Source organism: Natator depressus, chromosome 1, assembly GCF_965152275.1.
Source record: "Natator depressus isolate rNatDep1 chromosome 1, rNatDep2.hap1, whole genome shotgun sequence".
Lineage (NCBI taxonomy): Eukaryota > Metazoa > Chordata > Testudines > Cheloniidae > Natator > Natator depressus.
This window is the reverse complement of record NC_134234.1, coordinates 101,273,600-101,559,591: the sequence shown is the minus strand read 5'-3', so window position 1 is coordinate 101,559,591 and position 285,992 is coordinate 101,273,600. Positions and strand designations below refer to the sequence as shown.

General features: G+C 42.2%; 6 protein-coding genes, 1 long non-coding RNA gene and 1 pseudogene across 18 annotated transcripts; 4 read left to right on the top strand and 4 right to left on the bottom strand.

Annotated features, from left to right (window-relative positions):
- Positions 1-5,013: 5,013 nt before the first annotated feature.
- ERCC5 (ERCC excision repair 5, endonuclease) lies at positions 5,014-41,775 on the bottom strand. 2 transcript variants are annotated; one of them, XM_074963304.1, is made up of 17 exons: positions 41,635-41,775; positions 40,490-40,537; positions 39,005-39,125; positions 37,286-37,461; positions 35,449-35,564; positions 35,273-35,365; positions 34,446-34,506; positions 32,170-32,310; positions 30,374-30,581; positions 28,428-29,378; positions 18,144-18,409; positions 17,578-17,697; positions 12,386-12,599; positions 10,311-10,455; positions 7,738-7,938; positions 6,955-7,039; positions 5,014-5,592 (listed from the first exon to the last, which is right to left on the bottom strand). In XM_074963304.1, exons 3-17 carry the CDS (start codon positions 39,090-39,092, stop codon positions 5,026-5,028), a joined length of 3,432 nt encoding a protein of 1,143 aa, XP_074819405.1. In that variant the 5' UTR covers positions 39,093-39,125; positions 40,490-40,537; positions 41,635-41,775; the 3' UTR covers positions 5,014-5,025. The 2 variants fall into 2 exon arrangements, with proteins under 2 accessions (XP_074819405.1, XP_074819415.1); XM_074963314.1 differs by having other exon boundaries at positions 37,286-37,454.
- A 5,091-nt stretch (positions 41,776-46,866) lies between these two features.
- Positions 46,867-49,408, top strand: LOC141974966 (SCAN domain-containing protein 3-like; annotated as a pseudogene).
- A 9,181-nt stretch (positions 49,409-58,589) lies between these two features.
- Positions 58,590-72,013, top strand: LOC141993751 (uncharacterized). 2 transcript variants are annotated; one of them, XR_012640937.1, is made up of 4 exons: positions 58,590-58,684; positions 64,794-64,923; positions 66,651-66,794; positions 70,851-72,013. It is a non-coding gene; the product is annotated as an uncharacterized LOC141993751 (long non-coding RNA). The 2 variants fall into 2 exon arrangements; XR_012640936.1 differs by lacking the exon at positions 58,590-58,684 and having other exon boundaries at positions 64,396-64,923.
- Positions 63,465-88,552, bottom strand: BIVM (basic, immunoglobulin-like variable motif containing). Of its 4 annotated transcripts, none has more exons than XM_074963324.1 (10): positions 88,430-88,552; positions 81,521-82,112; positions 79,549-79,675; positions 78,141-78,236; positions 77,936-78,040; positions 76,914-77,008; positions 75,016-75,148; positions 73,900-73,986; positions 72,986-73,082; positions 63,465-64,914 (listed from the first exon to the last, which is right to left on the bottom strand). In XM_074963324.1, exons 2-10 carry the CDS (start codon positions 81,999-82,001, stop codon positions 64,627-64,629), a joined length of 1,509 nt encoding a protein of 502 aa, XP_074819425.1. In that variant the 5' UTR covers positions 82,002-82,112; positions 88,430-88,552; the 3' UTR covers positions 63,465-64,626. The 4 variants fall into 4 exon arrangements, with proteins under 4 accessions (XP_074819425.1, XP_074819433.1, XP_074819452.1 ...); XM_074963332.1 differs by having other exon boundaries at positions 73,900-73,983; XM_074963351.1 differs by having other exon boundaries at positions 81,521-81,764; positions 88,430-88,466.
- Positions 88,553-92,581: 4,029 nt separating this feature from the next.
- POGLUT2 (protein O-glucosyltransferase 2) lies at positions 92,582-107,228 on the top strand. 3 transcript variants are annotated; one of them, XM_074944663.1, is made up of 11 exons: positions 92,645-92,772; positions 92,963-93,194; positions 97,146-97,351; positions 98,496-98,701; positions 99,748-99,825; positions 102,287-102,459; positions 103,669-103,906; positions 104,633-104,842; positions 105,305-105,394; positions 105,937-106,041; positions 107,061-107,226. In XM_074944663.1, exons 2-11 carry the CDS (start codon positions 93,013-93,015, stop codon positions 107,076-107,078), a joined length of 1,506 nt encoding a protein of 501 aa, XP_074800764.1. In that variant the 5' UTR covers positions 92,645-92,772; positions 92,963-93,012; the 3' UTR covers positions 107,079-107,226. The 3 variants fall into 3 exon arrangements, with proteins under 3 accessions (XP_074800773.1, XP_074800754.1, XP_074800764.1); XM_074944672.1 differs by lacking the exon at positions 92,963-93,194 and having other exon boundaries at positions 92,582-92,772; positions 107,061-107,228; XM_074944653.1 differs by having other exon boundaries at positions 92,631-93,194.
- A 4,901-nt stretch (positions 107,229-112,129) lies between these two features.
- Positions 112,130-121,768, bottom strand: TEX30 (testis expressed 30). 4 transcript variants are annotated; one of them, XM_074963288.1, is made up of 5 exons: positions 121,703-121,768; positions 118,334-118,564; positions 115,447-115,498; positions 114,321-114,526; positions 112,130-112,696 (listed from the first exon to the last, which is right to left on the bottom strand). In XM_074963288.1, the coding sequence occupies exons 2-5, from the start codon at positions 118,454-118,456 to the stop codon at positions 112,523-112,525; spliced, it is 555 nt and encodes a 184-aa protein (XP_074819389.1). In that variant the 5' UTR covers positions 118,457-118,564; positions 121,703-121,768; the 3' UTR covers positions 112,130-112,522. The 4 variants fall into 4 exon arrangements, with proteins under 4 accessions (XP_074819389.1, XP_074819378.1, XP_074819361.1 ...); XM_074963277.1 differs by lacking the exon at positions 121,703-121,768 and adding an exon at positions 119,965-120,155; XM_074963260.1 differs by lacking the exon at positions 121,703-121,768 and adding an exon at positions 121,266-121,567 and having other exon boundaries at positions 112,131-112,696.
- An 18,611-nt stretch (positions 121,769-140,379) lies between these two features.
- Positions 140,380-206,627, top strand: METTL21C (methyltransferase 21C, AARS1 lysine). Its single transcript, XM_074963243.1, has 5 exons — positions 140,380-140,510; positions 199,096-199,259; positions 202,164-202,306; positions 205,576-205,693; positions 206,233-206,627. The coding sequence occupies exons 1-5, from the start codon at positions 140,380-140,382 to the stop codon at positions 206,625-206,627; spliced, it is 951 nt and encodes a 316-aa protein (XP_074819344.1).
- Positions 206,628-206,922: 295 nt separating this feature from the next.
- TPP2 (tripeptidyl peptidase 2) lies at positions 206,923-285,696 on the bottom strand. 2 transcript variants are annotated; one of them, XM_074963226.1, is made up of 30 exons: positions 285,432-285,696; positions 274,031-274,159; positions 272,817-272,912; positions 272,448-272,552; positions 271,009-271,133; positions 270,017-270,180; positions 267,654-267,808; positions 265,624-265,700; positions 264,924-265,051; positions 261,821-261,920; positions 258,213-258,361; positions 257,917-258,032; positions 256,587-256,755; positions 251,716-251,873; positions 249,997-250,073; positions 249,203-249,309; positions 244,003-244,157; positions 242,914-243,030; positions 242,108-242,208; positions 239,042-239,138; positions 238,599-238,736; positions 236,105-236,349; positions 235,771-235,849; positions 233,601-233,639; positions 223,776-223,927; positions 223,476-223,572; positions 220,582-220,712; positions 218,942-219,149; positions 209,340-209,459; positions 206,923-207,942 (listed from the first exon to the last, which is right to left on the bottom strand). In XM_074963226.1, the coding sequence occupies exons 1-30, from the start codon at positions 285,591-285,593 to the stop codon at positions 207,853-207,855; spliced, it is 3,786 nt and encodes a 1,261-aa protein (XP_074819327.1). In that variant the 5' UTR covers positions 285,594-285,696; the 3' UTR covers positions 206,923-207,852. The 2 variants fall into 2 exon arrangements, with proteins under 2 accessions (XP_074819327.1, XP_074819336.1); XM_074963235.1 differs by lacking the exon at positions 233,601-233,639 and having other exon boundaries at positions 206,925-207,942.
- Positions 285,697-285,992: the final 296 nt, after the last annotated feature.

The window sequence follows — 285,992 nt, the reverse complement described above, 5'->3', positions numbered from 1 at the left end:
GAGGCGCAAGAATACCTAGATGAGAGCAGCCCTCACAGTTGAGAAGCGAGTGGCAATAGCCCTGTGGAAACTTGCAACACCAGACAGCTACCGGTCAGTCGGGAATCAATTTGGAGTGGGCAAATCTACTGTGGGGGCTGCTGTGATGCAAGTAGCCAACACAGTCAAAGATCTGCTGATATCAAGGGTAGTGACCCTGGGAAATGTGCAGGTCGTAGTGGAAGGCTTTGCTGCAATGGGATTCCCTAACTGTGGTGGGGCCATGGACAGAACCCATATCCCTATCATGGCACCTGAGCACCAAGCCAGTGAGTACATAAACCGCAAGGGGTACTTTTCAATAGTGCTGCAAGCACTGGTGGATCACAAGGGATGTTTCACCAACATCAACATGGGATGGCCAGGAAAGGTACATGACGCTCGCATCTTCAGGAACTCTGGTCTGTTTCAAAAGCTGCAAGAAGGGACTTTATTCCCAGACCAGAAAATAACCGTTGGGGATGTTGAAATGCCTATAGTTATCCTTGAGGACCCAGCCTACCCCTTAATGCCATGGCTCCTGAAGCCATACACAGGCAGCCTGGACAGTAGTCAGGAGCTGTTCAACTACAGGCTGAGCAAGCGCAGAATGGTGGTAGAATGTTCATTTGGACGTTTAAAGGCACGCTGGCGCAGTTTCCTAACTAGGTTAGACCTCAGCAAAACCAATATTCCCACTGTTATTACTGCTTGCTGTGCGCTCCACAATATCTGTGAGAGTAAGGGGGAGACGTTTATGGCGGGGTGGGAGGTTGAGGCAAATCGCCTGGCTGCTGGTTACACACAGCCAGACACCAGGGCAGTTAGACGAGCACAGGAGGGCGCAGTGCACATCAGAGAAGCTTTGCAAACCAGTTTCATGACTGGCCAGGCTACGGTGTGAAAGTTCTGTTTGTTTCTGCTTGATGAAACCCCCCGCCCCTTGGTTCACTCTACTTCCCTGTAAGCTAACCACCCTCCCCTCCTCCCTTCGATCACCGCTTGCAGAGGCAATAAAGTCATTGTTGCTTCACATTCATGCATTCTTTATTAATTCATCAAACAAATAGGGGGATAACTACCAAGGTAGCCCAGGAGGGGTGGTGGAGGAGGGAAGGACAAGGCCACACAGCACTTTAAAAGTTTACAACTTTAGAACTTATTGAATGCCAGCCTTCTGTTGCTTGGGCAATCCTCTGGGGTGGAGTGGCTGGAGGCCCCCCCCACCGCATTCTTGGGCGTCTGGGTGAGGAGGCTATGCAACTTGGGGAGGAGGGTGGTTGCTTACACAGGGGCTGTAGCGGCAGTCTGTACTCCTGCTGCCTTTCCTGCAGCTCAACCATACGCTGGAGCATATTGGTTTGATCCTCCAGCAGCCTCAGCATTGAGTCCTGCCTCCTCTCATCACACTGCCGCCACCTTTCAACTTCAGCCCTCTCTTCAGCCCGCCACCTCTCCTCCCGGTCATTTTGTGCTTTCCTGCACTCTAACATTGTCTGCCTCCACGCATTCGTCTGTACTCTGTCAGTGTGGGAGGACAGCATGAGCTCAGAGAACATTTCATCGCGAGTGCGTTTTTTTCACCTTCTGATCTTTGCTAGCCTCTGGGAAGGAGAAGATCCTGTGATCCCTGAAAACACATGCGGCTGGTGGAGGGAAAAAAAAAAAAAGAAAAGGGAAAGTGGTATTTAAAAAGACATTTTATAGAAAAATGGGTACACTCTTTCATGGTAAACCTTGCTGTTAACATTACATACGTAGCACATGTGTTTTCGTTACAAGGTCGCATTTTGCCTCCCCCCTCACCGTGGCTAACAGCGGGGAACATTTCTGTTCAGCCATAGGCAAACAGCCCAGCAGGAACCGGCATCTCTGAATGTCCCCTTAAGAAAAGCACCCTATTTCAACCAGGTGACCATGAATGATATCACTGTCCTGAGGATAACACAGAGAGATAAAGAACAGATGTTGTTTCAACGCCAGCAAACATACACTGCAATGCTTTGTTCTACAATGATTCCTGAGTACCTGCTACTGGCCTGGAGTGGCAAAGTGTCCTACCATGGTGGATGGAATAAAGCTGCCCTCCCCAGAAACCTTTTGCAAAGGCTTTGGGAGTACATCCAGGAGAGCCGCAAATGCCAGGGCAAATTAATCATTAAACATGTTTGCTTTTAAACCATGTATAGTATTTTAAAAAGGTACACTCACCAGAGCTCCCTTCTCCGCCTGGCGGGTCCAGGAGGCAGCCTTGGGTGGGTTCGGGGGGGTACTGGCTCCAGGTCCAGGGTGAGAAACAGTTCCTGGCTGTTGGGAAAACCGGTTTCTCCGCTTGCTTGCTGTGAGCTATCTTCCTCGTCCCCAAAACCTGCTTCCATGTTGCCTCCATCTCCATTGAAGGAGTCAAACATGGCTGTGGTAGTGGTGGCTGAACCCCCTAAAATGGCATGCAGCTCATCATAGAAGCAGCATGTTTGGGGCTCTGACCCGGAGCGGCCGTTCGCCCCTGTGGTTTTCTGGTAGGCTTGCCTCAACTCCTTAAGATTCATGCGGCACTGCTTCAGGTCCCTATCCTTCATGCCCTGGGAGATTTTGACAAATGTTTTGGCATTTTGAAAACTGGAATGTAGTTCTGATAGCACGGATTCCTCTCCCCATACAGCGATCAGATCCCGTACCTCCCATTCAGTCCATGCTGGAGCTTTTTTGCGATTCTGGGATTCCATCATGGTCACCTCTGCTGATGAGCTCTGCATGGTCACCTGCAGCTTGCCACGCTGGCCAAACAGGAAATTGAAATTCAAAAGTTCACGGGCCTTTTCCTGTCTACCTGGCCAGTGCATCTGAGTTGAGTGCTGTCCAGAGCGGTCACAATGGAGCACTCTGGGATAGCTCCCGGAGGCCAATATCGTCTAATTGTGTCCACAGTACGCCAAATTCGACCCAGCAAGGCCGATTTCAGCGCTAATCCCCTTGTCGGGGGTGGAGTAAGGAAATCGATTTTAAGAGCCCTTTAAGTCGAAAAAAAGGGCTTCATGGTGTGGACAGGTACAGGGTTAAACCGATTTAACGCTGCTAAATCCGACCTCAAGTGTAGACCAGTGCTTAGTTGGTCTTACGCAGAGTTGGCCAAAATTTAGGGATTTTGGTTTGCATCTAGCTGGGATATGTTGCTCCTGAAACAAAACATGAAATTGGAATTCTTTTCTATTCAGTGAACAGTCATGAAACAGAGAAATATATTCAATTTTGATTCGCTAGTAATTGGCAGGGAATATTCCAGCTTTGGGAGTCCCAGTTGGAAGCTCCAGCCACATCTCCGGAGGCTAGGCTTTTGGCCACAGAGCTGTCCTGGCTCAAACAGGGACTCATAGGGCTGCTACCTCAGAGTGGGAAACCTGCCAGCCCCTAGAACCCTGTCTAAAGGGTCTGAAAGGCTCCTTGTACTACAGCAGGGAGCCTCCCAGGACTCCAGAGACTGGCAGGCATCCTGAAACACCAACAGGGTGTTTTCGTCGAATCACTGCCTGCATCATTGCCAGTGTTTCGTCTTATGTAAGGTCTAATGGAGTCTAAGTTTCCCATCACCTCTGAATTTGGACAATTTTTGCCCTTGGACATGCTCAGATGACTCCCATGACTTCAAACGGGAGTTATACACATTGTCGTCAGATGTTCGGCTGCATGTGTTCTGTGTGCCATCTCAGCTCTGCGCAAACAGCTGGCACAGCAGACCTCGAGTGAACCGCCCAATCACCACAAGATCCGTTAAGGTATGAAGGCACCTGGCCAGGTTTATTGTTGACGAAGCATGCTCCCCGGATCAATGTCTACAGTTACACTAGCACATGTATGCCTGTGACAATGGACACAGCTCAGTGAATGGCAGGACTTTCCATTCCCCCCTAGACTGGCCAGAGATACTCCCTTTGAGGCTCCATTTTATACATCAATACAAACTAGTTATGTACTGCTCCTCTGGCAGAGTTAGTTGACACCCTCTGACGTAGTCGATTACAACCCATCATCTTGTACATCTCTATCCATCACACAGTATCCTGATCTTATCTTTAGGACGGGTCAGTGTATTCTTGTTATCTTTAGGGAATGTGCTGGTATCGAGGTGTTTTGGTATCATCCTTCTGGAATTTGTTTGCATGAGTGCTCTGTGTCTAGCACCTCTTAGGAATGTGTATTTTGCAAAATCAGCGCTTTTCTTGTCAGATTCTGTGAGCCGGGCTTGCCTCTAGCTCACAGCCTGATTTTGCTTTATATGAGCAAAGTTTTGACCGCAACTTTAGCCCAGGCCTCTGATACAAGGGCTTATGTTTCAGTCCCTCTTCCTCCTACACACATCTGAAGGCAGAAAGTATAATTTAAGATTAATATTACAAGACATTATTTGTCTTTGGATTCTTTAAATTCTCACAGTGCTGCCATTTCCCTCTTCCGTTACCATAGGATTCTATAGGTTTTTTTCACCATGAATGATGTAGTAAACAACAGACTTGGAACATGAAACTTTTGAAGACAGGCAGACCGAAGAGGATAAGAGAACCAAAACTGTCTGAGCTTATTTTCTTTTCCCCTGTACTCCCAAATTCTGTACATCAGGTCTCAAACTTCACTGAATTGTGAAGTTGATAGATGGTGACGTAATACAACTATCTCACTTCCTAGGAAATAAACACTGACAAATCATCGTTAGGCCCAATTTTACAAAGTAAATAGGAGTTTTTCCTGAGTTATTTAATGGAAGCTTTCACTGAATAAAAAGACCAACACTGGACCTTTTGAATAATTGTCCTGAAAAAACTGCAGTTCAAGATTGCTAAAACTGCTTCTTATTTAAGAAGTCTAGTCAAAATGTCAATACAATACACAGAAGACCAAAAAAAAAAAAGGGATAATTTACGTTTATTCTTTTCTACCAGAGAATTCATTAGAGTATTTACAGATGAAGACTTGATCATAAACAACGCCCCCCCCCCCCCCAAACACACACAGTTAGCACTTTTTCTTTTTTCTTCCTCTCATATTCCATGATTTTCCCTTTTTGCCCTCAAACACAGATCGGGCAGTCACCATGACTGTGTTTTCTTCATCTTCACCCTCACCACTTGAGCTACTAGTCACGTCTTCCTCCTGTCTCACTGTGTTTTTCTGAATTGCTGATTCCTTGACAGTTTTTCCTCTTTTGCTCTTATTTAAAACTTCACTTTCAGAATCCTCCCCTGAAGACCCACTGGATCCTTCTGACAGCTGCACCACACCAATGAAACCGCCTCCATGGAAACTCTCCTCTTTGGACTTTGAATGTTTTTTCCTTTTTATCCTTTGGCTTTGTGCTGCAGTAGATAGATCCGTTGTACCTTGGACAGCTATTTTTCCTTTCCTTTCCTGACCGTGTTTAAATTCTCTTTCTACAACAGCAGTAGCCTCCTGAATTTCATCAGCTACTGCTTCTTTTTCTTTCCTCCGCATACAAGTCACAGCTCTTCGAAGTCTCTGGCTCTTAATGGCTTGCTTCTCATGTTGTGCTAGTCTGAAGAATGAATCAATTCGAAGTTGAGTCTACAAGTATACACAACAATTAAAGAGGTGAAGTTTAGATACCATGGTGATAGGCATTCTATAAATAAAATAGATTATGCAATAGTCTAAATTGGTGTAGAACAAAGACTGCTCAAATAAATGAAATATGAATCACAAGAATATACAGAGTACAAGATGAGTTACCAGAAGAGATTAGTAATTATATTATTGTGTAATTATTCAGTAAGTTTTAAAAGCTTCCTTACAGCAAGAAACACTACAGCCCTGTTTAAAGGAACAAATTAATGGTTAAGGAAGCAAAATTCCCTGCACGTTTTACAAATACTGTGTTCATGCTTCTAATACGTTATTTGCAGTTACAGCACAAATGGAGACTCCCAGACCTGCAAACACACATACTTATTAACATATTCTCAAATGCAAATCTATTAACATAATAAAATGATTACTTTACTAAATAAACCCTACAACTATGGTTTTCATTTGCACAAACCAGTGAAATAAAACGTTATTCTCATTGATCAAATGAGCTGAAGGCTTACTGCAACATTTTAAGCCTTACCTGCAACCCTTTTGAAAGAGTCACTTAAGATTCCACATTGTTAACAGTGTGTGTGTAGATCTAAAAGTCATCAATATATTTATGTTATAAAACAAGAAGTATTTTAAAAGCAATTCCTCCATTTATCTACCTACTCCTATATTCAGGGAGCTGCGTCTCCCTGCAAGAGCTGATGAGATTACTAACATATAAAGCTTTATAGAAAATACAGTACAAACTCATTTAGCCAAACTGTTTGAGAGAACATTTAAAAACATTCAGACAGATCAGGCTTTACATGAATGGAAGACTGGCAAGCCTGCTTTGAAAATCCTAGAGGAGCCAAGCTTCACTGCACCAGAAGTAGGGATTAAATGGGGTTTACCTATGCTGCTTTAGGAATCTGTAATATCAGCTACTGCAGAAGAAACAGAAGCCTGAACTCAGGAATTGACAGGGAGAAGAACGATTAGATTTTACTAATTTACAGCATTTAAAATTATACTAAAGTGCTTCACAGCACACAAACTGTACAACATTTATGCCCAAAAGAATTTACAATCTAATGTTATGTCATTTTAAAAATACATTTACTTACAATTTTAATATCTATATGCATAAGTCCTAATTCCATGCTGACTTACAACTTGTGACAGCCCACAAGTTCAATGGAATTGCAGGGGTTGTAGTTCAACACAGAATTTGACCAAGAGTCTGTTAAATGATTTAGGTTTGTAATATACTTTTTGTTGAAGCTTTGTTGGTTATTTTAAAAATACTAGTTTTTAAATTTTCAAGCCAGCCTTAAACAACATAAAATCCTCCAGTAACATGCTTACCTGTTGTGAGTTCAGCTGTTTAAGTACAGGCAAAAGGGCTTCATCTGTCTTTGTCCTAGTCCAGCCAAAGCAACTCTGACAGAATGTGTAGGCAGTTAAGGTTCATCAAAAATTTGAAAAACGTTTTACTACCAAAGTATGAATGTGAAAAATGGAAGTTCCTTACCTAACCACGCATCTCAAAAAAAAAAAAAGAAAAAAAAAAAAAAAAAAAAAGATACTGTACCTAAAAGTTTTTTCACTGTAAGATCAAAGGAAATTTCAAGGTCTAATAACTATCGCCAGTATTATCCCAAATGTCTTCAGAAAAGCTTATTCTTTTCTATTATTCATAAACTGTGTTTCAAACAACAAAAAGATCCATCTGGCTACATCCAATATTGTTGTAAAAATATGTTAACCTTAAGAAAAGAAAAAAACCTCAATGTTTGTATATACACCAGAGGCTTCATTTAATTAGCTAACTATGGATCAATTACCATTTTTAGACACAGTGCTGTATCTCAAATTGCAATCAGTGCAAGAAATACGTGCACAGTGGCAAGGGAGTACAAATAAAGTGAGGATGGAATCACTGATTTTGTTTGCAGTTACGTTTAGAGTGAAATCCTCCTCATCTTACCTTTGCTTGAAGTGAGTGAGACTACAATATCACTCCTCACGCAAGTGAGACAATCAGAGTTTGATTCTCGGTTATTGAATTTACTAATAGACTCATGCATTCTTTTCTATCAAAGCAACTTTGGTTCACAACTCCAACCAGATAGGATTGTAAAAAGATATTCTCTGATCTGTTCTACATCAGGCCTTCCCCAGATGAATGACCCCTTTGACTCATCCACCACAGGTTTCAGGTAAGCTTTTACTACTGCTGGATTTGGGAAGCCAGGACTCAGCTGCAGTTGCTGCAGTTTTTTCTTTACTTTAGTATCATGTGGATTGGGTCTTATTTTCTTATTCTTCTGAGCTTCAGTCCACCATTCACTGAACAGCATAGGAGGAGAGAGACATACAATTGTTTCAGTAAAATACATTTTACAATATCAAGGGCTATCAGGAGAACTTAAACACTCTTTATTATTATTATTTCTTATTTGTTTCCAGTAGCGCCAAGATACGATTGGCAATTTCCAAACAACAAGGTGGCACAATCTCTGCCCCAAGAAACAATCGAAAGGCACGAAGACACTTTAGGTAGGAATTCCTCCATTTATCTGCCTGCTGCTACACACAGACATCATGGTAGGAATCTACTATAGACCACCAAATCAGGAAGAGGAGGTGGATAAAGCATTTTTAGAACAAACAGAAATATCTAAAAAACACAAAATCTGGTAGTAATGGGGGCCTTTAACTACCCAGACATGTTTTTCCCATATTACAGAAAATATCCGCTAATTTCTTAGAATCCATTGAGGACAACTTCTTCTATCAGAAAGTGGAAGTAGCCGTCAGGGGGATAGCCATTTGGACTTGATTCTGACCAACGGGGATGAATTGGTTGCTAATCTGAAGCTGGAAGACCATCTGAGTGAAAGCAATCATGAAATGATAGACTTCATGATTCTAAGGAAAGGAAGGAGTAAGAGCAGCAGAATAAGGACAACAGACTTCAAAAAGACAGACCTTAACGAACTCAGAGAACAGGTAGGTAAGGTCCCATAGCAGTTTCTCATGGACACAATATTAAAGGCACAACTGCAAACTATTTCAGTGCAAAGGAAACATAGGGAGGATAGTAAGAAGCCAATATGACTCCATCAGGAGCTCTCTAATGACCTGAAAATAAAAAAGGAGTTCTACAAAAAATGGAAACCTTTCCAAATAGCTAAGGAGAAGTACAAAAGAATAGCACAAGCATGAAGGGGCAAAACCGGAAAGGCTAAGGAACAAAATGAGTTACAGCTAACAAGGGACAAAAAAGGCAATCAGAAGAGGTTCTCAATCTTTCCAGACTACTGAACCCCTTTCAGGAGGCTGATTTGTCTTGTCTACCCCAAGTTTCACCTCACTTAAAAACTACTTGCTTACAAAATCAGACATAAAAATACAAAAAAAAGTGTCACAGCCACACTATTACTGAAAACTTGCTTACTTTCTCATTTTTACCATATATTATAAAATAAACCACAACCCCCAGGTTGGGAAACACTGATATAGTATACAATGTAGCATAAACAAGTCATTCTCTGTATGAAATTTTAGTTTGTACTGACTTTGCTAGTGCTTTTCATGTAGCCTGTTGTAAAACTAGGCAAATATCTAAATGAGTTGACATACCCCGTGGAAGACCTCTGTGTACTCCTGGCTGAGAACCACTGACTTAGATAATGGAGTGTAGAGTATGCTTAGAAAATTTGTAGATGACACCACCTCCGAGGGGCTGCTAGCACTTTGGAGGACAGGATTAGAATTTAAAATAACCTTGACAAATTTGAGAATGGGTCTGAAATTAACAAGATTAAATTCAAGACAGACAAGCACAAAGTACTACACTTAAGGAAAAAATCAAATGCACAACTACAAAATGGGGAATAAATGGCTAGGTGGTAGTACTACTAAAAAGCATCTTGGGGTTACAGTCAGTGTTACTTCTAATTTTTCCCACGCATGTGTAGAATAAATTTTGTTTCATGCACCAATATGTGGGGTGACGTATGATACATCATCACCTCCATATTGGTGCACGTAACAGAATTCATGTGGCGGGGGTGAGGCCGAGGGGTTCGGAGTGTGGGAGGGGGCTCAGGGCTGGGGCAGAGGGTTGGAGTGCGGGGGGTGGGGGGGAGGTGAGGGCTTCAGCTGGGACTGTAGGCTCGGGCGGCGGGGAGAGAACTCCCCTCGGCTCTCTGTCCCCCAGAGCTGCACCTCTGCACAAGACAACTGAGGGGGGATCTGACAACAGTATTCAAATATGGTAAGGGCTGTTATAAAGAGCACTGCGATCAATTGTTCTCCATTTTTATTGAATGTAGGATGCTGTAGATTGAGCCCATTACGTCGTAAGGGAGATTTAGGTTAAATATTAGAAGAAACTTTTTAACTATAAGGGTAGCTAACTCTGGAATAGGCATCCAATGGAGGCTGTAGAATCCCCACCATTGGGAGACTTTAAGGAAACACTGGAGAAACACCTATCAGGGATGGTCTAGGTGTATGTGGTCCTGCCTCAGCAGAGGGGGCTGGACTTTGTGATTTTTTGAGATCCCTTCCAGACCTATGATAGCTCTGTTGTTTTCTATAGTAACCCCTACTCTTCACCTATATTCGCAACATCTCTGTTACACGTTAAAGTGATAGAAAAATATGCAAAACTAACATCTGCATTATGGAAAAAAAAATCAAATAAATCATACGTGAATTTTAAGAGAGGTTCCATTCCATGCCCAGGGAATTCATTTAAAATCTCCATTGCTGTTACATAGCCAACAGATGGGATTCCTTCAGTGTAATCACTTCCAAGCAAATAGGCCAAATTAATTAACTTGCTTCTGTCTAACCCTGCAAGACAGAAAACGTAAACCAGACATTACTCTATGAATTTAAGCTCTGTTCTCCCACAGACAACAGTAGTACATTATCTGAAAATAAAAACAGTAACAGGAAAAAGCACAGGCATTGACAGAGATCAAAGCTACTCTGATTCAAGGTCAGGGCTTGCTTTACATTCTGGACCAACCTCAAAACATTACTGCTGGTCCAACCACTAGTGATTGCTTTAAGGTACTGTATCTGACAACCCCTTAGAGTCAAAATTAAATGCTGTTTGGAACCCTGGGGACTTCATTAATTTCTGGCCTTTAAATTATTTTACATCTTAAAAAAAAAAAATCATCTACATCTCACCCCATCTTCAATTCTGACCTAAGTTTAGTGGCTTTGATATCAGGAATTCAGAGACAGAACCATTGCTGCACACAACCTTCTGAAGTCTGGAATCACAGTATTCAAATGGCTTAAAAGCAGTGGTTCTCAAATTGTGTGGTCTATGCTCCCTGGCTGGAGGCTGATCACACTGTGTTGACAGGACACAGGGTGATGATGTTCATTGCTTCAAGTTGCACCTCCAAGCTCTTTTGAAACAGCTGGAAAGGAAGAGGAGACATCAACCTAGCTGCCACTACTAGGAATTGGTGTTACAAGAGGACACAAAACCAGAACCACTCCTCAGGGACTGGATCCACCAGCCTACTCCAGAAATTACTTCAATGGAGAGGGAGAAGGGAGGAGCTTGCATGCTAGGATGGTCCATCAGGCAGCTAATCAGAATGTCCATGGCAGCAGGAGAGAAAGACCACTGGGCACAGGGAACCATGTGCAGAAGAAAGGAAGAACAGGAAAGACGGAAGACAAAGTGAAACTGATTTTTTCCCAAAACAGACCAAAACCAAATATATCACAGATAGTTAAAAACACAAAAACACTTCTTTTCCACATAAGCAATTGCAACCGCTGCCACAAAGGCACAAATAAAGTAATCAGAGAAAAAAAAAAAAAAGACTTGCTTTTATACACTCACACCCCAACTTTGATATTTTCTCCACTTATCTTCTTGAACTGCTGTAGCTACTCTTGCATATAGAAATAAGAAGTGCTTATCACATCAGCCACAGAACTGGACAAAAACTGGACAAAAAAGACTTTGCTGGGAAACAAACCACAGCAGGAAAACAAATACTTTTTCATTACGTAAAACTATTGAGAAGTTTTGCATGATCAATAATCAATAAACACATTAAAATATTGTTTCAAATCTCTAAACTAGGAGTTTTGTGGTAGTTTTGCCAAAGTAATGGCTGAGGAAGAGCTGAAATGCGCAGAAATTGTTCCTAATAAATTAGGTGACAGACACACAAGTTTAAAAGTTCAATAGTTTACTATGTACCATGGCTAAAAAATTTTGTTCAGACCAGTATATTTTTTTCATCTTTGGTCTTCCACAAGCAATCAGAAGGAAAAATACTATCATGGGTTAATTAGTAATTGAAAATCTTTCTACAAAGTGATTTAATCCATTAGATCCCTTTATAACATGTTTGTCAGTACGTCCAAAAGAAACTTCTATTTAGAGAAGTTTGTAATCTGCCTATATAAATTTGCTCTGACTAAAACTATGCATAGTTTTTTCTCTTCTTCACACAAAATGTGAATGTTTACCAGAAAACACACTTGCATTTCATACATGGTAGCCACTATTACTATCATAATTAGGTCACTAGCCTAGCCCCAGTGCAACAGATGGCTGTGAATTCAGAGAGATTACTTCATGCACAAACCAACATAGAAGGCTGGTATCTGATGTAACTTTGATCTCTCTCAATAAAAGTTATCACCACAATAGTTATATGATTCTGAATGAGTTCCAGTATTAAAAAGATACAGAAAAAAACTGCCTAACAATATATCCAGCTTATAAGCACTTGCACCTTACCTAGTTGGTTTTGAATATCCACATATTGGTAATATTCCACATACTTGTTTTGACTGAAGAAATTTTTATAAACATGCCGCGCTCCAAATAGCCAAATATCACTATCATCAGTGATTGTCCCAGAGGTCTGATCAGTAAGGTCCAAGACAGCACATTGAGCCTCTGCCTCCATGGGTGCTTCAATGTAAGGAACACCAAACAGACGGAGAAGTTCCTACAGAAAGTGGGGTTAATACTTCATCGAAAAGGATAGCTCATAATACATGCCTGCTTGACTCAAAAATGAGCTTGGTTCACATTTGGATAATGTTTACCCATTCATAACAAACCTAAACAATTTACATTAAAAAGTCAAGGGGCCAAATCCTACTCATCTTACTTACAAGTACTGACAGGAAAGTCAACTGTTACACTATCACTTTACTTTGGTGGAGTTTGAGGATTTTGGTTTCTGACCCACTTGAGCCTATGATGGTTTTCTGTTTTCTAGGGGAGGTAGCCCTGAGATGTGATGATGGGGTCTGGAATGGCAGTTCCCCCCAGCCCCATCCTGTATCCAGGATGAGCTGAACTGGAGAGGAGATGGGGGCAGGGACATCCCCCCTCCCATCCCCAGCTCTCCAACCGAGATGCCATGCTGACCTCATAAGGAAGAAGGCAGCCTTCACCAGTTGGATAGGTCATCATTTTGTCAGCTATACTCTCTTTGGATACAGTTCCACAAGCCTAACACATGGCAAGTAGCACCTTATTCTGTGAGGAAACCCATTACATGAAATGTGAGCTAGTATGGAAGAAGACAGTTCAAGAATATAAGGTGTCAGGCAAGCTGTATTTAATGCAAATATGTGCAGGAACAGAACATGCTTCAGAAGCATGTGTTCACTGGCTCTCTTTTTAATAGAATATATCTAGGAACAAAGTATCTCAGTCCAGAGACAAAAGAACAGAAATCAGTTTTTATAGATTTTGAGGTCTTATCTGATCTAGTTTTATCTCCTGCAAAACACATGCCATCAAATTTCCCACAGTAACTTCGGCAACAAACCCACAACTTCTGGTTGAATTAGAGAATACCTTTCAGAAAGACACAGTCTTGATTTAAATACTTCAAGTGACAGAGAATCCACCACATTCCTTTTCAAGTTGTTCTAATGCTTAGTTATCCTCACTGTTAAAAATTTGTGCTTTATTTCTAGGCTGAATTTGTCCACTTTCAGCTTCAAGCCACTGGATCTAGTTATAACTGTTAGCAGATGGCTGTTTAATCTAGCAATCAGAAATCTTTTCCCCCATGTCGGTACTTGTAGACCATGATCAAGTCACTCCTTAACTGTCTCTTGGATAAGCTAAATGCTCCCTCTAATTTTTCTCCCTGTACTTCTCAATTCCAAAATGACTGAAAACTGGCTATGTAGATCACTAACTTAGAGGGAAAAACACCCAGCCTCCTTAACTGTTTAATTCATACAAGTTACTCATATAAATATTCTTTTAGGAAAGTGAAGTATTACAAGGCTTGAAAAGTCCTCAAGCATGTTTGGCAGCAGACACCACTTTAATTCTGGTGTTCCCAATTTACAGATTCCAGGAAGTTCACTTTGGACTTCACTATTGCAATGATTTAACGTGAAGGGTGCTCCACTTCTATAAATGATGTAGCATAAAACAGGAAGACAAACAGTTGTGAGCAAGTAATTTTATAGCCGTACTTCTGACCATGAAAGGTAGCAATAACATCCTAGAAGTTTTGTATTTGTTTTTCTAAAAATTCTTATTGTAATATGAATGAATGGTATGTTTACATGGGTCAGCGGTGCGGATAAATCATCTTTAGAAAGGTGTTCTGATAAACAAGTTTCTGACTGGACTCTGCTAAATATGCTGTTGTGTGACATAACTCCAGTTATGTACCATGTACACTCTCTACACAATTTCCTCCCCCCCATCTATGGAAACTACTCTCCCCCATTTCTTCTCCTTCCTCCCTTCTGCAAAGCATGGTTGTGCATTAGTGGATCATTTTATAGTATTTTCAGGCTGATATGATTCATTTTTATCTAATGCTACCAAAGGTATAATGTTTACATTTTTTTAGGGCTGTCGATTAAATCACAGTTAACTCATGAGATTAACTCAAAAAAAATTAATTGTGATTAATTGCAGTTTTAATCGCAGTTAAACAATAGAATATCAATTGTAATTTTGGATATTTTTCTACATTTTTATAATATATATTGTATTCTGTGTTGTAATTGACATCAAAGTGTATATTATTTTTCATTACAAATATTTGCACTGCAAAAACGATAAAGAGAAATCGTTTTTTCAATTTGCCTCATACAAGAACTGCACTCAAAAACAAAATGTAAAACTTCAGATCCTACCAATCCACTCAGTCCTACTTCTTCTTCTGCCAATCACTAAGACAAACAAGTTTGTTTACATTTACAGAGATAATGCTGCCCTCTTCTTATTTACAATGTCACCTGAATGTGAGAACATGGCACTTTTGTAGCCGGAACTGCAAGGTATTTACATGCCCCTACATGCTTCAGCCACCGTTCCAGAAGAAAATGCTTCCATGCTGAGACACTTGTTAAAAAAATAATGTGTTAATTAAATTTGTGACTGAACTCCTTGGGGGAGAATTGTACATCCTCTGCTCTGTTTTGTCTGCATTCTGCCATATACTTCATGTTATAGCAGTCTCAGATGATTGCCCAGCACATGTTTTTCATTTTAAGAACACTTTAACTGCAGATTTGACAAAACACAAAGAAGGTACCAAGGTGAGATTTCTAAAGATAGCCACAGCACTAAACTCAAGGTTTAAGAATCTGAAGTGCCTTCGTGTGGAGCATGCTTTCAGACGTCTTAAAACAGCAAAACTCCCATGTAGAAACTACAGAACCCGAACCACCGAAAAAGAAAATCAACCTTCTGCTGGTGGCATCTGACTCAGACAATGAAAATGAGCATGCATTGGTCCACTCTGCATTGGATTGTTATCGAGCAGAATCTATCATCAGCATGGACGCATGTCCCCTGGATGGTGGTTGAAGCATGAAGGGACATATGAATATATTCAAGTGCACCTGGCACGTAAATATCTTGCGACGCCGGCTACAACGGTGCCACAAGACCGCCGGTTCTCACTTTCAGGTGACATTGTAAACAAGAAGAGGGCAGCATTATCTCCTGCAAATGTAAACAAACTTGTTTGTCTGAGCGATTGGCTGAACAAGAAGTAGGACTAAGTAGACTTGCAGGCTCTTAAATTCTACAGTTTTATTTTTGAATGCAGTTATTTTTGTACATAATTCTACATTTGTAAGTTCAACTTTCATGATAAAGAAATTGCACTACAGTACTTGTATAGGGTGAATTGAAAAATAATATTTCTTTTGTTTTTTTACAGTGCAAATACTTGTAATCAAAAGTAAATATAAAGTAAGCACTGTACACTTTGTATTCTGTTGTAATTTAACTATATTTAAAAAAGTAGAAAACATCCAAAAAGATTTAAACAAACAGTATTCCGTTAACAATGCGATTCATTGCACGATTAATTTTTTTCAGAGAACTCTTGCTTGAACTGTGTTCTGTACCCTATTAAAGTCTGTTTCAAAACAATTTGCTCAGCTTTACTGTTAAATTAGGCTCAGTTACAGCATTAATAGTCTGTCTGCCACCATGTGGCTTTCAATATCTCAAGTTCTTACCAAAGTACAATTAATTGGCGGGGGGTTAAAATCACATCATGGTGAAAGTATGAGGAAGCCTTTTAATCCGAGAAACTGGGACACAATGTATACCATATGAACAATCCTCCTTTTCCTCCAAAGAAAACCTGCAAATTAGTATTTTGGAACATAGTTTACAAATATTAGATCATTTATACCACCACTGTGTGTTATTTCATGGGGTGTCGAGTCAGTATAGTCTTTAATCAAAGCCAGATACCTTTAAACCTGTAAGTATTTAAATCAAGATAGGATCTCTTTCTAAAAGATATGCTATAGCTCTAACAAAAGTTATGGGTTTGATGCAGATATTACGGGGTGAGGCTCTTTGGCCAGTGGTATGCAGGAGGCCAGATAATAATCATAATGGTCCCTTCTGACCTTAAAAATCTACAGGAAACCTTAACTGGCTACAGTTTACCGGCATTAAAATTAGAGTGATTCTATGTTATTGTGAGGGGAGAGGGGTTTCGCTCCCACCTGACTTTCCATACAAACTGACACAATGTTGTACAGGTAAAAAGTCGGGGGTAGCATTCAAGCATATTTTTCATTCGACTATGATAAACACGAAATCTAAGCCCCACAAAAGTGAAAATCCTGTAAGGATTCAAAAAAATACTATTGTGTATATGTGCAGTAACCAGAGCCTGACACAGAGAGTACTTACACTTCCAAAAAATCAGCTACTAGCATGACCTCAATTGGTAAGAAATGCAGAAAAATGAACACAGCCTGTAAAGCCTGATATGGCACACCCAAGCATAATCCAAAAGACTTTTTTAGTTTTCATAGAATTATAGAAATGTAGGGCTGGAAGGGACCTTGGGAAGTCCTGTGCTTATCATCCTTGATATGTGTTCTGATCTTAAAAACCTCCAACGATAGGGATTCCACAATCTCCCTTGGAAGCCTATTCCAGAGCTTAACCACCTTTATAGTTAGAAAGGTTTTCCTAACATCTAACTTAAATCTTCCTTGGTGTAGATTAAGCCCATTACTTCTTGTCCTTCCTTCCGGGAACATGGAGAACAATTGTTTGTGTATATTTTCAAAAATTGTACGTACAAGTTGCTGCATTTCACCTTATAAAGGCTTTTTAATTTCTACTCAATCTTATTGCTCCCTTCTCTTGCCCCACACTAAAAAAAATAAGCTTGATACTTGGAAAAAAAAAGGGAAGATATTTTCCCTTATTTATTCATGAAATATAAACTGTAACTGTGGAGTGTAACAGTAGTTATTTCAGGCATTTTGAATCTGAGACACATGTTCTTCTTCTAATACTCTCTCAAGTAGGCTGAGGAAAGAAAACAAGCTCATAAGTGAGAAAAGTGATCCAGAATTAAACATTGTAAATAGCGTCTGATATACTGTTTGACTTGCCAAGAGGTACAAACAGTGATTTTTATTTTTAATGTCAATATGACCTTCAATAAACATTACCTGACTTTCCAAGAACATCTGTCCTGTTACAGTGGCAGCAATACGTTCCTGCTGTTGTTTTTGAGCCTGAAGCATGTTTTGCTCAACAGAAAGGTTGTTCTCCAGAGCTTCCAATTCCTCCTGCATATTAAATAAAAGCAAAGTTTGGTCATACCAACAGAGAAGTATATATTGTTTATACATATATATGTGCTTGACTATCATTACAATAGGAGCCTGTGCACCACTAATTCACACAGATGCCTGTAAGTTTTCATACTCTCCTAATGAAGCACATCATAAAGGTATAAATAGGTATGTTTTTCAGAAGAGCTGAGCGCTCATAGCTCCCGCTGACTTCATCTGGAGTTGTGGGTGCTCAGCAACTCTGAAAAACCAGGCTCAATATATTCTGTACCTTTCAAGCAGACAAATGAACAAGACAGGGAAGCAGCCAGTAAGTTAAAGGAGGCACACAATAGCTCTGCCGTAAGTGTCCATTCAATAGTGTCCTTTAGAAAAGCAATTTAACTGGAGATTACTTTACTATTCACTCAATACAACTAACGAAAAACAAGTATCATTACCAAACTAATATCTTGCCACTCATTCACTGCACCTTCCCTGTCTTTTTTGGTTTCAGCATTCTGATGAATAGTCAGCTGCACTTCTTCAGCAGCGTCTTTAAGGAGGTTCTCTGTGGCCCCATCATCTCCTTCCTTCTCCAGTTCTGTAGCTGCTGCTTCAACAGCCAATGTCTCATCAGGTTCAGAGGGAGCATGTGATGTTTTAAATATTTCACCTGGAAACTCAGTGTCATTACTAATTTCACTGTCGACTTCAATAAAGCTACCTGCACAAGGGGGGAAAAAAAAAAAGCAGCACGATTTCTTCCTCATTAAAGGAAAAAGAAATACCACACTCAACTCAAGATACATTAATGTTTGTTTGTTTTTTTATTTCCATCGGACACAATGCCATGCTCCGGACTCCTTTGGGCAATCCCACTGTTAGATGTTGGCATTTCCTACTTCTCTCTATCACCACCTAAGAGCTTTTGCTGCTCTCTCAGTTTCTGTAGTAGCTTTTTTTGTTTCAGACTAGTGATGTCCTGAAAAGACAGAATTAAAATATTGATTGTCTGAACTGGCTTTACATTTCTTTATTTCCTTATAAGATTGATACTCATGTAGAATGTGAAAGTTTGAGTCTTTTTATTAAAAGAAGACAGATTTTATCTTTCGAAATATCAGCAATTGGCCTTTTTTTATTCATTTAGCTTTTAATAATTTGTATTGAATTGATGAGAACTGCAGTTTTACTTTCCCTTCCACTCAGTGTAAAGTTTTCAGGATTAATGCTGATAGGAATATAAAAATAATACAGCTATAAAAATAAAGACGATGTGTGATTTACAAAATTTTAAGCTTTACACTAAAAGTTATTAATTTATTTATTTTAGAGGGAAAAAAGGAACTAGAGAGGGAAGTGTGCACATGAGTACATATCTATGTTTTTCCTATTGCATAGAACTCCTCTCCCCCCGAAAAAAAAATGTTAAATAGCTTCTATATGGTATGAATTCTGCAGAGCTTTTTTAAATAAATAAAATATATTTGTGCAATCCTGATTGAGTGAAACTATGGTGGGGAAAACAGATTTTGGTTTATGTATGGCATTAGTCCTACCCTCTCTCACAGGAACCTCTGTCCTTTTAGGGGTGGGTTTAAACAGAAGAGATCACTCATTACTTTGCATAATCTTATTTTTAAACGAGTAATAAAATTGCGACAGCATGTAATGAAAACACAGAAGATTAAACATTTTATTTTCAGTTTTAAATGCATTGTATAGGAAAACAAAACAGTTCAAAAATAAATTCTAGTGTAGGTCTTTAATGACAGAAGCAAGCATCTGAATGGCCTCATCCCTCAATGAATTTCTCTCTCCACCACTTCTATGAGAAGAGGGAAGCTTGCACCCGTGAATCCAGCATACATGAGGGGAATACCACCCTTCCTGCTGACCTCACACTTCTATGGGTCGGGAAGGGCAGCAAGTGTCTGCCAGATTCTACAGCAAGTCCACATATCAAAGTAGCTCAAATTAATTTATGCTGCTTACCTCTCTGCCATGGAGTTTCCTTACCCCTTCAAGGTGGGATCCAGGTGCAGCAGACAGGTAATAACCTAGCAGCATGACTTTTTGCATGAGCCAAATGGTTCATGTAGCTAGGGGAGCTAAAGTGGCTGACCATTAATACAGTTTGCTCAAATTTGGGAAAAGAATGGTAAACTTTGCCTTCCCCGCCAAAGAATTATATGAAACTACAAGCTGAAACTACAGGTTTCAGTGACCATGAATAGCAATAACGTTCACAGGGGAGAATCTAGCCCAAAGAATGTTTATTATATAGTGGTGTGGGTGCATCATTACCAGTTTAAAGGACAACCTTTCTAAATCCTCTAAAATTGACATACACCAAATTTCAAGGAAATCTGACTGTATCTCAGAAGGTTCCAGGATTAATGGCACAAATTTGGAGTCATCGAAGCCAGGGGTTCTGGAGATAAGCTCTCTCAAAAAATGACATTTTAAAAAAAAAGTTTCTAGGTGGGGGTTTTTTTTTTGCCCAGAGCTAGAAATGAACCTATTGATGAGATATGAGTCAAAAATGGTTTCACACTGCAGCATTTTACCCAAGGCAGCACATGGTACCCACTAAATCTTTACGGGACTCAAATAGAGAACAACATTAAAGAAAATATACATGTTTACAATGTACACGTACCAATACAAAGAAAGAACTAGAGGATTTTTTATGCCTTAAAGATCAAATCTTGTAAGTGGTCTAACATCCAAATGTTTAGGTGGATTGCTTTGAAAATTGGTGTGCTTCACGAAGGTTTAGAGTAGCAATAGTGAACCAAATTTGGGCTCATGACCAAAGGATTCCTCAGGTTACAGCCCCCTCGTTTAAAAAAAAAAAAAAATCTGTTTTCTTCTGTTGCCTTGGTCTGTTAGCCCTGGTCTACACTAGGACTTTAGGTAAAATTTAGCAGCGTTAAATCGATGTAAACGTGCACCCATCCACACGATGAAGCCCTTTTTTCCGACTTAAAGGGCTCTTAAAATCGATTTCCTTACTCCATCCGACAAGTGGATTAGCGCTTAAATCGGCCTTGCCGGGTCGAATTTGGGGTACCATGGACACAATTCGACGGTATTGGCCTCCGGGAGCTATCCCAGAGTGCTCCATTGTGACCGCTCTGGACAGCGCTCTCAACTCAGATTGAGTTGGCCAGGTAGACAGGAAAAGAACCGCGAACTTTTGAATCTCATTTCCTGTTTGGCCAGTGTGGCAAGCTGCAGGTGACCATGCAGAGCTCATCAGCGGAGGTGACCATGCAGAGCTCATCAGCGGAGGTGACCATGATGGAGTCCCAGAACGCAAAAGAGCTCCAGCATGGACTGAACGGGAGGTACAGGATCTGATCGCTGTGTGGGGAGAGGAACCCATGCTATCAGAACTCCGTTCCAGTTTTCAAAATGCCAAAACCTTTGTCAAAATCTTCCAGGGCATGAAGGACAGAGGCCATAACAGGGACCCGAAGCAGTGCCGCGTGAAACTGAGGCAAGCGTGAAGCTGAAGCTGAGGCAAGCCTACCAGAAAACCAGAGGGGCGAACGGCCGCTCCGGGTCAGAGCCCCAAACATGCCGCTTCTATGATGAGCTGCATGCCATATTAGGGGGTTCAGCCACCACTACCACAGCCGTGTTTGACTCCTTCAATGGAGATGGAGGCAACATGGAAGCAGGTTTTGGGGACGAGGAAGATGATGATGAGGTTGTAGACAGCTCACAGCAAGCAAGCAGAGAAACCGGTTTTCCCAACAGCCAGGAACTGTTTCTCACTCTGAACCTGGAGCCAGTACCCCCCCGAACCCACCCAAGGCTGCCTCCCGGACCCGCCAGGCGGAGAAGGGAGCTCTGGTGAGTGTACCTTTTAAAATACTATACATGGTTTAAAAGCAAACATGTTTAATGATTAATTTGCCCTGGCATTTGCGGCTCTCCTGGATGTACTCCCAAAGCCTTTGCAAAAGGTTTCTGGGGAGGGCAGCTTTATTCCATCCACCATGGTAGGACACTTTACCACTCCAGGCCAGTAGCAGGTACTCAGGAATCATTGTAGAACAAAGCATTGCAGTGTATGTTTGCTGGCGTTGAAACAACATCTGTTCTTTATCTCTCTGTGTTATCCTCAGGACAGTGATATAATTCATGGTCACCTGGTTGAAATAGGGTGCTTTTCTTAAGGGGACATTCAGAGGTGCCTGTTCCTGCTGGGCTGTTTGCCTGTGGCTGAACAGAAATGTTCCCCGCTGTTAGCCACGGCAAGTGAAGATTAGAAAGAAAAAAAAAAACACACTCGTGATGAAATGTTCTCTAAGCTCATGCTGTCCTCCGACACTGACAGAGCACAGACGAATGCGTAGAGGCAAATAATGTCAGAGTGCAGGAAAGCACAAAATGATTGGAAGGAGAGGTGGCGGGCTGAAGAGAGTAAGTGGCGGGCTGAAGAGAGTAAGCGGTGGGTAGAAGAGAGGGCTGAAGCTCAAATGTGGCAGCAGCGTGATGAGAGGAGGCAGGATTCAATGCTGAGGCTGCTAGAGGATCAAACCAGTATGCTCCAGTGTATGGCTGAGCTGCAGCAAAGGCAGCTGGAGCACAGACTGCCACTACAGCCCCTGTGTAACCAACTGCCCTCCTCCCCAAGTTCCATAGCCTCCTCACTCAGATGCCCAAGAATGCGGTGGGGGGGTCTCCAGCCAACCAGCCACTCCACCACAGAGGACTGCCCCAAAAACAGAAGGCTGGCATTCAATAAATTTTAAAGTTGTAAACTTTTAAAGTGCTGTGTGGCATTTTCCTTCCCTCCTTCACCACCCCTCCTGGGCTACCTTAGTAGTCATCCCCCTATTTGTGTGATGAATGAATAAAGAATGCATGAATGTGAAACAACAATGACTTTATTGCCTCTGCAAGCGGTGATGGTGGTTAGCTTACAGGGAAGTAGAGTGAACCAAGGGGCGGGGGGTTTCATCAAGCAGAAACAAACAGAACTTTCACACCGTAGCCTGGCCAGTCATGAAACTGGTTTGCAAAGCTTCTCTGATGCGTACCGCGCCCTCCTGTGCTCTTCTAACCGCCCTGGTGCCTGGCTGCACGTAACCAGCAGCCAGGCGATTTGCTTCAACCTCCCACCCTGCCATAAACATCTCCCCCTTACTCTCACAGATATTGTGGAGCGCACAGCAAGCAGTAATAACAGTGGGAATATTGGTTTCGCTGAGGTCTAAGCAAGTCAGTAAACTGCACCAGCGTGCCTTTAAACGTCCAAATGCACATTCTACCACCATTCTGCACTTGCTCAGCCTGTAGTTGAACAGCTCCTGACTACTGTCCAGGCTGCCTGTGTATGGCTTCAGGAGCCATGGCATTAAGGGGTAGGCTGGGTCCTCAAGGATAACTATAGGCATTTCAACATCCCCAACGGTTATTTTCTGGTCTGGGAATAAAGTCCCTTCTTGCAGCTTTTGAAACAGACCAGAGTTCCTGAAGATGCGAGCGTCATGTACCTTTCCTGGCCATCCCACGTTGATGTTGGTGAAACATCCCTTGTGATCCACCAGAGCTCGCAGCACTATTGAAAAGTACCCCTTGCGGTTTATGTACTTGCCGGCTTGGTGCTCCGGTGCCAAGATAGGGATATGGGTTCCGTCTATGGCCCCACCACAGTTAGGGAATCCCATTGCAGCAAAGCCATCCACTACGACCTGCACATTTCCCAGGGTCACTACCCTTGATATCAGCAAATCTTTGATTGCGTGGGCTACTTGCATCACAGCAGCCCCCACAGTAGATTTGCCCACTCCAAATTGATTCCCGACTGACCGGTAGCTGTCTGGCGTTGCAAGCTTCCACAGGGCTATCGCCACTCGCTTCTCAACTGTGAGGGCTGCTCTCATCTTGGTATTCATGCTCTTCAGGGCAGGGGAAAGCAAGTCACAAAGTTCCATGAAAGTGCCCTTATGCATGCGAAAGTTTCGCAGCCACTGGGAATCGTCCCAGACTCGCAACACTATGCGGTCCCACCAGTCTGTGCTCATTTCCCGAGCCCAGAATCGGCGTTCCACAGCATGAACCTGCCCCATTAGCACCACGATGCATGCATTGGCAGGGCCCATGCTTTCAGAGAAATCTGTCTCCATGTCCTGATCACTCATGTGACCGATACCGGGCGAGGAGGCGACGTCAGCGCACTCTGCCAGGTTCTGGTGCTGCATATACTGCTGGATAATGCATGTGGTGTTTAATGTGCTCCTAATTGCCAAAGTGAGCTGAGCGACCTCCATGCTTGCCTTGGTATGGCGTCCGCACAGAAAAAAGACGCGGAACGATTGTCTGCCGTTGCTCTGATGGAGGGAGGGGCGACTGACGACACGGCTTACAGGGTTGGCTTACAGGGAGCTAAAATCAACAAAGGGGGTGGTTTTACATCAAGGAATATTTCAGGCAGGACTTCACGGAGGGTTCCAATAAGAAATGGTGCACCTAAGTAATTGTTCTTATTGGAACAGGCAGGTTGGTCTGGCCTCTGATTGATACATGGCTAGATTTACCTCGCTGCACCTTTTCTGTGAGTGACTGCAGTGTGACCTAGAGGAATGAGTCCCCTAGACGGGGGAGGGGGGGAAGCAAATGAGTACAAAACCAATCTGGTCTATTTCTTGTTTTGATCCACTCCATCTATCTTTTACATCTTTGGCTGGCAGCAGACGGTGCAGAAGGACTGCAAGCCATCCACATCTCATGGCTACTCGGCAGAAGATGGTGCAGTAGGACTGCTAGCAATCCATATCGCCTGCCTGCTCACCATAAGATGGTTCAATAGGACTGACTGCAGGACTAAAGAGAATGACCTGGTCAAGTCACTTCTCATGTAGTCCCTGCACCCATGTCTGCCCAGGCGCTCCTGGCCGATGTGGCCAAGAGCACCTCGGACATGACGATGACAGCTACCAGTCCTACTGCACCGTCTGCTGCCACAAGGCAATGGGTTGCTGCTGCTGTGTAGCAATGCAGTACCACGTCTGCCAGCACCCAGGAGACATACGGTAACGGTTACCTGAGCGGGCTCCATGCTTGCCGTGGTATGGCGTCTGCACAGGTAACTCAAGAAAAAAGGCGCAAAACAATTGTCTGCTGCTGCTGCTTTCACGGAGGGAGGGAGGGAGGGAATGGGGGCCTGACGATATGCACCCAGAACCACCCGCGACAATGTTTTAGCCCCATCAGGCATTGGGATCTCAACCCAGAATTCCAGTGGGCAGCGGAGACTGCGGGAACTGTGGGATAGCTACCCACAGTGCAACACTCCGGAAGTCGACGCTAGCCTCGGTACTGTGGAAGCACTCCGCCGAGTTAATGCACTTAATACACTTAGAGCATTTTCTGTGGGGGGGACACACACTCGAATATATAAAAACGATTTTTAAGAAACCGACTTCTATAAATTCGACCTAATTTCGTAGTGTAGACATACCCTTAGACTGAGCTAGGAATTAACGACTGAATGAATCACAGACCTCTCAAATCCTGTGACCTCACCCTTAAATTTACATCACTAAGGATAAGGATATCACAAGCCCCCACCTAAGACAAAAGGACATATGAACCGAGTGGCTGTAGGTTGCTACAATTTGTGAATCACAAGTGGCAATTTTATTTGGGGGGAGGGGGGATGTAATCAAAGTATATGGGAAAACAAAGACATGTGAATGCTTCCTGGGAGAGGAGGGAAGTGGGAGAGAGGAAGAAGAATGGGAATAGGGGTCAGAGGTGTTTGAGGCTGCAGCCAGGAGAAGAGGTTTATGCAGAAGGAAATAAATGGGGATGGGAGGTAGGAGATGCAAGGTTAGAAGCTCAGGTAAGGGAGGCCTGGCACCCCTCAGCTCTGCCAGCACACCCTCACCTCCCTGCACTCCAACACTATTCCACTATAAACAGTTTTCCTTGGCTCTAGGCACTGCATTGGAATCAGGTTATAGGAAGGGTGAAGAAATAGCAATAGAACTGTTTTTATAACTGGGAGTGAAGACTTCAGAGAAATGCTTGCTTGTGGTGGGAAGGCTTGGATACAGTAGTGGGGAGGGGGACAGGTTGGATGGAGGAAAGCACTGAATGAGTCAGGGGAATAGTTGGGGAGGGATGCTGAAGCAGGACTGGTGAGAAGTGGCGGGAGGGCAGGCATAGGGAGGATTGCAGCTGTCTCAATATGCTAACTGTAGGACATGATCTATTCATCTACCTAAATGACTACTAACTCCTATCAACATCATTTCCTGTTCAAAAACTGAGGCAATTCAATGGCAAAAAAAACTACATTAATGCAGAGTTAAGGCTGCTGGTGATATGTTGTCCTCTTGCAGAACACACAGTTTAGCGAAACTCAAATGTCTGAAAACTGGGAAATGCTCATGCATACTTAACTTGGTCCTCTTTCATCAATGCCCAATATGGCCTGTTAACACAACCTGCCAATCCCACAGCTCCCAAAATGTAGAAGTTGTTCACCTCCTTTTTTAACCCATTCCATCCATAGGGTTCCACTATTAAAGCGCAAAAAGAGAGGGGGAAAGATTGCCCACACCACCTTCCTTCTACCCTCTTTGAGCAGTGCCTCACTATGCACGTAGCACATACTTACAGTGGCCCTTGGCACTAGGGTTCAGGAGGTTCCTGGTGTCCACTCATACACTTAACCATCTCCTCAGAGAGAAGAACATGTAAAATTTAAGGACCACTTCACAGCATTTTACAGCTCTCTTACACTTACTCACAGGATACAATCTCACTTTCATGTAACCATCATTTAAGTGTTAGAATCCTCATGTTCCCCCTCGTTGCTGACAATGCCCTTTGTAATAATACTTCTGTGCCCTGCTAATTACACAACATATACACAATTCTGCACAGAAATGATGCATACTGCATCCTGAAGGTACACGTGCAGCTCTTCCCTTAGCACTCACACCTCAGTGTGCAAAACATAGATCTCCTCATATCCTAATCATTGCCCTGTCACACATGTCCATATGTCACAAACACACATTACTTAGCAGACCCAACTGCTGCCTCCACCATTTAGTGCAAATACACCTAACACACTGACTGTGCCTGGAGCGTATGCAAATAATTCCAATTGACTAATGCCAGGAGAACAAAGGGAACGTGGCATGGTCAACTGCCTTTCCCTCCCCCGCATAGTGTTAGATGGAATCCTGTGGGTGAGAGAGAACGAGTGCATTGTAAAAGAAGGTGAACAGCTTACATATTTCGGGAACTGTGGCGTTGGCAGAGTAAAGGTATTTGTGTTAACAGGGGGGATTTGCTGAAAGAGGGCAGAGTTAAATATGCATGTGCAGCCTTAACTCTGCAGTTCCTGGTTTTCAGATGTTGGAGTTTTGCTCAACTCAGCATTCTGCAAAGGCACAACATACCACCAATCAACATTAACACTGCGTGAATATAGATTTTTTTGCCATTGAATTGAATCATTGGTCAAAATGTTAAGATATCAATTGACAGCTGACGTAAGCTATTAGTCAGTTTTTTGTTCCCGGAGGATCAGAGAAAGTTTTATATTAAAATAGGAGGAAATCAGTTAATTATCAAGATAAGATGTATTTATATGGTCCCAGATTTACTGAGCAAACTAAGAATACATCAAATTTGAGGTTCTAATACAAAATCAGACTTGGATATGGGACAGAAGTGTTCTTCCCTGACAAATTAAGTTATTACTGAGCCTAAGATCTATTATTTCTATATAAGGAGACAAAGTGTTTATGGACCCTCATCTCTTTTCCCAGGAACTAAGATGATCGTGTCAAACCATTGGATGATTTCAATCTTAGAAAAAATAAATCGTATTTGTCCAAGTTCTGGCAAATCCTAGATTACCCACTTATTAACAGTTTATAACATGTACTTTTTAAAATGAATATAACATTTGGATACCTAAATACATTGTGTTAGTCAAATGGCTACTTAACTCTTGCAAGATCACAATCAAATACAAAGGATGATCTGGGTATTATTCTTTATACAGAACACTTTTATATGAACAGTTCTGTCACGGCTACTGTGCTTTGCTACATTGCTGTTGCTAGATTTTTGTCAAGAGAAATTTCCAAATGATTAATTTCTCTTTGACAAATCAGAAAGACTGAAATCTGTTGGAATATTAAGCGTAGTATTGGTAAGTTCTTCTGATTTATAAACCAGTATCAAAACAAGACAAATTTGGGAATGATCTCTGAAATGAGGCTCATCATAATTAGAGCAACCGTCAGTCCCTCTTCAGGAAAATATTGATTTGTGACAGAGAATAAGAAATCATTTGAATCAAATCCTCTCATTTCAAATTTACAATCTAATAAAAGTACTTCCCCCTACAATTAAAGTATAATAAAAATCCCATATTAAAAACTACTTTGTAATCAAAATTTTTTTTTTTTTTTTAAAAAAAGGAAGCACTTCTTCCTGTCTACAAGAGATTATATATTTGTCATTGGGCCAAATTTAAAAAAAAAAAACATACATAAAAGCTTTTAAAATATGTCTTTGTCTCTATTAGCAGAGGTAAATGCAAGGGTCATGTCAGTAGACTGTGAACTCTTCAGGGTAGGGAATCTGGTCTTCCTGTGTATCTGTTCAGCAATTAGCACAATGGGGCTCTAAATCCTGACTGGGGCCTTGGCTACCACAATCAAATATGGAAAAAAACATCATGCTGCACATACCATCTGAATCACTCTCTTCAGAATGTGATTTCCTTTGTACTCTTGCCTCATTAGGATTTGCTATTTCTGGAGTGACTGAAAGTGGATGCTGTAGCTCAGGAGCATTCTTTTCTGCTTCTGGAAAAACACACTCTACATTTTCATATTCCACATTGTTGGAAATTTCTGTAGTTTCTGAATGAATCATAGCTACTGAAGTGGTCTTTGTTGTGGAACTTATTGGTTTCTGCATGGAAATATCCATACTTTCTTGCAGAGATCTTGAGTCCATTTTTGAAGTGTACTCTTGTTCGTCTTCTGTCTGTTCTTTATCTATTCTAATGATTTCAACAGAGGAATCATTTTTAACACAAGGTGTGCACACACCTTTAGATACAGGGATTAAAAAAAAATCTGACGTATGTTTTTGGTCTGATTCACCATCTTGCATAAGGACGGTGTTTGTTGAAAGATCTGTAGGTAAAAGTAGCGACTCTTTTCCATCCTTAATTTTAGAAACCTCATCTGAGCTACTAATAAGATCCTTCACCCCTGACATTTCCATTTGTGTTCTATCAGCACTAGCGGTAATAACTGCTCTCACATCATCATCACCACCACTTAAAGCTTGCTGAATAACCTGTAGTGTTCTTGGTGATACATTGCTTTCAACTGTACTGGGACAGAGAGTGGCTTGGTCCAAATTCAGCTTCCTTTTATCTTCATCCTCTGGCTCCTCTTCTGAGCTGCTTTCTAACATAGCTGCCTGTATAGCAAGCAAAGTTCTGGGAGAAGGTGGTGCTCCAGCTACATTGCTAGCCTTCTCTGTCTTTAACTTTTCAGGTGAAGGTGGCTTGGTATTAGCATTCATTTCATTATGTATTTTATCAGGTATGTTATATTCAGGTCCTGTGGAATGCCCAACTGAAAGAGTTTCTAAGTGCGTACTGGTGGCTTCCTTTACTTGAATACCTGAAAAAGAAAAAGACTGCTAAGTTTCTTCATATATAACTGTTTATATATTCCTTTTCTTCTATAATGAATTAGACTTAAAATCCTAAGAAGTTGGTGGTTGATAATCAAGTCTTATTACTCTATTTCTCTGCAATTTAATAATTAAGTTAGCGTTATAGTTCATTATACTGAAAGTATCAACAACAGTAAACTCTTTTATTCGGCACTTGACCAATTGGCAAGCTCTATAAACCGACATTTCAGATCTGCACTGAAAGTATGGTTTATAGTGCGGTTGGTGCAGGGCCGACAGGGAGCTGGGGCATGGGTGGGGCTGTGGGGCGCGCTCTGGGAGTCAGAGTTTGGGTCCAGGAGGGAGCTTGGGGCAGGGGGTTGGAGCACAGGAGGGGCTCAGGGTGCCAGATGGAGGGGGCGCTTACCTCTGGTGGCTCCCTGTCCCGGCTGTTGCTGGCGGAGGCGCAGCCAGGGAGCTCTGCAGGCATGCTACCTCCGTCCCTCCTCCTCAAGTGCTGACTTGGGGGCTCCCAGCCCATTGGCCAGGAACTGCAGCCAATGGGAGGTACGGGAGTAGCACTGGCAGACAGAGGCAGCGTGCCTGCTTACAAAGCCACCTGGCTGTGCCTCCACCAGGAGCAGCAGGGACGGGGAGCTACTTGTGGGAAGCTGCCGGATGTGAGCACCCCCACATCCAGCACCCCAAGCCACCTTCCACGTCCCAACCCCCATCCCAGGGTCCACGCTCCGCAGCCCTTCCTATTCCCCTGGCCCGCACACCCACCCCGCACTCCAAACCCCTCCCTCTGAGCTAACTGGCATTTTAAATTTACCGGCACCCCCCGTTCCCCCTGTATGCCGGTTAAAAAAGCTCTCACTGTCTATGTTTCTGTACATGAAACTCATATTTCTCATCAGTATATAGAAGACCAACAGCAATACAGAGTGCCCACACCCAGTGAGAAATTTCAGGATGTGAAGAGATAACATTACAATACCTTTTATCAGAATGTAGTGAGAAGTATCTTCAGAGACTACCCTCTTGCTTTCCACTTCTTTCATGAAGCCCCCCTCATTTTCATATTGGGTTTGGATTTGGCCTGAGTCCTGCTGACTCATCTCTTTTTCCACATTTTCTATGTATCGATTGAGGTTGTTTTTTTTAAGCAAACCCTTGAGTTGGTATTGTGAGAAGTCATTGGACTCCTTAAAACAAACAAATTAAACATGAAATGAGCCACACTATTTAAATAAAATGCAACTGCTGAATTTTTGAGGCAAATGTATTCATTGGGCTCTGGAGGAAACGGCGGTGTTACAAAAATAAAATAGGTATCAGTTTCTCTACATCTCATCACTTTCTGACACAGGACATTTTTCTGTTACTGACTGCAATGACACAAGGGACTGACACATTAACACAGGATAAAAATAGGTTAATTAGTGTGACAGACTGACAATATTCTGTAAAATCCTGAACCTTATGGAATGAAGTTAAAAACTTTAACTTAATTAATAACATTTATCAAATTAGTGGTAACACCTTTGATGTACACCCTATTAAAAATGCAACTGTGTATGTGTTACTGTAGCAAATACCTTCTCTCATGAGGGAGAGGGGTGCTAAATATACTTCCTCTATTATGAACCCCCCTGGAGGATAGGGTTCCAAGGACTGGGCCTGACAGAATCTAGGTTAAGGTTGCAGTTAATTCTGGTAAGCTTAATCACAAGCTTATAGGGTTTTTTTTGTTTGTTTTACTATATTTTACTTTAAGAATAAAATAGACTTGCACAGGATGTGCTACCTGATAAGAGTGATTGTCAACAGTTATATGTTATCAGTCTCTGAAGAGAAACCAAGCAGATGTCCTCAGGCAACCTGTCTGTGCTGGGAAATAGACAGTGAAGGCTGGGAACTGTGCAGCTTGGGAATACCAAGGTCAGAAGGGAGAGAGATGCAGGCCTCACCCCAGAATGGTAACAGCTGGGGAGCTGAAAGCAGTCAGTCAGCTGGAAGCTGTACCACTGAAGGGAGATACAGTTGCCCTGGAACTGTGACATTGTTTAATACTATTATTTAAAAAGTTTTAGGAACATTGTTAAATACACTGATACCTCTCTTACATGACCAGCAAAAATTAGTCATTTAAAAGAGATGGTCCATAACTCAAGAGCAAATAAAATTATAATGGAACCCACATTGGGGTGATTTAAATGTGGTTGCCTATTACAACATCTATCCTGGCAGGTTTCAATGCCACCTGCCATCTAAACAGTCCTATTACGCTTTAAAACATAGTTGTGCTCTCAAAAATTATTCTAAAAATGGCACTGCAGGGTTCCAGTTGTCTCTTAAATGACTTTTTATACATTTGCTTAGTTTACAAATAAAAAAATGATTTCCCAGCTACCAGCTCTGCATGCAATTTGGAATCTGGAAGTGAAGTTGTTTTCTTTCTGCCTGACTTATCATAAATAATAAGATTCACTAAATTCCAATTACAGAATAATTTTGGTGGTGAGGCATGAGCCACAATGCAAGAGTGGGCAAATTATAAAGCAATCTTGGCTCCGCAATTCTATCAGAAGTCAGAAACAACAACTCTGAATACATATAGAAAGCAAGTTTGTTGAGAACCATGACCCTGACATTTCTGTGCAGTCACTTTTCTGACATAGCACATCAAGGATTTTTTGATGTGAGATACTAATGCAGTCTTCATCGGCGCTAATGGCAGCAGACTCTATCCTACTGGCTTTAAAAAAAGCTGACAGATTTTTTAAATTTTACCTCTGGCATGGTCTCAAATAATGTTCGTCGCTTTGTAAACTCCTTTATGTCTGTTAGGATTTCATGTTTCACTTCTGGAGGCAGACTGCTGAAGTCTTCTGATTCAATGTCTACAGAATGAGGATTGTCAAAGAATTCTTCCTGTAAGTAGTGAAAGAGAACTTACAAACACTGATTTCATATGACCAAGGCAACAAACATACATAGAGTCACTCATAATCAAATGGAAAGTCAAATACAGTATTTAATCTCTCAAAAGCAGAAGTTAGTACAACGAGGCTTTTATTTAGGGCTGTCAAACAGTTAAAAACATTAATCATGCGATTAATCGGGCTGTTAAACAATAATGGAATACCATTTAGTTAAATATTTTTGGATGTTTTATACATTTTCAAATAGCAAGATATTTACATGCCAGATGTGCTGAAGATTCATATGTTCCTTCATGCTTCAATCACCATTCCAGAGGATAGGCGTTCATGCTGAAGACGGGTTCCGCTCGACAACAATCTAAGGCAGTGCAGACTGACGTTCATTTTCATCATCTGATTCAGATGCCACCAGCAGAAGGTTGATTTTCTGTTTGGGTTCTGTAGTTTCCACATTATAGTGTTGCTCTTTTAAGACTTCTGAAAGCATGCTCCACACCTCATCCTTCTCAGATTTTGGAAGGCACTTCAGATTCTTAAATCTTGGGTCGCATGCTGTAGCTATCTTTAGAAATCTCACATTGGTACCTTCTTTGCATTTTGTCAGATTTGCAGTGGAAGTGTTCTTAAAACGAACAACATGTGCTGGATCACCATCAGAGACTGCTATAATGTGAAATATATAGCAGAATGCAGACAAAACAGAGCAGGAGACATACAATTCTCCCTCCAAAGAGTTCGGTCACAAATTTAATTAACAAATTTTTTTTTTTTTTTTTTTTTTTTTTTTGTTAAGTGAGCATCATCAGCATGGAAGCTGAATGATGGCTGAAGCATGAAGAGGCATATGAATCTTTGGTGCATCTGGCATGTAAATATCTTGCAACACCAGCTACAACAGTACCATGCGAATGCTTGTTCTCACTTTCAAGTGTCATTGTAATTAAGAAGTGGGCAGCATTATCTCCGATAAATGTAAACAAACTTGTTTCTCTTAGCGATTGGCTGAACAAGAAATAGGACCGAGTGGACTTGTAGGCTCTAAAGTTTTACATTGTTTTGTTTTTTGGGTGCAGTTATGTAACCATAAACACTACATTTGTAAATTACATTTTCACGATCAAGAGAATGCACTACAGAACTTGTATGAGGTGAATTAAAATGCTATTTTTTATCATTTTTTCAAGTGCAAATATTTGTAATAAAAAATAAAGTGAACACTGCACACTTTGTATTCTATGTTGTAATTGAAATTGATGCATTTGAAAAATGTAGAAAACCTCCACAAATATTTAATAAATTTCCATTGTTATTCTATTGTTTAACAGTGCCATTAATCGCAATGTCATTTGAAAAAAGTTTACCTATCCTGAAAGTATTTTTATTGCTGTGCCATGGTGTTTTTAACCCTAGCAGGTCACAAAGTATAGACTTTTAAAACATGGTTGCAAAAGTGAGGGTTTATAAGTATTCAATGAAGAGAAGAAGGGACGACGAAATGCTTGAAGAGAGCGCATGTGCTGAAAGACTTCCAGTTGTAGGGACAGCAATTGTTGCAGGGACAAAGACAAAAGTTGGAATGAGAGCCAAAGGGAGGAGCAGAGACAACAGGAATTGGACAAACAAAGGGACATAATGATAAAAGAAGAGGCCCAACTGAGATAAAGTTTTTGAAATGAATAAATTGTGAATTTCGACAGGAGGGACTCCCAACATCCTCTCATAGTTTATTGAGAGCAAGAACGACGGAAAACATACATATATTAATGTCTTAAGTTTTCCATAGTTAACTTTCAGTAACAAAAATGTATTTTTTCTCTAAATGGTCCAATATTTCATGAATCACCACCTTAGAAAGAAATACTATGTAACACTGGGAAATTGAGTCTCCAGCTCTCCACCAGGAGATAGCACTAATTTCTACATTTTGGGATTAGCAAGATAGCAGACATTTTAAAAAAGTTATTGGTCCCTTAGGCAGGCAATCCTATTTTGACACCAGAAATTAAATCTGGTACCTCTATACACCCCAACCAGTATATCTGTTGGTCCTTGTTGTTAATATTGTTCATTTGAAGTGAGTGATTGAAAATTTTCACAATTACAGGGCTATTCAAATGTAGTTACCTGCAATATTTTTTTTTGGCTCATTCTCTCTTCCCACTCTTTTTCATCTTCGTCTTCTGAACTAAAATTACAAAAGGAAGCAAGGTAGACAAAAAGAAAGCTGTAGGGTTTTTTAAACATATGTACCAATAAGGTTTTTTCATAAGCAAAATAGAATGAACCTACTGGTTGCTCATGAACAGGAAAACTAAGTAATCTGAAATGTATAATAAAAAAAGATACAGGCTAGCAGAAAAGATGCAGAGGAATTGGATGGGATACAAAGATCATCACTAGGGCCATGATTGTCAGAGAGGTCACAGAGACCTCCATGACATTGGGGCACCGCAGCAGACCAGCCACCACCGGCAACAGGGCCCCCCAACCTGCCCAGCTGCCACGGGCAGCAGGGGAATCCCCGAGCTCCCCAGCAGCTCCCAGCCCTGCAGAGTAGTGCGGGACCCCCCCCTCAGCTCCTAGCCACTGTTGCTGGTTTTTTAATGTAGCTATTTCTATGCTAAGAATCAGAATGAGGCCTCCAAATAACTGTCACAACTGACCTGGTTCAGATTTGACTGTGTATCTCGTTACCCAGTAGTGGTGATTTAAGGCTTCGATTTTTGTCAGGGACGTTTTTAGCAAAAGTCAGGGACAAGTCACGGCTTCCGTGAATTTTTGTTTATTGCCCGTGACCTGTCCATGACTTTTACTAGAAATATCCACTAGAAATATCCAGCAAGTAAATACAGTTTGCATCCCACAGAGGAACACTCTCAAAAACAGCATTAAAAACTTTCAATATGGATTTTCACATATCAGACTGAGCTACTTGTTTTAGCATTGCTTACCTCTTTTTTTCTTCCTCTTGTAAAGAAGACAATACATACATATCATCAATTTCTTCTCTTCGAACTTGTGAAATACTGGGCAGTGCTTCATTGCTTAAGAAAAAGTTGGAAGAGTTATTAATATCTAAGCAAAAACTGCCACTGAAACAAGAGGAAAATAATGCTTTTGCCCTTGCCTTTTGCCTGTTAAAGCCGTTTTGATAGCTTGTCTTTTCAGGAAAGTTTTCAAGAGTTTTTCGGTAGTTTTCTTAGAGTCACTGGCTGCCAATTCTTTTCTTTGTCTTCGTTTAGCCTGCGAACATTAAATGAGTAACATCAGATTTCACTAAAAGGATACTTCTTGTTAATGGAAGATATTTTTCAGATGAATTACTCTTATAATAAGCTGTAAATTGAGACACTGTAGGTGACAGATTTTTTGTATAAAAATAGAATAGTTCTCATATTAATGGACATGAGCTTTCCATATCATGCCTGCATAAATATCAAAAACTAGATTATCTATAAAAGAGCCCAATCCTGCAATCTTTCCTCATTGACTTCCAGTTTTAAAATGGGTATCTTGGAAGCTTCTAGACTTCTCCTCCTCCCTCATGGTTATCACAAATCTGTTATGATCAGAACCTACAGCATCCCAGAAGGGGTTTTCCTGGGTTTTGAAAGGTTTTTTTTTTACATTTCCTGCTTTCTAAGAAAAAGAGGAGAGGCAAATCACAAAATAGTATCACATTTCCTTGTTTAAATTAATCTGAATTAAATACCAGTACTTTGAAGAAAAAAAAAAAAAAAACTTTAGTACTAATCATTTTATAAAAATAGAACAGATGGATGATCCAGTTTTCTAATTGCCAAGCTACACTTCAGAAGAAACACTGTGGGACATGGCAAGCATTGTTCCCTGAGAGAGATGTGCTGGAATGAGTAGATTTTTTTAAAATAATTCCTCACCCCAATCACAAATAAGTTCCAATCTTTATAGGGCATTTTTTTCCAAAATTGCAAAGGTATTAAAACAGGAAAGCATTATGAAATGAAAGTCATCCACTACTAAACTGGTGGGTTAGCCCATGTTCATTATATAGGTACCTGTGAAATTATAACTGACTTCTAATGCATAGTGTACTTCACTTAAACAATTGAGAAGAATGGTGGATTCTTGTCATGCTTAATGTCTGATTATTTTTTTTAAATCACCTTGTAAACTGTACACAGTTAGTCTGCACACTTCCCTGGCACTGCTCTCTTCATTCTTCCTCTCCTACTTCCTCTTTGCACACAAACTTGTTGTGTCTTGTCTTAATTTAGGGTTTAGTCCCGCAACTGATTCTGTTCAGACAACCCCCTCTATCAGGCCCCATTAACTTCAATCTCCAGGGGTATCAATCTGCTCCATTAAATTAATAGAGACTCCATGAAGGGACAAGGTCCACCACACAATGTCAGTTCCCCAATCATTGATTTGGCCTGCACAGTACCTAGCACATAGGACCCCCAATCTTAATGAGACTTCTGCACACTTCTGTAGAACTAACCATAGCAGTGATTCACCATGTAAATTATCTTTGTAAACTTGAGATGAAAATACCAACCCAGGCACAAAATCTACTTGCTCACCATTTAGTTTATCATCAAAAGTCATTGTGGTAATTATAGATTTTACTCACCCATTGAAAAGTACACATGCCCAGACCAGTGAGAAACCAGAATTTTTCAGATGGGTTTAAATATATCAATTCATTTGCATGAGCACAGTAATTAAACATCATAATCTGATCTTTAGACTATAATTATGCATATGTTCATGCAGAAACAATGTATAAGAGGAGCCTTTGTTCCTGCACTTACTGTAGCTGATTTAAGGCCCAATTCTGCTCTCACTGACATTAGTGGCAGAATTGCCATTCACTACAAAGATGCAGGACTGGGCACCTACTCTATAAACTTTCATATTGACAAATCTCCATCTTATTTAGCACTGGAAAGAACATAAAATTACTCAAAAAAAGTACAAACCAAAGTTTGCCTCTTCAGTAGTGGTGCCTCCCCATCAAAAACAAAGACAGGCCGGATTCGAAAAAATAACAACTTGCAGAGTCGATGGAACAAAGTGAGTAGGTGAGCATTTTGTATGGTGTTACCATGGCGGTCCCTTGCTCCTTTTACTGCTTGATTCAACCAAATGCTAATATCTTGAAGGACAGTTAAGAGAAAAAAAATGTATAGTCTTACAAGCACATTTCATAATGTTAACCATGCAATGAACAAACTATATTAAATTTATTTAGGTCTAAATCTTGTCTATTGTTCCAAGCCCAAGTAGCTAGGTTTGTATACAAAAGGCCAGTTGATCCTCCAAGGACCAGTGAAGATGGGAGAGGAAGGAATATTTAACACCATACCCAAGCCGAAGAGCAGCAATGGAGTCACTCTGCAGCCAATACAACAACCCTCATTCCTCCTGTAAGTGAATGAATTGTAATAGCTTCCCAGCTTTCATCCATGTTAACAAGATGATTTGAACTGATTTTTCCTGACCCAGAAGATAGGCATTAGTTTTCACTTTCTTTGTATTCTAGTTCAAATGACTGTCAGTACTGCAGACATCAGATGAGCTTATGAAATACAGACTCCTACAACCTGTCATTTGTTTGTGGAAGGAATCTGTAACTATAAAGGCACACGTTTAATTATTGTTTGTTCTTATTTATCATCCTTTGATTCCTACATTTTTACAAGTAATCCTTGAAGTCAAACCATGAAGATAACTAACTAGATTAGTGGTTAGTTTCAAATGCCATATATAGGGTAATAAAAATAAAATACACAGAATTTTGGCAAGGGTTCATTTTTGTTCCAAAAAATACACTGTCATTTGCCAAAGAGGTGTCCTATGCATGCTCTGATAAATTTTCAGCCAGTATATCTGTCCTAAGCAAAACTGTTATAGAATCCCACTCCCCTTGGCCCCATTTAGAATGCTGAAACAAATATGCTTTGCAACCATGCGTTGATGCTCAGATGATGAGTGTGATATAAATGGTTTATATAGCATTTATCTATTTATTTATTTTTTTAATAACACAGCCATATCCAAACTAAGTTATACTGGTTTGGTCAGCCAGGTAGGCCAGACCACACCATGTTATAAATGAGTTTTTTAAAAAAAACCTAGCCTATGTCTCTTCCTGAACTAATGCAAGGTTTTGAAATTCCTCTCTGCACCATCTGGCTAAACTGTAGTGTAACTCATTTCAGTCTGAACCATGTCTTAAATACAGAGGATTAGAATGTGCCTTTGATAACACTGAAAAGCCTTTTATTAACAGACTGCACTTTAATGTGTAGAAAAACTTCAGAAACAGAGCTAGAGTCAATCAGATGCAGCATTCCACCTCATCCTATTTTGGCATGAACCAAAAGTGAAACCCTACATACAGAATGAATTCAGTCCCTTTCAGCTTTTCAGATTAGCATACCCTTTACTGGAATATTTCATTCTACATTTGTGTGTAAGATATAAAGACCAAACCAGTTAAAGAACTCCTTGCCACTTGATCTTTCCAATCATAAGATTTCATCTGTCAAACTCACAGGGTCTATACCTGTACTATGCCTAGTCCTAATAGATTGTTTTGGTAAGGTCAATTCGGGATATTTCTGCATTTTTCACAATGGAACAGATGGACCAGCATGTTTCAGCAACAGTATGTCAACTCAAGGTTTTAAGGATACCAACAGCAAGAATTTTTCCTTCCAAAGTTTCTGGGTTTATAGGTCTTCCAGAGCATTCAAGCAGTTTCCAAAGTCCTTGAACTCCCATTGTTCTTCCTTACTTACTCTGAAGGAAAAGAATCTATGGGGAAAAGTTGTAAATATTTACTTTATGGTGCAAAGAACCTTGTTTATGAAAACAAAAGGTTTGTTATTAATACAAACATTTATAAACAGCAAAAAGTGTGTTTAGAAAACCTTGCTCACCAACAAAATAGTAGAGTTGCATTAAATCACAGCTACAATAGTAGCTGAGTAACCATCCACTATGATGATTATTGTTCTTCATTATTTTACAGGCATATTGAGTACTTCACAGAAGACACATGAAAAAACTCATGATCCCTACCCTAAATATCTTATGAGCTAAGTGAAACCCATGACCCTGAGATTAAAATCTCTTATTCCACTGCCTGCAATAGCTAGGCGACCCCAATAATTCTTCCTTTTCATGTGATAAATCAGGAAGACGACTGCACACAGGCTGCACATGAGCAAGAGTTAAATTTATACCCCATTTTATACTCCCTGTAACTTCTGTAACATAAATAACAAACAAAACAGGCATCAAAAGTATTTAATTTGCCTTGCTCAACTAAATCTGAAGATTCTTGGTGAAGGCAAGTTTTCCTGTCTCTTGCACGGCACTATTCATAACAAGCATAGTAAGCTAGCTATAAATCTACAACAGTGAAGTGAGCAGCACCATCACCCCACACTGGAGTGCTGGCCCAGGCCGGTTACCACCGAACCAGCTTCCTTGTCCTTCCTCCCCTCCCTCCCCGCACGAATGGGGCCCCACTGCAGTCCGCCCGACCCACAGCAGCCTAAGTGCTTCCCTAACTTACAGGGCAGTTGTGATGCACACAGAAATGTTGTCAATTTGAAATAGGGTCAATATATTTAAAAAAAAAAAGAGAGAGAGAGAGAGAGAGAGAAATATGTTGTCAGGTACCATAACAGCCTACCCCCTCAATTTTTTTTAAACTATAAGAGTTTCCTATTCCTAGAAAATTTCTCTCACCCATGTGGAACCACTTGCAGAATCCATGCAGGTGAAACAGTAAAAATGACTATACTAAGAATACCATCATATGAACAAAGGCCTTGTCTACACTGCCACTTACAGCGCTGAAAATTTCTTCACCCAGGGGTGTGAAAACACACTCTCCTGAGCGATGCAAGTTTTAGCACTGTAAAGTGGCAGTTCTGGCTGGTAAGGAGGGCTCACTGGAAGGTGGCTGGTGTATAGCTGGGTACCAATGGAGGAACCAGAATAGGAAGCTAGGTGGGTGGATGTTGGGGCTGCTGGAAAACAAATGCTACTAGGATTTGGAGACCGAGGGTGTTGATGCTCAGGGGGAGCAAGGGATACTGTAGCTGGGTGGGAGTCTGGTGTGGGGGTGGGGAACCGCTGGGAAGCCAGGGGCCAGTATTAGGCCTCACCTTTGCTGCTGCTGCGGCACCTCCTCCTCCAGCTGCTCATTCCTGGCCCTGGTCAAACAGAAGGAACAGCAAGAAAGAAGGCAATTTGGTCACTAGTCCACAGGCACTGCAGGTACCAAAATACAAAACTGCAGTCAAATGCCTGTCGCCTTCCCACAGCACACCTAAACAAATGACATTTCAGGTAAGATGTGGGAATGCATGGCATGCCTGCCAAAAGCATGACTGCAACACGAAATACATGACGCTTCGTAGCCCTCTCTTTTACATATAGCAAGGGAGCGCCACCTCCAGAACTTCCAGTTCTCAACTACAGCAGTATTACACAAGGTGAGAGGTGATCTCTCAAGGCAGAAAAAGTGCAGGCCATTTAGGGCTGTGTAGGTCAATTCCCAAAAGCAGGCAGTGCAGATCACAAAGCACTGGTAGCAGCTCACTGTGAAATACAAGTAAACTGCTGTAAATTGTACTAGCTGCAATTTCCCAATGGAATTAAGATACAGCCCCAAATAAAGCACAGTGCACTAATCTGTTAGGTACTTATATGGAACCACTACTATATTATCTGAGCACCTCACAGTCTTTTTCATCTATTTAAAAAAAACCCTGACATATAGGGATGTACAATGTTCCTACAAAGAGACTAAATGATTTGCGCAAGGTCACACAGTAAGTCTGTGACAGAAAAAGGATTTGAACCCAAGGGTCCTAAATTCTAGGCTAGGGCCAAATGGATTGAATGCTGGACCATCCTTCCTCTGCTGGTGATGACAAAACATGAATCGCTGTTGTGAAGTCTGCACAAGAGAGAAAGACATGCGACCTTTTGGCCAGCTTGAAATAGAAAGGCAAAAAGAAAAGTGAAAGCTGGTTCTCCACTTTAAAACAGCATCAGCAAAACACTGCAATGTTCGGTGAAGTATTTATTTGATCAAAATCTCTGCAATTTTTTCCCCCCTCCAAGGACAATTTCTTTTGATTTTTTTTATTTAAAAAATTATTATTTTTTTTTTATAAAAGTTCTTTTATAAAAACCTGAACTTCGAGCTAAATTCGATCTGGTTGTTTTTAAAAAGACTAGAAGGAAATGGTCAGAAGTGCACCAACCCACCAGCCCTTGGAAGTCTAATTGCTACTGTGCAGACCTTCTCATCGGGGAAGCCCGGCTCTGCCACAGCGACTAACAGGAGGCGGGTGGCCACTTTATCCAGCTGCGCCGGTCTCGCGGCAGCCCCCGGGCCCGGCTCTGGCTCCAGGAGGGGTGAGCGCGCCGCCACCACCGCGAGCTGGCCGGGCCGCAGGGAGGGTCGGCTCCGCGCCCTCCCGCGCCGGCGCAGCGGTGGCTCGGCTCACCCCTCGGTTACCCCCGAACCGGCGCCTTCTCCTCCGCGGCACGGGCCGAGCCCCGGCCCCGCAGCGGCCCAGCCTCGCCAGCCGATCGCTGTAAGGAGCATGCGCGGGCGCGGGGCAGGCTGGGAGTTGTAGTTCGCTCTCAACGGAAACGAACCGCTGCCAGGTCACCGCGCGCGCATCCCCCATTTTATCCGCCCTTGGACGGCGGCTCTGAGTCTCCGGGCGGCTATTTCAGACGCCGGGGCGGGGGCGCGGCAGACTTGGGCCCTATGCTGAAGCTTTTCTGTGCCACCCCAAGGGTTAGAAACTTAAGTCCTGATTCTGCCTATACACACACACGCTGATGCACCTGCGTAACTTTACCTTTGCTGGAAGTGCGTGGGACTGCTGCTCACACTCCTGAAGTCAAGCACGTGCAGAAGCAGTTTCAGGATTGGGGCCTTGCGCCCCGCCCTCCCCCTTTTTTTATTGAAACCTGAGAGTCTCATGACAGGTTTCAGAGTAGCCGCTGTGTTAGTCTGTATTCGCAAAAAGAAAAGGAGGACTTGTGGCACCTTCGTCGGCTGCAATGAGCTGTAGCTCACGAAAGCTCATGCTCAAACAAATTGGTTAGTCTCTAAGGTGCCTGAAGTCCTCCTTTTCTTTTTGAGATTCTCATGTAATTACTTGACTCCAAGTTACCAGGATTAATAAAAACAACAAATATGGCAAAGCTTCAGATAAAATGAAGAACTTGCAATACTGCCAAATAGATAAGGGCACCTCAGAATTTGGCTCACAATTGGTGTATTTTTTTTTTTTTTTGTGATTAGTTTGTCCCAAGCCATGTGTTGTGTTTCTACTGTCAAGAGAAACTTAAATAAAATGTGTCCTGTGCACTAAAGGCTAAAGCCTGATAGATGCTGAGCACTTGCAAGTCAATGCAATACTTAATATTACAACCTGGCCCAGTCCTCTTTTCTGGAAAAGTCACCAATCTGTTGTAAGCAGATCCAGTCCTGGACCCCAGATGCTTCTAAGCCCCCTGGTCCATTTATTGTTTATAGGTCTGTGAGTCTAGGGCACACTACCAGGCACAGACCTGTTGTCTGAACTGTTATATCCTTGGGGGCAATCGTTTTAGGAAACAATCACTTGAGACACAGAGAGCTGTAAACCTTAAAAGCAGCCATTTATTGCCACACACTGAACTAACCAAAAACCAGTCAAAACTGGCTGGGCTATCCCCTAATAATCTAACTCAGTTGCCATAGCAACAACAAGATTCTATTACCATGACAACCAAATACACAACATATTCCTCCCCCCTTAATGAGAACATCTAAATAAAACAAACACTGGACTAGAGAAGGAGGGAAGACTGCCTCTGTTCCCGGCTAAACCTCAGGAATTATTTTGCCCGGTAACCGTGGGTTTACCCTAGCTAAAGATCCAGTCATTGAGGAGGCCTTCTGTCTCTAGGTGGATTACGGCAGACTTTTAGTGTTGTTGCACCTGAAAATGTCTTGGCGCAGGCCTAACAATGGGCTCAGGGTTCACAGTGCGAATGGGTGAAGATGTGGTATCAGCTCGTTCCAGGAAGGAGGGTATCTCTGCCGCTGGCAGCAATGGAGGAGGAAAGTCAGGAACAGGTGACTCTTGATTCGGAGTCTCACTGAAAGTGGTGAAGTCAGGCAACTCAACTGAAGATGTATCCTGAGGACTGGTATGACCTGGCAACAGCTGATCTACATGTCGCCGCCAGGTGAGATCCTCTACAGTCCTGACTGTGTAGGAAACAGGTCTGGTTTGAGCAATGACAGTGGCAGGGATTCATTTAGCTCCAGAAGTATAATTCTGAGCCAAAACTGGCTGTCCTGGGCTAAAGGTTCGGTCTTTTGCTCTGGGTGCACGCCTGATGACTTGACCTTGCTGCTGACGTTGCACAATTTGTTGGGGTTCAGAAGGTTTCAGCAGATCAAAGCAAGTGCGTAGCTGTCATCCCGCTATTAGAAAGGCCGGGGATGCTTTGGTCGTAGCATGAGGTGTGTTTCTGTAGGATAGTAAGAAGGTGTCCAGATGCTTTTGAATGGATAATTGTCCTCTTGCTGATTTCAAAGCTTGTTTCATTGTCTGCACAAATCTTTCAGCTAATCCATTGGTGGATGGATGATATGGTGCTGAAGTGATGTGGTGTATCCCATTTGCCTTAATAAAATTTTGAAACTCTTGAGAGACAAACTGCAGTCTGTTGTCGCTCACAAATTGTTCTGGCAGACTGAAACGACTAAAGAGTCCCCATAGTTTTTGGATAGTACTCTCTGCAGTAGTGGACTGCATTATAGAGACTTCTGGCCATTTAGAATGGGCATCTACCACCACCAAGAACATGCTTCCTTCAAGTAGGCCAGCGAAGTCAAGGTGAATACATTGCCACGGGTTTTCAGGACAGTCCCATGAGTGTAGCGGGTGCCCACTGGGGTGCATTCCTCAGACCCTGACATGACATACTTGCTCTTGCCTTCTCTTCAATAGCGCTGTCCAATCCAGGCCACCAAAAATAGCTTTGTGCAATTTCTTTCATGCTCACTATTCCAGAGTGACCGGAATGTAGCTGTTCTAACATCTGTGATATCAGTGGTTGTGGGATAATGACACGTCTCCCCCACAACAAACAACCAGATTGGATCGATAACTCCGTCCTCCTGGATATGTAGGTAACAAGGTTGGGTGAGACTGGAGAGGTTCGTCGAGATGTTCCATGCATCACCAGGTCCATAACTTGGGACAATACTGGGTCAACTCAAGTTGTCTTCTTTACCTGAGGAGCAGTGATGGGTGTATTCTCTACCTGTTCAAAGTAAAAGATTTCCTTCTGGGCAATAGCTTGATGTTTGACTGGCAAAAGCAGCCTTGAGAGACCATCTGCATTGTCATGCAGAGTGGATTTCCGATATTTGATTTCATATGTGTGAGCAGAAAGCAACAATGCCCAATGTTGCATACGACTAGCAGCTAATGGGGGGATGCCTGTGTGGGGTCCAAAAATTGAAGTCAGAGGTCGATGGTCTGTGAGAAGAGTAAACTTCCGTCCAAACAGATACTGATGAAACTTCTGAATTCCAAAAACGATTCCCAATGCCTCATGTTCGATTTGGGCATATTTAGTTTCTGCTTTGCTTACACTGCGTGAAGCAAAAGCAATAGGTCTCTCTTCTCCCGAAGGCATAATGTGTGACACGACCGCTCCCACTCCATAAGGAGTAAGGATGGATCAAAGTGTGTCAGAACTTCAGAATTTAGCAATGCACCCTTAGCTTTGTTAAATGCAACATCACAGGCTTCAGTCCACTTCCAGGCGTTGTTCTGCCCAAGGAGTTCGTGAAGTGGTTTCAGCAGTGTGTCTAACTGAGATGAACGTTCCATAATAGTTTAATAGTCCTAGAAACAAGCGAAGCTGGCTAACATTTCAAGGCGAGGGAGCCTCCATAATAGCCTTAACTTTTGCAGGGGCCTTACGAAGACCCGTAGCATCAATGATGTGTCCCAAATATTCAAGGGGATTGGAAGAATTCACACTTGTCTTTGTGGACTCACAGGCCATACTCTTCCAGTCTTTGTAGGGTAGCATCTAAATTCTTCAGGTGATCCTCCTCATTCCTTCCAGTGACCAGGATGTCGTCCGGATAGCACTGGACTCCTGGCAAGCCACACAAGATCTGGTCCATAGCCCTCTGGAACAGGGTGGGAGCAGATGTTATTCCAAAGGGTAGGCGACAGTATCGATAAAGCCCTTTAGCATCACAATAGTCAACAGTTCTTGGGACTTTTCATCGACGTGCATCTGTAAATACGTCTGACTCAGATCAATCTTACTAAACATTTGTCCTCCAGCCAGGCCCGCAAAGAGGTTATCAATGCAGAGAAGCGGGTATTGCTCTGCACACAACACTGGGTTGACAGTAAATTTAAAATCACCACAAATTCGGAGGGAGCCATCTTTCTTCACTATTGCAACGATAGGAGTTGCCCATGGGCTATGGGTAACTGGTATTAGGACTCCATTTGTGAGCAGGCGCTCCAGGTCCGCTTCAACTTTTGGCATGATGGCATATGGCACAGTTCTGGCTTTCAGATATTTTGGTTGACTGTCAGGTTTAATGTTCAATGTCACAGTGATTCCCTTCATATTTCCCAGATCCTCTCCAAAAACAGCAGCATGTTTCCTTAGTATAGCGGTCAGACCAGTTTCTTCTTTAGTTATTCAGTGCACTTCTGCCCAGTTCAGCTGAATCTTTCTAAGCCAAGACCTACCCATTAAGGCTGGGTAGTTACGTCTCACCACAAACAGTGGCAATTTAGCAGCCTGGGGGAGGGAGGCGTAAAGAAATTCCAGGGGGGGGGCGCAAGGCTGTGAAATTTTCATTACGAAAAATTTTTTTATCAGCATAAAAAAAATTTTTTTAAATTTAATAGACCAACAGATGATAAATTATACATATTCTTTATACATAATAACTACTCATAAAATTGTCCAGTTACAGGCCTATATTATTTAACTACAATAAAGTATTAACAATCTTCTCATTTTTGATTATGAATATAATAGACAAGAATAAAGGTATAACAAAGTACAATAATAATAAAAATACAACTAAAAATAAAAGTAATATAACTGTAATGTTTTCAAATTTCATACCATGAAATGTGAATTTTTTTTTTTTTGCCTTTCAACGTGTAGGAGTGCTGTTTTGGTTGGTGGGGAGGCTGAAGACCAATGTAGAGAGTGATGGAACTTTTTAAAACTTCCTAGCTTGCTCACGAGAGTGTTCGAGACTGTTCTATCATGGGAGTGGTTACCTCCACCAGTCACCGTGTAAGACCGGCTACTTGCCGGACTGGTGGTGGGGTATATATAGGGTAGCATGCGTCCATACGTAATAGTACTAGTAAATAAACGTTTGCAATAACTCAAATTAACTTGCATCCATTATTATTCACGAATCAGGAAAATTATTTTTATAGATTTTTTTTATTAGTATATTATGGCCGTGATTAAGAAAAGGAAGTAAGATGAAGACTACATTAAGTATGGTTTCACCGTCACGGAAAAAAACGGGATCGATCATCCTCAATGCATAGTATGCCACGCAGTTCTCAGCAATGATGCCTTGAGACCTAGTTGTCTCGAGTGACACTTGACAAAGAGCCACAGCGCTGTGAAAGACAAATCAAAAGAGTTTTTTGCTGCAAAAATTCAAAATTTAAAATTCATGAAGCTAGACACTACTGGAGCTTTTCATCAAGCGTCGGCCAAAGTGGTAGAAGCATCTTATGAACTGTTATTGCTCATGGCTAAAGCCAAGAAAGCGCACACAATAGGAGAAACTCTTGTGAAGCCTTGTGTCAGGGTTCCCTCCCCACTCTGAACTCTAGGGTACAGATGTGGGGACCCGCATGAAAGACCCTTAAGCTTATTTTTACCAGCTTAAGTTAAAAACTTTCCTAAGGCACAAATTTTGCCTTGTCCTTGAACAGTATGCTGCCACCACCAAATGATTTAGACAAAGAACAGGGAAAGGACCACTTGGAGTTCCTATTTCCCCAAAATATCTCCTCAAGCCCTTACACCCCCTTTCCTGGGGAGGCTTGAGAATAAACAAGATGAGCAGTAACCAGCCTTGGATTTTTAAGACCCAAAAAACCCAATCAGATTCTTAAAAAACAGAACTTTATTAGAAGAACAAAAAAAAGATAAGAGAACAACTCTGTAAGATCAAAATGGAAGATAATCTTACAGGCAGTCAGATTCAAAACATAGAGAATCCCTCTAGGCAAAACCTTAAGTTACAAAAAGACACAAAAACAGGAATATACATTCCATCCAGCACAGCTTATTTTACCAGCCATTAAACAAAAGGGAATCTAACGCATTTTTAGCTAGCTTACTTACTAACTAACAGTTGTAAGGCTGCATTCCTGATCTGTTCCCAGCAAAAGCATCACACAGACAGACAAACCCTTTGTTCCCCTCCTCCAGCTTTGAAAGTATCTTGTCCCCTCATTGGTCATTTTGGTCAGGTGCCAGCGAGGTTATCTTAGCTTCTTAACCCTTTACGGGTGAAAGAGTTTTGCCTCTGGCCAGGAGGGATTTTATAGCACTGTATACAGAAAGGTGGTTACCTTTCCCTTTATATTTACGACACCTTGCTTGTTGAAAGCAGCTGATATTGTGCTTGGTGCCAAAAGCAAGAAAAAAATATCAGAAATTTCACTTTCCGACAATTCCATGAAACGCTGCATCAAGGGCATGGCGAAAGATCTAAAACTTCAAGTTGTGGAGGCAGTGAAAGCTTCTCCTTTTTTTTCAATTCAGTGCGATGATACCACTGACATAGCACAATTCTCTCAGTTGCTCATCTACGTTTGATTCATTAACGATGGAACTGTGAAAGAAGAACTGCTTTTTTCAAAGGAATTGAGACCACATCAAAGGTTTCTGATGTTATGAAAATGGTTTCCGACTTTTTTGAAGAAAATGGACTTTCATGGGAAAATGGACTTTTCATGGGTGGTGTATGCACATACAGTGCTCCAGTGATGCTTGGCTCTCGCTCTGGATTTGTGACATTGGTGAAAGAAAAAAATCCAGCCGTAACCACGACTCACTGCATCATACACAGACAAGCGTTGGCTGCTAAAAGCCTTCCAGATGACCTATGTGACTTGTTGAATTTGGCCATCAAAGTTGTCAATTTTGTGAAGAACAGCGCTTTAAATAGGAGACTTTTTGCAGCTCTTTGCGTGGATTTGGGAGCGGATCATAAAATTCTTTTGTTTCACACGGATGTACGATGGCTTTCCAAAGGGAACATGCTTTTGAGATTATTCGAACTGAAAGACGAAGTGGAAATTTTCCTCAAGCAACAGAAAAAAGAAGAGTTATATTGTGTGTTTATGGACCAAATATTTCAACTTTCACTGTCATACCTCGTGGACATTTTTGAATCTTTGAACAATCTCAGCTTGAAGCTGCAAGGAAACAACACTGCAAACATTATAGCACACCACGATGCCATCAAAGCGTTTACAGAAAAAATCAAGATTTGGAAACGTTGAACGCAAGCTCAGACACCTAACTTTTTGTCTTTTCCAACAGTTTCATCACTTGCTGAAAATGAAGGTTTCCAAGAACTTTGTAAAGAGGATGCAAAGAACAAAATTTTGTTTCATCTGGACTGCCTTGCTGACGAATTCATCTGCTATTTTCCAAACAACTTTTCTGACAACCCCGTTCGTAAATTAGCACGTAATCCGTTCAATGTTGATGCTGATTCATTGCCAGGAGTATTGCAAGAACAAGCACTCAAAATGAAATATGATTCAAGTGCGAAAGATATTTTTGAAAACTTAAGCCCGGAGGAATTGTGGATAAAATATTTCCCAATTTACCCGAAAGTTGGAGAAGCAGCGCTACGTATTATTTTTCCGTTTTCGTCGATGTACCTCTGTGAAAAAAGCTTTTCAAGTTTAGTCATAATAAAAACGAAACAAAGGAATCGACTGGATGTTGAAAACTATAGTTGAAAACTATTTTCATGGTGCACTTTCATCTTTCAACAAGATTCTATTACCACGACAACCATTACACGACATGAACCCTTCCTTGAGTAATGGCACTCTGCAGTCCAGCTGCCCTAGATCCCAAAACTAGTTCCTCAGACCTCTCAAGCCCCCAGCTGCGTTGACATGTGTGATGCTTTCCAAGAGTATCCAGGGTTGTGAGGCACCTGGCTACCACCTGCTCATAGTGTGAGGAAGCCTTGTCTGCGCCAGCCATGGGTCAGCCTCCAGCTTCACAGGCAACACAAGCACTCCTCTCTAAACCTCGCAGGCCCTGCTGTTACTCTACAGCAGGGGCGGGCAAACTTTTTGACCTGAGGGCCGCATCAGGTTTCCAAAATTGTATGGAGGGCCGGTTAGGGGAGGCTGTGCCTCCCCAAAGAGCCAGGTGTGGCCCAGCCCCTGCCTCCTATCCACACACCCCCCCGCCCGCTTCTCTCTCCCTGACGGCTCTCCCGGGACTCCTGCCCCATCCAACAACCCCTGTCCCCTGACAGCCTCCCCGGGACTCCTACCCCATCCACCACCCCCTGCTCCCTGTCCCCTGACCACCCCCGGAAACCCCAGCCCTGACTGCCTCCTGCCGCCCCATCCAACCCCCCCATTTCATTCCTGACTTGCCCCCCAGGGACCCCTGCCCTATCCAACCACCCCTTCTCCCTGTCCCCTGACGGCCCGCGGAACCCCTGCTCTATCCAACCACCCTTCTCCCTGTCCCCTGATGGCCCCCCGAACCCCTGCCCCTGACTGCCCCCCGCAACCCCATCCAACCTCCCTTCTCCTTCCTGACTGCCCCCCCAGGACCCCTGCCCCATCCAACCCCCTGTTCCCTGCCCTCTGACCGCCCTGACCCCTATCCACACCCCCGCCCCCTGACCACCACCCCAACTCCCCTGCCGTCTATCCCACCCCCCGTTCCCTGCCCCCTTACAGTGCTGCCTGGAGCACCGGTGGCTGGCGGTACTACAGCCATGCCACCAAGAGCACCGGGTCAGGCCGCGGCTCTACAACTGCGCCGGCGGCGCGCTGAGGCTGTGGGGGAGGGGGAACAGTAGGGGAGGGGCCGGGGGCTAGCCTCCCAGGCCAGGAGCTATGGGGCTGGGCAGGAGGGTCCTGCGGGACAGATGTGGCCCGTGGGCCATAGTTTGCCCACCTCTGCTCTACAGGTTAAGTGATTGGCACACCCCAATGCTTGAGCCCTCTGAGCATCTCCCTGGAGTGTCCAGACTCTGGTCCCCAGGACACTCACAGAATTCATGGATTTGCTGCTTCCAAAGAAGAAACAGTACACCTCAGCTTACCAGTTCCACTCAGATCACCACTCTGATTAACTCACAGCATTTAGATATGTTTATAGTGAAATCAAATATGAGTTTATTTAACAGAACACAGAGATTCAAGTAACAGCAAGTAGACATATTGGAAACATGGTTACATATAAAATAAAATCATAACACGCATCCTAGTGGCTAGACTTAATTAATTAGATACTCTCATGTCTTGTAGTGTAATGCTTACCCCAAATCCTTACAACCCTTTACAGCCAGGTTGGCTGGAATCCTCTTTCATGATCAAGCATGCTGTCAACTTGCTTCCTCAGTGAAGAACCCCGTGTGTTTCCTTGCAAACCAACATATACCAGAACAATCCTTTGTCTTTATTCATAAACAGGACACCCTCCTGGTTTTGTTTCATCTTGTAGACTTCCTCGTAGATTTTAGAGCAAGCAACGGGGGGGGGGGGGGAAATGAAGTGAGGAGAGGGTAGGGCCTCAGGGAAGGGGCGGGGCAAAGGCAGTGCCTTGGGGGAAAAAAGGGGGCAGGGGGAGGCTGTTCTGTTCTCTGCCATTAGAAAGTTGGCAACCCTAGGGCTCGGGGACGCACTGGCTGTGGAAGGGCAGGCCCCGAGGTAGCAGGGAAGGAGGAAGAGGGACTGTACAGGGAGATTTTGGCAAACCAGTAAAGTGCCTGAAACCACTACTGCTTATTGCTAAAAGTAGCCATGTCAACAGGCCGTAAATTGGCCATGCAGCAGGCTTAGCTTAACCAAGGCAGGAGGGGAGGGGGTTTTGGGTGCCACAGAAAGGGCAGTTTGACCCCGCGTCCTTCCTGATAAGAATTGTGTTGAAATTGCTGATACATGCATTGTAGAAGAACAGGAAGCTTGTCCATGTGCCCTCAGGAATGTGTCTGACCATACCTGGTTAATTGGTGACCAGAAGGAAACCTCTTGCTTCACCTTTAAAACTGCTTGCTTCACAAGTTTTCTTTAAGTGACATGTCGTTGTATTACTAATGTATAAATTAGGGGGAAAAGTCTGAGTTAGGGGGACTCTTGGGGAGGGTTTCTTCAGAGACTCTCCCTCTGGACGCATCTTGTGGTCTCCACCGGCAGACGGAAGATTTGGCCACCGGAAGGCTGCTGCTGTGCCACTTGAGAGCCACACTCAGCTTCGGTAATTATCAAGGTTTGGGGGTGTTTTACTAACCTGTTGTGGACGTAAGTGCTTGAGACTAAGTTTAGCTTTAAGTGAAAGCACTCTTGTGTTGCCCTGTTTGTGCCAGCCATCTATCGGTTGGATGGCCGTGTCTCCCTTGATTTATTTCCCGACACCACCTCGCACAGAGTAAAAGTTGCCAAGAGCTTTGGGTTGAAAGAACCCCAGGTAACAGTGTTTAACAGGGCCTGAAAGACAGGGTGGGTCAATGATCATACAGGAACAGTGGCCTTGAAAAGGCAGCGTCAGCCTTAGCTGACCCGCTCGCTTTGCATTATTATTATTTTGGCTGGTCTGTCCCTCCTCCCATTCACTCATATAAACTCAGACTGCCAGGTGGTTCAGAGCGGCTGGGCTGAGGAGTCAGGCCCTGAGCTGACCAGGATTGGGAAGTAGGGAACAGGTGGTGGAGCTTCGGGGCTGCTGGAGTTGGGAAGGGGGCTGGTTGTAGTTGATTTATTCTCCAACCCCTGCTTAGGAAATGTGGATTCAGAATCACCTCTGCAACAGCCTTTAAGCATCCAAACTTCACCTAAGACATGCATGTTGCCCTGCTGGCATGCCGTGTCCACTTCTCTGAATCCCTTGGTTGGACATTCATGGCTTTGGAGCAATAATTCAGGCTGGTCAGAGAGAGGTTGACTGGGCTTTTCAAGGACTTTTCAATTGTTGGCATACAAAAGACCAGGCTATTACCCAGCTAATTTGAGATTTCATCACCAGTTGGCATTCCACTTACTACATGATTTTATCCTTGCTGGAAAATAAGTGGGCTCTTCTTTTGTTCTGACGATCTTAATGTCATTCTGACTCAGTACAAGTGGAATTTATTGAAGACTTGATTCAAGTACTCAAGGTAACCCAAGGGATAAGCTCTGACCTAACTCATATCTCAGTAAGCATTGACAGTTCCCTAGAAGTTTTAGATCCAGGCACTGTTGCTTCGGAGAACCCTGGAAGATATGGACCATTCTCCATACCTTGGCAGCCACCTCTCTCAGAAAGCCAGCATTGACACAGAAATTGAATACAGGATCCGCTGTGCCAGAACTTCCTTTGGAAGACTACACAAACAAGTCTTCAATTATAGGGATCTGCAAACAGGCACCAAGACCTTGGTTTACAAGGCTATTGTCATCCCCACCCTTCTGTATGGGTGTGAGACCTGGGTAACCGACAGACAACATCTCAGCACTGCCTCAGGAGGATTCCCAGGATCAGCTGGGAAGACTGACGCACTAACTTCAGCATTCTCTCTGCAGCCAACTTCAGCAGTATAGAAGCGCAGGTGATGAAACACCAAGTCCCCTGGGCTGGCCACCCTGTACGTATACCTGACACTTGCCTCCAGAAGTGTTACCGGAAGATTTAATTCAATTATACTATACCAATGATGTTGCCTAAGACACTGCTTTTAAGTTAAAACCTTTATTCTGTAATTAGCTAAACTGGTAACCAACGTTGAGGCCCACTCAAAAGGAATTGCCAGGGAAACTAGCCTTGCTGGCCCTTGAAAGGACACGGATACAGCCCTCTGATCAAGAATAGACAAGTAAGCAGTAAATCTTTGAAAACAAAAATAATATTTATTTAGAAATGAGTGGTTACAGTAATATTATAGAGATAGATATAATAGGGGTTACAGTTGAAAAGAGAATGAAGCGACGCGGCAAATAAAGATGCAAAACTATAATTCCAATTTCAGTTGATAACTGTATATAACAATATGTCAATTAAACATTCACTACTAACTACTTAAGGCTAGACATCCAGTAAGCACTGGCCAGGCAGTTACTAGATAGGTAGGGGAAGATCTCACTCAGACCACAGATACCCAGCTTTATTTACAAGCAAAATCCGTACGGTCTAGGATAATAAAATAGAAGAAGGTTGAACTTACAAGGGTTTTCTTCTAGAATCCCTCTAAACCATCTCAAATAAAAGGGTCCTTCTGCTCTGTCACAGTTTGTGAGCGATGACTGTTTGCTGATGGTAGTCTCCAGTAGCTGCTGTGCCGAAAAGCTGCCTACTCCTGAGGTAAAGTGGCTCCTCAGGTAGGAGAGACGGAAGCCCTCTTGGTAGCTGCTGGGGTAGCTGCTGTGGTGGCCCCCTGCTGGCTTGGTAGCAGAAAAAAATGGTTATTCACCTTTTGTATCCTTTGTTCTTTGAGATGTGTTGCTCATATTTATTCCAGCTAGGTGTGTGCGCGTGCCGCATGCACAGCTGTCAGAAACTTTTCCCTAGTAACTACCCATCAGGCCGCCCTGGAGCAGCACCAGTATGGCACTTTATATACCACCCTGCTGGCCCAACCCCCCTTCAGTTCCTTCTTGCCAGCTACTCTAACAGAGGGAAAGATGGTGGGGGGCGGGGGGATAGAATAGATATGACCAACACATCTTGAAGAACAACAGTTACAAAAGGCAAGTAACCATTGTGACAAAGTTCCTTCTCTACCTTGGTGGGTCTTGCGCTTATTGGCGGATTTGCTCGCCTTGGAGCTTCACAGCAGCCCTCAGTTTGGCCATTTTCATGAACCCACATTCCAGGACAACTCCTCCTGTGTCTGACCAGGAGTTGGGAGGTTTGGAGGGAACCCGGGCCCACCCTCTACTCCGGGTTCCAGCCCAGGGCCCTGTAGTGTACAGCTGTTTAGAGTGCCTCCCGGAACAGCTGTGCGACAGCTACAACTCCCTGGGCTACTTCCCCATGGCCTCCTCCCAACACCTTCTTTATCCTCACCATAGGACTTTCCTCCTGGTGTCTGATAATGCTTGTACTCCTCAGTCCTCCAACAGTATGCGTTCTCACTCTCAGCTCCTAGTGCCTCTTGCTCCCAGCTCCTCACACGCACACCACAAACTGAAGGGAGTTCCTTTTTAAAACCCAGGTGCCCTGATTAGCCTGCCTTAATTGATTCTAGCAGCTTCTTGATTGGCTGCAGGTGTTCTAATCAGCCTGTCTGTCTTAATTGTCTCCAGAAGGTTCCTGATTGTTCTGGAACCTTCCCTATTACCTTACCCAGGAAAAAGGGACCTACTTAGCCTGGGGCTAATATATATGTGCCTTCTATTACTCTCCTATAGCCATCTGGCCTGACCCTGTCACACCATTTTTTCTTCTTCGAGTGCTTGCTCATATCAATTCCAGTTAGGTGACTCCCAAGCCTTACCTAGGAGATGGGGTTGGAGTCAAGGTATTGCTGACCGAAGTACCGCTCTGCTGAAGGCCGCATCGTTCCTAGATTGGTGGACAATGGCATAGTGCAATGTGAAAGTATGCATAGAAAACCACGTCGCAGCCCTGCAGATTTCCTGGAGAGGTACTTGGGCTAGAAAGGCTGTGCCCTCGTGGAGTGAGCTGTGATGGTAGGCAGAGGAACCTTCGCCAAGTAATAACAGGTGTGGATACAAGCTGTGATCCAGGAGGAGATCCTCTGGGAAGAGACGAGCAATCCCTTCATCTGCTCTGCTATAGCAACGAACAACTGAGTTGTCTTTCGGAACAGCTTTGTGTGCTCAATATACAAAGCAAGCACTCTCCTAACATACAGCGAGTGCAGCTTTTGTTCTTGAGGGCTGTTGTGTGACTTTGGATAAAAGACTGGCAGGAAGATGTCCTGGCTAATATGGAAACGGGACACCACCTTGGGAAGGAAAGCTGGATGAGGTCTAAGTTGTACCTTGTCTTTATGAAAAATCGTGTATGGGGGCTCAGAGGTGAGGGACCGCAGCTCAGACACGCGTCATGCCGAGGTGATAGCCACCAGAAAATCTACTTTCCAAGAGAGGTAAAGGAGTGAACAAGAAGCTAAAGGCTCAAAAGGAGGGCCCATGAGGCGGGAGAGGACAAGGTTAAGGTCCCAGGCCGGGATGGGGTGCTTTATCAGGGGATGTATCTTCTCCAGGTCTTTCAGGAAACACGATGGGGTTAGCAAACACCAAACACCCAGAATCACCTGGGTGAAAAGCGGAGATGGCCGCGAGGTGGACCTTAAGAGAACCAAACACCAGACGCTGGTCCTTTAGGTACATAAGATATTCCAGGATACAAGGAATGAGAGCCTGGGATGGGAGCACCTGCCTTTGGGTGCACCAGCTGGAGAATCTCTTCCATTTCGCCCTGTATGTGGCCCTAGTAGACGATTTGCAGCTTTCCAGAAGGACCTGCCTCACCAGATCCGAGCAGGCAAGCTCTGCCTGATTCAGCCACAGATTCTCCAGGCGGCGAGGTGGAGAGACTGAAGGTCTGGGTGAAAGAGGCGACCATGGTTCTGTATAATGAGGTTGGGGATGAGAGGTAGTCGTATCGGTGACTGGGCCGATAAGTCCATGGGGGTGGGGTACCAGTGCTGGCGAGACTAGGCTGGGGCCACCAAAATGATGTCCGCCTTGTCCCTGCAGACTTTAAGGATCAGCAGAAATGGCGGGAAGGCGTATAGCAGCTGCCCAGACCATGGGATCATGAACGCATCTGCAACCGAGCCTGGGCTGTGGCTCCTAAAGGAGCAAAAGGTTGGGCACTTCCTGTTGACCCACATGGCGAACCGGTTGATTTGGGGAAACCCCCAACTGCGGAAGATGGAGTGGATGATGTCTGGGCGAATCGACCACTTGTGTGTGAGGAAACGTCTGCTCAGACTGTCCACCAGCATGTTCTGAATGCCTGGCAGATATGAAGCCTGGAGGAGAATGGAGTGGGCTAGGCAGAATTCCCACAATAGGAGGGCTTCCTGACAGAGAGGAGATGAGCGCGCTCTGCCTTGCTTGTTTACATAAAACATAGCCATGGTGTTGTTGGAGACCCCAGGGCATGGCCACTAGTTAAGCTGAGGGGATGGAAGGCCATAAGGGTCGAGGAAGTCTCCCTACTGAAGGCCTAAGGGCTTCTTCTTCACCCCCCTTAATAGAATTCGGGCCTGGCTGGTTTGAGTAAGCTCTTTTGCTCTTAAAACAATGTTGCAGCCGCAGATAATGCCTTATAGTGTAAGGTTTGCTGACGCCAAGTTAAAGATAATAGGAGAGATAGTTACAAGGCCAGACAGAATGTGCTGGTTGTTTAAGTTGCTAGGAATGCTTGTTAGAGGTTGCAGGAAATAAATATTGTTGTAACCCATATAAGGAAGGCAGAGTATTTGTGCAAAGTTTTAATTGGCTGATGTGTAGTACAGTAGCATTAAGGAATATAAAAGTGTGTGTAATGACCTGCTCTGGTGTGCAGGATTTGAGATTCTATTCTCCCTGTACCTTGTTTACAGCTGCAAATAAACTTTTCTGCTTCTCCACCCCGTTATGATTATTGAGTGAAGCACACCGGGTAACGAACCCCTGCTGTTGTTTTGCCTCTGGGCACTGGATGCCGGCAACAGTGTTGTCCATCAACACTGCTATGCAATGGCCCTGCAAGCGCATCAGAAAAGCTTGGCAGGCGAGGCAGATCGCCCTGAGTTCTTTGATGTTGATATGTAGAGCCAGTTCCTCTACTTGCCATAAGCCCTGTGTTTTTAGGCTTCCGAGGTGCACTCCCCAGCCCAACGCAGACACGTCTGTGCCTAAAGTCAAGGTGGGTTGGGGTGGGTGAAAAGGAACCCCGATGCCTACTGCATGGGGATTCAGCCACCACTGTAGTGTGTCGAGGGATGGTCAGCACTGTGTCCAGACTGTCGTGGCCCGCTTGCAAGGATCCGAGTCACAGCCTGGCATGCTGAACCATGTGTGTGCAGGACGCCATATGGCCTACTAGCCTGAGACACTGCCTCGTTGTGGTGGAAGACAAGCTGCAAAGGTTGCTGATTATCTGGCGAGAGGGTCAGGTGATGTCTCTCTGGCAGGAATTCTCTCACTTAAGTCGCATTCAGAACGGCTCCAATGAACTCTATCCTTTGAGTTGGGGTGAGCACTGATTTGCTGATGTTGAGTATGAGACCTAATTAGTCGAATGTGTCTCTCACTATATTGACCTGCGATTCCACTTGCTGACGGGAGCAGGCCCGGAGGAGCCAGTCGTCCAGGTAAGAGTAGACATGTACGTGGTGGCGGCAGAGAAAAGCTGCTACAACTGCCATACACTTGGTGAAGACGTGAGGTGCTGTGCAAAGCCTGAATGGGAGGGCTGTGAACTGGTAATGCACCTTGTTCACTACGAAGTGGAGGAAGAGTCTGAGAGCCAGGGTGAAAGATATGTGAAAATAAGCATCCTTCATATCGAGGGCAGTGCACCAGTCTCCCGGGTCCAGGGAAGGGAAGGTTGTGCTTAGGGAGACCATGCGGAACTTCAAGCTGCCTATGAACTTGTTGAGCTCCCGCAGGTCCAGAATGGACCTGAGGCCCCTCCTTCGCTTTGGGGACGAAGGCTCTGGATCAGAAATTGACAGGAGGTTACTAATCCTTTGCAGGTCCCCTCCTCACCCATCTGTCAGAGTTTGCCTAGGAAGAATGCCACCCACCCTTCTGTTTGAATGTAAATTTTTCTTTAATTACTACGGGAGGATGTAAAGGGAGGAAGGGAAGGGAGGGGAATAACAATAGAGCCTTAACCTAACATACACACACAGGCAAGCACACAAGGTGGTAATTGAAAAGCTTCTACCTCAACTTCTCCACAGGCAACACTGCTGGACGATTGATTCCTAGCTGAGCTGGATCAGATGCCCCCTCCGACAAGGACTGCTGATGATGGAGTTCAGATGAGTGTCCCTAACACTAGTTTCCCACCCTAACCTCTTTGTGCCATCGTGGCTGCAAGTAAGAACCTAGTTCTAAGTGTCTGCGAGTGTGCTCCCCAACAAAACAAACCCCGACAACAATGCAGTCACTAATAGCAGAAGCTATCATGGGCTGACAGCTAGTCCCTGCTGTTATGGAAAGAGAGATCTTGACTGCAGCTGTACTTAAAGTCACAGTGCAGCAGGCAGCAACCTTCTCACTCTCCTGAGAAAAAGCCCCATCCCTACCTGACCAGCTTCCCTATATACCCTTCTGGTTTCTAGGCAACTCCCACCTGATAGGTTCCTGCTCTTTCTTTGCTTCCCACCCTTTGCCTTTTGCAGTGAACTGAAACTTCACAAAACCTGTTCATGGACAATCTCAGGACGCATAAACATATGACAACCATTTCATAATAAAAACCTATACATATTCCTTATTAATTTCATACGTACACCCTACATGGATGTGTCTCAAGCATGCACAATTTAACCAAGGAGCCTCTTTCTTTACACCCCCAGGCACATCTTCAAAAGGCCTGCTCCTGGCTGGAAGACGGCTTCATCTGGCCAGAGCCCTGGCCTGAGGAAGGGTGGGGCCTCTTCCTGACGTTTCTGTTCCTCCTCCGGGAACCATCCTGCCTGTTCTGCCGATGGTAGAACCGTGGTGGGGGCTGCGGCCTAAAATGCCTCCGCTGTGTCGCTGGGGTATGGAGTCCGTGAATTAAAGGGTGGCCCTTGAGTCGTTTAGGCTATGGAGCCTTGAGTATTTTTTCTGAACAGAGGGCTGAGCCCTCAAAGGAGAGGTCCTGTATGATTTTCTGGACCTCATAGGGGAGGCCAGAAACCTGTAGCCATGAGCTCCTCCTCATGGCAACGCCCATTGCCATGATGCGGGTGGCTGCGTCTGCAATGTCCAGGGCTGCTTGCAGGGATGCTTGGGCGATGAGCTTGCCCTCCTTAACGAGCATGGAAAACTCTGCACCGGAGTCCTGTGGCAGCAGGTCCATGAATTCGGCCATTGCTCCACAGGAGTTGTAGTTATATCTACTGAGGATGGCTTCTTGGTTAGATATACGGAGCTGCAACCTCCCTCCCCCTGCCATCAAGTAAACCTTCCTGTCAAATAGGTCTAACTTTTCTGCCTCTTGGTTTTTTGGGGAGGGGCCCTGGTAGCCTTGGCGCTCCCGCTGGTTGGCTGCCAGGGAGTCTGGCAGAGGGTGGGTGTACAGGTGCTCATAGCCCTTTGAGGGGACAAAGTACCTGCACTCATTCCTCTTTGCACTTGGAGACAAAGAGCGCAGGGGTCTGCCACAAGGTCTTGTTTTAATTAGTGACAGAGCAATGTGGGAGGGGCCCAAGGGGGCGAGAATGTCGACCATGGCATCAGTGTCCTCCACCACCGCCTCCGCCTGGATCCCCAGGTTCTGTGCCACCCTCCTGAGCAGCTGCTGCAGCACTCTGCTGTCCTCCAGGGCCAGGGCTGTCGACGTGCTCACCACAACCTCATCAGGCAAGGACGAGGATGAAGCCCTGGCTGGCAGTGGGTCTTGTTCCCTTCCATTGGCGCCAACTGTGGTCGAAGGGCGGGGGGGGGGGGGGCGTAGGATTGGCTTACAGGGAAGTACATTCACCAATGGGGGTGGCTTTGCATCAAGGACAAACACACACAACTGTCACACCGTAGCCTGGTCAGTCATGAAACTGGTTTTCAAAGCCTCTCTGATGTGCAGCGCACCTCGGAGTGCTCTTCTAATTGCCCTGGTGTCTGGCTTTCAAAACTGACCACCAGGTGATTTGCCTCAACCTCCCACCCCGCCATAAACATCTCCCCCTTACTCTCACAGATATTATGAAGCACACAGCAAGCAGTAATAACAATAGGAATATGGCTTTCGCTAAGGTCTAACCTACTTAGCAAACTACACCAGTGCCCTTTTAAACTCCAAAGGCACATTATACCACCATTATGCACTTGCTCAGCCTATAGTTGAACTGCTCCTTACTGCTGTCCAGGCTGCCTGTGTATGGCTTCATGAGCCATGGCATTAAGGCGTAGGCTGGGTCCCCAAGGATAACTATTGGCATTTCAACATCCCCAACAGTAATTTTCTGGTCTGGGAAGAAAGTTCCTTCTTGCAGCTTTCCGAACAGCCCAGAGTTCCAAAAGATGCGAGCGTCATGCCCCTTTCCTGACCATCCCATGTTGATGTTGGTGAAATGTTCCTTGTGATCCACCAGTGCTTGCAACACCATTGAGAAGTACCCCTTGCGGTTTATGTACTCTTTGGCAAGGTGGTCCAGTGCCAAGATAGGGATATGCGTTCCATCTATCGCCCCACCACAGTTAGGGAACCCCATTGCAGCAAAGCCATCCACTAGGACCTGCATATTTTCCAGAGTTACTACCCTTCTTAGCAGAAGGGTATTGATCGTCCTGGCTACTTGGATCACAGCAGCCCCCATGGTAGATTTGCCTGCTCCGAATTGATTCCTGACTGATCGGTAGCAGTAGGCGTTGCAAGCTTCCACGGGGCTATCGCCACTTGCTTCTCAACTGTCAGGGCCGGTCTCATTTTGGTATTCCTGTGCTTCAGGGTGGGGGAAATCAACTCACAAAATTCCATGAAAGTGGCCTTACGCATGCGAAAGTTTTGCAGCCACTGGAAATCATCCGTACCTGCAACACTATGCGGTCCCACTAGTCTGTGCTTGTTTACCGGGCCCAGAATCGGCATTCTACTGTATCAACGTGCCCCAATGCCGCCATGATATCACAATTGCCACATCCCGTGCTTTCAGGAACGTCTGTGTCCATGTCCTCACAATCTTCTTCATGCTAGCAGCTCCTAGCTAGGCTCTGCACATACTGCAGGATAATGCACGAGGTGTTTACAATGCTCACAAAAGCAGTGTGCAGCTGAGCGGGCTCCATGCTTGCCATGCTATGGCGTCTGCATGGATAACCCAGGAAAAAGGCGCAAAATGATTGCTTGCCGTTGCTTTCAAGGAAGGAGGGAGGGGAGACTGCACAGATTCTACCCAAAACCACCTGCAACAATGTTTTTGCTCCATCAGGCATTGGAAGCTTAGCCCAGAATTCCAGTGGGCAGCGGGGACTGTGGGATAGCTACCCACAGTGCACCACTCCATGAGTCGATGCTAGCCCTGGTATTGAGGACTCACTCCGCCGACCTAATGCACTTAGTGGGGACATGCAGAATCGACTGTATAAAATCACATACTAAAGATTGACTTCTATAAAACTGACCTAATTTCGTAGTGTAGTTTTGGTTACTGTGGAGGTATTAATTGGAGCTACGGGAGGTGGCCTTTGATATTCTTCTGGCTCTTCCCTCGGTGGACTGTAAAATTCTGGAATGGACTCCAATGACAGCTCCAGTAGTAGTAAAGTATCCCGAAGTAATTGCCTCTGTTATGGGAGGAGCATGATGGTTCACTGTTTTAGATTTAGCCAATGCATTCTTTGCAATTCCTTTGCATCTGGACTCCTGGTACAAGTTTGCCTTTACATTCCAAGGAAGACAGTTTTGTTTTTGTCAATCTCCAAAAGGTTTCCATAACAGCGCTGCTATCTGCCATATGCACATGAACAAATATGGGATAACATGCCTCATAAGGATAACATCATATTATATGTACATATACCCTTTATAAGCACAAAAACTAAGTAAGAGAATTTAGAAATATTATACCACGTATTGCAGAAAATAAAGGAAACAGGGTTTAAGGTTAGTCCAGGAAAAGCTCAAATATGCCAACAGCAGGTAAACTATCTAGTAGTAACGTTAGGACAAGAGGGACGATCACCAGATAAACAAAGGGTAGAATTATTCCAAAAATTACCAGCCCCCAGAGGTTTATCTACTTTAAGATAGTTTTGGGGTATGACAAATTTCTCAAGAGGATTATGCAGAGAAAGCTAGCCCAGGGTATAAGTTATTTAAAAAGGGTAATAACTGGGAATGGGGATTAGAACAGCAGAAAGCTTGTATGCATTTTAAGAAAGCATTAGCACAAGCCCCAGGTTTAGTATACCCAAAAGTAGGACAAACTTTCAGGCTCCAATTGGCTACTGCCAGTACTGGAATGACTACTGTATTAAGTCAAGACGATGGAACAGGTCTTCAACCAGTGGCATATGCCTCTAAGGTTCTGAATTGAGTGGAACAAGAATTTACTCCTTGTGAGAAAGAGGTATTAGCCTTGGTTTGGGTTTTGCAACATTGAGTGTATTTAGGACTATCCCTAGTGCTTCTTAAGACATCGCATTCACCTGTGAAATATATATTAACACGAAAAACTAATGATGGACATGTTTCTAGTCCTAGATTAGCAAAATGGACATTAGCCCTGCTAAATAAAAATGTAACAATTGAAAAGGTCCCAAGTTTATCAACATTTCCTTAGTCTTATAATTGAAGGAGAAAAGCATCAATGTCCCCTACCAGAAATGGGCCAGTACTGGAATACCTTAAGTCCAAATAGTGAAGTAACACCATTATCAACTGTCCTGCTTATCCTACACCTGCCTTTACTTCCCCTGCAAATTAGTCTCTCTTATAGAAAGGAAAAGCTGCCCTTTTAAATTCATATGCTTAATATATCCCAGACATATTATGGACTTAGTCATAAAGGCATCATTCAGGAAACTTCAGTGGGGCTACTCCACTGAGTGAGAGAAGCAGGAATAGTCCCTCAGTTAGAGGATAAACTCTTCAAGGCTAAGAATAAGGACATTCCCAAAACAAACAAATGACAAAGTAGAAAACAAATTTTATTGGATGAAGAAAATTGTCTAAAAGTTTCCCATTTTTTGGTTAACAAAAGCAGCAAACCACAAAAAACCCTGCATTCCATGACAAGTGTTCATGTCAACAAAATTAATCCTTGAGCTCATCATTTGTATGTAGAATGTTATAACTGCTAAAATGTTTTGGGGCAAAGAAAGTTATATTAGTCCAAATATAGGTGCTTTACATGGAAACCTGAAAAATATAAATTGTTTGCTGACAGATATACTGTTAGGGCTGCTAGCATTTTTTGGTACTTTATAGTGTCACCCCTCATAGAAAAATTAACAACTAAAAACACTAAGAAATTTGGAGACACAATGAAGGAAAAGAACAGCCAACAGGCCAAAGTGTGTTCAGCTTGGTTATCAGCAAATTCAACTTCATTTTTATTTAAGAAGCCTGTGGAAAATGAAGCAAATTCAGTGCTCACAAAGGTGCTGTAGTAAAAATCCACTACTTTATCTACAGAACAGGCAGAAGAGGGGTAACAGCACAAGCCCACCCTACTGTTGTGCCTGAAGCCTGACCCAGAGTAATGTCATTTTCCCCGTACAATCAATCTCAGGCTTTTCAGATACAATAGCACTAATTTGTACCAGTTGGCAAAATATAATTATTTTAAGGGACATGGACACTAGTCCACTGGGAATTAGACTGAGACCACCCACTCAGTTATGTTTGACAAGTTTTTTGTATTACAATATTTCTAATTGACAGTGGGAGCCTTATTGCATTTAAAATAAAATAAAATGTTAGAAAGGAAGGAAATGTCTACATTTTTATCCTTATATAGTATGCAGGATAATCATTTGGAAAGTAATAAGATATAAAGTTTCATGCTTTGAATACTTTTCAATGCTGTTTGTTTACATAAATGGCTTTAACCACAATTTGTTTTTGTTTTTTCCACGGTCCCAAATGCAGTTCAATTATTTGAAGTGACAGTTTGCTTATTATATTTACTCTGATTACAAAGTACAATAATCTGTGCTTATTTGTTAGTTTTCACATCTGATCTCACCCATCGCAACCATACACAGAAGTATGTATTTAAATAACTATGAGATTGCCTTTTATACCATTTCTAGTCATACCTACTCTAGGCTTAATAAACTCCTACCATGTCTTAGCAAAACTTTAGTACATTAGCTGTGCTGTACTTAAGTTAATTTCTATCATTCCCATCATAATCAGTATAACTCTGATATCCACTGTTCCTCCTCTCATGAAGATTACACATTTTCTTCCACATGGACTCTTGATGAAAACCAGCACTGAAAGATCTACCCAGATGTCCATGCTGTTTCTTGGTGATATTGTCTTCGCTTTCAGATTTCGCAATTCCTTGTGCTTGCATATCTCGTCTAATGTTTCCAAATGGGAAGTTCCAAGGACCAAACCTTTGCCAGTTAAGTCTCTGAAAAGAAATGATACAGTGCAGATTTCCTCCTACCTGACAAAGGTAAGAAGTGTTTTGTTAAAAAGTGTGCAGAAAAAACTACTTAATTATCTACTTAACTAGTATTATTTATGAATATCTTTTGAATATTTATGTGACAAACTGCTTTAGTTTAGTTTCTTCAACTCCTTTACTAGCTCCCTTCCTAATCTTCTACACAGTATTTAAGTTTCCCTATCTAGCATTCACAAGCCAGCATAACCCAGATTTTGCCTAACTTTGTTAGCCTTTACACTCTCCACTTAAAATGCACAACTATCACAGTGTTTCTGTCCTCTTTCTACTCATCTTCAGATTTTCTTCCATGCACCCTTCCTTGCACCTAGAAGACAGGGTTACTCACCTTGTGCAGTTACTGAGGTTCTTTGAGATGTGTCCCCATGGGTGCTCCACTTCAGGTGTTGGTGCATCCCGACGCCACTGATCTGAGATTTTTGGTAGCAGTGGTCGGACAGAACGCGCGTGCACAATAGCTGTCTTGCGGCACCATTGGAGTCTTGTTTAGTGCACGCACGGCCTGACCCCCTCAGTTCCTTCTCTACCATAGAGTCCTTGTATCAAACTCCAAAGTAGAGAGGAGGCGACTGGGTAGAGGAGCACCCACAGGGACACACATCTCTAAGAACCTCAATTACTGCACAAGGTGAGTAACCCTCTCTTCTTCTTCGAGTGCTGTCCCTGTGGGTGCTCCACTTCTGGTGACTGTAGAGTAGTGTCCACTACGGTTGGGGGGGACTTTGAAGTTGCATACATAGTAGAGGAGAGGACCGTTAGGCCTAATATGGCATTGGCTCGGGAGGCTGTATAACTGCATAGTAGTTAGTGAACGTTTGTTCTGAGGCCCATGTAGCAGATCTCTGAAATGGATACACTATTTAGAAATGCAATAGATGCTGCCATAAATCATGTAGAATGGGATCTGACACCCATTGGAGGTTCTGTCTTATACGTTTTATAACATAAGTGAATGCAGCTCGAGATCCACTTAAATAGTCTATGTTTCGATATAGCAGAGCCCTTGGATCATTCCATCATCAAGACGACCAGCGTTGGGGATTTGTGGAAAGACTTTGTTTTGTCCAAATAAAAGGCTATAGCACGTTGAACATCGAGGGTATGAGACACGGCCTCCTGTGTGTTTCTGTGTGGTTTAGGACAGAATGTAGGGAGGTCAATATGTTGATTAATATGGAAGGTTGAAGCTATTTTAGGGAGGAATTTTGGGTGGGGCCGCAACGTGATCCTGTCTTTAAAAAAGATTGTGTATGGCGGGTTGGCCATTAGTGCACTTTTCTGACTGACCCTTCTAGTGGATGTGATGTGTGCAATAGGGAGCAGGTAGCCAGTGGTTCAAAGGGGGGGGGGGTCTCATAAGGCCTTTGAGAACTAGATTTAAGTCCCATGTAGGCATGGGTGGCTGTACTTCAGGGTAGAGATTCTGAAGGTCACTAAGAAAACGTTTTATGGTCGCATGTGCAAATACCGAAAATCCATCGATCTTACAATGGAAAGTTTTGACTGCTGTGAGATGTACTTTAATAGAGCTCGTGGACAGTCTGGAATTCTTTAGCTCCAAGAGATATTCTAGCACTACTGACAGCGGTGTAGCTTTCGGAGTGAACTGTTTGTTCTAACTCCATATGGAAAATCTTTTCAATTTTTGCAGGTAAGTATTGCGTGTGGATGTACATCTGCTGTTCAATAACATGTGTCTGACTTGTTCCGGACAGGTTAACTCATGTTGCTGGAACCATGGAGGAGACGTGCTTTCATATGGAGTTTCTCCAGGTTCGGATGGAGGATCTGACCGTTGGCTTGTGAGAGGAGATCTGATCTCAATGGGAGAGTTCGTGAAGCGCAGTCATGCATAACAGGTACAGGTACTAGGTCTGTCTGGGCCATGCTATCAGGATGATTTGGGCATTTTCGTCCTGTATCTTGTGCAGGACTCAGGATTAGTGGGATTGGCAGGAATGTACACAGGAGCATCTTGTCCCATGTGAGTAGGAAGGCATACCCTAAAGATTGAGGTCCTAATCCTGCCCTCAAACAGAATAGCGGGCATTTGTGATTCTGAGATGTGGCGAATAGATCGATGGTGGGAAAACCCCATTTTTGGAATATCTGTTGTAAGACTGTGGGATTCATTTTCCATTTGTGCTCCTGTCAGAACCTTCTGCTTAGAGTGTCGGCTGTGGTATTTTGGCATCCAGAAAGGTATGAGGCTGAGATGTCAATGTGGTGATGGATACACCAATTCCATAGTTTGATGGCCTCAGTGCATAGGGAGTGGGATCGTGATCCCCCTTGTCTGTTTATGTAGAACATGCATGCAATATTGTCTGTCATCACTCGTACTGTCTCGTTGCTTATGAGTGGAAGAAAATGGAGGCAGGCACTCCATATCGCTCTGAGTTCCAGTAAGTTGATATGGAGATGTGTTGCCGTTGGTGACCATCTGCCCTGGATTGTGTGATGATCCAGGCATGCGCCCCCACCAAACTAGGAGGCATCTGCTGTGATCATAATTGAGGGTAGTGCTTGTTGAAAGGGGATCCCTGAACAAGAATTCTCTGGTCTTGTCCACCACCGAAGGGATTCTAGCACTTTGGGAGGTGGTGTTACCAATTTGTTCAGACTGTGTTTGATGGGTTTGTATACTGAACCCAGGCAGCCTTGGCGTCTGGCATGTTTTACCATGCATATGGTGGCAGCCATGTGTCCTAGTAGTTGTAGACGGATTCTTGCCATGATTCGTGGGCAGATGGAGACGGTGTCTATGAGATTCTTTATAGTCCTAAATCTGGTTCAAGGTAGAAAGTGTCTGGCTTGAACCGAATCAAGGTGTGCTCCAGTGAAGACCAGTTGTTTCGTGGGTATCAGTGTTGACTTTTGTGTGTTCAACTGCAACCCTAATTTTTGGAAGAGGGCGATGGTCAGTCAGGTAATTTTTTTTTCGTCTCTGCCTGATTTGGGCCTTTCTAGAGGCAGTCATCTAGGTCTGGGAAGAATATGATCCCTTGCTTGCACAGCTGTGCTGCTATGACCACAAGCGTTTTGGAGAATACCCTTGGTCCAGTGGACAGTCTGAAGGGGAGTACCCTATACTGGAAATGGTCGTGTCCAACTGTGAATCGGAGGAATCGTCTGTGAGATGGGTGTATGGTAATGTGGAAATATGTCTTGTAGGTCGAGGGCTGAAAACCAGTCCCTCTGTTCCAGCACTAAGATTGTTGTGCCTAATGTGACCATGTTGAATTTGTGGGAGCACAGGAATTTGAGTTGAGTTACTGTATGTCTAGTATGCATCGCCATCCTCCATTTTTCTTCTGGGTCAAAAAATAGTGGGAATAGATGCCCTTCCCTCTGTATTGTGTAGGTACTGCTTCCACAGAACCGAGATGCAGAAGATGATCTATTTCCTGCCTTAAGAGGTGCTCATGAGAAGAGGGACGGGGAAGAGAGTAGGATGGGGGGGACAAGAAATAAAGAGGATGGTATAGCCCGACCTTATGATTTCTAAGACCCAACAACCTTGCGTGATGCACTCCCTTGCATGGTAGAAGTGTCTCAATTGGTGGCTAAATGGGCAAAATGGCACTGATGTGAGGGGGAGGTCATTCAGACCCTCGACCAACCTTTCAAAACCATTGCTTGTTAGGTGGTGGTTGTGAAGCCGCTTGTTGAGGTTGTGAGAGTTGGTGCCTCAGAGATCTATTTCTTTGTCTGTTGGACTCATACGGTCTGGACTGCGGAGGGTTGAATTGTGACTCTCTGGCATGGTGGTAAGGCTGATAGCGCTTTCTCTTAGTAGGAGGTGTGTAGATGCCCAGTCACATGTGAGTCTTTCATAGAGTGGAGTACCTCATCAGTCTTAGATGAGAACAATTTATCTTTGTCAAAGGGGAGGTCTTCCACCTTAATCTGAAGCTCTTTTGGGATGCCGGATGACAAGAGCCAAGATGCTCTGCACATTACAATAGCTGTGGCTTGTGCTACCGTACTGGCAACATCCAGGGAAGCTTCCAGGGCAGTCCTGGCTACTAGTTGTCCCTCGGTGAGCAACGTCTTGAATTGTGCTCTTTTATCTTCAGGAAGTTCGGTCATAAACTCAAATAACTTCCCGTAATTGTCATAATCATATTTCGCCAGAAGGGCGCTATAGTTAGTGACCCAGGATTGTAAAGTGGATGAGGTGTAGACCTTCCATCCTAAGAGGTCTAGTCTCTTGTGGTCTTTGTCCTCAAGTTTGGATCTGGACTGGGGTTGTTTGGAGTGATGGTTTGCCACCTCAACTACTAACAAGTTTGGTGGTGCGTGGGAAAAGAGAAAGTCCATTTCCTTGTCTGGCACGTAGTATTTTCTATCAGCCTATTTGCATGTGGGAGGGATGGTGGCTGGTGTATGCCATACCATTTCAGCGGGTTCCAGAATTACATCATCTATTGGAAGTGCAATGTTTGAGGAAGGCTGCAAGATTTTGAGCAGCTTATGTTGGTTTTCCTGGACCTCCTCTAATGGGATGTCCTGGCTTAGTGCGATTCTCTTAAAGAGGTCTTGAAATTGTTTGAAGTCATCTGCCATTGTAGGTGGAGGTGGCATGATGGCCTCATTGGGGGAAGAAGAGTTGTGCGTTGGTGACACATCCTCTGGGCCTGTTTCTTCCTCTGGCTCCTCTGTAGTCTCCTCTGGAGCTACAGATGTTGTAGCCACTGGAGATAATGTAGGAGACTGAAGTTCACCTCTGGGTGGCGATGAGGTTCTGGCATGGTGGGCTCTGTATGCTGCCAAGGGATCCCATGGCGGCCACTTCATGGGAAAAGCATGTCCGTACAATGGCTATGGTGGTTGACTATGGTGGCTTTTAGATCTCAGTGTACCCCGAGCAGGTCTGTGGTGAGTAAGTGAGGAGTGTTGTGGGGAGAACACGCATCCGTCCTGGTCCTCATCATCGCTGTCACTGGGTACCGACGGTGCCGTGGGCTGTGTAATGACACTCCTTGTGGACAATCCATAGGTGTCAAGGAGTGCTGATTGGGACATGAATGATACGGAAATATCCTGCTGAGTGAGGAATTGCTGCAGTGCTGGTGGACGTGGTGCTGAGGGTTTAGTTGCGGCTGAAAGGTGTGCAGCCATCTTGTGGCTAAATTTTGTAAGTGCCAGTGGACCCATCGCAGCACTATCAGTCGGTGCCGGCAGAGGTGGCCGTGATGAGCATGGCAGTGGCACTCATTTTGTGGTCGGCACTGGAGGTGGCAGCATGGTCGGTGCTGTGTCCGCTGCGTGTGCCGGCGTGGTTGGTGCCATGGAAGAGACATGGCGGTGCTTATATCTTGACTTCCTGCCCTTTGCTTCGGGCTCAATGACATGGTCCGTACTGGAGATGCTGGGGGAGTGTTAAGTGCTGACTCTTGGGGTTGTCGGCACCGAGGGCAACGACCTCACAGGGGACTATTTCTTTTTATGCAAATCCTTCTGAAGAGAGGTCAATGTTCACTTCCTCTTTTCATGAGAGGACAGAGCCGTGCTCTTTGTCGGTTCCGACCTTGTCAGCAAGGACTTAGGGGGAAGTTTTGGTTGGTCATTTTCTGTACCTGGCTGGAGTGACTTCTCCATGAGAATCATTTTGAGGCAGAGGACCTGGTCGTGCCAGGCTCTCGCCTTCAGGTTGTTACAGTGAACTCACTTTTGGGGTATAGGTGATTCACCCAGACATCTCACACAGAGAGAGTGTTCATCAGATCGCGGCATTGCTTCTCACCAGGAGCCACATCTTTTAAAGCCAGGTGAGCTCGGCATGTTTCGAGGCGTGCTCCAAAAGGAGCAGGGAATGGGAGAAAAAACTTGTTTTGAAAAAACAACTAACTGCTAATTAAGCTAACTAGGAACTATAATAAACTTATCTAAGGTTTCTTTACTATCTGCAGGGGAAGAAGCTGTCGCACTGTCCCGAGCTCATCTTCAGCAGAGGATGGTTGAGAAGGAACTGAGGGGGTCATACCATATGCACACAAAACGAGACTCCAAGGTGCATCCCGACTGAGTACTGCTACTGAAAATATCCGATCAATGGTGCCGGGACGCAACAACACCTGAAGTGGAGTGCTCACAGGGAAGGCACTCAAAAAAGAACTACCTCCTCAACCCATTCCACCATGCTTCAACCCTCTCTGCCTTCAAGTCCAGTCTTAAAATTCAATTCTTCTCAGAGGCCTAATCCTCCATAAGAAAGAAAAATTACACAAATAAAAGCCATGGAACAAATCGAGACACATGCACTGTTTTTTGTCAGATACTACTTCCCCATCCACTGTACTTCATCTCCTGATTACACCGTGCTATACTAAGTGAACAAGGAGGTCACACAATCAAGTTAATGTCAGGTAAATTTAAAAATCAATTTAAAAATTCACTATTTCGCTAAGACAAAATCCAGCTGCACTAACAGGGTGTGACATTCTATACCTTGGAGGAGCGCCCTGGAACCCCCCTATTCCTTATTTTTATATAATCATGATCTTACATCTAAAGCATGCCTTGTAAGGGGAAAGGTTATGATCTGCTGAAAGTCATTTCTCTATCCATATATGTATATCATTAATGCATATGAAGTTACGAAAATTGTGTTGAATGGTTGTCACTAAAACATGCTGTAAATTGGGGAATCAGCCAAATATTAGTTCCCCAGAGGCAACAGCAAGGAAAGTAGCCAACACCCGGGTGGGGTGTTAAACAACTCATCAACAACCATTGTGCAGCAATTCAATGGTTCACCTGCATGAGGCCACACCAGGGGAGTTGCTCAATCTTGCCTGGAGACTCAGCAATGCCCCCAGACATGCCTGGACTTGTGCTCCCCAAGCACATAGGACTGAGGTTATAAAACAGAACACAGTGGCCACATGCTGGGCTTTTCTCCTTCACCCACCTACACTGCAAGCAACAAGGACACTCTGAAGACTCCAACTGAGGGGACTGGCCCAGATTTCAAGGGTGAAATCTGTGAATTATGAACTGCACTATCCAGTGGGGTGAGAAAAACTGCTTAATCTAGATGTTGCCCCATCTAATAGGGTTGAGAGTTTAGACTGCATGCTTATATTTTATTTTATTTTGGTAACTACCTCTGACTTTTTACCTATCACTTATAGTTACTTAATCTATCTTTTGTAGTCAATAAATTTGTTTAATGTTTATCTTTACCAGTGAGTATGTATGAAGTGTGTGGCAAATCTGCTCAGGTTTTGCAAAGGCTGGTGTATATCGACGTGGTGAACCAATTAATAAATATGCATTGTTTGTCTTGAGTATTGCAAGACAGTATATTCCTGAGGTACAGTGCTGGGAGCTGGGGGTTGGCACTGGTGCCTTTCTCTGTGAGATTTATGAGTGGCTCTGGAAGCATTCATGCAATCTAGCTGAGTGTGTGGGGTTCCACATGCTGGCATGCCGAGTGATCACAGCGCTTGGAGGGGCTTGCTGCTTGTCACTAGCAAAGCATTGTGAGAGATAGCCCCGGCTGGAGAGAGTTAAGGAGGCACAGCAGTCCCACAGTACCAGGCTGCACCCCAGGGATCTCGTCACACAGGGACTGGGTAATTGTATGCCCCCAAAAAATTACACAGTAAAATGTGATAGGATATCAAAGATGAAGGGCCAATAACCTGGACTGGCATATCCTACATCCTGCAAAGCAGACCTAAACTCTTGTGCTCGGCAGTGTCTTTTTTAGCATCTGTGTTTGGTTTTCTGAATTTCCGTAGCATTCCCTCTCAGCAGAAGTTATAATTAATAGATTCAGAGATTCCAAGGTCAGAGGGGATCACCGTGATCATGTAGGCTGACCTCCTGCATAACACAAGCCATAAAACTTCCCCAATAATTTTCATTCCGCCAGACATGGCAGCCATAAGATTTGAACTCTGGACTTCTAACACTATAGTAGGAGACTTCACCAAAAGTTAAATTACAGCTTCTTTAGTACAGCAAAGTATGAATAAGCTCATTGGAAAAAAAGTCTCATGCAAAAGTTCTTTCCCCAATCTTAATAAGTCAATATTACCTTCTTTGTTTTTCTATACTGCAGACCCCTCTCCAGGTGCCGAATATCCAAGTATTCTGGATTTTGAGTGTTCAGGTCTGTAACAATATCTATCCACCTACAAAATAAAATGGACTAACATGTAGAAGTGATCACAAAAACCATTTACCACTAGAATTTATGGTCTCAGAATAGCTGGACAGAACACCAAGGGGGAGGGCAGCGATGCACAAATTTTTACTTCTTTACTGTCAGATTTTTCCAACCAGCTCTGTTCCCATGGGTCAACATACCATCCCACAAAGAGGCAGGAGAAAAAGTCAGAGAAACCTTTTTGCTCACAGTCCCCATGTTTTGGTTTGGTTTTTTTTGTTTTTTTGGGGGGGTGTGGATTTTTTCAGAAATTCTGATGTTTAGGAGAAATGCTGTTTCCTTCCTCCAGAAACTGGTACCCAAGTTTTATAGATCCAGCACCAAGTCAGATCGAGGAAGTTGTTGCAGTGAATCAGTTCCAACTCAGACAAAAATAAAATCTCTTAAAAAAGAGCTCTGAGTTGCACCTTTTCTGAGTCTTCAGTATTTTCAATATTTTCTGATTTGTGTTTCTCTATTTAAGTGGCAAACATCTGGGACTGGAACCTTGTCTTCTGTACATTATACTCTGTGCTCACAAAAAAACATTGTGGACATGTTGTAGATTTAATCACAGAATTAGTAACCCAGGTCAAGTATAATATGAAAAATCAAAACTCTCACTAAAACCCTGACTTTTCTGAAAATACTGAATACTCCATGAATCATGAAAGCTACAAATGGTTAATGTACTGCCCATGCCTGACTGGAGAGGGAGTTCTTAGAAGAAACTGAATGTTTTAAGTACCTATATTCTAGAAATTTTTTTTAAAAAGGAGAGAGCGAGAAGTATATAAACTTACTTTTTACAGTGAATGGTAGGGTGTTTTCTACTTGGTTCTCCAATTAAGATCCAATATTCCACTTCTTGTTGCAAGAGGTGACCTCTGCTGAACAAAAATACAATTCTAGTAAGACTCAGCATGCATTCTGCAATGAAAGACAGCAGCATATTAACTTGCTATTGGTTTTTAGAATTTTTTATTGAAATATTTTACAACTGTTGGTATAGTTGAGACAAATTCCAACTGGCTACTGAACTATTAAATAATGTATTACCTATTATAAATTAGCAAAATAGATTACCCAAGAAACAGGACTTTGATTTCTGGTCCAAACTCCTGCTTCACACAGGAAACTGAGGTTGAAAGTGACTGTTCGTTTCCTGGAGATAAGGAACATCTTGCATTGTGACACACACTGCCCCCTCCCCACTAATAAAAACTGATGTTGACTGACTCATCAGGGAATTCTGTTCAAATCTCTCACTGGAAGAATGGTGACCACAATATATGGCCAAGATGTGATATATATGCAACGATGAAGACTGAAGGCTCCAGAAAGCATGTTTAAATTAGAAGAAACTTTTTTCCTCACCATCCTTGTTCTCTGAGAGTGCCTCCAAAGATCTTACTTTGTCCTGCTCTTAAGACATACCCCTAGTGTTACTATCCCATGGCTGTTCAGCAGCCTATGTGAAACAATCGGTGGCTTCAATGAATTCTATTAAAGTACTACTCCCATTTTATAGATGGAGAACTGAGGCACAGGGTAGATTAAGTTATTTATCTTAAAATAAAACAAACCACCACACAGGAAGTCTGTGGTTAAGCTAGGAACCTAACGATAGTCTCCTGAGTTCAAGTCCAGCACCCTATCTTCCTTTCACAACTTAGAGATTTAATTATTAAAACCCACCTCACAGCTACAAGGCAAAAACAAGTGGCCAAGATTTGCTGCTGAGATGATCAACAGCAGACCTGGGAACTCTGTAAAATAATGAGATATTTCATTTCCACTTAGGGGGCTAGCATTCTGTTCGTACAGCACTCAATTCATGTGTAAATGCAGTGATAATTTGCAGTCACCATTTTGGTGGAAGATTCACAGAGGAGCAAGCATAACTACAAGATTCTTACCTGTATGCTTTACTAGCTTTTACAGGGGTAGCTTCAAATCCAATTGGACAAAAATAATGATTTTGGCAATGATAGATATAGGCCATCGACTCATCTTTCAGTCCTTGTGTTAACTTTACCAAGGCCCCTGCAGCTACAAAGAAAGGTCTGATCATTCTCCAAAGTGCTTTTAATCTTGCATTCAGTATCAAGCAGAAGAGATCAGTTATTTTTCTTACATTTTCTGGTGTTATATTTATTGTCACACTGCACATGCAGCAGCATGATGCATTATGGGAAAGGTTTGCAACAAACAAATATATTTGATTTTCAATTTGTTTCTTTCAGGTCCCATTCTCTAAAAACATATTATCCTGAATCAGTTACAAAGAACTATTTCTCTAGAAACGGCACATAATTTAAATACTTGCATCATTTAGATCGGAGTGAAAGTCTTTGGGGAGGGGGGGTTTCCACCTTGCAAGAGAGTCCTAATTAAAGACTTAGGGATTATTTTTGTTTTGTTTTGAACTACATAAAAATATTGTAAAGCTGACAAAAGCAAGAATATTCACAACCATTCAGAGGAATCCCACTGTCCTTAATTCCACTGACGCCAGTTAATACAGCATTTGTAGTAAACAGCAAGAATATATTAGAGAGACCTGTAATTCTTAGATAATTGGTTCGCCAACATTTTCATATCGGGAACCACTTCTTGAATAATGATCTTCTTGGAAAACACATCTGAATCTTGACCTCAACATATTCCTTAACCCAACTATAGTACTTCCATACAGGAGAGAGACTAGGAGAGCACTGAAACAAGAAAAACTAGTTTCTCCGCTTAAAGAGCGGACACACAAAATGTTATTTCCTCTCCATGGGTATAGAATTTAGCAAATTGTCCCTCATAACTGCAGTAGGGATTGCTAGCAATCTCCCAGGTCCCTTTGCAGCACAGTGCATCCTATATCTTAGCTACTCCTTCACTTTGACAGTTTACTACCAAAAACGTTTTTTAAAGGTTCAGCTATATTTTTATATGCAGACTAATTTTCAGTTAGAGGCTTATACATTCAGAAAGGAAGATAAAATCTGAACAGCATTGTTCAGCTACTGTATTATTACTGGTAGGATAGCACCAACTGTAGAACTAATTAATGTTGGTGGGCATTCTGCCCAAACAGACGGGGGTTGGACTAGATGACCTCCTGAGGTCCCTTCCAACCCTGATATTCTATGATTCTATGACATCCTGCTTTCAGCTCAACATCTGAAGTTTGATATATGTCTTGGCATTTATGGGTTAGAAGACCATTATAGACGCATGTAGTAAAGTTATCACTTACCTAGTTCACACATGCTGCAAGTATTCCCAATCAAATGTGTTGATTAACCAATTATGATTATTTCAAGGAAAATTGTCTCATTTGATGCATGACAAGACTAAGAAACATTGTATAAGATGTGTGGCATTTTTAAAAAGTGCACTGGTCAGTTAGTATTTTTACATTGTAAGTTTTCTGAATCTATTTTGTATAAAGAATTCCCAAGTGTTAAAACATACCAGTTGGTGAGATATGCTGTTAAGATAAATGCACATCTTGAGAGAGTAGCCAGATACAGATTGGGAAGCCAAAGGCCTCTAGCATCTTAGGAGTGCAGCTATTTCACAATAATCACATATAAGGTATATTATTTTAGTTAAAAGAAGGAAAAATTGAGTACAGAGAGAGGAGAAGGGAAAAAAAGGAAGGTTAGAAAAGCTATGCAGCTCAGAGCCATTTGTTGTTCTGGCTGTAACTGCATAAGTTGGGATTATTTAGTTACACAAATTGTTCTCTTGATCCTAAACATTTTACAATTACAGTTTTCCAATTTACATACTAAATTACTGTCTAAGATTACCTACTTACCAGTTTCTCCAGCTGTCTTGTTCTTCCCATGAGGTTTATACAGAACATATGAACATCCTTTTACATGGAAATGATCATTAATTTGTCTAAACCATCTGAAAACAATAAGACTTGTTTTAAAGATTTTGGTATTTTAACAAACACTGAAGCAAAATAATTCTTAATATTTATACTTTTTTTTGCAATCTTCTCCTCCTTTAGTGATTTAGAATATAAACTCACTGGGGTAAGGACATTCTTCTAATGCATTTATACAGTACTTTGCACAACGGTGGCCTGGACTCAGATGCTATAGTACAGTATAGATGCTAGATGCTATAGTAGTACAAGTAATAAATAATTCATCCCAAGGAGCTGGAAGGGCCAGAACTCTGGTAATGGATATACAGCTTTTTCACCTTTATCTTACTAGTTCAAATCCCACACAGATCTATAACGAACAAAGTTCTTATTCTCAAGTACAGCTAATTAGAGGTCTCACACCAAACCCTAAATAGGTCTGCACATAAAACTATCATGGCATCTGACATATTTGGTGATCTCTTAAAAGAGGCAAAGGACTGAATGGATAAGGAGAACTGACATGGAGACTTCTAAAAAGAAAGGTGAAGTATGGATTTAAAAAAAAGGGGGTGGGGGGGAGAAGAGCTTCCCCCCATAGTTAGCATTTGGGTACCCTGTGTCACCCTTCCAGTGCAGGCTCCCAGCAGAGGCAGCGGTAATGCAATGAAAACATAACTTCAGTCTTTAGTGACTAGAGCCATCAGTTTAGAAGCATACAAAAATACTAGGACAGCAAAAACAGCTCAGGAAAAAAGCTATTAAAAACAAACTTTGGGCTCTCTTATCAGAACCCTTAACGTTTGCTTCATTGTTCATGATGTTTTCCGAAAGCTCAAATAAAACACAGTGAGTTAGTCAGAGTATATTATTGCTGTTTTAAGAGCGACAATCTAATTTTTAGCATTAGAAAATTATTCTATACATTAGCATTTCCGTTGCTTCAAGAAAACAAATTGTACCTCATTAAAGTTGTATTTCCTGTAAAGGGACCAAACCTAATTTCCTCAAATGGGGGTTGAAAGCCCAAAATATGCAAGGCTTCTTCTTGAGTAATAGGTGGAAGGCTGAAAATGAAATTGATAATCATAATTAACTATAATTAATAGAGTATTTAGGTAGCCATTTTAGGTTCCTTGACATTGAAATGGAACAGAAATGACGTACTTTCCAGTTCCCAGTGTGCTATATAAGTAATTCCAGCAAGATACTAGAGAGGAAATTCCACAGGAAGTCTTGTATTGGGGTCGGCTAATACAGTACCTGAGGAGAAAGAAAATTTTCTTTATTTAGATATATGCAGCTTGCTGCACTTTCATTTATGACAATATACCCAAAAGTCAAACAGTGTTTTAAAAAAACAAAGTGTTTTGTCTCACCTTGCCTTTAAAATAAGTCATTGGTAAGACTCAACCTCCATATACTAATTTAAAAATTCTGGAGTAAGTATGCCAATTTATCTTTCATGGGATTTCACCCAGGAAAAGTAAATAAAATGGAAATCTGGCATATTTCACAAGCACAAATCTCACAACACATTCATTTTCTGAACATTTCTAACACTAGGTGGTGATGTGGATCCCACTCCATCAAGATCTGCACTGAGACCACCAACTTAATTCACAAGGGCCTACTAACCACAGAAATAATTTTGAGGCAGAACTGAAATAGGTCAAATCTACATTTGATCTTGTGGAAAAGATTACATGTATCCCAATAACAATACCTTAGCCAGCCAGCCTTTCAAATCAATAGCTTTCAAATACTGCAATCCCTTACTATGTTGCAACTCTTTGGAACTTTACCAATGGAGGTGACTTTAGGTCACAGAGTCCCTATCCTCACCTTTATTTCCCATGCCATAGAAACCTTCTGAAGGGTTAAAATTAGTTTAGTGGTTTCAGCCCAGTTCTTAGTGAACATTCTGTAGTACATTCACAGTTCTATATGACAGAGGTTTTGCTCAAGTAGCCCTGACCACAAAAGAAGGGCAGAAAGTCAGAATAAGCTACACTTGTATGTGAGTAAATTTACACATTGCCTGCTCATGCTAATGGGGGTCTCACTTTTTATTAGTACCAAATTCACCCACAACTTTTTTGTTCTTTATTGAAAGTAGAAATTTCCTAATATGTAGGAAATGTAAACGATGGCACACAGTATCTTAACAACAATAAGGATGGGCAGGAATGATGTCCCTAGCCTCTGTTTGCCAGAAGCGGGGAATGAGCGACAGAGAATGGATCACTTGATGATTACCTGCTCTGTTCATTCCCTCTGGAGCACCTGGCATTGGCCACTGTCAGAAGACAGGATACTGGGCTAGATGGACCTTTGGTCTGACCCAGTATGGCCGTGCTTATTTTCTTATGTTATGTTCACCACAAGACCCAGACCCCTTGTAGTAAGTATCAGGTGTAGTTCACTAACTGTTTAACAGATCCCATATACCCTTCTATCCAATGATTAAAGAAAAACTATTACACATTAACATTTAAAATAAGACAGCCACAACAACATTTACAAACAAGCTCTGCGTACTATGGTAATCTTAATTATGACTTTTAAATACTACCATCTCCTGAGGTCGAGCACTTTCCGCTGCTTTATTTCTTCAGCGGTGGAATGTTGAGAACACTCCCTGTATTGTTTGCTTTTTTTGTCCAAAGATTTTTTCTTTGTTACTTGTTTCTTCATATTGCCTGCAAGATAAATTTTAGAAGCAGTTAATGAATGCTTAATAGACAAGCTAAATATTTCCACTATAATGCCCTTACCAGAAGGCATTCAATGTACTTCTAACTAAAAGACAATATGCTGCATGGATAGAGATGTACTGTGATTATTTCCATTGAAAGGAAAAGTTAGCTTTTGAACTGGGACTGCCAACAGCTTTGGGAAGAACCAGTAAACAGGTATATACCTTTTACACAACAGCTCATTTTACTGAAGAATATTTCTATTCTCTATAATCACCTACTGATGGCCTCCACAAACATTGTGAGCCTCCCTCACCCCAGCCATCCTAGGAATTGGTGGCCTTCCATGACCTCTCCAGAGCCATCTTGATGCACTAGAGGGAGAGCAGACCACTGACAGTAGCCTCACATTACATAGCTAAGTCCTACATCTAATCTTTTTACTGCTAATCTGCATAAACAGCGTCTTCTGTATCCAGCACTAACAACCACACTTTCTGACTGAAGCGCCCAGGGACATGCAGAGGGGAAATATATCCCCAGGAACTTTCCCTTATTGCAAGTCACTGTACGGGAAGAAGAATAAAAACAGCTGAGAGGGAATAATTTCAATCTTGTTTTGCGACTACATATTTCTGAACCTCAGTGAAATAGTAAGCTAAATTAGAACTTGACTGGTCAGCCAACTCATAAGAAAAATCTAAAGCAATGGCTCTAGGCATGCACAGTGATTATAGACTAGATATAAAAATCAGTTGTGTACATATGCATGGTCAGTAAACCATTAAAATCTTTCGCCAAGCAGAAACAAGAGGAACACAAAACAGTGGAAAACACAATTTCTTTAACATCATATACATACACAATTCAAAATACTTGAACAGTGTTTGGGAAATTTTGACTTCTTCCATGCATAATAAATTTAATTTTATAAAGATAACATTTGCTTTTGTCAGTATTCTCACAGGAGCCTTTGGGCAGTTTTTCAAGGTAGCTGGATCAAAGCTGAAAGTCACAAGGCCAGAAATTTCTTCCCTTTTAAAAACAGACTTCAGTCAGCTCTAAATAGTTTTATTTTTCAGACAGTGACAAAAATGTAATACCAAGAGAACCCAATAATAAAGTATTCATTTGCCCCACCGTTAGGTGGAAAAGAGGTTGGATTATATGAGCACATAAGATTTACAACAGTGGTTCTCAAAGCCAGTCCGAGAAAGCCCCTGGCGGGCCGGGCCAGTTTGTTTACCTGTCACGTCTGCAGGTGTGGCCGATCGTAGCTCCCACTGGCCGCGGTTCGCTGCTCCAGGCCAATGGGGCAGTGGGAAGCGGCGCGGGCCAAGGGATGTGTTGGCTGCCCTTCCCGCAGCCCCCACTGGCCTGGAGCGGTGAACCACGGCCAGTAGGAGCTGCGATCGGCCGAATCTGCAGACACGACAAGTAAACAAACCGGCCCGGCCCACCAGGGGCTTTCCCTGAACAAGCGGCGGACCGGCTTTGAGAACCACTGATTTACAACACCTTGTATTATTTCTACGCAGCTTGAAAATGTATGCTATATCAAACAAATTACTGGGTTCTACAGGAAAGCAAAGGTAGAGTAAGGAACCAAGAGCCACCAAGTTGGGAACACTGCAGCCACTTCTCCTCTGGCCTGACCCACTCCTATCCAAGCCCCCAAGACCAGCATCTGCGGGGCCAGCACAAAAACCATTTCTGCAGCACACAGATGGTGTGTGTGTTCATCTACATAGTTCCAATGCACAATGTAAGTGGAGGAGGGTCTTGCATTGGCCCTCCACATCACTCATGCAGCATTTTTCCGAATGGTGCAGTGCTGTACTGTCTTACCTGCTCTGTTTTTCAGATTTGGGGTCACTCCATTGAACTCTGATTTGTCAATTTCCCATGCCAGTGGAAGCTTTCCAAGACTACTAGATAAATTTTCCAAGTTAGTGTCTTCATGGTAGATTATCTCTGAAGCTCCACTTTGAATGTCAATGAAGTTAGGTGTATTATTTCCAACATTTAAGGCAGCACTATCTGGTAGGCAGGCACTAACTGTAGCACTTGGACTTTTATGAACAGACGTTACCTGATTTAAAAAAGCATAGTCTGAGCAGATGGTATAAATTTTTTCTCGGGTGTGAGTCACAGGACATCCCCACGGATAATGCCCATCTCCAGTAGGACCCAGTGATGCAGCAGATGCATCTGAGGTGCAGTATGGCTTTACATCATCATGAAGAGTAGCTTCTGGAGATTTTTTTTCAGGTCTGTTTTCTTTATGTCCAGAACCATTCTCCCTTTTACCTTCTGCAACGTTAGGCATTGAATGATACTAAAAAGTTCTGTCTAGTTAAGAAGTGTTCAGCAATTTTTTTTTAAATAAAAATTCAGCCTACATCATTGCCTGCAGATTTGCAAGCTACTGATGAGGTATCTGCAAGAAGGGAAAAGCAACAGTTACCACAGCACGCCTCAGCTGATAAACAAGCTATATACAAACTTTAAACAAAGGCTTTTACTTTAATAATTGCAAACAATGAGAGTTGCAATACATTTCATGGTATTTCAGAATACAGAATGCTCTGCACTGCTGTCCAAACATTTGCTTTCTGTAAGTACTGCTAGGATGCTGCTACATATAGAGCTTTCATTATTTGTGAAGTGCCAAGAGCATACTCTGTGCTGACAGTATACGGACGTCAACCCTCAGTAAGTTATTTTTTAAAACAATTTAGGATAAAATGTAAATAGCTTTTCCACACAGAAAATGAGCATATGCATGAACACTGCAGTTTATTTTTTCTACCACAAACATTTGTAACAGTAATTCAGATCTCAACACACTTTCCAGTCATTACTGAATTAAAGGGATATCAACTAAATGACACACACTTCTCACTGAAAATCTTACCTAGTTTTGCTATCAGAGAAACTCAGATTTATTGTAACTAGAAGAACAAAAACATTTCCTTTTCAGTTTGTGTATTTACCATTACTTGTGTACAGTGAGTCATTGTCTTCCCTATATAGTCACTCAGTCTTCCCTTTCGTTTGTGTGGGTCTTGTCACACAGCAACAGGGGAAGAAAACGTTTGGGGTTTGGTTTTGTGAGCATGTGCATGTTTGTTTTATACAGACAAGAAAATGAGGCAGGTGTACTATTAAAAGCTACTTTTAATTTAAGGTTTAAAATCAAGGTGATGGCATCCTTGAAATCATCCATATCACTGCAACATGGATAACAAATAACGCTGTCCTTGGGAGCCAAAAAAGTCTTACCGCATGATAGGTGAAACTGCATTATATCGAACTTGCTTTGATTCGCCAGAGCACTGCTTTACTGTGTTATATCCGAATTCATATTATATCGGGTCGCGTTATATTGGGGTAGAGGTGTATGAGGAAACACACACAGAAAAGTTAATATGCAGTGTTGTTGCTGTGTCAGTCCCAGGATATTAGAGAGACAAGATGCATTTAGCACAGGGGTGGGCAAACGTTTTGGCCCGAGGGCCACGTCAGGAAATAGAAATTATATGGAGGGCCATGAATGCTCACAAAATTGGGGTTGGGGTGAGGGAGGGGGTGCAGGCTCTGGGGTGGGGATGAGGAATTTGGGGTGGAGGAGGGTGCTCTGGGCTGGGACAAAGGGGTTCAGAGGGCGGGAGGATCAGGGCTGGGGCAGGAGTGCAGAATGGGTGCAGGTTCCAGCTGGGGGCGTGGACTCTGGGGTGGGGCTGGGGATGAGAGGTTTGGGATGCAGGAGGGTGCTCCAGGCTAGGATAGAGGAGTTTGGAGATCGGGAGAGGGATCAGGACTGGGACAGAGGGTTGGGGCACGGGGGGAGGCTCAGGGGGTGCAGGCTCCGAGCGGCACTTACCTCAAGTGGCTCCCGGAAGTAGTGGCATGTCCCTTCTCCGGCTCCTACGCGGAGGTGCAGCCAGGTGGCTCTACTCACTGCCCCATCCGCAGGCACCGCCCCTGCAGCTCCCATTGGAGAGCGTAGGAGCCAGAGCAGGACCATGCCACAGCTTCTGGGAGCCACGTGGTGCGGCCACAACCCAGCGCCCTGGCCAGAGCAGGGCCAAGCCACTGGTGCAGCTCACGGACTGGCTTAAAACGGCTCATGGGCTATAATTTGCCCACCTGATTTAGCATCTTCCACCTTGCATTTACGTATGACGATCCACGTACCTTTCCCAGACCTGAAGAAGAGCTCTGGGTGGTGCTCGCTCTCCCACAGAAGTTGGTCCAATTAAAAAAAGATATTACCTGAGTCACCTTGTCTCACAGAAGAGGTAAGTGATTTGTCCAAGAACTAGAAACAGAACCTGGAAATGCTGACTTCTAGTACCTATGCTTAGCCAATAAACCATAACCCTTCTCCCATACACTACTTTGTACTTATGCATGATAGGCAACGCTGAGCAAGGGTGTAGCTATGGGAGTTTCAATTTGCAGTACATATAGAGGCCCTGTCGACACTGGTAAAATGAACATGTGTATTTGCTACCATTTCAGGTCCCACTCCTGCAAAGGACTCTGCATTGGTAGGTCCCACTAATATCACCGTAAATTACACTGAGACAAGGCACAGCCAAATTGTTACAACCACACCCCGGTACACATCATTTCCTAAGGTAGCTAGAGCTACAGTGGTTTGTACCTAGGGTGGTATCAGGAACCACTGAGCAGAGCGAACCCTCCTTCACTAGAAGGCTCAAATGCCCCTTTATCGGCCAGCGCCACGCACACAGGAACATTGCATCTGCATTTGTATGCAACAGGCAGCAACAGCATTAGAACCCTCCGTCGGGCCTGGGACGTGGCAGGTAGCTCATGACGCCGAGATAGCAGCAGATCTTCACATCGCGAATGCCCCACCCACACATGGGGCTGAATCAGCAGCTCACGCCATAGTCAGCAGGTTCCAGACTTAATGTTCTGGTGGGAGGAGCCAGAGCAGCCCCAGCAGAGGGCAGGATTTCACCACTCACTGGCCAGCTGAGAGGAGCAAGTGGCTGCCGCAGCCCAAGCCAGCACAGCCCTGCCCAAGGGGCAGTGGCCACCACAAGCTGTGACAGACCCACCCCACCCCACTTCACCTCAGGACGTGGCACATGGGGAGGCCCCCCCGGTCTCTCGCCTTCCCCCCGGGATGCGGGCGCTGAAGGCCCCGGTTCGTTACCTGCATGGTGGCTCCTGTGTCTCTCGCTCGGCAGTGGCTGGGATGTGATCACACCAGAAACAGAGTGGGGCAGGCCTCAAGCTCCGACTCACCTGTGCCCCCCTCCTATTCAGCACGGCTGCCTGGATGATACCAAACCTCACCAGAGGAAGGGGTTGGGAGAGGGGAACCCAGATGGCAGCGACCTCCCATAGCCCCTGGATTGTTGATGACAGCCGGCAGGGTGGAAAATGTGCAAGGACTGAAACAGAGCAATGTATCTCCCCGCCCTTCCCCTACCAATGGTATTGCCCACCGCTGCCACAGCACCTTGGGGCAGGAAGAGGGGGAAGTGAGGGAGGGACAGTTGTTCAGTCAATGAGAGTGCGGCAGAGGTGTGGGGGGCAGAGCTTGTGGGAAGGACTGATGGGTGCCGTGACATAGGGCAGCTGGTGCAGGCTGTGCAAGGGCTGAGCCCATGGTGGTGGGGTCCTCCCACCCTACACCCAAGAGCTGTTACGGTGTTGTGGCTCCGCCCAGGCCATGGGTGGCCAGATATGGGGGTGCCACCCCCCACCCGCGTTGGGTGCGACACACGTATGTCTTGGTTGCACCAGTCCGGTTGGGGGCCAGGACAAGCTCCAGGATGTTGGTGGGAGAGGGGGACCCTGGTTGGGGGGACTGGCGGGCTCCCGGGATAGAGGAGAACTGAGGGCAGATTAAAGGTGGCACTCGAGGGAGTGGGCAAGCCACAGTGCCCTGGCTGTCACCGCAGAGCAGGCAGCCCCTCCACGGTGAGAGGGGCAAGGCTGGCAACCAGCATAGGTACACATGGACTCCAAGGGTCTCTCTGCAATTAGAAAATCCTGTATTGCAGAGTTATCAACTCTCATGATTTTGTCCTGCATCTCATGGTAATTATTGTTTTCCTTAAAGCCCCAACTTCTGGAGTCAAGTGAATATGTGATGAGTTCAGCCTTCATTCTTAATGGAAAAGTAAATTCTAGCCACAGGCATCAACTTTGTCATTTCCCCAAGGGTGCTCGACCCCTGCTCTGGCCCAGGCCCCGCCTCCACTCCACCCTTTCCCCAAGGCCCCACCCCGCCCCACCTCTTCCCAGCCCCACCCATACCCTCCCCTGCTCTGCCTCTTCCCACCCTGTTCCACCCCCCTCCCTCACGAGTGCCCCCTCCCCACGCAGTGCCTCTTGCCCACTGCTGAACAGCTGATCATGGCAGGCAGGAGGCACTGGGAGGGGGAGGAGCTGATCAGCAGAGTCATCGGTGGGTGCTGAGCACCCACAATTTTTTTCCCCATGGGTGCTCCAGCCCCGGAGCACCCATAGAATCAGCACCTATTCTGGCCCTTGTGGTGGTGGCGAAAACTTCAAAATATGACCCCAGTGCACCTAACGCATCAAAAAGCAGAAGGCAAATAAAAAGAACATCAAATCTATTACTTTTACATAATCTCATGTAAAACTTGTGATTTTTGGTGACTCTTACTCATGATTTTTGAACATTTGGAGTTGGCACAGCTATTGCTGACAGTGGCTGTCTGCCATGGGGCTCCCCTTGGCAGCTGATGAGAACAGATTGGCTGCTAGGGTTGATATAACAAAGCTGTTTCCCTACAGTTACCCCAGCCCAGGCTACATGGTGCTCTGTACCTGTGGCATTTCTGACCTAATGTTGAAAACGTTTTCCCCCATCAGCTAACTTGTTTTCAAATTTAGCTGAAACAGTGACATCGAGAGACTCATATTGTAATCCTGAGTGGGGCCTCTAGCCACTACCACAACATAAATATTAAATACAAATATATTTATTTATGGCGATTTATCACAATACATTAAAAAAGCTGTCCATCTGTGACTCTGGGTGTTTTTGATATTTAAAAAGGAAACACAGAAGGAGTTAAAAGCTATGAGCTTCTAACATATAACATTTAATACTATAAATTATAAAATTGTATAATTAAGCCTTATAACCCATAAATAGAGCAGTCCCTAGCCATAGAGGCACTTCAAACAGTGGCAAGGGGACTATGCTGCATAGAATGAGTCCTCAGACTAGGTTTTTTTGTGGCCCTTGGTGGTAGGTACACAAACTCAATGAGTTATCAAGGGTCTGGTGGTCCAGTCAGGTTTGCAACTCGGAAAGGCCTGAGGGGTCGGGGGGGTGGAAAAGGGCAGGCCCAACACCAAAGCCAGAATTTTATGTGACTGCTTCCAAGGGTAATGTACATCTTAGAATGGAGAGCATCTTCCCAGGTTTCACTCTTTGGAAGGCTTGTGGAACCATAGTTGGCCAGCACCCTTGATTGCAACTATGCAACAATTTCGCTTCCAAAGCTTTTTTTTTTTTTTTTTTTTTTTGAGCCAAATTACTACCATTAGGATAGCAATAGTACTGGCCTGGCCAGACAGACCTAAAAATAGATTAAATGATTTAAGATTATTTTAGAAATTAGTTTGGCATTGACAAACTATGCCAGATTGTGCTCTGTAGATCCATGAACAGAAAGCCCACATCTCCCACACAAGTGGGGTGAGAAGCTCAGTTACCTCTGAAGATTCTGTGGATGTCTCTCCAAGCAATAAAAAGTAGGGAGAAATATTTTACTCAGTTGAGTCATAGAAAGTAAGGCCAGAGAGGACCACCAGATCATCTAGTCTGACCTCCTGTATATCACATGTCACCAGCACCCGTACACTAAACCCAACAACTGAAATTAGACAAAAGTATTACAGCTCACAGGAGACTAGACTATTATGTGCCACAGGCACAGAATAGGAGGGTTTGAGGTGCATCCCTACCTGAGGCCCCTGCAATAGCCAAAAACAGGGAAATGATTAAGTGAGGTATACCTAGGTCAGGGGTTTTCAAACTTCATTGCACCCTGACTCCCTTCTGACAATAAAAATTACTACATAACTGCCAGGAGCGAGGACCAAAGCCTGAGCCCACCCAAACCCTGCTGCCCTGCATGCAGGGAGCCAAAGCCCCACCACCTCAGGCGGGGGGGGGGAGGGACCAAAGCTGAAGCCCTGCCTGAGGCTCCCTACCCAGGGTTGAAGTCCTCAGGCTTGGGCTTTGGCCCCAGCAAGTCTAAGCCAGTCCTGGCGACCCCATTAAAACGGGGTCCTGACCCACAGTTTGAGAACCGCTGACCTAGGTAATCCTGCCAAGTGACCTGCACCCACACACTGCAGAAGGCAAACAGCCTCCAAGGTTTCTGCCACTCTGATCGGGGGGGGAGGGGGAGGGATTCCTTCCTGCCCCTAAACCCCCTGCCCCCAGAGCCCAGCCAGCAGGCACCCTCTGGCCCAGACACCCCTCACCGGCCCAGACACCAGCCCCCACCCCCCCTCAGAGCCCAGCTGCAGGGTAGCCCCCAGCCCAGCTAAGGGGCCACCCCCAGGCACCAGCGCCCACCCCTCCTCCCCAGAGCCCGGCCACGGGGCAGCCGCCAGCCCGGACACCAGCACCCCTCCCCCCTTTTACTCCCTCCACCCCCCCAACTTCTTTGCTGTCCCGCCAGGGACCACGCTGCGGCGCGAGCGCGCCCCGCCCTTCCTCACCCTTTGCCCGAGCTGGCCGGCCTCCCAGGCCCGCTCCTGTCCCCAGGAGAGTGCGGATCAAAGACCGTGCAGCCTCCAGCCCAGCCAGGCTGGGCGCTCCGCTCGCTGCGAGCTGGGCTCTGCAGAGTCCAGCGGCGCCTAGTGGTGGCCAGAAATGCTCTGTGTGTGTGTGTGTGTGTGTGTGTGGTGGGGGGAACAGACACTGCTGCAAAATTCGGCACAATTTCCCCAGGAGTAGGGCGATCAGTTAGACCCTCAGCAAGAACCACCCAGCCTAGCACCCCGCGGGAGCGAATTCAGAGCCCTGGCCCTATCTCTAGCTGTGGCCATTCCTGATGCTTCCGAGGAAGGAGATAACAGCTCCCCTGGCCCCAAATCCTTCCTGACTCTTGCAAGTCGGTGGCTGAAACTCCTGATCAATGAGTTTTTTAAGAACATAGGACACAATTTAACTCGGTAGCCGTGATATTTCCTTTTTAAAATAATATTGTTCTTGAAATTCTTCTCAATGTAACTTATTCTCTGTGTTTTTACACAAACCTATTCACAATAACATAAAAAATATATGAAATAAGGGCCCCTTCTTGGAGATTTAATTTACTGTGTATTTTGTGTTTCAACACAAAAGTAATGATAGACTTTTGTTCTTTTAACTATATTTTATGTATATGTATTTCCAATAAAGGAACATTTCTTGATGGGGTTATTGTCAATACCGTTATTGGGAATAGGAAGAACATACAAAGAATAAAGTGTCAGGGCTTGGTGTTGTCAGGATAACTCTATTTTTCCTACCACCTTCAGTGATGTATACAGAGTAATAGGGTTACAGCCGTTCTGTCTAGGGCACAGTAACCAGGGCTGGTTTCAGTAATACGTCTAGGGTCCCTTTCTAAAATAAATAACATGTGTGACACAGTCCTTCTAAAACCTTCTCCCCCACGACCGCCGGTTTCACAAACTTAAAACCTAAATACCCTGGTTACCTTTCTATAATGATCAAAATCGTAAAGTGAGGAACATGATAAGCCCCCTCACTCTTACTTATATATAACTCAGTTTATTGAAGACCCAGAGAGCATACAATACAATCCTCAATCACCTGTAACCTCATGCATGAATTCAGGTAAGCCTACTGGTATATAAGCAGGCACTAGAATTCTGTCTGCTTCAATCTAACTCCACCTATATCTTGTAGCCACCCAAACTAGTACCACAGACCCAGCATCAACACTGGATAACACAGAGCTCAGCATGTCTAAGTAGGCAAAGCAAGACATCTGAACCAAATCCACAGGGATGTTTTGGATTCTCTACCCTACCAGAGTCTAATACCTCTCAGTTCAGGGTGGCTCACATTCCCCAGGCTATCCCTTTCCAAATTTCTCCCCACTTTCATAAATATATGTACCTGTACATATGAAATAATATCATTTCCAAAAACAGAACACAAACTCTTAACAATACAATAAAACACTATACAGAAAAGCATGAGGGCATAATTATTTATGTAAATTAAACCTGACAAGAGCTGATTTCATTCCCTGTTTAGCCTTCTGAACTCTGGGGTTTACAAGGGGGTGCTGAAAATATGAATATGCTAGTTATTAGCCCTAATCAGATCAGGATCCTAATGTCTGTATAATTTCAAGTGGCTTAGGTGTTGACTCCATGGGTGCTCCAGGGCTGGAGCACCCACAGAAAAAATGAGTGTGTGCTTAGCACCCACCAGCAGCCAGCTCCTCACATCCCCAGTGCCCCTGTCCGCTGGCAGCCCCACCAATCAACTCCTCCCCTTCCCTCCCAGCGCTTCTCACCCGCCACAATCAGCTGTTCCGAGGTGTGCAGGAGGTGCTGGAGGGGAGGAGGAGGAGCAGAGATGGGGCGCACTGGGAGGAGGGGTGAAGCAGGGGCGGGAAGAGTTGGAGCGGGGATGGAGGCTTGGGAGAAGGGGTGGGGTGGGGGCTGGGCAGAGCGGGAGATTGAACATCCCCAGGGCCCAGAGGAAGCTGGCATCTGTGAGTGGCTAAGTAAAATATTTGTTTCTTTTTACAGCTGTTATCTGTGTATTGAGTCTGTGTATTTGAATCATTTTCACCAATAAAGAACTGAACCAAACAAATCTGTTACAATGCATATCGTGTGTATAGGAATATGCTGAGGCTAGGGTAAATAACGATTATTATACAAGCCAGTGTTGCTGAATCTTCAGTGTTTCTTCAAAGTCACTATTGAACATGTAATTATCATCACAAGTCAATAAAAGTTAAGCAGCTTTAAGATTTCAGGAAGAAATATGCATGCAATAATTAAATTACAATCAACTTGGAAAAAATAGTTAAAAGTAGTTACAGGTACTATGCCAGCTTCTGCCATTTTTTTTACAATAATATTTTCCTATTTTTAAAATGTTTATTTCCTACCCTGTTGCTGTTTGAAAGATCCACACAAACATAGAACCTATGAGCTGGAGCCCCAAAGGGATTTAGGCACCTAATTGCCATTTTAGATGCCTAAATCCAACATTTAGACCTCCAATAACCCTGCTCGGCTATCCCCTAATCATGTAGGTGCCTAAAATACTTAGGCATCTAAGTTTCTGATAAAGGTCCCCATGGCACCTAAAAATCTGGCAGCGATCACTCCAACAGCCACTTAATCCTGACAGCAAGATGGCTAAATCCAGGCAGGATCCTCAAAATAGGCATTCCCTATTTATCTGGCTTGTGGGGCCTGATCCAGTAGGTGTTCTCAGAGGCTGATCAACAGATCAGGCTCTTCACAAAACATAAGGTACCACCCCCACCTTATAACCTTTAGCCTAGGAGTTAGGACACTTACCCAGGATATGGGAGACCCAGATTCAGACGCCTTGTCTGCCGGACGTTGTTCAACCCACGTCTTGTACAAGTGCTGTACCCACTGAGCTATGCGGTGTTCTAGGGCAAGTTTTTCTCAGTCCTATTGAAGCTATTCTACTGTGTGTAACTAATAAAATATACATTAGAGCAGGGACTTGAAAAGTGAGTGCCCTAAACACAGGGCTATTCAGTCATTTGCGTGCTTTCTCTGGCCCAATGAATGCTAATTATTTATACACAGTCTGGGTCAAAAAGTTTCAGCAGGAGCAACTGAGAAAGCCCCATCCTAGAATGCCCATAGCCCAGCGGTTAGGGTACTCTATTGAAAAACAAGTTTAAATCCTTATTTCCCATCAGGCAGAATAAGGATTTGAACTTTATGTCTCCCCCATCCTGGCTGAGGGCGTTAACAACAGGGCTAATTCTGTAGTTTTATATATAGAATCATAGAATATCAGGGTTGGAAGGGACCTCAGGAGGTCATCTAGTCCAACCCCCTGCTCAAAGCAGGACCAATCCCCAATTTTTGCCCCAGATCCCTAAATGGCCCCCTCAAGGATTGAACTCACAACCCTGGGTTTAAGCAGGCCAATGCTCAAACCACTGAGCTATCCCATATCAGCGGCCCTGCCTCTTTTTTGCAAGAAAGGGCTTGGGCACCCAGCTTCAGGAAGGAGTTCACAGCTGTGAATCCTAACCAGAGATAGGCACCTAAGCCCCTTTGAGGAGATGGGATGTAGGCAAAACTCCTTCCCTGGGCATTTCCTATCGGCTAGATTGGGTGGCTCCCTACTCAGCTTTGCTGGTTTTTGTGGATCCCATTCTTAGGCCCCTAATTCTCCCTGTGCATCCCTAACTCCGGATTGTGGATTCTATTAGGCAGCAGGAGACCGAAATTTAGGTATTGTAGCTCTAGTATCAGTGGATCTAGCCCTGACTATGGACTAGAAAGGAAACAGAAGCTATGTATATACAATAGGATGGTAAATACATAACGTAAACAAATTGAAAAAGTCGATTTCAAAAATCTTTCACTTGTAACCTTGTGTGTTACTGGCAGCAATAATAGGTACAACATTTTCAGCCAGAAGTGTAAGTGTCCCATTTAAACTTGTACTTGCAGTACGCTGCAAATGTCTGCACCCTTGTTTGAAATCGCTTGAAATGTTCTCTCCCCCGCCCAAACCATACTGGTAATGAGCGTGAGTGGTGAGGTGCAAGCCTGCTGTGATTCTAGTTGCTGGACTACATTTCCCAGCATTACTGCTCAGCCTGGGAAGTGAGACAATATCATTATTCATTCAGAAGAAGTTTTGTTGGACCAATGAAAGAATCCCCTTTCCTTTCTTGCCCGCTGAGACTGAGGATAGGCTTAACCCGAAGATGCTGTTCCAGCTCCAGGGTTAAAGGCAGAAGAATCGATGCACACAAAGACAAAGAAATAGGGACACGGCCGCAGCTCCTGAGTGTGTCTTCTCTGTGGTAACTAATGTAGTTAACTAGCTTCTCCCTTGTAGTTTGCGTAGGGGGAAAGTGGAAATATTCAAGACTTCTTTGAAACAAACAAACTAACGCTAAGTCAAGGCAGATGTGTAACTGAGCAGATGTTATTGCAGCCATAACTGAGACACAAGTTACACTTTAGGACACGTTTTCTACCCCTTCCCTGCAGCTTGGCCTGTCTTCCTGTTCGTGTTTTTTCCTGAAGAGGAAATCTTGTAAATGTTTAGCATTGGGCTGCTTTGTTACTTAACGCTTGGAACAATTCCGGTGTTCACTGTATCGGGTGGAGGAAACCAGCTGAGTCCGGAGAACAGTTTAATATGGGGACCTGGTCTGAGAGCAGATGTTGTCCTCCCTGCTCGGTATTTTTATGTTCAGGCTTTGGACACTGAAGGGCAGAGGTAAGCATGACAGCATCTTATCACAGCAACTTTAAATTGTGTTTATGGCCAAAAAGATGTTCGAGTTTTAAAATGGCACTTTCTTACTTCATAGGTCTAAACACTCCTGAGGCTCCCATCCCCACAGTATCTGAATGCCTGCAAGAATTTAAAATTAGAAATGACTATGTTCCCCAGTTGGCATTCCTAAGGCCCTTTTCCCGGAAATATTTAAGCATTGTGCAACTTTACTCAAATTACACACATGCTTAAGTGTTTTGAGGATCTGGGTCCAAGTCATACCTCCAGATTTCTTTGACAAAATAACTTTTACTACTTTTCCTCCAGTTACACTGCAGAGCCAACCCCCTCACGTCTATATTACATTCCATTGTGTTTTGTACATCACCAATAGAATTGGCCCGACCCTCTCTTCAGAGTCACATGGGTGTGCCTGTATATATTGGCTCTCTTGTTATTTAATTAAGAAAACTATTTAATTTGCCTTTCTTGCAGAAAAGGATATTCATGTTGAAGGCCCCAAATCTGACTTACATTTTTATGCCTTATATCTCTTTGTAAATTTTGCTTAATTGTCATGTGTCAAAATGCTCTAATGTTCCTTTAATTAAATGAATTCCAGCAGCCTTTACTCCTGGAAATCTGTACTTGCACAATACGTGAAGGAAAAATATTCAGTAAAGATTCAAGAATGCCTGTTGGCACATAAAGCTGTGATGCCACAGACATCATTTGAGTTGCACTCCCCATCCACCAGAAGTTAATTTGGCCCAGAGATTTTATTTTTAAGCTTCCTTTGGGATATTATCCACAGTAAGAAAAAAGAATATATGTTTAAAAAACCTATGATGATCTTTTCAAAATCTCCTGCTCCATTGCCCTCATATAAAATTTGCCATTCATCTCAAGGTTCACAGGCATCCTACAGGATGTGAGATGGGGAAAGGAAATGAAAAGTGGGTTACAGAAAAAATAAAAGCATCTTGGCCCAGCAAACAAGTTACAGCTAATTCTCCCTTGTCAAGCCTATATATATAAGAAACTGGTCAGGTTAAGTTATGGTGTGACCTTTAGACTTTCCTGCTTCTTTCCATTGTCACACAAATCAGTAATCCCCACAAACGTAGGTTTCAGATCTGTGAATCCATTTAAAATAATTGCTTATTAAATACTGTATAGAACATTAAAGAAACCTAGTAACATTTTGAGACAGCCTAAAGCTTAATTCAAAGACTGAAATTAGTGAGCCAGATCATCTCTAAACAGGAAAAACCCAGCAGAGAACAGGAAACCCACAACTTGCCACTTGTGCCATTTTCGCCAAAATATTCCATGAAGAGGTAGGGCTTGTTTCCTCTATCCAGGGCCGTCCTTACCCATATGCAAAGTACGCAGCTACGTAGGCCACCAGGAAATTTGGGGCACTGAATTTCCTGGTGCCCTGCGCAGCTGCGTGCTGCCCCTGCTCCGGCTCTCCTCCAGGGGCCCCACCTCTTCTCCGCCCCTGCCCCGCCCCAGCCCTGCCCCTACTCCCCATAGCTTTGCAGCAGGGCCGGGGCTGCACTCACTGGCGGCGGGAAGTGCAGCGACCTGGCCCCAGCCTGCTCTGCACCACTGGTGCATGCTGGGGGGTGGTTCCCCCCACCCCCTAAGCCAGCTTTGCCCCCATCCACAGAGGCCTGAGGCCAGCCCCCCCATGCCTCTCCGCAGAGGCCTGCCCCCCCCCCCCCGTGGGGGGGCTGCATAGGGCCCCAGAATAGCTAGGGACAGCCCTGCCTCTATCCCCTCATGGAACTGGCAGAGGGACTGGAGGAGATTTTCAGAGGCACCAGTGGCATTTAGGTGTCTAACTCCCATTAAATGTCAGTGGGAGTTAGACACCTAAATGTTATTTATTGCTTTGAAAATCTCCTCAGCCCCTTCAACTTGCAAATTCCCTAAGATCTGAGGAGGCCAGATCCATTTGAGCAGAGTCTGCATGCCTTGGCATTACTTCCCAGACCCTTCCCCTTCTTTAACAGTAGCACAGCTTCTAAACGACCCAAGCTGCGAGTGCATCCCTACATTTTGCTATCCATATACCCCTTCCCAAGGAGGAATGTGCAGTTTCATTCAACAGAGTGGGGAATCCATGCAAAGTAACAACAATGAAATTAGCATTATCTTAGGTGGGGATTCCCTCAAGGTTGCCAGGGTGAACAATGTTACCTTGTCACAGACAGCAGATACCTCCTGGCCAAAACCCCACATTCTGCGGAGCTCCTAATATCTTAGCTGGGTATTGGGAAGGGCGATGCTAGAAAGCTGTCCCTTTTCCCTCTAGTAGCCCACATTCTTCATACACAGCATAGATTTGATCAAAGAAGTGGAGGTGGACAATCTCGTTTAATACCTGGTAGCACATACCATTGTTACAGTTGTAAAACTGTTCCCTACATTCATAGCTTTCCAAGCCATTCATTTTTTAGGCTGAATTTTTCTAGATTACACTGTGAAATTCTTTTTAAAGTTTGAGCAAAATCCCCTAAACATTTTTTTTATTTATGGGACACTCCTAAAGTTCTTCTGTTTCTACCCTGAGATTTATATTTGAGATATTCTGACTTTCTGTATGAACAATAGATTATCTTCAAATTTTTAGATATCTGACTCAATTCTTTTCCCCATATCTGTTATTAAAGACTGTATATCTTTCCATAAGACCTGCAAAGCAGCCAAATTTGAAGAAATTTGGTTCAGTAGCTGTAAAATTACCAAAGTGTAAAATTTGCATAGTGAAGTACAGTTTCCATACTTACTTGGTGTCACTCATCTGGAGGGCACAGTCACTTGGTCACTCATGCCAGGTGAAACGTCATTCATAAGGAGTGCCACAGGTAATAAGAAAAGTTTTTGTCTTCAGCTCCTACTCTCATTTACTAGCGATTCTGAGCAGGCAGCCATGATTTCTGCCTCCTGTTTTTCTTGCTGCTCCACAACCACCTCTATGAATTGGGGCAAGAAGTGGAGAGGAATAGGTGGCCAGCACTGCTGCTTTTTTGTGAGGTAAACAGGACCAGTGGGGTTAGAAAGAAATTAAAGGAGAGGAAAGAGTGAGAGGTAGACTTGACCATACCAGGAAGAGGACCAATGGAAAAGGGGATGTGGGAGAGAAAGGGCCCAGTGGTAGGGAGAGAGAGGGGTGAAGGAAAGAGAGAGGAAAAGGAACTTCTGCAAAGATAGTCTTATGGTTAATACACAGGATGGATTGCTAGGAATGGTGGGTTCCATTCTTGCCCCTGGCTCTCCATGTGATGTTGAGAGAGTCACATCACTTTCCTGCACTTTCCCCTTCTCCCCCCAGAAGTAGTAGTATTTCCCAGGTAGGTGGAAGCACTTTAAGACCCTGGTATGGGGGGATTGCTGTTATTTATTTATAACAGAAGGGAGAGAAATCCTGAAGCAGAAGAACTCATTCACCTCACAAGCTCATATCTGCAGAAACTTCACTGGGCAAGGAGGTACTTGGCTTTGAACTAGTTTACTTGTAGGGGCAGCATGTCTCAATGGTCTGTTGAGTCACTATGGCCCAAATTTTCAGAAAGGCTCAGACCTCACACTCAGAGCCAGATTTTCAAAACTGCTTGGTTCTCATTTAGGCACCAAAATAAGATTTTCATAAGAGCTCAGTATATTGGGTGCTAAGGTCTACTGAAATCTGCCCATTGGTGTCACAGTGGGAGCTGCTGGCTACTAAGCACTTTTGAAAACCCAGGCCTTATTTAGGTGTCTAAATTGGAGCTGAAGTCTTTGGAAAATCTGGGCACTGAATACTGGGAAATATTGTACAATCTAGCTCTCACTAAAGTCAATGGCAATCTTTCCACTGACTTTAACTGGCATTGGGTCAGACCCTAAGAAAACTGTTGCATAGTCACATCTTAATCATGACTGTACTTGTTCCCTGTGTAGGTTTACTTTCTCTCCAGGAGCAAATGCATTCCAGGTGAAGATCACTGCTCCTGATGAGCAGTTCACTCGGATAGGAGTGCAGATATTAGACAGAAAAGATGGCTCCTTCATTGTGAGGTACAGAATGTATGCAAGCTACAAAAACCTGAAGATAGAAATCAAAGTCAAAGATAAACATGTTGCCAAGTCTCCATATATTTTAAAAGGTACAAAGAAGAATTACATGATACAACTTTATTTTACATAGTGGGGGGTTTTTCATACAAACTGTAGCCCAAAATGCTTTACAGTACTAGGGCCTGATCCTTCAACTTGCTGAGGCTCGGGTTCACAGTTTTAGATTCTACTGCAATCCATAATCCCCACTCAGCTTCCCCTGAACCCTGAAGATGCCTAAACTCACTCAGGCTATGTCTACACAGGGATAAAAGCCTGCAGCATGGCCATGGCTAGCCCAGATCAGCTGACTTGGGTTCATGGGGCTCAGATTCTAGGGCTGAAAAATCGCTGTATAGACATTCAGGCTTGGGCTGGAGCCCAAGCTCTGGGACCCTGAAAGGGTGGAGTGTCCCAGACGTGGGGCTCTAGCCCAAGCCCAAATGTCTACAGAGCGATTTTTCAGTTCCAGAGCCTGAGCCCCATGAGCCCAAGTCAGCTGCCCTGGCCAGCCATGGTATTTTTTTATCCCTGTATAGACATACCTTCAGCACCTAAGCTTTTGTGCCTATGTCCCTAGGTGCCTATGTTTCTGCCTCTGAGCATGTACAGTGCTGCCTCACTCAAGGCATCCAGACATCTATCTCCCACCTAGGGCCCAGAGTGATCCACGGATTGGGAAAGACAATGTGTATCTTGCCTGCAGCGGCCAATCTGGTAGGCATGCTCAGAGGCTGCCTAACTCCACACAAAATGACAATTAGGAGGACCAAGCCCTCCTTTTAACCATTAGCCCAATAAGCAGGGTATTCAACTGGGATATGAGATACCACTAGTTCAAGTCCCCTGTCAGCCTGATAAAGACAAGGTATTTGAACAGATCGGGCAAGAAGGGCAGGAAATGCCTATCTTCCCCTAGTTTGAGGCTCACTCTGGGCCTTAGGCAGGAGATAGGTTCTTTTATTGTGGAACAGAGTATCCACATGGGGCAGTTATTCTAGGATAGCTAAATTATACCAGAACAGTTATGCTGTTCCATTTCCCCTTTGTAGACAAGGGCCTAAGAGTCTAACTTACACACTACTGATTCACCTCTGAATTTGGCTCAAAGTCCAGGCTAACTAACTTCTGAATTCAATGTCTTGACTGTGTTGCACATTAAAATAATCTAAAAATTTGCGGTGTATACAACAGGCCCTGTTTACCACGAGAATTGTGACTGCCCTCGCGAAGACAGCACTGCATGGCTGGAAGATATGAGCTGCCCTCAAGCCATTCCACAGATTCAGAGAGACCTAGCACATTTTCCCACTGTTGATCCAGATAAGATTGCAAAGGAAATTCCACAAAGGTTTGGACAAAGACAGAGCTTGTGTCACTATACCATAAAAGATAACAAGGTACAGTATGTGATTTAGCTGAAGTATTAAAAGGAGGCTTCTAGCTAGTCATATATTTAGGCTGGTTAACACTTTCCCTTATAAAGGATTCTTTTGACCTTTTCTTTGAGAACCTCTCACACCTCCATTGTTTGCTTCATTATCCCTCAAATATAATATTTAACTCTTATATAGTGTTTTTCATCTGTAAAACTCAATGATACTTACCTTCCTTTGTAAGGTGTTTTATGTTCATGTTACAGATAGGGCAGCTGAAACACAGAGAGGCAAATTACTTTGCCCACAGTCACACAGCAGATCAATAGTAGAATTAGGAGTAGACCCAAATGTCCTGACTCCCAGTTTAGTTTCCTGTCCACAAGAGTTTTGAATACTAATCAATTTTGTATGGTGTGGTGGTCTAAGAATCCTCAACTGTAGCTAACAAAACTCTACTAATTTCAGAAGAGCTTTTGGTGGTGTACTGGAACTGTGTTAAAATTACAAGCTAGCAGTTTAAATGTAAGGCGTTTACTATTCCTGCTTGCACATTAGGGGGCTTTATAGAGAAGTATGCAATCTTGTGCAGTCAGTCAAAGAACCAACCAGTACAAGGTAGGATGAGCTGTGCCTCTCTAGTTGTGCAGCCTGCCTTCTTTCTCTGTTTTTGGTTCTTGTGTGTGTTAAAGTTTTGGATTCCTAGCAATAAAGTAGTGTTACATCACAACCTTCCAGAGAGAATATTTTATGTTTTTGTCGAGCTTTTCTCTATGCCATGAACATAATCCGGGAAAGGAGTGCAGTAGAGTCAGGCTTGAAAGTGATAAGTTTCTATTTACAGGGGATCATTTTTAAAGGTGACTGCAAAGGACAAAAAATGCGTGCCCCTTTTTTTGCTTCATCAGAGAGGTAGGACATTCCAAGGCCTCCCAAAATGATTTGAAGTTATGTAAAGGTGAAGCCACACAATCTGTCTGATTCCCTTTACTGTGAAACAGGAAAGCGCCAATAATGTATTTTTTCCCCAAGCAAAAACACTAATGAAATAACTTTTGGGTTATGTTTAGGTTTATATAAGGACTCATGGTGAGCATGTTGGCTTCAGGATTTTCATGGATGCTATACTACTTTCTTTGACTAGAAAAGTGAGTAAATATTAGTCTTATATATTGTATATGTTAGTGTTTAAATATCAAAATTTTCCCTGAAATCCTTATTACAGTTTTGTTGATGCCTCCGCAACAATAAAGAAAACACCACTATTCTTGTTCTCTTTTTTTTATTACTTTCACATTAATAAGTAATAAGCTAGAAGGCTTGTTCCTCATGAAGTTGGATGTTCTGGTATGCTCTTTGATTAGTTTGTAGAATGTAACTTACAAATGTTAATTATCTGCAATGTTGTTTTAGCTGTGCTGGTCCCAGAACATTAGAGAGACAAGGTGGGTGAGGTAATATCTTTTATTGGACCAACTTCTGTTGGTGAAAGAGACAAGCTTTCAAGCTTACACAGAGTGGGTTAAGGTATGTATTCTGGACTCTCTCCTCGGATCAACCTGTGGGTGAACACTTTTCACAGAAAAGTCATTCCATATCTGACCTCTCAGTCCTCGTCCTCAAAGAAAACCTGCACAACACCTTCAAAAGACGAGCCTGGGAGCTTAAATTAAGTTTGCTAGACATTGAAAACCATGAAGTTAATAAATACACTGGATTTATGGCTTATTACAACAATCTGTAACCCAGTAGTCCCCCTTTTTTGTCCTATGACTGCAGAGGTGTTAAGATGCCACTTCACCTTGAATGGTCTTTTACAATACATGCTAACTACTTATGCTAAACGATTGCTTCCACCTTCTTTTTAGCTGTGACACTGTGTACATTTCCCAGACCTTTGAAAGCTTGTCTCTTTCACGAGCAGAAGCTATTACTTCACCGACCTTGTCTCTCAGATATCAATTAGGCAGCTAGACCTTATGACAAAGGCCTATATAGGATTTAATAGAAAACAATTGTCCATAGGCTTTGTGAACCATCCTACAGGATTTAACAGATAATTATATCACTGCTAATACATTTTGTAGGATGATGTAAACAAACCTCAGGGAATTTATATAATTTTCTGTTAAATTCTATACACTGTGGAAAGAGGCCAGAGACAAAGAGAGGCTGGGGAAGATGTCCCCCAACTATACTCAAAATTAAATTTCTAGAGCATCCTATTTGTGTCATCCCTGTTCAGTTCTTTTCAACTTTTCCATTGGCTAATATGATTGAAGAACAAAAAAATCTATTGTGTTCAAGGAGAAAATTAGCCCCCAAATGACTGTGGTCTGAAAATGTAAACACTGATAATATGTAGTTTATAGCTTGTCCATTACAGTTATCGAATACAACCAGTAGATGGCATTGTGTTCATAAAGATTATTCCTAAAGATTACAGCCTTTCCAGGTGCTCTGTGAAGAGAAGACTCCCTTTGTTTTATGAGAGCCAGATAGAACCCTATGTGTCTGTATGTACACTGAAAATAAGAACTGGTCCTTTGTTTCTCTCTGTCTAGAACTTCCATGCCTTTCTGCCTGTTCTTAACAGGGAATTCTTGCTAAAGGTTTCCCTGTGTCATCAAGTTAGAGCAAATAAACTTTGCTGTCCTTCCTCAGCCATATGAGAAGGCATATAAACCCTACTTGATATCTGGCAGAGGATTAGTTTCTATCTTTGTCTCTGAATGTAAGCTGAGTCAGAAACCTAATGTTTCTAATGCTTGGACAGCAGAGGAATCAAGACATGTTGCAATGTGGATGAGCCACAATGAAATTAATTACCTTGCTGGTCTGAACAACAAAAGTATTCAAGAAAAGTTTCACATATGCACATGTTATGGAGAGGCAGTAATGTGCTTATAATTGCATATTATGTATATGTGGGGACTTGGTCAAGATGGGTAATTAATGTGTATGTAGATAATTGTTATCCATTTTTAGAAGATATTTATGTTTATATTTTGTGATCATTGATGAAAGAACAGTAGTTTTAGCCAGAATTAACATTATAGTACAGTGATGGAATAGGTATATCTTTTATTGAATAAGGCTAATGTGGTTTTATTATGTAGACAGCGTAAAATTAATTGTGTCCTTAAGTATTAATTTCCCTCTAGCTAAGATTTTGTAAATGGCATGGTACTACAACACTGCTGTCACTTTGCAACCTTAATAGCTTTTGAAATGGAGTTTTTTGGTTTTGGAATATATACAAAGACCTGAGCATCATGAACAAGGAGAGAGGATGCTTTGTTATATCTAGAAGAGTAGCTTTTGTGAGATTCCTTTTGAAAACTAGTTTGTTATAATGCTGCTTTGTTTTCTGACCTGATAATAGAGAGATTTAAAACATGGATTTCTGTGAACAGCATTCCTGAAGTGGGATGAGCAGTTGTTATAGTTTTTGAATATATTATGGCCCTGAACCTAACTCTTCCAGTAGACTTCTCTTATTGTACCTAATTTCAGATACCATATTGATCAAGAAAAAAAAAAAGAATATTCCTATATAAACACATACAATACACACGAACATCAACACTATCATTTGTCTTCTTTTAGGTGAAAATGCCAGACGTAGAGTTTTTTGTTAATTTAGGGGATTGGCCTTTAGAGAAAAAGAAATCTCCTCAGAACCTTCATCCCATCTTCTCATGGTGTGGATCTACAGAGTCGAAAGACATTGTGATGCCAACCTATGATTTGACGGACTCAGTCTTAGAAACTATGGGACGGTAAGAAATTATGTAAATTTTTCACAAAGCACTAAATATGAGTGGATGGTCTTCCAATAGACTCTTCCATTACCAATACTTCAATAATTGTTGTACTATGTATTTATTCAAATTAATTTCTATGTTGACACTGAGACACCATATTAGGCCAGATAAGGAATACTGAATGTCTAAGTTTAGCTATTTTATCCTTTACATAATTGTTGTCTTCCTGCAATGTCCTATTTCAGAAACCAGAGACCAAATGTAGTCCAATCAAAAACACTAAAAAAATCTATTTTATCACTGATGACACCTCTATCAGTCTCCCCACCACTCAGGATGATATCGTGGGGAAGGTCGTCTTCAACTCTTCCCTGCATATTCAGGCTTTCTCCAGATCTTGCTGCTTCTCTCTCCATAACATTTCTAAGATACCTCCTTCTTCTTTTAAAATATGTATAGCCAAAACTCTCACGTAGGCCTTCATCTCCCATCTTGATTACTGTAAGGTCCTCTTCTCAGGCCTCCCTAACAGCTATTTTGCCTCTTCAGAACCATACAAAACCAGTTTTTAAGATGATCTTTCTTGTCCATGACTCTGAATCGATTTGAATCCTTCCCCTGGCTCACCCTATTTCACTGCATTCAGTTCACCCTTCTTGTCCTTATCAAGACCCTTCACAGGTCTGTCCCTCTTTATTTGTGCATTCTGATCTCTTACTGCAGCACCTTCTCGCTGTCTCCTTCATTCTGGCAAAGATAGCACCTTCATACACCCTTTGTCAGCCTCTCCCACAGCCATCTCCATACGTTCCATACTGTCCATAGCACATAGCATGCTTCTCTGCACTGACTCACAAAGCAACTATTGTCTTCCCCTTCAAATCTCTCCTCAAGACCCCACTGTGGCATAATGCCTGTAAGATATCAACTAATGAACGGTGGCTTGAGAGTCAGATGGCGTTTGTTGGCACTTATTTTATCTATTATAATCATAATAAGTTTACAAACATTTATTTGATTGTATCCCTGCCTTTGCATGTCATCTGTCTTCTTAGATTGTAAACTTTTTTGAATACCACCATTGAAATCAATGGAAATGTGGTGTATAACTGCTGAGGGAGAACCGGGTCCAGAATTGTATTACAAGAATATTTTAAAAGATTGGTGCATGTAAACTTCAAGAGTCCTCTTTTCTGAAATCACTTGTTCCCTCCTGACATCTAGAGTCAGCCTGGACATGATGTCTGTCCAGGCCAACACTGGGCCACCCTGGGAAGACAAGAATACTACAGCAGTTTGGAGGGGACGTGACAGCCGCAAAGAGAGGCTTGAACTTGTAAAACTCAGTAGAAAATATCCAGATATCATAGATGCTGCTTTCACAAACTTTTTCTTTTTTAAACATGATGAAAGCCTCTATGGTCCCATTGTGAAGCATATTTCATTTTTTGATTTTTTCAAGGTAGGACATCAACTGCTATTTATTCTTCTTGCAGACTTAACTCACCAGTGTTTGAGAATTTTCCTCCTCCTGCCTACCGTCTTTGTACATATTATACATATATATTACTTAACTTTTCAGACATAACCTGTGTATGATTATCAGATTTGACTTAGGCCTGGGCTACACTGGGGGGGGGTTTCAAACTAAGATACGCAACTTCAGCTACGCTATTCTTAGTTCGACTTACCTGGCCGTCCTCACGGCGGCGAGTCAACCGCGGCGGCTCCCCTGTCGACTTGGCTTACTCCTCCTGCCGAGGTGGAGTACAGGCGTTGATTCAGGGATCGATTTATCGCATCTAGACGAGACACAATAAATCGATCCCCGATAGATCGATCACTACCTGCCGATCTGGTGGGTAGTGAAAACGTACCCTTAGATTTTGAGGTTTTATAGGAACTTTCTGTCCAGTCTAATCACTAGATTCCATTTTATTGTTCTTCTGTCTGACTGGGGATCATAGCTCCTCCCAATACAATATATTTAGCCAGTGGAACTAATCTCATCTGCTTATTAACAATAAAGATTACCTATAATGCAATGCTTGTCTGGTATAATCTGCATGTCTTAAAATGAGCAAGCCCCCTGCATTTAATATTCTCAGAATAAAAAAAACACCACAAAACCAATCCCTGCTACCTGTTTTTAAAATGTTTATTAATCAATTATTGTATGTTTTTGCAGTATAAATATCAAATTAATATTGACGGCACAGTGGCTGCATACAGATTGCCTTACCTGTTAGCAGGAAATAGTGTAGTACTGAAGCAAGACTCCTTCTACTATGAACATTTTTATAATGAGCTGCAGCCCTGGAAACACTACATTCCATTTAAAAATGACCTGAGTGACCTACTGGAGAAGCTACAGTGGGCAAAAGATCATGATGAAGAGGTAAGTCTATATTAAAACACTTAGAAACATTTCCTGACAAACTAAAAGTAGGTGAATACAAGTTAATTTGTTTAAAAACAAACAAAACATTAGCAGGTCTTAAGAATGAGTGTCACATATTATACCAATGGGGAAGCAAAACATATTTAGCTTGTGTATTCTTCTACAGCCCTTAATTTGAAAATTAATTTGAGTTTTTGAGAAATTAAAGATGTATTTACGGAGTAAGGACACCTTTCGTTCAACGTAAAGAATATGTCAATTTTCAGTCTCCCTCGCATGTCATCAGTAATAAAGGTTTATTTATTATTTTATGGAGAAATCACCATGGTGGTACCTAGACACTTGTCTACAAAATTGGAAGGCTAATTACTAAAATTGTACATATTGTGTTACATTTCAGAATCACTACTACCATCTCCAGAAATTTTCCTATGTCAGGATTTTCCTTTTCTTTGACAGGCAAGGAATATTGCAAAATCAGGGCAAGAATTTGCAAGAAATAACCTCATGGGAGATCATGTATTCTGTTATTATTTCAAACTTTTCCAGGTCAGTATATCAGACTACTAGAAAAAAAGTTATGTAGAAAGCATTTAGGAATATACAGACACTGGAAATCAGCCAGCCCAGAGATGAAGTTACAAAGCAAAGAGTAACAATGGGAAACATTAAGTAGATTGTGGACATTGTGTGAAGTTTATGCGCTAAAAGATTCCTTTAATGTTAGAGTGGCAGTTTGAGAGAGGCATTCCAGCTCCCATAAATCTCAATCTAATCTACAAGAAAGTGTTCCCATGTTCCTCACACTAGCACTCAGCAATGATCTAAGAGCGTAGTCTCATTCCCCTATCCCCAGCCACAGCTGAAAATGTCTGTGCATTAGCACTGAGGTTTTGACACTTCAGTGAGGCACCACCTAGGATCTCTGACAGCAGTTAAGTATCCGCTTACCTTCTCTGTGATATGGTGGGCTTTTCTGAGAGCAATGGGAGATTCTTTGGCCACACAGCTCTTACAAAATTATTGATCTGAGCTGTGACATATTACAGGCAGTTAATAAAGTAAGAATACCTTCCTCTTTTTTGAATTAGGAATACGCCAATTTACAAGTGAGAGAGCCAAAAATCAGAGATGGCATGGAGAAGGTAGAGCAGCCTGACGATGACCTGTTTCCATGTACTTGCCACAGAAAGAAGGTATGGTCTGTACAATAAAGGTCTGATTCTGCAAGATGCTGAATGTCCTCAATTCCTATTTAATTGAATGTGCCCAGCACCCAGCATCATCAGGGCTCAGATGAGTTTCATTCAAATTCTGATGACTAATGGGCTTGTAGGTGGTCTATATTTTTATTTTTTATTTTTAAAATTGTGTATTTGCACCAACTAAACAGCTGAAAACTGCTGCTTAAAAACAGAGTTAACTGAGAGCTAACTCCTGTGAAATCACTGGGGCAACACCGTAAGATAGCTAACAGTAATAGAACAGAACAGTTTCAGAAAGGCAATAATTTTGTCTGTGAAAGTCAAAAAGAGCCAGAAATGTCAAGGTTTCCATTTTTCATTTAATCTTTTCTGGATTTTTGTAATATTACTTTAAATTTACTGGTTTGTAAAACTGCTGATAACCAACCACTGAAAGACTGTTTTTATAATTCTTGTAGAATAAATAAGAGTCCTGGCAGCGAGAATAATTTCCTTGAAAATGGATTGCCTCAGTGGTCATGTGTTTTCAAAATTAAATAAATATTTGTAAGAGTAAACTAAAAGGCTCTAAAAATTAATAGCTAATTTATAGTAAGTTGTTTGGGTAGTAAGTAAATTCATTAAGTCATACCCACCCAGCTGTGGCTAGCACAGACAAGGAATTCCGTATTGCATAGATCTTGTTGTGAGTGGAGGTTTGAGGACACAGCAGACATTCAGGACCCCCCTCCCACTCCGCCCTACCTCCTGCATACTTCAAAGAGTGTCTGTCAGCCACAAATAAAGCCAGGGCAGAGGGAGGAAACGAACCAACCTGCACTTACCTGGATACAGTGGCTAATAAAGGACATGGTGAAGCTGCAGCTGTGGGCTGAAACAGTGGCCAAAGAGGAACTGTTCCTTTCTGTCTCTTTAGAAAGGGAAAGGATCATTGAATTAAAGCAAGATATACAAATCTATACTGACTGTTAAAAACTGCAACAGTTAATATTTTTCCTTCTTAATTACAGGCCAAAGATGAACTCTAACAGGAAGAAATAAAGTCACTTTTAGGAATGTTTACCTATCTTCAGAATCCCGCTAAAAGAAAAGGAAAATTATTTTATTAACAATTTCAATGGACAATACAAAACAGTGTGCAATAGTCTGAATGAGGAATACCTATTTTCCCTTTTATCATCAGTATCAGTAGTACTTGCTGTTTCGAAATATTTTTTTTGAATAAAAACAATTTTTTTTTAATAAAGTCACCTTCATTTCAAAAAGCGATGTTGTTACTATTCTAAGACCTGATTCTGCAAAGTGATGGTGAGCAGGCACCTTCCACAAACTGCTTTCGGGCCTCAATCCACACAGTACGTTAAGTCTAAACAAACTTTTCCTGGAGTTTGGATTTAAACAACAAAAAAAGACCTTAAAGTAACAAAAATTCAGTTCAAACCTCCTGAGCATGACTGCTCCAAGGGTTCCTCTTTCGGGACTGCTTAGTCACACCTTCATTCCTCTTTGCACAGAGCCTATACTCTAGAAAGAGAATGATATCCTGTCTACAGACAAAAGACTCTCTCTAATCTCTCTCTCTCTATATATATATACAAATTATTTATATACATATACACAGTATAAGTTTTAAAAAAACAATTTAATACTGTACATACCAATGATGATTGTGTAGCTTGGTTGAGGTGGGGAGTCACAGGGTGGGACATTTCCCAGGGAATGCCTTGCTGCTAAATAATGAACTAGCACTCGGCTGAGCCCTCAAGAGTTAACACATTGTTGTTAATGTAGTCTCACAGTCTACAAGGCAGCACGAATGGAGGGAGGAGACACAGTAGATGCATGTCAATGGCTGCAAACATTCCCTGCGGAAACTGAACGTGATGATGAACCCATGCTATCCCACTGAAGTGCACACTCCACTTTCCAAAGTGCCAGAGGGGGTTCATGTGTTTGTGAGACAGACACACACACAGTGTGTGTGTGTGTGTGTGTGTGTGAGAGAGAGAGAGAGGCATGCATTTCCCCTTTATGCTGACCCAACTCTAAGTACACTGCCTTTTTAAGTAGATCATCAAGTTGAGACAACAACTGCTTCCAGCAAGCTCCTTCAGTCCTGAGCCCTGTCCTGTGCCCCCCACACCCCACTCTGTGGAGATGGGGTACACGAGCAGGGGCAGTAGTGGAGGAGGGGGACACCCTGACATCAGCACCCCTCTTCCCCCCTACCCCCTGTACAGCAAGCAGGAGGCTCCCAGGAGCAGCTCCAAGGCAGAGGGCAGGAGCAGCACATGGCAGTGGGGGGAGGGACACCTGAACTGCCCTGCAATTGATAGTCTGCTGGGCAGCTGCCGCACAGGGAACTTAGGGAAGCTGATGTGGGGCTGCCGGTCCACGCTGGTTCCAAGCCCCCACCAGCTAGCTCCAATGGGCTGCTCTTTCTGCAAGCAGTGGACAAAGGAGGCGGCTGCCAAACAACATTATAAGGGAGCATTGTACAACTTTAAGCGAGCATGTTCCCTAATTGATCAGTGATCATGGGCGCCGAATTCCCTGCTTTCCCCTGGGTGCTCGACTCCCTCTCTGCCTTCAGCCCTGCCACCACTCCACCCCTTCCAAGAGGCCCCACACCTGCCCTGCCCCCATTCCAACCCCTTCACCAAAGTCCCTGCCCCAACTCCACCCCCTCCCTGCCCCTATTCCAACTCCTTCCCCAAATCCCCCCCTGCCCCGCCTCTTCCCCTGAGCATGCCACGTTCCTGCTCCTCCCCCTCCCTACCGGAGCGTGCTAACGCCATCAAACAGCTGTTTGGCAGCAAACGCTGGGAGGTAGACGGAGGAGCAGGGACACAGCACGCTCAGGGGAGAAGGAGGAGGAGGAGGAGGAGGTAGGGCGGGGGGGAGGGGAGCTTGGCTGCCAGAGGGTGTACAGCACCCACTAATTTTTATCCGAGGGTGCTCCAGCCCCAGAGCACCCACGGAGTTGGTGCCTATGTCAGTGATGTAATAACGAAATGACATTAACCGGTAGATGTTAAATGAGGAGTTACTGTATTAGGCAATGTAGCAGTTGCTACTAAAGTTAAATAAATCTGATCATTTTTCATTAATAGGATCCATTGTTTTAAGAAATTACCTGTATCTCCTGAAACTAATGGACTTGTTTAAACCAGTCACTAATTTGCACACTGATATCAATGGAAGCACTATATGTGAAGGGATAGCAGGATCAGACCCAATTATGATACTAAATCAGGTTTAAATTCTCCAAACTCTAAAAATAGAATGTTTCCCAACCAAAATGAGGTTTGTCTTATTGTCTTCATATTATAGCTAATGAATTCAGAGTCTGTATGGCTAGGAATGGACTCTAAAGTCAAGTCAACTAGGCCTGTTTAAAGTGCTTCCAATGCTGTATTTTCTGCTGAATAAAATGAATGCCAGTAGCCCAGTACTCATGAGCAATCCTACAATAAGAAACTGGAGAAAACAATATCTGCATGCAAACGTTTAAATTTTCAGCCTTCCAATGGATTATCATGAAGTGAAAAAATGATTTCACAAATATTTTGGTAGCAGTGGCCTCTGAAATCTAGCACTAATAATACAGTGTTGGCTGCAATGTAATTTAATAGTGCCAACTCTCATCAAGCAAGTTGATTAGCTGGCTTAACATCATAAGTATTTTTAAATCATTGTTCTCTTTCAAGTTTCCCCTTCACTATCGCAGCTGTTCAAAAACAAGTCTTTCATATGGATAACAAACAAGTTGTGTTATGTTCCTGTTGTCCCAACAACACTTAAGCCTTACTGGGTATTACACTTCTGCAGAAACATGGACAAAAATGAGAACTATCAGGCTAACTGGTTTTGCTGCTTTCAAGTCTGGACATTGTAAGTGGCTGTGAAAAGGAACTATTTCATTATATACTCATGATAGTCATTTTGCCAGTATTCCTGAGGGCATTCTGAGCCAAAAAAAGTTAAAAATTCTGTGCACAATATTTTAAAATTCTGCAATTTTTGTCAAATAAATGTGGCTGGCTGCACCAAGTGGTGACACTGCACCCAGCCCTGAAACAGCACAAGGACTGGGTCTGCCCCAGGGCCCTACTCCTCCATACCAGGTGCACCAGATGTGGGTAAGCAGGCTCAGCAAGGCAGGATCCCAGTGTGGAGGGGTTTGGGGTGGGGAGATCCAGGTGTGTGTTGAGAGAGTTCTGTGTGAGGCAATCCGGGTGCAGGTGTCTCAATGGGGGAATCTGGGTGTGTGTGTGTGTGGGGAGGGAACCTAGATGCACTGGGGCTTGTTAGGAGGTTCTGGATGCAATGGTAATGGGACTCTGCAGGGGGGTCCTGGTGAACGTGGTTAGGGCTCAGCAAGGGCAGGTTTGGTTGTGAGGGGATAGAACTCAGCAGGGGGGTCTGAGTGTGAGGGGGCTTAGTGGGATGGGGATCCAGGTGTAGCTGGTCAGGGCTCAGTGGATGGGCTTCTGGATGTGGGTGGTCAGGTACAAAGAGAGTGGGGCTCATTGGGCCGTAGGCGGTGATGCTCAGCAGGAGGGTCTGGGAATGATGGGGTCTGGATGCATGGGGGTCAGGCAGATGGGGGAATCAGCTCCCTGTACAGTGATCCCTTCCCATGCAGCTGCGGAGCAATGGGTGCAGGAAGTGCAGGGGAGGGGAAGGAGGAAAGAGGTGAGGAGGAAGCGCTTGCAGAGCTTCCTGCACCCGGGGAGAAATCTGGGGGAGGGTCTCACCCAGCCCCGCATGCCGTGCTGGGGAAGACGAAGTCATGTCGTCCCCAGCCCAGCTGGGACTAGAAGCTGAACCTGACGCAGAATAGGAGCCAATAGCCGGGCCTTCCCCAGTCCCGCCCCCTGCCGCACAGTGATTTACCTCTTGGCCAAAACATACTTCCTGTGGCTTCCCTTTGCTTCCCCATCAGAAAGTAATTTTTCTATGGGAAAGTAAAGAAACTGGCTGAAGACAAAAACTCTGCGCATGAAGAGAGGTGCAGAATTCCCCCAGGAGTATGTCAGGGACTGAATTGTCTGTTTGCTGTCATTGTAAATGAGTTTGCTGCATCTATTTAAGCACAATAATCTAAGGACAGGTCTACTGTGGAAACTTGCCAATATAGTAATGTCAGTTCGGGGTGTGATTTTTATGATTATTTGTATACTAGCAAAAGCCCTATTATAGATATTTTCCCAGTATAAAGCCATCCAAAAGCCCCAATCAAAATATAGAAGTCAGCGGAGTTCCACAAAGGATGAACTGGGCCTGCAGTGTCCAACATCACACTCTAATTCTAAATCCTGCAGTTACCATGGCACATACATGCACCAGAAAAAGGGGAACTGGTACAGCTGAAACTAAGAAAGATACATTTTTTTAAACTGCACTATGAATTTACTAGAGTAAATACATAAAATAAAAACTAACTGCACCCTTCGCAAATCCATAAAAACAAACATTTTTGTATGCCTCTATAAACGTAATGCACACACTAGAACAAACTTTTGATATCCAATAGCTTTGCTATTTCTCATCTGTCTCCCCCTGGCTTTATGCTGTAAAATAATTAGTCCTAATTAGGACTAAATAAATGTCATGTTTAAAGTGAATTTCAGCTGTTTGAGCTATTTTGACACAAAAATTGTTGACAACTCTTTTAAAGCAGAAAAATGTTTTTTCGCTGACCAAATAATCCCAAAGTGACCGATCAGACCTTTCAGGGGGCGGGGGCTTAAAATCACTTTCCCACAGAAACTAAATATACACATTACCTGATTCTCTACTGCTTTCCACCTTGCGTAATTATGGCTGTGCAAAGAGGGTGCAAAATGCTACCAAATCAGAATGGCACCAGAAGAGTCACTTTCCAAAGGAGTAAAGGTCTACACAAGGTGCAAGGCAGGGCAGAAACTGACCTTTAAAGTTAAGGCCCAAAATGGATATTTTTTCCCAAAAAGTTGTGAGTGAAAGGGGGATTGAATATGATAGTGCCTTTGCAAATTAACCACAGTGTCTGCAATACAGCTGGGAATAAATCAGACTAAAAATTTCAGCTCCAATAGAAAATTTAGTTTATTTTGCAGTAATCTTTGAAAACACACTAACTAAACAGTACAAAAAAAAAAGGTATCGTTTGGTCACACAGACCAACAAATGGATACACCACTAAAATTGAAATATAGAAAAGTAGTGCCCCATCGTTAATATTTTGCATGTTTTGTGATCTTCACCTTTAAAAAATGGTATTACTACCTTGTTCACATTGCATAGCGGTTTTGGATTCAAAAAATATTTTTTATGTATGTTTACACTTAATATTTGCAGAATGATCTGTTCTGAATCATGTAGGCCTCATGTAGGAATAGCTCTTTTCTAATGCTCTCTTTGGCAAGTCAAACAAGCCCTTTACATTTAAGGAAGGTTAATGTAACCAATGTTTAACTGTTGGAAATTATTTGTACTCCTGTTCAATTATTTCTTTGATCCATGAAAAAACCTGTGTGCTTATTTCCATCATAATATCATCTGCTGTTCGTCCTTTCACTGTCATGCCATGGTTTGCTTTTTCAATCCAATGAATTTTTTTAGGGGTCTTCATTTTGCTTGCCACACCTTCCAATAATTTCTATAAAAATCAAGAGGAAAAAATTATTATATGCCAGAAATCATGTGGATCGTAGTCATCATTTTGTCCATCCTAACATAACAAGCAGCAGCTGAAAATGCAAATAGAATTCTGAGTGCGTTTAAATGAATTGATAAACAGATTATGACATCATAATCCAACAGTATAACCTCTTCAGAGTACTTTGCCCAATGTTAGTCACTCACATGAAAAGAAAGTCCAGAAAACAAAGAGAAGGACATATCTATCTGAAGTCTTCTCCCATAAGTCACTGAAAGCCATCCATTCCTGCTGCCAATGGGTCAAAACAGCCGCAACAAAATGGAGGAACTTTCACAGACATGTGAAGTCCAGTCTCATAGGTCACAGCAGATAATGGAATATCAGTATAATAGTTTTAGGACTAGCTCCTACTCTGTAGGACAGGGATCGGCAACCTTTGGCACACGGCCGCCAGGGTAAGCCCCCTAGCGGGCTGGACCAGTTTGTTTACCTGCCGCGTCCACAGGTTTGGCCGATCGTGGCTCCCACTGGCCATGGTTCGCCATTCCAGGCCAATGGGGGCTGCGGGAAGCGGAGGCCAGAACATCCCTCGTCCTGCACCGCTTCCCGCGGCCCCCATTTGCCTGGGGCAGTGAACCATGGCCAGTGGGAGCCGCAATCGGCCGAACCTGCGGACACGGCTAGTAAACAAATTGGCCCGGCCCGCCAGGGGGCTTACCCTGGCGGGCCGCAGGTTGCTGATCCCTGCTGTAGGATTTTCCCCAATGCAAAGGTTATTCAGAGGATAGATGGACTTACTTCACAGACCTAAGAATTTTCACAGTAAGAGTGTATGCTCCAAGCACTCTATATGCTTGCTATTCTGTTGTAACCACTCGTTAAAATGTTATGACATGCCAGAAACACTTCCTAGGCCTGGAGAGTTAAGTGCACATGGTCCTAAGTCATAGCAGGATTTTGTAAGGCTCCTGTAACATACATCCCAAATCTGATTTACATCTCTCTCCTTTTCCCCATGAAGTAGATAAGATAAACTCTAGACCTTGCTGAACATTACTTTCTGACTGTTACTAGCACTTGGATACTTTTGTGGAGTTTGGTTTGCAGAACCCTTCCTCCACAGGAAGAGAGAGCACCACTGAGCAAGCAAACTTTGCCAGAAAAAGTTTTATTTGTCCTGAAAAATACACTGACTATGTTGATAGTACAGCACAGTATACACTTTGTGTAATCTGAAATGGGAGGGGAGCTAAGATTTCTTTAGAACACCCAGGTAAATTCTCCCCAAGGCCTTTTTTTAAAGTAATACTTGCCATTTGGTGCTACCTGGTCCATTCAAAAGGCAAACAAAATTCTGTTCAGAGATATTTTTGGGCCCAAGGATAAGCTGTCTGTAGTAGGGATGACCTGGCAATATCCAGGGAAGGTGTGATATCCATCAAAAAAGCATCCCAACTTTTTTAGTTTGGAGGTAGAGTTCCCTGCCTGGAGCTTCTTGCAGCACATCAGTGGTTGGAGAAGACTGTCAATTATCAGCATCATCTTTGGATACTAGTGCTAACCACATTTGAACAGTTTCCTATTTCCTCCCCTTTGTAACTCAACTCACACAGGAACTCACTTTTTCACACATCTCATCTTTTGATCCTGAGACAAACAGCACAGGACACTTAATAAAAAATAAATCTTCATCCCGGAGTTTGGACTGAAGCTTTGGTCGATGAAGTGGATAAGATAAACATATCAGACCGTGAATGAAATCCTCATTGTCATCCTGGCTAATCTGACGTGCCACAGAGACAGCGGCTCGTGAACCCATCGAACGACCTATCTCCCATTTAAACATAAAGAATAAAAATTATGTTTACTATCACATCATTTACATTCATACTGAGAAGCACCATTCCTAAAAGTTATCCAATTCAGTGTATGTTGTAACACTAATATGGCATATACTCTACAAAACCACTATGAAGGGGCAACTGAGGGACTTTTGTTCACCAGGTCATTGGAGACCACCACGCAGAATTTTGGCGCTGTCACATAATTGAACTGGGGGCACTTAATGATTTTACATCCATGATAAAGAAAGCAACAGGGGATCAGAAAATGGAATACTTTTTGGGGGGAGTGGGGAAGGAAGCAGGGTAGAATGACAAGAAGTGGGCAGTAACTCATATTTAAGTAGGATGTGTGAAAAATGCAGAAAAACTAGATTTCAGGACACTTGAAATACTACAGAACAATGGTTACTATATTCTTGTACCACAAGGACATAGTATTGATTCTTTCCATGCTGCCTTAGTCGGTTAGTAGTAAAAATACTGGAAAAAGTAAGATTATTGCTGAAGAATAGATTGTAAAAGTAATATAGCTAAGTACTACTGTTCTGTATATTACATATGTTATTTACTAGTATTGAGTGTCAGGTAGTTAAACGACACTATCAATGAAGTACTTAATTGGAAGTAGATGGAAATCATAACTGATCATCTGATTTCAGTCCCCCTAGATATCCATCCATATTCTCCCTCAGTTATATTTGTGTCAAATTATGGGTCAAGTAACAGATTAAGACATAACTGCACAGAGTCCTCGGGAGCTATTGGCTTCATGGCCTTTGCATCAGTCCTGAGGACTCACAATTTTCCCCACCCCTCAGGAATGGAATAATTATACAAAGTACTCTTAAAACCACCATTAGGGCTAAGATTTTAAACAAAGACATACATCCCTCCCCCCCTTACCTCCAAGAAAGACACCAGAAAGTTTATATTCACCGGAGGACTTTAAATATTCCTGAGGAAATGAAACAGCATTTTTCATTTGTTTAAAAGACAGCATTTTAAGACACATGACAAAAAAAATTGTTGTAGCTGAAGAATCTGAAATTGGACACTTCCCCAATAAGACAGTCAATTTATTTATATGTAATGTTTCTTCTCCTCACTTTCTCATACCCACAAACAAGTACTTCTGCAATACTTTTAAAGCAAGAACAATTTAATAAGCCCAATAACTCACAAGCTACCCTACAATTATACACCATTGTGTAAGGTAAAAAGATCAATGTAGTAAGGGAACTTTTCAATTTCAAGTTTACCAAAAGATTATGAATTACAAATAAAATATTTTTTTTAAAATTGAGAAGTATCCTGCCAGTGTTCTCTAAATAAACTTTCAATACAATATCATATTTCCGATTTCCTAACCAACAATCTGGTTAGAAAAACAATATTATTGTGTATTTTTAAAGAAACTTCAACACAAAGCTCCTCAGAAGGCCTGCATTAATATTAGCAAGATCTAATTTCAGTAAAATAGAGAGTTAAAAACACAACATATAGAAACAACTGTGATATCAAAGTGCGAAGGGAACCTCAGAGGGCTGGACTGTGCTCTTGTCTTATTCAGCCAAGGAGGTGAGTACGACCCCCTGACTCACTTGCTAGGCCTACCTGAATCTTGGGTGTGGGTCTGACACAGAGTGTATCCGGAGAGCAGGTGCTGCAAAGTATGGACAAAGTCTTGGGTCTACCTCCTACCTAGGGTTGCCAACTTTCTAATTACATAAAACCGAATACCCTTGCCCTGCTAGCTAGGCCCTGCCCCTGCCACTTCTCTGAGGCGCCGCCACTGTTCACTCCATCCCCCTCCCTCCATTGCTGGCTCTCCCCCCACCCTCACTCACTTTTACTGGGCTGGGGCAGGGGTTAGGGTGCAGGAGGTGAGGGCTCTGGAGTGGGGCCAGAAATGAGGGGGGTCAGGGTGCAGGAGTGGGCTCCAGGCTGGGATAAGGGGTTGGGGAGTGGGAGGGCTCCAGCTGAGGGTGCGGGCTCTGGGGTGGGGATGAGGGGCTTGGGGTGCAAGAGGGGGCTCCGGACAAGAGGTTCAGAATGTGGGAGGGGGCTCAGGGCTGGGGATTGGGTTGTGTTAGGGCGTAAGGGCTACAGGAGGGAGTTTGGGTGCAGGAGTGGGTTCAGGATGTAGGTTCCAGCCAGATGGTGCTTACCTCAGGTGGCTCCCGGAAGTGGCCAGCATGTCCTGCTCCTAGGTGGAGGGGTCAGGGGGCTCTGCATGCTTCCCCTGGCTGCAGGTGCGGTTCCCAGACAATGGGAGCTGCGGAGCCGGTGCTAAGGGCGGGGGCAATGCACGGAGCCCCCCTGGCCACCCCTACGCCTAGAAGCCGGATATTCCGGCTACTTCTGGGAGCCATGCAGAACCCAGGCAGGTAGGGAGCCTGCCTTAGCCCAACCAGACTTTTAACAGCCCAGTGAGCAGTGCTGACCAGAGCTGCCCAGGTTCCTTTTTGACCGGGCGTTCCTACTCCTACTCTCTGGCTAGCATAGCTGGCCTGGGCAAGAGGAAGGCAGGAATAACCTGCACCCTTTCAAGGGCTTTACTCACTCCCACATTCCCCAGGGCTGAAAAAGAACAGAGATTCTTTGAGGGTCTTCCTAAACACTCAGTCTAGTCTTGAATGATTGTAGCAGAAGGATGTCAAATACAACAAAAACTGCTTACACAAGAAGAGGAGGAAACTAAAAGAGCTTGGCTTGTTTAGCTAGCAAAACAATGCTAAGAGGGAATATTATTGCTCTCTATAAATATATTGGTTGGAGGGATAAACACCAAGGAGGGTAAAGAGCTATTTAAGTTAAAAGAATATGTTGGCACAAGAGCAAATGGTAAAAAAACAAAAACAAAAAAAAACCATCTGTCCATAAGTATAGGCTGGAAATTAGATTTTTAACCATCAAAGGAGGCAAGGTTTGGGAACAGCCTCCCAACAGAAGTTGTGTGGGGGAAAAAATTCGTTAGTTTTTAAGACAGAGCTGAATAAGTTTATAAGAGAGATTTATGACTTTTGCTTGTGGTGACAAGGGGCTAGTCTCAGCAGCCCTAGGGGTCACTTCTGCTTCTAATGTCTTATGTTCCTAAAATCTCATGCTTCAGGGCTTTAGTCAGTCACCAGTGGGAGTCAAGAAGGAAATTCTCTTGCTCCCTCTCCACCCCTAGGTACTCTGTCTTTTTTTCCTCCACAGCTGAAGACAAGACACTGGACATGGAGTGTATGGATGCTCTGAGGTGGTACAAAGTATTCTCTCTCAGGTGCCTGGCTGGTGGGTCTAGCTCACATACTCAGGGTTTAACTGATCACCATTTTTGGTGATTGGAAGGAATTCTCTCCCAGGTCAGACTGGGGACCTAGGGGTTACTCATCTTCCTTTGCAGCATGGAATGGGGTCATTTGATTTGATCAGATATACCCAGATGATCCTAGCAATTCTCTGCATTGGTACCCTGGTCCCTCCTGTTCTTGGCCTGTGGCACACTATAGTTTAGTCTTCTGAAGACTGTAATACTTTGACCTAATTCTGGCTGTTGGGCTTGGTGCCAAGGTGGCTGGAAGATCTGTGATACAGGTCAGACTAGATGATCTGGTGGTCCCTCCTGACCTGAAACTCTACGACAAAAGCATTTTAATACTTAGTAGTGACAGGAAATGAAGTATGCAAAAAGCATATGATAGCTTAGGTGGATTTTAATAAAAAACTAACTAACAAATAGCCTGGAGTCTTGCTGTGACTCTAAAATTTCCAGAATTTAAAATACAATCTGGTCTTTTCTTACCACAACTGTTTTATATGCTTTAGTCCTATAAGCAATGTTAAGGCCTTTACAGGTAAATCTCAAGCACAGAAGTCCACGGGATGCAAGATAGGTTACCAAAGAAACTAAATGAGAGAAATTCATATCTCCTCCAGCTCCATGAGTAAGAATCACTCCGTGTGTTAAAATCTTGTCCGGGACAGAAAAGATAGCGTCTAGGTATTTATTTCCAAAAGGTATTTTCACCTTAACCTAGAAATAAAAATAAAAAAGAAAGAAATATTTCTAGTTTGTACATTCAGGATATCATGCCATAAATAATTTGCAGTTATCACACTGTTCTGTGCTCTGATGCAAGAGGAATGAAGGATGGTCTTGCTATTAAGGCAATGTACTAGCAGGCAAGAGATCTAGTTTCTTCTATTCTTGTTTCAGTCAAAGACTTCCTGGGTGACATGGACAAATCATTAATCATTCTGGAGAAACTGAGACAGCTGTAAAATGAAGATAATAATGCTTCCATAACTTACAGGGGAGTAGTGAGGTACAATTTGAAATAAAAAGAGAGAAATGTATTGTCAGGTACCATAACAGCCTACTCTCTCAATTTTTTTTTTAAAACAATAACAGTTTCCTATTTCTAGAAAATTTTTCTCACCCATGTGTGGAGCCATTTGCAGAATCCATGCAGGTGAAACAGTAAAAATAACTATACAAAGAGTGCTTTAAAATGAACAAAGTCACCTGAGGAAAAAAAATGAACCTGGCTTCTTTCAGTATATTAATTTTAGGCATTACATGTAACTACAATAGGTAAAAATGTTTTAAATTGACAGTGACCCTTTAATTTTAATGTTTGAGAGGCTCAGATATTATGGTGATGAGGGCCATAAAACACTTATATGAAATAAAATATTTATTGTATTCAATTTCAAAAAAACACAAAGAAAGCACCTATCATATGCTTTAGGTGGCTCTGGCAGCTATTTAAAAACAATGAAACATGAAAGAGGAAAAAACCTATAAGTTATTATACATTATGGAAATGAGGAAAAATACACCACTCTTCCCTACATATGGTCCTTCAAATAATGTCTGCTTTCCCCAAAAGCCTTTGTAAAAAGATACATCTTGCAGCATCCCATGAAGATCCATAGATTTCAGCTATTTTGGACTGGGGGAGTAATCTGGGGCAAATGAATTTCAAAATTGAAGAAATATGCCCTGCCAGTAGCTCCTTCTCTTTGCACAGCTGCCAAGTTTAATTCTCCTACTTTGACATTTTATGCAAATTATTTAACAAGCTAATTTGTACATTATATGCAAATTATTTGCATAAACCAGAATAATGAATTTATGTTCAGTACTGCCCTGAGCAGCGCTGGAAGTGAGGCATGGAGCTGAACAAAACTTGGCAGTTCTGGCTGATGAGGAGTGCTCACTTGGGGTGGCTAGTGGATAGCTGGGTACCAGTGGGGGAATTTAAGTAGGAAGTTAGGTGGATGACTGTTGGGACTGCTGGAAAATGAAAGGATACTGGGGGTTTGGGGACTGCTGAGAGTCTTGACACTCATGAGGAGGCAAGGGATACTGTGGCTGGGTGGGAGCCTGGTATAGAGGTGGGGAACCTGGGACCAGTATTGGGCTCTCACCTTGTGCTGTTGCTGCACCTCCTCCTCCAGCTGCTCATTCTTGGCCTTGCTCAAATAGAAGGTACAGCAAGAAAGAAGACAACTAACTGCCTTGTCCACAGGCACCTCTAGTAAGTGACCAAAATACAGAGCTGCAGGTAAATGCCTGTAGCCTTCCCACAGCTCACCTGGACAAATGACATTTCAAGTAAGATGTATGAATGCATGACATGGCTATCAAAAGCATGACTGCAACACGAAATGCATGTTGGTAGCCCCGTCTTTTGTGTATAGCAAGGGAGCTCCACCTGCAGAACTTCCAGTTCTCAACTACAGCAGTATTGCACAAGGTGAGAGGTGATCTGTCAAGGCAGAAAAAGTGCAGGCCATTTAGAGCTGTGTAGGTCAAGTCCAAAAGCAGGCAGCGTAGATCACTAAGCACTGGTAGCAGCTCACTGTGAAATACAAGTATCTGCAATTTCCGGGTGGACTTAAGATACAGCCCCAAATAAAGCACAGTGCACTAATTGGTTAGGTACTTATATGGAGCCACTACTATAGCATCTAGCACCTCACAATCTTTTGAATGTATTTACAAAACCCCTGTGATATAGGGAAGTACAATTTCCATACAAAAAGACTAAATTATTTTCCCAAGGTCACGCAAGAAGTCTGTGGCAGAACAAGGACTTGAACTCAAGGGTCCTAAATCCTAAGCTAGTGCCAAGTGGATTGAATACTGGACCATCCTTCCTCTCTCAGTGAGGACAAAACATGAATCACAGTAGTGAAGTCTGCACTAAAAAGAAAAATATGCAATCTCTTTGAAACAGAAAGGGGGAAAAAAGGCAGGTGAAAGCTAGTTGTCCATTTTAACAGAACACCAGCAGAACACTGCAATGTTTTTGGTTCAAATACAAAAGGGGAGTATTTATTCATTCAATAATTCTCTCTCATTAGATTCTCATTTAGATCCATGGATAATTTATTTTGATCTTTTTTGTAAGTTTGTTTATAAAACCTGAACTTTGAGCTAAATTTGATCTGACAATTTCCTTTTAGTCTCTTTAAGGATAACAAGAAGTGCAAGATCACCACCACCACCACCACCACCAAATCGCACCTGCATTTGAAAGTCTAACTGATACTCTACAGCTCAGATTTATCCCGTCTAATAGTTTACTTCAACTTCGTCAAACAGCCAAACAAAGTAAGAGCTATTTCAGCAAAAGTAAAATAAGCTAGCAGACTCCGCTGCTTTACAGCCTGTAAAAACTCCCGGCGTTCAGGAAATGGACTTGCAGCGAGGAATGAAAACGCACCTCTGTATAATCACCCATGTGGCTTTGAGGGGCAGGGCCGTTTGCCCTTCAGAAAACACCAGGACAAATCTCTGTAATAAAACGGGCTTTTCTATCTTTCATCCCTAGGGCCGCACGAGCACCCCGCAGGGTGCAGCCCCCTCTGGGCAGGGACGGGCAGGTGCCAGGCACCGGCTGCCAGCGGGGAAGCCCGGCTCTGCCACAGCCACTGGCCGGGGGATGATTAATATCCAGCCCCGCCCCGCAGCTGCGCCGGTCTCGCGGCCGCCCCCGGGCCCGGCTCTGGCCCCGGGAGGGGTGAGCGGGCCGCCGCGGGCTGGGCTGGTCACAGGACGGGTCGGTTCCGCGCCCTGCCGCGCCGGCGCAGCGCTGGCTCGGCTCGGGCTCGGCGCGCCCCGGACTCCGCGCCCGACTGCCCCGTATACCGCGGCGGTTACCGCCGAACCGGCGCCTTCTCCCCCGCGGCACAGGCCGAGCCCCGGCTCCGCCGCAGCCCAGCCTCGCCAGCCGATCGCTGTAAGGAGCATGCGCGGGCGCGGGGCAGGCTGGGAGTAGTAGTTCGCTCTCAACGGAAACGAACGGCTGCCGGGTCACCGCGCGCGCATCCCCCATTTTATCCGCCTTTGGACGGCGGCTCCCCAGAGTGCGGTGGGTGCTTGCGCGAGGGTTGCCAAGTATCCGGCTTGCGACCAGAACGCCCCGTCGAAAAGGGAGCCTGGTGGCTCCAGTCACCGCTGCCGACCGGGCTGCTAAAAGTCCAGTGGGCGGGGCTAGCGGTTCCTGGAAGCAGCAGCGTGTGTCCCCCCCCTTCCGGCTCCTATGCGTAGGGGCGGCCTGGGGGCTCCACACTCTGCCCTGCTATCCCAAGCCCAGCCCCTGCAGCTCCCATTGGCTGGGAAATGCAACCAATGGGAGCAGTGGGGGCGGTGCCTGTGGATGGGGTAGCGTGGAGAACCACCTGGCCCTGCCTCCGGTAGGAGCCAAAGAGGGGACATGCCATATTTCTGGGAGCTGATTCTGGTAAGCGCTGCCTGGAACCTGCACCCCTGACCAACTCCCATGCCCCTACCCCAGACCTGATCCACCTCCCACCTTCTGAACCCCTCAGTCCCCAGCCCGGAGCCCCCTCCTGCACCCCAAACCATTGATCCCGAGCCCCACACCAGAGTCTGCACCCCCAGATGGAGCCCTTACTTCCCCCCCACTCCCCAATACCTGCCCCAGCCCCCTCCTGCACCCCAAAGCCCTCATCCCTGGCCCCAGCCGTGAGCCCACACCCCCAGCCGGAGCCCACACCTCCTGTTGGGGAGGATAGTGTACTCTGACCACACATTGATCAGCACCTGTGTGTGCTCCAGAAAACCAGGTGGCTGCTCTCGGACCATGATCAACAATTTCAATCGATTTCAGCAGAAAACTGTTCTGAAGTACTCAGCGCAGGTTGCTATTACCATTGGCAAGTGAAGCAGGAGGTTCAGGGACCTTTATACCTTTGGGTAATGGTCAGGCGTTAAAGGGATCGATGCATTGTGGGAATGGCCTGGAGAATTGTTGATACCCATGACTTGGTAAACGACCCTTCACCCCAGCCACACTGCACTGTAGAACAGGTACAGGGCCATGCCGCAGTGGAGACATGTACATATCCACACCCCAAAACATGCCAGCATTTGCGCACTAAACTGTCCTTTAAAAACGTGCTTCAGGGCTTCAGATATGGACAGTAGTGGGGTTATGGCACAAGAATGCACGTGTGGCTGTGTACACTCGCAAGTGTTGACACACCCTAAATCAACAAATCATAACTCTTTTTACTATTCATTGCCTAGTCCATTTGTAACAAGCCTAATTCAAAATCAAAATAACTGGATTTTGCTCATTAAGTCTTCAGTTCCCACATCTTGGAGGTTCAAGCAATAAAATTTAAAAAAAAAACCCTTAGGCCTTTTACTACAGGTTCGGGAATACATATTTAATTGGTAAAATCAGCAGATGAGTCCAGATTTCAAAAGCTCTCCACATGTGATCTTATGTTCTTTTTGTAGTACAAAAGATTAAGGTGCCAAAGTTAGTCTTCAGAGAAGCGCATGCAACATTTGTCTTGAACTTTTCTAAACAGATTGAATGAGCTTTCCACAGACACTGAAACTGCTGGTACTGCAAATGCACATAATGTCATACTGAACATAACAGACTATGACTGGGTTTCACTTCTCCAGGATTCAAGTGCTGTTATGCTGTCACCACAGGGCATTTCAAGTCAAAATCGTACTTGAACTCTTCTTCCTTGCAAGGGAAAATATTTTCGTAGTTGTTAAAATTATGTGACATCTGAGCCTCGACAAATGAATCAAACACTTCATTGCTGGCAAAAAAAAGCACCCAATGCAGAGGCCATCATGCACATAGTGAGATAAAGTGGCCTTCAGTTTGCTTTGATGAGAAATTCTGATCACAGCATACATTGCAGTTTAAAGGAATTGCCTTTTGAAGCCCATTGACTTGCATTCCACTTCCTTTAAGGTATTATCTACATCAGCAGCAACTTGTAAATTGCATTTAAGCAGTGTATCTGTGTGATGTATCAGGATGCATTTGTTTCCATTTGCAAACGATCCCCAGGGATATTCCTCAAAGATAACCTGCAGTAGATTACTTGGTGGTTTCCATCATCTTTGACCATCTGGTGTAATTTCATTGCCCTCCTTGAAATGACTGAATCTTCCTCTTTAATGACAAAGTCTTTCACTGTCCCAATGTGCATGAATGAATTTTGCTGCCTCTGAGCAAGGAAAACCAGCGTGATGGCACCACATAAGGGGGCACATGCAAACCTGAAGGGTTCATGTTGTTGCTTGCCTTTGCCTGTTAACACGTTCAAATATAATTGGAAAATGTATCACAAATTCACTGATGTGGAACTCAGTTTTGATTGCATGATCAATGGCTACATACAAAAGGAGAGCAATACATGGAATGTGAAACAAGTGTGGATATATTTCTTTCAAGTTCTTTACTAAGCATTGCATTTACATCCTGAAGTCACTGTTGATTCACACAATTTTCCCACATTTACATCTCACAATACATCTTGAACCCAAATTGAAATGACCCCCACATTGCAGTGAAGAACAGTAGAAGATTTTAATAGAATAGTATTTATTGATTTATTTTTGTCACTGTAAAACACTGCAAGGATGTTAATTGTTGACTGTCCAGCAAGCTCTAGGGTTTAATCAATTACTAAAGAGAATTTGTCACCACGCAAAAGATCCTTAATTGAAACTTAATGGTGAATGAAAACTTCATGAAGGTATTTTTCTTTCAGCTGACAATATTCTGGACAAGTGCACACTGCTGGTGCATATTTGTGAAGCAGAACTAATTAAAAAAAGTCGAACCATGGACAGCATTCCCTGGAATCACCTCAAAGCACAACCCATATACTAGATCGTGTAGAAAATCTGCAGCTTCTTGCTTCCATTGTTTCATTCTTTCCAAACAGGCTTCCACTGAACTGTAGGTTATCTTTGCTTGACTTTCTTTTAATTTCAGATGAGACTTATTACTCAAATGTTCAGCAATACAGTTTGCCTGTCTGTTTACAAACTTTGCAGCACAAAATGTCCTTGTTTCCATTTCCAGACTTTCTCACCATTTTACGTTTGAGGTTAGGGTATTCTCTGCAATATTCCTCTAGGGATTTCCCATCACTGAAATAAAATTCAACCCATCATTGAAATAAAACAACAAACTTGGCCTCTGTTACTCTATAAGTGCAGGTGCTCTACCCACCACAAATGTAACTGGATTTTTGCTCTTCCTCAACTTTGACCCCAGCACACTATAATGAATGCTGCATAATTAGCTGCAGTGCTGTTAAAGCTGGAGCTGGCAGTTTTAGCAGAACTGTAAATATGAAGCATTCATTACAACACATTTTATACACATTAAGATAGGACTCTAATACATTCTCAAGTAACATTTTTCTCACCTTGCCTCTCTGTAAATGTTGGCAATAATTGATGGAGATATTTTTTCCTTTATTTGTATATGTACAGTGAAATCAATGTTTACTAACATTTACTGATAAAAATCAAATCCTTTCCAGCCTATCTAGGGTGCTGGGAGGGAATGGGGAAGAAATGACACAACAAAATGATTGCATTTAACAATGGTAAAGAATCACAGTCATTTTCTTCTAACACTGAACAAGAGACCTTATTAGAAAAAGGAATACAGTATTAACCTTAAAATCTCTCTCTCTTCATGCTTCACTGTAGAACTTTTCCCAGCCCCACTATTGCCTGACTTCCTACTATAATTTTAAAGAAACAGTAAACATATCCACTGTAGCCTGTGCTAACAGTATAGGGCCAGAAGAATGAGTGCAGCTTACGGGCTGTCAATAAAGTCTACGGGCTATATGACCTTTATGGATCTGCACATGTGCAGAAGGGACTCCTGGCTTGAGGACCTCGCGTCTCGAAGTCTTGTTATGGTTATGATTCATGTTAAGGGTACTAGTCTTACTCTATCCAGTTACTAGTTTACCCAGCAACAGTTCCTGATTTGTTAAGCTGTTTACAAAAAGTGACATGCTTTGTATTGATTGGTCAATTGTTAATCAATAGTTAATACATATACTGCATATGGATGCCAGTTATCTAGAGTTATCTGGCCAGGAGTTATCTGCTAGCCAGGTTGTCCCGCTGAGTCTCTGCCTGACCAACAGAGTTACAGTGTTTATTATTTTACTTTCATAATAAAAGCTATTGTTTAAATGTTTACCAAAGGCTCCAGAATTGGATATCTTGAACCACAAAGGAGCACTTTTGCCGAGAAGGGAAAGGCCTAGTAGTGCCCAACATCCACTTTTCCTCTCTTTTCCTGTATAAACCTTCTTTAAGAAGAGTTAATATTTAAAAACAAATTATAGATCCAAATGTGTCCCCAGTTTTACCACTTGTACAGAGCTGATCATATTCTGATCTTGGGGATGCGGAATACTGTTCAATGGATTCAGAACTCTTCTCAGACAGATTATTTCCCTTGACTAAGGTTATGGTGCAAATACCATTGCTGCTGGGGTAACTTGACAATTCAGCTGCATTTGGAACCAGCTGTACGTGCCTGTTTCTTCTGTACCATTGACCATAATCTGTTTCAACCATGTAGTCTCTCAGAGTGCGTGTAGGCGACATCCAATGTCAACAGCTGGTGTCCAGTATTTTTTCCCATCCAGTTTTATCAGGAGTGAGTCTCCTAGTTTAAACTTGAGTAAACCTCAGACTGTATTTGGAATTATGCAGTATCTCAAAAGCTCAGAATTCAGAGCTGATATCCTTTTAGATGATGGAAATGCAACTTTGACATTTTTGAGATATGCCCTTTGTATTCGTGTTACCAAAAGATTGGGAAGAGCTCTATTAAGGATCTCCTCACCGCAGGCCCATTCCCTTGAATTGGTATTTATCACCCACGGTAGTGCCAAGAAAAATACCAACATGATTGAAGTGTTAAAGTAAAAGGGGGGTTATTACAAACAAATTGATAGTTTACTCGAAAGACCCAGAACTAAATAGATGTGGGTACAAAGATTACATAAACTGTTTACTTTACCAGTCTACATGGGAGACCAGAGGAGAACCAAAAGCAATGATCAAGAGTCCCAAGGAGCTGAGCAGGAACATAGGGAACCAACAAAATCTGGAACCACAGGAATGGAGACGACAGGAACAGACAGGTGTCAGTAACAAGGTGTCTTCAGTCTTCTATCTTGGTGTTACTGAGCGTAAGCATAGACTGACACTAGGGTGGACAGCACCCTGTGTAGGGTTTAGAGCCCTTATATAACCTAGTGTTGCTAAGCAGATTTTTTTTCTGGGGTCAGGTGACCTTTCCCGCTCTTCTAAATTTCCTACCACTATCCCTTTGTTGGGCCACGTTCTTTCAAAATTACCCAATCAGAAGTGAGGGTTACCCAAAGAGCGGCAAACTAAGCAACAAGAAGGGAGGCCAACATGGAGGGTAACAACAACAAAACAAAAATAGAGGATAGCTTCTGACATTCTTATAGAATCATAGAATATCAGGGTTGGAAGGGACCTCAGGAGGTCATCTAGTCCAACCCCCTGCTCAAAGCAGGACCAATCCCCAACTAAATCATCCCAGCTTTGTCAAGCCTGACCTTAAAAATATCTAAGGAAGGAGATTCCACCACCTCCCTAGGTAACCCATTCCAGTGTTTCACCACCCTCCTAGTGAAAAAGTTTTTTCCTAATATCCAACCTAAACCTCCCCCACTGCAACTTGAAACCATTACTCCTTTTTCTGTCATCAGCTACCACTGGGAACAGTCTAGGGCCATCCTCTTTGGAACACCCTTTCAGGTAGTTGAAAGCAGCTATCAAATCCCCCTTCATTCTTCTCTTCCGCAGACTAAACAATCCCAGTTTCCTCAGCCTCTCCTCATAAGTCATGTGTTCCAGTCCCCTAATCATTTTTGTTGCCCTCCGCTGGACTCTTTCCAATTTTTCCATATCCTTCTTGTAGTGTGGGGCCCAAAACCAGACACAGTACTCCAGATGAGGCCTCACCAATGTCGAATAGAGGGGAACGATCACGTCTCTCAATCTGCTGGCAATGCCCCTACGTATACATCCCAAAATGCCATTGGCCTTCTTGGCAACAAGGGCACACTGTTGACTCACATCCAGCTTCTCGTCCACTGTAACCCCTAGGTCCTTTTCTGCAGAACTGCTGTCGAGCCATTCGGTCCCTCGTCTGTAGTAGTGCATGGGATTCTTCCGTCCTAAGTGCAGGACTCTGCACTTGTCCTTGTTGAACCTCATCAGATTTCTTTTGGCACAATCCTCTAATTTGTCTAGGTCCCTCTGCATCCTATCCCTACCCTCCAGCGTATCTACCTCTCCTCCCAGTTTAGTGTCATCTGCAAACTTGCTGAGGGTGCAATCCACACCATCCTCCAGATCATTTATGAAGATATTGAACAAAACCGGCCTGAGGACCGACCCTTGGGGCACTCCACTTGATACCCGCTGCCAACTAGACATGGAGCCATTGATCACTACCCGTTGAGCCCGACAATCTAGCCAACTTTCTATCCACCTTATAGTCCATTCATCCAGCCCATACTTCTTTAACTTTATCAATTATACACTCTAAGAACAGTAGTTGAGTTGGGTGTAGCATACAATTAGACAGAGAAAAATGTATTCCAGCAGTCTCTATTGCTGTCAGAACATGTTTTATTTTTGGTTATGCTTTTCCCTAGACTTTCAATAAACTAAAATGGCATCCATATAGACTTCCGCTCCCTCCAGCCCTTGCAGAACCCCTCTCACTTCTCTCAAAAGATTTCTGGGACGCTTGTTATATCAGATGGTGACATGAGCAATATCTTCCAAATGGTGTTGTAAAAGTTGTTAGCTTGGCTCTGACAGGGTGGAGCAGAACTTGCTAGAATCCACTAGCTGCATCTAGTGAGGACAATACTGTTGTATCATCAGTTAACTTAAAGATTGCACCTTCCACAGTGAGGAAATGATACTTTTCCCTCGTTAATGCTTATTGAGTCTTTTTAGATCTATGATGCTATGGAGGTGTCCATTTTTCTCATAAGGGGTAAAATAGGCACCACTCTATCAGTTCAGGAATATGCTCTATTACACCATTCTTAACCTTCCTATCAAGTTCTTCCTTCAGTTCAGGAAGCAGAGTGTGCTGAACACACAAGATATGGCCCCTTTTTCAAGAGGATCAAACTGGTTTTTCTTTAAGCAGGCTAGTTTCACCAAACACCATCCCAGCTACCACTGTGTGTTTTATAGGATCTATCTCAATGGCTCTGATTTAATCTAGGAGGTTATTTGCAGTGCATTGTCATTATGGACTGTGGTGTCATACACATACTCTTTTATCCTTGAACTGACTCAGACAATGTCTACACTACAAAATTAAGTCTACCTAACTTAATTGGCATACACCCACCACAGTAATTACATCGCTTGTGCATATCTACACTTCGCTCCTGGTGTGGCAGTGCGCGTCCTCACCTGGAGTGCTTGTATTGATTGTACAGTCAGTGTGGGGCATTGTGGGATGGTTCCTGAAAGCCAATAAAAGTTGACATAAGCAACGCAGTGTCTATCTACACTGACACTGGGTTGACCTAACGACATCAACCATGGCTCTAAGCTGCTTGTGGAGGTGGAGTTATTAAGTCGGCGTAGTGGGACAGTTACATCAGTAGGAGCAAAATTTAAGTGTAGACACTTCCGTAGTTAGGTTGACATAAGCTGCCTTGCATCGACTTAACTCTGTAGTGTAGACCAGACCTCAGACAACTTGTCTGTCCTGGACTATTGTGCTCTACCCTGGATTACTCCAGTTTAAGGCTAGAGCTCTTTTCCTTAAAAGTCTCTTTACAGTCTCCTCTGTTCCTGAATCAATTTTAAATTTAACAGCAGTATGATAAATCTTGAGACTGACAGTCCAAGCCTGCTCATGAATGCTGCCTTTAATAACACATCCCAGGCATCACACATACTTGCTCGGTTTATCTCTCCGGTTTCACTGCTCCTAATGTTCTTTTCTCTGACATTTCCCACACACGCTTCACTGACTAAGCAGATCTCATTTATTCTATATTTTCCCTTGCCGCACCTGCCACATTTCTGCTCAGGGAACTCCTTGCTCTTAAGAGGAATATTTTAATGGCGCTTCCCTTTTCCCTATAGGAACTTTATTTGGTACTTCCTGCCCTATGCTTCCACGGCTTTCTCACTGAAAGTCAATGGGATTTAGGTGCCTAAATCCTTTAGTTACACCTGAAAATATTATCCCAGGTGACTTGCATTTTCATTAACTCCAGTTACTGTGCTTATTGTTCTGCCTGGGCCAGAGTTCAAACGTTATCTTTAATTTTTCTCAGAGTAGCAGCCATGTTAGTCTGTATCCACAACAAGAACGGTAGTATTTGTGGCACCTTAGAGACTAACAAATTTATTTGAGCATAAGCTTTCATGGGCTACAACCCACTTCATTGGATGCATGCAGTGGAAAATACAGTAGGACGATTTTATATACACAGAGAACATGAAACAATGGGTGTTACCATACACACTATAACGAGAGTGATCAGGTAAGGTGAGCTATTACCAGCAGGAGAGAAAAAAAAACACCTTTTGTAGTGATAATCAAGATGGGCCATTTCCAGCGGTTGACAAGAACATCTGAGGAACAGTAGGGGGAAAAAATAAACATGGAGAAATAGTTTTACTTTGTGTAATGACACAGCCACTCCCAGTCTTTATTCAAACCTAATGTAATGGTGTCCAGTTTGCAAATTAATTCCAATTCAGCAGTCTCTCGTTGCAGTCTGTTTTTGAAAGTTTTTTTGTTGTAATATTGTGACTTTTAGGTCTGTAATCGAGTGACCAGAGAGATTGAAGTGTTCTCCAACTGGTTTTTGAATGTTATCATTCTTGACGTCTGATTTGTGTCCATTTATTCTTTTGTGTAAGGTCTCAACCACTAGATGATTTCTTAGGAGAATTTCCTTATTGACATTGAAGTCACATTGCTCTACCTGTATGTATAAGGCGTGCTTGGGTGGTTTTTTTTGCAGGGGAGGGGTTCTGCATCCTTTTGCAAAAGCATGCCTTTCCATATGTTACTTTAATTATTTTAATGAAATGCTCACCAGACTTTTAATAACAATATCATAGTTATCTTCTTCCTCAGCATATGCCAACGGACTTTCAGCTTTACTCCCCATTGCATAAATTAAAGTTTGCTAAACTGACGCATGGACTAAAAGGCATTGAAAGAGAATTGCCTGGTCAACATGATACTGGCTGCTCTTTCCCACTATTACTTCTCCATGTAGATAACTACTGTCATGTATTAATGTAAAAAGTATTTAAAATACTCACATTTACCTTATTTTCTCCCTACTGAAAATAGCTAGCTAGCTACTGTAGGCACTCAGATATTATGGTGATGCATACAGCATTCATAACTAGTGAGATAGATGTCTCAGAGTGAGAACTTTCATGTTATAGGTTTTTAGCTTCCAACTTTCAGCTGGCAGTTTGCAAAGACAGATATGAACTTTAGGACTTTTGGATCCTGAAGCTGGTACTAATTGAAAAAATGAAAAAGATTAAATAAAAATATGCAATAAGGGAAGATATTGTAAAAGTATTCCATCGTGTTTTTTTCTGCAGTAAGGGAATAATGGCTTCAGGGATGGGAAACAGTCTGATGGATTCCATTCTGTGCAATAATGCTGGATACCCACACAATCTGATCCTTCATCAGCCAGTTAGATTCCTCCTTTTCTATTCCCATTTTACCAACCCACTTATACACTAGCTCTTTAATACACCCAAAATGCCTGGATCCCAAAAATGTTTTTGTAATAAAGTCCATTTTTCATGCTTCCATGGTACCTAAATGGCCTAACTCTAACTGAGAAGGAGCCAGGCTTCCCATTAGTTGTAAGAGTAGTATGAAACTTGTTCACATAGAATCACAGAAATGTAAGGAAAGGACCTAGAGAGGTCATCTACTTTGACCCCCCACGCTAAGGCAGGACCAAGTATACCTAGACCATAATCTATGAAGAAATTAATTTAATGCATCAAAATGTTTATTATCAGTTGCTTGTGTTATACTGGAAGCTAGAAATGGTCACTAATGTAATATCTAATGCATCCACTATACAACTGAGCAGCATTTTACAGGAATCCAAGGGTGGTTATTGCAAATAAACTCTCAGCAGTAAAGGCTTGTAGTTCTGGTGTATTATTGCCACACGAGTCAGTCAGTGTTGTCAGCTGCATAACTTTCCGCAAATATCAGAACTTTGCACAGCAACATCAAAGACGTTGTCCAAACATTCAGACTGGTGTCTTGCAAATCTGGCTGGCTTTACACAACAGGACTATTTGTGCATGGCAAGCACGATTTGATCCTCAGGGAATAAACGTTAATCTGATGTTTGACTAATCATCATTCCTCCAAACAAATCAATTTGGAGCTATCCAAATGAAACATCTTCACACAAAAATAGATGGAGGGAGATGATCAAACAGAGATGATACAGGTTGTTCTTGTGGCACAGCTGATGTACTGGGTTTGGAAGAATCATTCACATGAAAAAAATGACTTCTCTCCCTCTCTTATTAAAATATTGAATGATACAATCCATATTTATCAAGATTGCTACCTACTTGCCTGGGTGGGGTGTGTGTGTGTGTGTTATTGTTTAAGGGTAACAGATAATAGTACTTGATTTCATCACTTTAATTAGGCCACGCAATAGATCTATTATCACAATGTGTGCTGTCAGACAGAGACTTCTTGCTGCTATAAATTCTTCAGTCCTTTAGGGGTGCTGCATTCCCTCAGTGATATTTGATAAGAAGCACTTACCTTATGTTCAAGTAGCAGCTGTTACAATTCATTAATACTTTGCACTGGGGAATTGTTGGCAGCATGTAACATACTTTTTGGCTGTTCTCTTTCTTGGACTATCAGTGAGCTAATTAGGATAAAAGCCAATGGACAAACCCCTGTATACTCCATTGCTGCAAGATGAGAACTAATGATTTAGGCACATCCACGCAATACAATACTGAATGCCTTGGACATTTTTACTCTGAAGTTTCAGCATACATGCACGTATTATATAATGTCTACACCATTTCTACAAAGGATTAGCTTGTGTAAAGGTAGCAAGGAGCAGCATTACCCCTCTGAGTTTTACACTTATTTTAACCAAGTACTTAATGCACTAAGATATGAGAACCTTTAACATTTAACTGTGGGTCCAAAAAAAGTGATACCATTCATAGTCATGTAGTTACTCATACTAGTGAGAGTTACTTATCTGAAGAGATTATTGCTATTTATAATTATAAATGTCACGTTAGAGCATCGAATCTGAGAGCTCAAACTATACATTTTATTTCTTATTGGAAACTCTAAACAAATCTTTATTTAGATTAATCATTGGCTTCATTCCAAAATGCAGCAAAATGCATTGCGTTTCCCCATAAACTTAATTTAGTGCTCATGAAAATTAGAAAATGAAATCCTTGATTTATTCACATATCAGGTATCATGAGCAACTGTAGTGTAATCCTCCCCACACTGCCCCTGCAATGCGCCTTGACCGTGGATCTAGAGGGACCCATCTCGAGGAATAGGAGGAGTAGGTGTAATATCCACACCGGTTTAATCTTTGCTCTCTCTACTGAGATTACCAGAAAGGGTGTCTGTTAATTATAATTATTATATTGTACAGCATCTGCAATGTTCTCAGCTTTGTATAAGACTCAGAATAAAGGAATGCCCATCATGAAATACAGTACCACAAATTTCAACTGGGTTTATTGAATCTAAATAAGTTTATTGAAGCCTATCTACTTTGGTTTTCTGCTTCTTTGTGCAAATGTAAACACTGAATCCAGTTCCTTAAACCTGATCCAGTTCCTTAAACCTTAATGTGTTGCTGTGCAGTTTTAGATGAGATTCCCTCTTATGAAGTCTTTTTGATAGTCTGCATTCTAACACCCTTTAGAGTGCTTTCCGCTTCACTCGTGTAAATCAGTGTACTTCTGTGAAGGCAATGGAACTATCCCAATTTGCACCAGCTGGGGATCTGGACCAATTCATGAAAAATTTTCTCTGGTACCTTAAATCAGCCTGGTTTCTCAGTATTATCCCATTATGAAGAGTCCCAAACTAGGTTCTGGACTGCTGAGGTCTCTCCTGTGAATATTTTTATAGTTTTACTGAGTAGAGCCATGTGTAGTAATCCACTTAATCACTGACCATCTCAATACCTGTTTTCTCAGGAGATACATAACTTTACTTTTGTCTGATTTCTCCCAGCCTCACTCCAAGTATTCTAGATGAGTTTCTATTATGTATCAGAGTATTTAAGATTTAGAGACTTATGTGTGACTACTATTACTTGTTTGGATTTAATAAGACATGATGTAAAATAACCAACTTAGTTAAAATTTTATTTAAGTAAGACAATCAATTAGTACTTAATACAGCACTATACAGAATACAGAAAGGAAGCATACATACCAATCTGAGACTGGAGGATTGTTGGCAGGTTACTTCACTTCTAACTAACTCCCCAAAATTCATCCCTTTATATACTATGCGTATTTACAGAAAAGAGACAAAGAAAAAGACCTATTGATCTGTGGAACTCTTTTCATGGTATTTGGTTTACCTAATTGATAAGCTAAAGACACCTGTTTATCAATCCATTATTTTATCAATCACAAAAGATAACTGTAACTAAGTCATTATGGCAGAAATAATCTGTTAGAGTAGTTCCTGATAAGCTAAAAGGGTCTTTCGATAGATCATTATCTTAATCACAGAAAACACCTGCATCATATCAATTACAATAGTTCCTTTCTGGACATCTGGACATATTTTCCTAAGGGTCAAAGGTTAAAGTAAGAGGACACACAATCCATTATTAACAACACACTAAGGTCCGACTATAATTCATCTTATTGATAACATATAAGGGTCAGCTAAAGTTCAGGGTACAAAGCAGATTGGATAATTAAGCACAGTCCTACTATGATTTTACAGACATTCATTAGTGTAAAGCAAAACACTTTTTAGCATTAGGGTTTAAACAGCACTTTGGCTGACAGAGAAAAGTTTCTGGGATATTTTTTGGTCAAAGAATCATGAGTTAATATAAAAATAAAATAATAAAAGATTAATATTTACCAACACTATATGTAATAAACTTAAAGTGAATCATTTTGCCCATATATTGATAACCAAATTAGAACCTCTAAGGAGCTTTCCTCAATAATTTCAGTTGGCGAATAGCTATAATTTAAAGTTGTATGTTTCTTGAACTCTTAAAGGTAAATCCCTCATTGCAGCAACTAGGAGGAAGAGTCCCACCCTTGCCTGGTGTGTTTGCACAACTCAACTTCCAAGCTCAAATACATACAAGGGTCTCCTCTCAAACTGGCATCTTAGGTAGGACTCCACCCTTTCCCCTTCCTCCCGTCCCAGTGGAGCAAGCATTTTCATCTCTCTCCAACGTATTAAGGAACACTTCAGTTCCTACATCACCATTTGTTCATTGAAGGGAATGATTCTATAATCCATACTACTTGCTTTTCATGAGACCTGACAGGGAGCAGAGCACTCTCAACATAATTCCCTACAGATCTGTTACTGTAGGTGAGCCTGCCTCCAGGTAGGGCAAGAAAGTAGCTATGACAAAATCATGTCTGTCTCATACTGCTCTTGTGAATTGTGAGCAGCATAAAATGCACCTCAGATTGGGTCACTCAGGAATAATCTTTGAGTGCTGGCAATGCTGCTTTCTTTATCTAATAGTGCTTTCATATTATAATGCCCCTAGATTATAAAAAAGTCAACACGTTTATATGACCTACAATCCTTTGTAAATGGAATCCTCAACTGAGGAGGGAAAAAATATATCCTTTTAAGAATTTATGGCATGTTTGAAGTTATGTTTCTCTATATAAATCATTTTGATTTTCATGTAGTTTGTTCATTATTTATCTATTCATTAGTGCATTCATCCAGTATTTATTCAGGACAATTAGTTTCACAAGGCTCATCACCAAACTTATTGTTGTTTGGAATATTCGTACGTAGGCTTGCATACATATATATACACACATTATATGAGTTCTAGGCAAACAAGGAAATAGATCTATAAACTGCTGCAAGTTGGCCACCTAATGTAATAAGTGCACTATATTTTATAGATATATATTAAAAAATTCTTAATATTTATCTAGGGCCTGATCCTGGGAGGTGCTATGCACCTTCAACATTCACTGAAACAAAAGTGAACCGAGTAGGGTTGCCAACTTTGTAATATTTAAAAACCATATATTCCAGCAAGAATGCCGGAATCCTCCCTCTACCCCACCTCTTCCCCCCAAGGCCCTGCCCCTGCCCTGCTCCCCCGAGTCCCAACCCCTACCCCCTAAATAAAGCTATCAGGGGCTTGTGGTCTGTTTCAACTTTCACTGTCTGTCCATTATATGTGATTGAATCTCTCACAGGCAAACAATATTCCTAAAAGCTCCTTCTTGGTCTGTGCGTATCTCATTTCTGCCTCAGTCAGTGATTTCGATGCATAGGCTACTGGTTGCCAACAATCCTCATGCTTCTGTAAAATCACTGCACCTAACCCAGACTGTGAAGCATCTGCTGATGTTTTAATAGGCTTTCCTGGTGTATAAAACTTCAACACTGGTTTTTGTATCAGTTGTTTTAAACCTTCCCATGATTCCTACTGTTCTGCACTCCAGTACCATTCATTTGTATTCTCTAGGAGTTTTCTCTAAGATGCTGCTTTGGTAAATAGATTAGATATGAATTTTCCAGCATAACCATTCCCAGGAACCATTGGACATTTTATCTCTCTCAAAGGTTTCAGTCCTCTTTGGCATGCAATATGTGGCGGGTTGGATCACAGACCCCTTTGGGACTGTCATCTGATGTGCTGAGACTACCCCTGAGCCTGTTTTCCCTGCCAGCTTGGGACTTCAGCATAGGCGCCAACTTCTCCTGGCGTCGGTGGGTGCTCGACCGCCCCCCCCCCGCCCTGCCCTGACTCCACCCCTGCCATCCCAATTCCAACTCCTTCCCCAAAGTCCCCACCCCAACTCTGCCCTCTCCCTGCCCCTATTGGTTCCTTCCCCAAATCCCCGACCCGGCCCCGCCTCTTTCCCGCCTCCTTCCCTGAGCGCACCACATTCCTTCTCCTCTCTCCTCCCTCCCACAGCTTGTTACACCACAAAACAGCTCACGGTGGCAAGTGCTGGGAGGAGAAGCAGGGATGTGGCATGCTCGGGGAGGAGGTGGAGGCGGAGGTGAGGTGAGGTGAGCTGGGGAGCTTGGCTGCCGGTGGGTGCACAGCACCCACCAATTTTTCCCCGTGGGTGTTCCAGCCCCAGAGCACCCACGGAGTGGGTGCCTATGGACTTCAGTGCCCTGCCTGGTTGTGGCAGACACGTTAGCCTGCTACAAACACAGACCCAGGTCTGAACCATGTCCCCCAAAAGATGCAGGCTTAACTGAAAACAGCTTAAGAAGTGCTCCTGTCTCCAACACCTAGATACCCAGCTCCCAGTGGGGTCCAAACCACAAATAAATCTGTTTTACCCTATATAAAGCTTATACAGGGTAAACTCATAAATTGTTCACCCTCTATAACACTGATAGAGAGATATGCACAGCTGTTTCCCCCTCCCCCTAGCCCCCAGGTATTAATACTTACTCTGGGTCAATTAATAAATAAAAAGTGATTTTATTAAATACAAAAAGTAGGATTTAAGTGGTTCCAAGTAATAACAGACAGAACAAACTGAATTACCAAGCAAAATAAAATAAAACACGCAAGTCTAAGCCTAATACAGTAAAAACTAAATGCAGGTAAATCTCACCCTCAGAGATGTTCCAATAAGCTTCTTTGACAGACTAGCCTCCTTCTAGTCTGAGCCCAATCCTTTCCCCTGGTACAATCCTTGTTCCAGCTCAGGTGGTAGCTAGGGGATTTCTCATGACTGCAGCCCCCTTTGTTCTGTTCCACTCCCTTATATATCTTTTGCATAAGGCGGGAATCCTTTGTCCCTCTCTGGGTTCCCACCCCCCTCCTAAATGGAAAAGAACCAGGTAAAAGATGAAGTCCTACAGTGACATGTGATCATGTCATCTGAACTGGAATCCATTACCCACTTGCCAGCACACAGGTATTTGGGAAGACTTACAAGTAAACAGAACCATTTACAACCAATTGTCCTGGTTAATGGGAGCCATCAAGATTCCAAGCCACCATTAATGGCCCACACTTTGCATAATTACAATAGGACTTCAGAGTTATATTTCATATTTCTAGTTTCAGATACAAGAATGATACATACATACAAATAGGATGACCACACTCAGTAGATTATAAGCTTTGTAATGATACCTTACAAGGGACTTTTTGCTTAAGCATATTCCAGTTATATTATATTCACACTCATTAGCATATTTTCATAAAATCATATAGAGTGCAACATCACATAATATTCCTCAAATTTAGTCAGCATTTTAATTAACTTCATGCTTTCACCTTCTTCAAAGTTAAAGTTGTTATAAATATCCAATGCTTCCTCCCCATCAACGTGGAAAAAGACTGATGATTTCACTTTATCATTTTTTCTCATCTGCCGCTGTGGCTGCTAAACACAATTCAAATCTCTGTCTGAATTTTTTCCAGTTCTCTGCAACATTGTGTGACAATCGCAGACTGGAAGGTTGCAAAACATCCATTTTTGGCTTTTTCCCCTCCTTAAACTAGTCAAGCTACTGTTGTGCTCACCAAATACATGCAAAAGGCTCTGTGCCTGGTTGCCCACGTGCTTCTCTGGTGCCTCCTTTTGTCTCTGTTTTCAGTTGCAAACACTTGACAGGAGTTAACTTCAAAATGATTGCAGCTTCCTTCTCATTCAGCACTTCTGACACCATGTAACAATATTGGGGTTCATTAAATAACAAACTAGTGAATGAGAAAGGAATAAAACAAACAAGAGAGCGTCTCTGGTGAGCTGCTGCACACAGCCATGCGGTGTTTTCAATCCCTGCCTCCAGGACACATCTCCAAATTCCCACACTCACAACACTGTCCCTTATGAGGAAGCATCTCCAAATCACTATTTTTCATAAACATATCTCTACAGATACACCAAGAGTACTCCACTGAAATCAAAGAGATCAACTGGTGTAAACTTGTATTGAAACTGCTCCTGCAACCATTTTAAAACTTGATGGGTTGGAAGTTTGGAAGGCAAAAGAGCATTGTTGTTGCAGCTGAGCAAGAGGATTTTTTTTTTTCAAAAAGCAGCAACCGTGAAAAGCAATAGTCCAGGTGGACCACAGCAGTGAGCAACAACTACCTATACTACCAGGAGTGGTGGGCTGACAGATTCCTGTGCTGGCAGAATACCAGAGGCAGGAATGTGCCTAATCATCCAGCTGTTTGCACAGAACGTGGCTAGGCAATGAGGAGGGGAAGGAGTGACATGTAGTGAGTTCCTAGTAAATGCTGAATTTATACTGTATGCCATAAAACAAGCACTTTTTGCAGATCAAATTAATTTTTAGAATGATAAAACTTAGAGATGGCAAAAACTTATTAGGTCATTTAATATAGCCACCTACCAATGAAAGATTGGTTTCACTATTAGCTGGTTTCACAATACTTTGTTCAGTCCAGCTTTCAATTACCCCAAATTATGGGGCTTCTGCCATTTTCCTTGGGAAGCTATTCAAAAGACTAATATATTGACCATCAGGAAGTTTTTCCTGATATTCAATCTACATTTTCCTTTGTTATTTTACACCATTGTTACTATATATACATCCTTGTACCACATTAAATAATTTCTCTCTTTTTGGTGTTTACATCCTTCAAATACTTGTACACTGCAATCATATCTTGGCTTTATCATTTGACCAAGATATACATATTTAGGGAATTCCTCGTAAATTAGCTCTCCATCCCGTCTTTAGATTGGAAGGCAAGGATTGTCTCTTTACTGTGTTTGTACATCTCTCCCCCTTCCCCTGCCACCACATATTAGGATCTGTAGGAGCTACCATGATATCAATATTTACTATTGCTACTATCTTAATAATTTTTATTGCTTTCTCTGAATTTCTTCCAATTCATCATCTTTCTGTTATTAAGGTGCCCATAACTAGGTGCTGTATTCTAGTTGCAGTTTCATCTACAGATTGACTATCATTACTGATGCAATGGCTCTATTTATGAAGTTCAAAATGGCACTGTAGCAAGGGGGCATGGCCTCCCTCCCCGATGGACAGGGAGGGGACCATGACTGCCCCCTGGTCGGCAGAATTGGGATATCCGCGGCCACCCTGTCGGAAGCAGAGAAGTGGTACAGGAACTGGAAATATAAAAGGCCAGCCCTCTAGCTCAGTGAGAGCAGAGCTGCTAGGGAGCAGGATGTCTCCCCGCCGCTGCTGGAGCCCAGATCTGATGGAGGCTACTACAGTGCCAGAGACCCAGAAGGACTGCCGGAGCTGCCAGACGCTGGGGACACCAAGGAGCTGTTGGGGCTGCCACTTGCCGTTTACTCCAACAAGACCGACGACAACCCCAGAACCTAGGTACTCCCGGACTGCGAGTGTAGGAAGGAGCCCAGGGAAGCCGAATAGGGTTCGGCTGTGTGACTGCAAGCTGGCCAGCGTTTTGTGGCTGGATTTTCCCCGCTGACCACTCCGCCATTGTTAGGGCCTTGGGCTGGCACGCACTGGAGTGGGTAGCCCTGCGTCCCCCTACCTCCTGCCACCCCATCCCGGGGGTGGCAGACTCCCCACCTTTTGGTCAGGAGGCCTGCATTGGTCTGGCACCTGCCCGAGCTAGGACACCAGATGGTTTGGCTGGCTCCCTCCCCAGAGAGCTAATCCCCCCCTAGACTGCACTGTTGCTCTGCCTGACTATAGGCCAGAGCCATTACCTGAACTGATTGCTGCTTCACCCTGACTGAGGGCTCCAGGCAGACAGAGTCTCTACTGCTCTGGCTCACTGCAGGCCAGAGCCTTAACTGTGTGTTGCCCGCCCAGATTGAGGGCATGGCGCCTATAGATTTATTGCTACCCCGCCTGACTGTGGGCCAGGAGCCTTAACTGTGTGCTGCCCTGCTCTGGCCAGGGCTCACAGACCCAATTGTTGCCCGGCCTAGAGTGCAGGCTTGGACTCATTAATCATTAACGGTCAGCAAATTTCCTTCCTTCCTCCCCCCACCCCCACCCGAACAGAGTCGCTCTAGGAGCACTGCGGTGAGAGGGCTTGGCCTCCCTCCCTGATGGACGGGGTGGGGACCGCAACTGTCTTACAGGCATAGATTTTTTTGCTGCTATAAAAGTACAAGCTCATCTCCTCTACCATTCCTTCGTTCCTCTTGGCATTATAGCTTTCCAAGTACCTTCTTCCACTGAATATCTCTTAGTTTCTTTCCTCCGATGCACTAGTATGCATTTTTCCGTCTTGAATTTAATTTTGTTGTTTTTACCTACCATTCTAATCTCTCTTATGTAACCTTTTGTAATCTTTATGTTGAAATATTCCCAATTAATATTAATTTGTTAAAGGGTGCAATAAAACCCAACTTAGTTTGCAGGTTTGCGCCACTAGCTCAGTTACAGAAAATTTATTAGTAGGGGACCACTATGCGACACTTAGAATGATAAAACCAAACTATTCAAAAGAAAAATGATTAGTTAGGTAAACAGGCATGCAATTACCATGTACACAATACATTTATACTTACACTCAAAGATAAAATGGTATATCAGTGTGTGATCAGTCCACTGACAATAGAAATAATATGCATGTTGGCACCTAATGGTACCCTTTTGATGTTAATTAGCATGCTCCCCAAATTAACAAAACTACTCCTTTTGTAATCTATTATAATACTAATTAACATTAAACTGCTCCTTACCATAATTATATTTCTGCCAGCTCCTTATTGGCTTTTTACATTACACATTATTTTAAATTAACATCTGCACCAGTGTCCTTCCCATACTATCAATATAGATAGCATTTTAATTAAACATCCACAATTCTCAAAAACACTCATTAAAACCTTGTTCAAAACAGTTGTAACCAAAACAAATCAACAACATAACCCTCGGTCATGTCCTTGCTAACTTCAATTTCCCCATCTTACTGTCTCCAATTTATCTCTAATTTCTGCTCACATTAGAAAGTGCAATGTCCCAAACTCCTCTACACATAGGCTAAATTTAGGCCAAAGCCTAATTTCTACTTGGCATATTTTATAGGCTACACTTAACCCCTTTTTATTTCCCTCTCCTCCTTGTTTTTCACAAAGTTTCCCAATTTAGTACCTGCTACACATTTAATTAGTGTGCTATTTACTCCCTCTCTGAGGTTAATGATGATGTTAAATAAGACTGGGCTTCACACCAACCTCTCTGATACCCCATTAAACACCTTCTCCCTCCTTTGCTCTTTTCTGAGCTGAATTGCCCTGTAAGGTAAATTGTGTCAGTTACTTTGACCTCCATTTTAAATTATGGGGTGTGTGTCACAAAATCTGCCTTCATTTACAAGAGCTTTTATGGTGCCATGAAATGCTGCATGGGGTGCAAATTATTGGAATCCACATGACAGACTGTAGCCCCAGACGTGTCTGGCACCCTTTTTCTCAGTGCTTATAAATCTTTGGCTTCTGACAAGCACAAGTTCTTAAGAGAGATGCAACCCAGGACTTTGTAGTAGTAAGCACTTCAAAACTGTTGAAGCATCAAACAGTTTTTATTTATAAGGAACAAAACAAGGCAGTGTTTAACCTCCGACTTTTCCGGAATATCCATGGTCACTTCTAGATCACCTGGTTAAGGTTATGAGCCAACTCAAGGACATAATATGGATTTCAGAACTGAGCTCACATGTCCATAGGCCACTGGAGTACTTCAGTTAGCTGAAAAGGGGGGAAAATATTACACTTCTCTATTCTGGGCAAATGCTATGCATAGTAACATTACACTGAGACCCAGAAGTTAGAGAGAGACTCCCTCATTGCTGGCAACAACTAATCAGCCCAAGAATTTCTGAGCAATGACATCAGGCACACAGAGTCTCTGGAAGAGTCAAGTTCGATAATAAAATCAGCGGGAGAGAGATTTGGCAAACCATGTCATGTATATGCCAACCTACACTGGCTTCCTGCAGTGAGGTTTTGGCCCTGTATTTTAAGAATGATGGACAGGAGCAGTGCTGAAGAGGAGAGTGGAGCCCTCCGGCAAGTTGATAAAAGCTGATTTATATAAATGGAAGGTTACATGGCAAATCTGTTTTCCTGTTTAATTGCTGCAGTTATTCCTGTAGTTTATATGAATTTCCAAGGGAATTATCTCACTGTGAATCTTCATTTTTAAACTGCTGACATAAAGGATTCTGGATTGAAAATTCAGAACATTCCACCTGTAATTGAAATGATCACCACTGACAACTTTTTATAGGTAGAAGTGAATCCAGAAGCATTTGGATTTGTTTCAAGCACTAATTTTAGGCTAGTGTTCAGTTTTCAGGCTCAAGGCGAAAGCGGTTTTAGAGTATAAGTGATCAAATCTTGCAAGCTGTGTGTATGAGTTTTCCATCTCTTCTTTAAAGAGAATTTGGCCCCATCTAAACAGGAAGTGGGAGCAGGCCCCCATTCTAGTTTTCACAAGACGCTGTTTTTATCAGTTGTGCTGGGAACTGTGGGATAGGTTCTCAGGAAGAAAAAATGCTTTTACCGATTTGTGTGGGTGCAGGGATAAGTACGAGTGAAATAGAATTGATAGTGTGAATGTTCTGTAATGTGCCACTCACACACAGACCAGTGCTAACATTTAAATTATACATGGTTCAATTCTCCAGTATCAACGAGACCCTAGAGTCAATTTTCTTCTTTGTCCTGTGGCAGAAGCACACTACTTTTAATAAATACTATGCCTTGTCAGAGTGCAACCCGCAACCCCTTCTGCACTGAGTGTGGGATCTATTGGTGTCAAATTACATGTCTTAAAATGAGACAGATTTTTTTCTTTCTGGTTCGACTCAGGATAGTGTGAACCCCATGCCATGCGAGGCCATGGTGCAGAAATCAAAAACTATTATTTTCCACAGCAGATAGTGGCTAACATGGATATTTTCCAGATTACCACACTGCCTCATTATCTCGTGATACTATTGAAGATTATATACATTTGTGCTGTAAGTCTTTTCTTTAATTAAATGAGCAGTCTTAAAAAATGTTTTCCCGCCATAGAACTGCCAAACAATTGTGTCTCTCCTTAAATTCATAACGCCTCAGCCAATCATCAGTCAACCATTATGTTATAGTTAAAACCATATGATTACTAAACATCCTCACCGTCTCTTCCAACCCAACTGCAAATAATTAAGATAAACACTGATTCCTGTTCCACAAGCCCTTGCCTTTTGTATATGAGGGGCCTCCACACTTTGACCAGGATGGAACTGACCTGGTTTAGAGCATCATCAGCTAACTGGCAAATGTTTCCTTGAGGTGTCTCTATCTCCTCTGAGAACAAAATAACCCCAAACTAGTTATCAAGCAAATGTAGAAATTTCCTTACCTCCCACAACCCCAGACTGCCTTCCCAATCCACCGTGTCCACGGGGCTCCAGAATATGACCTGAGAGGTGTAGTTTGTAGGTGCATGCACTACTAACAGCTCTGGGAGATCAGCTTTGCTTCAGGCCCATTGCTAGCAGACACACATAGCCAGATCATGGTCAATGTAATGATAACATAATCCACATGCTAAGGTAATAGCAAGAGGGCAGTTTTGTTATAAATACCATTTCATACAAGCAAAGACCCATAGTGTATCCTTTTGTATTCTATTCTAGTTGATTTAGGTTCTTGTGCTGCGCTCATCACTGTAGTATCTGCTACAGCACAGTCAATGTAGGCTTTCCCAGCTCAGTATTAGAGCTGGGAGAAGAATTCTGACTAAAACCAAACAAAAATATTCACAAAAGTGTTTATAGAAAATGTTTTGTGCTATGTTGATGGCCATACACACAGAAGTTAGATGAAAAACATAAAATGCTCTTGCTGGAAGTTGGCAGAGTAACAGTACTCTATTTCTTAGAATCTAGAAGGATAACACACAAGAACCCACAAAACACAGAGACACAAAGCAGGCTATTTCCGAATACAAAGAGAGGTACAATTCACCCCACCTAATTCTAGGCTGGGGTAGTCAAGAGGCGGACAATGGGCCACCAGACCACCAGATGCTTTTGAACAGACCCAGAAATCTTTTTATTTACTTATCATTATTGTTATTTTTTTTATTTTTATTTTCTCTGGAGTCTGGACCTTGAATATACCTTGACCAAGAAATTTGGAATCTTGCCAAAAAATATTTGACTACCCCTATTCTAGGCTGCCTGCATACTGCCACTAGGCCCTGATAACACACTTCCCTCCAGAATCCTCTAAACTCTCAATATAGTCCATTTTCCAACCAGCTCATCTCAATACCAAAGCATCCCTAAAAATAAGCACACACATATTTTTGCCATATTTTACTGTACAGTTTACATTCAGAACACATTCTGAAAATGCACAGTTCTTATAAGCTAGTTACTATGAACAATAAAACATAGCAGAAAAAATTGATTTTATTATAGCCACATTTATTCAATTCAACCTATATTTTCTAAGGACATAGAAATCTTTATGCTGGGAACTTCATGGGCCACAATAATATGTGCACCTGCAAAAATGTACATGCTTGTTGCACATCAGTTAAATGCAACCCTACATATCTCATGCACACAGGATGAAATTAACTGCCACAAGGTCTGTGCAGCACTTAAATCGCATTTAAGCCCTATTTTGAGAATTTAAGTGCTGCATAAACCTTGTTTTATCCCTCTGCATGCGGGTGAATTTAATCCTGTGTGAAGTCATGTTTATGTTAATAGTTACAGGTAGTGTGACTGGAAATCCATGCCCTGGAAAATCTACGAGATCTTTTTGATTTCACTGCCCTCTGTGAACTCTTGTGAGAAGTCTCACATGACCGGTGTAAATCTTGCTGGATTACTCACCAGACAGCTGTTCTCTCTTAAAAATTCAAGCAAGACTACCAAAATCTCACGTGGATATTCCATAGATGACTGAACTCTTGTGGCTATATCAATCAAATCACAAATTAGAAAGAAAAACAAAGTATTGAAAATTAAACTAGAGTATATCTGGTCAGGCAAAAGGCTAAAAGGAACTCTTGGTCTTCTGAGGACAAATTTTTAAAAAGGCATCAACCTAGGGCTCTTCTTTTGAGTCTGTAAGTAAAACTCATTTGCAACAATATTCATGGAAAGGGATCACAAAAGGAGTTCATACATAGCCAAAGCACATTCAATTCTTTGATTCAAGGGCCTATTTATGGGGAAAGTTTTGCGATACTTACTTAGCTATACTGAATGCAGAACAAGCACACAGCAGCATCTGGATAGCTTGCCAGCCTCTATCAAATGTATAGTAAATGCATTTTGTTGGCAAAATTAAACTATACGTCAGGATTGCAAGAAATATCTTGTAAAGAATGGAAATGAACTAGAACTGAGAAGGAGCTTTGAGTTATGGGGGACTAATTTAAAAAAAAATTAAGGGCCTTGTTTTGCAACTCATGCTCCTGTTAAGCAGCACTTACGCCATCAAGTAGTCCCACTGAAACATTTTTTTAACTTAGTTGAGGCTACTCAGTGTGAACGAGGGTACATCTACACTGGGAACATTTGTAAGCATTCTACTGCAGTGGTAGAGTCCCACTACACCTACAAATGATGGAAGTTAGCTCAAGTACAGTCCCGTCTGACCTCCCATCCCGGAGGATGTACTTGGGCAGCTAACCTGAGCTGCCACCTATGCTACAGCAGCCACACTCTTATTTTTAGCATGCTAGCTCAAGTAGAGCCAGCACGTGCTTGTCCTCCCAGCTGTTACGTAGACATGCACTTTGGGGCAGAAACCATCTTTTTTTTCTGTGTACAGCACCTTGCACAATGGGATCCTGGTTCATGACTGGGCTTCTGGGCACTACAGAAAGCCAAGAAAATAATAATAATACCAAGGATCAGTGATCTGGCTTGATAGCCACAGAACAGAGACAGCACAGGCAGCAGCTATATAAGATGCCCCACAGTGACTTACCCTTGTTCTGGAAGAACCCCACTCGGTCTTTAGTCATTCCTTGGCCTTTGTACTACACACGTGCCATTTAGTGCTAATTGAAGTCATGGCTTTTGTGATGCAGATAGCTTCCCTCTAAGAACTGGATTCACACCCATTCATGATGACAATATGTTCACTTTTAGATTTTTATTCAGTAGCTGTTCAAATTTAGTTCTTCCAGTAAGAGCAGGAATTCTCCCAGTTCCCTCCGAACAGTTTTCCCTTGGACCTTCTCCTATTTCTTGATGTTTCTCTTAAAGGAGGTTACTTCTCTGAAAAATGTCTCTGTAGAAAGGCTTCATAGTTTCTTCAATTCCATGGCCAAAAGGGGCCACCAGGATCATCCAGTCTGATCTTCCACATAACACAGGCCATAGAACTTCCCCAAATAATTCCTAGAGCATATCTTTTGGAAAAACATCCAATCTTGGTTTAAAAATTGCCAGTGACAGAGAATCCATCATGACCCTTGGTTAGTTGTTTCAATGATTAATTACTCTCCTTGGTAAAAATGTATGCTTTATCGCCTGTTTGAATTTGTCTAACTTCAACTTCAACTTATAACTTTCTCTGCTAGACTGAAGAACTTATTATTTAAATATTTGTTCCCCATGTAGGTACTTATAGATTGTAATCAAGTCACCCCTTAACCTTCTCTGTTAAGCTAAATAGAGTGAGCTCTTGGAGTCTCTCTCTATAAGGCATGTTTTCTAATCCTTTAATCACTCTCATGGCTCTTCTCTGAACCCTTTCCAATTTATCAACATTGTTCTCTAATTGTTGACATAAAAACTAGACACAGTATTCCACAGCATTCCGCAGCAGTGCCACATTCAGAGGTAAAATAACCTCTTTACTCCTACTCAAGACAGGGGTGCTAGAACAATTTTTATAGTGGAGGTGTTGATAATGGAAAGCATGTATTTGGTGTTTCTTATTACTACTTCAAGCCAGGGGTGTGGCAGCAACCCACTCACCTATATTTCCAGCACTACTGATTCGTAATCCCTCTGGGTTTGCACTGAAGGATTGCATTACCACTTTTGGGCACAGTGTTGCACTGGGAGCTCTTGTTCAGCTGTTTATCTATCATGACTCCCAAATATTTTTCAGAGTTACTGCTTGCCAGAGTAGAGTCCACCATCATGTAAATAGGGCCTATATTCTTTGTTCCCCGATGTATACATTTACCTGTATTAAAACACATATTGTTTGCTTACGCTCAGTTTACCAAGCAATCCAGCTTGCTCTGTATCAGTGATCTGTTCTCTTCATTATTTACCACTCACCCAATTTTTGTACCACCTGCAAACTTTTTCAGTGATGATTTTGAGTTTTCTTCAAGGTCATTCAGAAAATGTTGAATAGCATAGGGTCAAGAACTGATTCCTGCACGACCCCACTAGAAACACACCTGTTTGATGATGATTCCCTATTTACAACTGCATTTTGAGATTATCAGTTAGCCATCTTTTAATCCACTTAATGTGAGCCATTTTATATCTTGCTAATTTTTTAATCAAGATATCATGGTACCAAGTCAAATGCTTTACCAAAGTTGAAGTATATTACATTAACACTGTTACCTTTATCAACCAGACTTGTAATGTCATAAAAAAAAAGTTATCAGGTTTGTTTGGCAGGATCTATTTTCCATAAACCCATGTTGATTGGCATTAATTATAATACCCTCTTTTAATTCTTTCTTAATTGAATCCCATATTAGCTGCTACATTATTTTGCCTGGGATAGGTGTCAGACTGACAGACCTATAATTCCCTGTGTCATCCTATTTACTCTTCTAAAATATTGGCACAAATTAGCTTTCTTCCAATCTTCTGGAACTTCCCCAGTGTTCCAAGACTAATTGAAAAATCAACATCAATGATCAAATGAGCTCAGTGTTCTTGGGCTCCACGTTTATTTTGTTTATTCTATCTGCAAACTCAGTGTGGGATCTGAAAGTCAAGCTGGGTTCTTTCTGGCTGATGCACCATCACCAATAACCCTGACTCAGGTGAGGTGTGTTAGAAAGGTATCTTAGATTCCCTTGCGTAGTACACTTCTGTGCACCTTGAGATAAAATATCTGCCACTGATAGTTAACAATTCTGCTAGGTGGTGCGAGCACTAGGAAAGAACCCAGCTCATTCTCCAATAGCTCTGTTGGCTCTGCAGTGCTAAAAGCAGTAAAAAGTCAGTCAAGTTAGCAGCTACACATGCACTCACACAGGACAGATCTGTTGCGTTAAAAGGAGCCATTTTTAGTCCTGTTTTCTGATAATAATCACACTTTATACCCTCTGTGCAACAGCCTACGTACCACACAAAATAGGGCTTAAATGGTGCAAAGGCCTTGTGCTGACCTTGTGTATTAGGATGAATTTTTGCCTTCTTTCTAGCATTCATGCACATTACTATCTATGCCCACACTTTGTGCTTCAATGTAACTTGTGCACCAACAAAGGTAAGAGTCAAACTGAGCATTCATGATCTGTAGGAACTCGTTTAACCAGGTAAGCTAGAGGAAATCTAAGAAGTGGGTAGGGGGAGATGTGTTAAACAGGATTCAGCTGGAAGCTGCTCTTACATCAGCACATGAGGATCACCTGATACTCTTTTCTTCTAGTGTTGCCTGTTATAGAAAGCCAGGAAAAGAAGCATCCCTTTCTCTAAAAAGATGTTTCTGACCTGGGAGGTTCTCTGAAATATTCCACTGTCTGGGAATGTTGTCCTCATTAGGGATGGAAGTCATCCCAAATACTGATCTGCAGAGGGTGAAATATTTGTTGCATTCTATCAGTTTTACTGCTAATTCAATTTAATTTAAAAGAAAAAATATGATTAGGAAACAATGTCCTCACCAGAGTTACTAACCTCACTAGGGATAACAAAAACTGCAAGAATTGTAAAAGTATAATGTACTTTTCACTATTTTTGCTGTTTATTTTTAGCACTTAATAAATCACAGACAATGAAATTGGTCTGGATAACTTCATTTTCTGGTGCTAGTCAGTTTCACTTTCCTGTTCTTGTGCATTAGCACAATCCTTCTGTGTTTGGTGCCACTGGACCCCTACAGGAATAATGACAGGTTTCAGAGTAGCAGCCATGTTAGTCTGTATCCGCAAAAAGAAAAGGAGTACTTGTGGCACCTTAGAGACTAACAAATTTATTTGAGAATAATGACACTTAAATTGGGTGGGGAGGGAGGGCAAATTGGGTAATTTAATGAATTGCGTGCTGTTAGGTTTGTAAAGCTTATCAACCCCCACCACCTCACAGAAAATAACTTCAATTTGGGGGTTTAAACGATGTGACCATTTAAATTTATTAAAGGTATAAACCTGGATAATTTCTGTTCTATGCTCTAGTATTGACATAGGAATCCAAGTAAGGTCACACAGGGAACAGGAGAGTCAGCACCAAACTCTCCTCTAGTTGCAAAGCTCATTTGCTTCTTTCATTGCAGCATAAACAGTCATGTTAACACTCTCACTGTCACCTGTGACACTGTGACAGACATCCTACAACCAAATTCTGGCACCTCCTCTATTGACTATAGGGTGTGCTATAGCAGCACTACAATTTGCTCCCATTACTCCTGGTTTCACGTTCTATAAGAGGAAACAAGCCAGACAACTTCCCTTTTCTTGGAGGTGTTCTGAAATTTATTGTTCAGTACTTTATGGCTCTGATCCCTGGCAGTGTCAGGAATCTAACAGAGTATTTCCAAGTGCTACCAGAGTCTAGGCACAGATTTCAAGAACACTGACAGTTTTTTTCTGGCCTAAATGTGTTCAGATTAGCAACACTCACCAATATTCCTAAAGCCCTCAGTGAATTTTTAAATATGTATATTGCTACGGTATTTTAAGTTTAAAAATGATATATACAACATACCCATGCACATTACTTGGATCCACACACAGCTTAAATATGTCTCTATTAGACATATGCATACACAGTATATGGAATAATAGGGTCATGATATGTGCCCCTCCTACACAAGTACATCGTACTATGGCAGCAGTTCTCAAACTGCGGGTCAGGACCCCAAAGTGGGTCTCAACCAGGGCTGGCTTAGACTTGCTGGGACCCAGGGCCAAAGCCCAAGGGCTTCAGCCCTGGTTGTGGGGGCTCAGGTGACAGGCCCTCTGTCTGGGGCTGAAGCACTTGGGCTTTGGCCCCCCCGCCGGTTGGCGGGGCTTGGGGAGGCTCAGGCTTCGGTCCCCCATCCCGGGGTCCTGTAATAACTTTTGTTGTCAGAAGGGGGTTGTGGTGCAATTAAGTTTGAGAACCGCTGTGCTAGGGGAACAGAGCGGTCTCCCACTCCCGCAACATCCCTTCCAGATAATAAAACCATAAGGCCTTTGCAGCCAGGAGAAGGCACAGGGGACACTCCAGAATATAAGCAAAATTACTGGGTGTAGCCTTTTAAGAAGCTGCACTTTATAATAGAGATAAATACTATCAGGATCTTTTTAAAGGATTAATAATCACAAATATGAAGAATGCTCTAAATTAGTCTCCACCCCAAGTAAGTCATTGTCTACCTCGCCCCATTTACGGGTTAGGGATTGCTTACCATACAAGTGAAGTAGCATCAGCTCCAGAGAAGCCCACTTCTTTGGGCCCTGATTTAGCAAAGCACTCAAGCATGTGCTTAACTTTAAGTCCCCGTATTACTCACATGCTTAAAGTTGAACATGTGCTTAAGTGCTTTGCTGGATCAAGGCCATAACGAACCGCATTGTGATAAAACTCTGTTTTTTAGTGAAGCGGAGTGAAATTTTTGAATTGCTTCAATACTCCTTTCTCTATTAGTACGCTACACCGTAAACCGGGGGAAGCTTTCACTCCAGCATAAATGGATCCCATGCTGCTAATCAATTCAAAACAATTCAAAGATTTATCACCTCCCTTGTCTCTTCTGCTCTAGCTGGGAGAAGAAGTTGCTCATATCTGTTGGGGGAGGGGTAAGGATCGTAGTCTTGCTGCAGCTGCTCTCAGGGGATCAGAGAGCAGCCAGGTTGGGTTTGCTGAAGCTGTTTCCAGCCCCAGGCCCCCATTGCCCCCTGCAATTGTAAGGGGTGAAAAAGCCAGGGCCGCTGGAGTGAAGAGGAGAAGATAGTTTGCCAGGTAGGGCTCCCTCCTGTTATAATGAAACTCTGCTTGTAGTAAAGTTTTCTTGGGGGTGGGGGACAAAACTTTATTGTGAGAGGGTTCCACTGTATTTCAAAAGCATATGGGTTTGAGAAACTACCATCCTCTGTGAAGTGCGAATGAGGATACATAGGGGATAGTGAATGATATTTTGGCAGTAATTAACCTTTTGGTCTCCGCTTACTGACTCCTGCTACTATTTCATTTCTGGGTTAAAGGGACCATTGATTAAATGGAGGGGGAAAGCTGTTAGAAGTAGTTACAGAGTAGCAGAAGTGAAATAGAATGGAGTCTATATTATACATGATCGGCAGGTGACTCCAAGCAGAAAAACTTCTCAAAATAGACACTTACAGTTGCATGTTTAATTATGCATGTTTGTGTGAGAAAAAATCCATTATTGCCAATGACACAAATGGCTCATATTCAAATCTATTTATTTGTAAGCACATTTATGCCTTGCTGCATTCTTAAAGAGAGCAGTCCTTAAAGGGAATAAAAAGCCTCTGTGAAGATTTATGGGAATTTTTTTGTAACCTTGTCATTCAATAGCTTATATAGCACCTATAGACACATATAGAATTCCATGAGCATGCTCAATGGAGTTTCCATACATTCTCTAGACTCCAGGGAATGCGGGTGGTATTGGAGACTTCACCCTTGAAAAATGGGGCTGTGTGGAATGCCTAATTCATTATTAAACAGCTGCAAAGGGTAGGGGGCAGGCGGATTTCATGGTCACAGTAGGGAGCATTGGAGCCCAGGAGGTCTAGAAAGCTTCCAGAGGCTAACAGCTGCAGAGGTGAATTTCTGTGAGGTTGGGCCTATTTTCATTAGTGATTTATTGTAAATGACTGAAGAGCCTTAGTTGCAAAGCCAGTGCTCGTGTGCAATAAAATACAGACTTGTTGACTGTACTGGCTTTCATTCATAGATAAGGCAATACTCAATTGTTTTAAGTTGTGTTTTGTAGGAGTGAGTCATCTGTACTATCATTATTTATACAGCATCCAGACGGTGCTAGGTGCTTTATAGACCAAATAGACACGGTCCCTGCCTTGAAGATCTTACATCTCAATTGTAGATGTGAGGCAATGACTGAAAGCAACAGCCCACTGAGGAAAACGAAGGTTACAGTAGTAAAGTTAAAACAACAAGGAGACCTTGTGGCACCTTAGAGCAGGGATTGGCAACCTTTGGCATGCGGCTCACCAGGGTGAGCCCCCTGGAGGGCCAGGCCGGTTTGTTTACCTGCCGTGTCTGCAGGTTCGGCCAATCGTGGCTCCCACTGGCCACAGTTCGCCGCTCCAGGCCAATGGGGGCTGCAGGAAGCGGCAGCCAGCACATCCCTCGCCCCGCACCGCTTCCCGCAGCCCCCATTGGCCTGGAGCAGCGAACCGCAGCCAGTGGGAACTGCAATCGGCCGAACCTGCAGCCACAACACGTAAACAAACCAGCCCGGCCCGCCAGGGGGCTTACCCTAGGCCACGTGCCAAAGGTTGCTGATTTCTGCCTTAGAGACAAACAAATTTATTTAGACATAAGCTTTCGTGGGCTAAAACCCACGTCATCAGCTGCATGGAGTGAAAAATACAGTAAGCGGTATATATATGAAAAGATGGGAGTTGCCTTACCAAGTGGGAGATCAGTGCTAACGAGGCCAATTCAGTTAAGGTGGAAGTGGCCTATTCTCAACAGTTGATTACTTTTGTAGTGCTAACGAGGCCAATGGAGTCAAAGTGGGAGTCGCCCATTTCCAACAGTTGACAAGAAGGTGTGAGTATCAGCAAAGGGAAAATTTTCTATTTTCTATAATATTTCTATATTCCCTCTGCTGATACTCACCTTTCTCTAATTTTAATAGTAAACCATTTCCCACGAACCCTCACCCACTAATTTTAACCATATGCCAATTTATTTAATTTAATATTCCAAACAGAATTCAGTCCTAGAATTAGTGTAGATGAATGACAGACTGAAAGGAGCCTCCATTTTTGTTTATATCACTCTCAGAAATCTAAGAATATTTGGAAACTCTCCGTATGTCTCTCTGTTCCTATGGCATCCATGTAACTGCTTTAATTTCTATAGCACAGATCAAAGAACAGAATACATGCCCATAACATAAGCAGCCTTTCTGGAATGGCATAACACAAATCCTAAAAATGTTTGCAATAACTTGGCATAGATTTCAGACTAGAGTAAACAAATTTCTAGATGACTGATGTAAATACTCTTTTTGAAACACGCCTCTTATCACATTTATCTTCTGAGACTGGAGCAGCATGACATTTGCATGAACTTTTCTTGTTAAACAATCCCCTATCCCGTGTTATAATATGGATTAGATCATTATTTCCCACATATGTCTGAAGGTTAGTTTCCTTTCTCCTGTTTGATGCCATCATTCTATTTTTGCAATTTCTAACTTGGCTTCTGCAATGAAATGAAAAACCAGTCCTCACGTTGTAAATATGTAATCATACTTTTTATATGTATATACTCTACCCAACAGTGTACTGTTGGTTATAGAGTACCAAAGCTGAAATTCAAGTTGCTGGTTGCAAACTGTTTAAGCCATTTTTCTTTCAGGGAACTGACTTGCACTGAACCTGAAGATTGACTTACAATCTGTTAGGAGGTCTGGGAGAGTGATTAGTAAATTTTGACAAATCTCTCTTTTAAAGAAAGTGATACGGTCTCTCCCTAGTGGATAAAAAAGTCATTCTCAGATGCTTAAATAACAAGGTAGACATCTACAAATAGCAAGTTTATTGGTTGTTAGTATTTATTTTTCTCTGCAATTAAGTGCTGTGGTTTTGTAAAGTACTAATGATTACTTTTGGTTACTAAAAAACAGGGATTTCGATTTTCACTTTAAACCGGAAGTAACTGATCATTCAAAAAAGCACTGAATCCCATGATTAAGGCCATCCACATTCTGGAGAACACTGGCATATGCATAAATCGAAGCACATAGTTCAGTCTCATTGACTTCAGTGGAAACTAACAGAGATAACGTCAAGAATGTTCTTAAGTGCTCTGCTGAATAGGGAAGCTCTCTTGAATTGGGCCCTTCATTTTTTCATAATAATCACTTTTTAAAACTACACACGGCTGAAAGTGGAAAATGGTAAGTGGTCCTCAGGATTTTAAACTGTCATTGACTTCCTGTTGCTTCTGCTGGGTAAACTGGATGGAAAAAGCATGGACATGAAGTGGTCATCCACTTCCTGGTTGTACATAGCACCAATATGAGAAGAGTAAGGAAGTTTTCTGTGTTCCAGAAATACTGAGTCTCCAGAAATCGTGTGAATGCTGTCAGTGTCACTGTTTTGAGGTGAATTTTATCATGGGCTAATGCAACAACTGGTTCAGTTCAGAATCCTGCAATCAACTGAAATAAACTGACAAATTATTATTTTTAAGCAAAAACAACGAGGAGTCCTTGTGGCACTGTTCTAATAACAAATAAACATCTAAAATCAGGAAAATAAACCCTGAAAACTAGCATTCCTACCAAAGATATTCTATAACCTTTTTTCAAGAGAACTTTTGAAGATTTACGAATAGCGCTGAAAAAATATATAGTACAGCCTTTCTGTACAGTGCCCCTCACACAAATTCTATTTCAAAATGGATTGGAGAGGGTTATTTTTTGTTTGTTGTTTTTGTTTTTGTTTTAATTTGTTTTTGTCTTAAGTGACAGAGAAATTAAATGAGGCAAGCAATGGGCAAAATATTTTCTATGGAGAGCTGGAATGAGATATAACCTGACGATGAACCTATATAAGAGAAGAACTATATGAAGAGAGGACCTGACTTGCAGAAACATTGGTGAAACAGTGCGCAGAAAGAGAGAAGAGGCCAATGTTAAGGCAGAGATTGAGGAACACATTTAAGAACATGCATAAACTTAGGAATGTGAGTAGTCATTTGGACTTCATTGGAACTACTTGGATGCTTAAAGTTAAGCAGATGCTTAGGTGCTTTGCTGAATCAGGGCCTACACAAGAGGAGAGAGCAGGGATGGGAGCAGAGACAAGGTGCATGAGATAGTTTGAGACAAGTCCATGGAGAGCTTTTCAGACCAAGTTCCTGAACTGAAATAGCACACTGTGGCAAAAATCAGAGTCCTAGTCCTAAACTCCTGGTCTTATAGGATTTGGGAACATTGGAGTCACATGCTTAATTCCTAGAATGGAGGGACTATCAAACTAATGTGACTTTCAAGTAACCTCTTGTGGAATTAAACAGCTGTCTTTTAGGTGATATCTTTATAAAGGTTAAAATAGTGAAGAACTGTTGTAGTTGTGACGGTGCACCCCATAAGGCATAATGGAAATATGCTTATGAATGTATATGACATAAGTGGAATATGTTTTATGATACATAAGCCATGTAACATATCTAAGTAAAGGTTATGATCTACTGAATATATTCATCCTATTTGTATGCATGTGTCATTGTTGTATTTGAAGTTATGAATATTGGCTGTGTACTAGTTTGATTTTAAATAACCTTAGTAAGGCATTTGGTCAGCTTCTTTAGAAAGGAATTTGCAAGTTAAGTGCCCAATCGAGAAGCACTTAACGGACAATGGATCTTGGAAGGCTCCAATCCACATAAGAAGTCTACATGAGGACATTCAAGGTGGCATGTGAACCATGGCTGCTACCTGTAAGTTCTGAGTCATGCATGGACATGTGACTTGCCCATGTGACTCCAAAACTCCATCTTGTAGCTGGAATTCTACACAGGGGTACCCACCCACAAGTGAAAGTCTATTTAAACCCCTGGGAGACTCCTCCATTTTGTCTTCATGAGACTCATGAGATAGCCTCTCTACCGCAAGGACACCTGAAACTAGAACAAAGGACAGTAATTACAGGGGGTGTGAGTGATTGCTGGACCCAGACTAGAAGGAAACTAGTCTGTAAAAGGAAGCTTACTGGAACTCCTCTGAGGGTGAGGTTTTTTTCTGTATTCAGTTTTCTTACTGTATTAGGCGTAGACTTGCAGGTTTTATTTATTTTATTTTATTTTATTTGGTAATTCACTTTTTTCTGTCTGTTACTGCTTGGAACCACTTAAATCCTACTTTCTGTATTTAATAAAATCACTTTTTAATTAACCCAGGGTATGTATTAATACAGGTGTGCATACCTCTCTGTCAGTGTTATAGAGGGTGAACAATTTATGAGTTTACCCTGTATAAGCTTTATACAGGGTAAAATGGATTTATTTGGGGTTTGGACCCCATTGGGAGTTGATCATCTGAGTGTTAAAGACAGGAACACTTTTTAAGCTGCTTTCAATTAAGCCTACAGCTGTTAGGGGACATGGTTCAGACCTGGGTCTGGGTTTGCAGTAGGCTAGCAGGTCTGGCTCAAACCAGGCAGGGTACTGAAGTCCCAAACTGCCAGGATAGGAAATCAGGGGCAGAAGTTGTCTGGGCACATCAGTTGGCAGCCCCAAGGGGGTTTCTGTGATCCAACCCATCACAGTAATCTCTAATACTTTTATTATACTTCAAACATACCGTAACAAGGTGGCTTACACTTTGCCCAGCCAATCCCGATTACTGGAGAGGCACATTTGAGCAGGGATTAGGTGATTTTCCCCTATAAAAGCAGCAGGAAGCTGAGAGGGGAGGGGGCAGAGGGGAAGTGCTCAGGGAGATCAGAAATTGCCAGAGTGTGAGTAGGCTCCAGCAGAGTCTCCTGGGACTTGGGCCTGAAACTACAGGCAGGAAAGGGCTGGGAGGAGCCCTGGTCAGAAGGTAAATACATAAGCTTGTAGATTTTATTTTGAACTTTTTTGGATGAAAAGAGAGCAGACTCTGCAGGAGTTAAGAAAAGATTTCATCGAAGAAGTGCTGAGAGTAGCCTGCCAAAGCAGGGAGGAGCTGAAGAGAGCAACGTTGGGGGAGAAAAGAAGTCCCAGGGCTGAGTTTTGTTTTATGACAAATCAGAGAAGGGGGATTACACCCCTCCCGCCCAAAAAAAGACCCTCTGTGAAGTTTATTTAAAGAATCCCTTGAAAGAGGAAACCGAGGTGAGAGGCTACTTGCAAGGCTGCACTGAGGCCACCAGTGACGCCTAGGAAGAGCCCACTTGTAGTGGTGTAGTCAGGAAGATTTCAAACGTCGCTTCCACCAACGGGGGAAGTGGAAGCAAAGCAGAGCACAGGACAGGATGGAAACTATGAGGCAAATTATTTAATCGGAAATTGTAAATGATAATTGGTAATTGTTTAAGAATGCTTTATTAGATGCCCCAAAAGCCACAATTGAGAAACAAGTCCCTGTTGGTTAAATAGCCAACCTGGTTTAAAGGGAAAGTGAAACTATCTGTACAAAAATAAAATAGAACAAATGGAAGAAAGGGAAAGTTGATAGTAATAAATATAAATCAGAAGCCAGGGATTATAGTAAATTGATAAGGGAAGCAAAGGAACACAAAGAGAAATCTATGTCCAACAGAGTTAAGGACAATAAAAAGGAGTTAAATTATCTTAGAAACAAAAAGAATCCTGATAATGGAATTGATTCATTACAAGAGGAAAATGGTAGAATTATCAATAATAATGCAGAAAAGGCAGACTTATTTAATAAATATTTCTGTTATGTTTTGGGGAGAAAAGCAGATGAGGTAGTCCCATCATACGGTCACAACACTCTTTCCATTTTACTAGTATCTCAGGAGGATGGTAAGCAGCAGCTACTAAAGTTAGACATTTTAAAATTAGCAGGTTCTGCTCACTAAACTACTGTGTATAAATGGACTCCTTCCAGGTGCCTGCTGGTGGCCTTAGGGCAGCCCTGAAAATGACCCCTCACCTCAGTTTCTCCTCTCAAGGGGCTCCTTAAATAAACTCCACCCAGTGCCGAGTACAAACCCACTTGAAACCAGTGGGTATGTATTCCACATGGCTCAGCCATGCCTCCGCTGCTGCTACCAGTGCTACTGTGCCTACACTGCTATGTATACGTGTCTGTGTACACGAGCAGGGGAGTCACACCCCTAGCTTGCAGTGTAGACATAGCCAGAGCTTCCTGAGAAGCATATCTTGGCAAGTGTTTTGCACTTTGCCTTTACTGAAAATATGACAGCATGTGCAACATGTTACGTAGTGTCTTTTTAAGAAGGTTTCTGGCAGTTCCCTAGGTTGAGATGTAGTATAGCCTGAATTTGAGTAGAGAAGTGGACAGGGCAGAGAGGAGGCCAGTCTAACCCTTATTATGATCAGGAATTTAAGCTTACATTTTAAACCACAGAGAGAATGTCCCTTCTTACGTTTTCTGTTCGTATGCCGGAAATAGTGATTACACTATAAAAACTTGACTGGATATAGCACTGTTTGCTATATGCCGTTTTAGGTTGGAGGACCAAGTACATTCTTGTCCAGTCTTCATAAAATATAATAGTCATAACACTGAGGTCCAAATACAACCCACAAAAAGCAAGGAAGTATCTTAAGAAATTTCCCTGTAGGATATGCAGTGCTCAGTCAGATCAGATTCCTATCATATGTATCCTTTCTAGTTTTGAAACAGATTGTAATACAGTACTAGAATACAACTGGTTCAAAAAATAGAGTACTGCACCTGTCTGCAGACTTTGTCCATATGGTTTAAATGAACATTTTCACAGTGTAATGTAAAATCGCTCAACTGAGAGGACCGTGTGTCTCTCAGTGCTTTGGAACAACGTAACTGAATTAAGGGTGCTTGTCACAGCTTTTGTTCATGAGTCCATGGCCTGCAAGGGTTTGTAAGTATTTTTGGGGGGCTTGATCCTGCAAGATAGTAAATGTTCTCTGGTGCTGAGAACCCTCTTAAATTCATACTTAAGTTCATTGCCATATAGCAAAGAATTTAAGCATGTGCTGTGGTGAATATAGATGGTCTTTTGATTCAGGGCCTCAGCTGGGAGTTGAGGAGGCTCAGCACCTCACAAACCATCTCAGAACCTCACGGGATCAAGCTCCTAAAGTGCACCACACATCGCAGGATTCTCAAGTAGTTCAAAGAATGAAGTGTGTTTGCACAGAAAGTTCAATATTATATAGGTTATGATCAGGGATCCTAGAAGTCTGTTTGCCATGGAAAAATGTGGAATTTGCATTTTTACAGAGAATCTTGAGTTTTAACATGTTGTGAAAAAATAAAAACTATACAGTGGAACCCCGATTATCTGATCTAATTGGGACCGGTGCCAGATTGGATAATCAGGAGAATGGGCAAAGAGCTTTCTATCCCCTAATTTAAGGTGGGGGAGGCCTCTGGCTGTCAGCCCCCAGGCAGTTGGTGGTTCAGTTAATACACAGAGCGGGGGTTCTACTGTATCTCAATAAAACATTGTGTTCAATTGATACTTATATGTATTGTGGCTAAGGAAACTAAAGTGAGGCATTTCATTTTACTTGCAGAAAAACACGGATTTTTATGTATTTTATCAGAGAATTTTTTTTTAATATCATAGAAAACTAGGATTCCCGGTTATAATATTCGGTGACTGACATGTAGCAGAGCTTCTTTTAGCTGTAACCATTAGTAATAAATAGTACTGACATATATAGTTAATACACAGATTTCCTGTTCTAAATCCTTTCTAATTGTACCAAGATCCTTTCTCCATTCTGAACTTTCACTTTCTAGCTGGGTAATAGAGTAGTATAGGGCTGGGAATATTTTTCCCCATCCTATTGTGCCTGATATGATTTCTGAAATTTCTATACTTTCTGCTGAGGACTGATGGAGATCGGGGACCAGCTGGAATATACCAGTTCAGTTCTATTGAAGTGAATTGCATTACAGTGATTTACACCTGCAAAAAAATTTGACCAAAGCTGGGAAAGAAATGTTGGACAATGATAAGTAGCCATATCCTGTGAGCGTAAGCTAAACTAACTAAAGACAAAGAACTTTTCATGTACCATTGTCAGTGTCGTGCCCGCTGACTTGTGGCCTACTCTGCTGCTGAGGCTCATCCACTTCCTGCAGCCTGCGTTTGCTGCTATTAGGGTGTTTTGTCAGTGAATGACACTTCTGTCCGTGCATGAACAGCATTGGTAGCATTCTGGATGTCCTCAAGAAAGAAATGTTCTCATTGATTCTGTTTAGATGTCTTCTGTAGGACTAGTCCTTGGGGTCATTATGCCGACTTATGATTTCAGTGTGGTCAGTACAGTTGTTACCATAGCAGGTTACCTGCCACTTTCAGTTTGACATCAACATTTTCTCCCACTTATGTTGGGAGTGGAGGGGGAATCAGTCTTCTTTCTATGCTAATTTCCTGATATATCGTTTACTGGCTCAAGAAGCATATTAGATGTTGACACTAAAGTTTATTTCCTCTTCACTATAATTATCTGAACTGGTGATCCTAATGTAGCAATATGATCAGTGTTATGTTCTTCTTCACCTTCTCCTGTTAATCAGAGTCAGTGTCTCTTGTTCTTCATCTCCAAGTGTTCCTATCTAGTGCGTCATCCAAACTGACACCAGCCTTCTTCATGTCTTCCATCAGCATCTTGAACCATCCTTTTCTGAGTCTTCCTTGTGGGCTTTGTTGTATGACTACTAGATCTTGTATTCTCTCGTCAACAAATCCCACCTCTTGTCATCTCACATGACCCAACCATTTCAGTCAATACTCCCTCAGCTTTTCTGTGGTGAGGGCTTCCTGTATCATGGCTTACACCATTTCATTGAATAGCCTATCAGCTCTTGTCTTACCTAGCATCCACCTGAGCATATTCATTTGGATTTTATGAAGTAACTGTTCTTCTCTCTTCCTCATTGGCCAGCATTTCAACACATACATCATAGCTGGCTAAAACCTGGTCTTATACAGTTTGCGCTTTAGTTTACTTGGCATATTCTTATCCTAGAGAATTCCCATTAACTTCTCCATTTGCACTAAGCGCTCTTCATGCAAATTCTAACGCCTGCATTCCCATCATAGCTGAACCCAGATATTTATATTGTTGCAGAGACTTTAATTCTATACCAGTCTAGTTTTACTGGCTTTCATTGTCCCTCTCAATAAAGTATCAAATGTGTTCATTTTTATTGACTAATTTGTAAACAATTTTTTTCCAGTGCAGCTCTCCATTGTTCTAGATCCCTTTGAAGTTCATATTTATCTTTGTAGCTCAACATGTTGTCACTGGTGAAAAGCATGCTCCATGGAGCCTCTCAGCTAATCCCCCCTGTCCAGGTGTCCATTACATTCATAAATAGGAAGGGGCTTTTGGCTGATCTTTGATGTATGCCTACCCTTAGCACTAGTCTAACAATGCTAAATGTAGATCCATTGTGTTGCCCAGAGCATTGTTGTTGTTCTTCAGTTCTTTGCTATTTTGTGGTGACTTTTCCACTAATCCACTTGGCTACGCATAGTAATGGTTTGAGGTGATATGTTTGAACTGGCATATCAAAGGCAATTGCCAAAATTGCTGCAGCCCTCATCTGCCTTCACAGCTGCAGAGAAATGACAAGTCCTCGAAATATGCCTATTCTTCCATTGGGGTCTTGAGAAGTTTGGACTCTGCTTTGTCTAGAACCTCACCTCTGAACGGTTCACAAAGGGTGGCCCTACCAGGAGTACAAGACTCCGAACAACAGTTCCAAGGAGAGGCCAAAATGAATTACCCATGAATTATGAAACAGTATCTATTGTTACCTCTTGTGGAATCCCATGGTAAACAAACAATAGTTTACAGTGTTATTACATCAGTACTCGGGGTGTTGTGCAATAGCTTATTTTAAAAAAATTTGAGTAGTAGCCCACTAATAAGAGGTAACCTTGTTATACCAATAAATTAAAAACCAGCAAGATCTTATTAAAGGGGAAAAGGCAAAATACCACATTTATTGTGAATACAGAAAGAATCATAGTAAGCAGTTAGTTATAGTTATAACATTCCATTCAATCTCATATTTATTCACACATTCATTCATTCATACACACACACACACACACACACACACACACACACACACACACACACACACACACACACACACACACACACAGAGGTTCTGCAAGGTTGTTATCATAGTTACCAGCCTTAGAGTTGCTCATCCCAAGCCACTGGCCAGGTGGCCTGGACATGAGGAGGGAGCAGGGCCTTGTCAGATGCTCATCTGATGCTCCTGGAAGTTGGTTTTCAGAATCAGACCCCCAAAGTTCTCACTTTCTAGAGTCCATTTTTATAGGAATTTCTTCCTATGCCAGTCTATGGGAATTGCTTCATCATGCTGTTGCTGAATCAATCAGCAGATAGCACATTCCTGACGGCTCCGTGCTGTCAGATGTTATCTTGTTCTTTGGTTCTCCCATTCTTGAGGCTGTTGGGTGGATTCCAGTCTGCCCTCTGGGGCTCCTCTGGTTATTTCCACTTGACGCCTTCTTCAGCCAATGGACACTGGATTCTTAGGCTGGCACCTCCCTGATCATTCAGTTATTATCCACACCAAGCATCCATCCACATACATCCTCTATCTCTATTTTAATCACAATTGTTAATACAACAAAAGGGCGGGGAGTCTCTGGGTGCTGTTTCTGTTGTTACAGAGTACTGCTTTGAGTCTCTGTCTGTGCGAATTGCTTTGAGAACAGACTCTGTCTTAGAATGTACTAACGCAATTAGCAGCTTTCAAGTTTCACACATAGAGGGAGAGAAACAGTACCAAAAACCAAGAGACCTCTTAATTAGTAATACCCTGGAATTTAAACTCTGGGGAATCAAACTCATTTGTGATTTTTAATACAGAACTTCTTTAATATGATCCAACAACCTTTCCCATTTAATTCAAATAGATGTATGCCAACATGGCTTCAAAGGAAATTGAGAATTTTGGGTGGCTTCAGTGGTTCTTTTGCATTCTTTTCCCTGTATTAACAGAAGATTTCACATTTGGATACCTTGTCTTTGATGGCAGCATTAATATATTTTGGGCTCTTTCAATACACTACTCCATACCCAGATGAGCACTGTGGATTGTACTTAGCATTTCCGACCTCATGCTGTGACATGACACCTTGGGCTTTATACAGAATTACATAATATGCACCAGTAGGCTCAAGGTTCATAATCAACTTTTATGCTTGGACGTACCTAAGCTTGTTTGGATGGCAATCTGAGGTGAACATGACCATCAGTATCTATGCACGGCCTTACTGTCTATTAAAGGAGCAGCATCAGCACCATCACGCAGAGTGGGGAATCTCAACCTCTCCTCTTTCACGGTAAGGATGGTGACTGACCTGGAGCCTCGAAAGGAGAGAGAGAAAACTGGGGAAAATAATGGGGACCTAGAGGACTCCATCAGAGCTGCAAAGCATTCCCAAAAGGAGGAAAAAAGACTGAAATGTCTGCATAATAAACTGTTGCTTACAGTAATTTCTCCATAGTTCACACATTCCATTTCAAAGACATTCACTTGGAGAAGAGACAGTGAAGTCCTTAGGACAGTTTTGCTTCTCTGAACATATTTCCATTTTAAGGCTGTAATTTAATTACTTCTGATCTCTACTTTTATCCATCTAAGCAGCTGTAAGGATAACAAGCCCTCTTTCCATAAGCTTTTAACACCATGTCGCCATTCCGCATCAGATTAAAAATAACCTGGATAAAAAGAAATATCTCCACTGAAATGATGAATGCTTTCCATTGTTAGTTCACCTGATGCTCATGTGAGGAGGACAGGGAAAGTAAAAAGGACAAATGAACCCAGTCTGGCTTGAGTAAACCTGTTATTTGACAGCACAAAATCCTATCTCAAAACTGTTTCTGTGATGGAAGTTTTAAATGAACAGCACACGCTATCAAGTATTTTTGTCTTTTCAGATCAGTTTGACCAAAACCTGTGTCTCACCAATAATTTCACAAAACTGGCCAAATTCGGCTCTTTTAACACCCATGCAATCTCGCTGACCAAGCGTTACTCAGAGCAAGATGTGGCTCCATGACTGAAATGACTCCGAAGAAGAGCTAGAAGAAAATAAAAAAGCAGACTGCTGCAAACCAGTTAGGAATAACTAGTGTAACAACATGGGGACTCATCAAATCACCTTTCACGAGTCTGGAATATCAAGAACAGAAAATTGCCTTTGCATTCTCCTATTTTTAATTAATCCAAATCTCAATAGTTATTACAATTTAGGGAAGAGCAAAGGTTTTAATTCTGCTGAGATTCACAGAAGCACCAGCGTTAGTTGCAGAAAATCCCTTGCATACTGAGCTTTTGGTAAACAAGTATACCCTTTACTGTAAGAATGCCATTTGCTCTTAGTTAAAAGGTGAGTGGGGTAGAGAGTTTGTATAAGGATTGCATAGAGGAGATGACACTGTAGGTCCCAGACTCAAATTTCACTCCATTCTCATCCCCCATGTTCTCTTCACTTTCTGTATAAGTATGGAGCTATCAACCTTTAGTGCACGGTTAGCTCAACAGGATGACTATGGTCAGAGTGTTATATTAATTTTTTTTGTCAGTATATGTCACAGCCTTACTGTTTCTTAGATATGGGATTATGAAATGGCAGCACTATGACATGACACTCCAGCCTTATGGGGTATTTCACAGATGAACGTAGGATTTTCCCTGTCAGACTGAGTTACTAACTATGTGCCTGAAAAAGGGATTGCCTTTGATGGGCAGGAGCAGAAGTGTGATCCATTCAAAGTCTCCACCCTACAAAACTGGCATACAATCAGGAAACTTTTAGGTATTGCTCACAGGATTTTAACTTAAGCCCAAGTAGTATGCCTTGTTTGTTTGTTTGTTCATCCAGGGTGTAAATTTGACATTGCAACATCTGGCTGACTAAGGGTCAAAAAAAAAAAAAAAACATTGCAAGTAACTTTACAGTTACTTTCAGGAGTCTGCTGTAAGAGTGCTATGCAGTCTTGTCTTTACATAGCTAACCTCCAACTAGACTTACATTATTCATTAGCATGTGCTCCTTACTGTTCACTGTCTTCCTTTTCCTTCATCAGGCAACTGAGGGATATTGTCCTCTTCCCTGGGTATGATTCAAGGAGAAAAAACTCTCTGGGGTAGGGAGCAAAGGAGCAAGATTCCACCTGTAGGAGATCTTACTGGTGATGGGCAGAGTCTAAGGGCAAGCCTACACTTAAAACACCGCAGTAGCACAGCTGCACCAGCTTTTCAGTGAAGACACTACTACGCTGATAGGAGAGCTTCTCCCATAGACATAGTTAATCCGCCTCCACGAGAGCTGGTCACTATGTTGATGGGAGAAGCCCTCCTACCGGCAGAGTGCTGTCTACACCAAGGGTTATTATAACTGTGTCACTCAGGGGTGTGGATTTTTCACACTCGGAGCAACATAGTTCTACCAATGTAAGTCTATAGTGTAAACTTGGCCTAACACTGTCCACGTTCAGATCTAAAATAAGGCCTTCCCACCATTAGTGGCATCCCTCGCCAATCTGACATGCATACAGTGACCAAAAGGAGACCGATTACTGCCTTTTGGACATGGCCAGTGCTATTTTAATTGCATCCTGGTGCTGAGATACCTCAGAAATACCTGTAGTGAAGAGATACAGCTCTTGATCTGAATAGTGCGCACAAACCACTTATGTGTTTAAACAAAAAAAGGCACAACATGAATATAACTTTTGTAAAAAAGTCTGGCATCAGTGAGAACTTTAGCTATTTCCGCCATTTAAACATAATCCAGCTTGATCCAGAACACAATTTCCTGGGTTGCTACATCAGATCTAGACGGCCTTTGCTGATGCACTGAATATGTAAAGTAAATGACTCATCTATGTTAGCTGAACTGAAGATAATTGTTCAGAATTTATGCAAAGTAGAGCAATTCTTCCCATTAGTTTGAGGAAATGACTGCTATGACACTCTGATTATTATGTTAATCGCAGTGGACAGAAATGGGCCCTTACTGTTTTTTCCACACTGAGTATTCAACAAGTAGTGTCAAACTCCTGGGTGCAACAACAGGGAAATTAATTTTCTCCTATCCTCATCTTTGTTATTTCCAAGCCCTCTGAAACTCCTTTTCTCCCCATGGGTAGTAAGATACTGGATACCTCTCAGTTAGCTCAGACAGACTATTACAGTACTGTCAACCTTTGCAACTTTATCATGAATCTTGCAATATTTGGTTCGATTCTTAAAGCCCCCAATGCTGGGGGCAGGTGATAACAGGAGACAACAGGATTTCATTTTTATTAAAAAAAACAAAAAGTTTCTAGCCCTCATGATTTCAGGGAGGACCTTGAAAACATGATCCAAGTGAACCCTAATGGCTCAGAAATGCACAGGCAAATAAAAAGGATTCAAACTGTACTGGTTTTTAGCTTAAAAATCATGGGATTTTAAAGATTTTTTGAGGCCTGACTCATGGCTTTTGAATGATTGTGGCTGGCAATACTGATACTAGTCATTCTTAATAAAGGGTAAATTATGTCTCTAGATCAGATAAATCTCAAAATAAGATATTACCCTTTCTACCATACTTCACTCATACCATACTGGTGAGTGAATTATGGCATAGAAACACATTGTATTGTGATCACCAAATGAGTTCCAACAGCCCTTCCTGCACAAAACAGCAAGGATGTGGCTCATAGCAACCTTTGTAGAACATTTCAATGTGGGTCCAAGAACAGAAAGAGAAATAACAATATACCACAAACTAGCCAGCATAACAGTACACAGTGTCCTTGGGAAAGTGTACAAATAATTCTCCAATCAAGCAGTTCCCTAATGCAGTACTACCAGATCTGATCACTCCTTTAAATATGTTCAGATGCCTGAACAAGTCAATACATTGGATGCTTTTTCTCCCAGCCTAGCTGTGCAGATGAAGACAGACAGCTGGTTTGCCAGGTATCAGAACTCAGTGCTACTGTATATCAGAGTTCGCAAACCATCCACACACGAGTTATAGCACAGAGAAAGACAAGAGAAAGAAGCAACAGATGACTAAGAACACCAGATATAATTTAGATATTCCTATTGTTGTAATGCTGGGTTACCCAACATTTATACCAGGTGCTATTACTTGACAGCTTGTTACACTGAGTGATAAACTACTCCTCTGAGAAATCTGTACTGTAATGTTACCCAGTTGTTCAATGAAAAAATTTTTTTTAAAAGTTTGCTTTTCTCTTTTAACAAATAGGGCGAGAATCATTAAAGAGAACAGGTAGATATTTGACTTTCAGAGTTTAAGGGGTAGGCAGTACTTCTGAATTTAGATACTTATCCTAATTTTAGCCGACAGTCCTAGAGAATGAGCCCATCTGCAGATAACAGCACAATTCTTTATAAACACTTTTACTGCAAATGTAAATGGGTTATTCTGCAATAAGTAAATGGGAATGCCATTCATTAACGATGTAAAATAGCTACTAGTAATATATCCTAGGTGTGAGGGACTTTGGTTTTTACTCCCAATAGGTTATCCAAAAGTCCTGAATGGAACTTGCACAACTGTTACCTCCCGCACAGCTCGCAGCAGCAGAAGCTGCTCTCTGTTTGAAATAACTCCTCTTTCCTGGCTGTAGAATGTTGCTTTAGGTAACATATCTTATCTGTGACTGCCCATCCCAGGGGACATGCACAGCATCTGGGCTGGATGTGTGGCGGTGAGGAGGCAGGAAGTCAGAAACATAAGAAAATAAGAACGGCCATACTGGGTCAGACCAAAGGTCCATCTAGCCCAGTATCCTGTCTTCCGACAGTGGCCAATGCCAAGTGCCCCAGAGGGAATGAACAGAACAGGTTATCATCAAGTGATCCGTCCCATCACCCATTCCCAGCTTCTGGCAAACAGAGGCTAGGGACACCATCCCTGCCCATGCTGCCTAATAGCCCATTGATGGACCTATCGCTAAGGCTATGATTTGCTCCTGGAAGTCACGGAATCTGTGTATTTTGCAGACCTCTGTGACTTCAGCCCACAGCGACTGGGAGCTGCAGGGTATCCCCACCACCCATGGTGGTCAGGAGCGTGGAATTGTGGGGCCCCAGAGCTCCCCAGTCTCTGTGGATGAAGGGATCCCCCGCAGCTCCCCAGCCACCATGAGCGGGTTTAGGGGAATTCCCTGGAGCTCCCCAGTTCCCGGGGTGTGGGGGACCCCCAGAGCACGTGGCAGGGGAACCCCCACAGCTCCCCAGCTGCCATGGGTGGGGTCCCTCCCAGCCACTGGGTAGGGGCAGAGGCTGCAGCTCCCAGCCACATCAGAGCAGGGTGCTGGACCTTCCTCCCTTCCAATTTTGTCATGGATATTTTTAGTAAAAGTCAGGGAGAGGTCACAGCTTCTGTGAATTTTTTTTTATTGCCCGTGACTTGTCCTTGACTTTTACTAAAAATATCCATGACAAAATCGTAGCCTTACCTATGGTCCATGAATTTATCTAGTTCTTTTTTGATCCCTGTTATGTTTTGGATCCAGCCCGTGGGATTGCCCCCCGTGGTGCCTCAGGCCATGTGCCGCTCTGAGAAGCGGCCAGCACCACGTCCCTGCCGCTGTGGAGGGGGGGGCAAGAGGACTCTGTGCGTTGCCCAGGCCTCCAGGCACCGCCCCCCATTGGTCGGGAACAGGGAACCGTGGCCAATGGGAGCTTCGGGAGAGGTACCTGGAAGCGTGGCAAAGGCAGCACGCGGAGTCCTGTGCCCTCCCCCCACCCGCTCCACCAGGGGCCACACGGGGATGTGGTGCCGGCTGCTTCCCGGCGCGGCATGGAGCCTGGACAGGCAGGCAGGCAGGCAGGCAGGGAGGGAGCTGCCACCCTGGAGCACGCCACTGCCACCCTGGAGCTGCTTTAGGTAAGCAGTGCCGGGCTGGAGCCTGAACCCCTCCTGCACCCCAACCCCCTGCCCTGAGCCCCCATCACACCCTGCACCCCTCCTGCACTCCAACCCCCGTCACACCCCACATCCCTCTTGCACCCCAACCCCCTGCTCTGAGCCCCCTGCTGCACCCCAACCCCCTGCCCTGAGCCCCCTGCTGCACCCCTGTGCACCCCAACCCCCTGTCCTGAGCCTCCTGCTGCACCTCCGTGCACCCCAACTCCCTCCCGCAGTCCGCATCCCGCCTGCACACCTGCCCTGAGCCTCCTCCTGCACTCTGCACCCCTCCTGCACTCCAACCCCCTCCCATGGGCCCCCTCATACACCCCGCACCCCTCTTCTGCCCCAATCCCTTGCCTTGAGCCCGTTCCTGCACACCGCACCCCCTCCCACAGCCTGCACTCCCTCCCGCACCCCAACCTCCTGCCCTGGCCCTGCATACAATTTCCCCACCCAGAAGTGGCCCTCGACCCAAAAAGTTTGCCCAACCCTGTTCTAACCCCATAGGGAAGGTTCTTCTAGCACCTGCTGAATGTCAGCAAACCAGACAGGAAAGAATTTTAAAGGGGGCCCAATAGAGAATTTGGCAGGCTCTCCCTGACAGACAGTCCCATTCCTGTCTGAAAATGATTCAAACCCACTGAAGGGTCCCCACTCATCCCTAGACTGATGCTCATGGGAGGTACTAGTCCCTAGTCTCCCCACTACTCACCAGCTGTGAAGAAAACACTTCCAGGAGTTCAGCCCTGCTGGGGGTGGCAGCACACAGTCCCAAGTTTAAGTTGTGGCACAAAGGAGGTAGGGAGCTCATGCATATAACCTGACTTCCTTTTGGGGCATAACGTAACTCCCAGAGGCTTTGGTATTCTGTGCCAGGCTGATCCTTCCCCTGGAATTGGGCAGTTTGCTGCTAAAGCAGGATCTTTGGCTTTACAGAGCAAGCGTGGCTTGAAAAGCCACATATTTTGGGCTAGACTCGGCTGCTGTGAGATGGGGTAGAACAGTTCTCACAGCTATGGAAATCAACTTTTAAAGTGAGCTGCCTCGACCCCCTCCATTTTAGTGTGTTTGTTTTGCCTCCCCACTGTGCAGCCTCCAGTGTTTAGTCTATTCCAAATGTTTTACTCTTGTTGCTTTAAAATCTCTTTTGCTGGCCTCTCTCTACTTGAGTATTGGAGATTTTTTGCTAACACCCATGACAGTTTTAATGGAATTGTTAGAATTCTCTCCTTTCTCCCACCCTCTATCTGACACCGAAGTGCACCTCACTACATCACTGAAGCTCTGCACATGGTATGGCTAGAGAAGTCTGACTGAAGATCCTATTGTTGACAGAGCGCTGAGTCGGAGCCATCTCTGAACTCTGGATGATTTGAACTGAACCGCTGCCATTGCCCTATTTAGGTTAGGGCTGTTTGATTTGCAGATGGAAGCATAGAAGTAAAACGTTCACTGAACCCAGAATTGACTGAAAGGTAATGAAGCAATCATTTTGGGGGGAGGGGAGTGTCTTTAAATACCAGGGTTAAAGAGAGTCATCCAAAAATATTTGTTCTGATTCACCTCACACAAGCTGCCAGGCAAATCTTACACAGCTTTATGTATTACTGGTATTTTCCAGATAACGTAATTCTGTTTTGTCTGGACCATTCTCAGCACATTACACACAAGCTGCGTAACCGGGATTGTGCACAAACAACATAACCAAGGTTTGCCAAGATGCCATTGAAACTCCTAGGGCTGCTCTCCTGAGACTTCTCTCTCATCACTTCTAGAGAATGTGTCACACAGAAAACAAACATTCTGATATGCTGATATGCAACTAGGTAAACATGTTTAGATTTAAATGACACAAATACTAAGAATCAATTCTCCCTCCCCTCCAAAACAGTTGAGCTTTGCTGTGTGCCCGAAAAGTCCAATTTCTGTATTTCATGCCAAAGGGGGAGCAAATTCTGAAGTCAAAGGCACCTCCTGGAGGGCACTTGCCGGCAGCTCCCTCGCTAGTAAACCAAGAGAGCTCAAGCACCTCTGCTGATTGCAAAGGGGAGAGAGGTGGTCTCTCTCACACGCAGGAACTAAAAAGTTTAGGGTTTTTATAGAAGCCAACTCTTCAACTCTACCCAGCTGGCAACAAGTGCAGATCTGGGAGCATCAGAGTAATCTGTATATGGCAAAATAGGACACTTACCGTAGGAACTGCCAAGTTATGCATCAGCTTGTTTGTGGGTAGATATAAGGTGTAGCCCTATTTAAAGCATGGATCATGGTAGCAAATTCTGCATCTGAAAAGAATGGTCCTAGGCAGACACAGATGGAAAAAAGCCATCAAGGGCATTGCTACTACTGGCAAATAGCCAGGGGCAAATTCAGACAAATTCAAAGTGGAAATAAGGTAATTTTTAATCAGTGAGGGTAATTAACCATTGCAACAACTTACCAAGGGCTGTGATGAATTGTCCATCATTAGCACCACTTTTAAATCTAATTTGATTTTTCCCCCCCCTAAAAGATATGCTCTGGTTCAGACAGGAATTATTTTTGGTCTGTGTTATACAGGAGGTCACAATGGTCCCTTCTGGCCTTGGAATTTATAAACCAAAAATCTGGTTTCTTGCAAGCAAATGTATTATACTGTAGATTTTGAGACATGATTTAGAGAATGCTTTTCACAACACCAAAAATACAATAATACAAATTTTAGAGCAGGATGTATTTTTAATTTTCCAGATAACAGTCCAGACAATCCCAGCTATATTGTGCTAATGATATTAATCAAGTCCCATATTTAAAGCAGTACACTGGGATTTAAGTTCCAAGCAGGCCGTGAACAATACTTCCTATACAACATAAAACTCACTTTCTGCTTATATTTGTTGTAAACTGAAGAAGTCAAGATGAAAGCTAAGGCCTCAAGCTATTGTTCATCTCATAGCGAACAGGGGAGTTTGAGAGGGAGAGAAGGAGATCCCCCTGCTGAATGAACAAGGTGCGAGTACTAACCTTGGGGTGAGTGAGTTTGTTTGGCCGTTTGCGTGTTTCTTTCTCTTTCAGGTTATTTCAGTTAGTTACTGGGTCAGTTGGGATTGTGTGTCTGGGGACTGTTTGAGCCTTTGTTCCCTGGATCATCCGTGATCATCTTTGATCAGCCTCAATCAGCCTTGCGATCACCCTCCCCCTGTGATTAACAAGGGGGTAGGGCTGACCTAGGAGAGAAGGCCTTAAAAGGCAGAGTCTAAGCGACCAAGGTGAGCTAGCGAACAGGGGAGTTTGAGAGGGAGTTTGTGGGAAGACGACGTAATATCGCTGTGGTTAGGAAGGACTGCGTCGCCAGTGCCAACACTGCTCCTGTCTCCTCCACTTGCGCCTGTATCCAGACAGGTTTCAGAGTAGCAGCCGTGTTAGTCTGTATTCGCAAAAAGAAAAGGAGTACTTGTGGCACCTTAGAGACTAACCAATTTATTTGAGCATAAGCTTTCGTGAGCTACATCTTTATTCATCTTTATGCATCCGATGAAGTGAGCTGTAGCTCACGAAAGCTTATGCTCAAATAAATTGGTTAATCTCTAAGGTGCCACAAGTACTCCTTTTCTTTTTGTATCCAGACAGAGAACCTAACCATGGATGCCTCTACCCAGATCCTAGTGACGATTTGCAGAGACTGTGGCCTGCATTTCCCACCCCCAGAAAGCCAGTGTGAAAGGTACCTTCTGGTGGAATCTCTCAGGAACCAGGTAGGAGAGCTACAGGAGGAGGTGGCTAGGCTGAGGAGTATCTATGCCCATGAGGAATTCCTTGAGAGTATTTGTATGGAGACATCCAAGGCTGAGGATGGTATCCAGCTACAGAGGACTGCTGTCACGCCACTGGGGGAGGAGGATATGGCTCCGTCACAGGGAGGATATTGGCAGCTGGTTACTTCTGGCAGCAGGCAGTACTCCACCCCTACTCCCAACCTACCCACCATGGTGATGTAAAACTGATATACTGCCCTGGCAACGAGCGATGAGGAATCATTCCTAAAGGTGTAGGAGGAGAAGTCATGTACTCCCAAGTCTGAGAGGATCACAGCCACCACTCCCAGGAGGATATATAGGGTAGTGGTGGTTGGTAACTCTCTTCAGAGAGGGGATGGAGGCACACATCTGTCGCCCTGACATGGCATCCCAGGAAGTATGCTGCTTGCCAGGGGCCCATATCTGAGGGATTGTCAAGGATCATCCGGCCCTCTAACTACTACCCCATGCTACTCATCCATGTGGGCACTAATGATACGGGAAGGTATGACCCTCAGCAGATCAGAAGTGTGACTATAGGGCTCTGGGAGTACCAGTGAAGGAGTTGGGAGAGCAGGTGGTGTTCTCTTCGATCCTTCCAGTCAAGGGTAGGGCCCCAGTCAGAGACAGATGCATCCTGGAGGTGAATGCCTGGCTGCGAGGATGGTGTCGCCAGGAGGACTTCAGCTTTCTTGATCACGGGATGCTGTTCCAGGAAGAAGGACTGCTAAGCAGAGATGGGGTCCACCTATCAAGGAAGGGGAAGAGCATATTTGGATACAGACTGGCTAACCTCTGGCTTTAAACTAGGTTTGAAGGGGGCAGGTGACCAAAGCCCATAGGTAAGTCAAAAACATGGAGACCTGGGAGAAGGGTCAGAATATGGGCTGTAATAGCAGGGATAGAGGAGAGACAAGACATAACTGGGGAGGGGGAAATCAAATCAGTATCTTAGATGCCTGTATACTAACGTGAGAAGTATGGGGAATAAGCAGGAAAACTCGAAATGCTAGTAAAGAAACACAACTATGACATAGTTGGCATCACAGAGTCCTGGTGGGATAATATGCGTGACTGGAATATTGACATAGAAGGGTACAGCTTGCTCAGGAAGGACTGGCAGGGAAAAAAGGGAGGAGGTGTTGCCTTATATATTAAAAACATATATACTTGGACTGAGGTTGAGATGGAAATAGGAGACAGACTTGTCGAAAGTCTCTGGGTAAGGATAAAAGGGGTAAAAAACAAGGGTGATGTCATGGCAGGGGTCTACTACAGACCACCTAATCAGGAAGAAGAGGTGAATGAGGCTTTTTTTAAAACCACTAACAAAATCATCCAAAGCACAGGACTTGGTGGTGATGGGGGACTTCAACTAATCAGACATCTGTTGGGAAAATAACACTGCAGGGCACAGATTATCCAATAAGTTCTTGGAATGTATTGGAGACAATTTTTTATTTCAGAAGGTGTGGAAATCTACTCGGGGAGAGGCTATTCTAGATTTGATTTTGACAAATAGGGAGGAACTGGTTGAGAATTTGAAAGTGGAAGGCAGCTTGGGTGAAAGTGATCATGAAATGATAGAATTCATGATTCTAAAGAATGGTAGGAGGGAGAACAGCAAAATAAAAATAATGGATTTCAAGAAGGCAGACTTTAGCAAACTCAGGGAGTTGGTAGGTAAGATCCCATGAGAAGCAAGTCTAAGGGGAAAAACAACTGAAGGCAGTTGGCAGTTTTTTAAAGAGACATTATTAAGGGCACAAGAGCAAACCATCCCACTGCGTAGGAAGGATAGGAAGTATAGCAAGAGACCACGCTGCCTTAACCAGGAGATCTTCAATGATCTAAAAATCAAAAAAAGAGTCCTACAAAAAGTGGAAATTAGGTCAAATTACAAAGGACGAATATAAACAAACAAGTACGTAGGGACAAAATTAGAAAAGACAAAGCACAAAACGAGATCAAACTAGCTAGAGACATAAAGGGTAACAAGAAAACATTCTACAAATACATTAGAAGCAAGAGGAAGACCAAAGACAGCATAGGCCCATTACTAAATGAGCCAGGAAAAGCAATAAACAGAAAATGTGGAAATGGCAGAGGTGCTTAATGATTTCTTTTTTTCGGTTTTCACCAAGAAGGTTGATGGTGATTCGAAGTCTAACCTAGTGAATGCCAGTAAAAATGAGGTAGGATCAGAAGAGGTTAAAATAGGGAAAGAACAAGTTGAAAATTATTTGGACAAATTAGATGTTTTCAAGTCACCAGGGCCTGATGAAATGCATCCTAGAATATTCAAGGAGCTGACTGAGGAGATATCTGAGCCATTAGTGATTATCTTTGAAAAAAGAAAAGGAGTACTAGTGGCACCTTAGAGACTAACCAATTTATTTGAGCATAAGTTTTCGTGAGCTACAGCTCACTTCATCGGATGCATTCAGTGGAAAATACAGTGAGGCGACTGAATGCATCGATGAAGTGAGCTGTAGCTCACGAAAGCTTATGCTCAACTAAATTGGTTAGTCTCTAAGGTGCCACAAGTACTCCTTTTCTTTTTGCGAATACAGACTAACACGGCTGCTACTCTGAAACCTATCTTTGAAAAGTCATGGAAGACTAGAGAGATTCCAGAAGACTGGAAAGAGGGCAAATATAGTTCCAAACTTTAAAACTATAAATGATATGTTCCAAACTATAAAAAGGGAAATACAGACCAGTCAGTTTAACTTCTGTACCCTGAAAGATAATGGACAAATAATTAAGCAATTTGTAAACATCTAGAAGAAAATAAGGTGATAAATAACAGTCAGCACGGATTTATCAAGAACAAATTGTGTCAAACCAACCTGATACCCTGTCAAAGAAAGCTAACAAGCCTTGTGGATGGGGGGAAGTGGTAGACGTGGTATATCTCGATTTTAGTAAAGCTTTGGATACTGTCTCACATGATCTTCTTGTAAACAAATTAGGGAAATGCAACCTAGATAGAGCTACTATAAGGTGGGTGTAAAACTGGTTGGAAAACCATTCCCAGAGAGTAGTTATCAGTGGTTCACAGTCATGCTGAAAGGGCATAATGAGTGGGGTCCTGCAGGGATCAGTTCTGGGTCTGGTTCTGTTCAATATTTTCATCAATGATTTAGATAATGGCATACAGAGTACACTTATAAAGTTTGCAGACGATACCAAGCTGGGAGGGGTTCCATGTGCTTTGGAGGATAGGATTAAAATTCAAAATGATCTGGACAAACTGGAGAAATAGTCTGAAGTAAATAGGATGACATTCAATAAGGACAAATGCAAAGTACTCCATTTAGGAAGGAACATTCAGTTGCACACATACAAAATGGGAATGACTGCCGAGGAATGAGTACTACGGAAAGGAATCTGGGGGACATAGTGGATCACAAGCTAAATATGAGTCAACAGTGTAATGCTGTTGCAAAAAAGTGAACATAATTCTGGGATGTATTAGCAGGAGTGTTGTAAGCAAGACACAAGTAGTAATTCTTCCGCTCTACTCCACGCTGATTAGGCCTCAACTGGAGTATTGTGTCCAGTTCTGGGCGCCACATTTCAGTAAAGATGTGGACAAATTGGAGGGAGTCCACAGAAGAGCGACAAAAATGATTAAAGGTTTAGAAAACATGACCTATGAGGGAAGGTTGAAAAAATTGAGTTTGTATAGTTTGGAAAAGAGAAGACTGAGGGGGAACATGATAATAGTTTTCAAGTATGTAAAAGGTTGTTACAAGGAGGAGGGAGAAAAAATGTTTTTCTAAGCCCCGGTCTACACTAGGAGTTGAGGTTGAATTTAGCAGCGTTACATAGATTTAACCCTGCACCCATCCACACGACGAAGCCCTTTTTTTCAACTTAAAGGGCTCTTAAAATCGATTTCCTTACTCCACCCCCGACAAGGGGATTAGTGCTGAAATCGGCCTTGCTGGATCGAATTTGGAGTACTGTGGACACAATTAGATGGTATTGGCCTCCGGGAATTATCCCAGAGTGCTCTATTGTGACCGATCTGGACTGCACTCTCAACTCAGATGCACTGGCGAGGTAGACAGGAAAAGGCCAGCAAACTTTTGAATTTCAATTTCCTGTTTGGCCAGCGTGGCAAGCTGCAGGTGACAATGCAGAGCTCATCAGCAGAGGTGACCATGATGGAGTCCCAGAATCGCAAAAGAGCTCCAGCATGGACCGAACGGGAGGTACGGGATCTGATCACTGTATGGGGAGAGGGATCCATGCTACCAGAACTATGTTGCAGTTTTCAAAATGCCAAAACCTTTGTCAAAATCTCCCAGGGCACGAAGGACAGAGGCCATAACAGGGACCCGAAGCAGTGCTGCATGAAACTTAAGGAGCTGAGGCAAGCCTACCAGAAAACCAGAGAGGCGAACGGCCGCTCCGGGTCAGAGCCCCAAACATGCCGCTTCTGTGATGAGCTGCTTGCCATTTTAGGGGGTTCAGCCACCACTACCACAGCTGTGTTGTTTGACTCCTTCAATGGAGACGGAGGCAACATGGAAGCAGGTTTTGAGGACGAGGAAGATGATGATGATGATGAGGTTGTAGATAGCTCACAGCAAGCAAGTGGAGAAACCGGTTTTCCCGACAGCCAGGAATTGTTTCTCACCCTGGACCTGGAGCCAGTACCCCCCGAACCCACCCAAGGCTGCCTCCCGGACCCGCCAGGCGGAGAAGGGAGCTCCGGTGAGTGTACCTTTTAAAATACTATACACGGTTTAAAAGCAAGCATGTTTAATGATTAATTTGCCCTGGCATTTGCGGCTCTCCTGGATGTACTCCCAAAGCCTTTGCAAAAGGTTTCTGGGGAGAGCAGCCTTATTCCATCCACTTTACCACTCCAGGCCAGTAGCAGGTACTCAGAAATCATTGCAGAACAAAGCATTGCAGTGTATGTTTGCTGGCGTTCAAACAACATCCGTTCTTTATCTCTGTGTTATCCTCAGGAGAGTGATATCATTCATGGTCACCTGGTTGAAATAGGTTTCAGAGTAGCAGCCGTGTTAGTCTGTATTCGCAAAAAGAAAAGGAGTACTCGTGGCACCTTAGAGACTAACCAATTTATTTGAGCATAAGCTTTCATGAGCTACAGCTCACTTCATTGGATGCATACTGTGGAAAACACAGAAGATGTTTTTATACACACAGACCATGAAAAAATGGGTGTTTATCACTACAAAAGGTTTTCTCTCCCCCCACCCCACTCTCCTGCTGGTAATAGCTTATCTAAAGTGATCACCTTTAGATAAGCTATTACCAGCCTCACCTCAGTCCCTGGAAAAATCATGGAGCAGGTCCTCAAAGAATCAATCCTGAAGCACTTACATGAGAGGAAAGTGATCAGGAACAGTCAGCATGGATTCACCAAGGGAAGGTCATGCCTGACTAATCTAATCGCCTTTTATGATGAGATTACTGGTTCTGTGGATGAAGGGAAAGCAGTGGATGTATTGTTTCTTGACTTTAGCAAAGCTTTTGACACGGTCTCCCACAGTATTCTTGTCAACAAGTTAAGGAAGTATGGGCTAGATGAATGCACTATAAGGTGGGTAGAAAGCTGGCTAGATTGTCGGGCTCAACGGGTAGTGATCAATGGCTCCATGTCTAGTTGGCAGCCGGTGTCAAGTGGAGTGCCCCAGGGGTCGGTCCTGGGGCCGGTTTTGTTCAATATCTTCATAAATGATCTGGAGGATGGTGTGGATTGCACTCTCAGCAAATTTGCAGATGATACTAAACTGGGAGGAGTGGTAGATACGCTGGAGGGGAGGGATAGGATACAGAAGGACCTAGACAAATTGGAGGATTGGGCCAAAAGAAATCTGATGAGGTTCAATAAGGATAAGTGCAGGGTCCTGCACTTAGGATGGAAGAATCCAATGCACCGCTACAGACTAGGGACCGAATGGCTAGGCAGCAGTTCTGCGGAAAAGGACCTAGGGGTGACAGTGGACGAGAAGTTGGATATGAGTCAACAGTGTGCCCTTGTTGCCAAGAAGGCCAATGGTATTTTGGGATGTATAAGTAGGGGCATAGCGAGCAGATCGAGGGATGTGATCGTTCCCCTCTATTCGACACTGGTGAGGCCTCATCTGGAGTACTGTGTCCAGTTTTGGGCCCCCCACTACAAGAAGGATGTGGATAAATTGGAGAGAGTCCAGCGAAGGGCAACAAAAATGATTAGGGGTCTAGAGCACATGACTTATGAAGAGAGGCTGAGGGAGCTGGGATTGTTTAGTCTGCAGAAGAGAAGAATGAGGGGGGATTTGATAGCTGCTTTCAACTACCTGAAAGGGGGTTCCAAAGAGGATGGCTCTAGACTGTTCTCAATGGTAGCAGATGACAGAACGAGGAGTAATGGTCTCAAGTTGCAATGGGGGAGGTTTAGATTGGATATTAGGAAAAACTTTTTCACTAAGAGGGTGGTGAAACACTGGAATGCGTTACCTAGGGAGGTGGTAGAATCTCCTTCCTTAGAGGTTTTTAAGGTCAGGCTTGACAAAGCCCTGGCTGGGATGATTTAACTGGGAATTGGTCCTGCTTTGAGCAGGGGGTTGGACTAGATGACCTTCTGGGGTCCCTTCCAACCCTGATATTCTATGATTCTATGATTCTATGATCACTCTCCTTACAATGTGTATGATAATCAAGGTGGGCCATTTCCAGCACAAATCCAGGGTTTAACAAGAATGTCTGAGGAATAGTGTGGGGGGAAAGGAATAAACAAGGGGAAATAGGTTGCTTTTTATAATGAATCAACCATTCCCAGTCTCTATTCAAGCCTAAGTTAATTGTATCCAATTTGCAAATTAATTCCAATTGAGCAGTCTCTCATTGGAGTCCATTTTCGAAGTTTTTTTGTTGAAGGATAGTCACTTTGAGATCAGAAATCGAGTGTTAAACCCTGGATTTGTGCTGGAAATGGCCCACCTTGATTATCATACACATTGTAAGGAGAGTGATCACTTTAGATAAGTTATTACCAGCAGGAGAGTGGGGTGGGGGGAGAGAAAACCTTTTGTAGTGATAAACACCCATTTTTTCATGGTCTGTGTGTATAAAAACATCTTCTGTATTTTCCACAGTATGCACCCGATGAAGTGAGCTGTAGCTCACGAAAGCTTATGCTCAAATAAATTGGTTAGTCTCTAAGGTGCCACAAGTACTCCTTTTCTGGTTGAAATAGGGTGCTTTTCTTAAGGGGACATTCAGAGGTGCCCGTTCCTGCTGGGCTGTTTGCCTGTGGCTGAACAGAAGTGTTCCCCGCTGTTAGCCACAGGGAGGGGGGAGGGGCTAGTCACATGCTGGGGGGAGGCAAAATGCGAACTTGGAACGAAAGCACATGTGCTATGTATGTAATGTTAACAGCAATGTTTACCATGAAAGAGTGTACCCATTGTTCTATAAAATGTGTCTTTTTAAATACCACTGTCCCTTTTTTTTTTCTCCACCAGCTGCATGCGTTTCAAGGATCACAGGATCTTCTCCTTCCCAGAGGCTAGCAAAGATTAGAAGGCAAAAAAACCGCACTCGCGATGAAATGTTCTCTGAGCTCATGCTGTCCTCCCACACTGACAGAGCACAGATGAATGCGTGGAGGCAGACAACGTCAGAGTGCAGGAAAGCACAAAATGACCGGGAGGAGAGGTGGCGGGCTGAAGAGAGTAAGTGGTGGGCAGAAGAGAGGGCTGAAGCTGAAAGGTGATGGCAGCGTGATGAGAGGAGGCAGGATTCAATGCTGAGGCTGCTGGAGGATCAAACTAATTTGCTCCAGCATATGGTTGAGCTGCAGGAAAGGCAGCAGGAGCACAGACCGCCGCTACAGCCCCTGTGTAAGCAACTGCCCTCCTCCTCAAGTTCCATAGTCTCCTCACCCAGATGCCGAAGAACGTAGTGGGGGAGCCTCCAGCCACTCCACCCCAGAGGATTGCCCAAGCAACAGAAGGCTGGCATTCAATAAGTTTTAAAGTTTTAAACTTTTAAAGTGCTGTGTGGCCTTGTCCTTCCCTCCTCCACCACCCCTCCCGGTGCTTCTCTCCTCCACCACCCCCTCCTGGGCTACCTTGGTAGTTATCCCCCTATTTGTGTGATGAATTAATAAAGAATGCACGAATGTGAAGCAACCATGACTTTATTGCCTCTGCAAGCGGTGATCGAAGGGAGGAGGAGAGGGTGGTTAGCTTACAGGGAAGTAGAGTGAACCAAGGGGCGGGGGGTTTCATCAAGGAGAAACAAACAGAACTTTCACACCGTAGCCTTGCCAGTCATGAAACTGGTTTTCAAAGCTTCTCTGATGCGCACCGTGCCCTCCTGTGCTCTTCTAACCGCCCTGGTGTCTGGCTGTGCGTAACCAGCAGCCAGGCAATTTGCCTCAACCTCCCACCCCACCATAAATGTCTCCCCCTTAGTCTCACAGATATTGTGGAGCGCACAGCAAGCAGTAATAACAGTGGGAATATTGGTTTCGCTGAGGTCTAAGCGAGTCAGTAAACTGCGCCAGCGTGCTTTTAAACATCCAAATGCACATTCTACCACCATTCTGCACTTGCTCAGCCTGTAGTTGAACAGCTCCTGACTACTGTCCAGGCTGCCTGTGTATGGCTTCAGGAGCCGTGGCATTAAGGGGTAGGCAGGGTCCCCAAGGATACATATAGGCATTTCTGTTGTACCAATAAATTAAAAACCAGCAGGATCTTATTAAAGGGAAAAAGGCAAAATACCACATTTATTGTGAATACAGAAAGAATCATAGTAAGCAGTTAGTTATAGCTATAACATTCCATTCAATCTCATATTTATTCACACATTCACACATTCACACACACACACACACACACACACACACAGAGGTTCTGCAAGGTTGTCATCATAGTTACCAGCCTTAGAGTTGCTCATGCCAAGCCACTGGCCAGGTGGCCTGGACATGAGGAGGGAGCAGGGCCTTGTCAGATGCTCATCTGATGCTCCTGGAAGTTGGTTTGCAGAATCAGACCCCAAAGTTCTCACTTTTTAGAGTCTCTTTTTATAGGAATTTCTTCCTAGGCCAGTCTGTGGGAATTGCTTCATCATGCTGTTGCTGAATCAATCAGCAGATGGCACATTCCTGACGGCTCCGTGCTGCTAGATGTTATCTTGTTCTTTGGTTCTCCCATTCTTGAGGCTGTTGGGTGGATTCCAGTCTGCCCTCCGGGGGTCCTCTGGTTATTTCCACTTGACGCCTTCTTCAGCCGATGGACACTGGATTCTTAGGCTGGCACCTCCCTGATCATTCAGTTATTATCCACACCAAGCATCCATCCACATACATCCTCTATCTCTATTTTAATCACAATTGTTAATACAACAAAAGGGCGAGGAGTCTCTGGGTGCTGTTTCTGTTGTTAGAGTATTGCTTTGAGTCTCTGTGAATTGCTTTGAGAACAGACTCTGTCTTAGAATGTACTAACACAATTAGCAGCTTGCAAGTTTCACACATAGAGGGAGAGAAACAGTACCAAAACCCAAGAGACCTCTTAATTAGTAATACCCTGGAATTTAAACTATGGGGAATCAAACTCATTTGTGATTTTAATACAGAACTTCTTTAATATGATCCAACATAATCCCCCTTTTGACACTAAGATTTATAATCGTCAGTGTCACTTTCTATGTAGCCTATTCAAGAGAAGGTACTGTGAGGCAATTTGAGTTTGTGATTCCAATTCATGCCACATACACGATCCTAGTGATGTATCTTTACTACAAGGTTCTGGGGCAACAGGCAAGGTGAGGCACACCCACTTTTGAGGAGTCCATTCGATACAACCTCTAGTGTCCAATAGCTTCCCTCCCTCCCCAGCCCACTGGCTCAAGGTCCAGGGTAGCCAGAAGGATCCCATGTGTAATATGGGGAGTGGGTTAACCTTCAATACCTTTGCCTCCAGGGACTGTTGGTGTGCAATTTTGACAACAATTTCTCCCATTAACAAGTCTGGTTTCACAATACTGGAAACATATTGCATCCATTCATGTCGATAAGTGTCAAACAATGATCTCTTTCTTTGTTTTAACAAATGCATCAAACCCTTAATATTTCCCAATATGACGCAGAACATTTTGTGTTCCAAAGTAGCTCGTGCAAGTATCTGCATTTCAGTGCATCCCAGAGCTATGGCTGTGTAGTTTCCTATTTCTAATATTTTTTTTTTTAATGGATAAGCCATGTGGTAGTATTAAGCCATTACTAAAGATTCCATCGGCCTTTTAGGTTACCCAGACCAATTTGGACCAAGTCTACGTTGGCATGTACTTGTTTTTGTATCAGGCTGTCCTGTAGCTGGGACAGAGAGCTTAATTTATTTTTAAGTTCCTGCAGGTCTTCAGTATCTTTTTTTTTTTTTTTTTTAAACACACAACAGTGCTAGCAACAAGACAAAACACAAGACAAAACATAGAACACAAAACACAATTTCTATTGTGACAGTAGATTCATGGTATTGGGTTACTTTTCAGCTGGCATCAGCTTTTCCTGATTTTTCTGAAAGACAAAAAGAACATGTTTCTACCCCTTTTGGGGTGGCAGATTATTGCTTAAAATATTTCTTTTACAAATACCCTTGCTGATTGCAGGCAAAACAGAGGAATTGCCCCTACATTTTCCTGTTTTTGTTCTATAGGTGGGCCAGGTTTCAATGGCTTTTATCTTTTAAGGGTTATGGGGAAATTATCCCACTGTTTAGTCATTAAATCCCTGAGTTTTCCTTCTTATATAGCAGACCAAGTTTATAATGTTTTTCCTGCTGTGTTAAGCTTTAAGTTTTATTTACAGGTAATAACTGAGAAGCATCATTACCATACGACCTTAAAGGGTTTTTCCAAAAATCATACACACTATACGTTGTTACAGGGATACTTATTATCATTAAATTTATTAAAATTATCTTGTTATCCCATGCCTTTTATTTAGGCAATTTGTTTGCTGACCAGGTGTGTCCTTTATCTGCAGCTCCTTTGTGCTGCTAGTTCTTTCCTTCCTTTATCATTTAGGTAATTTGCATTTTCACAGAAGCTTCCTGCTTTTGGATTTAAAGCCATCAGCAGCTCAGAGACTCTATCTTAAAAGGGACACAATCAGCTTTCACCAGAGTTTTGATTACTTTTAACTTCTGCTTCCAAAACACACAGCAATCTGAAAAAGAAAACCCAACCTATTGTGGCTCCCTTTGGAGCCCTAATAGCATTTTAATTAAGTAGCATGGTATGTTTGCATTTCTTTTGCCCCTTCTACAATATACCCTGCACATGTTCTGGGGCAAATGCACATTCCTTCCATAGTTTAACTTCTATAACATTATCCAGATCCATTTTTACATAAGGTGTCACTATTCCTTTTTTTTTGCTTGTAGAGGTTTCATGTACCTTTATCAAAGTGACAGTCTGATTACTCAGAGCCATTTTAAGACTCAGTGTTTCTCACATTGCTTCTTTTTGTTTTGTGCACCTCACCCCTGCTGTTGCTTCAGAGAGGCACTGTTTTTTTAATTTTTTTTTCTACAACTCTCATCTGTTATTTTGTTACAAAAACAAACAAACAAACAAAAAGAATCGAGAAAATTTTTTTTTTTTTTTATATTCTCCTGATTTTGACTGCCCAGCTGCAGCCACAACTTAAAAACATTTTAAATTTTGTAAAGCATTGAGTTACCTTTTAAGGGTTGAATGCCAAATCCCAAAGCCAAACAGCACTAATTACCTGTGTCTAGCAAAAAGGTCTGTCAGTTTTGCAACTTTGAATTAAAGAGTCAAATGGATTTTTAGTGGCATTATTTAAAACAAAAACAAAACCAACTGGTCCTTAGAACTTTACATATTTACACACACACAGATAGATACATACACATTTTCTTTTCTTTAACATCCCTTCCACGTTGCTCTGTTTTTTTACATCTTACATTCCCTTTATACATTTGAGGCAGTTAAGTTCCAATAGAACCCCCTTATGTTCTTTTAGCAAATTTGACTAAATTGTCCAGTCAAATGAATTTAATCAGTTTCTTTTGCCTGGCTAATTTACAGACATTCCTTTGGAAAAGGGCCCATTTTTCCCTCAGAATGGCTGCAAAGAAACCAAGAATGCTCTTTCTCTAACACTTTTTTTTCCTTTTTAACATTTTCACAAAGTTTAGCTGCTTAATTCCCTCCAGCCTCTGCAGAGTTAACTTTTTTTTTTTTACTCTTTCTCTTTGTAATTATGCCTGGGGGTGCCATACATAGGACCTTCTCCCCCTTTACCTGCCTCCCTCCAGCCTCTGCAGAGTTAACTTTTTCACTCTTTTTGTATTCCTGGAGTGCCTCTTTCACTATTTTCAGCTGGCTTTGGGTATTTGTAGCCAGCACCTTCCAATTGTCTGCTCCCTTTTCCGTTTGTGCCTTTTCCTCTTTACATGAAGACAAGCGGAGGGAAGAATCCTTACATGCCTCCCACAACAACCAAATTGCTGCTGCATCTCTTTTGGCAGCACTAGAAGGTTTGTATATGAGGATATACTGAGCCAATCTATCCTCTAGGTCCGAAATAGTGCAGAGATCAGCTAGGGCTTGTTTAGTCCAAGGACTGTGCCCAAATTTTTGAAGGTTTTGTTTAAAAGGTGTAATTTCTTTAACAAAAGGTGAGGTTGGGGTTCCTTCTGACTCCATTCCTCCCTCTGGTACTGGCTTACCCTGTTTTCTTTTAAACATCTTAACATGGATATTTCAATCTCTTTGTCACTGCTGGTATTACTTAGCAAGTGACACAGCCTAGATTCTGAAATCATAGCTTAATCTATGCGTTTTTCCCCTGCTACCTTCCCAGAGGCCAGCAGGTCCCCTGCTACCTTCCCGGAGGCCAGCAGGTCTGGTTAACCTATTTCTCCCTGCTACCTTCTCGGAGGCCAGCCGGTCCGGTTAACCTGTTCTTCCCTGCTACCTTCTCGGAGGCCAGCAGGTCCCCTGCTACCTTCTCGGAGGCCAGCAGGTCTGGTTTAATCTGTTTTTCCTGCTACCTTCTCGGAGGCCAGCAGGTCCCCTGCTACCTTCTCGGAGGCCAGCAGGTCTGGTTTAATCTGTTTTTCCTGCTACCTTCTCGGAGGCCAGCAGGTCCCCTGCTACCTTCTCGGAGGCCAGCAGGTCTGGTTAACCTAATAGAAATGCCTAGCTCACTAGAGCTGGCGGTGTGCACACCAATATTTACAATAACTGAGGTTTTTTACCAATATTCCCCCTTTCGCAATTCTCCACCAAAATGTCACAGTTAGTTATAGCTATAACATTCCATTCAATCTCATATTTATTCACACATTCACACATTCACACACACACACACACACACACACAACAGGTTCTGTAAGGTTGTCATCATAGTTACCAGCCTTAGAGTTGCTCATGCCAAGCCACTGGCCAGGTGGCCTGGACATGAGGAGGGAGCAGGGCCTTGTCAGATGCTCATCTGATGCTCCTGGAAGTTGGTTTGCAGAATCAGACCCCAAAGTTCTCACTTTTTTAGAGTCTATTTTTATAGGAATGTCTTCCTATGCCAGTCTATGGGAATTGCTTCATCATGCTGTTGCTGAATCAATCAGCAGATAGCACATTCCTGACGGCTCCGTGCTGCTAGATGTTATCTTGTTCTTTGGTTCTCCCATTCTTGAGGCTGTTGGGTGGATTCCAGTCTGCCCTCCGGGGTCCTCTGGTTATTTCCACTTGACGCCTTCTTCAGCCGATGGACACTGGATTCTTAGGCTGGCACCTCCCTGATCATTCAGTTCTTATCCACACCAAGCATCCATCCACATCCATCCTCTATCTCTATTTTAATCACAGTTGTTAATACAACAAAAGGGCGGGGAGTCTCTGGGTGCTGTGTCTGTTGTTAGAGTATTGCTTTGAGTCTCTCTCTGTGAATTGCTTTGAGAACAGACTCTGTCTTAGAATGTACTAACGCAATTAGCAGCTTGCAAGTTTCACATACAGAGGGAGAGAAACAGTACCAAAAACCAAGAGACCTCTTAATTAGTAATACCCTGGAATTTAAACTATGGGGAATCAAACTCATTTGTGATTTTAATACAGAACTTCTTTAATATGATCCAACATAATCCCCCTTCAACATTTCAACATCCCCAACGGTTATTTTCTGGTCTGGGAATAAAGTCCCTTCCTGCAGCTTTTGAAACAGACCAGAGTTCCTGAAGATGCGAGCGTCATGTACCTTTCCCAGCCATCCCACGTTGATGTTGGTGAAACGTCCCTTGTGATCCACCAGTGCTTGCAGCACTATTGAAGAGTACCCCTTGCAGTTTATGTACTTGCTGGCTTGGTGCTCTGGTGCCAAGATAGGGATATGGGTTCCGTCTATGGCCCCACCACAGTTAGGGAATCCCATTGCAGCAAAGCCATCCACTACGACCTGCACATTTCCCAGGGTCACTACCCTTGATATCAGCAGATCTTTGATTGTGTGGGCTACTTGCATCACAGCAGCTCCCACAGTGGATTTGCCCACTCCAAATTGATTCCCGACTGACCGGTAGCTGTCTGGTGTTGCAAGCTTCCACAGGGCTATTGCCACTCGCTTCTCAACTGTGAGGGCTGCTCTCATCTTGGTATTCTTGCGCCTCCGGGCAGGGGAAAGCAAGTCACAAAGTTCCATGAAAATGCCCTTACGCATGCGAAAGTTTCGCAGCCACTGGGAATCACCCCAGACCTGCAACACTATGCAGTCCCACCAGTCTGTGCTTGTTTCCCGAGCCCAGAAGCGGCATTCCACCGCATGAACCTGCCCCATTACCAGCATGATGCTCACATTGTGAGAGCCCATGCTTTGAGAGAAGTCTGTGTCCATGTCCTCATCACTCTCTTCACCGCGCTGACGTCGCCTACTCACCCGGTTTTGCTTTGGCAGGTTCTGGTGCTGCATATACTGCTGGATAATGCACGTGGTGTTTACTGTGCTCCTAATTGCCAAAGTGATCTGAGCGGGCTCCATGCTTGCCGTGGTATGGCGTCTGCACAGAAAAAAGGCGCGGAACGATTGTCTGCCGTTGCCCTGATGGAGGGAGGGGCGACTGACGACATGGCGTACAGGGTTGGCTTACAGGGAATTAAAATCAATAAAGGGGGTGGCTTTGCTAGAAACAGAATGGCCCCCTCAAGGGTAGAACTCAAAACCTCAAAGATAGAACTCAAAACTGGGTTTAGCAGGCCGTTGATTTCACAGAGGGAGGGAGGAGAAAATGAATACAAAACAAATCTGCTGTATTTCTTGTTTTGAGCCACTTCATCTCTCTTTATACATTTGGCAGCAGACTGTGCAGTACGACTGATAGCCATTGTCATCTCCTGGGTGCTCAGCAGAAGACGGTGCAGTATGACTGCTGGCCATCATCTTCTGCTGGCTGCTGATTAAAAAACAGTGCAATGCCGGTAGGACTCAATTGCCATGAGACGAAACTTAAAAGGGAAATGACCTGGCTGAGTCACTCCCATGTTTGCCCAGGCGCCCCTGACCTCATTGAGGTCGGTTAAAAGAGCACCCAGGACTACGTTGACGATGGCTACCAGTCATACTGTACCATCTGCTGCCAAAAGGCAATAAACTGCTGCTGCGTAGCAATGCAGTACCGTGTCTGCCAGCACCCAGGAAACATACGGTGACGGTTAGCTGAGCGGGCTCCATGCTTGCCGTGGTATGGCGTCTGCACAGGTAACTCAAGAAAAAAGGCCCCAAACGATACTCTGCCCTTGCTTCCACGGAGGGAGGGAGGGAAGGGGGGCCTGATGATATGTACCCAGAACCACCCGTGACAATGTTTTAGCCCTATCAGGCACTGGGATTTCTACCCAGAATTCAAATGGGCGGCAGAGACTGCAGGAACTGTGGAAAGCTATCCACAGTGCAACGCTCCGGAAGTCGATGTTTGCCTCGATACTGTGGACACACTCCGCCGATGACATGCACTTAGAGCATTTGTGTGGGGACACACACAATCAACTGTATAAAAACGCTTTCTACAAAACCGACATCTATAAATTCGACCTAATTTCGTAGTGTAGACATACCCTTAACCTCTGAGGACAGGACAGGAAGCAACGGGCTTAAATTGCAACAAGGGAGGTTTAGGTTGGACATTACGAAAAACTTCCTAACTGTCAGGGTGGTTAAGCACTGGAATAAATTGCCTAGGGAGGTTGTGGAATCTCCATCATCGAACACTGTACAGCCATTAAATACACAACAAATGGTTAATGAAAAACAGCAGCTGATGAGGCATGCTAAAGAGCTCCTACTAGAAGCACAAAGGCTGAAACTTTTAGCAGCCTGCTCTCTTCATTTGCTCAACATCCTGGGGCCCTGTGCACTACAGTAATTGAAAAAAATGATAAGGAAACATTTAGAGCAATTGCTTATTTGTTCACACTCCACTGTACTCCCTCTTTGGATAGCACATCGCTGCATTTCATGCACTGATGGAAGCAAACCTGACTACATTAACGCGGCAACATTAAACAAGACTAAAATGGAATCAATTTCTAAAGATTGATGGCTGTCTTGGCAATGGTTTTTACTCTGCACACTCTCAGATGGCAGGAAAAACCTCTTTGGATACAAATCTAAGCAAGCAATTAATCTGTGAACTCTATTCATTTCCCATGGCCCAGCCTGAAGGTAATTCCTGGCTATTTTATGATATCAAGAAAGCACAATAAGTATCAATTGTCATTTAGAAGAGCACTGTTAGAGATTACCCCCCAACAACAGTACGAAGGTTTCTTTTAGGGGTATCCTGGTGTAGTGTCTCAAATCTCTGCCTGGCTGCTTAGATTCGCATGGAAGAGCCAATGTTGTTCTATGCAGACAAGACTGATGAGGTGGTTATTTATGTAAAATATGGCATAAGCCAAGTTCCCAAAGCACTTTATTCCTGTGACATGTATTTTATTACTTAACGTACGAAAATACTTGCAGATTGGATGACTCAGGATGCTAGTATCGGATATAGACCCTTTCAGCTCTAGGTCCAGGGTTGAGCCTAAGACTCCCATACTGAAACTGTACCCCCATGGACCTGCCCTGAAGTCAAATTAGCAGCCCTCACAGGGTGCCAAAGAAACCACATCTGTACCTCTCACCTGTTATGTGAGGTCACCTGTTATGAGGAGGAGATCGAGTTGGAGAGGGAAAAAGGCCTCCAGGAAGGACAATGAATTTTCCATTTTAAAGACAATATAAATGTTAGGTTTGGGCTGTATGGCACGTGTCCATCTACCATGCTGGCACCTCTCGGAGCCACTCACAATCCTGCTCCACCTTCAGTGCTGCCACTGGCCAATCAGAACCAGCAATGCATATATTTAGGCTTGGCAGAATTCAATTTTTTTTTTTAAAATAAATTTCAACAGAGAACAACCTTTATTTTTAAGCATGTTCTCCCCCCCCCCCCCAATTTTTATCAATTTAAATTTTCCCAATTGTGGGAAATTATGGGAGGGTTGAGACAATTATATAATGGCAGTAAATGTTGAGTTTCAAAAAGTGAAAGCTTTATAAAACTGTTAAAACACAAATTGTCAGCATTGGATGTCAAAATATACAAAGCAAATATCCTTTAATCAAATGATAACAAGTTAACAAGCGGCATTTGTCCTACTTTGCCCACTGGCAAATTTCAATTAATGTGTACACAGTGAAATCGACATTTTACTGATAAAAATCAAATCCTCCAACCCTACAGATATTCAGTGTTGCTGACTGTCAATGGGGCATGACAGCCTTGGCTCAGGCAACTGCTTCACCAGCAGAGGGAGCATGTGACAGAGTCACTGGTGCAGGTGTTAATAAGAGTGTGGCCAGCCATCTACTGTTATAGAAGAGGAGTGCCTGCTGCTCTGGGGCACCACAGGACCTTCTACAGTCAGGGAGGAGAAAGAGTTGCACAGGAAAGGAGAAGACCAACACAGCCCCGCAGCAGCCAAGGAGAGGACAGTCTACTCCAGAGCAGGAGACCCGACACTTCCTCTCCTCATTCATCCAAGAGGGGACCAAGACCTCCAGCAAACCAGCAGGGAAAGAGAGATCCCTTGCCACACCCAGTGTTTGTACCCTAGACTTCCATGCAGGGAAGAAGACCCCCAGTGCAGGCATTCACCCCTGGGTAGAGGGCAGGCATGGACTTCCATCATTGCCATCCCTGGCAGGTTTCAACTGGGGTCAACCCTAACTTGCTGTCTGATCTATATGTAATGGGTGAAATGTGCCCCTATTCTACTCTGGGGCTACATTTTGAGATGTGGCCCATCACAGTGATATCTGCCCTTGGGCATACTGGCAGGCACAGAGTTTAGGAGAATCTTGCCGCCTATTCTCCCCCACACCCCATTTGACCTCTGTACAAATGGAATAGTACTCTCGAGCAGTACTACTCAAAGTGGTGGTCCGCGGACCGGTGCCAGTCCACAAGTCATCAGCTACCGGTCTGCACACACATTGGAAAAAAAAATTGCCAGTCCCCCACATCAGATAGCTTGAGACGCACTGCTCTAGAGCACCCACCATTATTTGGGTCTGTATGTAGCAAGGGCTGGGAAATTTGTTGGAATATTTAGAATCCAAATTTGCCTCAACCGTGTTTCCAAGCTGTTGTTTTGCTTTCCACAGTCTAGCAAATGAGTTTACGCACAGGAATGTCCACAGAAATAGCAGTTCTTAAAAAAAACATTGAATATTTGCAGAATGGAATGTTGAGATCGTAATTGCAAATACTTGCCCAGGCAACCTGATTTTAAGAATTACGCTCAGGGAACTGAAATTCAGTTAATGGGTGAACTCCAAAGCTCTCCAGAGGGTGTGTGAACAAGGGATATGGCATTATTTAAGCCCTGCTTAAGTGGGACTTGGGCTGGCCCTCTGCCTAAGGGTGAATTTCATCCCAGGGGAACACCATGTCCAGTCAGAAGAACTCGGATACTGAGCTATTTGCAGACAAGTGCTTGCGAAGGGGCTACAGAACAAGAATGACTTGCAGGAAGTATGAGGCAAATGCATTTGAACAATGACTAAATATGGGACGATCACAACCACTTCACCAAAAAAGAAGCCAAATTTGAGTAAACTTGTAATTCATTTTTCACTCAGTCTTTACATTGGTTGTGCCGCTCACACACGTGGATTGATTCAGCTCAGCTTATTTTATTTTCTTAATCATAGGCTAGGTAAGTCACGTACAGCACCAAGCACATTGTCGGAATTTAAATGGTGAATAGTATTAACAGTACTAGGAGTTACAGTAATCTCCTCCCTCAACTCCAATTAATGCCTTTCTTTCAAGCTACAAAGCCCTAAGCAGCCTCGAGTCTGCCTACTTTCCTGATGCATAACCCCCCCCCCCCCACCCTGCCCCAGCTGAGATCGGCTGGAGTGCCACCTTTATAAATAATAGGGAGCTCGTGACAGAAAACCCCTTCACTTTGGAAGTTACAGTAGTAACCCCTACGATAGATGGTCTGTCCTTTTGCCAATGCAGGAATGTTCCCAAAAACGTTACCTTGTGATTTCACATACTTTTATATAACCCCGAATTAATGAGCTTCCACCCCTTCCCTTTGGAGACAATTCCAGATACCACATCAATGGACAGAGCCTACAAATCTGAACAAAATTCCAGTCAAACAGATCTCTCCGTTTCATATGTTAAAAATCATTTAAAAAAGAAACAGCAATTAAGTCTGAGAATGACTAGTCCAGCAGTGAGCTTGCCAGAGTCTGCTCTCTAGTTATGACTACTGAAGTGGCTCTGGAACAGCTTATTTGTGACATGACCAAACTTACCTAAAGTCAGGTGGTCTGTAAATAGTTTGGAAAAAAATGCAACAGCTTTTAAGACAGACGGTGGAAACACGATCAATATACGGATGTTTTAGTATCTGCTCCCAAGTGTCTTAGAAATAGTCCATGTATCCTCCTCTTAAATGGATACTGCTGCCTCTTTTTTGAGGGAGAGAAATCTTTTAATGTCACAGCTGATATACTTGTATGCAGTGTAGATGGGGGAGGTAATCTCTTTTATTAGGCCAACTTTTGTGGGTGAGAGAGACAAGCTTTTGAGCCACACAGAGCTGTTCTTCTGATCTGGCCACTCTACCTTGAATGGTCCCTTACAATATGTGCTAATTACTTGTGCTAAACAGTCTGTTCCAGCTTGCATTTTGCTATAACACTCGGAGCACCTTTCCTGGGCCTGAATAGGAGCTCTGTGCAGCTCGAAGGCGTCTCTCTCATCAACAGAAGTTGGTCCAATAAAAGGTATTACCTCACCCGCCTTGTCTCTCCATTCATCTACTTAATATTTGGTGTGAATACTGAGGACACCTACTGGTTAATGTGTGAAATCCATGATATAAGTTAAAAGTAAAAAAGGGATGGAGATAAAGGAAGAAGAGGGATATACTCTTTTCTTTCCAAATTCTTTAAAGGAGCAGTACCTAATACAGTCAAAATGTTGCTACAAATTCAGAGATGTGAATGTTTATACATTGGAGTTTAAGTTTTTAAGTCTACGTTTCCTATCTTTGTTATCCCTCTAATTTCAAAAGCATCCAGTTATGCACCTTTTAATACTGTCCGGAATTTAAAAAACAAAAAATCCTCTAAAGTTCCTTTTATAAAGTGTTGTCTGGTCCCTGTTCAATTTTTAAAAGGATCTTTTCAACAGTGAAACTGACCATATATGTGGAGTACTCACATTCTCAAAGTAAACAAAGGCAGTATCTATTTTTGCTAATTTCCTTCACGTGTAGTCATCTTAAGGGTAGCTTGTAACTAGAGCAGGTGCTAGATCAGATTAATGTGGTTTTCAAGTTTGCACTGTCCCTTTAATAGAGACTTATACACATCCTACACTCCTACAGCATCTATAGACTAGTTAAAGGAATCTGCCAGAAGGCTATCATTCTATCAATAGGGCGGCCAGGTTCCCTCAACCCTTCACCTCCTGGCTCCCAGAAACAGTGGGGGTAAGCCCTACAACTCCCCCAGCTGTAATATCTTCTCTGAGGGGCCCTAAGACTTAACCTTTTCCTGGAAGCAGGATCTTCTGTGCCATGTGACCTTCTCTCTCTCTCTCTCTGTTTGGTCTGCTGCCAAATGGCTGCACATGTTATTTGTGTACTAGATAGGCTGTTTGGGTCAGGACGGCCGTAGACAATGTTGTTAAGACTTGGAATAGTTTCAAACTTCTAAAAATTAAAAACCACAAGAAAGGCATCAGCAGAATTTGATGAGACTGATTCAGTTTTTGACTTGTGTACATTTGAGGAACTCCCAAAGTTGATAGTGGTTTTTATTTTGTTCTGCGTATGTGAAAAAATTTAGTGTAACACAGTAAGTTCTTTGAGTGCTGTTTGGTAATGCTACCCTAAATAGACTGCACTCCTACTGGCTGGACTTTGTGAACAGAGAATTAATCCTCCCAGGTGCACGTCTGTATAAAAACCTTTAGGGTGATCTGGGAAGATGCACAGGAAACTTCAAACTCACTCTGCTAAAGAAGGTAATGATACAACTATTCTTCAACTAACATTGTTTGGAATGTACCTAAATACTCCTATGATAGCAACTAACAAGGAATGTGTTACATTTATTTATCTAATGCCTTTTTAAACTTGGAATCGTCTGACGTTATCATTGGTCAGAGGAATTAAGTTTACTGAATTACTGACAAATGTAGCATTGTTTCAATGAGATCATTGCATCAGTAATGATGGCAAGTTATTTTCCAGCTACGTTTTCCCCCCCCCAATATACTCAAATATCAACCAGAAGGTCTATCTTAAAAGTAAAGTCTCCCAGGATTTATTTAGGACTAGATTTTTCTCTCTTTAAGAACATTATTTATTATTTAATGCAAGAAAGCTTGATTTAATTGCATGGGCATTTAACAACAAATGATCTTACCCGTGTTTGGTATGTGAAATCCTAACAGAAAGAGCTACATTTTCAAGGAATAATATATAATAATCCAACTGCATTTCTGCAAGTGCAACTTGCAGAAGTGGCTTTTGACTGATCAAATGCAGTCCTAAGACACACTTGCGTACAGATTCATGCACAATAGTTTCAGATTAAAAAAAAAGAATCTGGGAAGGGTTGTGTTCACAGTTGAACGCTGGTCAATGCCATTTTGCTCATTCATCTACATAATCATCTTATTTGTATTTTCATTTTGTTGCATAACTAGATTTGAACTACTCAAATGAAGGGGGAAAGAGTTAACAACAGGACTTTTAAATGAAAGATTGTTCCCAGTAGAAATAAGCTTTTGCCTGTCAAACTGTTACCTTAAGATGTATCCACCTCACAAATATCCCCCTGGTAGCTTCTTCAATATTTTAGTGTCATGGTAGTGATGCTAGACATGGACTTCCATTATAACTTCATAGAAGACTTCTTCCCACCAGAATAATTATACTCTAGCCTGAAATCTCACAATTCCAACTGTCATTGCTGTAAATTGATTCAATGATCATTTAAAAGACTTTTAAACACTTCAGATCTACAAGACTTGAATTTAGCATTTGCCTATCTTATCACTTTGCAAAGAAATCCAGATACAGATAGCAATGTGTAGGGCTGGTCAAAAATTTGTGGATGCAACTGTTTTCCACTTGGAAGTGCTGATTCAATGAAATCAGAACATTTTACAGGAACATCTCCATTTCATCAACATTTTTGACATGAAATTATCCACCTGTTTCATTTCAACTTTATTTACATGTTACATTACAGTTTATAGCATGATGAAAATCAAAAGCACACAGCTGAAATGAAGTATTTCAGGATATTTTATTTAGTGAAAAATTCTCAGGTTTGAACTTTTCATTTTGTTTCAGGAAGAAACAAAATTTCAAACTTTCAGAATTTCCCATTGAACTTTTTTTGACCAGCTCTACTACTGGGTGTTGGGGAATTTGCACCAAGAAGATGCATGTATTTAAATGTGAACATTAAACTGCACATTCAAATACATGTATTATGCATGTCACTAATGCAAGTAATCTTTTCAGTCTTTCAGTTCAAATACACAGTGTCAAATAGATGTGCTAATGATTTCCAAATTAGGAAAAAACACTGGTGCCTCTTCTATTCTTGACTTTTTCCTTTTGTGCTAAAAAGAATAATAAAAAAAGGCAGCATATACAAGGCAAGGAACATAAATGCACAGTCCACATTAATGCAACACTAAGGTTGGGATTTAACATTCAAAAAATTCTGAAAATCTCCCAATGCAGCCACATGGCACACAAGGTATTTAACAGGAACACAATACTATGTATTTGTAAATGAACTGAGACTTACACTTTTTACAACTAGGATGTGCAGTCTGTCTGCCTTGTGTTTAAAGGCTCAGACACAATTTTGGAATAGTGTAGTTTTTTAAATATAGTTATTGTGGCATTATTAAGCCTATGCTACTAAAATACTTGCATCTCTGAAAATTATAAAACCGAATCCTTTGTGTAGTCTGTACCAAGGTAAAAATAATTAAACACTCTTTTCAGTACATAAAACATCACCACCATAATTTATGGAAGTACATTTGGCTGTTTTTTTCTTTTTAAACTTTGCAGACAAAAGGATATAAAAGCTTGTTACACAGACTGAGAATTGCAGTTTAAGTCTAGCTTACAATGAGTTACTAGCTACCGTATCTAAAGATTTGATCAGACAGATGTTTAGTAGGACTGTATTTGTTGGTTATTGTATGATTTTTCACTGGTGATACATGGTCAAACTGGAATTTCTGCCTGTTGCAGTAACATTTAGGCAATGAATGAATACAGAAAAGATATATGTGTAGCAATGTTGCTAAGTTTGAGGTACACTGATGGAATTTAAGCACATAATTAACTATACACTTACCTATGTTTAGATCACTATTCCACCAGGCCCGCTTGGGTTTTGTGCTCTCATAGCTCACACCTTCTCCCACTGAAGTCACTGGTAAGATTTCCATTGGCTTCAATAATATCAGGCTTTCATTTAGGTGCAGGAGATTTTATGTTCCAAAGCACCACCAAATAATAAAGTATATCCAAATGTAGTTGCTTGTCGAATTCAACATGCAATTGGTAGGAACACTGGATTTGCCATACTAATCAGAACACTTGGCCTGCAAATTTGTTGCTTCCAGCAGTAGGGGCCACTTAATTTATGCTTCCGGGGGAAGGCAAGTTCTATCCCTCCCAATTACACACCCAGTCAATTGTGCAACATGAAGGCTAATACTCTTTCATGGCCTCTGTAGCAATCAGCTGAGATGCAATTATTTCTATTTCAGCAAATGTAACTATAGAAAATATTGGTCTTATTCTGGCTATGGACATGCAACAAGAACATTTTTGAAATTGTAGCTTCTGTTCAATGAAAGGATAGTTTTCCGAAGCGAGAGAAATTACAGTGGACTCATTGTAGTGGAGAGATCAGGATACTTTCAGAGTGGACTGAGGATGCTAAGAATGTGGCTATACACACACACACGCATGCATCAGGAAAGGAAAGCTTCTAACCTGCAGCAATGTAATCATGGCAAAGTTTGCACCATACCACCTCGGATTGTGATCATATTACAGAAGAACTTGTAAGTGGTGCAGGCTCAGACCTAATTGGTAGCTGGATGGATGGGAGACCTCAAAGGAAAACTGAGGTTCTTCAGGAAGTGATTCACTTGATAGCACTCCTCCTTCCGAATCAGTACAAAACCACTTCCCCTCTATGCTACAAGACACGAACTGCTACCACAGAGGGGTTAAAATAGAAGCCCCGTCTGTGTAGTCAGTGAGAGTTCTCATGGCATTTTTCACAGGAATAGGAATGTTAGCCCTTGTATCTGGCCAGATCTGACCTCTGGTTATTGCACTCTACCTGCTTAAATTCCCACTGTACTATCAGTTACCAAAGATTCTTCAGTGTGTGTGTGTATGCTAGATATAGGATTGGTAAAGCACTTTGAGATCCATCAATTGAAAGGAGCTGCATAACTAAGTTGTTATATAGTAAACAGAGTACCTCGTTCCTTTACAATTTTTTGTGTTTCCTCCCTCTTCAGCATTCCTGCTATGATCTCCACCCAGCACTTGCCACTCCCCCACGAAATTCAAAGAGCAATGGACTGCCCAAGTGAAGAGAAGGACCTCAATGAACAACAGTCTGAATGTCAGGATGGGTCTAATTGCCCTGACTATTCTACAGCAACAGCAGAATCCAGTTCAGGTTGCTACTTAATAATAAAAGCTATGGCATGCCAGCAAGTTGTAGAATACTGGATTTTCCTAGGTACCCAAAAGGTCACCCAAGTATCCTATTTTCATTCTTGATAGGACTACTCTCACTTCAGTTTTTTGTTTGTTTCTTAAATGTAATTTTTTTTCTTACAGGGCCAGATTTATAGAAGCGCTCAACACCCACCACTGAGGCAGATTTTGAAAAGAGCTCTGCTCTTATTTAGGCATCTAATTGAAATGGCTGGATTATTATTGAGAACAATGGGAGTTGTTGCAGGCTGAGCTCTTTTAAAAACCTGGCCCACAGCCTATTAGCAGATTGCCCTCAAACCTTTTTTTAATCACTCCCAAAACTGAGACTAGCTAAAACACAAAGCAACATTTAAAACTGACCACTGGAAAATAGGAATATTTTGCTCTGTTTTGCGGAAGAAACCACGACACTCTACTTCTGTTCCAGACAGTTCTTGGCGTTACACTATTTACTATCATCATCAATGACCTGGAAGAAAATGAAAAATCATCACTCAAAGTTTGCATGTGACACAAAAGTAGGGGGCATGGTAAATAATGAAGAGGTCAGGTCCCTGATACAGAGCCATCTGGGTTGCTTGGTAAGCTGGGAACAAGCTGTATTAAAACCATATGGATTTTAATACGACTAAATGCATACATCTAGGAACAAAGAATATCAGCCATACATACAGGATGGGGGGCTTCATCCTGGGAAGCGGGGATTCTGAAAAAGATTTGGGAGGAGTGGTGGATAATCAGCTGAACATGAGCTCCTAGTGTGATTCTTGGATGCATAAACAAGGGAATCATGAGGAGGAGAGAGGTTATTTGATCCCTTTATTTGGCACTGGTGCAACTGTTGCTGGAATAGCATGTCCAGTTTCTGGTGCCCACAATCCAAGAGGATATGGACAAATTGGACGCAGTTCAGAGAATAGCCCTGGGAATGATTAAAAGGATTAGAAAACATGACATCTAGTAAGAAGCTCAAAGAGTTCCATCTATTTAGCTTGACGAAGAGAAGGTTAAGGGCTGACTTGATTAGTCACTAAGTACTTACACAGGGAACAAATATTTAATAATGGACTCTTCCATCTATCAGAGACAGGTATAACACAGGGGTGAGCAAACTTTTTGGCTTGAGGGCCACATCTGGGAATAGAAATTGTATGGCAGCCATGAATGCTCACAAAATTGGGGTTGGGGTGTGGACTCTGGTTGGGGGTACGGGCTCCAGGGTGGGGCTAGAAATGAGTTCAGAGTGCAGGAGGGGGCTCCACGCTGGGACGGGGGTGAGGGCTCCAGCTAGGGGTGCAGGCTCTGGGGTGGGTCTGGGGATGAGGAGTTTGGGGGTGCAGCAGGGCGCTCTGGGCTGGGACCAAGAGGTTCAGAGACCGGGAGGGGGATCAGGGATGCAGCAGGGGGTTGGGGTGCGGGGAGAGGCTCTGGGGTGCAGGCTCCGGGTGGTGCTTACCTCCAATGGGAGCTGCAGGGGCAGCACTTGGGGTGAGGGCAGCATGCGTAGCGCAGCCCCGTCTGCCCCTACGCGTAGGAGCCGGAGAGGGGCCATGCTGCTGCTTCCGGCAGCCATGTGGAGAGGCCCCCGACCCTGCTCCCTGGCTGGCGTGTGGGAGCGGGACCAGACCCAGACCCCACTCCCCAGCAGGAGCTAGAGGGCTGGATTAAAACAGCTGGCAGGCTGGATCTGGCCCGCAGGCCATAGTTTGCCCACCCTGGTATAACATGACCCAATGGCTGAAAGCTGAAGCTAGACAAATTCAGACTGGAAATGAGGCATAAATTTTTAACAGTGAGAGTAAACAAACACTGGAACAATTTACCAACGGTTGTGGTGGAGTCTCCATCACTGGCAATTTATAAGATGGATGTTTTCCCAAAGATATGCTCTAGGAACTATTTTGGGGAAGTTCTATGGCCTGTGTGATACAGGAAGTTAGACTAGATGATCACAACAGTCCCTTTTGGCCTCGGAATCCTGTACTATAGTTTTCTGGTTTTTGTCTTACGACTACAAGAGGTTTGTTCTTGTCATATTCCAGTATCATCAGAGGTGATCTGGTAGAGTAGAGGTAGAGTTCATTTTTCAGTGTCATTAAGGATGAAATTAGGAGGAAAGGCACTTTAACAGGGCAATAATCTGCAGCTACTCTATGCTGGGCTGTGCGCTTGACAGATCGAATGAGACATGATGGAACCGCTGGGTTAAGACAGGAAAATGCAGAGTTTCAGTTTCAGAAGATGACACTGTCCTCTGTATCCCTACTTGAAACAAAGAAACACCTGGTAACAGGGAACGCCGTACTACTGGCGATGCTGACTTTCGGAAGATACAAAAATAGAGGTCCCAACTATCTGTGGTTAAAGAACCCAGAGTATTTCTGCCGGAATCAATGTTAGTCTGCTATCCTGTCCACAATTGTACAGTTACACCTGCAACCTAACAATCTCCGAATAGCTTCATTTAGATACGGTATTAGCATGACTTGCAACCTCTGACCTGAGATACCTAAGTCTCAACATGATGACAAAAAAATGTATGCCAAAATAGAGTCCTAAAATTCCTCACCAATCAACCTATGTTGCTCCATGACTTATGGGAAAGGAAGGTTTTTTTCCTTCACTTTGATTGACAGCAGGCCCACCCACATTTGGGATCCAGGTCTGGCAACCCAGTGAACCATGGTGCGCATGATCAGCTCACTAGAGACCAAGAACAAAAGCAACTTTTTCAGAAAAGGCTGCAAACTCATTGTCTTGACCACAAACTAAGTCTTGTAAATTTTCTTTTCCCAGCTATGCAACAAAATGCATGTATATATTCATATTGACCAAATAATACTGATCTTTTCTCCCACAGAATCACCAAGAATTCTTAAAATATTGCAGAAGTGGATTCCTACAGTTTCTCCCTATTTTGACAAGGAGCATTATTGTTATGCAGACCACCAGATTACTATTCAAGAATCATTAGACCACTTCGGAGCTATAGTATGGCCCGGTGTAAGTTTTACCTATGTATTGTAATCAAATAGCAAGTTAAACTCATTATAAAATAAATGTGAACAAATGAGCATATAAATGAGCATGGGTGCAGACATTAAGTCAAAGAAAGGAAAACTGGGAAAAAGCGTTGTGTTCTCTCAATGTCTCCAGACAGATCAATCACTGTAGGGAAGTAAGCATCTAGCAAGACAGACAGGGGAGAACAGAGAAGAAAACAACATTGAAAAGATCCAGCATGCAGCATTTTACAGGGAATGGAAATTTATTTAGAGCAGAGTAGAGCAATCTCATCCCAAAATGAGTCAGTGTAGAGGCTTGAAGGTCTATTTAATTGACTGTATGTAGACTAAGCCCTTTCTACCCAGGATATTACCTGGGAACCAGGAAGTGTGCCTCATTGCTCACAGGTACTGTCCAATCAGCACCACCTGTGTTCCCCTCATGCAGCATTTGATCCACCATGCTATGGAAGATTTAGAGAATTTGGCTCCTTCACAATTTTATTGGAAGGCAATCAGCTGCTGAGAACTTTCTAACTTGCTCAGTTCGTTTGAGATAGAGGACTACAGGGAAGTCACGATTTATTTTATGCCACAGGATCTTTTCCTTTCTTTTGTGGTTTGGGAAAAGAGTGTAAGACTCTCTTAGAACTTGTGAAACCGTTTTAAAATACAGAGAAAGGTGGTGTTTATACTTTATCATAGGAAAGGCAGAAAAATTCTTGCAGGGAAAAAATAGCTATTTTGGCAACTCATTTAATTTCTTTCACAGCTAGCTTCTGGAAAAGCAAGTTTCAATGGAGACAAAGCAGGGACTTGATGAACTTAAGATGAGTCTGAAGACCAGTGAGAATATTGCGTCATAAGTGGTCTAGCTATCTAGAGTGCCTTTAGGAATCTGGCAACATAAAAGCAAAATGCTAGGAAGGACTTATTAGTACACTTTCCAGGACTGAGATGTCAAGATTCTTCAGAAGGCATCTTGATGAAACAGCAATACGGATGGGATTCTAGCACGATAGGCTCAATGCTCCTAATACACTATAGAATTCTTTCCCCAGATCATAAGACTATACTTTCAGAAACAGTCTGGAGGGATAAGAGCATCTTGACTCCCCAGGACCTGTTTTGATGAGGATATACCTTTTACCACACAGTCTGTCAGGTTTAGAGAGTTTGGGTTTTGGGAGTAGAGACTCACAGGAAAGGGGATTCAATCTGTTGACGATCTGCATGTAAGAGTAATCTCTCAAGTTTGAAAATAAAGTTCTCTTTGGTATTGTGAGAATGACACTTACCTTCTTCTCAGTTTATTTTTAGGATTTATTTTACTTCAGAGATGATGGCAGAGATGCAGAGAGAGTTTGGGAGAGAGAGTACACTAGTGAATAATTAGGAGATTGCGCACTGGGACCACACATCTGATTGTATGAAAGTTTGCTGCTGAAAGGTCACTCTGCTTAGTTGAAAGGATTGTCCGCTAAGCCCATTTGGTTGTGTACACCTTAAATATACATCAAATGTTGAAGGCTATGGTGAGATTCTTTTTTAGGCCTTTATTTGCATTGTGTCTATATGAAGGGTGGTGCTCCTTGCTTCCAGTTGATGAATACAGATTATATTTGTCAATTTTGTAGTGACTTGATCTTGCTGATCATCTGGTTCTGGGAAACTAAGTCCTGCAGAGATGGATACTTTAATTAGAAAGAAGGAAAGTAATTCCTCAGAAGACCAAAGGAACTCCAAGCAAGATATCAGGGGGTTGGTGTGTTAGTCTGTATCCACAAAAACAACAAGGAGGCTGGTGGCACCTTAAAGACTAACAGATTTATTTGGGCATAAGCTTTTGTGAGTAAAACACCACTTCTTCAGATGCATTGAAAAGCTTATGCCCAAATAAATCTGTTAGTCTTTAAGGTGCCACCAGACTCCTTGTTGTTTTTCTAAGCAAGACATTGATCTCTGCAAGATTTAAATTGAGACTCTCAAAAAGTCATGTAGATTAAATTAATATTTTTACTGATGAGGAAACATTCTACTGGTCCCTGCTTATCCCATTATTGAATTAAAAAACAAACTGTACTTCATGTGTAATGAGATTTGGATAATTTTGTCTTATGTGTAAAGTGGCCTTCTCAAGATAAAAAGTATTATAGTGACAGAGACATGAGGAAAATATTTCAAACTTATTTACACTATTTATTATGAAGACGGACAAGGACTGGATTTCAACTCTAAAAAGCTTGTCAGTCTAGCTATCATATAAAACCTCACAGAAAATGACAGATTCCATCTCAAGATAGCACAAGGGAGAAGGGGGAAAATGTCTGTCTTAAGTCTTATTATGAACTGCAATTTCATCAGATCTCAAATTAGTCAGGTGTCAGTACATGGATGGGAGAACTCCAAAGAAAAGGTAGATACTGCACAAACAGTGCTGTTGATTCATTAGCGGCACTCACCCATGATGAGCTGGTAACCTATACCTCAGCATCGTGTTACAAAACTCTGTGATTAGGTGAGATGTAATACAGGGTTGTGATGGAGGAAACAAAGAGGTAGTTCAGGCACCAACCCTATCTGCTCTTTGACCTTAGCTGTGATTGCTAAGAAAGCAGCCAACTGTTGACTGTTTTACTGATATGGTTCCAGGACAGAACTCTGTCACTTGAACTAAAAGGTACCATTTGTCTTTTCCCTCTCTATAAAGTGACTGGAATTATTTCATGATGCCTGCAATATCACTAGGTGGGAGTCAAGTTTAGATCTGAATATCTAGAGTGACAGTGACTTCGTAGACTTCTTTGCAACATGTTCTATTGCCAAATTATTCTGAGTTTTTCATGAAACCCGCTGCTGTAACTTGAGCCCTTACTTTATCTTCAAAAACTGAGAACAATTAGCTGTCTTTATAATATCACTTTTGTACTCGTACAGTAAAATCTCTCCTTCTCCAGACTGACTATGCTCAGTGCCTACAGTAACTTAGAGGTCAACAAAAACGTGTGGCGTATAGATTTCTATATTTCTAGGGAAACCCATATAAAAAGAAGCTGTTTGGTTGTTTTTACTTGCCTAATAATTTGTTTATAATCTTGTTGACTAATCTTGTTCCTTTTTCCTAGTTTGCTTTTGTGCTATATACTTGAATACGTTCAGTCTACAAGTAAAAAACTTACTAGAAAAATGTTTTCAATGATTTAATGAACTGCTGCATGGCCATTAGCAAATTAATGCTTTTTATGGCTATATTTTAACTGTTCTTAGGCATTGGCTTTATCTCAGTACCTGGAATCAAATCAACAAGAGATCAACCTAAAAGACAAAAAGGTACTTGAAATTGGTGCTGGAACAGGACTGGTGTCCATTGTGGCTAGCATACTAGGTTGGTAAATTCTGATTAAATTCCACCTCCTCATCTTCAAATATATCAATTGTGAAGTGTCAGCTAAACAAATTCTTTGACACTGTAGTCAGTGAAATTATAACGAAAATTAAAACTTAACGAGCAGTTATGACTTTGGCTCTCAAAATTCTGTAGGGCTTATCTACACTGCTCTGCAGTTTGCACTACAGGAGCGCAAACAGAAGTGCACAACAAAGTGCTGCACCTTAGCGCCCCCGAGTGGATGCTGTGGGTACAGACTAAAAGGTCCCCAGTTTGAAGAGGATTACAGTGACTTGGGAGCCTTTTAATTTGCACCTGTAGCATCCACACGGAACACTTGGGGCCGTGGAGACATGCCCCCAAATAACAGACTTTTAAGAGTTACCCCAATCCAGGAAATGGGTGGGCGGTGGTCTGTTTATTGACTGAATGATGACCAGAGAGCCAACAACATATTCAAAATTGATATTTGGGGGGAAAACAGGAAGATTTATAGAAAAAAATATATACACTAATCATTTGCACATTCTCTTTAGGAGCTTATGTTACAGCTACTGATCTGCCTGAAGTACTTGAAAATCTCAAATGGAATATTTCAAGAAATACACAAAACATGAATATACACCGACCTGAAGTGAGGAAGCTGGTGTGGGGAGAAGACCTCAATGAAGACTTCCCTAAATCAACTCACCATTATGATTTTATTTTGGCAAGTGATGTTGTCTACCACCATACATCTCTGGATCCATTGTTAACAACAATGGCATATTTATGTCAGCCAGGGACAGTATTATTATGGGCAAATAAATTCAGATTCAGCACAGATTTTGAATTTTTAGAGAAACTTGGCAATATATTAATCGTTACACTTCTAGCAGAATTTCCAGAATCAAATATCAAGCTGTTTAAAGCCACAGTAAAAGAGAATTAAGCGAAAACAATACAGTCACAGTTTTGATGCCCCTCAAAGTTTATGAGCTTCTAGTTTTTAGTACATAATGCACACGGAGTGCATTAATGTCCATAAACCTGTCCCTGAGTCTTTGAATTTTGCACTTCAATACATGGATAATAATAATACCAGGACACTACTTAACTGTCTGATTTGTCTCAAGCTTATATACACATGATTTACTCAAAGAAACCAATTTATTGCTGCCAGAGGGTCAGCAGTAACAAAACACAACCAGAAGGTAAAGTTTCAAAATTTCAAATAAACTATTATATCTAGCTATACCTTTATATCCTGTTTACATTGCATTTCTATATTATTCCTAAAGCTGTTTGCTTTAACACGTTATGTTTATGTACTCTTAAAAAAATGACAGTTTTCAGCTTCATTATTTGTTTTATTAATTAAAAAATCCTTTAAAGTATCAGAGTGCACAGGGTGTTTTTTTATCTTCAATTTTGCACATTTACTCTGTGTTTTACATTTTTTAAACATTATTAAACATTTGTATGTATAGCTTTACAATACCTGATTAACTGTCTGGCACTTTTATACATGTATCAGTCCAACCTGATACTCAACTTCACATGGATTTTTGAAATTTTGCCTGAAATATCTCAAAGACGAAGATTTACAAGAGCACCTATGTATCAGCAGTTCTGAGATACACACAGAGACCATTTGAAAGGTTGTTGTTGTTTAAAAAAAATCATAATGTAAACCCTTGCAAACAGTACAGGTAATGGAGTTCCATTACTTTATAGTCTAATAAATAAAATTTTAGCTACTCTGGTGTAGCTTTAAGGCCTTCATACAATTGAAAAAGAAATTAAGATTAAACATGTTAAAACCCTGTTCATTGTAAAAAATACAGAGCTTTTACAGGTTTGCAGTTAAAATTAACAGTTAAGAACCTAACATGCATGCAAGAAATCTTTTCCAACCCAATTCCAAATCCTTGGTGCTGGCAATTCTGGCACATCCATTGCCAGCAATGAGATGCACACTAAGTAAACTCCCTGATGTCAGGAGTCAGGTTAATAGGTATTAAGCCACACCAGGGTGCCTTTCTGATAAATATACACAATTTAATAATCAGCATTCAGTATCTGATGAAGACATGCGTTCTAATTAAAAGGTAAAACTTATCTTTCCTATCCTGTCAGTATAAAACCATCTCTGTATGTTTACAACTGTTGGTATTTCAAAACACGCAATAATCAGGTGGATACATGACAGGAAGCCAGTTTTCAGAGAAAGATGCACAATGCGTCCATCCAAGTAACTTCATTAACTAAAAAAAAATAATTGATAAGCAGAAAAATTAGATGATACTTTTGACACTGATATCTTCTCTCATTCTTTCTTAATCTAAAAGTGCCATGTTAAAGAGGTTCATTGTCAGAAGCATAATGTCAATATATTGCTTTTTGGAGCTCTTAACTTTCATATAGAATGGTTTTAGTTTTTGAAAACTGGTATTTTAGCTTTAGTGAACAAAATGTTGTGTTAAGCAGCACAAGAATCCCAGTAAACTTGGGGATTTTTTTTCCCTTATACCCGTTTTGAATAACTGTATAGATAATTTAACTTTAGGTAAGCAAAATGCCCACATTTTTTCTGTGCTGTTCAACTTTAAGTACTTCAGAATAAAACACGTGAAATTCATGTGCAAGTCTAGAGAGTAGTCATGGCACTAGTATGTCTTTAAATAACAATTTCTTAATCTAGATACAGTGGTAGAATGAACAAGCCACTTAAAACATTTTGGCCTCAATTTAAAAACTGGCTTTAACTTTAAAACCTGAGAAAGTAAAGTTAGGCTCATAAATCTATATCTAGGATCTTAAATAAAAGTGGCCTGATTTCCAAAGGTGAGGAGGACCCACAGCTCAGACAACTTGCCATTGCTATGAGCTTTGCTAAGCGACTGATGGAATTAATAAATACCTTTTCAAAGTGCTCCTTGAAACTGTTAAGGAGCACCCTTAATTTTATACTGCTGCTGGGAAAGCTTTGAGCAGAGGCAGTGGTGGAGTTATTAACTGAGTATCCACCAAGTAGGAATAGCTCAGGGGAAAGAAAGAGGTCTCGCTTCCCTCCCTCCCTCCCTCCCCCCCCCCCCCCAATTTTGCAACGGCCTGGGAAGGGGTTATTGAAGGGAGGGCTCTGGAATGAGAGAAGAAGAGACAAGCCCTTTCTCCCTTTCAGCACCTGGATGGGGGGAAGCTAAGAGGCAGATATAAAAGATGGAATTCCCATGAGACATCCAGGGAGCATACCCAAATAGGAATCCCAGTACCCTCCTGCTGCCCAGTCCTCCAGCCTCTGAGATTCTGGATATTGCCTTTGGACCTCACAAGTGCCCCTCCCCCCTATCTTTCTTGCATACCTTTGAGCTAGTGAGCTTAATCCCCTGACTAACTGGTGCCAGATAAATTCATTAAGTCCAATCAGAACCCCTGGTGAATTTGGGGGGAGGTAAAAAAGTGTTTCAGATTTGAATATTCCTGGATCAAAAGCCTATCCAGTACGTTCTGTTCCAGAACCTCAATGAAAGTTTTCTGAAACTCAATCTCTTAAGCAGTATATAAAATGAACATACATTTACATCTCTTAATATTAAGAGATTCTTCAGCATACATAACAATGCCCCTCTGTAATTAAATGGATTTATTAACTACCCCTTACCTGTATACAATTTTTCAAGTTTTCCTTGGTTGGCTTCTCTTCTGCAAGTTTTGTGGCAAATTTGAGACCTCTTCCATACATTTTATTTGCCAATGCATGCTTATAGGCAAATGTTAAAACCTACAGTATGTAAACAAATTAAAAAAAAGTTAGAAATCTACCACCATATTAAAACTAGCATTGTTCAGATAAAAACAATTTAAAGCAGACAAGTCAAAGTTAAACATTTTACCAAACAGACTGTTTCAAATTTATTCTTATGTTGATGAACACAGATGAATCACAGCAGTTACTGTCCTCATGTTTTAATTGTAAAATAAGAGCAAGTGTTTCTCATTATCACAAAACTTCAGAACATTTTATGAGGATTCAGAAATCTCATTACTCAAACAGCTGTACACTGGATCACATTTATAAGCTATTTCAGATTTTTCAACAACTGCCTAAATACACAGTACTGTAAATAAATGATAAAACAGTCAAGTTTTTTTTTAAGCCCATTGAACAAAGTAATGTCAGATTGTGGGATATTAATCCCAGCAAGTGTTAAACTGATTGCATAACAAGCACAAACAAAAACAGCGGATGGTGTAGACACACATGTACGTAATTATAAACAAGCAATGAAAACAGATAAGCATGAAGACAGGCCTCGGTTTTTGCTTAGTATATTCATCATGAGAATTTGATTGCTAAGATATGAAAACCAGAGCCTTTGTTGATTAAGAGGGTCAATAATTTATTTATAACACCGAGCTTTTAGTACCTTATCAACATTACACATAAAACGTCCAGGTGAACACACCTGTCCACCACAGAGATGTCAAATAAAACTAATTCCTTAACAGCCTAACAATCAACTATGAAGATTTTGGTAGATTCTCCATACTACTTTACTGTTACAGAAATTAGAGCTCGTGCTAACCTAAGTCTTTCACCTTTGATACAGTCCACTATATATATCCACAGTAAATATCCTATTTTAATTTCTTATAGAAGTGATACACCAGTACAACTACAGGGATATGGCAAAAAGGCTTTAAAAAAGCTAGTTACTTCAATATGGGATGCAATTTTTTCCCCATCCCTATTTGCGACCAATAAAAATCTAGTTTTCCCAGCTGACATGTCACCAGAGTGATAGATATTGCAAGCTCATGCAATATCTTTGGAGACCACTGTATAAATTTATTAGTAGTATAATACGTGAAGTACTGTAAGATACTACAAGTTCATAAGCACAGAAGTTTTCCGTGGCATAAAAAGAAACCTCCAGCTTCAGCATCTATGCATGCACCAAATTAAGTCATACTGTAAAAATTGCAATGTAATAGAAAGATTGTAGTCACTACATTGGTTAACGTAAAAGAGCAGATAACACAGAAGAGTACACACACTAAGTTTTTCTTCAATATGAAATACAAAATAAAAATTGTAAGCAGCATTTTGATAGTAATTTATTTTCCCATGTAAATGCATGACAAAGTAAGCAGACAGACTCAATTGCTTTTTTCGATATCATTACAAAACTTTTGGATGATGGGAATGTAATAGGTGCGATATCTGCATTTTTATTAGGCATCTGATATTGTCTCAAAATTTTAACCAAAACCTGTTTTCGATAGAAATAAGTAACATGGATTGAAAATTAGCTGAAGGACAACAAACAAGTAGTAAACAGTGTAATCAACTGGAGCAGATGTCTAGTAAGGCACTGCAGGGATTAGAGTGAGATCTTATATTCTACACTTACATTCTTACGTGTATCCAGTGACCACACATTTTTCTCTTTCATGTGTTTCTTTTGAAATAAGAGCTCTAACCAGAATACGTGGGAGTACTACTGAATGTACCAGCTATCTGGGTCAAAAGCCTATTATGCACAGCACCATGTACCTGGAGCAACATGAAAAAAAATGGTTGCCTACCTTTTGTAACTGTTGTTCTTCGAGATGTGTTGCTCATGTCCATTCCATTGTAGGTGTGCGCACGCCCACGTGCACAGTTGTCAGAGATTTCTGCCTTAGCAGTATCCGTAGGGCCAGCTGTTGCGCCCCCTGGAGTGGCACTCCCATGTGGCGGTATATGAGGCGCTGCCGGCCCTGCACCCCCTCAGTTCCTTCTTGCTGGCAACTCTGACAGAGGGGCAGAAGGGTGGGAAATGGAATGGACTTGAGCAACTCATCTCGAAGAACAACAGTTTTTTCTTCTTCGAGGGCTTGCTCATTCCATTCCATTGTAGGTGACTCATAAGCAGTATCCACGGAGGTGGGCTTGGAGTTCACAGCTTATTAGCTTGCAGTACTGCTCTACTGAAGCCAGCATAGTCCCGGGCCTGCTGGGTCAGTGCATAGTGGGACATAGAAGTGTTGGCAGAAGACCAGGTGGCCGCTTTACAGATGTCCTGAATAGGCACATGGGCCAGAAGGGCTGCCGAAGAAGCCTGCGCCCTGGTAGAGTGGGTGGTGACGACTGCTGGGGGCAGCACCTTCGCTTGGTCGTAGCACAAGTGAATGCAGGCAGCGATCCAAGAAAAAATTCTTTGAGGGGATACCAGGCGACCTTTCATGCTGTTGGCCACCACTACGAACTGCAATGACTTAACGGAATGATTTGGTCCTATCCACATAGGAGGCCAGAGCCCTCCTGTCGTCCAGGGCATGTAGCCTGCGCACCTCTTCTGATTTATGTGGCTTCGGAAAGAAGACTGGTAAGTAAGCATCCTGGCTCAAATGAAATAGAGACTACGTTAGGAAAAAAAGCCAGGTGCAGCCTTAGCTGGATCTTGTCCTTGTAGAAGACCATGTACGGTGGCTCTGAGCTGAGTGCCTGAATCTCGGATATCTGGTGGGTCAACGTCACTGCAACCAGAAACGCGACCTTCCAGGAGAGGAGGACAGAACAGGAAATGAGGGGCTCGAACGGAGGACCTGTAAGCTGAGAGAGCACCAGATTCAAGTCTCAAGGAGGGACGGGGTCCCTGACATGCGTGTAAAGGAGCTCCAGGCCCTTAAGGAATCTGGCAGTGATATCCTGAGCAAAAACAGGCCTACCTGGCAACGGCGGGTGGAAGGCCGAGACGGCCGCTAGATGGACCTTGATTGATGAGAGGGACAAGTCCTGGAGCCTGAGATGCAGGAGGTAGTGCAGAATAAGCTGCAGCAAAGCCCTCTCGGGACAAACACCTTTGTCTACAATCCAACAAGTGTACCGTTTCCACTTGGTCATGTAGCTCACTCTGGTGGATGCCTTGCTAAGCCCCAACAGAATGTGCTGAACCTCAGCCGAGCACTGCTGCTCCTGCACATTTAACCACGCAGCAGCCAAGCCTTCAGATGTAGTCGCCAGGTTGGGGTGCGAAAGACCGTGTGGTTCTGGGCAACAGGTCCAACTTGAGCGGTAGCTGGAATGGGGTTGCTATCAAGAGGTCCAGTATGCTGCTGAACTTGTGTTGGCACAGCCACACCGGTGCTATGAGGCTGATTCTTGCTGTCCTATTTGATCTTCATGAGGACCCTCAGCAACAGTACCAGAGGGAAGGCGTACACCAGAGCCCCTGACCATGGGAGCAGAAAGGCGTTGGACAGGGCTCCTCTGTCCATGCCCCCAATCGAGCAGAAGATGTGGCACTTCCTGTTCTTCCTGGACGCAAACAAGTCCAAGGAGTTCACCACTGTGGAAGATGGAGCAGACCACCTCCAGATGAAGGGACCACTCATGGTGAGATGAGAATGTCCTGCTGAGGCGATATGACAATGTGTTCTTGGACCCCAGAAGGGGAGTGCCTACAAGATGGATATTGTACTGTAGGCAGAAATCCCAGAGCCAGAGGGCTTCCTGGCAAAGTGCCAACTACCTGGCTCTGCCCTGCCTGTTGATATAGAAAACCGTAGCCATGTTGTTGTCAGGATCTGGACCACAGCATCTTGCATATGAGGTAAAAAGGCCTGGCAGGCCAGTCGAATCACCCTGAGTTCCCTGACACTGATATGAAGGGAACGCTTGTGACTGGACCAACAGTCTTGAGTGTTGAGATCGCCACGGTGGGCTCCCCAGCCCAGGTACAAGACGCTGGAGACAAGAGTCACTGACGAGGACGGGGCCATGAAGATAATCCCTTCCAACACCTACGCGGGATCCTGCCACTAGATGAGGGACACAAGTACGCTGTCCAGAATTCTGACCACCCAGCCCAGGCTGTGCCAGTTGGGGACACAGACTGACACTAACCACGCCAGAAGAAGTCTGCGGCGGAGTCATGTGTGTCAGACCACATAAATGCATGCTGCCATGTGGCCTACTAGCCTCAGGCACGTACGGGCGGTGGCGAGCGGGTGGGCCCGCAGGCCCACAATGAGGTCCGCCACGGCCTGGAATCGAGTCTTGGGGAGGAGGGCCCTGGCCCGAGTGGAGTCAAGGACCACTCCGATGAACTCTATGTGCTGCACCGGGGTTAAGGTTGACTTTGTCTTGTTTATTATCAACCCCAGGTTGCAATAGGTGGAACAAACCAGGTTCAGATACCTCTGCACCAGACCTGGAGACCGGCCCCTTATCAACCAACCAGTCATCTAGGTACGGGTATATTTGGACGCTCCAATGTCTCAGGTAAGCAGCCAGTGGCACTATACATTTTGTGAATACCCTTGAGGCCGATGAAAGACCAAAGGGTATTGCCGTAAACTGGAAATGGCGCCAGCTCAACATGAAGCGGAGGAAACGCCAGTGCCCCAGGAAGATAGAAATATGGAAGTAAGCATCCTCTAAATCAAGAGCGGCGTACCAGTCTCCTGGATCCAGGGAGGGGATGATGGAGACCAGGGAGACATAAGAAACAAAAACCATAAGAATGGCCATACTGGGTCAGACCAAAGGTCCATCCAGCCCAGTATCCTGTCTACCGACAGTGGCCAATGCCAGGTGCCCCAGAGGGAGTGAACCTAACAGATAATGATCTAGTGATCTCTCTCCTGCCATCCATCTCCACCCTCTGACAAACAGAGGCTAGGAACACCATTCCTTACCCATCCTGGCTAATAGCCATTAATGGACTTAACCTCCATGAATTTATCCAGTTCTCTTTTAAACCCTGTTATAGTCCTAGCCTTCACAACCTCCTCAGGCAAGGAGTTCCACAGGTTAACTGTGCGCTGAGTGAAGAAAGAAGGAAAGAACCATGCAAAACTTCAACTTCTGGAGGGACTTGTTGAGGCGAAGTAGGTCTAGGATGGGTCTGAGGCCCCCTTTTGCCTTTGGAATTAGGAAACAGCGGGAGCAGAATCCTCTGTCTTCCATGATCTGAGGAATCTTTTCCACTGCCCCCAGGCGAAGGAGGTTTTCGACCTCCTGAATGAGGAGCTGCTCATGAGAAGGGTCCCTGAAGAGGGACGGGGAAGGGGAATGGGAGGGATGTTCGGCTGCAAACTGCAGTGTGTAATCCGAAGAAACAGTATCTAGCACCCTGTGGTCTAAGGTGACGCAGGACCAAGCTGACTGAAAAAGGGCAGAGGCGGTTCAAGAAAGGGAGGGTTAGATCCAGTACATTGGCTGGGGCGCCGTCCTCGAGCGCACCCTCAAAATGACTGACTTCTGGGAGGGTCAGGTTGGGTAGCCGGGCGGGAAGAGGACAGGTAGCATCTCTCAGGCCCTTTATCCTTGTCCTTCCTCCTGTAGGAGCCAGACTTGGGAGCCCCCCAGGACCTAGGCTGCACCAGAGGAGGAGGAGTGCGGAACGGCTTCCTGGACTACTGAGGGGTAGTCCCTCTGCTTATTTGAAGTGGCTGCAAACTATATCTAGCTGGCAGTGGACTGCCACTTCAAAGTTTGGCTGTGGCTTTGGTTACCTTTGTTCAGGGTAACAGAAACTGTACACACACTGGGCCAGATATTCAAAAGCACATCCTTCCCAATGAGGGCACAACTTGCCAACCAAATCATGCCCACAATGAAATTACCAGGAGCAGAGGCTGGCTCAGCAGAGGGTGGCTCCATGAGCCCATGGAGCCTAGACTCAGCTCTGAAAAGAGCCCCGAACCCTCCAATGGCAGGTCCTATATTGTGGTCTGCATCTCCTGGGATCCCTCAGCATGCTCCCCGGCTCACCCAGGCAATAGCCAGGGAGTCACCTAACGCGCTGGGCCGCAGCGTGTTGGGGTTCAGGGACGAGCACCTCTCACACGGCCGCGGCAGGTCCAGGCCAGAGTGGGGCCATGGGAGAGGCGTCTCTTCCCGCCCAGCCCAGGTGCTGCTGCGGGGAGAGAGAGCTGCGGGGAGTCCTCTCTCCCCGTCACAGCCCCAGGGCAGCCTGCACCTTAACCCCTCATCCCCAGCCCACCTCAGAGTGCCCACCCCCACCCCAAAACCTTCTGCCCCACCCCAAAACCCTCTGCCCCAGCCCAGAGCCCGCACCCCCAGCCCCAAGTCCCCTCCCACACTGCAAACCCCTCAGCCCCACCCCCACCACATGAATTTTGTTATGTGCACCAATATGGACGTGATGTGTCACAGACCACCAAATTAATTCCGCACGGGGGGGGGGGGGGAGATTAGAGGGAACACTGATAGGAAGAAGAAAAGGAGTACTTGTGGCACCTTAGAGACTAACCAATTTATTTGAGCATAAGCTTTCGTGAGCTACAGCTCACTTCATCGGATGCATACCGTGGAAAGTGTAGAAGATCTTTTTATATACACACAAAGGACACAAATCAGATGTCAAGAATTATAACATTCATAAACCAGTCAGAGAACACTTCAATCTCTCTGGTCACGCGATTACAGATATGAAAGTTGCTATATTAAAACAAAAAAACTTCAAATCCAGACTCCAGCGAGAAACTGTTGAATTGGAATTCATTTGCAAATTGGATACAATTAACTTAGGCTTGAATAGAGACGGGGAGTGGCTAAGTCATTATGCAAGGTAACCTATTTCCCCTTGTTTTTTCCTACCTTCCCCCCCCCAGACGTTCTTGTTAAACCCTGGATTTGTGCTGGAAATGGCCCACCTTGATTATCATACACATTATAAGGAGAGTGATCACTTTAGATAAGCTATTACCAGCAGGAGAGTGGGGTGGGAGGAGGTATTTTTTCATGCTTTGTGTGTATATAAAAAGATCTTCTACACTTTCCACAGCATGCATCCGATGAAGTGAGCTGTAGCTCATGAAAGCTTATGCTCAAATAAATTGGTTAGTCTCTAAGGTGCCACAAGTACTCCTTTTCTTTTTGTGAATACAGACTAACACGGCTGCTACTCTGAAAACTGATAGGAAGGCAATTTTTTAAAATACTTACATCATCTACCCCCCTCATCCTCCCACCCACCCCTTTACTTCCCAGTAGGTGGAGCAGTAAACACTATGCCCTTGACCATCCTTATTAGCTAGATAGGAGAAGAGGAATGCATGACAACAAATAAGCTAGCATGCCTGTCACTAAAAGGCCCAAATGTAACTTGGATTTCTGAAATATGGTCAGATAAGAAAAATCAGTAAGAAATTATTTTCCTTCCCACAAACTATATAGAAAAAGACAGTTTACGTCATGTGTATGGAACAGTAGTACTTAAAGATTAAACTATTATAAAAATGTCTGCCTAGAGAGTAGATCATCGGGTAGAATGGAGATAAAAATTCCATGTCATAAAAATATACCGATACAATGGTATTAGTGACCCATGGATCAGAATAGTAATAATTAAAATTGAGAATATGGAGACCCTGAAACAAAATTAAAAACAAATAACTTCAGATCCCTAAATATTAAGTGGATAAATGCCACCTATGTGGTTCACATAAAATTTCTTCCAAACAACTTTTTCTAAAGCATAGAGTTAAGGCTACTCTTGATTTAGCTTAGATTTTAATTTGGTGGTGCCTCTTTAATAGTATGTCAGTTCTGGTCACCAGAAAGTACTAGGAAAGGGCCAAGGAAATGCAAAAACTTGATAAGAGGTAGAATATCTATAGATGGGGGAAGGTTTTTCCATAAGAGGAAGTATTAAAGGGTAGGACTACTATTCAGTTTGTAAAGGAGGAAAATATGAGGTATATGGAACAGTGGAGAGCTGACAGGAGAACAATTCTATTTTGCAGAAACTTTCAGCGCTTTGAAATTAACAAAAAAAATCCTCCAAACATTTTTGCGAAAACTTAATTGTGTCAACATGAAACCTAAATGTCCGCGTGTGGAGAGAACTAGTGGTTAGGGCACTGGCCTGGGATGGAGACCCAGATTCAAAGTCCCTGCTCTGCCTGATTCACTTTTTCATTCCAGGTATCACTCTGAATCAGACAGAGCAGGGAGTTGCACCTTGGTCTTCCACATCCCATCCTAGTTCTCTAGTCCCTTACGACCACAGAAAGTCAGTCAGTTTCTCTCGACAACATCTTGCTCAACACCAGTAACATCTCCACAACATTTTTGGCTTTGATGAAACACCATGTTCTGGCAAAATTTCATTTGCTGAAAATGGTCCACTGAGCTCTAATAATAAATGGTATAGAGAAGGTCAGTTGGACACTCCTGAATATGTTACGTGTCCTTTCTCATAATATGAGAGCATGGTTGAAATTAAAAGGCAAGAAAGTTAAACTGTGTAGCATGTTGTTGTTAATGCATAGCACAGGACATCACTGTGGCTTAAGAATCAACCGAGGAAGATGAAAGACGTATACAAATAAAAACATCTACAAAGAAGCTAGCTTGAATAAATAATCAATCAATCAGGCTATAGCTTGAATCATCAGCGGGGGTCAGGAAGGAATAACGGAATAACATTTCTTCTGATTTATTCAACAGTTTTCATTTCAAATGATTCCAAAGCGCTGTACTAACTGAAATACATACAAATACATGGAAAAATTCATTCACCACTGAAATATAGCCATGTCTGATGTGAAACACAGCAATTATTCTAACAGTGCATAGCAACACACCAGTTAAAGAAGGAAATCAGTAATAACCTAATCAGTTACATAATCATATATATTATTGGAATTTGATGGTTTCCTTTGAAACAGCTGTGCTGAAGGACACAGGGACCTTACCCTGATAAGAACTTGAATCTTAATAGGACTGTAATGCTAACAGGTTCCAAATGGTAATTCAACTTCCAGAGAGGGTTTCTCCCATTGCAGCCCTTAGCCACAGCTAAGGAACACAGGCTTTTCTTTCATTCCTAATCTAGAAAATGCTACGGACTCATAACCAGCACAGAACAGGGACTGTACCCACTTCCGCTGAAAGGCTAGAAGTGCTGTACTGGACAGCAACTGAACTATTCCTTGAAAGGAATAGTAAACTAGTAACTCGATAAATGAAGCAGTTTGTTAATAAAAGCCTGCAGTTACTGCTCCATACCTTCCCCATATGTATACAGAGCAGACAGATTTATTTGCCTTGCACTTGATAGCCTAGGAGAGATCCCACCTGAGGAAAAATGTTTGAGAGAGGCTGGCACAACATATGGGGACAGAACTAGGGAGTGGAAGGGAGAGATGCCTGGAGGCCACACACAAAGATGGTGTTAAATTCCATCACAAGAGACTAGGAAAAAACAAGAGTGCAAAATACAGAATTTCTGCTTGTCCTCTTACCTTGGTGTCAAAAAGATCAGTCCATTTTGTTGTCTCCCAGAAAGTCTCTGACAGAACACCTATGCAGCTCTCTTGATCATCATCTTTACCTTCAGCATCACTTGAAACAGCCCCATCTTGGGCCTGCAGATGGAGAAGTTGGTCTGCTAGTGCGCTTCCTTTCCGACAAAGGGCATCCACTAAGGTAGACTTCTGTTTTTCCATATCACTACATTAAGTTGAACACAAATACAAGGGGTCTCTTACAGCTATTAGTTTTCAATCAAGAGCCAATAATTTAACTTTACCTTAAAAATCACAGTAAACCAAACATACTTGTTGATTTGTATTTACAATAGGAGTATGAGCAATTTTCAGCTATCCTATTAAAATACAGCATTTTTGAAAATAAACTATTTCCTGTAATTCTAAACTGGCTCAAAATATACGGATATAGTATACATTTATGCAACATACAGATTCTAATCAAGCCTAGAGCTTCAGGAGCAACTGAACTGTCTCTGGTATTTGAACAGAAGTGCAAACCAAATTTTAAGAATTTAACAAGAAGTCAGGATCTAGAAATATATTTTATTAGTTCTTGGTAGTATGAAAAGAGGGCCAATCCACTGTTAATGTAAGCCGACACTGACTTCAAAGGAATTGCATCCACTTAAGCCAGCACTGAATTTGGTTCTCAGTTTCAGTTGTTAGAAGACCACCAGATCATTTCTTGGTTGACTCTACCAAGAAATGCTTAGAATGGAAATGATTAATTATTTTTAAGTCCAGCAAATATAGAGTTATGTACAAGCCACTCCAAGCAACTAGGTTAATGATATAATTAACCAGGGTCAATATGTAAGCAACCTACAAATGTATACCTCCTTTCACAGTACCTATATTTCAAATTAGGTGCTCCTTGCTATTCCCCCGTCAAAATGGATCAGCATAAAAGGGGCTTTTGAAATGATTAATTACAAAAATGTAATACATCATCATCTTTGAAGTGCGAACCTTCCACTAAAAATACTGACACTCCAAAAGAATGTTATGGTGTACTAACTCCACAGAGAAAGACCACATTTGAATACAGATATAGCCATGGTTACCAGTCTTTCTTTCCTGACTCACTCTATAATAACTTGTGAGCACTTCAAAGTGGCTTTATCAAACAACAGGTACTGTTCACTAGCATCTTGGAACTATCCTTAAAGAATTTTGAGGGTCCCACCATATCATGCAAAACCCTACACTTATTCCTACAGGAGTGCCTTGCTAGCCAAATACTACCAGTCCACTGATTATTCTGAATGTTTATGAACTTGATGAGACTAAGCACAGTGCAAACTTTCCCACACAGCTTTGCCCATGTATCTCAATTCTGATCTGAAAGCCATCTTTTGTAATCTTATCTGACCTCTTCTGAACAAAATTTTAAGTTTTTCAGTGTCTTTCTGCTTTCAGAAAATACACAAAACTCTAAAAATACTTGAATAACCGTTTCCACTTGAACCTCAAAAAATTAACTTTTACTTCATCATCATATTAACAAATCTAGATCAGCTTTCAGAATCCTTTAGAATACTTGTATGTAGAAAAGGTAATTATATCTATAGACTTCAGAAATAGGATACAAGGAGTATTTACTGGTTAGGTACTTTTTTATAGTAGCTGCATCGGGCCTGGGATCAGTCTTCATGGCAAAATAAACTGCTAACGCTGTTTGATCAATATGCGAGATGACAGTATTTGCAGCTTCAATAATTTCATCGAGCCTTTTCATTCGTTCCTGAATGAAAAGGAATAAAAGAAAAATGTGAGACTGGCAAAATGAAGTCACCCCATTTAACACTTTATATTATTAACGTTACTGAAGTCACAAGTACATGGCAATACAAATAGTTTCTGAAATGTATCTACTTATTTACATTTCTATAGTCTAGACATGACTGAGGTCATATTGTGCTTAGTGCCATAAAACCCCATATTTTAGAAGTCCTTGACACAAAACTTACTATTTTTTTTATATTCCAGTCATGCCTATAGGCCCCAACAAGCTTCATGTGGTCTGCATGGCTCAGGAAGGAAAATATTTTTTCCTCACCTCCAAGGTGCTCTGGGTTTGTTTTGTGCCTCTGAAGCACAGATTGCCATGGCTGGAGATGGGATACTGGACAGGCAGGTTGGTGCTCTGAAGTGGTAGTGAAAATTCTCTCATATCTGGCTGGTGGATCTTGCTCACATGCTCAGAGTCAAATCGCTATTTTCAGGTTTGGGAAGTAATTTTTCCCCCAGGCCAAATTGGCAGGGAACTTGGATTTTTCACCCTCCTCTGCAGCCTGGAGTGTGGGTCACTTGCTAGGATTATTAGGGTATCTTGCCAAATCATTTCCCTGACATTCATTGCAAGGCCTTGGGCATTGGTGGACCTCAGTCCCTCTTATGCTTTGCCTGTGGCAAACAACAGTTTAGTCTCCTGAGGGCTGTAATACTTTACTCTGATCCAGGTTATTGGGCTCAACAGAGGGGGAACTGGACGGGGTTTAATGGCCTCTGATGTGCAGGAGATCAGATGATGATCTAGGTCTCGCCTGACCTTAAACTCTAAGATTTTAAGATAGTAAGATGGAGATCCCAGCTTCAAGGAGCTTGTAATTTAAAAAAGCAAGAGAGACAATGAAAGTGTCAGTACTTATTTTATAGACGGCAAAGACCCAGTATGTCACACAAGATATGTGAGGGATCTGGGGCCTGATCCCAGATATCCCAAGTCACAGTACAGTGCCTTAACCAGAAGGCCAAACCACAAGACCAACGGTACAATCTTAGTGACACAAGAATGAAGAAGAATGGGGTTACAGACAGCAGCCAAAGAGGTGATCATGATTTGAGACAAGCTAGCTAGGGATACAGAATCCAGGCTTCCTATGCATAAAGGAGATTGGGCTTCTGAAGTTTTGTATAAAGTCTGAGGCAGTGCATCCTGCAAAAGAAAGAATTAGCACCAAAAGAAGAGGAAGAAGGTGGAATGTTAGGAGCTCACATTATCATGGTGATGAACAGGAGATAGATGAACAGAGAGAATTCGTGCAACAGCTGTCTGCTACAGAAAGAGGACAAGACCACCATCTGCTAAGGACCTGAGCAGTCTACCTTTGAAAATGGAGGGTAAGCACTTATTCACTTGAAAGACATGTGAGCAGACCCTCCACCTCAAGAACAGTTAGTCTATCTCATGAAGAAACCATCTGTAAGGGCTTTATAGTTTATGGCTAAGGTCACTGACCTTTGGATTAGATCTCCGAAAGCAATGCAAGTCACCATTAAGCCAACCCACTGCTAGATGGTCCATTCCCAGAAGATGGAATTAACAAGAAGTCACCCTACCCTTACATCGTACTAAATCTTGGGACTAAGATTTAATCAGTGAGAGACTGGGAAAAAACTTTGCTCGGCTGTGCTGACAACCAGAAGGAGGGAATCCCTCTCCATCTTTCAATCAGTATCAAATGATGTAACAGGTTCCAACTCTATCCATCTGAATGGCTATTCAAGGGGAGAAGGTGCCATCTGAGGGAGCTCTCCAAGAAGCTAGAGCTACAAATACTGAGTTCAGTACTTTGTAAGCCTCCCTAGAGTAAAACAAAAACAAAACCCTTTCATATAAAAGGCTATAGATTGAGCATTCACTTTGAAAAGTATACAAATACAGAAGTGCTTTGATATACTTCAAATATCTGCAACAAGGCAGCAGGACTGAAACACTCTCTTTTTTTAAAGAGTTCAACGTTAGACACTAACCTGTCCATACTGATCCTTGCATTCACAAACTTCAAGCTTGATTATAGCAACTCATATGTAGAAATAAAGCCATGGAGACTGAAAAACCTACATCTGGCACAAAATGCACCAACCTGTGTAGTTAGCTACACTGGTCACACTGATCTGACCCCAGTGCTCTGGTTTCTGAAATGCTTCCCCAAGTAAAGGTCACTGGGATTGATCCTAGCTACCCAAGAGATTGCTTTTCTCCATGATCCTAATCTCCCACACATCAGCCACATTGCACTGGAAACATGAAACTGTCAGTCATCATGAGAAGTTCATGAATGGAGAAGACAGTTTTAACAGGAGAAAAAACTAAACTATGAAATTCACTCCTGCAACGAAGAGGCAACCATGGACTTCTCATTCCTTTCAGAGCTAGATAGAAAACCCATTTTTCTTTACTTTTTCTTTACCTCAGTAATTTTTCCCACAAACAACCAATAAACCAATCAAGCTGTTTCTCTGATATGCTGGGAACAATGAAAGAGATGCTAAGCATTCACATTTATAGCCTTGTAAAAATGCACTGGTTTGTGCAATGGTAAATGCTTTTGATTCTGAGTAAGTTAAAAGTTTCTAGCTCACTGCACTCAGTATAGCCAGAGCAGTCACTTCAAGTCGAGGCATCTGTGAAGAACAGTAAAGAAGAAATCTTCAGATTTAATCTCCTATCTCAAGGCAAGATGTAGTGAAACAAATATTAAATTAAAAAAACAGAACTCACCTTTTCAGAATCCAGCTGATGGAGTCTTGCAACATACAAGGGAAGATGATTAGGAAAGGCTTCTTTCAATTCATTGTACATGTCACTGGTATCCAGCCTAGCCAAAAAGATAGATTAAATGAATATGCTGCATCTACATATTCTAATCAGGAGGCAGTGCAACAGTGAGAGACTGCTCGTCTGATATCACAAGTTTAAATTATCCTGGTACTCAAACTTCCATTTCTTCTATAAAGTATAGTATTAATAAAATATAAAAAAGTTATGCTGTGACCTGTTATGGAAACTAAAAAGACATACTTAGTCATCCATTGTATCTTCAGGTCTCTTAAAGCTTCAGCAAATTCCTCCTTTACGTCTTTTTCTTTTTCTGGTTCCCTTTCTTTCTCCTTGCTGCCATTCTTAGTCTTTGTTGGTGATGGTATCAGATGGTAATGAACAGTAATTACATCCTAGTGGTAGAAAAAAAACCTCATCAACTACTTGATGGAATGGAATATGTTGCTATTCCTTTATCTTAAAATGCAAAAAGAGCTAAATGATAGCTAGCAGTTACATGCTTGGACACTGGATCCTGAGAGCAAAGGATTAGTCTTCAGAACCTCAGAATGGTTCAAGTTTCTCTGGAGACGCACCCAATTTCCCACCTCCCCAGGGTTTCTTCCAAGTTTTCAGAAATGGGCTTGTCACAAGGTGACTGGCCCCTGCAAGAAAGGAAGCAGGGTCCAGTGCCCCTGGACGGATTACAGGCTGCCCACCTGGGCTTAAGGGAGGGCACCTGGATCTTATAAAGGTGGAGACAGCTGGAGATGGTTTGGAAGGTGTCTGCAGACATTGCAAGGAGGAAGAAGGCTCCTGCAGGGCCCTGAGTCAGCAGGGTGGGAGACATCTGCAAGGAAGGCCAATGGAGAAGGGCCAAGCTCCAGACAAGAGGTGCTGGGAGAGCAGGAAGGCATACTCTCAGGGAGGATGGGCTGCACCCAGCTTGAGATTGGGCAAAAGGAATGAATTTTAAAGAGAGAGGACAGTCCCCCTTGGGGGGAGGAGCTGGGCTCAGCTGAAACTGAGGTGAAGACTTCGTAGGTTTGACCTCTATTTTGAAAGGCTTTGTGCAGGACTTAATAAACTAGACCCCAGAGGGGGAATATTTGAATATCTGGACTGTGTGAACTTAAAGGGCCTTCAGTGAAAGGGGAAATTGAGGTAGGGTGCAGCCAAGCCATGCTGGCCAGCAAGGAAGGCTACAGGGCAGGTACACCCTTTTAACATGGCTTTAGCCATCACAAGGCCTCAATGTGCCTTAAAGTAGCTCTATTTTCTTTACCAAGGTGACAAAGCTTAACATTTTTGTATTCACATACTGTTAAAGGGAGTTAAGGAGATGGTCTTCAGGAAAGCAGGTAAATTGGGTAAAAAGGTAAAGATAAAATTAGGTAAAGCTCCTGTCTTTTAAAGTTTGGGGACAAAACATGTGAGTGAATAAGATTTTTTTTTGGTAATTCTTAACAAAATGTTATATTAGTAAAGTCATCAACATGCCATAAAATACATAAGTATATCCCTCTTGAATCACTGCAATTTCTTCCAAGCTGCTACTAGAGGACTTTGCAGCTTAGCTTATGGTGTACTCATATTCAGATAAAAAGCTGAACAGTAACGTTTTTGAATTATTTTCTGTTTTCAAATAAAGGAAGACTACTATAATGTGGTTTATGGAGATATATCAATCTCCAGACCCAACCTGCTACATACAGTCATCAAGGTGTGGAAAAAAATCTCAACTGAAAGGATCAATGTTGATATCAACAAACAGCTGTTTTGATACACACATTTTCTCCTATAATTTAAATCCCATCACTCCTGAGTAAATCAGTGTCAGGTTTTGCCACAGACCATCTAAAGTACATTACAGTACACACTATCAATTTTTTGCATTTAACAATGTTACAGTATTTAAACCAGCTCCCCCTAAAAAGAACATTAAATCTGAGTGTACAGACTCACTACATTATCATACTAAGCTTGTGCTAAACCCATCATGTAGCTCAAAAGCTTCATATCCGATTGCTATATAGATAGATAATTAGGGCCCTACCAAATCATGGTCCATTTTGGTCAATTTCATGGCCAGAGGGATTTAAAATTGGTCAATTTCACAACTTCAGAGATGTTTACATCTGAAATTTCATAGTGTTCTAACCGTGGGGGTCCTGACCCAAAATGGGATCATGGGGGGAGAGGGGAGGTTTGCAAAGTTGTTGTGGGGAGGGGGTCCCAAGATTGCCACCCTCACTTCTGTGCTGCCTTCAGGCTGGGCTAGAGGAGGTTCCCAAAGGTGAGGTGGGTAGGTGCTGGGGGTTCCTAGCTGCTAGTCAAGGCCAGTGGCAGATTAAGGTAGGGGTCCCCAGCCAATTTGTGGGCCACCAAAAAACAAATGTTTATATAAAAAGGTTTTTGTTTTGTTTTTTAATTATGTTATACCATAGCAACTGAATTACTATGGTATAGTGCATGACTGAATTTAGACATTTAATATATTGCTATCTACAGAAAAATGACCTTCATAAAGGAAATCTCTCAGTGTGTAGCACTTACTCTCAGAGTTAAATGTCACAGCTATTCTCATCTCTCATGGCAAATTAAGCAATATTACAATTTATGAAATTATGTATATGATGTGCAACTAGAGTCGGTAAGCCTCAAAGTGTTTTTACAGAACTACAAACTGTATACATACAAGAATTACTTCACTTGCCATCAAAATATGGACAACTGTGGAGTGGAACTTAACCACAATTGTTTGCTAAATTTGGTACAAGTGGAAGAAATTGAGTTGTATCAGATACAAACCAAACATCTTATTTTTGAGTCATAGCAGACATTCACACTTTTTCAGATCTGCCTCATCTTAAGATTTTCTGTAACATAACCTTAGCAGCTAAATGCTTGAAGAAAAATGTACTCCTGACCTGATGCCCTCTGTGCCAAATTTGATGCTGATGAAAAATATTTATACCTGTATTACATTACCCTTAAACAAGGATTATAATAGAAGTGTCACCAAATTTAATTATGACAGCACACAGATAACATTAAAATAGTATTAAGATTTAACCACTTATCCCACCACTTCTTTTCCCCACCACGCAACAAAAATTAAAAGTGGAGGTCAGATGTCAGCTTCATGTCACATATGTTTTTTTAGTCTCATTCTCTTTTCTCATTTATATCTGTCTACTTTCCCTCCCTCTCATATCTGTTTAGTTAGACTAAGGCTATGTCTACACTACCGCGGTAAGTCGACCTACGCTACGCAAACTCCAGCTACATAAATAACGTAGCTGGAGTTGACGTACTTTAGGTCCAGTTACCGCGGGGTTTACACCGCGGGGGTTGACGGGAGAAACTCTCCTATCGACTTATCTTACTCTTCTCGTCGGGGCAGAATACAGGGGTTGACTGCAGAGCGATCTGCTGTCGATTTGGCGGGTCTTCACTAGACCCACTAAATTGACCGCCAGTGGAACGATCGCAGGGCGCAGATCCCGGCTGTAGTGTAGACCTGCCCAAAAGCTTTTCAGATTTAATTTGATATTTTTTCCAAAAAAAAAAGTTAATCAGAATTGACACATTTGTGAAGAAATTTTGATTTCAATAAATGACATATTCTGATGGAAAAATCTTTGCAATGGAATTTTTTTTAACCAGCTCCACTAATAATCATCTGTAACAACTTCTACTGAGGTGCTCACAACATGTCATATTATATATATATATAAATAACTCTGACGTGCCAGGCACATAATTACATATAATGAGGTTATTCTAATTCACCGTTACAATTTTCATATGAAATACTCCATGAGCACATGCATACACATACAGCTGGCTTACTAAAAAGGCCATTATCAGCTTTAAAATTCAAGCAACATATGTAACATTGCATTTTTCCATTGCACAGGATCTCTCGCTGGGCCATTTGAATGTATGCAATTTCTCATAAAGGCACCAGCTGAATTTGCAAATAGTAAAAAAGAGGCTCAGAAAAAGAAAATATAAATATTTAAACACAAACACTCCTTCCCATTCTTATCCTAAGTTCTCCAAAAACAGGAAGATGGGAAAAGGTATAGGCTATGCCAAACTTCCAACACATTAAGACATCCTTGCCTACATTTCCCTAAAGCAGAGGTTTTCAAACTGTGGGGTGTGCCCCCCTAGGCAGGGCATGAAGGAACATTTGGGGCAGCTCAGTGAGGGAGCATCACCTCCACCCCGACTCACCTGAGTGGACCACCCAGCCCCTGGATCAATGTCAATGCCTCCGTGCCCACTCCTGGCTCCGCCCCCAGATACCATTGCATCTGTCTTCCCCAACCCTGAAAACCTGAGAGAGGAGGGGGCACAACCTAAAATTGTAACTCAAAATGAGGGGCCTCAGCTCAAAAAGTTTGAAAAGTTTGTTTCCGAGCATAGGTTTTCACAGCATGGGGTGTGCTGAGGTTATTAGGGAGAGAGTGAAGACCTCATGCGAAGCAGAACAATAGTGTCTTGCTATTTCCGAGCAGCAGCAGCAGCAGTGGTGAAGGCAGCTAGTGCACAAAGGAAAGCAATGGATGAAGGGTTTGAGAGCCCAGCCCTGGCCCTCCACCTCACCCCACGTGTGCCCTCGATGCTGGGATGATGGCAGCAGGCAACAAGGGAGTGGGGTCTGGCCAGCAGAGGAAGCGCCTGGAGCCAGCAGATGCAACCTGCTGCAGAGAGAAGGGCTGGCTGGGAGAGTGAGAGCAAGAGGGCTGGGAAGGACTGGGGAGGAGAGAGAAGGGAAACAAAGAAGGGTCATGCGTGGGACATGAATCTTTGAAGGGGGATGCGGCAAATACAAGTTTAGGAATCTCTGGTCGAGACTTCTGTTTACTCAGATGGCCATTTAAAACCAGTTTGTGCATCCCTTGCTTTTAGACGAGAACACATATGAGAGACATGTAGATTCCATTTCTCCTGATTATTCCAAGATTATGCCCTATCGCTAAAAAGCCCACAACGTGAGTGGCTTACTAGAACAGCTCTCTCACTGCCAAAAGGAAAAATCAGTGGGCTTCCATTTTCATTCCAACTCCATGTACCCAAAGCTGCTGATATAAACAATTGCAATTTGGGTTCTGTTACGATACTGAATACTTTGTCCTTTGGGTCAGGACATGTGGAAGAACTTACATGGTGTAAAACCAGTTTACTCCTCTCACAGTTGACTGGCAGGAATCTTTCTGCTGGGGACCAGCAGCCCTGAACCCCTTTATGGTGGGCTCAACCCCAGACACTCATCTGTTGTGACCACGGCCAATCTGAGGCCACCTCTAAGAGCAAGCTTTGGTGGATCTTTAGGTCCTGCAGCCACCAGAGAAAGGAGGCCGGTAAGTCTGGGTTTGCTGAAAAGCAAGACAGAAAAAGCCCTGAATGGAGAAAAATAGTGGCTGTGAAGCTACAGTTAGAGTGGAACCCATCCTTTTCTACTTTGCATCCAATCTCATCCCTCAGGCTTTCAGGGAGAGGGTGAAATAGTGAGCATACTGCCCTTCTTCACATCTCCACTAAGGATTAGACCCCTGCTCAAAGCATGAGTTTCAAGGCTTGTCTTCACTGGGAACTTACATCAGCACAGCTACATCTCTCGGGGTGTGAAAAATCGATATGCCTGAGAGACGTAGCTATGCCAACCTATCCCAATGTAGACAGTGCTAGGTGGATGGAAGAATTCTTCTGTTAACCTAGCTACCACCTGTGAGGGAGGTGGATTACTTACACCGATAAGAAAACCCCAGCCATCAGCATAAGACAGTGTCTGCACTGAAGTACAGCTGTTCCGCTATCACGTTTTCAGTGTAGACATACCCTGAGTGATTTCTGTAGTGAAGGTATAAGTAGACAAAGAATACCTCCTTCAGGAAGGCTGGCTGCTATAGCCACAATGACACTGGGAAACACTTGGAAGCTGTCGACAGGAGAAATACAAGCATTTAAACTGCCAGTAGCAACTCTGAACAAAGTCTAAGTGATCTCTGGTGGTCCACACAAATGGGACTATGCAAACAGGTGTTTTACACATCCAGGACCACAGGAATGCCCTCAGACTGGCCACTTCGATCACAAAGCAAAGGGCCTCCATAAAGCTTAACTGGACTGAGAGGAAGAAATTCCTAGTCTTAAAAAACATGAAACACAAGCTGTCCGAGGAAAACAGAGTAGAGATAATAAGTCTCTTGAATCTGCCTTTTGGAGTAAGACTTGGGAGACTGCTCCAGAATGGATCATTTAAGCAAGTCTCCTGGAGTAGAGGGGTTTTGCAATGCCTTGATGGAAACTTGATAGAGTAGCTTACAGAAACAGTGTTTAAGGCACACAGACTAGAAATGTAGCAGGTCTACATATAAGTGAACCTACAGCCACCTTCTGATGGGTTGTTGTAGACCCTTGACACTTCCGGCAAAAATGCTTCTGAAGCACAGCAGACTGATCTCTCTTACTATAGCATGTCCTGAAGCAGCCAGAAAATGAGTGTTTGTTATCATGGCTTGGAAAATGGGAATCCCAAGCATTTCTGCCTAAAAACACTGGGACTTTGTAAGTGGTTCCCTATTGCAGCAAAATGTCATGTGGGATTATTCATAGGCTGAGACACAGACACATAAAGGCAGGTATGTTACCCCTGCATACAAACATCTTCTCAATATTTCACCAAAGGGGGTCATGGGTGGTCTCTGTCGAAAGCTAAGAACTAGCCAATTGTGCGATGTCGGTATGAGAAATCATTTTAGAGTTACTAACATGTAGGATACTGGGTTTCAAAATGACTGAAGTGAAACTTATCACCTGAGGCGAGAAGGGTCTCAGGGCTAATTCCATCAACACTGAGAACAATGGACATACATGAAGCCAGCCTTACGTTTACTGTCTGGACCACGTGCAGGCTTGAGGATTTACAATGACAAGAACCCCAAGAAAAGTGTCTGAATAGGGAATCCCTGAGGTAAGAGACATCAGTTTACCTGTATAAGAGAAGCAGAAAGGGTACACGACTTTATCCATTACAAAGAAGAGACCCTGCCAGCAGGAATGTCTCATGAAAGATAGATCCCATCTTTCTGAACTGGACAAGTGCTGTAACAACTGACCATTGGATGAGAAATACCATATCTTGTTAATAAGCATAGCCTATAGTGTGTTTTTCATGTTTTTCGTTTACTTGTAACCTTATGTTTCCAAACCCTTATACTTGCTTTTATTTGAATCTGTCTCAAGCTCTGTTAAATAAACTTCAATTTGGTTTTACTATAGTCACAGGTAAGTGCCTTGTACGAAGAAGAGTGCTGAATTAAGATGAAACCAGTGAACTGGGATGCATTGCTTCTGTGGAGGCAGCAGATCAGTATATAATGTGCATGTCCAGAAGATAAGGGACTGGGTACTCGGTGGTACATAAATTGCAAGCCTGCACTGGGAACAAACAGGGCTTATGGAGTGCAGAACAGAGTGCTCACATTGCCTGCAACCAGTAGTTGGGGAGAGTTTCCCCTAGAGGGCACAGACAAGACTCTCTCACTGTATGTAGAAGGTAGTGATTCACCCCGGATACCCCCAAAAGTGTCACACAGGCTACCTCTGAAGAGGATTAACATGTAAGGGAATCTTGGCAGCAAAGTCTCTGGACCAGGCCTATAGCTATATAGTTCTGAGTGACACTGGAGGGTAAACTAGTAGCGACCTCCAGGAGGAGGTGGTCCATCTGTTCAGAAGTGCACTCCTTCTCCTTCTATAGCCCTAACCAAAACATCCCAAGGCATATATTACCTTTTATACGGGCAGTTTCCATTCTATTGTGTCTTCTTATGGGAACTCACTATTCCATCTGTACAGAGTGTAGTTCCACTACCAGACATGACCCATCCTTGCTGATGGGGGGCGGGGGCACAGAGTGAGGGCAGCTGGCTTCAGCAGTGTTACTGAATATGCTCAGTCCATGTGAGCATGCTCAATACAAGGAAAAGGCAAATGGGGCTGGGGTGGCGTGTGACCCCGCATGCCACCCCCTCCCCCCACCCTGCCTCTGCCCACTACCACAAGATAGGAAAGTGTTTCCTGGAAGCCAGAAGTGTAGCATTAAACTTATACTTTAGGAGGCATGGTAAGTATCAAAAGGACTGACTAAGGACTAGTTGTGAGCTTAAGAGCCCCTTTATGCCAACTAGCAAAGGTAATAGCTTATCTAAAGTGATCACTCTCCTTACAATGTGTATGATAATCAAAGTTGGGCCTTCTCCCCCCCCTCCCCCCCCCCCACACACAAACCCACTCTCGGAGAGTGATCACTTTAGATAAGCTATTACCAGCAGGAGAGTGGGGTGGGAGGAGGTATTTTTTCATGCTTTGTGTGTATATAAAAAGATCTTCTACACTTTCCACAGTATGCATCCGAAGAAGTGAGCTGTAGCTCACGAAAGCTTATGCTCAAATAAATTGGTTAGTCTCTAAGGTGCCACAAGTACTCCTTTTCTTTTTGCAAATACAGACTAACACGGCTGTTACTCTGAAACCTGACATTAATATTCAATACACCCTGAATGGTTTTATGAATAGGTACTATATAAGCTCCTTTATTGTGGATTCACAATTAGTGGGATCAACACATCCTATCCTTCAGGAAAAGAATGCATTTACGTGGGCATTTTTATAGTCTTTCTAAATGAGTTATAGTTAATTCTAGAGATGATACAAAAGTGAACACAGGAAAATGGCAGCAGTCTGCATCAAAGTTCTTCTTTGACAGTCTGACCTTCTCCTTGTACTGATATATCCATACCAAGACCAACAAAGATAGCAGCCTCTCAACCTTATAGGTTCTCAGCTTATATAGCAAAGGTGTAGAATATACTGCATTGAGCTGGTAACTTCCATGACCCACATCCTCCTCCTCCTCCTAGTCAAAACTCCGACCCATCAGATTAGTGAAAGGTAGAGATATGCAAGTAGGTGTGATTTCCTTCCAGAGCCTGGAAACAGACTTCACAGAGAGGAAAGAAAATAGGAGGCAAAGTAATCATGTCACTTTAGAAGAGGCAGCAGAAAGGGTGGGAAAACAAGCTAGCCAAACATAAGTAACCTACATCTGCTGGGAGACAGGAAAGAACTGAAGTGAATGACACAGCCCTTTTTAAAAAGGCCTATCATCTTCCTTTGTTTTCAACTGCCCATCTGCTGGCAGAATGTTACAATACGTACTACAGAATGATAAAATGCTCATTTTATTGAAAACACTTGTACATTCCAATGTTACTCTATCAATTAATTTATTTACATGAAGGATACTAGATAGGAAAATGACAGTTTTCTGTAGATTATACCACCTGCTCCAATTATGATTTCTACCATTCCATGAACAGGCTGACTTTATGCCAAAATTAAATTATTCTATGATTCTATTCTACATTGAGCTATGGCTATGCTTTGTTTAAGAGGATCACAGAAGCTAGAGATGGAAAAGTCTATTAGGTCATTTAGTCCACCCCCCTGCAAAAGCAGTGTTGTTTGCTAAAGTATGTTTTCTAGTGCTACATCCAGTCTATGTTTCAGTACAACTAAGCCTCAAAGAAATACGTCCACTTGGTGGTGAGGAGGGATTGGATACCATGCTTTATATCATAAACCTTAAGTTCAATTTTCAGTGCATTCACTAAGAGACCAGATGAAAGGCAAAATATTTGCCACGGAAAATCTCGACTCCAAGCACTTGAGAGAGAGAGAGAGAGAGAGAGAGAGAGAAACTGGGGGAGAATATAATAAAGAAAAGGAGCTACAGAATGACTCATTACAACACATGCATTTTTAAGGCACTATCACAGAAGTATCTGGGTGCTCAAGTGCCACTCAATTACTTGGTATTACAGTAATGTTTTGTTGGTCTAACAGCAGGTGTTGCTTAAGGCATGAAGTGGATAACTCAAGATGACATAAGAGAAGGCAGCTGAGGGAGACAATGAAAAATTAAGTATAATACTAATAGAAAAATTCTCTAAGTCATATGCAAAAAAAGACTTAAGCATATCTTTTCCAAAAACTGACATTCAGTACCTTTTTAAATTTTCCTTGTCGTTTTGCTGCAGACTGCCCCTGGGAGTTAGAACAACATACCGTAAGAAAACATGCACACTACACAGGATGGAGACACCTTCTCTGTATGATTATGGTTTATTTTCAACCTAGAGAGCTCAAACTACTGAAGTGCCAGGTCTGTGATCAAAACATTCTCTTAAAGCATACAAATATTTTAATGTCTTTTAAATTAAAAAAAAATGTATTTTTGTGTATACAGTTTGTTGTTCCTAGTAAGACAGAAGTGTTGTTAACCACTAGCGCAATGAACAATGGCAAAATGAATTTTAGAATACAATACAATTGAGAGTTTTAGATTAAAACTGAAATTGAGTGGTACTGTTCCATTTTATAATACTTAAATAGAATTAATGTACAAAAATACTACTGCATTTTTTTTTTTCAGTTCACACTTAGTGGACTAGAATAACACTGTTGCCTATTCCTCCCTTCTGTCACTTGGTGCATAGTGATGTTCACTGATGGCAGCAGCAAGAATGTGACACTATTGATGGCACTTATCCAACAAACTGTTCCCATAACATGATACACAAGTGCGTGACTGTGTAAAGAATCTGAGGTGAAAAGTTTGCTCAATGAGCTCTGTTTTTCTCTTGAACCATTTTCAGGGAAACTGACTTGATAAGCAATAACTACTGCATCTCCAGTGGTTTCCACTCTAGAAATGACTGTACCTAATGGTTATTTAATTTGATGTAAAATAGCCTAGCCAAGAATTACAACAAATTGTTCTGCTGAATTTCAGATGAAACGGAAAATATCTTATACTATCATTACAGTTATATGTTCATCAAAACAGCAATAAACTTCCAATCTTGCTGTGAATTTACTGTACATACAAGTAAATATAAGCCAAACTAAAAGTTTAACATGCTGGATTAGTGGGTTTCTCAAGTTTTTCTGGCCCAAAAAAAAGTACGGCTTCCTAAATACAAACGTTCCATTTTCTTGTAAATTGTTACCTAGCCTGTAGTATTATATGTACCTAGATTTAATACATTATGTTGTCTCCATAATATGTCACAAATCAAATACATTTAATCTAACCTGCCTGAAATTATTTCTTGGCCTGCTAAACAAGATTTCCTATGTCTCAGTATATGACTGCATAGAAAACATTAGACATTTTCCATGGGAATAGAGAGCTCTCTATTGGGGGGGGGGGGGGAGAATCAGTAGTTTTTAAGGCAAGAGAATCTTTTATATGGACTCTAACTCTGTAAATATTGACATTTATAAACACTACCCAATGTTGATTTAATCTTAGCAATAACCAACTTAAAAAATACTGGAGTATCTGAGGGAATCCTTCCTAAACTTAGCACTAAGTGAATAAACTGGAAGACTGATTTGGCTTTTATAGCTAGAGTCAGACTGAAAATTCATTCAAGTCAAGAAATCAAGTTTCTAGGTCTCTACATACTGACTAAGGAGGTACAGCTTTTCCATTATGACATAAGGAGGTAGAAAAGAAATCTTATGTCATTACATTGGCGCGCACAGCTGTATTAGTGGTTGACAACATCAGAAGTCTGCAGCAGGTAAGAAATCCTGCCCCAGCATTACAGTCTACTAAATAGATGTCTCCTAAGTTTTAAAAGTAAAATGTAAGTAAGTGTCAAAAGGCACATTTATTTTGTGTTTTTTTTGCTGGAAACTGCATGAACGCGAGTAAGGAAGTGTACCACGTAAGTGACTAGAGAAGCAACATGCAAAAGCAAAAAACACATGAAGTAGTATTGTACATTAAACAATGACATTCAGGTAGACAATTACACAAAGAACCCCATTCTTCCAAGTCTGCCGTAACAGTGAAAAAAAAAGCAGTTGCCTCTACAGCACTTCAAAATGCCCCTGCACAGTTTAAAATAATTTTTGGAGACTTACGATTTACATGGTATAATTTCAAATTAAATTGCAAGATTACATTTTAAATATTCAGAATTAAGTTTACACTAAGACAACTGATTTTACAAAAATCCATGTGTCTTACTTACTACACTGAACACTCTCTTAACAGGAAGATTAAGAAAATAAGGCACAATGATCATCATCAAGACACAGAATTTCCCATTTAGAGACATAGGAACTTTTGAGAACAGAGCTTTTATTAGTTTCGAGTACTCACAGCTTTCTTTCCAAGTTCTGTCTTAGACAATGTCAGAGCTCCTACAAGATAACATCCTGGTCCTGCTCCTTTAGGTATTCTGATAAAAAAATAAAGGAAAATAGAAACAATCAAACAAGGATATGCTAAAATGACTTAGTTCCACTAATACTAAACATATAAAGAACTCGAAACGGTCAAACAGCAACACTTAAGTCACATTTTGTTAATCAGTTTACAATGTGAAACTACAAACGCTAGAAAGATATGTATCATATTGATGGGTATCATTTTAGTTGGATTTATAGAGGCAGCTGGTTAAATCTACACCGGAAAATAGGCAACATCAACTTACTTGTCATCAGGCAGAGATGTAACAAAGAATGGATGACTGTGTTTTGGTGGCAATGTCAAACTGTTTGATTTCTTCTTTCCTAAGAGAGCAAGGCTATGGTTTTCATAAATATCTAAGCTCAAAGTATTAGACAACCTGTGAGAAACAACAAATGGAAGGTCTTTGATGCGATCCAGTTCACTGTTCTGTTCATGACGGATTTGTAACCGAATAGTGTAATCTCCTTTCTCCAGTTTCAGGGAATACTGAAAGAAAGAGGTTCTCATAAAATGCCAAGATTAAGAAGTTTTACCATGCACACACAATCCTACAAATAAAAGCAGAATCATGTTTTTCCTTAACCAATACAGCTTTGGCAGCTTCACAGAGAATCTTTTGTCTACATTTATATTAATGAGAAATAAAAGGCAGTAATGTCCCGTCCTTTTGCTTTCAATGGAATTATTACCTCACTGACTAAAAGAGTATACTGTACTATACACTGAGGATTAATGGCTCACTTCGTATGATTTGGGGGATCTGTAACTAATACACATCTTTGCTGGAAGCCCCTAGAATGCTTTGATTACCGTGGGTTGCAGATGTGTTCTCTTTCTCACAGTATTGAGCATTCAAGCCTGAACATATACATGCTGCTACAACCTTGCTCCTTAGTTCCTTTTGCCACTTCAAAGACTATATTCTAGACTCCAAAGAAGTGGGGATGGAAAATATTGTGTACCTACGTGCACTCAATGATCTCTAAGAATTACACCTGCAGCCATGTAGCCTACTGAACATTGGCTGTACAGAGCCACACTTTTGGAAGACTGATGAGCAGCTGTGTCTCAAGAGGACTTCAACTGCAATACCACTCTTCCAAACTAGACATCAGACCTTGCAACTAAGTCCAGGAAGCAATATTGCTTGAAGGTATGGATAAAGGTGATGGAAACAAGTTTTCAGATACCTTTGATAAGGATGTTTCTAAGAAGCTACAGAAGTTGCCTTATTTCTAGTGAAAGCTGTAAGAACTTTAGGTACCAGTGACACAATCTCTGGCAGGTTGTACAATTTTGAATCAAGAAGAGTGGTATTGCAGTTGAAGTCCTCTTGAAGTACACTCAATTATTCAGACCAAGCCTCATTCCCATGAAGTACAATCTAGGGAATTTCCCAATGAGCTTTGTCTTGTCATGATAGTAACTACGAGTTTGCTCTGTGTCAAAGTTATGTAGCCGAGCTTTGTAAGTGGTTAGGGAAGACTTTCTTGAGCTAATCCAATCAAATTGTGACTGCTACCACCAGTACATTACTAGATTTGTTTATATGGAAATCGGACAAACAAAAATTCTGGTTTTGGGCAAAGAGCCACAATATCATTATGGAATATCAAATAAGTAAGGTCCAATTATCATGGCCTTCACATCACAGACTCTGTCTTTCGTATAACAGCAGCAGCAAATAATCTTCAAGAAAAGGTAATAAAAGTCCTGATTCAGCAGAGCACCCACGAATGTGAGCAATCCCATTTAAATTAATGGAATTTAAGCACATTCCTGAAGTGAAGAATGTGTAGAGGTGCTTTACCAAACAGGGATGGGATTAGTCATATGCATATTCTTAAGTTTAGGCATATGTGTTTCGTTGAATCAAGGTCATAAAGGGCAGTCTGCCAGAAGCTCCAGTACTCTGATGAGCGACAATCTTAAATTGATCTTTCCAGAACAGTTAGAATGATCAAAAGCTACATTAATAAAGGCCAACTGGGAATCTGGATTATTAAAAAATAATTCCAAGAAAGAAAATCAGGAAAGAAGACTTCCCTTTTCTTTTTATTCCTCTATACCAAGTCAGATATATAGTCTTTCCCAAAGCGGTACAGGAACCTATACAGAGGGTAGAATACCTACAAGTCTTGTGAAAATCCACCCTCCTACCAAAGGCAGCACCAAAGAAGTCTTCCACAACCAGCCTCTCACACTTCAAAAGGCTGTTGGATTACATTGATTAGAAATCTAATACAGGTGCCTCTGATAGGACAAAGATAACCACTCTGCTAGACAAATATACCAGCACTAGGAAGAGCCTGAGGGACCCTTTCTGCCTTACTCAGAAAAACTGAAACGGTGCAACATCTTAGTAAAAAGACAGGGACTGCAGTTCACTTCTCTGGTAGCATTGGTCACACTAAGGCAAGCAGTCACATGGTAAAAGCTTTTTGTAGTTAAAAAAAGAAAGAAGAGTCAAATTTTTCAAATCTTCTTCCTTTATCTACAAAGAAAGAATGACATGTTCCACCCCATGGAGAAAACTGGCAATTTCCAGTCAGCAAGTTCCTTTTACAAAATACACCACTCAAAAGTGCAATTACTACATGCTGTGATTATCTGATGGCAGGGTCTATCTACACCCAGGGGTCTGGACTGTAGACAGGTAGGGAGGGGGAAGGGAAGGAATATAATTTTCATATTTATGTAGAATGTCTGATCAGGGTAAGTATATCTCTCTGTACCTGATGTGGATAAGCGTCACCTGACCCCATTTGTCTTTTGTTCTGGTCAAATATAATCCACAGCTGGCTGTCAAATTCAGATTCATACAACAATTCACAAAGCAGTGGACAGCTTGGAGTCACTTCCCCACTCTTAGGCTATAAAAAAAGAATAAGTCAAAACACAATTGAATATTGCGTAGTAAAGGTACACTTCTGAAGTAATGATTCAGATTAATCTAGATTAATCATAGTAAAACTTAAACAATCCTTCCAATTTATGATTAATTAGAATCCCTGTTCTTGCAGTTTGCATTATAACTGGCATCAGCTACAGAGGCACCCCAAGATTCTGTGATCCTGCATATCCTAGAGCTCTCCTTACACCTTTTGTTAGAAAATTCACTAAAAAGTTCTAGAGATATGAAATTTAAAACAGCATTAAAGAACCAATTAAAACTTACTTGATGAAAGTTGTACGTCAAAATCATCTCATATAGTTGACGATTATTTGGCAAAACATCTCTGGATCCTAAAGGTTTTATTTTAGCGCTCACTGGTCTGCAGTTAAACACAACAGCAAGTTTTAGGAACAGTTTTCCTAAAACAGTTGGTCTAAACAGAAACTCGCATGCATTATGATACAGTCTTCAATTACATGATCACACGCTGTTTTTTCCACAGGACCCTCGCCTCTTACACCGCAAAATATGGACCTGCTTTGTGGATGAACCAGGGTTATGAAGTGAAGGAGACTTGTCTACAGGTCCCGGCTCCACTACTGCAGAAGTTGGAAGGTATGTAGCAAATGAGGCACGGTATTGCAGGAAGAGTAAGGATGATCTCATGGTTAAGACAGCTCAGTACTACCCTCGAAATTGGACTATATCCTTGCCTCTGCCACAGAGTTCCTATGTGCAAGTCACTTAAACCCATCTTTACCCACATACAACCATTAACTACATGTTCCTCATTTTCTGGGCGTCCAACTTGAGACCCTCGGCTTTGATTTGCAGAAAGGCTGAGCGCTCACAAATGCAAGTGAACTCAGAAGGAGCGGAGCTTGGAACATACAAATTGCAGTACTTTGAAAAATCAGGTTCTAGGGGTCTCAGTTTGGGCACCCAAGGTGAGTGGATATTTCTGACCTTAACGTCTCGGTCCCTCAACGATCTACAAAAGAGGGGGATAATATGCATCTCTCACAGGGGCACTAAAGATAATTCAGAATGTTTATGAAGCACTCAAATACTAGTGATGAGTGCCATAAAACATGAGGAAATTAATAATTCTGTCTTTAGATCAGAGTTTAAAGAGAGTGTGCAGTAAATAAGGCACAGGGGACACACACTGACTAATGAGGAAAAAAATTAAATGGCTGCTCATTAAGTTAGCATCCCCCATGCTGCATATTGAATGAGGTTGGGGTCCTGTAGAAAAAATAATATGTGATGATATAATCAAAGACCATCTTAATGCATAAGCACAAAAGGGCATTTCCTAACTTTAAAGTGCTTTATCTTGCAACTTTAGTTTTCGTGTGTGTGTGTGTGCGTGCGCGCGCGCAATTTCACAGATTTAAAAAAAAAGCAAACAAAACCCAGAAATTCCAGCATGTGGCATCACACTGAGACCCATATGGGTCATCAACAGGTTGGAACTGTTTGAGCCAGAACACAGTCCTCTGCCACTTGAGCTAATTGAGTAACTGACAGCAGTAGCAGGTTGTCATTTTCCACAGACACCAGCACTAGGGGGGAAAGGACACTTTCCTGTCAGTAAATATTGTGAAGTCCCCTAGCAGATGAAGGGTGAGCCCTCAAGAATCTTGGGTTATATTCCTGGCTAAGAAGGGAAGTGTGCTCCAAGAGGCACAGGCCCTTCTTCCTCTTTCTCATCCCCTCCAACAACCTGTCCCTGTCTTGTTCTTCCTTACCCTGGCTCCTGGTCCCAGTCCAATTCTCCTTGCCTACCCATGCCGTCTCCACTCCTCAGGCTTCTCATTCTTACCACCTTTTCCTTGCTCAGCCAATTCTAGTCTCCCTACTGGGGATCCCCAGCTAAGTCCCGGCCTTCCCTTCACACCAAGTGTCCCCCCCCATCCAGTCTCCTAGCCCAGCCAGTCCCAGTTATTCCCTCCTGATTCCTTGCCCTAGTCCCTCTTCCCTCCCCACAGCCCTAGTCAGCCCAGCCCTCGCTATTTCCCCCCGGTTCCTTGTCCTAACCAGTCGCAGATTCCCCCTCACCCACTTCACAGCTCCTCATCAGATTTCCCTTCTCCTCCTCTGCCATTTCCCCCCTTCTCCCACCAGTTCTCAGTTTTATTGTCCAGCCAGTCCCAATCTCCCTGCCTCCCACCTAGCTCCTCATCCAATCTCAGTGTTTCTCCTCTGTCCCACCAACTGTTTCCCAGTTCCAGATTCCCTCCCCGCACCCAACCTCTTCAGCTTTCAGTTCTAATCTTCTTGCTCAGCTAGTCCGAGTCCCTGACCCCTTCAGGATCCTAGTAACAGTTTCTGTTCCTCCTCCCGCCAGCCCCAGTCTCACCCTGTCCCTATCTACTCCTTCCTCCCCCCCTCCCCCATTCAGTTCTAGTCCCTTTTGCATTTAAGTCAGGTGGCTTCCTCTTCATCCTCATTGGGACTCGAACAAGGAGCCCAGAAGGGGAGACTAGGACTGACTGGACATGGCAAATGCGATTAGGATGAGAAGAAGTCTTTCTGGACACCAGCAGGCAGGGTCACTGAACAGACGAGAGCCAGTATCCCTGCTCAGTTCCAGACTCCCACCCTACTCTGGCCTAAAGCAACCTGGAGCTACCATTATAAAGAAAGTCCTAGCAAGTCCCTCTAACCCTGGAATGGAACATGCTCAGTCGCTGTGTGACACACAGACAGTCTGGTCAGCACTAGAAACTCTGAGGCGCTGGAATATGCTCAGTGAGAATGGAATCTTTAGAGATTTTAGCTACTAAACCCTATGAAGGCTGAGCATGTGCAAATACATTTTTTCAAAGGCTTGTAACTTTGCCATATTTGGGTAGATTTTTACAGGAATGGTAAAGACTATCCCCAGCCAAAATTCAAGTTCTTGCTCCAAAGCACAAGGGCACTACGGCTTCTCAAACAAAAAGTTGCCAGAGTGTTCAAAACAAAAACATTGCAGAACATGTTTTTTTCACCTTGCCTTGTTCTCTGAAACAGCTGCACTGTTCAGGCTGATTTCTTTTTAAGTCAGCCTGAAGCAGAAAACTGCATGGAAAATTTCAGCCCAAATGGTTAAGGTTTGGCAAAGTTATAAGAAACTGAAAAAGGATCTTAAGAAAAGTGGTGGGTAGGCAATGTTAATAAAAGGGGTTCTATTCCCCTATTACAGTTACCTGGAAATAACCACAGAGTCTCATTCCAAATATTAATATTCATTTTACTGTTAATTCATGTTTATTTTCAGAATTACTATTTTAATTACATGCTAAGTAACTCTGAAAGATCAGACAATTTTCAACACAGCCCCCAAAACAGCAACTGTACCTGAGCGTTTGGATCCAGCTTTTCAGATTTATGCAAGGAGCAATATCTTCATATTTCAGTGTGGACTGAACATCAAAACGGACAATGCCTTCTGAAGCATGCTTTAAAAAAAGTGTTTAACAGTTAACTTGGTTCCCAGCTTTATTTATAAATACATACAAAAAATTCTAACCCATTACTGGCCTTTCTTCAGAATAGAATCATAGAAGTGTAGGAGTAGAAGGGACCTCGACAGGACTTCTAGTCCAGTCCCCAACACTCAAGGCAGGACTGTGTATTATCTATACTATTCATGACCGGTGTTTATCTAAGCTGCTCTTAAAAACTTAGAATGATGGAGATTCCACAACTTCCTTAGGCAATTTATTCCGGTGCTTAACTTCCCTGATAGTTAGGAAGTTTGTCCTAATGTCCAACCTAAACCTTCCTTGCTGTAGTTTAAGCCCATTGCTACTTTAGGTATTTAAGTTTGAAAAACCTGTGTCCTAGACCATTATTTCCTGTAAATACTTGGAAGTTTAGTGGATGAACAAAGCAAAAAAGATCAGATCATAAGTATGTTTCTCAGAAATGTTTTAAATTTTCTATATACTCTTTGTAATCCAAGCTTTTTTGTACTAATCGTGATCAATACATTTCTGTGGGTTCCTGTTCCTATTACTGTGCATTTAAGAGTTATTAATCACTGACCTATATCTCAGCTACATGTATAGTCTGAGTTTTCTTCAAGTTGCAACTAACGATCTTTTCATCACCAAAGAATTTCTTGAACTGATCAACAGAAACTAAAATATGAAAAAACTCACTATGTTTAACTGAGTAGCAGCACAAACTATGCCATGGAAGGAAATTGTGTAATCAATGCTGACATCACTAAGGCTGGCCCACCAACGAGCAATACAAAATTCAATGGTTTTTCCACCCTGGATAATAGAAAAGACAAAAGTTAGACATATTCACATCCTCACCTTCCATTCTCATTCCCCACCCACCCTAAAAATAAATTCATAAGAACAAAGGAATTTGCATGCAGTTCTAAAGTACTCCAATTATACCAGTAATCCAAGTTTACACAGAATTGGCCAGGAAACTAGGATTGCCCTGAAAATGCAAGACAATTCCAATAAATCATGTCTGATATCCTAGCAATGACCAAAAATGAACACAACAATCCAGAGACAGGTGCAGCATTTTTCTATATAAGCAGGTTTGAAATAAACATACATTCAAATAACACTTCTTCCTTCTTTCCCAGTTTGCAGGAAAAACAGCTTGATTAGCTTACAGAAGAAGAGGGAGAGAATGTTGCCTATCCGTATGTAGAATTCACTGAGGGAAAGCCAAGATGAAGAAATGAATATTTAGTTTTGAAAGCAGTGAGGTCCACGGACTTCACTCTCTCTTGCAAGAGTACCATAATTTAGGTACAGTTCTATGGCATTTTCAAAGAGGCTCAGGACTGAATGGACAAAGAGCATGAACCCCGATACGACTTCCAAGTCATGGCTGAGGCATGTTAATGTGGCAACATGAGGAATCTTGCATTATCACTACCTTTATTGTGCCTGTTCTTCAAACAAACAGATTTTGGATTACCAATCTGTCTTCTTTAATAAGCATTAAGTTAATCCAGCAACTGAAGACACCAAATTTACTTATGTTCAGTTTTAACATCAAAATGATAAAATATGGAGTAATAAAGACGACTTGCAAAAGAGTGGAAATATAGTGCATTAATTTTAAACTAATTTAACATCATAATTCCAGTTGAATCCAGGCCCTGCTATGTTGTGCTTCTTTAACTTCTCTGCATAACACCTCAACAAAACCAATTTTCTTTCATGCTGTACTGTTAATTTTTGTACATATTGATATTTAAATTCAAATTAACTTACTAAGACAGGAAATGCTTCAGTCACTGATCCTTTTTCTGGTAAGGATGAGAATTTATAGAACTCATGGCTTCTATATGCTTTTTGTTTCATTAGCTGAACCGCATGAAGAACAAACTTGGCAGCCACATCAGTTGAGCAGGAACATACTGTAACTTCTAGATTAAAGAAAAAACGTTCAAAACAGAGTTTAATTTCAGTAGCCAAAAAAAAGCTAATAAGAATGGAAAATGTTTAGAGAAAAATATTTTACCCTGACAAGAAAAAGAAAATTAGACTCCAACGTATTTGTAATTTGTAAAAAAACAGTTATTATTCAGCACACAAGTGCCTATGGGTACATCTACACTGGGATAAAAGACGCGCAGCACGGTCAGCCCAGGTCAGCAGACTCAGGCTCGCGTTGGGAGGCTAAAAATTGCTGTGTAGACGTTCAGGCTGGGGTTCCAGACTGGGCCATGGGACCCCACGAGGTGGGAGGGTCCGAGAGCCTGAGCTCCAGACCAAGCCTGAATATTTACACAGCAATTTTACAGTCTCGCAGCCTGAGTCAGCTTCCCAGTTCAGCTGCGGGTGTTTAACTGCTGTACTGACATACACGAAATCCATGATTAAAGTAATGTCATATAATACGTATACAAACAAGAGTTTCTCGAGGTGGAAAACCAGTAAAGCAAAAGACTTTGTACAGAAAATAAGTGATACTTGATAGAGCACTGAAAATTGTATACTAACCAGTATAGGTTTTTTGATTGTTATCTTTTAAACACACACACCCTGACATTGGATTCCAACCTGCTCCCGCTGAAGATAATGAGAGTTTTACCATTAACATCAGGTGCCACCGTGACAAAGGATTCAGTTAAGTTCTTATCCTCCGTGTGGACCACAGCACTTGAAGGGGAGAGACACTTTGCCAGAGGGTTTCAAAGACATTTGCTGACAGAGGCATAGCGACACTCAGGAATCTTGGGTTCCATTTGAAACTCTGGATGGGAATGTGCTCTAGCAGGCACAGACTTGTGTGTGAATTTTCCCCAAGCTTTACCCCTTCTTCTCTAACCTGTCCCTGTCCCAAGTTGTGGGTCTTCCCCAATCCTTGTCCCAGGAGAATTCTGCATTTCACTCCTCCTCCACAAACTGCCTGGTCCCAGCAGGGGAAGCTCTGAGACACAAGCTCCTTGTTGTCACTTCTGCTGCCCAGACCCAGCATGGCCAGAGCAGACGGAAACTGCAATTGGAGGGTAAGCCCTGCCCTGGAACATGTACAAGACAAATAGAATCTTTGGGAAATTTAGCTGCAAAATCTCTAATGAACATGTGAGAAGTGCAATTTTTCAGAGGCACGTAACTTGGCCAAATTTTCACAGGGATAGAAAAGGCACATCCGCTACCAAATTTCAAGCTTCCACTCCAAAGCATGGGGTGCTAGTGCTTCTCAAAGAACATCTTTTCTATTCTTTTCTTCTTCTAACACGGGCAACAATATGTTTTTCTCTAGCCTCATTCTCAAAAATGGCCGAACCATTTTGGTTGAAGTTTTCAAAAAAAAATGCAGCCTGGGGAAATTTCAGCCCAAGTGATTGAAGTTTTGTAAAGTGATAAGTAAGGCTCAGTGTTTGTCATGGAGGTCATGGATGCTGTGACTTTCCATGACCTCCGTGAATTCTGCAGCAGCCCAGTGCAGCTGGCTCAAGTGCACTGGCTGCTGCTGGGGCAGTCTTGCCTCACTGTGGCAGCAGGAGTTTGGGTGAGGAGGGGTGGGGGGGAGGATCAGGGCTTGGGGTTGGGATGAAGGACAGAGCTTACCTGGAGGGGGGCTCCCCTAGCACCACATGCTGTCTTTGCTGGCAGCTAGGCACCGCCCCTGCAGCTCCCACTGGCTGCGGTTCCCAGCCAATGGGAGCTACAGAACTGGGGCTTGAGGCAGAGCGGAGGCAGCACGTGGAGCTAGGGTTGCTGCTCCCCAGCACCCGTGCCGTCCCCCCCAGGCTGTACCCCCCTTCCAGCACCCGCGCCGTGCCCCCCAAGTCCACCCCCTCCCAGTTTTAGTCAGGGGTATTTTTAGTAAAAGTCACGGACAAGTCACGGGCCACGAATTTTTGTCTACTGCCTGTGACCTGTCTATGACTTTTACTAAAAATACCTGACTAAAACAGCCTTAGTTATAAGCAACTGAAAACAGAGGTTTATAATGGGAAGTGTGGGGCAAGCTTAACAGGTGGTGCTACCAGCCTGCTTGCTAATACCTGCTAGGGAGGACTTTTGATACAGACTTTTTGACCTAAAGTGGCCACTTCAGGTTTGTATTTAAAAAAAACACACACACACACACAGGCCATATGCTCTTGATTTGCCCCAAGCTACAGAACTACTAATCTGATGTTGTAACAGAATTATTCTAAAACACTATTCTGTTTATTTTTGTGTGTGTGTGTGTGTGTGTGTGTGTGTGTGTGTGTGTGTGTAAGTAAAGACTGCATAAATGGCTTAGGTAAAACAAAAATTAAGATAATAGAAAGCAATCAGTCATTATAAAAAGATATCTATTTAAGAAATAACTGTAAGAAAATTAAGATTGAAAATTTCTCTCAATGGCGTTTACGTACTAATCATACAACTTCCAAAGAATATTTATTCTACCTCAAAAAACCCTTGGTGTTGAAGTCTAGAAACAAACAATGAAGAGATGTGTCACAGCCATTTTATTCATGTGTCATATTCCCCTGTATGCTGCCTATCCCCTTACTCAAATTATTTTGTAGCTGGTTAGAAACGGGGCAAGAAATTCACAAAAGAAAGTTAGTTTTCAATGGCATTTTTTTCATCATATGAAACGATATGGAATGTTTTGCATGCTGATGGTCTAACTGATCCATTTTATTCACATCAAAACAAATGTTTGTTTGTTTAAAATATCCACTAATCTTAAGGCACATCGCCACATCAAGGTCAACAGAACAAAAAAAAATCCAATTTCCTATATCTAGACACTTTATAATACCATAAACATCAAAAGCCTCAAAATTTTTTTTATTTTCAAGTACAGCACAGCCAAATTTTTAGAATGCCATAACAATAGTAACACTGAAAGACGAGGTTTAAAGATGAATCTACCTCTCTGTTTTAACTATTTAGCAACTACACACCACTCAACATTAACCTAATTACTCCTGGATATTACATCAATACACACACCCCCAAGTTATCTTGTTGGCTTTCCCAGACCATACCAAACTCAAACAATCCAATCTGTAATACTGGTCAAGAGTAAAAATTGAATACAAAACCAAATATGAATTCTATAACCTTGTACCATCCAGGAACTCTACAATCAAAACTGTCCCCACACACATTAAATTACACTTTCACATGGAATAAGCCAGTATCTACTTCTTGTTCATATTAGATTAATACATTCACAACTCCATCCAACACACATTAATATTCTCTAATAAAGTGCAAAATATTAAACAGCCATGTTAAGTTCTAAATACATTTGTATTGTTTTCTAAAAAGAAATGCTTGTAAGAATCTCCATAATATGTATTAAAGAAACAAAGAAGTGCTGAATGCTCCTCTTACTCTTGCTATATATGGGTGGGACATATTGTACCTCAAAATAGCACCCTGTAACCGCCACATTCACCATTTGTATATGGTTATGACATTTGTACAAAGAATGCCTTGTAAGGTATACTATGAGACTTCGTATTTACTGAAACTCATTGTTCTATCAAAATATGTATATCATCACTGTACATGCAGTTATGAAATTTTGCTATATGGTTGTTATTGAACATGTTGCGAGTCTGGGAGATGCCCACAGCTAGCTCTCAATTGGCAACAAAGGAGGTGAGCCACATCCCGACCGGTGTTAAGTGACCATCAACTGATCAACAGGAGTATTGTAAACAAGAGATTTACATAATGGGGATTGCTTAACTCTGACTCAGCAAGGTCTCAGGACATGTGATGCTTGACTCCATGGTGGAGCCAGTTTTTTTCCATGCGCATGAACTGAGAGTATAAAGTAAGGGACAATGGAATCATGAGTCCACCTCTCTTCCCCCACCTATTCTGAAGGCAATGAGAATGTTTGGAAGAAAAAAGACTTTGAACTGAGGCGATTGGTACCAGGCTGAACAGGGAAGTCAGCCTGTGTATTAAGAACTGTGAACTGCTTATAACTCCTAGTGGGGTAAGAAAAACTGCCCAATTCGAATTGTGCTTAGTCTGACAAAGTTGAGGATTTAGACTGCAATTTTACCTTTTATTTCTTATGTAACCAATACTGACCTTTATGCTTAACATTTATAATCACTTAAAATCTTTCTGTAGTTAATAAACTTATTTTAATATTTAATCTTAACCTGTGAGTTTGTCATAAGTGCTTGGGGGATCTGCTCAGATTACGAAGCCTGGGACATGTCCATTATCCTTTGATGAAGTGGCAAACTAATGAATGAGCTTGCATTGATAAAGAAGGCCTTGAGTTATGTAAGATGGTACATATCTGGGGTACAAGGCTGGGGGAGAGGGAGGATTTGCTGCTGTTTCCCTGAGTATAATTCATAAGTGGCTCTGAGAGCCTGCATGCAACTTTGGGTGTGCCTTCACATGCTAATGGCTGTGTCAGAGCGAAGCCTGAAGGGGCTGCTGGCCACTAGTAGAGCAGTGAGAGAGGTACCCTGACCCAGAGAGAAAAAGGGGACGCTGTGGTCCCACAGTCCAAGTTGTACCCAGGGGGGTCTGTCACAATAGGCAATCAGCATATAACTCTGCAATTAGCATTCTAAAGTGGAATACTGGCATGTCCCCTTTAACATCATGTTCCTACATGTTTTTAAGCCAGGCAAAAGAGGGTCAATTGTAGTACTACACACACAAATTTCCCTCAGTGATGCAAATATACCCAATTATTATTTACTAATTTTTTCTTGTAGTGCCACAAACCCAATCAGAATTAGAGTCCCATTGAGTTAGACACTATATTTAAAAAAAAAAAAAAAAAAAAAAAAAAAAAAAAAGACACTCTCCCCCAAAAGAGCGTAAAATAAAAAAAAAAAATAAAGCATTTCACAAATAATTCATTGATCTAATGCTGAAGTCTTACTCATAACACTTCCACTGAAATCACTGGGAGTACTGCCTGTTTGAAAGACCTAATTTTTTGTTAAATTTGTATTTTTATTTTCCTTACCAGCCCATGTAGCTCCTTGAGGAACCTCAATGAAGTGTCTTCGGATTTGACCAGGCTTAAAATGCACATCAGTATATGAAAGGTCATAGTGTGAAGATTCATCTATTCTGTGAATATAATTTTAAAGTTTAATAACTTTAAAACTGAATAATCTTTTTCGAAATCTTAAAAATGCAGCTAGTGGGGTTAAAATCCCCATGGCTCATATACAGATGAGACCATGTCACTTTGGATCATGATGCCCCTTGCTTGCACAAGTGCTTATTTCAAAGGGAACCTGTGTTCCATAACAGAATGAGCTTCACCGTTATTGCATGCAAAGTACATCTTTATGTCCAGAGTCTCTTCAGAGCCCATCAGCACTGGTCATAGTAATTCATGACAACTAGTTTTTGTCAGACATGAGCTCATCGCATTTCCAACAGGAGCTAGACACACCATGTTAACAGACAACATTGGCTTTAGGATTTTGGTGCCTCCTGGTGTTCTACCAATGCACTATAAATCAGCTTGTGACTCTTCACTACCCAGTCTTCATGCAGCACCATTGAGTGAGGACAATGGCATTACATTTACATTAACTCAGCTTCTCTCTCTCTATTGCCCCCTCTGTATTCAGGATGGGGCAATTTGCACTATTCCTTGTGGCAGAGGACTTATATTAGCTTGGATATTGAGACAACTGAAACCAGAACTGACTGAAAGACCCAAGAAAGCAGCTAGGACAATATATCATAGTCAGATTATGTAGCCATGCACGGGAGTAAAAAAGAAAAAAGTAAATGTTCACTGACCTTGCTGGTATAATAAGAGTTATTGGAACTCTGAACAAAGGGCCTGCATTAGGCGTTGCTATATCATAACCACACACCTGACGAATTAATCAAAATAAAAGTAGTTACACAGCAACATATCCTAAAGCAATTTAAAATGATGTAATATGACCAGAGTGAGCTTCTATAGATTGGCTGTGGAGTATTTTGCATCTGTATCATTATTGCTCAATGAACTTAGAGGGGCTACAGGCTGAAGAGGCTTTAATCACTGCCACACCAGAAAAACATTTAAGTACCACCAGTTTAAGAATTAATAGTTTTTTTTAAAAAATTCAACTTTAAAAAATATTTTTAAGTAATACATTCAGAATCCCGTACTTTTTCATTGGTTTCTGCACTGCACAATCACTTATGACAAGTTTAGTTACTTGGTTAGGTAAGGACTAATTTCAGCTCAGACCTCTTCCTACACCGCTGTCTTGTGTCCCCTCTCAATTCCCCCCCCCCACCCCCCGCCGCCACCCCCTTACACTTCCATTATTGCTCTCCACACCTTGATGGATTGTGTGCACAAAAAACCAAACATTGCTTAAGTCCCAGCCTTAAATATCAGCATGGCTGAAACCATACTACGTCCAGAACCTTTGACAAATTTCTTCACTGCTACTGCAGCACAATCAGAGACCTTAGTTTTTTATAATTGTTCTAAAAAACCTGAAGTGCTTTTTTTCTAAAAAGGAAAGTTATTTTTGTTGTTCCACCAACATTTGAAAATTCCAGCTGCAATGCAATGGAAACGTTTTAGTGCCATTCTAAGTTTTGGACTCTTTGGGCGGATAGTCAACTATTTTAAAAGGGATCAATGGGGCAAAAATGAGGGAGAGAACAGAAAAGGCAAGAGAATAGCAGAACATCTGATCTGAAAGCAGCCTCTCCATTTAATTCAGTAAGACACACTTCTAACTCCACTATCCTTCTCCACATACAGGGAAGTATTAGCCACACAGGGCATGTCTACATTGGAATAAAAAAACCTGGGGCATGGCCACGGTTGGCCCAGGTCAGCTGATTCGGGCTCTAGCTGCGGGTCTAAATATTGCTGTGCAGACATTTGTGCTGGGCATACTGTGGGACCCCACCTGCCCCGGAACATCTACACAGCAAGTTGACAGCCCTGCAGCCTGAGCCCATGAGCCTCAGTCAGCTGACCCAGACCAGCTTCAGGTGTTTAACTGCTGTGTAGATATACCCACAGAGGTTCAAATTTTTCAAAAAAGAGATAAAAATGCTTAATTTTATTTTAAAAATCTAATAAAAGCTTTAAGTTATAAATATTTAGAGTTAAGACACACTGAACAGCTATGGTAAGTCTCTTGTAGTAATAAATTACAAGAGCTAACTGGAAAAATTATCTGAAATGTTAAAAAAAATCTATACTACTAATCTGCAAAAAATGTAATTGCTTTTTGTCAATATTACAAAATTTTGCAGAAATAGGAGGCAAGGTAAAGAACATGGTTTACTTTTTTCTTACACGAAACCACAAGTTTTTCCTGTTTTAAATAAACTAATTGTGCAACAGCATTTGCTACCCAGTACAGGAGAAAGTAAAATAAATTAAAAGCTTTGGATGCTATAATCTACTAGAAAAATGATTTTTCTAAAAGTTAAATGAAAATGATCACAGCAAAGGGAGACAGCAAATATTTTTGTTTATAAATATAAGTACTTTCATACCTCTGTGTAGTGTAGTCCTTCTCTCAGACCACGTGGGTCCACACGTACATTAATATGCCTACATTGGTTCATGAGCTCTAAATGACTGGGACACTGAACCCATGCTGCATTTGAAGTTAAAGCTAAATGAAGTTGGAGAGAGATTCTTTCGGTGTTTTCTGAAACAAGATGCAATTTTTAAACTTTTAATACAATAATCCAAACAAATGTTTAGGCGCCACAGTAGCAAAAAAAATATTTCCACCAATGTGTGCATGTCTCACTATTAACAGTGGGAACCCACTCCTTGAAACCTTTAAAGAAGCTGCTTTTATTGTTAAAAAAGTGCCACTGAAAATTACCTTTCAGAAACAAAAAAGATGTTTTACTTGATAATGGGATGCACTCCCTTAGACAAAAATGGTTACCATTTCTCTTGGATAGGCAGCACCATCACCATGAGTGAATTCTGGTGCTCTCAGCTGGAAACCCTTCTTCCTACCAACACTCAATGAAATTCTCAGAACCATTTCACTAAAACGCAATTTTTTTTTTTTAAAAGGACTCCACCTGTGATCATCTGAGGCTATGTCTATACTTGGAGCTGGGGCTGTGACACCCAGCTCTCACTGAGCTAGCATGCAAACAGTAATAGTGTAGCCACAGTAGCAATGGCAGCACAGGCTAGTCGCCCCAATCACATACCCATGGGGTCCAGGCAGGTTTGCACTTGGCACAGCTAACCCATGCCACCACTGCCCAGACTACTTCACTATTTTTAGCATGTTACCTCAATGAGAGCTAGTGCAAATATGTCTACTCAAGCTGGGAATGACACCCCTAGCTCCCAGGGCAGACATAGTCTAAATACAGAAATAGTTTTCCTTCCCCATTCACCTTTTTCAGGTCCTCCACTGCAGTGTAAAAATCAATGCATTCACCATGCTGTGACATCAGCTCTAATGTAACTAAGGCTAAGATTTTGTCATGCATATTTTTAGTAAAAGTCACAGACAGGTCACAAGCAATAAAGAAAAATTCATGGAAGTCCATGACCTATTCATGACTTTTACTAAAATATGTAAAATGGGGAGCTCCCGGGGCACCCCCTTCCACCCGCTGTGGCTGGGAGCTCAGAGTCCCCAGCCACAACGGGCGGTGTGGGGATCCTGCAGCTCCCCGGCGCTGCGGCTCAAGTCAAGGAGGTCTCTGGAAGTCACAGATTCCGTGACAAAAATCACAGCCCTAAACATAACTGTATCAGAACTAAAAGATCAAGGTAACAGAACTATTCAATATTTAAGAATTGTATTATATCCAAATTTGTATGAAATAACTTTTGAAAAGGCATTGATACTCAAACTTCTGAAAGGAATACTTCCCAATGACAGGTTTCAAACAGGACCTTCAGAGATTAACAGAACAATGTGAGAAGAAGAATGCTTACTATAATCACTACTAGATGCAACATGTTGAGCATTTATCTTAGAAATCTGCCAAATGAAAAACACTGGCCTTTATTTTGTTAATCTGTGGTTTATACCTATATCTTGGAAACAGTCCTCTATGACACCGAGAAGGATAAAATAAGAAAGTCCCAATGGAAAACAATCTTGCCGTGGCTCAGCAAGCCAGTCCTCTTTTGGATGCAGTTATCTATGCTCCAGAATCTAGAGGCTTCTCTATTATAGAAAAGTTACATGAGGTTTAACTAAATTAACGTTAAAGCTTGTATTGGTGAATTACCAAATTAAACCAATTTAAGCAAGGGTTAAACTGGTTTTCATAGATTTAAGAACCACTGTAATCATCTAGTCCCACCTCCTGCAGACCTTAGGACTTCCATGAATTAATTTCAGTTTGAAGTAGAAAAACATCCAAACCTGATTAAAAGTGGTCAGTGATGGACTTGACCCAACCCTTTGTTAAGTTGTTCCAATGATTAATTAGCCTCGCTGTCAAAAAAAATTTTTTTTGGCCTTATTTCCAGATGAATTTCAACTTTCAGCCACTGGATCTTATCTCTTTATTTACTAGATTGAAGAGCACCCTATTATGAGATTTCTGTTCCTCATCTAGGTACTTATAAATTGATCAAGTCATCCCTTAACCTTCTCCTTGAAAAACTGATTGAGTACTCCTTGATCTCTCCCTATACAGGCATGCTTTCCAATCCTTTAGTCCAGCAGCTCTTAAACTGTGGGTCGGGACCCCAAAGTGGGTCACAACCCTGTTTTAACTGGAGTCACCAAGGCTGGCATTAGACTTGCCGGGGCCCAGGGCTGAAGCCAAAGCCCGAGCCCCACCGCCTGGGGCGAAAGCCTGAGCCCCATTGCCCAGGGTCAAAGCCGAAGGCCGAGCCCCACCTCCCAGGGCCTAAGCCGAAGGCCGAGGGCTTCAGACCTTGGTGGCAACGCTCAGGGTTACAGGCCTCCTGTGTGGGGCTGAAGCCCTGGGGCTTCAGCTTTGGCTTCCCCCCACCTAGGGCGGTGGGTCTCGGGCTTTGACCTGCCCTCCTGAGGTGGTGGTGTAACTTTTGTTGTCAGAAGGGGGTCGCAGTGCAATGAAGTTTGAGAATCCCTGCTAATCATTCTGCAGGCTTTTCTCTGAACCCTCTCCAATTTTTCAGCATCCTTCTTGAAGTGTATACACGACAGCACAGGACACAGTGTTCCAGCAGCAGTGACACCACTGCCAAATAGCAAGGTAAATATCACTTCCTTACTCCCAGTCATCATTCCCATTTATAGATCCAAGGGTTGCCTTAGCTCTTTTCATCAAAGCATCGCACTGTGAGCTCCTACTCAGCTTATTATCTTCTGTGAAAACCAAGCCTTTTTCAGTCACTGCTTCGCAGGACAGAGTCCCTCACCCTGTAAATATAGTCTATATTCTTTGCTCCTAAATATATAACCTTACATTTGTCCATATTAAAATGTATATCGACTGCCCAGTTTACCAAGCAATCCAGATTGCTCTGTATTAGTGACCCATCCTCTTCGTTATTTACCATCCCCCAGTCTTCAGATCTACAAACTATATCAGCAATGATTTTGTTTTCTTCCAGTGCCGCACTAGAAACACGACTGCTCAATGACTCCCCATTTACAACATTTTGAGACCTGTCAGTTAACCGTTTCTTAAATCAATTTAATTTGCCATGTTAATTTTGTATCATTCTAGTTTCTTAAAATGTAGTGGGGTACCAAATGAAATGTTTACAGAAGTCTAAATACTTCAACACTTATCTTTATCATCCAAGTTTGTAAACACAAAAAAAATAATATCTAGTTAGACACCTATTTTCCATGAATCCGTGTTTACTGGTATTACGTTACCCTCTTTTAATTATTTATTAAAAAAAGAGTCCTGCATCACCCATTACATTATTTTGCCCATTAGAAGTGCATTTGGCGTTTACACTGGTTTAACTAGATCAATTTTATATCTCTTAAGTTAAAAAAGTGTGCAACTTTTGTAACGTAGACCAAACCTAAATTTCCATCTAAAATAATGGAAACTCCATTAATATTGCCAAGATAATCAGGGATTACCTCATTTGCACTCAACCCCTTAATGAAGTCTTCTAGAGGAGAGCCTCCTCTTGGGAGACTGAGGCAACAAAATATACAGATAAATAGTAAGGAATTTGAAAGCAGCTCAAAGTGTGGGAGTAACATACAGGACCCTTGAGCATACAAACCAGACAACCTGTACCAAATTAAGGGAGGCAACTGTTCCAGGTATAAATGCCCACACAGAACCAAATTCAGAATCGTGCGCTTTATTCTGGGAAACCAATTTTAAAAGGCACCCAAATGAGCCAATCAAGGTGATTTAGTAACTGTTTTCCTTCTAGTTTCAAAGGTAAATTACAAAGTAAAAAAGAGCAACACAAAGCTTCTTTAGAGATTAACGGAGGCAAATTAGCAGACTGAATATATTTACTCTTACAAAAGCCATGTCTCAGGGTGTAAAACTACACTCTGTAAAACAAAAAACTATGCACTGATATGGACTCCCCCCCTAAAACAGAGAAGACACTTGGTTGGACACAATTGAGAGATGATGAAGGGCAAGATATATACCTCCTGAATCCAGACTTCGAAAGATCCAAGTATTGAATCATGACTTAAGCGCACTACAGCACACAACAATACTAAAATCCCAAGACTTGACTTAACTATACACAAAAGTGTTAGAGAAAAAGCTAGAAATCTGATTTAAAAACTTTAAAAAGAAGGACTTCTGCAACTACTGATCACAGAAAAAGAACTGATGGAAGTGCAAGTGCTTTATATAGAACTTCGACCTTGAAAGTTTGGGGGCCACAAGAGGTCATGTCCAGGAATTAGTTATTTCTCAACTAAGTGCTTTCACATTTGAAAAAGTATACATTCCCATAGAGGGCTATATAAGATGCAAAAATTGAAGTTTTAAATTCACACAGATTATTCAAGTTAGAGGAAATTTTAAAATGTTTTGAATATTTTCCCCGTGTTCATTTAAAAAACACTTGATATTTTTCATTTCAAATTTCTCCAAAAGAAAGACAGACACGCTTGAGTTAAAAACATGAAGGACTTCACCCTCCAAATGAAACTGGAAAAGCAGAGACTAAAACCAAGGGTTTAGAATGGAAAAGCTATCTTGATTCAGCTGTATTATCATGGGAAAAACCACCTTGGTTCAACTACTGAAACTATAATTAAGAGTAGCAGCTTTTTTATAATACAGGTACATGACATAACTCACTACATCTTTTTTTTCCATTTAAACGTATAATATCATTATCAAGTGTTAGCTAATTGTGTGATCTTTAGACCCAAGTCCTCATCGAATTTACACAATGACATTCCTAAACATGTTTATATTACCAGCTTCTTCCCTACCTGTATTCTCAGGAAAAACAGGTTCTATGCCAACCCCACGGTCAGAAGGTGCAGCTATCTGGACAGGATCTCTGAGGTAGATTCCACGGTTGTTTCCAACAGTAACAGTAAAACCTATTTTACTTGTGAATGATGAATTTTGAATGAGGTAGTCATAGGCTTTATCAACCTATTGAGAAAAAAGACAGTGTTCCAATATACCCATTTAACCCTACAGTAGTCACAATAGAAAATACCCAACTTCTAGATGAAGTTTTTAGAAAGCATAGCCACTAACGGTAGGGCAACAAAAGGGTCTAGCATTTGAATCACAATGGTTATACCTTACCTCCTATGCCAGCAGACATTGCGAGTACTGCAGTGCTCTAAAACAGCCTACAGTGGCTATGCGCAACATTGCAAGAGGGAGCTGCATTCAATATGCCTTGACAAGGTGTCCTTGCTGGAGGAAGGGCATCTTTGGGCATATTACATAGAACAGAGGAGAAAGAATTCACTTTCTCCAATGAGGAAAAAATGGTCTAAAGACGTGGGGCAAAATTTCAAAAAAGTACCATTTTCAAAATGGACTTAGGAGCTTAAGTTTCAGTGATTTCCAGTAAGATTTAGGAGCCTAAATATAACCATTAGGATTCACATGCTGATCCCCTGTGTTGCACTACCATTAGTCCCTATGCTTTGTGAAACACCATATACTATGCTTAGAAGCCCAAGTCTTACTGAAAGCCAATGACGCAGGGATTATTGAAAATTTTACCTGTAATTAGTTTTCAGATAGGCAGTATAGTAAATATAGATGGTGTTATAGACACCGTGTTCACAATTGTCTTAGTATATTTCAAATTTTTTTTATTTTGTGTTTTAATTTGCCATTTAAAAAAAATATTGGTGAATTGGGCTCCAGCGAAACTCCTTGCTAGGAAAAACAAACAAAAGAAATAAACAACACGAAAGCGAAGAACTAGGAAGCAGCAGATTCAGCATAAACCCACAAGCTAATTGTTAGGATGAAACAAGCGGTATTTTCATTCAATGCTTTTGTTATCATATCTAATGAAGTCATTCTACTTAAATACACAAAGTAATCTGAACAGCTATCTAAGTATATAATCTGTTCACTGTAAGAACTTTTTTAGAGCCAGTTTCCTATTTGTGTGGATTATTGCACAGCAAAGAGAAAAGCGATTCAGAAAGAAAAGTGTGATTATAACGGACTTGTGTAGCACTTGCAACTAAACTTTTTTCCTACCCAAGTGACCAGATTTCAAGTTGACAATATCCTTTTAAAGTTGATAATTTGTATAATTTTTGCATCTATGCTGTTAAGTACCTGAATAATACCATGTCCTTGTGCAAACACTTCTATATTTTCAGCCTTCGCTGCAGTATTTTCTAAAGCTCTTCTGACAGAATGAACAGTATAATGAACATCATTAGCTTTGAGTCCTGAAATTAAAGTGTTATTGGTAAAATATTAAAGAACATGAAGATTCAACACTATTAACTCTTATTAAATGTAAGAAACATAGGTTGCTTCAGTAATATTACTGGATTTCAATTTATAAAATTGTGCAAGAATGAAAAGACAAAAATTTATCTCTAACAAAGAGAGACAATATTCATTACCTGATAGTACTAAAGCAATGCCTCCACATGCATTAGGTGAAGACATAGATGTGCCATTCATGAGCTGTGTTCCTCGTAAAGTCCAGTTAGGAACAGAAGCAATAGCTCCTCCTGGCGCACTGATACTCACTCCAAGGGCTCCATCGGTACTAAAAAGTTTTGATACAATTATTGAAATCCAAATCTCTGTTTATACAAAAAACCATTTCACATTAAAGCTATCATACTATTATATTTAATAAGTATTTCAGTGTTCGCCTGCTAACGCTACTGTACAGGGACTACCAAATTTGAAAATGATTTTGATATTAAACAATTCTTTTTTAAAAGCATTTTCATACTATTCAGTCATGACTTAACTATAAAAACTTCACTTAGGAGAAAATAAATATTAAACTCCTATAACACTGAATATTTTTAGAACTGGTAGAACAGATTATTTTTACTTATCACAGGCTCCAGTTTGTCAAAGGAACAAATTTCCTAACCAAAAGTTAGGCATCCAATATTGTATTTCAAGTTATTTTAGATGCCTAATCTGTTAGGTACTCAAGTATAAACGTCAAGCACATGACAAATGTACATCCCCTAATTTTTTCCTACAAAAATGATAATAACAAGGGAGAGCAAAAGGGGATGCAAAAGTAAGATCTTTAATTTCTGGTTTGTGGTCACTTCCACACTTTAAAGTTTAAAGGCAATGCCCTGAACTGAGGCACAGCACAGAGGCCTATCACAGCTTTAAGATGGTTCTGGGATGTTTCAGGGACTGGAAAGGCCCCTGGCACAATCCAGACAGACTCTGGGGCCTTTCTTAAGGCCTTGTCTATGCTACAAAATTAAGTCGACCTAAGCACAGCCACCAAGGGTATGTCTTCACTACCCGCCGCATCGGCGGGCAGCGATCGATCCAGTGGGGATCAAATTTATCACGTCTAATCTAGACACGATAAATCTACCCGAGCTCTCTACTGTCGACTCCTGTACTCCAGTGCCACGAGAGGAGCAGGCAGAGTCGACGGGGGAGAGGCAGCAGTTGACTCACCACGGTGGAGACACCACAGTAAGTCGATCTAAGTATGTCGACTTCAGCTACATTATTCACGTAGTTAAAGTTGCATAACTTAGATCAATCCCCCCAGTGTAGACCAGGGCCAAGTAGTTACCACTTCTGTCAGTGGTGCGTGTCCTGACCAGGAACTTTTCCACCAACTTAAATGTGAGAGATATCGTAGGGTGGGGTGTGACAGCCAACAGGCAACGTAGGGTGACACAGTGTCTGTGTAGACACTGTGATTTAACTACATCAACTTAAGCACTACACCTCTTGCAGAAGTGGAATTATTAGGTTGATATAGTGAGCAACTTACATCAGCAGGAGCAATGTTGTAGTGCAGACACTTACAGAGTTAGGTCGACGCAAGCCGTCTTATGTTGACGTAACTATAGTGTATACCATGCCTAAGTAACTGCTGCCTCACCCCTATGCTGCTCTATGGATCGGCGGCAGCTCTGCCTGGAATTTCTACAACACTTCATGCTGCAACACCATCCTGGAATGACCATCCTGTGGGCCTTGCCATAGGATCCTTGGGAAACAGCCTTACAGCAGTCTTCTGCCCACAATGCCTGTGCAATCTCCAGCCTGGGGTTTTTAGGGCCCCTTTGTGCTGTTCTTTTTTGAACCCTATTGTAGCCTTGGCCTTCACAGCATCCTCTGTAAAGAGTTCCACAGGTTGACTGTGCATTGTGTGAAGAAATATTTCCTTTTGTTTGTTTTAAACCTGCTGCCTATTACTTTCATTTGGTGACCCCTGGTTCTTGTGTTATGAGAAGGGGTAAATAACACTTCCTTATTTACTTTCTCCACACCAGTCATGATTTTATAGACCTCAATCATTTCCCTCCTTAGTTGTCTCTTTCCAAGCTGAAAAGTCCCAGTCTCATTAATCTCTCCTCTTAGAGAAACCGTTCCATACCCCTAATCATTTTTGTTGCACTTTTCTGAACCTTTTCGAATTCCAATATATCTTTTTTGAGATGGGGCAACCACATCTGCATGCAGTATTCAAGATGTGGGCATACCATGGATTTATATAGAGGCAATATGATATTTTCTGTCTTATTATCTATCCCTTTCTTAATGATTCCCAACATTGTTTGCTTTTTTGACTGCCGCTGCACTTTGAGTGGATGTTGTCAGAGAACTCTCCACAATGACTCCAAGATCTCTTTCTTGAGTGGTAACAGCTAATTTAGACCCCATCGATTTTATACGTAAGAAACTATATAAGTGAAGACCAAGCTAACTGAACTTTAGGTCCCTGCGGTCTTCTTTGCACTCTGGCTTCCTCAAACCTAGAGTACAATGAAGGGGACACTTTGTACTCCCCAGGCCAGCAATTGGAAAGATTTTTGCCAACTCCTCCCACCCCCATGGCCACTTAGAAGCAGAGAATCTGGACATAAAATGGACCATTGTTCAACTTAAGTCTTCTTGGAGGTCTTCCAGACAAACGAATCAGGTTTACATTTTTTGGGAATCCTCCTGGACCTTGAGGTTCAATTGTAAATAAAAATATGCCCATACTGCTCCTTTATGACAAAAGTGCTACCTAAAAAAAGTTTTCCTGACCTTTTTTAAAACAATGTATGTAAAACGTTATTTCTGGATTTTTTTTCTTTTTTGCCCTCATTTGGCAAAGATGTCTCTGACGCACTTAAATAGCAATGGCACATGAAGCTGAAATCTGAGTTGCAGTTCTCATTGCCCCCAAATGAGAGGAAAAGGATGACCAATTCTTAATCTAAACCTCCACATTTTCCCTCTTTAATTGTAAGCTTGCTGCAGAAATCTGAATTGTATGAGATTCAATATGTCTAATCATTTAGCCAAGCAAAAGGAGGAAAAGTGGAGGCCTGATATTTTTGCTCTTTGCAAGAACACACAATTTCTTTAGATCTTTGAGGCCATATTTATATATTATAAAAGGCAAACTATTTTTGCTTTCCAATTCACCTTTAATGGCCCATGCAAAATCCTCAAACTGGGTCTGCATGTTGGGCGACGTGATCTGTGCCAAGACGAACTAAGCGTCAATTTGAATTGTAGATCTCTTTTGCTCACTCTCCAAACAGCACTCACAGTTACTGGAAAGCTGTAACTACACACAAACTAACAAACAGAAGCCTGAGATAAACTCCAGAAAAGGCCAGACAGAATCTTCCTCACAGTAGTGTTTGTTAGCTTCAACAGCTTTTAGCAGTATTAACATTTTTCTTTGAGGGAGCAATAGATGACAACTACAGATAGCTACAGAGCAAACTTTCACTAACCACAGGAACAAAGGAATCAATAAAGGAGAGCAGTGGTATTCTAACATTTCCCTGAGGTATACTGCGAATGCTTTGTGGAAAAGCATTTTGAAGTGCTGCAACATCCTAAGCATTAAGAGCTACAGGAGGTTTGATTTCTAAGAAAGGGTGTCCATACTAAAAGCTTCTCACTGGAAAATTACACTTATCTGCTACTGTCTTCTGACCAGCTTGGATTCTACAGTTAAAATCAGCCATGTAGCCTGTGAACTTGTGGATTATACATAACCTACCTAGGGCCTCTGGAAGACCATGTATACTGGTTAGCTGGTAGTTTCTCTCTCAAAGAATATTCAGCAACCATCATATCAGGTGATACATATGCACCAACACCTATTAAAAAAATATTAGTATTCTCAACTTTAGAACGATGCAAGATCTTAAAAACAACCTTATCTGTAGCCTACAGCATACACAAAAATAACTTTAAATAAGCAGTATGTATATTTTAACTATTTTAATGTGGAAAACAATTACATTTTTTAGAAACATTGTAAGCTTCAGCTAGCATAAAGTTTGACAGATATTGAGAAACAGTTACGTTTTTCTTCAATAAAGTTTTGTACTTTAGAGAGAGTAAATTTGAAGGCCAAGCAGGCATTGTATATAGTAGCAACTATGATATGTTCTGCGCCTATTTCAGTCTCTACCCTTTGTCATTACAAATACACACACACACAGAGCAAAACCCCATTTATCTGACCCACCCTTAACCAGCTCTCTGCATTTACCAAAACAACCAGGACTCCAGGGCCAAAAGTGGGAGACCTCTCCTGCGGCCAATAGATGGCACTGCAGCATCACCTTTTCACATTCACTGGTTTATCTGGAGTTTTTATTATCTGATCTGGCCCCTGTCCCAATTAGATCGGATAAACAGGGTTCTACCGTGTATTATATATATTTAAAAACACATTTATTCAAGTGCAATAGTACACATTCATGTTCCAAGTTCTTAATTGTCTCAGATGACAAATTCCAATGGTCTTGGAAAACAGAATCTTGACAAGACAAACACGGGCAAAGTAAAGTCTGTAAGGTTTCAGAAGTCACATGCTGCAGTAAAATGAGACATGAGAACAAGTGGTACGGAAACAATTTACAATATCCGTCACAGCATAGCTATATACGTTGTGAGAACAGGTTTCCCCAAAAGAATTATTTTAGGTTAAATATATTGCATTGACGACCTTCCAGCCAAAGTATAATTGTCGGGGCCTAGCTAGTAGTCTTCCTCACTTTAAGCCAGCAACCCTAAATTCATCTAGTTGGAATTTGCTCTCCTGCCCATGGCTGTCCTATAGCCAACGCTTTAGAAAAAAAGATTTCCCCGGAATACCAAGATTTATGTCAGGATTTAGTCACACTGATGTACGCAATTTCCGTTACTATTAATGGGATAAACAAAGTTATTTTCACCTGAAGATTTCAAAATACTCAAAAAAAATCCCTGAGGTAAGGGCTTGTCTTCACTGGAACAGCATGAGTTACTACACTTGAGCTACTCCATTTGACCTAGTCTTAAGTTAGCCTATCTTGACTAAGAGCAGGCACACTGCGAAACACTTGAGCAACAGAGCTGTAGTGCCATAGTGTAATAGTTCCCACATCGGTGGAAGGGACTTTTCCATCAATGTTGTACAGCCATCTCTCTGAAAAGCAGTAGACAGGTTGAATGCATAATTCTGCCATTGACCTACCTGTGTCTAGACCAAGGGTTAGACTGAACTAATTACGGCACCCAGGATGTGAAATTTTTCACGGCTCTGAGCAACATAGCTAAATCAATCTAATGTTTAGGAATATATCCGGCCTTAGTCTACATTAAGAAGTTTTGCCGGCACAGATATATCAGTTATATCCCCAGTGTAGACATAACTATGCTGACAGAAGAGTGCTTTTGTCAGATTAGCTAATGTCATTCAGACAGATGGTGTAGCTAAGCCAGCACAATTCCATGTGTCAGCTTATGCTGCATCGCCACAAGGGGGTTCTGCTGGCATATGCTGTGTAGTATACACAGAGAAGCCCTAGCTTATGGAAGCAGCACTCAAGCTTCAACCCATATCAATGATGAGCCAACCAGCTTGATTTTAAAGGACCATTAAACCTGAGCTAGAGATTTGTGTAGATGAATGGAAGTTGAGTTGCAGCAACACCTAAGTTATACCTCAAGCTAACTCTGCAGCAAAGACAAGCCAAAAAAAGTTATTCCCATTATGCCGAAGGGCCAACTAAACCTCTCTATGTTCTCTCAAGGTGAGAGTGAGTCACGTGCAGAGCTCTGAACAGAACCCACAAGTTCAACTCTAGACTCCTGCTCTAATTATTCGACATACTAACTTGTCTTTTTAAAAAAAAACAAAACATGTTTAGTGATAATTCCATTAATGATCTTAAAATGTGTTATTCTTTTTAGAATGATTTTTTCAGTATTTTCATTGACTATTAGTTTATCAGATGTATCACAGCCAACAGGAAGAACAAGTTTTGATTCCAAGAATAGCTTTTGACAGATTTTACATTGTAGTTGGATGGATTTTTTTTTTCAGGAATATCTCTGGACAAATGCCAAATTTTAGATCCAAGTTACAAAGCTGGGATTCATTAGGAAAGGAAAGAGGCAGCATATCAGAGTATCTGACCTAACATTAGAAACAGTGTGTTTTTCCCCAGTCAAAATGTATCTTCTGAGTCTAAGATACTTTGAAAGAGATAAATCGGGATCAAACTTAGCTGTTTCTACAAACTACATTTTACTAATAGCCAGATCAATGACATGAGTGAATCAGTCTTCTTTAAAATACAGACAATTACACTTATGAAGCATTTTAAGGACTAGTTTGACTATTTGTAAGGCCTGCCTTCTACAAGTTTATTAAAAATAAAAAATCAAGACAAATTGCCTGGCAGCCTCATGTATTCTTCTGCATAGTCAGCAGCCAGGTATTATTAGTAGCAAATATTGTCCAATTCCACCCAAAGGAGGAGGAAGAGGCCGTTTTTTGTTTACAGTACAAATTTACTACACGTTCAGACTAGACAGCAGGCTTCTGAACGTTAACAAAAAACAAATCTCAGTTGCCACACATGTACATAAAGAAATACACCAAGAATGTGGCTCCATTTAAGACAGTTGCCGCTGGGGACATAAAAAAGATTTTACAATCCTGAAAAATCTTAATTTGTTTGCTTTGATAAATACAAGATATTTTACAAGTTCGTATCTCAATCACTTAATGTAAGTATATAGCTTAAAAGATCAACTATTTTGATATTTTCTAAACTGTATGGATTTCTCTCTCCTTTCTTTTTTAAAAAAAGAGAGCTACTTACCTATTACACTAGATGTAGTTCCACCTGGGCATCCCACGGTAGAAAGGCAAGGACCATTATTCCCTGCACTTGAAACATAGATTACGTTGTGTTTCCATACGGCTTCATTAATTACTTCACAAATTCTCCTAAAATAAATACAGAAAACGTATAATTTAAGCAACAAAATATTTTCTCTCCTTTTCAGTATCCAGGATGCAATTCAGGCAATGTTGAAATCAACTGCAAAGCTCCCACTAACTGATGGGGCCAGGATTTCATACCCTACACCTTTGTTTTGGACCATAGTTGAGTAATGTTCAGCCTACTTGCCAGACCTGAAAGTGTGGTCACTGAGTAGAGTACGGGAGTGACCCCTGAACAATTTTAAAAGGAAATTAATTATTTAGAAAGATTAAATTCTATTCTTGAGGAAAGATTCTGTAGCAATCCACACATTGTAAAGGGATTATTACTATAATTTTTTTCCCCAGAAAGAGTATTGCAATATACTACAAAATATTGACAATTTCAGTAGGCTCACTTAAATCCACAGACCAAGTTCAGCAATTTGAGATGTAGTGCAGCAGCTTAATATCAATGAATTATTAGTGTCTAGATTATTTACTCCTGTTGACAGTGCCACTACACAAATGCAAAAATTTTTAACACCAGTATTCTTCAGTATTAAACCTGGTTATGGTAAACCTCGTGTACTTACCCAGAATTTGGCCAGTGTGTTGCTTCTCCATAGCTGTAGTTGACAAGATCACACTTGTATTTCATTGCTTCTATCATCTGTTAAAGTTAAAAAAGTTTACCACTAAAAATCTTACAGATGGCAAACAACACCATTTATATTAATCAGGGATCGGCAACCTTTGGCACGCGGCCCACCATGGCAAGCCCCTGGCAGGATGGGCCAGTTTGTTTACCTGCCGCGTCCACAGCTTCTGCCGATCGCAGGCTCCCACTGGCCGCAGTTTGCCACTCCAGGCCAATGGGGGCTGCGAGAAGTGGCAGCCAGCACATACTTTGGCCCGCGCCGCTTCCCGCAGCCCCCATTGGCCTGGAGCAGCGAACCGCAGCCAGTGGGAGCCTGCGATCGGCAGAAGTTGTGGACGCGGCAGGTAAACAAACTGGCCTGTCCTGCCAGGAGCTTACCATGGCAGGCCATGTGCCAAAGGTTGCCAACCCCCGATATAAATGAAACCATTATAAGCCTATTTATAACACTGATGAATGAATGTTAAGATTCTGATGAATATTCATGTTTTTGTTAAAAGGCAGATTTGTTTCATTTCCAGCTTCTCTCAACTACAAATATTTTTCCCCTGTAGCCAATAAATGTTGCACAAAGTCCAAGCTTTGCATAGTTGAACTCTCGTAAGTTATATAGTTAAGAAAACGTGGGTATATAAGACACTAGGAATCGTTAGTGTTAGGCCACTGTATGTTGGTAATCAGTACTGCCCAGTCTTCTTTTGCTGTGCAATCCAATCAAAAGCCAATGCAGTGGCCCTTCATTCCAGTGTATCTTCATGTTGGGCATATAGAGGTAGTTCTACAGATCACTCATGTAATTGTGTATTTTTTTAATTCCTTTTTGGATGGAAAAAGTTTACATCCACCTTTTTTTCTACAGATATCTAATATCTAATTAGAGTTCCGTGAGAGGGCCTGTGCCTTTGTTGCTGAAATGGAATAATGTCCAATTCTCTCTGAACAGTAGTTGTGAAAGTAAGTCCTCTAATTCTTAATGAGATTGTTGGATGCATCTCGTTTCTCTCCTGGGTTTGTTTTGTTGTCTAGCGTACCAGTAAGTCCATATATCAATGCTATATGAAGCAAAGAATGTTAAAATAATACACACTTGTCCCATATGTTAGAATCTTCTTCTCCAGTTTTTCACGGTACCAGACTGAAAAAAATAGTATGCACTTCATACAACACAAAATATATATTGTGTATTAAAAAAAGAATTTGTCTTATGAGAAGCTTGTAAAGTATCCTCTCCTTTCACTAAAAAGAGTCTGGCACCTCAAGACCTGTAAAATACTTCAATGCCATTAACAGTCTGCTAAAAGCGACAGCCTACACAGGATGCCCAAAACAAAGCCAAATCATCAAAAATACCCAATTCACTGGACCTATCCCTGAGGTATTTGTGAAGTGGGATACAGAATGTTGGGCTAGACAGATCATTGGACTGTTTTCATAGGATAATTCCCACATCAACTGTGCCATGCGGTATTTTTTTCATGAGATAAGTATAATCTTATACCCCAATGCCTGAAACTTCATATCCTCTCATTTTCTAGCTAGTAAAAATGTCCAATTTCACTTTTTTTTGTTTCAATTCTTGCTAAACTTCTCCTTTGATTTTTTCCAAGTGTAGGAAGCAACAACTGATCAAACTGAGTAATGCCCTTTCCTGACAGGCAAGTTATTTTTATGCTTATGTTTCTATGGGTATTTTTTAAGCTATGATTTATAAAAATATTGTCTCCACTTCAGAACGACATAAAAAAATCTGTCAAAGTTACACACTGAACAACTAGTATCATCTGATTTAAGAGTTAAGCTTTTTTGGAGGCAACGTTGATAATAAATTTAGCAATACAGATTTCCACAAATCTCTCAAATTATATTTTACTTTCTCTCCTAGCTTTTGAGAAGATATAGTTACACTCACGGTCCTGATGTCAAGCAGCTTAATTTAATTAGCTATTTATTCAGCAAAACACTTACAGCTCTTATTAGGCCAGTGCCAGTTTCCATTGTGCTTAGTCTTGTATCACCAATCTTGATTGCAAGAATCTGAGCTCCAGGAGCCACACCATTTCGTTCTGGCTCTTCTGGAAAACATCCAGCAGCAATACTAGCTACATGTGTCCCATGTGCTCCTGAACAAATTAAACAAAAAGCTTATTATTACATGTACGGAATGTAACACCCTAGTAGAAACCTCAGTTATGCCAATTTAATATGCTATAATCCAATTCATTTTCATTTACTGAGCAATTTATACCATTAAAAAAAGCTTATGCCGAAAGCTAACACCACATGGAATTCAGATTCTTCAGAAGTGTCCTTACTAATTAATTTTGACATCCATATATTCTTTAAATCTTCTGATCATCAATTGTCACTGTCAATTTTGTTTGCACCTTTCACTGTTGATTTTAGAAAGCAAGCTATTATAAAATTAAATATACATGATATTTATATAAACTGCACAAAACTGGGATAAGAGTGCGTGGAGCTGTAATTATAGTGGTGCAATTATCATTTCAAAGGAAATTTGTATAGACAGCCTTCATTATGCCTTGGCAAATCAAAGCAATGGCTAAATTTGTCTAAGTTTTATATATATATATATATATATATATATATATATATATATATATATATATATATATATTATATATATTACATACATACATACATACATACATACACACACACACACACACACAGATATTTTCATTTAGAAGCTGCCCTCCATTCATGCAATCATGCAAGCTGCAGGGGAAAGCAATTAAATTTAGTCACTCTCTATTTAAAGTCATGCGGAAGCAATTAAGTTTAATAGCCTGATTCTCTTCTCCCTCATACCAGTGAGACTCAGGAATAATTCCACTGAAGTCAATCATGTTTACTTGTAAGAAGCCAGCATTAGCAAGAAGAGTATCAGGACTGCAGTGCATAGAACACAAGCAGGAAACCATCTACTCATTTATTTTAGCTATTTCTATGCCTCTTAGGGGGATTATTGTGGGGCACCTTTGATAATGATCTATGCATTTATACCATACTCACAAATGTGGCATTTATCTGCCTGATCAGAAAGCTGTACCTCACAAAAGGTAGAACTATGCATTTAAGAAAAGATATGTAGCTGCTTGTGCATTAACTGCAGCTTTCAGTATTTTGATTAGCCATTTTATAAAATTCAAAGTAAGATACCTCACCAGCAGTAATTTAAAAAAGCATTTATAATTCATTAAAAATGACAAGAGCATATGTCATAAATATAAAGGGAAGGGTAACCACCTTTAAATCCCTCCTGGCCAGAGGAAAAAACCCTTTCACCTGTAAAGGGTTAAGAAGCTCAAGATAACCTCACTGGCACCTGACCAAAATGACCAATGAGGAGACAAGATACTTTCAAAGCGGGGGGGGCAGACCAAAGGGTTCTCTCTGTCTGTGTGTTTCTTTTGCCGGGACCAGAGCAGGAATACAGGTCAGAACTCCTGTAAAGGGCTAATAAGTAATCTAGTTAGATATGCGTTAGATTCTGTTTTGTTTAGATGGCTGATCAAATAAGTTGTGCTGAATGGAATGTATATTCCTGTTTTTGTGTCTTTTTGTAACTTAAGGTTTTGCCTAGAAGGATTCTCTATGTTTTGAATCTGATTACCCTGTAAGGTATTTACCATCTTGATTTTACAGAGGTGATTCTTTTACTTTTTCTTCAATTAAAATTCTTCTTTTAAGAACCCGATTGCTTTTTCATTGTTCTGAAGATCCAAGGGTTTGGGTCTGTGTTCACCTATGGAAATTGGTGAGGATTTTTATCAAGCCTTCCCCAGGAAAGGGGGTGTAGGGTTTGGGAGGATTCTGGGGGGGAAAGACGTTTCCAAGCGGGCTCTTTCCCTGTTACATATTTGTTAGACGCTTGGTGGTGGCAGCAATAAAGTCCAGGGGCAAAAGGTAAAATAGTTTGTACCTTGGGCAAGTTTTAACCTAAGCTGGTAAAAATAAGCTTAGGGGGTTTTTCATGCAGGTCCCCACATCTGTACCCTAGAGTTCAGAGTGGGGAAGGAATCTTGACAGCATACATTTTGAAATTAATTTTACAAAGCCTCAACCTGATTTAAGCAATTATTTTTAACCAACATTTTAATTGCCTTAATTTAAAATTGCTTCCCCTCCACACAGTGCAATTCAATGTGGAAATTTAATCAGTTACACAGAAACACTTACATTTTGACTCAAATGCACTGTGAAAATGAAACCTACTTTATTTTATGAAAGAGTGGCATCACTTCTTGCTTTCTTGTTGAGATACCTAAATTAGATTTCATTTGCAATTGATTAAAACAAATTACCTCCACTGGTCACAATAGAAAGCAGGTTCCCCTCATCATAAATGTTCACAGAGTAATTCAACATTTCTGTCATGCCAAAAGATCCATATTCTTGTTTCTCTTTGTAGGTTCCCAACACAGTGCACTTAGTGAAGTCGCCACATTCACTTGTATCAATACAGGTTCTGTTGATATAGAAGAGTATAAAATAACCCAGATCAATCTATAGTAAGAACCCCTAACTTGTTCTTTCCCATATAAAATGACCACAGAGTTTGTAGATTGCTCTAAATTGTCTAGTTTTTTGTAAGTGATAATGGTCAAAATTTTCAAACTCAAATACCAAAAGTAGGGCTCCTAAATCAATACACACAGGTTATAAGAGTAGCTTGATTGTGGGAAGGTGCTACAACCTATTGACTTCAATGAGATTTGTGGTTACTTAGCAACTCAAGGGGAAGAAAAATGTTTAAAAAAAAAAAAGACGCCACTTTCATTCAAATGCCTTAACATTGATTTAAAAGTCAAACTTTAGGCACACATGTTAGAACTCTGGCCACTGTACACAGCTTTATGTATTTAATGACTTCATGTAAAATTTACTATCCACAAAGAAAAACGTGACTTCAGAAATTTCAAGTTACAACACTAGCTAATAACTACTGGCAAAATGTTTGAATACCTGGCTAAATCATGACAAAAAAACTAGACACAAGACTCTCTGCTAGATCCCCCCTCAGCCTTCAACAGGATGCTGCATGGGCTCAGGAGTCTGCACGAAAAGTCCTGATGCAGGATCAGGACCTACATTCCTAAAACTGAAATCCTGCTAAATGTAGAAATGCTTTTTACAACATCTTTTCAGTAAAAACTTCATTACATAAATGCTTTTACAAGGTGATCATCAATAACTACTACTATTTTACAGCAAAGCAGAATACAGTTTGAACCAGTACTTTAAAGCATGCAAAATTTCAAGCATTTTCGTTAGAAGCAAAAGCAAAAGAGTTTACCTCCAGGTCTCACCATCATGCCATACTAAGCAATCATATACAGGACCAGGATCATTGTATTTTTTCTCCAAAGAATTCAACAGTTCTACTTGGCTCTGAAATTCTTCCTTCATTAATTTAGTTGCCTTAAAAAAAAAAAAAAGACTCAAAATACATAGTTATTTTCATACTTTTAGCAACACACACAGAGGCAAGTTGTGCAACAAACTGCTTTCCTATTAAAAAAATCCATATGACCTGATCTGTCTAGAAAAGTTCCTAACATGTTTATGTATAATGTGCTACCTAAGCATTAAAAAAAAACATAAGAAACATCAAGTTACGCATGTGTCATGATTTTCAGATACTGCTGTGGAGATTCTTTTTAGTTTCCTATGCAGAAGTGGTTAAGTACTGTAGAGTTTATAGAAAAATGCTGGTATCAATTTATAGATTAAACAAAATAATCTCTAACCAAATAGATATTTATGACCTTTTAACAAGGATACCCTTATCTATTTAAGCTACTTTTTATGTAAGCAATGTTAAGATAGAATATATATATATTCTAACATATACATTTAAAAACTAGAGTTCTGTCTGTATATATAATGTCTTGGCTGGGTGCCAGAACAGAACAGAAATGAAAAGAGGAGGTAGGAATGATTAGCAATAACTATTTCCTATATTTTACAGAAATCCAAGGTGTGTGGGCACAACCCACAAACCGAGTGAACAACTGGTAAGCCTCCTTCAAGACCTACCAGCCTTAGTAGTATCTTACAGATTTAGAAAAAATTTGAAACATGGAAGATGCTACATGACTTGATACATTCCTTAAGAAGTAATAAATGCCCATCATGGAAGGTACAAACAAGTAACATTTGAAAATTTAAGATATGTGGTCTTCAACAATGGCTACCAATGCTTCTGCAAATGAATACAATGTAAGTATTTTATCCTAGGTCCTTTATTCATAATATTTCTGATTCCTGTATTCTTAAGACACAGCGGCCTGAAGACTGATGGAATCAGAATACATCGGAATTAATATGCAGAAGACTCGAGTGCCTTAAAGGGCTGATAGCACTTAGCTTTATTGCCCTTTCCTTCAACTGAGATGACAGAGAATTTAAATGAAAGCTACATTAACATTTAGAATTTATTTTAAGTTGAAACTGTAACAGATCACTGACAGAGGAGAGACAATATTATTTAAAGAGAATGGAATCTTTTCACTAAAAAGTGAAAGGAATTTGATAAAATGAAGACAATATTCAAGATCAAATAAGCATTCACGTACGCATTCTATATCCTGACTTCAGAACAAGATGCATTGACATTCACTCAATTTGTATGTTAAAATAACCTTGTCTCTCTAATCATCAAATAGAGCTTTTTAAAAGTCTCTTGAGCAAGTGATTTCTATATAAAAAGTTGTTTAAAAAACTAATACAAACTTGTGAGGGAGAGCTGTGAACTGCATCAAACTCATCTAGTTTCCTACAAGCTTCTGCTAGTAGAAGCCTGTGAACAGGATCCCATTGTTTTTCCTTGCGTTCTTTCTGTAATACAAAAAGAAATTCCTCAATACATTAGTTTGCGTAAGAGGCACTTGTACCTTTTATGACACTACATCTTTTAAATCATTTGGCCATCCTGATTTGGGACATAACTATAGCACAAACAAAAACCTTGTTATATCAGCAAAGCATTAAAAAAAAATCTGCACTATAGGAATTTACAAGCCATAGTTGTCTAACAAAACCAAAAAAGCAGAGTCAAAATATCATAATATGAATACAAAATGGAAGTAAAAAATAAATTACCTGAATCCTCTCCTTAAGAGCTTTTGGATAGAAATCATAGCCATTTTTTATGCCAATGTGATACTTGCCTGAAGGATTTACCCAATTTGTTGGAATCTAGAAAGCAGATAAAATTCAGAAATAGAAACATTTCTTGCTCTTGACAGGCACTGCACACTAAATGTTAAAGTGTTCTATATAAAACAAATACATGGCTAAGCAGATTTGTAACGGTTTCAGTTTGTAAAGGTCATTGGTTCAAGTCCAGACTTGGAGAACAGTAAATACCAACTTCTGCGGGATGAGGTAACTGTCTCAATCCAGTTCCTAGTGAAATGACATTACAACACCCGGCACTATATAGTTGGGAGTATCAAAGGGCCAGATATGATAAAGGTATGGAGAATGAGTTGATCTCTCTAGCTCTAAGAAACACTGCCTAAGCAGATTTTTTTGTTTGTTTGTTTGTTTTTAAATAAAACAGGTCTGCTTACCATGGCAAGTGGTAGTAAACAGCACAAGGAAAAATTTCAACTTAATCTTCTGTTGCTGTTTGACTCTTAAAGGTGAATCAAGCTCCCTGGCCCTATAGCTAGAAGATCATGAGGGCAGAGGCCAACAGCCTCACACAGTAGGGGAAAGCTAACGGGACAAGGATTCCATGTACAATCACGAAAAGACAAAGCACAGGAAGCTCCAAGGGGTTGACATAATCAGATAGTTTCAACCCCTCCTACTAACTGCCCCTCTACAAGGCTATCAATGTGGCAACAACAGCAACAGTCCCAGACATCTAAGATCATTGTTAAGATTTACCATCTCAACCAGCTGCCTTCCACAAAACCATTTTCAGACCTCCCAGATGCTGTTAACATTGAGGCAATGGGATGGCTGTAAACAGCTTCCCCCTCCGTTCCACCCCCGCCACTCCAAGACTCCTCAGTCACCTGCTGGGGCAGATCATATTCTGTCTTAATTATATCAATTTTTAATATGATAGTTCTTCCTGCATTTTACACAGTTTTACCCCAAAGAACTTACAATCTAAATAGATAAACCAGACAAAGGATGGGGGAAGGGATATAACATACAAGAAGAGTATACAATGTGACAGTCTGTAGGATTTCACTAGAAGGGGATAATTTACGCAGACAGAAAAGGAAAAGGAGAGGTGCCATTAAATTTGACACCAGAAAAAAAACCAAAACCGACAGCAACAATACAGAAATGCTTACCTTCAGAGTTCTTCCTGAAAGACCTATAATTTCTCCATCTTTGGGTTCTACTATGGTAGACGTGTTTACATCACCACTACCTGTTGTATCAATTATATCAATTATTTTAGGTTTCCCATCAGTTGTAGTCTGAAAACATAAGAAAATGATTATTTGAGATAAATATGTGGCTGTCAGAGCTGCATTTTTAAAACAAACACCCAAAAAACTACACAAACCATGAACTTATAAATTTATATAAGAATTAAAAAAAAAAAAAAAAAATCTACCCCAGCATCTAGGAGCCCCTGCCATTTCATTATCCACCTCCCCATCCCCACCCAAAACAGTTTTATATTATTTTTAACATTGTTATTATAATGGCATGGGAATGCCACTATAGTTAAGGTTGCATCATGACATCTGTTAAAAGATGGACTAAGTCCTCTAAAATCAACAGGTTTAGGGGAAGTTTGCACTACAAAATTAAGTGGACCTAAGTTACTTTGATGTACAGCCACTGCAGTAATTAAATTGCTTTTGCATGTCCCCACTATGTTCCATGTATTGGCGGTGCGTGTCATCACTACTAGCACTCGCACCGATGCAAAGAGCAGTGCACCGTGGGTAGCTATCCTCCTGTCCAACTTGCCACCATCTGGCACAGGGTGTTTTGGGAAGGGCTTCCACCGCCTCATCTGGGTAAACGAGTCACGCAGGGGTGACTGGGAACATGATTTCAATGTCTCGTGATGTAGTTTTCTCCGTCCCATAATTTTATCTGCATCCCATAACATTTTGTGCCTCTTTTCAAAAGCCCTGCAAACCCATGCGTCTTCCGTCTGTGTGAGAGGCATGGATACTGTACAGCTCTCCCCTACTGCAATGAGCATTGTGAGCACACGATGCCTGATCCTGCAGTATTTGCAGAGCCCCAAGAGGAGGCACGGGGAACATGAAGATTCCTTGGAAGCTAGATTGCTGAGAGGCATAGAAAGAAATAATTCAAAGTTGTTGGTGGCATTCACGGAGCAGCTGCAGACCGCACAGTGCTGATTCTGAGCCCAAGAAATAAGCATTGATTGGTGGGATCACATCATTATGCAGGTATGGGATGACAAGCAGTGGCTGCAGAACTTTTGGATGCACAAAGCCATATTCCTGGATGCGTGCGTGGAGCTTGCCACAGCCATTAAGCACAGCAACACCAAAATAAGATCTGCACAGACAGTGGTGAAACGAGCAGCAATCGCTATGTGGAAGCTTGTAATACCAGATTGCTATTAAATCAGTTGAAAATTAGTTTGGAGTTGGGAAATCCACCGTGGGGTTGCTGTAATGCAAACGTGCAGGCCATTAAATCGCATCCTGCTACTGTGACTCTCGGCAATGTGCAGGACATAGTGGATGGTTTTGCAACAATGGAGGTCCTGAACTGAAGCGGGGTGATGTATGCCATTTCTCTCTCTATTTTGGCCACCGGACCACCATGCCACAGAGTGCATCAACAGAAAGGGCTACTTTTCTATGGTATTGCAAGTGCTGATGAATCACCAGGGACATTTTGCCAACATCAACGGGGGTTGGTCAGGGAACGTGCATGACGCATGCATCTTTAAGAACATAGGCCTGTTCAGAAAGCTGCAAGCAGCGACTCTCTTTCCAGAGCAGAGGATTGCCATTGGGGATGTTGAAATGTCAACAGTGATCCTGGGAGACCCAGTCTGCCCCTTACTCCCGGGACTCATGAATCCGTACAACAGCCACCTCGACAGCAGCAAGAAGTGTTTCAGCTACAAGTTCAACAGGTGCAGAATGACAACTGAACATGCCTTTGGCCATTTGAAAGGACACTGGTGCTGCCTATTCATGAGATTAGACCTCAGTTAAAAAAAAATCCCAATGATTACAGCTGCCTGCTGTGTGCTTTATAATATCTGTGAAGCAAAGGGGGGGAAGTTTTCCACCTCAGTGGAGGCAGAATGGCTTTCTGCTGATTTTGACCAGCCACATACGAGGACATAAGAGCTCAATAGGAGCTATTTGGCTCCGGGAAGCTTTGAAAGACCATTTTAATAGCGAGTCACGGTAACGAGTGTTGCTGTAGTGTGCTCTGCTTGGCATTGTTTTTTTGCATCCTAGTATGAAGCTGTGTGTATTAATAAAACATTGCAAATGCACCGATTGCTATTATCTGTGAATGATGTCAGCCCCAGCCAGCGTATATTGAGAATAAAGATGAATTAAGTTTCCATAAATAGGCTTTTATTCCAAACCCATGTTAACGCATATTTATAACTGAATGAAACTTTATAAATATGGGGAAAGAACCTTTGAAGGGGAAAGAACAGTCATTTCCATTTCTCAACACATACACCAACCGTGTCTCTCAGGTCAGCGTATGTGTGGCTGCCTGTTCTCTCCCCCTGGGTGGAGTGGTAGGGGGTAGTGCAGCGGCCCTGGATGCCAAGAGGAATGGGGGGGGGGTCCCCGTACGGAGGTCCCAGAATGCAGTTCTCTATGGGCTGCAGACGGAGACAAGCATGAGTCTACTGAACATGAAGATCAACAGGAGTCTCCAGCATGTCTGCCACTTGAGAAATGTTAGCATCTCCTGCAGCACGTCCCGGCAAGAATGACATTTTAATGTAGATGCTTATAGAGTTAGGTCGACATAAGCTCTCCTTTTCCTGTGCTTTTCTTCTCTCCACTTTATCTTTGTCCATTCTGTCCACCAGGATGATTCTCCAAAACTAGTGGTTGGTATCTGAAGCATCAGAGGCTTGCCAGATCTCTTGGAACAGGTCATCCGACATCCTCTTCCTTACCCTCCCTAAATGGCTGAGCCGCTCCACTGGTGTGGACAGAAAGACCCTCAAGGCCACATTTCCATCTGCAAAAGATATAATAGTACCTACGTGCATTGTGAGTGTATTCACAATTCACAAGGTAAATGGAAACTTGGTATACTGAACTTACTCCCCTTAATCCACACAAGTTGCAAGAGCTACATTCTCACTTCTTGAGATTCACAGAGCACGGCAGCAGAGTCAGCCAAGGTGAATAGGGCCTGGGGGAGAGTTGGGACAATAAGAAGGGGATAGCTCAAGGGCATGAGTATACGAATACAGGACAACTGAATTGAATGCAGGCACCGTTTTCCAGAGGTGGTGATGATTTTAGCTGATATTTCACTCCTGAAAAGGGAATAGCTCACTCCTGCAGGTGTCCAGCTGCACACTGATCCGTATGCTTCTAGCCTTTGTGCTGCAATGGTACTTGCTGAAGTAATTGCTGAGTGGCATGGGAAAGTGTCCTACTGCGGCAGAAGTCGTAAGGCATCTCTCCCCAGAAACTTTTGGCAGAGGATTGCAAACTACCTTCAGGAAAGTCTCCTCGAGAGCTCTATGAAGGATTCATGGGACATCCTGGTGCATCTCTGTTCTGCAGTGCCCCCCCCGCCTAACTGTATAGGGGAATGAGAAGTAGATAGCAACTCTACCTCTACTGGTTGAGTCACTACCTCTTCTAGCATAAGTAAAAAGAGTAAATGAACAGATGTGTCCTTGCAATATCAACAAAAACTCCATATTTACAAGAGATTCCTTCTCCATGCGTTAGGCTCACTCATGCTGGACTGTAGGGACTGGCTCGACTGTCCAGAAATCAAAGACAGGTCCTGGCTTGCTGTGCCACTGGATCCCCTAGTCGCCTGTTCCCCATATTGCTCCTTCTCTTTGTCACTGTTCATAGTGGAGGCCTGTGACTCCCGCTCTCCCAAAGCATCCACAGGACTTTTGAGGGTAGTGGTGGGGTCTCTGGCGAGGAGGGCATGCAGCTCTTTGTAAAAACAGCTGCAGCTCTGAACTAGAGCAACTGTTAGCCCCCCTTGCCTTCTGATACACCTGCTGCAGGTCCTTGGCTTTCACACAGCACTCTCTCAGGGATCTTCTCTTCCATGCCCCAAGCAATCTGCTTGTAGATATCGACATTTATACGGCTCAATTGGAGCTGTCCCTGCACACCCTCTTCTCTCCACAGACCTCGGAGATCCATGACCTCTTGCATACTCCAGGAAGGAGCTCGTCTTCAGCATGTAGCTGGCACAATCAGCTGGGCAGTCAATAGGTGAGCTCTCCATGCCAAGCACACAGGAAATGGAATCGAAAAATTCACAGGATTTAGAGAAGAGGGGAGTATACCTGTGTACCTGGTCACTGGGCAGCAGAGCTCAAAACGGTGACCAGAGCGGTCAAGATGAGGCATTGTGAGACACCTCCTACAGGCTATGAAAGACAACGTAAGTAATGCAGTGTCTACACTGACACTGCGTCGACCTAAGCACTCTGCCTCTCGCAGAGGGGGAGTTAAGTCGGCATAGCAGGCAAGTTACACCGACAGGAGTGACATTTTAATGTAGATACTTATAGAGTTAGGTCGACATAAGCTGCCTTGCATCAACCTAACTCTGTAGTGTACACTAGGCCTTCATCAGATTTCTTTGAAATTTAGTCTGCCCTAGGAAGGTGCAGGATAGCTCCAGTGACCCAAATTTTGAGTAATTTGAACCAGGGGTTCCAGAGATAAGCCCCCAAAAAACAGCAATTAAAAAAAACAAAAATGTTTCTAGGTGGGGTTGAAGATGTGGTTAAAATAGTCTCAGCATCTGTCAAGTTTTATTCAAAGTAGTGCATGGCACCCACTAAATCTTAGTGGGGCCCAAATGGAGAACAGTATGCAGGAAAATGTACTGTTTTATAGTGTGGGTATGCCAATATAGAAAAAATGGCTACAGAGTTTCTATTCCTGCCATTTTATATGCTTTAAAGCTCAAATCTTATAAGTGCTCTAAAAACCTAAATGGTTACTCGGATAGTTTTGAAATTTGGTGAGCCTCATTGGGCACAAGCTGGCATTAGTGGTCCAAAGGGGTCATTTGACTGAGAGGTTCCAGAACTATATTTCCCGCCATCCCCACCAAAAACAGTTTACTTCTGCTGCCTAGTATTGTTAAACTGAGCAGTACTAATGACTGGATCAATTACAGACCTCTCTACTCCATCAACATAACTAAGGATAAGTTAATCACAAGTGCTACCTAAGGCAAACGGACTTCTGAATGGAGTGGCTGGAAATTGCTGCAATTTGAGAGTCATGGGTAACAATTTCATTTTTGGGAGAATTCAAACGAAGTATTGGGGACGAGGGTGGAATCAGACATGTAAACACTTCCTGGGAGAGGAGTGGTATTAGAAGTGAGGTGGGAGGGGTGACAGGGGAAGAGGGTTTGGGATTGCAGTGAGGGGAGGGTAATGGGAAGGGTGGATGGAAGTATGGCACTTCACCAGCTCTGCCAGTGCACTCCACCCAGGAATCCTACAGTTGCTGAAATGTACAAGCTCTTCACCTCCTTTTACAACCCATCCACCCACAAAATCCCATCTAACTCTATTAAAGGACAAAAAGGAAAAAAAAGCTTGTACATTTCAGCAGCTGTGGGATTGGCAGTATAAAGGCATGTTAACATAGCGTACTGGGGCACTGCTGAAAGAGGACAGAGTTAAGAGTGCATGGGCAAGCTAAACTCTGCATTTCCTGGTTTTTAGAAGTTTGAGTTTTGCTCAGTTCCGTTCTGCAAGGGGCCAGCATATCACCATATAACCTTAACTCTGCATTAATACAGGTTATTGACATTGACTAACTATGGATTTATGCTGAAATGACAGCAACATGTGTTTGTCAGCCTTGTATAAAACAATTACCCGATTTTTGGAAAAGGACTTATGGTGCAAAAGCCTTAAAAAAAAAAATTAGTTACACTAGTAATGCTCAGAGTCCCAAATTCAGTGCAGAATCACATATACTTATTTCCCAATTACTCAAACACCACCACTTGCATTTTCTAAGGAGGAAATATCAGTCTGTCCCTCATTAACAACCCCCTCCACACCACTTACAAAAAAAATGACAAACTCACAGCTCCCCCAAATCATACAGAAGAAACAAACAGACTAGGATATGTTATTTGCATACTACTGCTCCTGCCAAGTCCTACAGTAGCATAGGCATGATCCTTGAGAACATATACAGAGAAAGGACAGGAAGGAGAAAGAGGGAGTAGAAACAAAGCAGTGAGGAAGTGGGTTATACTGGTTGCTTAGTGACAGCACACGGTTCAATACCAAGCTTGGTTTTTTCCACTGGTTCCAGAAGAAATTGGGAGTACCACCATGCTGTCTTCTGTTATCTTAAACCAAGTTATTTCGAACAAAGACTCTTTCATAAAGTACTAACACCTGTATTGCTATACAAATACTATGGAAGGAGTATTTTTTTCAGGTGGGTGGGAAGATTGACTGGTTGGGAAAAGCGTATCTTAACTTACTTAGAATTCATCTCAAGCTCAATGAAGAAACAGTATTATTGGGTTTAGAAGGTCACCACATTCAGCCCTCCTCAATAAGGAGAGTTCTTGCATTGCCTGCTGTTAAGGAAAACGTAAGGAAAGTTGTTCCCTAAAAATTTAAAGGCAAGAATATAATATCTACGCCCACAATCCTGCAATGTGAAGCTCGTGATGGATACCCTTTCACTTCAATAGCACTCCGAATGGGCACAGGGTTCCCCACTATGAATCCAGTTGAAGTATCTGAGTCTGGGTACTTAAATTAATTCACAATCCCTTTGTAGCTGCCAAACAAACATGAAGTTGGCCATGCATTTATCACGCCTCAAAAGAGTAAGATTCAATATTTATGCCGCTTGCATAGAAATGCATATTTCAGAGTGACTCAGGTTAATGAAAATCCATGAAGAGAATAATATTGACTCTTGTCTGACAGATAAGCAGGACTGTTTTGAAGAGGTGTAATGAGGAATTGCTCCAAATACTGAAGCTAATAGCAATGACATTGACTCTGTACATAGGAATTCATGTTCAATTGCTGAAGTCCGGAAGATTATAAAAATGTTTACTGAACTGCAATTACGTAATAGCAAAAATGTGTTCCAAAAGAGTTATGAGTAGGCTTTAGCAGCACCATTTTCTAGCATTTGTGAATGATCCCTATAGGTACAAGTTCCCACTTACAACAGAAGAACCAACAGTTACTCTTGAATAGGTAGAAGAGTTTTATGCTGGAAACAGATTTCCACCTACAGCAAATCAACTGGAAACCAAGTCAAGTTTTCCAGTGAATACTAAAAACGTAAAGGTTATTCACTGATGGAATCGTAAAAGAGCGTTCTGGAAAAAAACAAGGATAAGAATATTGTTATGCAAAACAAAGCACATCGGATTTTTTATAGGAGTGAATGCAAACACGCCGTATTTATTGATAATTCAACAATTAGCATATGCTTTTCAGTCATATCATGCACACAGTCCTGCCAGTTAATGTTTTTATAGTTACCAGTCTGTTGTAGCTTGAGTCAATCTAATAGCCAGTTAGACTGAACACGAGTGAGGAGCTGGGTTCTGTCGGTCGCGATCCAGTGTGAGGTTTTGCAGGACTGAACCCAGAGTTCCATGGCAAAACACCCCATCTTTATAGTTGTAAATTCCCTTTTGAATCATTAGTCCTTAAGTGGTGTTAATCTTGGGGTTTTCTGCTGTTATCATTTGATGGTTATTGTCCGGCTTCCCATCGTTATCTCCTATTTGTTGTCTCGCCTTCGGGGGCGCCTGCCTCACCTCTGAGGTCCTCAATGCTGCTAACATGTTTAGCATCGGATACAATGGGTGTTTTCTGATTGTCTCCTGGTGTTTTCAAGTCTCTCACTTTTTCTTGACCATCTGGACATTTCTGATGGCTTTCACACCTTATCTTTTCCTGATGCATGCATTTCTCATTCACACAAACAATCTCTCACAGAGAAGACAGCAGTATTTTATATTCAGCAGAATACATTGTAAATTAAACTTCACTAAATCTTGTGGTCAAAACAGTTTACATTGTGGCTCAGGCCTTTAACATTCCTTTAACCTAATTAACATAAAAAGAAAAGGAGTACTTGTGGCACCTTAGAGACTAACCAATTTATTTGAGCATAAGCTTTTGTGAGCTGTAGCTCACTTCATCCGATGAAGTGAGCTGTAGTTCACGAAAGCTTATGCTCAAATAAATCGGTTAGTCTCTAAGGTGCCACAAGTACTCCTTTTCTTTTTGCGAATACAGACTAACATGCCTGCTACTCTGAAACCTAATTAACATAGACACAATACAAGATCCTGTCTTTTACTCACTAAACCTTAAAACAAAGAGACGTATATTTAATTAGAGTGCCTAATTTGTAATACATACAGGAAACCATAGTAGACATTATAACTTATCCTAAAACAAAAGGGTGCCCATAATCAGTCATAAGGATTGTTCTGGTCTGTCCCTGCCTTAACGTCAGTACAGACCCTGGCAGTCTGTCAGATGCATTCCTACCAATGTCCCAGAGGGTCATTCTTAAAATGAAATCAAGACATACATTAGTACCTCTATTCTTATAGTATAATTATAAAATCCTGCTCCTACAATATAAGCCATGCTTATTCCCTCCAGAACAGGGAGTTATGTTGCAACTGATAGCCAGTACAGGAATTTGAGTAGCAATGGTCTTGTGGCACTTGGGGAAAGCTTCACCTGCCAGAAGGAATGTGTAACCCACACTTACAGTGCGGCTCTCTGACCTCTAGTTGAGGAATGACAGTATTTATGAGAAAGTAGGATTTTTACACTAATAGATCTGGGTTTTTCAGCTCAGGCAGCAAAGGCTCAGAGTTTCAAATCCAGAGGCCCTGAGTTCAAGCCCCACTGCCCATGACCCAGCTAGGGGATTCATGCTACTTTCATGCTCAAGTAATGTCTCAAGTATTAACTACCTATGTAGTCTTCTGCTGGAATCAACTGAGCATTTTCTTTGAATGCACTAGGAAAAAGAAAGGTTAGAAACTACAAGCCAACAGCTGGGGCTTCAGACCTAGCTTTTAAATGAAGGATTTGAATTCTGAAAGCAATTTCAGTGAGTCTGAATTATAAGACTCAGTAGTAACTGGCTTTTTTTTAAATGGATTGCAATTATATTTTAAATACTGCATTATAAAATTTATATTGAGGTGATAATGTTTGGGAATTCATGTGTGTAAAACAAAGTTTCCCAAATTTGGTCTATGTTATTTTAATGAAGTTATTTATAACTTTTCAGCATAAGAGAAATAATTTTGCTGCATGATGACAAAGATTTCTATGCCATTTTGGATTTGTAAGAGAAAACAAAAATACAATTTATTATTTAATATTTTGTTCTTTGCCTACAGCAGTTAGGTTATTTTATTTGAATTTTATCAATCAGCAGTGCCATTGAAGAGTTTATAAAAACATTTATAGTGTTGTTCATTTTATATTTTAATCTAAAATTGCAACAGCACAAATCTTCAAGTTAAGTTGAGGCTTGATAAAACTGTTTTAAATCTATTATTTTTAACTCAACCAATATAACTGGTTTAAATGAGTCTATGAATGGGGGTGGTGGTGTTATGTAAGTGGTTATAGGTTTTTAAAAAACAAACAAACAACCTGGGCTGGCTAGGTTCTTGTCAATCCATCAGGCATTTTGTTACACAGTAAGTCAATACAAACTGATTGCTCTTGCCAAATATAATTACTTTGGAAAAAGCAGTATATTTATGTTGTGACAATTAAAGCCTGGGTTATTTTACAGCACCTGAAAGTGTTCAGGTCACTTTACAAAATTATAAGCTCTTTGGAGCAGAGACTGTGTCTTTTTTATCGAACTTGAAACATGACAAGACAAGTAAAGGTAACAAACAATACGCAGAGAATGGGGTGGGGAACACGTTTATGGAGTTACCCAATTTAAGCATCTGTACATCTTGAGGTCTCACTCAATTAACTGTTTTGTTTTTTATTATTGAGCACATGAAAAATCATGACAGAAGTGTGTACTAATGAGGAATTTGAATGAGGGTAGTGACTTGGTGGATATCAGTGGAACAGGTAATATATTCCATACATAGGGGTAGAATGGAGGGAAAAAAAACCCCAACATTATCATGGGAGCATCAGACTAACAGGGCACCAAAACTAGCATCAGCAGCAGGAGTGGAAGGCATCATGATGAGACAAGGTCAGGGTGGTAGGCAGTGCTATAAGCACCCTCAAGGAAAAGACAAGAAGTTTGCACTCAGTGCAGTGAAGAAGGGGAGCCAATGGAGAATTAAAGGTGGAAGAGAGAAGGATATTGTCAGATCAAGTAGTGAAAAAATTAGTGGTCTCATTTTGGGTGGATAGGAGTGGAAGAAAAGAGGAGAATGTGGATATCAGAGGGCTTGTCTTTATTCAAACAGCTGTGCAGATTTGAGCTAGCTGGCATGATGCTGTCCACCACCTCTCACAAGCGTCTTTAATGACTTGATGCCAAATCTCGGACTCTCTGCTCAACCTTGACTTCTCACTGCTTTTAACACTTATCTTGTCATCACTGGGCTTTCTAGTGCTCCACCCGCTCTGGTCATTCTTTCAGTGTCTTGTTGTGGGGTCCTCTTCTCTGCCCACCTTTCCATGGAGTTTCCAGAGTCTTGCATCTTTGGCCCCCTCCTCTTCTTACTTTATACCTCTTCAGTGATCATATCTGCTCACTTGGCTTCAGCTACCATGTTTACGTGGATAACTCAAATCTTTCTTTCCAATCCTGACCCAGCTCTCAGTCCAATCCTACATCTCAGCCTGTCTCCATGGCATCTCCTTCTTGATAGCACACCATCAAATTAACACATGGGCAAAACGATCTTATCCTTTCTCCTAAACCCTTTGTCATCACCAAAAGCACCAATCTCCATGTTATGCCTGGGCTACTCCAACCTCCTCCTACCTAAAGCCACAGAGAGGCTCATGTTTTGAATGAACTGAGGCTAAGGGCATCTTCCTTGACCATCATTCTCGCCATTTAATCCCTCTGAATTCCACCACTATGGAGGTGGGATGGGGGAGGCAAAGTTCAAGCTCCTCGTTCTCACCTTCAAGGCCCTTCAGAGCTCTTCCTCTCCCTGTTTCGGGTCACGTCTCTTTCCATATTATCCACGTTTGCCGCGTAAGTCCAGAACATCCCTTCCGCCAGCTCTGGGGCCAGCGAGGCGCCGGTAGCCTGCAGCTGCTTCTCACCCCGACCCCTCCAGCCTACACGAGCCGCCAAGCCCGGAGTCCAGCAAGTCCCTGCGCCGCCTCGCTGCCCCAACCTCCTCCGCCCGGCGCCGTCCCCGGCCCGCCCCAGGCTCCTCCGCCCCGCTCCTTTACAGCGCCTCGCCCGGGAACCGCTCAGCCCGACCGTCCTTCCCGCGCGGAGAGGCGACCGGGACAAGGCCCAGGAGCTCCCCGCGCGGGCGGTGACCCAGCGCCGCGGCCCCGCCGGGTACCTGCATGCCGGGCGCGCCGGGATCCACGCCGGTGTCCAGCACGGCCAGCAGCACCCCGCGCCCGTCGTACTCCGGGTAGCGGCCGAGGAAGGAGGCGGCGCCCGTCTCTTTCTTGGGCAAGAGCCCGTGGAAGGGGAACGGCTCGTCCGCGGCGGCCGCCATGATAGCGGCAGGGGACAGAGCGCCGCCTGGGACCCACCAAGCGACGGGCGGACAGCGGCTGAGGGGCGGGAAGGCGCACGCGTCCAGCCAGCCAATCGCCAGCCCGCATGCCCGCGCCTTCTAGAGCGCCACGGCGCATGGGCTATACCAGCCAATAGGACGGCGAAACGCAATTACGCGCGCGCCGGAGTTGGGGTGGGGGGGTGAATGCGTTTAACTAGCCAATAAGGCAACAGGACACGCGGCTTGACACGCCGGAACTCGAGTTGCGTTTGGTTCCGTAAGGAAACCTGCGCCGAATCGGCCAGGCTTAAAGAAACAGGCACCTATTTCCTTCTCTCTCCCGCCCCGCTGGTCATTATCCCAGCCTTTCCTGCTGTGCGGCCCCTTTAATGGCCC

Coding starts and splice junctions, on each gene's coding strand:
- ERCC5 (XM_074963304.1), bottom strand. CDS start 39,092: ATGGGAGTTCAAGGACTTTGGAAACTGCTTGAATGCTCTGGAAGACCT. Junction 12,600..17,577: donor AGATGTTCTTGGAAAGTCAG/GTAATGTTTATT, acceptor CACTTTCTGTAG/GAACTTCTCCGTCTGTTTGG. Junction 7,040..7,737: donor GATGTAGAACAGATCAGAGA/ATATCTTTTTAC, acceptor AACTGCCTACAC/ATTCTGTCAGAGTTGCTTTG.
- BIVM (XM_074963324.1), bottom strand. CDS start 82,001: ATGCCTAACGTTGCAGAAGGTAAAAGGGAGAATGGTTCTGGACATAAA. Junction 79,676..81,520: donor AAATCTGAAAAACAGAGCAG/GTAAGACAGTAC, acceptor TTTATCTTGCAG/GCAATATGAAGAAACAAGTA. Junction 77,009..77,935: donor GGAAATACAACTTTAATGAG/GTACAATTTGTT, acceptor TATTGTTTTCAG/ATGGTTTAGACAAATTAATG.
- POGLUT2 (XM_074944653.1), top strand. CDS start 93,013: ATGTTTAGCATTGGGCTGCTTTGTTACTTAACGCTTGGAACAATTCCG. Junction 99,826..102,286: donor TACTTTCTTTGACTAGAAAA/GTGAGTAAATAT, acceptor GTCTTCTTTTAG/GTGAAAATGCCAGACGTAGA. Junction 105,395..105,936: donor ATTATTTCAAACTTTTCCAG/GTCAGTATATCA, acceptor TTTTTGAATTAG/GAATACGCCAATTTACAAGT.
- TEX30 (XM_074963260.1), bottom strand. Junction 115,499..118,333: donor AAGCATATAAAACAGTTGTG/GTAAGAAAAGAC, acceptor TCATTTCCTCAG/GAATATTTAAAGTCCTCCGG. Junction 112,697..114,320: donor AAGATGAGATGTGTGAAAAA/GTGAGTTCCTGT, acceptor TGATTTTTATAG/AAATTATTGGAAGGTGTGGC.
- METTL21C (XM_074963243.1), top strand. CDS start 140,380: ATGGAGGCTACTACAGTGCCAGAGACCCAGAAGGACTGCCGGAGCTGC. Junction 140,511..199,095: donor ACGACAACCCCAGAACCTAG/GTACTCCCGGAC, acceptor CTCCCTCTTCAG/CATTCCTGCTATGATCTCCA. Junction 205,694..206,232: donor CATTGTGGCTAGCATACTAG/GTTGGTAAATTC, acceptor CATTCTCTTTAG/GAGCTTATGTTACAGCTACT.
- TPP2 (XM_074963226.1), bottom strand. CDS start 285,593: ATGGCGGCCGCCGCGGACGAGCCGTTCCCCTTCCACGGGCTCTTGCCC. Junction 270,181..271,008: donor CATGATGGTGAGACCTGGAG/GTAAACTCTTTT, acceptor CTATATCAACAG/AACCTGTATTGATACAAGTG. Junction 209,460..218,941: donor CTGATCTTTTTGACACCAAG/GTAAGAGGACAA, acceptor TACATACTGTAG/GTTTTAACATTTGCCTATAA.